Source organism: Ornithodoros turicata, chromosome 6 (genome assembly GCF_037126465.1).
Source record: "Ornithodoros turicata isolate Travis chromosome 6, ASM3712646v1, whole genome shotgun sequence".
Classification (NCBI taxonomy): domain Eukaryota; kingdom Metazoa; phylum Arthropoda; class Arachnida; order Ixodida; family Argasidae; genus Ornithodoros; species Ornithodoros turicata.
This window is the reverse complement of record NC_088206.1, coordinates 15,430,238-15,718,595: the sequence shown is the minus strand read 5'-3', so window position 1 is coordinate 15,718,595 and position 288,358 is coordinate 15,430,238. Positions and strand designations below refer to the sequence as shown.

Below are 288,358 nucleotides of genomic sequence, written 5' to 3'. Positions count from 1 at the left end.
AGCGTGGCTCGAGGGGTGTCGAACCTGTGACGGTCGAGGAGAAGATGTTGAATATCAGCTTCAACAGCGCAAGTAAGGCATTTGGGCGACTGGAGAAGACCCATTTTACAGAGAAGTAGAGGTGTCCTGGCGGCATTAAGTCGTAGTCGGTGTATAATGGACGCTTCTTGACGCGAGTAGTGGTGTGTGGCAACGAAATCCATCGACGGGTCGATAGACCGCAGATGCTCCTTCAGTCGGACAGCATCCTCTTGAAACTGTCGAGTGCCGCTATATGACGGGGTCGCTGTGTCTGTAACCGACATGCTGAGGCTGAAAGTGGTAGGAGACAGTTATTGAAGGTGACGTCCCATGTGCCCGACGTGCTAAGGCATCTGCGCGGGTGTTTCCGTGCAGGCCGGTGTGACTGGGCACCCATTGGAAACATAGGCTATGACCCGAGGATACAAGTCGGTTGTATGTTGCGACTATCATGGTGTCTAGGCCGCCGATTGTTCTGGAACAATAATTTGCTAGAACTTCTAGCGCCACCTTACTGTCCGTGAACTCAGTCCAAGCGCCAGGCGCTGATCCCCCTATGTGGTCCAACGCAGTCAATATGGCGAAGAGCTCGGACTCGGTAGATGACTTGTCGTAGGGGAGTTCGTGCGCCATTTCAAAGTTCTCATGTGGGATATAAAAGGTTGCTGTTGACCCGCCTTGAGACAGTGATTTATCGGTGTACACAGGAAGTCGTTGCGAGTAAGCTGAGCTGAGGTGCTCCAGCGTAAGTCGATGGGCAACAACGGGAGGTACCGAGTTTTTCTTCAGAAGACCAGGAATGTGGTCACATAGAGGGGGCCTGCGAAGGGTCCAGATTGGCGGGGCATATTTAGGAACGCACTGATGGTGGGGTGGGGAGGCATACTTTCAGGTGGTCAACAGCAATACCAAAGCTAGAGTCCGGACAGTCAACATCGATGAGCCGAAGATAATGGTAGGGGTGCTGTGTGAGGTACCGCGCATATATCCGAAGTGTTTCCACGTCTCGTAGGACGCCTGCTGGTGTCTCGGGTGCTTCTGCCAGGACAAAGTAGGTATCTGTCGTTCTGGGAACTGCAAATCAGACCCGGAGGCTTCGGGCTTGAATATTGAGAAGCTCACGCTCTCCGGATACACTGAGGCCGTGTAGAATAGGCAGGCTGTACCGCAATGTGCCCAGAATTAGGTCAGCGCATGAAGGGCCCCACGATGATCCAGCAATGCAACGTAGAGCATTTACAAAACCGCTGGTCTTGGTGGCTATTGCCGGGAGCACGTCATGCCTCTGTCTAATGTCACGTCAAGGTACTCGCAAAGAGGTACAAAGTCCAGCGGTGCACCTCTGACGAACAATGGATATTTTTGGTATGAGCGCCGGGTGAATGCCATGGCAACGGTCTTAACAGGGGAGACCGATAAGCCTCGGTCGGCAAGGTATTCTACAATAGAATCCAATGCGCATTGTAACCGGCGTTGGACAGTGTCTTGGCGGGTGCCAGAGGTCCATATGCAGAGGTCGTCGACGTACAGAGTGATGCGGGTATGATTACAAATCTGGGCGGGAAGTGAAGCCATTATAACATTAAAGCGGAGAGGGCTCAATACACTTCCCTGTGGAACACCACGACGGACGGGATGAGAAGCAGTGTCACCTTCCGCTGTGTGCACGAAGATGCGTCGGTCAGATGGAAAGTCCTGGATCCATGAGATTGCACAACCTCCTTCTTCTGCCTCTTGTAGCGCCACGACGATGGCGCTGTGCAACACGTTGTCCAAAGCTTTCTCTACGTCGAGAAAAACTGCACCGATGACGTTTCCTTCAGCCTTCGCTTGTTGTGACGAGATCGAGTACGTTGTCATTTGCTGAACGTCCCTGACGAAAGCCTGCCATGACATCAGGCAAAAAAGCGCGCGCTTTCCAGGTACCAGTTCAAGGAAAACCATGTGTTCCATTGTCTTCGCAAAACAGCTTGTGAGGGCGATCGGGCGAAAGGAATCAATATTATGCGGCGACCTGCCTGGTAGCAGGAGAGGAACAACCATTGCAGTTTTCCATTCGCGTGGAACTTCACCTGTACGCCAGGTTCTGTTAGAGAGCCTGAAGAGGAGCCGACGCCCACATAAGGGGATATTCCTGAGGGCTTTGTACGTCACCTGGTCAGCTCCAGGCGAAGTGTGCTGGAACAATTGGGATTACGGGACGAACAATAGGTTTCCGCTCCACAGAGTATCTGCGTGCGTATTTCATTCCATGCTTCTTCATATCACTCGTACCGACTCACATGGAATGGCGTTTGATAGGGATGTGCCAACCGAATCCATGAATCCTCGAATCCTAGACAGGGATTCGAGATTCGGGAATCCGAATCCCAGTGCCCAAAATGGCGAATCGAATCTTTCGAATCCACCAACTGCGTTTGCTTGTGTCTTTTTTCAAATTGGCGCCTCCGGAGTCCACGGATAACCTGATTGGCCGACGGGTGTTTCCTTGCTTGTTTGTTTACCTTGCTCTGGACTGAAAGAGTTCAAGCAAGAACTGTTACATTACAAGTTTAAGAATAACATGGCTTTGCTTTTGATTGTTGCTTAGGTTTATGGAAATAATTCAGACTCGAGAATTTATGTATTTCTTGTAGTCGATGAACAACATGTTAAATAAATTACGTTTAAGAAGAACTATATGGATATATTTTCTCCTGAAACCGAACTATTTCATATTCTCCTTCAGAACACTTTTCAGTATTTTTTTTTTTCTGGCTTTTCAAACTCTTTTTAAAGAAAGGATTCGAAAGATTCGAGATTCGTAAGATTCGTGGATTCGCGGAACCTTCCTTGGATTTGGATTCGGATTCGGCAAATTCTCGATTCGTCCCGTCTCTAGTGTTTGATACCGCAGCCTAAGCGGTGAAACATCCCATGACATTGTCAATACATGTTTGTTGTTGCACTAGTAAGGACAGCATCCCCAATATCACTCGTGTTTGCGTGCTTCATACGTGTCCCAGGGTACAGGCCGAAAAAACAGGACCTGGCGGGACTCGATCCCGCACTTTGCTGATTGCCACTCATGTGTGTAGGTGTTTTTCAAAGGCTGTCACTCTCGCTATACCCCACTGCTAGAGGTAATTTGTCGAAAGATATAACGAGGAACTTCAGTGCGAGGACCAAGGTCCCACTTTGTCTATAGGACGATAAGCAGCGCTAGTAAAAGGTAGCGCGTTAGCGAGCTGGATATGATAATGGGCCAAGCAATATTGTCGTATTGCCAGCTGTAGGATGGGACAAGCGTAAGCTTGCCCACATCACGCTTACTTACGTTATACTCAGCGGTCGAGTTCGGTAGTGGAGAAGGATGCAAGCCACCTGGCGTAAACTTGCTGTAGGCGTCAAGACCTTGAGTCTGGGGCTCCACAACAGAACGCACACAACGCACACCGACTCATATTCCCATCTCAGTCGGTGTGTCTTCCGTTGTGGTGCCTCAGACTCAATAAGGCCTATGAGCTTACGATTCGTAGATCTATAAGAACGACATTGCGGGTGAATTTTTTCTGTGCACATTTTACCACCAGACAAGGTAGTGTTCGAAACGTTCTATACGTCTTTTTTTCAGGTCATGTAACGCGGATATATTATGAAGATCTCATTAAGCACCCAAGATGTTCTTAAAGACGGAACACGACTGTGGTTGATATAGCAACATTCCCAAAGTTTGGCCACCGACCGATCGAGTCTCCGGCGCCGCCTTGCTCATCTAGGCTACCGAGAGCTTTCCCTCGCGGTGCTACTTGGCCCTACCCAGCACGCTGAAGTCACGTCTGCGCTGACACGATTCCTTCGGGAATCTAAACTGCTGGGCATTCTCTGATGCGCAACGATTAGTGAAGGAGCTGTTTCTTCTGTATTTTTTGATAATTTTCTGTATCCCAGCTGTTTTCTTCTGTTTGCTTGAAAGCGTTAGGGAATAGCAAGCCCACACCGTGGCTAACCTTTCCCTTTCCTTTTTCTTACTTTGCATTAAACATATTCCCCCGCCCCCCCAAAGTTTGGCAAGGAGGACATTGAACAAGGATACGCTGCGGGTGTTCTAAGTAATCAATAGATAATCAATAGCTAGCTCAGGTGATTCCCACTATGCAGCGAACTTTGCGCGGCTACTTTGATTAGCTCACCCGCTGCAAGCGGTGCCAAATGATTATCCGATATAAGGTTAAAGTTCCCATTGTACGTCAAGTGGCCCGTTGTGCCTCGTCTGATAAGTAACAATTGTGGATTGAGAAAGCAAACAATGTGTTATATCGTAGTGGATATGTCTCTACCACGCCCTCTCGCTTGAAGGAGAATAGTGGTCACCTTTGGGTCCGGTTACCGGGGCTGCTTTTTTATTATTATTATTTTTTTTTACTTTCCTACGGAGCGCTTTACATGGCCACGTGCTAGCTTTTGCGTTTCGGTCAGCTTATACTTTCTAAATGGGTTTGGCGACCTTCTAGAGGTTAATGAACACTGGTAATGAATGTGAATTGCGCACGTATATTAGGATGTTGGAAAAACATAAAATAGGTTGTAGTGAGAACTTTTTTTGTGTGAGTCGATATATTCTTCGTCTAATTTTTGTACACGTGCAGCCGTGATTAAACATCTACGCATCTTTTGCATACATACATACGTACATCTAGTCGGTACATAGGCTTTCGTAGGCAATGTACCGACTAGTACATACGTACATCTAGTCGGTACATCTTTTGCATAGTGATATAACAGAAGCACTTGAAAGGCGGACGAAAGAACTGACGCAACTCGCTCTCAACTTATAGACGTGCTCACCAAAGTCATGGTAAAGTGTCAGATAAGCCGAGAATACACTTTCATGGACGTTAAGATGTGGATCGTACATACACAGCGTAGCGCACAATCTGATAAAGGCGGCTGACAGGAAACATGTTCTATAGTCGTTCAGCCCCAAGCAGCACAATGTACTCAAAGTCGAGTGCAATAGGGGTGGACGGTATGTGTCCTATCAATGTTCTTTAGTTTCACGGGCCTGTCCAAGGCCTTCCGCCTATTCGCCCACTCCCATTGCACTCGACTTTCAGTACATTGTGCTGCATGGGGTGGGCTCTTAAAAAGGTATTCACCTTCCGCGCAGAACTCGGCTACATTCCACCACAAGATTATCAGAAAAATTTTATCGTTAGATTATACTATTGTTGGGGCTTTCTGGTTTCCAGGGCGGATCGGTGCATCACGCTCACGTCATCTCTGACCCTTTCCGTGCACCGATCGAGATTAGATATCGGCCAGGCTCACGGCCTTGACTAACACCTCCTAGCTAGTAGGAGACCTGCGCACTGCCCTACTCACGGAGGCCTGCATGAGCTTTGCGAGCTGCTTTGAGCTTTTCTCTTTTTCGTTCTTTCATTTACGTCATAGCAGCGTCCACAGCAGGCCTTCGTGTGTGATGCTGTGTCACGTGGGCCGCAGGCCTGATGCAATCTAGGAGGTATTGCTTCGACTCCATTGAGTGGATGAAAGAAGAAACTCCAGGGAGGGGGGGGGGGGGCTCTAAGGAAACACCGGCGCTTACCGTGCAGGACTCGAGGAGGATACCAGCTTCAGTGGCTCAGTGGCTAGCGTGCTGGCCATGTCACGTCGAGACTGGGAGGTACCCGGGTTCGAATCCCGGTGCCGGCTTGCTGTCTGGAGTTTTCCCTGGGTTTAACCCAGATGCTTTCAGACATATGTCGGCACAGTTCCCTTAGAAGTCGCCCCTGGACGCACATTCCCCCAGGGCGTCAGTCGTGACGTTGCCCGCCTCTGTGAGGTCGACAACGGCGAGCGCCTTCAACAGTGCCACCACCACCAGGACTCGAGGAAATCGCTAAGAACTTGAGAAGAAGCTCGAGTGAAGGGTCGGGTCGAGGACAGTTAGCGCGGGAAGGCTTTTGCGATAACGGCGTTTTCCTCAGTTTCTTGTTGTTAATATTGTGTTTTAGTACACCGTACGCTATCGCCTTTGTCTACGATATATACTAAAACTCTCTATTGATTTATGTAGTGGTGCCCTTTGCGCACATGTTTCTCTGTATACATTAGAAGGGGCACTAAAGCGCAAAGCTTTGTCCTCGCGGAATGAAATATGCCGTTACCTTGACAGCAATACAGGAGGAGTGGAATTCGTCCGTTTCGTCGTGCGCGATTTATGAGTGAACGAAGCCGCAGTTCACGCTTTCCCACTGCTCACCTTCTCAAGAAGTGGGACAACGCGGAGAGGACTGTCATTGGTGTGTTGAAACGATCTGGCGTGATGACTGGGCAAATCGTTTGAGGAGGGCAATGGGAGACCATTCCGCATTGCCGCGCTTCTAGAGAAGAAGAGAAGAGGGAGAGCGCGAACTAACGGTTCCGTTCGCGCATAAATCACGCTGCAGGCAACAGATCAACCCTTTCCTTTTATATTGTTGTCATAGAAACGGAATATTTCATTCAGTAATGTGAAATTTGTGCTTTTAGTGCCCCTTTAAAGTGCTAATCCTGTGAACATGTCTGTCAATGCAGTAGTCGCTGAAGCAATGAGACATAGAGTGGCCTCATGATGTCCAGCTACATACTTAGATCGGAGTGGCGGTTTGTGAAGTGGCCCCAGCAGTGGGACTCCCCGTAATTGAGAGTGAACAGCTGTGTGTGTCAATTATGAATCATTTCATCCAATTTTCAAGCATACTGCCTTTACATTAGTATGTCGTTGAAGTGCTTCAGAAGCCACCCTCGCGTTGCTCTGGAACACCTAAAAAACAAGGCGGTTCATCTGTATAGACTCCGCAATCTCGCTTTTTTTCACTATATTTTGAAAATATGACACAGTAACGCTTTAGAGTATTACGTCAGTTATAAGATATAGTACCCATATTTTGTCTCGTATTAAACTGCAATTGTTTGGCTTTTCTGCACTTCCCAAACGATGTCGCTAAGAGTACTCGTCTTGAAGTCAGGCATGACATGTCATCTATTTGTTTACAACGAAAAAGTAAAGATAGAAGGCGAAAATGAATGGTAGGAAAGAAAGAGAAGAAGAAAGTAGTAGCCCATCGCCCATCTCGCGTCTCACGGGGAAAGGAAGGGAAAAAATAAGAATAAAGAAACTTCACTGTCCAGCAAGGCCACAGCCGACGGTACATGCTCGACAAAAAGGCAATGTTATCATTTTCCTCATTCACGCATTATGATCAATTATTGTTATCATATTATTTTTTAAATAAAAAATATGGCAGGTCATTGATTGAAAACTGAAAATTTTCCCACGGTGCATAATTCATATGAGCGACCGTAACTACTTGACTGGCACCTGACACAATAATGCGGCAGGAAAAAGTCCCCCAAATGTGAACCGAGACTACCGTAGAGTAAAACCTCGCGGCTATAACAGAAGCTTCATTTCTTCACATTGCTTTCGCTTCACAGACACGAATAAGTTCCCCCTCGTCGAACCGAGTCAGGCAGTAAAGCAACGGCATTGGATCGATCGTCCTCTTTATTTCTGACTGCTTATCCTCAGCAGAAGTCGTAGAGCTTGTTGTTTGGCTTATGGCATGAAATGACGACAGCATTCGGATCCTGCGTCTCACTGAGGCTGCTCTGTCTTTCCTGGCGTGCGAGAACCTTGCGGAGGTAATGTACATTTACCTCCTAAGCACATCTGAAATTACGAAGCACCTTTTAAGATTAGGGAAGAAAAGTAGCCGAAGCTCTTCGGCTGCACGTATAGAGCATTTGTTTGTAAGTCCCAAACATCGCCACACCAGCACTGAACAGCTGTTTCGGCCTTCTTGGGATCAGCAGTGTGCAGGGGTGCAGCGTTTGAGTGGGTGGCGTCAGAAGGTGACGTGGAACGTGATTTTTACGGACTTTTAAGGACTTACCGATTTACGGGCTTTTGAACGGACTTTCAAGATTGGTGTGTTTTAACACACGAGGACAACTAAAAAAATTCCGAACATCCTGAAATATTTTCCCTTTCAACAGCATTTTGATGGTTTCCACAAGTTTTGGGTCACCGGGGCGACTCCCCTTTGTGCGTTTTTTTTCTTTTTTCAAAAAATCGGAATACAGTTGAAAGAAAAATCTTTTAGGGTCTTCCTGGGATTCAAACGAATGTGGCAGGACAGCCACCCTTTGCTGTTTCCAAATAACATTTCCAAAAAAATATTTCGTACTACCGACCACGATGGTGACTCTAGGTTTAAAGTATTTTTCTTTTTTAAAGATAAACCTAGTCTGGGTACTTTTTGATCCGTCCTCGTCGGTCCAACTTCTTTCTCTATGCAATTCTCTTGCAATGAATGGGCAACAATTCTTTATTTTGGAATTGTCGTTAGCGTGTCCACCGATTCCAAGATCGCGGGTTCCAACCCTGCCTAGGACGGTGGCAACTTGGTGTGCTCACACAAGCCGTCTTCCGCGAGGGACGTTAAATGTGGTGTGCCTGTGTGGAGACCCGAATCCATAGACCCGACCACTGTGGCGTCGCTCATCACCGCAGTTGTCTCGCGCCGTATAAAGCCACGAATTATTATTATTATTATTATTTATTGTATACAAGCACCGTGCACGCGTTTTCTTATTGAAAGGACGAAGACAGTAGAAACAAGCATCATTTTAATGTGTTCCGGCGTGAAATTATATCGCCTTTCACACGCCGACAACTACCTCACGTCATCGACCGACTGCGATGGTGCGTGCCTGTATAGGAAGAGGGGTACTCGCGAGGGATATGGTCGGGTTTAGAAGAAGCGTCACCACCAGAGCTGTACAGTAACTAATTACAAGTAATCAAGTTACTGTAAGAACAAAAATTCATTAACATAGTACTAATGGGTCCCCTTCGACCTGACTCGTGCTTAGAACATTGAAAGGCAGTCATCTGTACGTCTCCCGACAAGAAGGCGTGTGCCTGGAAATGCTCTCTCTATAGTGATGGCTGAAGCGACTTTCGGGATCACGTTATTACGATATATGGCGGTTACAACTAACCTTGTTATCCTTACAGGACATGCCGTCAACAGCTGGTGCTGTATAACAGGAAGGCGCTGTATTCGCTGTTTGTCCGAGGCAGCAAGTCACCTTACACTTGTCCGCATCTTTCTGTAAGCCAAAGTGTAAAATTGGCATAAGAGGAGAAACGAAAACGTCCCTCGCTACGTCATTTCAGTGACAGTTTTCGTACCTGGTCTACGTACACATTCGTGGCTTCATGTGCAAACTTCCGTTTGCAGTACTTCTCCCGTGTGAGGTTTTGTCCAGGGTAGTACGTATAACTTCTCCCCACAGTTAATCTCGTGTTCACGGCCCAGCAAGAACATCCTTTTTCTCTGAAATTCAGGATCGAAAGACAAAAACATCGATATTTCATCTAGAGAAGTCACAATGACAGCAACCTACAACATTGAATATCGATAGCAGACATTACGGGGCCGCACACGAGTACAGGTTACGCATAGTTAGTGTAGCACGGGGGTATTTCTAAGGCACTGTGTCCCAAAACGTCCCGACGATTTCCTATAGGAGTCCGGTTAAAAGTTACATGCCTACGCGCCTGCGTATATCCAATTGACATTCTTCTCGATTTTCCGACATTCTATCGCAGAAATGGAACCCTTTTCTGGCTCCGAAAAGGCCTTCATTGCATTGAACGACTTTTCTTAGCCACTTAATTTCTTGGTATAGGTGGAAACAAGGAAGAGCCTGGCTGGCCTCGAATATATGAGGGTACTCCATCTCACTTGTCAGATGACCAGCTAAATATGAAATAAAAGAAGAAAACATGACGAGGAAAAATTCCAAGCCCAAAACGCTCTTGCGTAAAGTACTCTTGAGTAAATACGTCAACGCGTATTTCATTTCGCGCATCTAATATTCTCTCCGCACATACCGTTCATACTTATTACGTAGGCAAGCGAGTAGCATGATACGTACTTTATTGTCTCCCTGACGAGCTTTTCATTGCATTTGGAGAATTTGTAAGTCGCTCTCGTGTAGTTGGCAAAAATCACTTTGTCGCTCTCGGTGCGCGAACATGCGTCTGTCTTCCCCTTCGCAGGATTCTTTCCGCCCTTTGGTCGAGATCCTAACCTACATTAAACGGCCATGCTCTAAACAGAGGCAGTAGATAAAGATTGAATCGATGTGCGAAGGCATCTGAGAACTTACAAGAATCCGAGAACGCGAAAGGCCGGTGCCGTTCCCCTGTAGAATCCTGGTGGGTTGTCTGTCGAGACGGCCACAAAGTTCTCTGTGCAGAGTCCATTTGCAAATGCTAGGCCTGCAAAAGGTGGTTTTGAGATATTTCCGCGGTCCTTGAGCTAGGACGCGGATTGATTGATTGATTGATTGATTGATTTGTAAAATGGAGATGTTAGTCCCAAGCCACCCGGGACTGGCTACTCCAGGGCGCGTTATTCAGAAAGGGAAAAGGAAAAGAAGGGAAAAGAAGAAAGGGAAACTACACAAATCTATGAAACGGAATAGATGCAAACATCACCACAAAACTTAGCACCAAAAGCAACAGTGTAGGAGAGCCCACGTGCGAAATTTCAATGCGCAAAAAACAAAGAGCGGCTAGGACGCGGATACTGCTTCCAACTGCATATGTTATTGGCTGGGGCATATTATGCAATAAGCAATATGCGCTCCTGAAGAACCATTACCCTATAGCCGACATGTAGCGAACGAAAGAGAGTTATTTGATCTGCACGTCGTCCTCTAGAAGACCCTCTCCTCCTTCAGAGAGCCGGCTGTTGACGTCACTCTGTGACGTGGAGAGTCCGCGGCAAGTAGCGCCGCGTCGTGTCCGTATAGCAGACGATTTTCGGTAGGAGTGGTGAGACCTTGCTGCTGCTGTGATGCTGCGTCACACGAACCTGATTACGTCACAAGGGGAGTTCAGGCCTGATATCCAAGGTGACGTTACACCGCTCATGGTTCATTTTCCAAGCCGTTTTGTGCAAATTTAATTGCGCAGTGAGGAGATGTCGCACGGCGAAAATATTGTGCTTGTTGGCTCCTTCTAGATTGGTCGATTGATGAACGAAGCAGGATTTCGAGCAACGCTAAATATTGCACTTTCTTGTCTCTTTAAAGGGGCACTAAAGTGCAAAAACTGCTTCTTGCAGAACATTCCGTTTCCTAGAGAGCAATACAAAAGGAACGAGATTCATCCGTTGAGTGTCGTTTGTAGCGGCCTCTCACTGGTCTCCCGCCATGATGTCGGCACAGTTCCCTTAGAAGTCGGCCCAGGACGCACATTCCCCCCAGAGCTTGAGTCGTGACGTTGCCCACCTCTGTGAGGCCGACAACGTCGAGCTCTTTCAGCACTACTACCACCACCACCACCATCACCAATTTGACGAATCGTTTGAGGAGACCAATAACAGGCCGCTCCGCCATTGGCGCTCTTCTTGAGAAGGAGAGAAGAACGAAAGCGTAAATTACTGCTTCGTTCGCGTATCAACCACGAACGACGCAACCGTTGAATTCCGTTCCTTTTGTGTTGGTGTCTAGGTAACGGGATCTTTTATTCCAAGACGGGAAATTTTGACTCTTTAATGCCCCTTCAAAGAAGCACCGGAAGGCCCCTCCACATTTTGACCCCTTTTTGGCTGGGACGGGCTGATATTACGACGAATATCATGATAAACCGGGAATTAAAACGCAAGCAAGCTGGTGTAACGATAGAGACAGGAACACAAAACGCAATTGGGCAGAGATTTTTGCTCTCGTTTTTTTTTTTTTTTTTTTTTTTTTTAGGAAGCACAATGATTGGCGAACTTAGAGATCGCGCGCCTGAGGGATCCTTGATCTGCGGGCGCTCTACAGAGTTAGCCTAGCAAACGTTACACATTTCAATTGCATCGTAAAAATAGAAGACGGGGTTTAGCCTACCACGAACGTGAATACTAATAGCCATTTGTCTGAAGCTTTATTGGATTTTTTTCTAAGCACTATGGTCATGTAGAAGGAAAATTAAATCTTGCCCCATGCATTTTCAATGACCTATCTCACGCAAACACCGCCATTTTTTCTTGTGTCTCCTTCACATTCACATCACCTCACACAGGAGGCGCTGCCTACAACGATGTGACATGCCCATTCTGACGTTATGCACCAATCCTCTTCTTCTGTATGTTGGCGCCACTTGTGTGTGGTGAAATGAAAATGAAGCGCACATAGGAGAAAATGGCGGCTTTTGAGTGAGATAGGCCATAGAAAATGCATAGAGTGAGATTTTGCTTGATTTTTAATTTTTCTTCTACAGGACCATAACGCTCACAAAAAAATCCAACAAAACTTCTGACAATTGGCTACCAGTTTGCGAAGTTTGGGGTTGGCTAAACCCGGTCTTCTATTTTTACGATGCAGTAGAAACATGTAACGTTTGCTAGACTAACCCTGTAGAATCACTTTCACTCTTTCTGATTACCATTCTAGAAATTTATATTCAGGTGTACGTAACTCTGTGACGCGCGTGGGAGTCGCGATGGCCATCTGCTCAGCGTCGCAACATGTTCGTAGCCGACAAATTTTCGGTGACAAATGGCAAGGCGGCCTAATTTGGACACATTTAGCAAACTGCAAAGTGTCCAGAGCGGGGGGTGGGGGTGGTAATGAGTGAAGCGGCTCGCCGTTGTTGGCCACACAGAAGTATAGGCATCGTCACGACTATAGCAAAAGAAAAAAGTATGGAGGATGAAGGGTGGAGATGTGTAGAGTTTGCGTGAGTCCGTCGGGGAGCGCAAAGGGCTATTAGGGTCGTTGGGCAAAGTGTCCAGAAAAGGCCTATCCATCCCATTTTCGACTAATCAGCATACAGAATGATATCATTCTGAACGACGGCTGTTTATGTGGTGAAGTGCTGTGTTAACAGTGTAGAACACAACTTTTGCAACGGATAATCGGAGTTATGTCCAGTTTAGACACCACGTACCGTGTAGGTAGTCCTGATTCTTCCTTTTTTCATCAGGTGCGATGTTTCGCCTAAAAAGCAAAGATGAGTAAGTGAGAGTATGGCATAGATGCAGCTTCCTTGAGACAATAAACACTAAATGATGATGATGATGATGATGTGGGGAAAATCTCCTCCAGGAGCAGAACGCTACCTCGCTGCCGTTGGGTCTATACTCCGAGACAACTCAGGGGCTGCAGTCACAGAGGTGAATCTACGCCAGCGAGAATGTAGTCCGCACATCGAGGGTGGGGCATACGAGCAGGTGGCGGACGCCAAGCAGACGACGAAGCCGATTCGCGTGTCTTACAAGTCACGAATATGTCGCGTGTTTCCTTTAAAGGCATGTAATGTGATAACTAGGTACGACTTCGCCGACTGGTGTTTTCGCAACATGGTCATGTCATGTTACAGGGAACAGTTTGAAGAATGCGGGCGCACTACGTTGTGACTCGGAGGCGTGGTGCGCCCGCATACGCCAATCACAGACGTCTTTCGATCTGTGGACGGAGTTAACATGCAGGAGTTGCCCTGTTTCGAAGTATAGTATGAGAGGAATGATAATGATGATATAAGAAGACTGAACGTACACCTGATGTCAGACTTAACTGTAACGCGCGAGAGCCTCGACGGCGAAGACGCCAGCGCCGCGGAACGTTATCCTCTGGTTTGAGACTGCGTCCGCGACATAGGTCTAAGACTGGGTTCAGAGATACGCCGCCTGCGACATACAGCGGCTCGGCATGTTCGGTTGGGCGATATCACACCTACAATCAGTCTCTGCATTGCGCTCACACTCACTGTGCCGCATACGGAATGCGACCTAGCCTCAAACCCAGCAAACAATGCTCCACCGCGCGAACGACGCGCTCGTGCGTTACGGTTAGGTCTGACGGAGGCCGTACGGAAACACTCAAGTTAAACAGTGCTTCACCGAACATCGCTCCTAATTTGTGAAAAGCGCGAGTCGTACACACTTCAGTGAAATTAAGATACCTGCATAAGAGTTCCAAAAAGACATTCCCGTTTTCGACAAATCAGGGTTGATAACGACGTTATTCGGGAGCTTAGTGGACTAGGAGCGTGTCATGCGGTGAAGTTCTGTTTTAAGAGCGAAGGTGTGACCGTAGACTACTAAACTACAGTAACGCATGAGGATCTGTACACTTGTCTAATGATGTTATCTTTCTTATTTTGACACCGTATCCAATCAATGGCTCAAGAGCGGCACATCGACGGATTCGTCGTTCATAAGTCGCTTTGACAAATAATGGTTTCTAGGAGAACGTATATGGTATGAATAATTGGTATATTTTCACACTTCTGTTAACCTTCTTTCACATATTTTCTTAAAGGAGCAGTGAGATGGCATATAGCACTGTTTCGAAACCCCGATTCATTCATACAATCAAGCAGCCTTATGTGGAGATCGATCGCCTCTCAGTCAAGAAAGTCGGGAGACTAATGCGTAACGGAGTGGCGTCAACATAACTTGCCGGTTCTCTGAAGGAGTTGAGTGGGTTCTAGAGGGTGTGCAGGTCAAAGTACTCTCTCTCTCCCTCTCTCGCACTAGAGAGGTCCGCTACAATCGGTTCTTGAGCGAGAGTCCATGTAACATTTTACACAACCTGCCGCAGCCAAAAATGAAATAATAATATTAATAATATTAAATCAATAAATAATATGGAGTGCGAACTCCACTGCTCCTTTAAGATCATGCGAATCGAGACACTTGTTTTAAGATTTTACTGGTGGTCGTATACATAATCACTCTGGAACGGGCCGTTCTCACGCTAAGTGGGTCTTAAATCTGCCTACGTTTTTTTCTTTCTACTATCATCGTTATCATATGTGTCAATGCACTGTTTTCCAAGCTGTAGATGCACACGCGATGAAGTAACAGTATTTCGGGGCTGATACAGAAATTAGCGTACCCAGTAAGCAACAATGCAAGGTCTGCCTTCCTGCCGAGATTCAGCGTCTTTGAGCGCTCTTTCAAAGTGTGTAGAGTCACATTTCCGTCAAGCGCAGCGTCTACTGTCTTGAGATAGTTGCTCTCTCGGCCTCGCTGCATTTGAAAAAGTACTTAGCGTCATAAATCTTATTAACCTCCCAGAGAGAATAAGGTTTTGCAGCAGCAATCAATCTAACTCCGTGCACTGTTTGACAGCCGAGTAATCAATGCTGCATTAAATCTTCATTTCACATAGCAGTACGTCTCAATAGTAATCCGGGAAAGCGCCGGGAAACTTCCGGGAATAATTCTCTGGGCTGCTTTGTGTCGGTCTGACAGTAGCGTTCCAATATTTCGCAATCAAGCGGACGATTCTTTAAGCAGCAAAACAGCAGCAGCATTCGGCAACAAAACCACTTTGACAGCGTAATCATTTGAACAATAATTACATAACGTAATTAAATGTGTTGTAATGTCGGTCACTGATACGAATTCAACAATGGCTGAAAATAATAGTGATTGTGGTAAGGGAATGGCGCCCAGTCTTTAGTTGATATGAGTATACGTTCGAAGCTGGATACAGCTGGCGAAAAGGTACCTGGCGGTACCGATAGCCACGCCGCCAATTGGGATTTTGGGCATAAAAAAATGGCCTGTGCTCTTTATCGGGTATTAATTTGTTTACGAAGACCAAGATCAACATATTATTGAAGAAGGGTTTGCCGCAAGCTTGTCTTTATATTAGCTATGGCAATTGTGACGACTACGGTGTTCGAAATCACAGTTCGAATTACATCGTGCACGACTTGCCTTTACGTACATGAGGCCGTTACTTTAAAAACGCACACCGTGATATTGCGCGTTTTCTTGCGGGCTGCGATAAAGGCTCGCTTTCCCGTACCGCAGGACCTCATATTTCACCACGCAAACAAAGCAAATCGTTAAGAATGCAGAAACTGCAACACATTTCTTTCCGTTCAACGCTAATTTTGATTCAGCTTTCTTTTGTCTTTGCTCGGCTCTCTCTCTGCAACCGTATACCGCATATCCGGTTTAGTCTCCTTTTTGCCGTCCAATATACTCAAAAGCTCTTCTTAGGCTTGGGATTTTATAGTTTGATGTCCTGGGCTGTCCTACTTACAATCCTGCGAACCCCGGTAATACGAAGTTGCACTCTTGGTTTCGTCATGCTTCTCAAATAGTAGTTCACCTGAAGTGAAGAAAGAAATGCGTGTATACGCCGTTTGCTCTCCCCGCCCAACAAACATTTCTACAACGTTTCATTAACATTTTTACGCATTTTCGTTGTCACGTTTGTCGTTGCCGCATTTTGTGACAATCGACATCGCTGCACAAGTGTCACGAAAAGGGTGCACTAAAAAGTGCCCATCCTTACCTCGCTAAAACGCGCCTCTTTATTTATTTATTTATTTTTTCCTCTGTGACGTAACTCAGTTGAATCCCTCCTCTGTGCCCTAATTCTCCGAAAGGAGACTGGCTAGTATGTCAATACAAAAAGGAATGTTATACTTACACTGTTGAACAACAGAGCAGTGTACATGATGAGACACCTTCGCTTGGGAAAGTATTTCTGGTGTTCTTTGTCCGATATGACGTACACTTCAAAGGTGATGTCCTCAGGTGGCTCTTCTCCTTCCTTGCAATCTGGAAGCATTTAAAGAGATATACGTACACGTAATATTGCCACCCCCATTTGCTTCTCATGATCACGGATGACGGTTTCTCCCTCACTGAAATATTATATGGCAGTGCCATTTTTATAGTGTTCGTAGTCACGAAATTCGTAGCAATATACAGGCACGGTTGCGATAGCTTAGCCATACTTCCCCTGTTGCGACTACCATTTGCATCTGCCGCTCTGTTTTTATCCATTGCGCGACCTGAAAGAACGAGAACGCTGCGCCAAAAATTGTCAAAATTGGCATATGTAGTTCAAAACCATGGAATAGGTGCCCTGAAGTTGGGAATCATTCTCAAAATCATTTTCGCGATTTCTGGTGATTGATATTATAAGAGTTGCAGAAACGAGATTCTTCTTCAGTCATTTTCCACCTGTAAATCGACAAATTTCGCTTGTTGAAGGGCGTTGATGAAGAGCGCAGAACAACTTGCTCTGCACCTCACCAAACAAACACTGCTAAAAATTCGTTCTACTTCTCCCTTTCGCCTCCCTGAGTTCCGCATTTCTTGGCAATCGTAGTGAAGACATAGGTGGGCATTTTGGTGAAACCTCACTCGCCCTCGCCCTCACGGCCCTCACGCGTACATGCCCTCACTCGCCCTCACCCTCACGGCCGGGAAAATGCCCTCACTCGCCCTCACCCTCACGGCCCTCACGGGCACATGCCCTCACACCCACGGCACTCACAAACGCAAGCCCTCACCCATGAGCGTCTTACCCTCATAAGGTCTCCCGTGAGTGCACTCATGAGGTCTGAGGGGCGCCAGGTCTGTGTGAGTGAAGTCACTGGTGAGGCCTGTGGGGTGTGAGGTCAGTATGAGGGCATTCAGAAATGAGGTCAAATGAGGCAACTAGACGTGCGCAAATTATGAAGCCATTGATGATATTGTTCCAGCGACACAACTACCGGCTGTGCACTTTAAAGGGCTGGTGTGCACGCATTTAGAATTTCGTCTACGTCGCGCTGGGAACACAGCAAAGCGTCCTGAGCTGACTGATTACTTGCTGATGTGGTTGCAGTGACCCAACTACCAGCAGGGTGCATTTTAAAGGGCTGGTGTGCCAGTTTATAGCAATTTCGTCTACGTCGCGCTGGGAACACAAGAAAGCCGCCTGAGCTGACTGATTGCTTCGTGATATGGGGGGGGGGGGAATATAGGTTTATTGCAAAACAAAACACAAGAAAGCCTCCTGAGCTGACTGATTACTTCGTGATATGGTTCCAACGACGCAACTATCGGCAGGGTGCACTTTAAAGGGCTTTAAAGACGAAATTAATAAAAACGTGCACACTAGCCCTTTAAAGTGCACCGTGCCTGTAGTTGGGTCGCTGGAACCATGTCACCAAATAATCAGTCAGCGCAGAACACGTGGCTGTGTTCCCAGCGCGACGAAGACGAAATTGCTCAAAACGGGCACACCAGCCCTTTAAAGTGCACCCTGGCGGCAGCTGGGTCGCTGAAACAATATCCCCAACTAATCTGTCAGCTCAGGACTCTTGGCTGTGTTCCCAGCACAACGCAGACGAAATTGCTAAAAACGGCACACCAGCCCTTTAAAGTGCACACTGCATGTAGTTGGGTCGCTGAAACCATATCACTAGTGCATTCATAATTTGCCCATGTCTCGTAAGCGTCATTTGACTTCATTGCTGAATGCACTCATACTGACCTCACACCCATCAAGGCTCACCAGTGACTTCACTCACACAGACCTGGCGCCCCTCAGACCTCATGAGTGCACTCACGGGAGGTCTCATGAGGGGCAAAACCTCATGAGTGCACTCACGGGAGACTTCGTGACGGTAAGACCTCATGAGTGCACTCACAGGAGACCTCATGAGGGTAAGAACCTCATAAGTGCATTCACGGATGGCCTGATCGCGGGCTTGCCCTCACTCACCCTCACCTCAAAGGCGTGAGGTGAGGGTGAGGGGCACTCATGAGGGCCTTCATGAGTGAGTTCGCCCAGCTATGAGTGAAGAACGCCTATGTACTGTTCTCTGTCAATGATGTCTACCGCGTATAGCGTTGTGCCGTCGAGAAAACTCTCCGTTTGGTTGTCCCTTTCGATAATTCGTCGGCGTCCCCCTACGATGTTAAGCGATGGGCAATGATGTGATGTGATACTGTTTAATGCCTTGAGGGATACTCATAGACGAGACACATCGATTGTGTCCGTTTATTGGACTCGAGCAACTCGATAGAGTCGCGAGAGTCCACTCTTGGCGCGCAAAAATGTCGCGGCGCGGCTGTCATGACGTCATCCCCGTGACAGTGACTCCCGCTCTAAAATTGAAGGATTCAACTCTAGAGGTGCTCGAGAATCGACTCCCGGCGACTCCCTTCTCGGCGCTGGTCGCTGGAGTCGATGACGTACGATGACCCTCATACGTCACGACTCCGACTCGCGGGTTGCGCGACGCTTGAATAATGCAATATAATTAATGCGTGACGTCACATGACGCTCACCTGATGTCCGACTCTCGATGTCAGGAACAGACTCATAGTTTTCTGAAACGATCATAAGCATTGCATTTGTAATCTATATGACGTCGCTGCGTCACAGTAGTATCACTGTTGTCTCAGGACATAAAGCCTCGGATTATTATTATATACAGGGATAGCGAGTTATGCCACATTACGGGTTCATTACCAGGAATTTCGCTGGCGTAATTGGGTAGAAGTGTGCTTGTCCCGGATATTCTGGATATTAAGTGGGCGTCCTGTCCATCAGAGGAACGGGCAGCTAGCCGTGTGGGTCGAATGAAATAGGAGTTGTGCAGGATGCCTTCCTGTCGAGGAACAAGTCATGGGTTTTTGCCAATGAGAACACTGTATCTCACCAGCTTAGAGAGGTAGAAAATTTAGCAAACCGGTGAGGAGATGTTAAAAGAAGAGGCTCAGGACGAGAGTCGCCGATATTTTGAACAGAGACTGTTCGCGTTCAGAGATACCCCGATGAAGAACAGCCTCTCGTCCCAAGGCGCTTCCCTCAGTATTTCCCTTAGTCACCAGCTATCCCATGGCGGCACGATAGGTTCACGCATTTAATTTATTCTTGGTCCGACTTTACTATACATGTATGTAGCTAGAGCGGCTTGTTCCAACTGCACCAGCACTTTCAAAACCGTAACGTGCGCTGGCTGTAGGCTGTAACGATACCACCTACCACTTTGAGGCCTCCCTCGGTGTCATGAAGCAGCACAGACGACATCTGTCGAGGATCCACGAGTAAGTTCTTCCTGAGATTTTCCGTATCCATCTGTATGACACCATGAAGAAGATGCATTACGTAAAACACTGACAGACAGTAATGTTTATTTCCTGAGCCCTCTAATAAAGCTACGATCTTTTACACGAACGAGCTTACCTCTTCCACCAGATCGTCCTCTGCATATTCTATGTTATCTGCTAGGACGTTGCTGGGACGAAGGTTTAACGTCAGTGTGTCCGTCAGCTTCAGCACGTGCTCTCCAGTGTCAGATCGACTTTCTATCAACTTCGGATATACAAGAGTGTCCTTGATCTCTACTGCGGTCAAAATGGATACACTTTTTATTAGGCGTGTCCAGAAGCGGAGCAAGATGCGGACCAGATGCCCAGGATCACTGTCCTGGACATATCCTCCTGGTCCACCACCTCTTGGAGATACGGTCCCAAGGGGGCTTACGCCCCCCCCCCGCCCCCCCCAATTGTTCCTAATCAACATTTCAGGCTTCATTGTAATCCTTCTGCGTTCACCTCAAATTTCTTAGGTAATTAATCGACGTCATTATTGCACCTTGGTATGAGTGTCACCGTATGGTTCGCATGTTTTCCGCCGAAGCGAGCTCAGTTTCATGACCTGGGGGTTAATGGGAGGATCGGCTCGCCGTTGTTGGCCACACAGAAGTGGGCGTCGTCACGACTATAGCAAAAAAGAGAGAGAGAGAAAGGCGAATGGAGGATAGAGGATGAAGAGCGGAGATGCGTAGAGGGTGCATGAGTTCGTCGGCAAGAGCAAAGTGTTAGATGGGTCGTTGAGCAAGACCTGGTTCTCGTCCTCAGTTTCATGACTTATTGGCCCATCGCGCATCCATCCATCCAATCATCTCATACACGAGGTGGATGCGCGGAAAAATATGCGTGGAATGCGCGTCCTGTAAAACAGTCGTCGGGGCAGTATCGTTTGCGGTGCTGTTCCAAAGAAGATTTTTTTTTTCTTAAGTGAAAACAACACCACCAACAACAATAATAGATGATGATGAATGAATGTAAATTAATATAGGTATAGGAGATTGCGTAAAATAGAATTTCACATAACGCAGCACATAACACACTGAAGGCTAGCCATTGCACAGAATGATACTGTTATCATTCCTGTTTGTCAGAAGAGCGAGATGTATGTCTTTTCGTGACATTTAACACAACTGCATGCGAGAGGCGAAAGGCCAGTGGCTATGCGGAGGAGATCAGTCACTTGCGTATCTTCGGATACACTCAGAAAGCTCCGACGGTAAATTTGGTGACGTTCAAATGTGCACGAATGTGAAAACGTGACACGAAACGACTGAATGTTCTAAGTGTGTTGGTCAGCGAGTCATATATGCAGAGAGGATCATACGTGATAACCAGAACCAGAGTGTGGATAAATATACATTAAAAACTCCCGAAATACGCATGCAGCTATGCACTAAATATCTTTTAAATGTGCAGTAAAAACACCGAATATATATACTATAATGCTTTCCCTCGTTCTTCGTAAGAAAGCAGTGCATCGAATGCATATTCGAAAAAGTTGGGGCATTTTATTAGCATCATCGGCAAAATATCGTCGTTCAAGAGCACACGGCAAAGAGGGCTTGCACAACAAGTATAATCACTAGAGCTGGGATTTTCGGGACATGTCCCGATTTTGAAAAGTGTCCGGGTAATAGTGACAGCTACGAGAATGCATATACCAAGCGGTTTGTATCTGGTCATCTATCAACTACGTTGTCCCGAATTGTCCCAAATTTGTGCTGACTGTCCCGGAGGATTACATACCGTCCCGGATGTCCAGACTTTCTCTAAAAGTGTCCGGTTATTTAGCAGACACGCCTGTAGGCAACTTGGTTTTTGTATGCATACGGATACTGTATGAAGTTCCTGAATTACCTCAACAAGGGAGGGGATAATCGAAACAAGATTCAAGAGCATGTGGGTTCACAACTTTACAAGAGAAAGAAACAAGAAGCAAGCGAGTCAGGGAAAGTCGGGTAGTGGAGAAAAGGCATAGCCTAAGCAAAAAAGACGCTTGAAATGTTCCTGACCACATCCTTCGACGTACTAGAATAGACTGTGAGTTGCGGTGATGCAAAACAAGTTAAAAGAATCTAAATCTAATAAAAGCAGGTGGGAGGCTGTCCCGGAAGGTGTTCCGATTTTAGTACTTTTCTTTTCTTTCTTTTTTTTCCCCCCGCTAATCCCAGCTCTAATAATCACACATAGCACAGTGGGGTAAAAGCAGACGTCCGCTGTGCTTCCCCACTTTCGTGCTTGGACATTAATATACTTGGACCTATATATATACATATATACGTTTTCTTTTAAGCGAGATTTTCGCGCAAGAGGACCGAAGCCTTAAAGGGGCCATGAACTGTATCAAGCTAGCCCGCCGACTGTGTCGGCTCCAAACGGCAATTTGAACTTGTTGGCTGTGACACCTTTTGTATAGATAAATCTGATATGTCCGTATCTTCATTACATATAGCACGCTGCTAGCCAACCATCATCCCCAATGACAACGTTTTCGCTCCTGATTTGTTGATTACGGGAGGCAGAGCGTATTATGTGGAGCCATAATTATGTACTGCATTATCTCTACAAAATCGGCTCCGCCTCCAGTTTTCAACAAAACAGGGACGAGAACGTTGTCATTCGGGATGATGGTTGGCTATAGGAGCGTGCAGTGTGGTGAAGTTCATTTTTAAGAGTGTAAATCAGAAGGTTATGTGTACCTCCGCGTTGGCGTCTGATTGGGTGCTACAATTCTTCAGATGACGTAACAATGGATAGAGGTATCTGGATGGCGGTTGCGTCTACTCGCCCATATGCCATTACGGAAAAAAAGTGCGTTTTTGTATTAATGCTGCACACGTTGTGAAGGAGAAGCATTGAACAATAAATTGTAAATAGAATTACGAAGCGCAGAAGAACAATATCACACCTATTACACCCATAACTAAATACACGCAGATAGGAGTTCTTACCTCCTTTAAAGGGGCACTAAAATGCAAAAACAACTTGCTCTCAAATGAAAGCTCGTGTTTCAATTAGCACAATGCAAAGCAAAATTCGTTCACACAGCGCTACCGTTTAGAAGAAAAACGCAATGAAAACACAGCCGTCTTTGGCAGCAACGAATGGAATCCTCAGGGGGCAAAGATTGGCTGCATCCAATGAGACAGCAGGAGAAGCGTGCGCTTACCTATAGTGGCAGTGTGGATTTGGGACGGGTCCGATCGTGTTCCGTAAATGCGCGGCATGATGCGTACTGCTGCATTTTTCAATACCGATTCACTGAATTGTAGCCCACAACAGTTCTCGCGAATGTTCCACTGACAACGTTTATCTTCATGTCCTTCGGACAGCGACGCCAGCTCGCTTCGCAACGCGCACTATGTTTTTCACCGGGACTGCTCCATGGTGTGGCACGCGCAGCATAGACTAAAAACACGGATGCACGAGCTGAAATGACGTTCACCGCCTAGCGCCGAAGCAAGGAAGACCCCCTGTATAATTTCGATTTTAGTTCCGTAATCGAATCAAAGTTTTGAATTATGATAACAATTACGAAATTAACATAGCGTGTAACGCAATTTGAAGTGAACTTGTTTTTGCATTTTAGTGCCCCCTTAACGGGACCAGCAAGTCCTTCCAGGACAAAAAGAAGGCGGCTCTTGCTGTGCTGGTGTTCTCGCCACCTGTAATTCTGGCAAAATATGCACTATGCGTGCATTTTCGTGCGAAATATACCACAACGTGCCGAACATGCATTTATATAGGCACCAATAGGGCCCTCCTAAAATCGGTCACCCCATATCATCGTCATCATCTATTGTTGTTGTTGTTGTCCTAATGTGTCCGAAAACCAAGACCAAAAGCGCCCAAATGTGAAACTATAGTAGAAAAAAAAAACAAAAAAAAACACGCATTTGCATGAAAATCCACACTTTGTAATCTTCAGACATGGGCACTTGTCGGACGTCTATTCACGAAAAGTCAATCACGTATTCTCTAAATCGGTTTGTCAAGTCAGATTGCTCTGAGTTTCCGGGACATTACGAAGGCAGAAAACCACTTACTTGCAGAGCTTGTGCCCAGCACTACGGCAACAGTTAGCCAAAACATGTTGCTAGCTTTTCATCTAGTTCACGCGCACTCCCTGAGGCTCGTTGTGTTCATACAAATTGACCAGAAACACAGACCCGTTATACACCATTCTGTGTCCGTCAAGTAGCGTGTGCAGCTGTCTAACATTTAGTGCTGAATGATGTTACGACATTCTCGGTTAATACAATGACAATTAGCTCCAGATAGAGAAAATGTATTTACGCGCGATCGATTGGCTGGTGATATTTGCAACGCAGAATGAAATGTACAAAGCAAGAAATAATAAAAATATATAATAGAGTATACAATGCAAGGGCTGATCTAGAGGGTCAGGAATCCTGACCCCCTCCTCAATTTCTGTCTTCACATCGAGTTTAATTGACCTAGATCGTGTATCTACCTTGCTTGCTAAGGCTGGACCCCCATCTCAGAAAAGTCCTGGATCCACCCCTGCAATGGTATGTACAGATATCGCAAATGACAACACTAATAACCATAAGTTGCGAACGAAAGTACTATTGAGACGACAGAACAACTCTCTCTTCTTCTTTCTTTTTTTTTTTTTTTTTTTTGTCGAATGTGGACCAATATCGCCAAAATTAACCGGACCTAGTCTGGACCTAACTACGGGAGCAAATGCCTCATTAACCTCCGGCAACGGACGAGGAAGAGTCAGTGGTTTATCCAGACGCTCCCCCCCCCCCCCAGATGTTTGGCAACACCCCAAGAATCTTTTTCCTGTATACTATTGTTCCAATGTAACTGCACCCCCAATTTTTTTGCAACCCCCCCCCCCTCCCACGAGCTTACGGTTCTGTATAAACTACTGGGAAGAGTCACGCTGAGAAGAGAACAACGGAATGTTGTGACATCACTGAAACATCGCCACGTGACGTCATCTTGCCACGCCAACAGAGTGCGTGCGATGTCATTAAATAAACTCTATCAAAACTGGGAATTGGCTCGTTGGTAACAGCTGCATAGTGAGTATCACTGGATCGAGCAAAAAGAGACGCGGACAACACGAAGACAAACGGCTGTTCCACTATCAACCAGTGTAATTGCGAATTAAAAGGGCGCTGATTTCTCAACAACATGCTATTGTAGATGGTAAGGTCGAAAGAGTTAGTTTGTAATCTTACATGAATAATGTTGACGTTGACGTTGACATGATTGATGATAGTTCCGTTCTTTTCATTGTGCGCGGATTTTTGACAGACTTGAAAGCTGAGTTGTTTGATTTAATTTGAAGGATCAGTTGTCATGCCTTCCTTGAGCACTGTACTGATTAGGTTTCTCTCCCAGTTTATCGTGAGCCAACTACACAGCGCAGTTCCCCAGCGATTTCTAAGGGTTCACTTGCATTGGATAAGCTCTGTACTGCTGGTGGTCCCCCGGCCGTACTGCTCCAGCGTTTCTTGCCGGCAATAAACGATAACATAACGGCTGCAATTAGGACGGTAAAATTGTATTCTCGTTAAGAACATATATCCACAAAGTTTAACCTGCAAGCATTCATTGCAGAATCATTGGACACTGTGTTACTTGCTTTGATTTTGTACTCCACGGTCGTGTTTTTCCTGGGTTTTCCTCAGACGCTATATAGTCGTGACGTTGCCCGTCTGAACGTAGCCGACAATACGACAAGTGGTTCCAAATCACCATCACCACCACCACCACCACCATACCCTGCGGCTCGCCCAAATATTATGACTCGGAGTTGACTTGCTCACGGGACTTCTCGCCAAACATGGCAGCGATCATCTGTCTACAAGTTAATTTTCAACCGCCATCATTTCATATCATATCATACCGTCTCATCCTGGCTACAGTCGTGACGCTGTCCACACGAGTGAGGCGAACGAAGCCCACCACCACCACCTGCTTCAAGGACACTATGTCCGAATTCAGGATGTGGGCGTGGGCGGCAGGGTAGCGAAATAAATAAAAAGAAACGCTGTCAATTTTATCGTGATTCTTTTATCGTTTTGATGGAGGAATATCCGTTTGATTCTGCGAATCAGTTTCCTGGAACGAAGCTTCACTCTGTATCTCAACAATAAATAAAATCACGACCTGTTGCGTCGTGTCTCATCTCACATTGCGTCTTGAAGGGTCTGTGGAAGTTTTATAGTACGTGCGTCTTATGTCAAATAAATTTGTTGTTAGTGCGCCTTCCGTGTGTGTTGTCCTCGTCTGTTTTTAGCGCTTTTAATCCGGCGTCTGTGGAAGACCAAGAGAACCCTGACTTGGAGAAAATTATTTCAGTACCGACTGAACATATTTTTAATGCAAAATATTTCACCGTGTAAAAGTAACAACCACAATAGCTCGGCCACAACAATTTTTATTTACCGAGCGTTTCATCTGCCTTATTTGTAATCGTGTTTTCTTCAGTGCTGCGAAACTTTGTAGAGAACCTCAATTTCCGTTTTCTATGCTACTAGCTAACAACGAAGGGCATAACATTGCCCATGGATGTTTGTCAGCTCTCGTGGGACAACCACATCGCTTGTGCGAGATGTCAACCAGCATGCAGCTTGTGTGATCACCACAAGCACTGACAACAGCTGTGGTGATAGCTTACAGTTACCAGATGCCTCGATCTAGGCGTAATTTATAAGCTTTACGTCTCCTCTTTCTCAAGAAGGCCGACAATGCGAAACGCAACGACGCGGTCTCCGCAAACGATGTGTCCAATCAACGCGGGATATCGTTTGAGGAGACCAATCACAGGTCTCCCCGCATTCTCGGGCTTCCTGAGAAAGAGGGAGGAGAGGGAAAGGGTGTTATTTTGCCATTATTGCACCTACTGTACTATGGTTTTTGATCACCCTCGGTGCTCCTATCCGATGCTTCTTTTTTCTTTTCGTTCTCTATTGCACATTCACCCGAGAAAGCTTTAGTTGTTCAGTGAACTACGTCACTCATTTATCTGTCATTCTCATATCACTTATTTAATGCCTCACATGTATTGGATAGGGCACTGCACACCGGTGGTGGAACACCCTGTCATCATCGTATATTCCCAAGCAGCACAATGTACTGAAAGTCAAGTGCAATAGGGGTGGACGGGTAGGTAGAAGGCCTTGAACAGGCTCGTGAAACTGAAGTATTTTGATAAAACACATACCGACCACCCCTATTGCACTCGACTTTCAGTACATTTTGCTGCTTGGGTTGCTGTTGGATCACGACAAACTCCCCTGTAACTGAAAAACACAGTATCCGTTTTTCCGTTTTTTTCCCCTTTTTCTATAATCAAACTCAAACTCAAACAGTATCCGTTTATCTTTCCCAAGTGCCGTTACAGTGGCTATGCTCCGGCTCGAGTTGACGGACGGAACTGCGTTATTGTTAAGTATGCTTCGAATGGTACATGCTACTGCGAGGGATCAGCGCAACAAACAACGCAGACAAATGAAACAAGTCTCTGTCTATCAACTCGGCGAACTTTATCGCGCGGATTTTAAATATTCTGGCAACAACTCAACGGAGGTGTGCATCAGCAGCCCGTCGATCGGTCTGTTTCCAACTGAGATTGGCTATCTTGAAAGGGCACACGCGCGTAGAACAAGTTGAAAGGAAGTTAGTGATTTGTAATGGCATATGCGCCGGTTGGGTAGTTGCCTGAGTGTTTAAACAAACGGTGAAGTGCTTTTTTTTTTTCGTTTTTGGCTGCAGCGTGTCGTGCAATAAATAATATGAGCCCTTGATGGCGATGGTGATGTGATAAAGAAAACAACCACTACTACTAGTATTAGTAGTAGACTAGTAGTAGCTGGTTTACCATAGAGTAGCGAAGGAACCACTAGTGCTGCTCGCCTGTAGCGCGTGAGAGAGGCCCACACTCTAGGAACTCTCCACTCCTTCAAAGAGCACGTAAGTGAAAGAGGGAAGTCGAGGTCACCTCGTGACGTCCGCAGTCCCGATGAGAGGGTCAATCAGGTGACACGTAGCCCGGCGCGACCGACGCGCCGTAACAGTAGCAGACGAATTTTGGATGGCCAATGAGAGCTTACGGCTGCGCGTAGGTCTGGTGACGTCACACGAGGAGATCTGGCCGTGCCGATGGCAGCTTTCTGCGTGCGTTTTTGATGGCGCAGTGACGATACATCGCACACTGAAAATATTGTTCATGGTGGCTGCAGATATATTGTTTGATGGATGAAACAAGGTTACGAGTCATGTTAAATGCCACTTTCTTGCGCCTTCAAAATGTGTGCCTGTGCAATAAAGTTCTGTAAAGTGATAGCCAGCGATGTACCTCGTTATATTTATCTTTCTGTCTGCGTTGTTTTCTGCGCTGCGCGAGTCATTATGACAGTCGGCACAAATGTTTTATTGCGTTTCTCGAGTGCTCCTTGTTTCTTAACACAAGGGCTTATACGCATTCAGTTTCCTTTGGGAAACTGGCAGAGGTATTTTGAAACGGTAGCACAGTTGACGTCGTCCCATCCGAAGTCTATCTCGTTGCCCAGCTGTGCGCAGTGTTCCAGGTCGTTGTGGTTGTCCGGTGCTCCAGGCTTCCAGAACTGTTTTGTCTTCAGACGGTCGCCATTGAGCCATCGCCACACGCCTTCCTGCACATGCACGCATTTTACATGTAGCAATGAGAACAATAATGGGAACAATGAACTTCAAGGATATGGATACGTCGGTGCATTTGAAAGTAATACTGTCTTTTTTTTTTTTTAACGACAAGTTGTTCACCTGTTCAACGTCGGTTAGACCAATGTAGGCATTGCGAACTTTGGCCACTCGCATGACTTCACGCAAGAATCGGTTGACGTCGCCCTCATCGATGCGTGCAAGGAAACCTCCGTCCACTTCTTCGCATACCTGAAGCGCTTCGGTGAAATTGTGCGATGTCTCCGACAACTTGTAGTACAGCCCATCGCCTTTTAGGTTGGTATACAAGGAGTACCCGCTCGAAGGTACTGTAACAGGAGTGAACCTAAATTGGAGGGCACATCAGGGGTACAGGTATTCCAGGCAATCTCGAAATCTGCAGTGAAGTCACACAAAGCGTGCACTCTTAAAACGGAACTTCACCACATAACACACTGAAGCATGACCAGAATGACGTCATTATCACCCCTGATTTGCGGAAAGAGCGGGGCGGACGCCTTTTTGTGACAATTAACGTAAATGTGCAAGTGTCACAAAAAGGCGTACTCCTCTCGTTTTCAACAAATGAGCAGAGAGAACGACGTCCTTCGGGATTATGGTTGGCAAGGAACGTGAAGTTATTTCGAGATTGTGTGTTCGCCTGTAGAGGTCTCCTGTAAAGCGTGCTTTCGCTGCGCTGCCGTATAGTATGCAGGAGAAGCAACCATGCAGGTTGCTACCTAAGCTACGTAGCTACCTCGGTGGTTTGCCAAGCAACCAACCGAACCATCCTGCACCGCATCCACACAAGACGAACGATCGACGGCACGAGCAATGACAATGTCGACTGCATTTAACGTGAACGTGATAAAACGGTACACAGAAATTACACGGCGACTGCGTAGAGAAACGAGATAATGCATATTCTGTGATCCCTAAAATAAAAGATTCCCTGCTGATTCTTTTACAGCGACAGCCGTATATTGCGTATATAGCGATAGCCGGATATTGTGCGTGTGCGGTTTGTCCCAGATATCGCGGCGCGGTGAGTCGCGGAAGAATCGCGCTGCGAAAGTGGCGTGATGCGACTTTGAGTATCACGTGAGGTGTGGTGATGCAGGTGGCGGGAGTGGGAAGCACAAGACGCCAGGCCTTTCGCCAGGATGGCTCGTCGAGGGAGGTTCTTAGCGAAGGTTCTTGTCTTGTATACTTGCAATATGAACTCGTTCAGAAAAGATTGTAAAGATTATTAAACGTCTTAACAGGGATCGAGTTGCAATGCATTTGTAAGAGATAATTTCGAAATATTAGCACATTATATGTTAAGAACTGTCAAACACAGTTAAAGAATCGTGTTGATGCAGTCCAGGTCTGTCGTATTAGTCTAAACGCCGATTATTAGTCGATTAGCCTGTCGTATTAGTCTATTAAGCCGTATTAGTCTAAACCCCTGCTCCCAAAGGAAACGTTTTCAGTTAAAGTTTACTAAGCAGAGAAAGCAGTTAACCGCGTTACACATACACTTGCACCAACTTAAATTCGAGCAAGATGGCGTGGAAAGTTACGCACCACATTACAAACTAGTCAGCCGAGAAAACGATATCATGGGAGATAGCGTCACTGATGTATATGACTTACGGGCAACACACGTGGTGTTATCTTCGATGTAGTACCCCGGAGCGCACTTGCACAGTCCAGGCTTGATACGGCAGACAGAGTTCGGCCCAGCTCTCATTTGGCATTCAAAGTTCTTTTCACATGGTTGGCCCAAGTAAGGTTCGTAGATAACTGTGGATCATTCGTTCAAAGTCATTTAGTTTGATCAGAGAGAATTATGTCTGATAATGGCAAATGCATGCTGGCCCACATCGAGAGGTGCGTCCGAAAATATCCTTTCACTGAAGGGTCTACGGTAGCCGTTGACGGCGTTGTCTTCGCTTTAGCGAGCTTACCGGTACCAATCACGGCGCAGTGAACTTCATCTGTTGAGCAGTAGTGGGGAATACTGCGTCTAATGCTTACGCTGTCAACGGCTCGCTAAAATATGATAATATTTCGCATTTTTTGTGCCATTGTCTTTTCTTGTGCACGCCATTGTGTTTGTGTTTTCGTCTTTTCCTTGTTTTGAACTTTCTGGAGCAAGTCAACAATTTCGTTCCATGGATACAGAAAAGGGCTTTCTTGTTTCCCAAGCACAGACGCACATAACTTTTGACAGTGAAAAACGCGTAAAAACAAAGTGTATATAACAGGTTTAGTCAGTTAGAAAGTTATGAGGTAGATAAATACTAAAGTTAAAAAAGTATATATAACAGCTAACTGATATTATCAGAATACATCTGTATCGGCATTTGTATGTTACGGGCTTGCACGAGATCGTTCCGGTGTTGTAGTGCTTCCATCAAGAGCGGAGTTACGAACAAAAATAAACGATCGCCGCTTTTTTACGCGCCAGAATTCAATGGCTAAATATGCTATAACGTAGAACGACAAGCACAGCCGTATGTAAAAAAGAAATGAGGATTTGAAACAGAAGTTGACGTGTATTTCTGTAAAACCATTCGCGCAAGCTGGGACGTCATTTTTAGAAAAAACCGCCGGTACTTACTTTCTTCACAGCGCGGGGAGCAGAATCCAGCCTCCCTACAGTATGGCGTGGGAAACAGTATTCCGTCGTGCTGAAAATACAGGCATGGTACAATTCTACCGAATGGGAGTCAAAAGTGCCGTAATGACCAGCACAGTCTCATCTCCTCAACTCACTGGCATTCCAACTTGACGAATTTTGGTACTGCTACTAAACGACGGTCCTGATCGATTGCCATTATGCTCTCTGCACTTCCACAATCAGTGATCGCTGAACGCATTATTCGATTCAATTCAACTCATTTTTGCTTCACCAATCAAGTGTGGAGGCACCGACAAAAAGCTGTAAAGTACAGCTTTAACGAGGGTCCGGCCCCCGTACAGCATACAATCAGTATAACATAATAAAAATAAATCTAAATCTCCAAAATTACTAATGCACATCAGAATAACATATGATAAATACAAACTAGTCCATGACAATGCTAGCACTATATAAACTAAACTTAAACACAAATACGTACTGACATCAATTACTGATTACATCGATGACATCAATTAATGAATGTGTGAATTATGTGATGGCTATGCTGTTCAACATTATTCCAAATATGTATCCTGCAGTAACGGGATGCGTGCCAGGATGGGGAGAGGGTGGGTGGGTCAACCCTCACCCCGAACTGGTACTTTTGGTTGTGCATTCGGGAAAGGAAAAAAATGGGGGTGAGTACAGAGACACCGTATATACAGGGAGCGACTTTTTCGGGTTGAATGACTTTCTCAGATTCGGGGGGTAAAAATCGGGCGCTACTTTTAAATCTGTAATTCGGGGAGAAATCGCGCGACAATTCTGCCTTCGGGTGTTATCGGGTGTTTTTCTTTCTCCTCTTGTCTATTAAGGCATTTCCTAGACCTTTTTTTTTTTTGTAACCTACCGGCGCTAATCCCCGGAGGCATAGACAGTGCTGACACACATGGGTGTATTTCTGGGAACGTATGTAACCCATTCTTACGTGTGTTAGACGGGGCGGCCTTTGTGCGTCTTCAGTGGAAACGTCACTTGAGGATTTCATAGTGAATGGTATTCGGGGCGGAATCGGGTTTAACCCGAATTGGTCGGAGCTCAGTTCGGGGGAGGGGGGAATAACCGCGCGGGATCGGGTTTAACCCGAAAAAGTCACACCCAACCGGTATATATCAACGCGTCCTTACGCAAACGCGTAGGTAGGAAAACATCGTGAACATACATATGTAGCGTTTATTTTTGCTGCTTAAGACACCCATCCCCAACGCGTCCTTAAGCAAACGCGTAGGTAGGAAAACATCGTGAACATACATATGTAGCGTTTATTTTTGCTGCTTAAGACACCCATCCCCAACTCACCTCATACTTTACGCTAGGTTGAAGGTCGTAGTAGCTCATGTGTTTGTTTTCCGTCAGGTGAAGGCCTGTTTCGTTACAGAGATCACGGTCCAGTAGCTGGCACAGCGAGGCCCCGTAGTTGAAGGCGCGACAGTTCTCCGTTTGAAGACAGGCTCCGAGGCACGCTGTTGGACCGTGCACTTTCAATTCCATCAACGGCTCCACGATCAAAGTTTGACGCCGTCTGAACTCGCTTGTGCCGACCGCTACCCGGGTCGGTGGAAGAGCAACCCGACGCCGAGCAAGCGCAACATCCAGCGATAACAGAACTATGCCGAGCCACAGCATATCTTTACAATGTTGCCGCGCTATTAAAACGAAAGGATTAACCGGAATTGTTCACACCGTGAACTGTCAGGTTAACTCGATGTGTCGTATGCAACGCGATGCGGGCAACGTAAGGGCGTTCGGTTCGCTGTGATAGGTCGAACGACGTCGCGTGAGACAGATGTAATTTGTCTTATCGCGCAATTAATAGATTACAAGCATGCCCGTACTCAGTGCCTACCGGTGCGTGGCTTACTTGTGTGGTGCATTATAATAGGAAGCTCCCGTTGTGTGTGGCGGAGGTGATGTTTTATGGAGCAGGCATGGCAGCACTATACGGGCTGGCGTCGGCGCTTCTTGTGAGTGCTATGGTACTCGTACACTCTAAGAAAAAAGGAGTAAAGTAAGGGGTAATTGCAGTAATGGGGAGTAACTCCCCGTTCTAGTGCCATAACCCCGAAATTTACTCCTCAGAACTGCAAATAGCGACTGAACTTCTCCAATGGCCTCCTGAATGCAACAGTCAACGTAGATATGTGCTCTTCGTGAATTAGATGGAATAAGGCTATATAACTTAGCGAACTGAGCAATTTTCCACCCACACACAAAGGAAGAAGAAATAGTTGTTCTTTCTCGCGAAATTGTGTCCTATATGCATGTCAAGATTTTATATATCACTCCAAATATTACGGTTGACAGTTTAATTCAAATTATTTTGATTCAAGAACTGTTACAACTAGAGATGGGACGAATTCAGAATTTCCCGAATCCGAATCAGAATCCAAGGAAGGTTCTGCGAATCCTCGAACCTTACGAATCTCGAATCCTTCGAATCCTTTCCTTAAAAAAAAAAAAAGAAAAGAAGAAAAAAATTTAAAGAGCCAGGGGCAAGAAAACACGCTTCTATTGAAAACTGTTTCGAAGCACAATTTGATATAAGTGAACCCTCGTTAATATGACCCCCGATAATCTGACATACGCGCTTTACGACCATACTCCTGGGGAACAATGCAGTGAAACCTCTGCAAATCCCCCTCCCCCGTTAATATGAAAATTCCGCATTATGACCGAAATTTTAGGGAACGGAGAACGGCCGTGGTCATAATAACGAGGGTTCACTGTATTTGTTTAATGAAAAACGAATTAAATAACAGTTCACTTTCAGGAGAAAACGCACCCATATACTACTTCTTAAATGTAACTTATTTAAACGTGTTGTTCATCGACTGCAGGAAATACGTAAACTCTCGTGTCTGAATTCTTGCCATAGAACTAAGAAGCAATCGAAAGCAAAAACACGTTACTTTTAAACTTGTAATGTCGGAGCTTTATGCTGTGGTTCCTGCGCGCCCCCAGGATATGACTAATCAGGCGTTTCTGCGGACTCCGGAGGCGCCAATTTTAAAAAGAAACAAACAAACGTGGTTGGTGGATTTGAAAGATTCGTTTCGGGGCACTGGAATTCGGATTCGCGAATCTGGAATTCCTCCCTACACTCTTAAAAATGAACTTCACTGCATAGCACGCTCTTAGCCAACCATCATCTCAAATATATCGTTATCTGCCCTGATTCGTTCAAAACGGTAGGCGTACGCCTTTTCTGTGACACTTATGCGGTTCATAATTGTCACAAAAATGGCGTACGCCTCCCGTTTTCAGCAAATCAGAGCAGACAACGATATCATTCGAGATTATGGTTGGCTAGGAGTGTGCTATGCGGTGAAGTTCATTTCTAACGGCAAGCCCTATCACCACCACCACCACCACCACCACCATCATTTCTAAGAGTGTAGGATTCGAGGATTCGCGGATGCGGTTGGCCCATCCCGAAGAGAGGGTGAAATGCAGTCCACCCACTCTGTGACGTTCATTTAGTCCCCATTTAGTCGCGGCGATGCATTTAGTCCCCAAAAAGACTAAAAGTACTCCTCTTTTTTCTTAGAGTGCATAAACTAGCTGCTATATTTGACGCTATGGTGATAATAGAATACTCAAAACAATAAGCTTGCGCGTTGTTGGTGATAAAAATGCATTCTGTTTTTGAACGGGAGGACAACTAGTGTGCTCGAATATGGTTTCTTCACTGCCGTTCACCCTCTTGAGAATGAAAACTTCGAACAGGTTGTCCGCCGACATGGTGTAGGTCTTGTGAAGTTTGATCTCGGTGTTCGTCCGCTGCCACCTGATAGGGAAGGTCTCTACTCCGAGATGGCGCTGCCACGGGCTATTTAGAAGAAAATACGAAAATTATGAGGATACTGTAAACATCATGTTGACGCCGTACAAGAATTTAGAATCCTCAAATGAACGGTGAACGCGATGTGGGTCTACAGTTATGGCTACAAATCGGCTACCAACTGTGAGTGTCGTCATGTGAATTAGGGGTGTTAGGGTTCCTAGAAGCACTCCTAAATAGGCCTGGCATGCCTGGCACGCTCACAATGTCACAGGCTGCTGAGGAGCCCGGTATCCCGCAGTTAGTTGAGAAGCTCTGCGGTGGTGGCTGGAGCGAAGATCTGTTTTTCCTCAGGAAATGGCGGGTTTCCGCAGACACCGTAACTCCATGGATTCGGTGCTCGATTTAGTCTCTTCGGCCGAAGAAGCGAAGGCGCGAAGACAAATAGCGATGGCTGTCTTCCTGGACATCAAACGGGCGTACGATTCCGTAAGCCACCCTTGTGTTATTCATGGGTTGTTGCAGGCCCAGGTGCCTCATAGGGCGCTGACGTGGCTGTCCGACTTCCTCCATCAACGGAAGATTTTCGTCACTACAGGCGAGGGGGACACAGAAAAGATCACTGTGCCACAGGGAGTTCCCCAAGGAAGTGTCCTTAGCCCCCTGTTATTTAACATTGTCTTGATGGGCCTCAAGGAGTGCCTTCCTCGGAGGGTGCATCTGTCCATCTATGCTGATGATATTTGTGTCTGGACTGTTGGCAAGTCCCGCCCTGCAATTCAGCGTCGGCTCCAGCGCTCACTTGATGCCATACATGCCTACTTCCTGAACGCAGGGATGGACATCTCCACTGAGAAAAGTGCTACCCTTCCGTTTACCCGGAAAGAGATGCGCCGGTTCCAAGTACACATCGGGGGGTCCCCGTTAAGGCAGGTCAGGCACCACAGGTTCCTTGGTGTTGTGTTGGACCGCAACCTGTCGTGGGCAAGACACATTGACTATCTCTCTTCAAAGGCGCAACGTTGGGGAAATGTGATACGTCACTTTGCCGGCTTGCGCTGGGGATGTACTGAGCGGGACCTTCTTGCACTCCACAAAGCGCTTGTTCGTGGCTCAGTAGTCTACAGCCTTCCTGTGTTGCACGGACTATCACGGACGTCCGAACACAAGCTCCGTTGCGTCTTGGCGCGCAGCTTGCGGACCTGTCTTGGCGTTCCGCGTTGCGCTGAGACGAGGATGGTGGTAGCCGAGGCCAGGGAACTCCCAATTGGCGTCCTCCGCAAGAGAGAAACTTTCCGCCACTACTTGCGATTGCGCGCTCACCATCGCCGTCACCCACTGGTACAGAAGCTTCGTAAGCGAAACCGCAGCAAAATCGCGCAGTGTGCGCAAGAACTAACGGACCATATACCTGCCTTCACTGTTGCCCCATCCGCTTCTTCAGTAGCGCCATGGACACTGCCGAAACCATCCATCTTGTCTCACATCCCGGGGATCAAGGGGCGGAAGAGCCAAACCCCTGCTCCAGTCCTCAAGCAGGCTACTCTTAAGTGGGTGGACGCTGCATACGGAAACCAAACCGCTGTATATACGGACGGTTCCTCCACTACAGGCGGCTCATCTGCGGCATTTGTAATCCCAGAGGAGTCAATTTCACGTGGGTTCCGCCTATCGCACCGCACCTCGGCCACCTCTGCGGAGTTGTATGCCATACTGCTATTCCTAAGGTCTATTTTGGATCACCACCCCCGCCTCTGGGTGGTTTACACAGATTCGCGGGCAGCGCTGCAGTGCATAGACAACATGGGCATCCGTGGCTCCTTGGCTCCGGTGGTAGTGAACATCCTGACGACACTCAAGGTTTTAGTGGACAGCGGCCACCGGATCACCCTCCAATGGGTCCCTAGCCACATTGGAATAAGAGGCAATGAGGTAGCGGATCGGGCAGCTGCTGCAGCTCACCATCGCCGCTCAGCAGTCTCAATCATACTTTCGAATGGAGACAGGCGCTCCCTCTTGTCCGCTTTGACGTCGCCCTGGGCCCATCAGGAATGGTGTCATGACATCACCCGGTGGTCGCTTCTGTATGCTGTTGACCCAACGCTTTCATTTGACATGCCAAGCGGTTTCCCTCGCCTCTTTACGTCTCTAGTGCGTCGTTTACGACTTAGCGTCGCATTCACCCCTGCACTCCGGTATAGGCTGGGCCACAGCACCACGGCGCTGTGTGCAACTTGTGGTTTACCGGCAACAATCCGACACATTCTCGAAGACTGCAGCCAGTACGTACGCGAGCGACGGGCCTTTAAATCTCAACTTGAAATGCTGGATCAGAGGCCATTCAACATCTGCAAAGTTCTCGGCCCATGGAGTAACCCTGGACACCAGTGCCGTGCACTTGGCGCTCTTCTTTCCTTTCTGAGGGCCACCGGCCTCCTTCACGAACTGTAGGGATTTCCTTCCCTCGTCATCCTTTCATGTGAACCTTTTTGGAATGGGGTAGGGTCCTGCACTCAACGCAGGGAAACATCCCACATCATCATCATCCATTCATCTATGTTGTTGTTGTTGTTCTGCGGTTATACCACCGCTGGAATTTTAATGTGTTCCTTCAAACAGAACGAGCGAAAAAAGAAAAACGTGAAAAAGTGAGAAAAAACGTGAAGAAAGGGGTTTTTTAAGGTAGAAAATTGTTCCGTTTTCGGTACAAATTTTGCGCTAAAATTAAAGCGCAGTTCCTGCCGAGTATCTATGCGCAATTTTAACTCAATTTGAGCAGTTTTATTTTTCGCCAAAGATGGAAAAAAGGGTAAGCCTCCTGGAGTTTGTTAAGGTGAAAAATCGAAGTTCCTTTTTGGGTACAAACTTTTCGCTAAAATTAAAGCACAGTTCCTGCCGAGTATCTATGCGTAATTTTAGCTCGATTTGAGCACTTTTATTTTTTTGCCAAAAATTGAAAAAAAAAAGGAAGCCTAACCTCGGGGTTTTTTAAGGTAAAAAATCGAAGGTCCTTCGGTACAAATTTTGCGCTAAAATTAAAGCACAGTTCCTGTCGAGTATCTATGCGCAATTTTAGCTCAAATTGAGCAGAAAAGCTCTTGGTGTCTTTTTTTGGGTAAAAAATTGTTTTCTGTTTTGTGAGGAAAATTTTCTAAGAAATTGAGCGACAGAGCACACCATAGAAGTTGGATGAAGGTGATGAAGAAGGTGGATGAAGTAGTTCTGCTTATGTCGTAACACCTATTCGGCCTACGAACTGAAACGCTAAGGTCGTCTTGAGTTGACGTAAGGAAAAGAAAACATTTTGTTCGTCAAAGCCCAACTGCGTTACAGGGCTGTTTGTGATGAACAGAAAGGGGGTGCAGTTAAGCCTAACCAAAAGCTCGTCCCCCCCCCCCTTTTCTTGAGGGTTGCCATCTCCATCAGCTAGCTTAGGTACAGCGAAACAACCATACAGTTTAAGAATGCTAACGTTTTGCGAAAGAAGCAGCAAACCATGCAGGTTGCATAACGCGCAAGAGGACTTTCGTTGAATTATGGGATAACGTGGGATAACATTGGATGCAGAGGTGAGAAATACGGTAAGGAAGTTTCGTGAAGAATGTAGCTACATTCGTCAGGTTGCGGAATAAATTTTTGACGCAGAAAAGTAGCTGTGCTACAACCCCATTAATTCGAACTCTGAGTCGGAGGTGACCAAAGTTTTGTTCGAATAAAGCGGAGTTCGAGCCAAAGGGAGCCGCTCTGAATGAGGGCTTGAAGCGTTGGCAGCGCATACTAGCTGTGTCAAGGGACGGTCTCGTACAGATCGAGTGATTCCGAAACTTACTGGAAACTATATTCATGAGTGCTACAGAAACACAGTCGCGAAAGTTTCATTCAAAACAACGAAGTGGTTTTTGAGAAATTTACAGAAATATGCCGTACTAGCAGACGACGGAAGTTGCAGCTGGGATTCACTCCCTCTCATGCCGACGTCACGCGTGACATGGACTTGGAAGTCGTAGGGGAGGTGTGTTAGCTTAGCCCTGGAGCCCTGACCTGGAGGTAGAGCCATGGACAGGCAATCCAGAAGATGTGGGTTCGAGTCCTACAGCTGGCTAACCTTTTCAGTGACTTCCATCTTTCATGGTTATGGGTTTTATGGTGGAAGGTCTTCCATTGGACTACCGAAGAACGAAACAGTTGTTCGCGGTTGGAAGGCGTCATGCGCGACGTCGTGATGTCTGACAGCGAATTTAGCTGATAGTGACGGGTCACTGAGCGGTGAAGATGAGTTCATCAGCTCTGACCGATTGAATTACGGGAACGTCGATTATCCTTACGCTGCTGACCGTTTGCCACAACAACGATGGTCAGCCAGTGGAAGTTGGTGGGTGATTCAGAACTGATCGACTCTGGGCAAGACTCATCAATAAATGCGCACTGTTGTGCAGAAAAACGTGACCCTCATTGCGTAAACGGCAGCTTCCGGCGGATGGTTCAACGGTAGTGCAGAGTAATGGCGGCAATGGCAGCAGACGACACAAGGCAAATAATAGTTAATGTAAATTCTCGAACGTATCCCGGGAGAGCCGGAAGAGACGTCTGAATTCGAAGTCGAAATAACGATTCACTACAGTTTCGGTATACATTGGTACACGGTTCCTGTCAGTTCGCAGAAGTTTCAATGCTATCACAGTTACCAGGTCGTCGAATTCTTCGTCCACGCTGTCAGAATCCAGTTCTATGGCTGTTTGCACAATTGTTGAACAGTTCACTGTGTTCGAAATTAAAAAGCAGCAATGCACATGTAACTGAAATGTCGCACGCGTTCTTACAATCCGTAGCGGTGTTAAGACTCGCGGAGAGCAGAAGGCCTGCAGCGCTGCACTTCGATATTCGTTTCGTGGCGCCTAGTGTTGCACCGTTGAACTGGAGCTGGCCTAGTGCTGCGCTAGTTCAGAACTGGCCCTGCACCGCCCGGAACTGGTTCAGGCAGGCATAATCGAACGTACCTTATGACTTCCACGATTTTTCTGCAGATTTCGCACGCATAAATGCGCCAACCGGAAGTTCGTTATAGTTAGGTAGACAACAAGTTATATGTGCCTAAATGAGGGTCACGTTTTTCTGCACACACCAGTATATGTTCCGCCTGATCGTGATACCGCTTCTAAAGGTATCTTCGATTTGGATGCACTCGCTGAAGTAGTTCAGACGGTGCAGCACTGCTGTATTCGTTTTGTCAGTGCCGCTCGTGCACTCTGCACTCTCGTATTCGTTTTGTAACGGTGCAGCACTATAGTTCTGAACGAATTCACAGGCGGGCTGCACTTGCTGGATAGAAAGTGCGCAGAACGATACGCGGAGCAGACGTCTGTATAACGCTGATGGTTCCTTGATATGTGTGCGATGCAATACCAGTTTCATTGTCGCGATAAACACGTGAGTAGCGATAATGCGGTCATATTTGAGATTTACCGAATTGATGATTCGATTTTTTGCCTGCACGGGAAGCAAGTTACACTTGCCTTTACTGTGTTGCAAAGAGGCGCAAGCTTTGGAGCGGCCGAGAATCTTCTTCTTTTTCTTTTTTTTTCATAAAAATATACAGATATGAAGGACCGAGTAGGAAAAACAAGACTCCTATTCGTAATATCTTCCCACAATGTTCCCGTGATAGGGAACATGACTGCGATCTTCCTTCCCTGCCGCGCAAATAAATGGAATTCATACGTCGTCAACTCGTTGTTACTGTCGGAATTCAGCAACTCCAATTCTGCTTACGCAGAGCCATAACAAACACTCATAATATAATGACTAGTAAAGCGAATCAAACACAACCGGGAGGGGATATATATATATATATTAGACGAAAAGGAAAAAAATCGGGGGAAAGGTCAGTCAAACGAGACGTCGGCTTGCTATTCCAGAAATAAATAAAGAAAATTAAGAAATAATAAATAAATAAAAAGAAAAGAATTAAAGAAAGAAAGAAATAGGACAAACAAAATAAAGAAAAAGAATTAGGAAATAAAGGATAAACTAACAAATGATGAAAGAAGGATGAGGTAGATTAAAGACAAAGATGACAAAAAAAGGATGACTAACAAACGGTGAAAGAATGATGAGATGGATCACAGAAGATGACTTTAAAAGGAAAGCATGAGGTTAATGCGTTGAGGGTGAGAGTGGGGCACAGAAGAATGAGATTGCAGGACTGAGTTCACAGGCTGTTCATAAGGCCTGAATCTCTCAAGAAAGTCAGAACTGCTTTGGTCACAGACCGCGGTGTGTGATCTCGTACTGGGCCGAGCAGAGTGGCCAGAGAAAAGTCCGTGCACCGCAGCTCGAGTAGGCGTCGTCTCACCGTGGCTCGAGGGGTGTCGAATCTGTGACAGTCGAGGAGAAGGTGTGGAACATCAGCTTCAACAGCGCAAGTGGGGCATTTGGGCGGCTGGAGAAGACCCATTTTACAGAGAAGTAGAGGTGTCCTGACGGCATTAAGGCGTAGTCGGTGTAGAATGGACGTTTCTTGACGCGAGCAGTGGTGTGTGGCAACGAAATCTATCGACGGGTCGATAGATTTCGTTGCCACAAACCACTGCTCGCGTCCGTCGGCTCGCCCTATCCGTCGTCCGTCGGCTAAGGCGTCTGCGCGCGTGTTTCCGTGCAGGCCGGTGTGACTGGGTGCCCATTGGGTACACGACCGGGATCCGAACGATAACAGGTGTGTTGCGATTCTGAGCTTGCAACTGTTTATAGAATGGCACGTTTTCATTTATTGTGACGCAAGGAAACCAAACGCGGGATTGACATGCATCTGCATTACTTCTGACAGGTACATCAGATATACAGCATATGCAAGCTTTACAAATTGGATCTGGGGATATCGTCCAGGTACAGTATAGTCCAGGAATAGGCGCCAGATACCAGGATGTGTTGCGCGCACAATCCGGAACGTACCATAACTGGTAATACCATGTGTACGTGACGGACGCGTCCGTCACGTACACATGGTATTGTATTCCCTGTCGTAAGGTTTGTTTTTGTTGCGCAGCTTTTATTTGCATATAAAAATGTGTGGTTCATGGTATTATGCAAAATTTCAGGGCTTGGGCGCTTCGTCATAAGCATCACAACTTGGATAATCTTCTGAAGGAAGCTGCTCTCAGTATCCATTCCAGCAAGCGGCAGGAGGTTGTCAACGTGACACACAAAGGCATTCTATTCATGTCATTGCACCTGGGGCAAATGACAAAATCAAGGATAAGCTGATCTACGTCAACGTCTTCAACCCCTGGCCTATGGCAAAAATCCCTTTCCTTTGTAGAGGAGGTGGAGTTCCTCTACATGAGCCCCGACCGGCGATGATGGTATGCCACGGAGAGGCGATGACGGTGGCCTATCTCCATGTAGAGGAACTCCACCTCCTCTACACCTTACCATCATCTTCGGCTCATTGATATTGACTGTCCGGACTCCAGCATTGGTATTGCTGTTGACCGCCTGAAAGTGCACCTCCCCACCGCGCCATCAGTGCTTTCCTATGCCCCGCCGATGTGGACTCTTCGCAGGCCTCCTGTATGTGATCACATTCCTGGTCTTCTGAAGAAAAACTCTGTACCTCCCGTTGTTGCTCACCAACTTACACTGGAGCACCTTAACTCAGCGTACTCTCAACGACTCCCTGTGTACACTGACGGATCAGTGTCTCAAGGCGGATCTACTGCAGCCTTTTATATGCCAAATGAAAACCTTGAAGTGGCGCACAAGCTCCCCTACGAAACGTCATCTACAGAGTCCGAGCTCTTCGCCATATTGACCGCGTTGAACCACATAGCGGTATCACCGCCTGGCGCTTGGATTGTGTTCACGGACAGTAAGGTGGCGCTAGAAGTTCTAGCAAATTATTGTTCCAGAACAATCGGCGGCCTAGACACCATGATAGTCGCAATATACAACCGACTTCTATCCTTTGGTCATAGCCTGTGTTTCCAATGGGTACCCAGTCACACCGGCCTGCACGGAAACACCCGCGCAGACGCCTTAGCACGTCGGGCACATGGGGACGGCACCTCCAATAACTGTCTCCTACCACTTTCAGCCTCATCGTGTCGGTTACGGACACAGCGACTCCGTCATAACGGCACTCGGCAGTTTCAAGAGGTCGCTGTCCGACTGAACGACCATCTTCGGTCTATCGACCCGTCGATGGATTTCGTTGCCACACACCACTGCTCGCGTCAAGAAACGTCCATTCTACACCGACTACGCCTTAATGCCGCCAGGACACCACTACTTCTCTGTAAAATGGGTCTTCTCCAGTCGCCCAAATGCCCCACTTGCGCTGTTGAAGCTGATGTGCCACACCTTCTCCTCGACTATTACAGATTCGACACCCCTCGAGCCACGCTGAGACGACGCCTACTCGAGCTGCGGTGCACGGACTTTTCTCTGGCCACTCTGCTCGGCCCAGTACGAGATCACACACAGCGGTCTGTGACCAAAGCAGTTCTGACTTTCTTGAGAGATTCAGGTCTGATGAACAGCCTGTGAACTCAGTCGTGCAATCTCATTCTTCTGTGCCCCACTCTCACCCTCAACGCATTAACCTCATGCTTTCTTTTTAAAGTCATCTTCTGTGATTCATCTCATCATTCTTTCACCGTTTGTTAGTCACCTTTTTTTGTCATCTTTGTCTCGTCTGTCTACCTCATCCTTCTTTCATCATCTGTTAGTTTTTCCTTATTTCCTAATTCTTTTTCTTTATTTCTTATTTCTTAATTTTCTTTATTTATTTATTTCTTATTCCTTCCTATTTCTTTCTTTCTTTAATTCGTATCTTTTCTTTTTTATTATTTATTATTATTTCTTATTTCTGGAATAGCAAGCCGACGTCCCGTTTGGCTGACCTTTCCCCGTTTTTTTTTTTTTCTTTTCGTCTAATAAATATATCCCCCCCCCCCTTTTCAGGACCATTCCACATGTCTGCATCAAAAACCATGCCTCTGCATAGAATACGGCCTTATCATCATTGATAATTATGATATTTTTATTTCTTTATTTATGCGCATTCCTCAAGGGTGTTTGGACATGTTCAACGTTTCTCAGCGTAAGACAGGCAGTAAGACAGACAATTTCAAAAATATCAAAAGCACCTAGACGTGTATGACAAATTTGTAAGATGGAACAGCGGTTTGCCACGATTAACTTGTTGACATGTCGTCTGCCTTATTTTTGCTCATGTTTCACCGGTGTGTTCATGACAGTGTTGCGGATTTGGCCGCTCAAATCGGATTTAAATCAAATCCGCATTTTTTCTAAAGGTAGTAAATCAAATCCAAATCAAGTCCGGATTTAATTTTAAGACGTTAAATCAAATCCTTTTAAATCCGGATTTGTTTTTCCAGACCTAAATCAAATCCGCTTTTAAATCCGGATTTATCGAATCTTTTGACAAATCCGGGAGCCAAAATTCGTGCAGTAGCATTACTAGACCTATAACCGTGTCTACAAATTACTAATACTGCACGTATTCACTAAACAACGCTTAAATAACAACGTGACGTGGCACAAAGAGCAACAAATTTCGTCTGATTGACGAGGATATAAAGGGCCAACCTATCAATCCGCTGGCCGAAATTTTATTCATATTTTAGGACAAATTTTTGAGTTTAGAAAGAAATTTTCGGTTACGCCTGCTCGGCGTGTACCAGATTATCAGTCACCACGTATCAGCCTGTGTCAGGGGCGGATCCAGACGCTCGGTTTGGGGGGGGGGGGGGGGGGCGGTTTTTTTTGTCGGAGCGCGTAGTGGGGGAGGGGGGAGCGGGAAATTCAATGTATAAACTGACGTTTTTTTTGGGGGGGGGGCGATTGGGAGGGAGCAATTTGACGAGTTGCTTCTACTTACAGCCGTATGCTCGCTCTACCACAGGAGCTATATAAATGGTATCTATACCATTTGATAGAGAATGAGTTAGCGGTTCTAATGAATCTACCTTCAAGGGAATGCGTGTACCCGCTCAGTAAAAGTTCGAAATCGTAAATTTTTTGCCGGAAGTGCTGTGTTCGGGAATTTTTTCGTAGCGCCCCTTTAAAGTAGGAGTCACGGGACTTTTTCCGCGTGCTGTCTTGAACCCATAGTTTTTATCAGCCAAATTTGAAGGATGTGGTAAAACAAAAAGCGCATTGCTATGACGTCAAAGTTGGGAAAAAAGTCGAACCAACATTCGCCGCCGCAACCTTCCGCCTCTCCATATCGAAAACTGTTCATCTGATGGAGCTCGAAATTGTTGCATTTGACATCAGTCGAGATGCTATCTAACATATATGTTTTGTTCATGGAAATTAAAAATTGTCAATTTCCCACCCTTGTCGATTTAAAATGGAACTACCCAGGAGTGGACAGAAGGCGACCTCACTGTGTGCGACCTCACTTCTAGCGCTCGCATGCCCCGTGCGGGCAACGGGCATGCCGAGCGTGCTCCCTCTTAGAGGTTGAGGACGCGCAGCCATTTCGGATCGTTGGGATCGTTGAATATGGATGTTGTATTTCACGCGCGACCAGCCGCGTCTTGGAGGGCATGAGTAGTTCCCCCAGAGCTACGCAGTCCCGAGCATTGCCCGAGCCCAGAGCTGCGTCGGCCTGCAGTGTGATATCATTAGATTCCTTCTCACGGAAAAAACTCGTCCCCCGTCATTTAATTTCCCGTTGGCTCAGACGGCTCTCCTCGCCAGCGCGTAGCCGACAGCTGGCCACGCCGCCGCGCGGAATTGCGCAATGCCAGTGGAAAAGGGGCGCAAAGGGAAGCCCAACGAAAATACATGTAATGGATGAATGATGGGAGTTGAGTTGAAGGCATCCAGAAAGAAAATAGTAAAACTTTATCGAAAATCAGCCGCATTTTCTGTTGCATTGCCAACACGTAATTTGTTAAGTGCCCTTAAATTTTTGTGTTACACCAAAATAGAAAAAGTGATACTGATAAAAATGTATTGAATAGTAGATGATTGGCTCACTCTTGGAGGGGCGGTGCAGAACCCCCATCTCCATCATCACGTATCGTGTTGGTGTTGACTCGGGCTTCACGGGGCATGAACAGTGTGGAGTTGGTAGGTATGGTACACCTTCCCAAAAGCGGATTTTGGATCAGGAACCTCCTCGTCATTTAGCACCGGGCGAACACGCCTGAGTGAAGGAATTCCTATCGCGGGCCTAGGCTCAGCTACGCCCAAAAAACACACGCCTGCATCGATTTCTACCAGTAGGTACTCAAAAGACCACAGGCCGTTGGTAGAGTAACAAATTAAATGGATCATTAATAAATCGTGGGACATGTTACGAATTCTTATACTAAACATGTAGCCCATGGGTCTATTTTAATGCTGACGTTTCGGGGCTTTGTAAAAATTTTCCTCGCGCAGTACAGGCTGTTGTAATCAAGGAAGAAAAAAAAGGGTATGCGAGGAAGAATGGCACATATTGCCATGATTGTCCGTGGGAGTAGGAAAGGCTTGCCTTCCCGAAATCACGAAATGATAGGACGTGATATATTTATTGTTCGTTTTCACTTTGTTTTTTCGTGAATGGGTGTACCCACATGCGTTCAATATGATAGCGAAGACCAAGAATTTCGCGACATGATTTGGCAAGCTTGAAACGGGTCGTGCTGGAAGACACACCTAGAGGTCCACGGGAAAGGTACCCTCCAATCGACAGAATAACGTTAACTGCGTTCAAAGAACTGCACCTGGTGTTCCCTCGGTGCGGTAAGGGGAAGTGATTGGAACAAAACGGCTACTCCTGTCGCTCTGGGGAGAGGACGCCGCTAGTGCGTGTGCAGATTTCAGACAAGGTCACATCAAATTGCGTAGAATGCGAAACGGCGCTTCGCTTGATTTCAAATCCATGTATCTTGTGAGGGAGCTTGGCAAAATCCACGCGCAAATCCGCTGAAAAAGGGGCGATTCAATCTAAATCCAAATCATTCGTGGAAAATGCGATTGAATCCAAATCCAAATCATACCTGGAATATGCGATTGAATCCAAATCCAAATCATTAGTGGAAAATGCGATTCAATCCAAATCCAAATCCTGCCCATATTTTTTTGCGCAAATCAAATCGCAAATCAAATCCGCCAGCCCTCCGGTGGATTTAAATCCGGATTTAAATCAAATCCGTGGATTCAAATCCGCAACACTGGTTCATGAGCCCCATGCTGGCTCAGATTTTCATTGATGACAGGGGTTGCTCAAGATGTCCAGCGCGTCGAATATAAAAGGTGTGGAGATGTTTAAAAAATTTCAAAAATACCTACATGTGCATTACAAATGTGTATGAACAGCGGTTTGCAACTTGTCGACATGTCGTCTGCCTTATTTTTGCTCATGTTTCACTAGTGTGTTCATGAGCCCATGCTGGCTCACATTTTCATTTGCTGTCAGCAGTTGCAAGCTAACATGTCCAGCACGTTGATTATAAAGGCTGCGGATGTTGAGTGTTGATGTAGTCATCTTTTATTGTCCCCTATTGTAATGTATGTCCACAGTACTGACCAATTGTGTTAAAATGGGGTAGTTGGTATCGGGTAGTCATAATGACGTTCAAGCAGCAAGCTCAGAGGAACCCGTCGTCCTGTCCTGTCAGCAAGGTCGTCTTGTCTTTTGCTGCTTGAACATCATTATAACCACAACACTGATTTGAGGATATAACTTACATATTTATATTCTGCAGCACTTTTTTCACATCAGCGATGTACAGGGAGAAATTAAACAGAGCTGTGAGGCCTGCGAATTTGAGTTGCTATAGGTGTGACCCATTAATAGGTGTTCATTCTGGCACAGGAAGGAGTGCCACTCTCCTCAGCTAGTGTCTGCTTCTGAAAGGGTACAAAACAACGTTGCGCATAGTTTGGCTATACACTGCTCCGGTAGGGATAATACTACCTTGGAGTGGCTATACGCAAAGCAAATTGATGTAGCCTGCTGGATCAATCACTTCCTTCTCGCAATACTACCGCGGTACGCGGGACTGCCGTCTCGTGCGGTGCCGACCATTTCTGTACACATCACCTTTGGTGTGTTAGGAGCAAAGTAATACCTACCTTTCAACACTGCGTATCCAGTTCTTTGGACATCGTTGCCGCTAGCAGTTGACCGCGTGACGATCAACAGCTTTGAGTTTGATCTGCGTCCGGCGCCGTCCCATATCGTGCTCGCAGAAACCTCATATGCGTCGTGCAGAAACCTCATATGCATGCAACGTGCGGAGTACACGCGTGTGACAGTCAGACGTCTTGTTGAAGATGCTTCGAGTATATGTGACTCCCAACAGCTGCTTTTCTGTATCCACTTTCGTCACATTGTCGTCGACAAGTTACGTTTCCACCACTTCCATATGGAATATTCTTTTTGCAGGTAAGACTAACTAGAAATGCTCAAAATACTGAAGGGTGCCGTCCAAGTTCGTGAATAATCGTGAACTGACTTTATTAGGTCGAGTCATCCACGTAAACTCCCGCTTGTTCTCGAAATGAAGATGCGAGACGTATTGAAACTGTTCAAACAAAACAACAAACAAACAAAACTGTTCAAACAAAAGTGTTCAAACAAACTGTTCAAACAAAAGACGCGTATTGTAAAATGTGACCTGTCACATTTTACAATACGCGTCTTTGTTTGACCACATACAACAAATTTATTGCCATCGCGGTGTTCCTCGAGCACCTTTTGGAAGTTGTCTGCTCTCATCGCTGCAAAGGTGGTGGTGGTGATAGGGCTCGCCGTTGTCGGCCTCACGTCTGTGGGCAACGTCACGACTCACGCCATGGGGGAATGTGCGTCCTGGGCCGACTTCTAAGGGAACTGTGCCGACATATGTCTGAAAGCGTCTGAGGAAAACCCAGGAAAAACCCCAGACAGCACAGCCGGCACCGGGATTCGAACCCGGGTACCTCCGCTGCAAAGGGGCGTGAGAGCAGACGATTTCTTCATCCAATCATGGGTCTGCCACCATATCGTCGTAGGGGCATCGCTGTTGCCAACACAAATTGCGATATATGCTGGCGCTGTTGGTATCAACTTAATTCGTTTATTTAATAACCATGACGATTTTGGACAAGCGAACTCACAGTATTACGTTTTCAGCAATGAGGAATCGCGTGGTACGCTTTGTAGATGGGCCACGGTGTACGAGACTGTCCCTTTAACGCCTGTTATGACTCATTCTTTCTAGAATATTTATTTACAGGCAAGCATCAAAACGTCTGACGGCAACAATCTTTTACGCGCTTGCGTTTGTTTCTTCAGTTGCGGCACTATAAACGCAATGTTAAGCACAACCGAATTCCAAACCCCCAAAAAACATATATATATATTAAAATGCTTTTTTCTTTGTGGTATAGTCAACAGGAAAGATGTTGTGGACATCACTTTAATGAATTTTACCACTTCTGATCGCCGTTGTCCCTGTGAACCACCCAGTGGCGTCACTAGGGTATGCGTCACCTGGTGCGGGAGTTTCCCCCCCCCCCCCCCCCCCCCCCCCCCCCCCCCCCCCCTCGGTCTCCCGCAATAATGTGTCCCTTTTCATTCGAGGCGACACACGATATCGTACGCAGAAAACTATCACATGCTCGCCGAGGGCTTCTTATGTTGCTTTTGGCGTGACCTCGCTACAGAAAAAGAGAGGACGCGGTACTGGTGCAGAAGGTCACCCCCTTCTGTCGCAATACCCGGTGCGGACCGGATGATGCGTAGAGTCACTGTACCGGGGGAAGAGTACCGCAACCGCTCCGCGTCGTCTGCTCCGGCAGCCATATTGCTTCCAAGCCGCCGCGGATCGCGTGTTAGGATAGCTGTAGTCAGTGTTACATCGCGTTGATTTCGCGGCTGTGCACCAAAAATTTTGTGACTTCCTGTGGTGAGACTCGGCTAATACTTAATGAAACCGGGCACGAGCGTCACTACAGTATAGTCTGTTGTATTCTGTAGCTAACAGACGAATTATGTCGGCGCGTGTTCGCCTCTAAAAGGCATCGTCGAGTCTCGTTTGCGCTCTATAGATGAGTTTTTTTTATTTTTTTTAGTTCACTTGTTCTGTGGACATAAAATTATAGTGCTCGTGTGTGCAGCTTCAGGTTGACATAAATAACCTCCACCAGTTTTATTCTCATCTCTTCGCAATTAAATTTCTATTTCACACGTTCAATGGCTATGTGAATGCCAACGTTTTTTCACGCGCATGTAAAGTGCTGTGGGTTGTTCTTCCAATCCCCTGCTCCAACGCAAGCAGTTGATCTTCCATGAGGGGTAGACCGTGAGCTTCAAGTCACTACATTCCGTCTCAGCCTTTGCTTGTTTCTTTTAAGACTGCGACCTCGTCGAGGGGACCATCACATGACTTGTCTGCAGGTTTTTCCTGTGCATATTCCTCGATGCTCTGGTCACAGAAATTTGTGACGGTGTGGTCTTCCTCAAGTTGATTCAATCAAGTTGATCAACAAGAAGTTGATTCACTCACAATTACAGCTCAATATTTAGGAATACTTACAGTGACTCTAGTGATGCGGACCCCTCAGCACCCCCCCCCCCCCCACTAGTGACGACATTGGAACCACCCTTACAGTTTTTATGGTTATTGGAAAAACGCCTAATTTTGTTTGGCATTGTAATTTATCAGCCATATTTGTAAGGTAAAAAGGTAAGCCAGATCCCTTGGTGTTTATTAAGGTCAAAATTCGCAGGTCTCGTTTCAAACTCATTACCTGCTGAAATTAAAGCGCAGTTCCTGTTTAATCTGCTTATCTGCGCTTAATTTCTGCTCGATTTGAGGACTTCTATTTTTTCTAAAAAAATGGCAGAAGAGGCCTAACCTCTTGGTGTTTTTTGAGGTAAAAACTAAAAGTACATAACAAGTAACTGTAATTAACTTTTTACTCAGAGAGCAACTGTCCTAGGGAACCGTCAGCAACAGGTATTCAACAAAGATGCGAATAGTTTCTGGAATTATAGAGCTAAAAAAGGAATTCTGAACTGTGTAAGTAAGGCAGCAACTAATTAGTTATGTCTTTACGGTAGTTATGTAAATTTGTGTATGTCTCTCACTTGTTGCATGCTGCTATTCACCATGAAAGTTGAATTACAGCTACTGGTTAATTAAAGCAATTGCTAGGTAAGTGATCGCTTGAACTAACGAATGAAAAAAAAAACGCAAGAAAACTGGACAAACAGAAGAGACACGTACACATAGTGTTTTCCATTCGTGATGTACCAACTTGGCCACCTATTGCTTTAACTTGCAGCTAAGTTACTTCCCAACGAATAACCAATTTAATAATTTAGGTTGATAACCAATGCACTTGATGGCTAGTAACAAACTACAGAAAATGCACAAGTCAGAGCGTAATACGCAAAACACAACAAACCGTCTGACTACCGATCCATTTTCTGGTCAGTGATTATTACACGGCAGTGACATACAACAGCGGAGCATCTTTTAATTGCCGTTTTATTCTTTGTATAAAGAATATTCTGTGCTCGGGTTGAGGACACAACAAAAAGCGACAGAGCTTTCACGTATGCAAAAATGTGGCGAGCGCGGCACATAGTGTCAGTCGTGTTGCTCGACACCTCGTAGAAATATTTCACTAGCAGTTCATAAATGCGTGTTCACCAAGTGTCTGGCACACCCAGTCATCGCTCACGCTGCAATCGTCGTGTGAATGTGATGTTGCAGTGCCCAGAGCCAATCGTTGATGGGCAGATCGCCAGAGGTTCACAAACAACACAGTTTCACATCTGTTATCACCAAAGCTCTTTGGGTCCAAAATCCAAACTATGGGACAGCACATACGCAAAACAAAATCAATATGCTGACAAGAATGCATAAGAATATTTACATCATTTACAGGAATGAATTAGACAAACGCAATGTGTCCAGAAAGCTCCGCGACTGTAATCGACACAATGCAGCCTTACAAAAAAAGAATAATAGAGGCGTGCGAACCCCGGGTGAAGCGAAAAAAAATACGTAGCAATGTGAGGTGCGAGCACAGGTTACACATCTTGAGCAGCACCATAATAAGTTACTTTAAAAGGAAGGCGCTTCTTTAAAAAAAATGAAACTTCACAGTAAAGGTGTGCTTCACAACCAAACTGCCTCGCACATTTGTGCAATGGTGGTTGCGCCCTAAATACGTTAGCGTTTCTCATTTACACGAGAGTAGCTTGGTTCCAAAAAATGTCACAATCCCAAAGTAATCAGAAGGCACTGCATGGGACATCAAGCACATGTAGACTGAAGGGTTGTAGCACTACCTCTCAAACAAAAATCATATTTTTTGAATAGGTGAAGTTGATGCAGTTCATAATAAAAGTTATCAGAAGTAAAAAAATAAGAATCGTCCTGCACACGAGGACGTCAGAAGGTTATCACATTGAGAAGTAAGACAAAGAATACATATGGAATTGGGAAAGGAATAGTCTGCACTTGGGGAGGGTGTAGAGCTGAGTAAAGGGTATCATGTTGCGAATCTGATAAACTGGCAACAAGTCAAGCATATGAGCCTGTCAATTAAAAGCAAATTTCCTGCCAGTCAGTGATGTTGGTCTTCACTACGAGGGATTAAAACAGATAAAGACCAGAAGCAGCATTAAAATATGGACTGTGCAGCAGTCCTATTGCAAATAAAAATGACATATTTTCTCGAATCTAAGACAGCATTTTTGTCCCAAAAATCCTGTGTTCCACAGTCAGGGGTCGTCGAACATTGGCATCATGTGCACTTTTAAAAAGTATGTATAGTTTGTCTAATGAGCTGCTGGCAGATAGTGACAAAGAAAACAGCGGTGAAGAAAGCGGAGATGAATACAGTGAACCCTCGTTATTATGACCATGGTCGTTCCCGAAAATTTGGGTCATAACGCGGAATTGTCATATTAACGGGGGACATTTGCAGAGGTTTCACTAAATTGTTCTCCAGGAGCATGGTCGTAAAGCGCGTATGTCAGATTATCGGGGGTCATATTAACGAGGGTTCACTGTAAATGGTATTGTGCATCGATCCCAAATGTTATACTGCCTCTCAATCTCTAACTTAAAAACCTGAGACTGAGGGAGAAAAAAATGACAACACAGAAAACATCTCGTCGTTTTCTGTCCCACAGTCTCAGGTTTTTTGGTTATGGATGTATAGCACCAGCTCGCGTACTACCTCTCTATCCTCTCGTTCTCAATCTCTGATTACCTTTTGTCCAAATTCATGCGCACTGAACTCGGGCTAGGGCGTCTTAGATTCAAGAAAATATTGTACGTTAATGTGACTCTGTCACTACACAATACACACAAAGTGTATCAGCCAGATGCCACGCCTGTTCGTGTTAGTGTAACACATGTAAAACAGCCAACGGGCATGCCAATTTAAAATGCCAATAACAGTGCACGTGCACTTTGACAGAAGGTGCTACAAACACTTGTGCAGAAACAGCGATGCTGTGATAAGCTCACTCGGCAAAATAAGAAAATCACAGACAGTTGCATGCCTCTCATAAATTATACATCAGTTGACGCACACGCAGGTATCCTTCTTGCCATCGTCATCCATATTTCATATCCTCTCAAATATAAATATATAATATATATACACATATATATCTCTATATATCGTATATATATATATGAAGTGCATGAAAGCTCACTCCACCTCACTCTCTTTCATATTAAATACACTGCAACTCGGCTAGAGAATCTGAAAGTAACCGGGATCGTTCCATGAAGAATGTGAGAGCAGCAGCATGAAGGGCTAGTCTTTTAGCCTGAAAAATAAATAAATAATAATGTTGTTATTACTTCTTTGTTTCATTCCTGGATATGCTCAAGGGTTACACTTACAATGATAAGACTGTCTGGTCAGAACCGAGCAACCTTGCCTAGTGCTTGGTAGCTGCTTGAAGTTTAAACCAGGGAAGGGTAACAGTAATGGCAACGAAGACAGAAATGGCATATTACCGAAATTAGAGATGGGAACAATAACGAAAACGGAAACACATACCACGGTCCTCCATTACCGGGAACGAAATTGAAAAGCTGGCATCAGTAACTGATAACGGAAACGAAAATATAGCAGTAACGAAAATAGAAATGGTAACGAAAATATGTCTGTTACCCTTTCCTGGTTTAGACATTTACTGCCTAATGCCATATTCTCGCTCAGCCCTGAGGGGTCCCTTGTCTGCATTCAATAGCCTTTGCAGCACTTCTTGTATGTGGAGGGATCCCTTAGAGCCAGGGTGTCGAACCGAACCCGAACCCGAACCGAAAACCGTACCCGAACCGTTATTTTTGCCGGAACCGAACCCGAACCCGAACCGAAATTTTCAGAACACTGCTGAACCCGAACCGGAGCAGAACCATAAAAAGTAATAGCGGTAACCGGTTCGCAACAAAACGGTTCGGACATAGAAGTCAGCACAAGAGTTCCTCTCTATCCCCGAACGAAGACACATCGGTATCATCATCACGCGCCTGTATCATGGATTTCAGAAATTTTCACCTAGCAGTCAGACGACGACGTATAGTAAGTATACTTTCAGCATCTTTTTAACATGTTGAAGCGCAGTTGTCCTTGTGAGCGCCGCGGCTGGCGCCCCACGCACGCGGTGATGCGGCGTCTTCTCTTCAGAGACGAGGTGCCACGCGGACGAATGCAACAGGAATGGAGTAGGCCAGTTATGTAGCTCTACACGACGAATATGTGATCAAATAAGCGCCCAAGATTTCTTTTTACACGTGAGCAGTAAAAATTAAACAAGTCAGAAACATGAGAAGTGGAGAAGGAGCGTACGCAGAACGGTGCCTGTTTGATTGGTCGTGGTTTGAAAAGTAAATGTGGTTCTGCTTATTGGTAGTGCAGTTGTGTCGTGATACATTGCCTTTGTGAGGTGGATTAACTAGTACACTGCTGTGAGCTCAGACAGAGTAAGACCGGCAGGCTTATTTTCGACATGCTTCAGTACGGTTTCAGATCGATTCACGCTGCGAAGGCAGTGTGCCGGCAAGTACTGTCGTCTATCTTATACGCTGTCCATCTTATTAGGCTTTCTTTAAGTTTATCTTGCTGGCACTGTGCATGTGAAAAAGTGATTTTGGGAACAGAAAGTAGCGGGACAACACCGCTTCATCAGCGTGGACTCTATTTGCAATAAGTGTTCATCCATTTCTTATTTCTCTCGCTAAAGAGCTACCTCACCGCTAAAGACGTCAATGCAGACAACAGCAGTAAGCTATTAGCCACGCATTTCCTGATAAAAGCAGTTTTATGGAACATATAAAACGGAAGCGTTGAACTGGTTCGCGAACCGGTTCGGGGCTGCGAACCGGTTTGCGAACCGGTTCGGTTTTTGGCGTGGCCGAACCGGAACTGAACCGGAACGAAATCAAAACAACGCGAACCCGAACCCGAACCGAACCCGTGTTTTTTGCGGCTCGACACCCTGCTTAGAGCTATGCGAAAATACAGCGGTTAGCTCCGACTATCTGTATCTCTCTCTCTCTCTCTGTCTGTCTGTCTGTCTGTGTCTGTCTGTCTGTGTCTGTCTGTCTGTGTCTGTCTGTCTGTGTCTGTCTGTCTGTCTGTCTGTGTCTGTCTGTGTGTGTGTGTGTGTGTGTGTGTGTGTGAGAGAGAGAGAGAGAGAGAGAGAGACACCTTAGACAAGGTCACTGTACATGCACGTAAAATGTCAATACCTGCGCTGATTGTATAATCTATTCATAGACATTGTGTTGAGCAATAAAATGTTACAGTGTAGATAGCTCATCATAATGAACCCCACAAAACTTGCAAAAGCCATTACCGTACCTGTTTGCTTATGAGAAACAGCAGCACAAAGATATGGTTTTTGACACGTGCTGGTTTATGGCCTCTGTGCAGCCGTTTGCCTGCCAACGGTCACACCACGCTTTTGCTATATACAGTAAAAGCTCGTTAATTCGAATTTCACGAGGACTAAAAAAAGGTTCAAATTAACCGGAGTTTGAATTAACGAATGTACAAGAATATGGAGACGTACTCAGCGCCGGTAATAGCGGAATCGGCAGTTTATTTCGAAAAAAAAGTCTGTGATAATTCTCTGCTTCTTTTCCTTGAACACAATCACTGACAAACTTTGTTCGAGCGCGTGAACATGACGCAGTGAGCCTTCTTCGTTCTCTTCACAAGAGAAAAAGAGACGCGCAACATTGAGCGCCTCCATCACTTGCGACGCAGACGGGCAACACCGGAGGGTCCTTCTCTTCACCCTCGTCATCGTCGTCGCAAATGCCCGTAGCCGCGTCCTCGCTGCCGACAACCTCACAAATAATGCCCTCGTCAGTCAGTGCACCGCAGACCGCCACACCACTGTCCACATCGACGTAATCACTGAAGTTCACATCATAGAACACCTCAGGCAGCACGCCACTGATATCCTCACAGGCCACCTCCAGTGCTGCAGCACTGCAAGAAGCCTCCGTGTCGGCAACAACAAATTTATTTAGCTTCCCCACTGATTGTCCGGAAAACCAGGTTATGCCTTTCTCGGAAGCGTTGGAACCAACCTTCAGATGCGGCGAAATCACTGTGGTTTAAGTGAAGCGCGAAGTCAGTTGCCTTCGTCATGATGATTGGACTGCTGAGTGGTATGTCTCTGCTTCTTAGATCCTTTATCCACGTGAGAAGGGCACGCTCCAAGTCCGGGTGCTTAGCAGTCCTTAACCGTTTCCTGTCGGCTGTCAGAAGCAAATGCTTCGGCTTCGTATGCCTCTTCAATGGTTCTTCTGTTTAGGACATAGGTAGACAATGTGCTTCTTGGGATGTCGTGCTTCTTGGCTATCTCCAGCTTCGATTATTTTTCCTTCGTCGACTTCACGCAGAATCCAGATTTTGTCCTTCGGCGTCTTGGAGCGGTATTTTCCTCTTTCCGACGACGGCGTGACGAATGCAAAACCACGTGCGCCCGCGCACACACACACACAAAGAAAAAAACTGCCGACAAACACCGTGGGGAGTGGCGAGGCTCGACGATCAGCCACGTGGAAACAGCAGCACGAGAGATCACGGGACAAGAAAGAAGGAAACTAAAGAGGACAACCGGGCGACCTCCAAAGCAACCTCTTGTTTACGGAGACGCCTATCCGTCGGCGGCGAAAACTTTGACAATCTACTTTTTTTTTCGCACGTGAGGTGGTGCTCAGTTCGAATTACCCGCAGCGGGCGCGGTTCGCGCACGAATTAACGAGGGGCGTTTTACACGCGTGTCTATGGGGGGTTGGCGGGACCGTCAATTCTGGTTCGAATTATCCGATAATTTGAATTAACGAGTGGTGAATTAACGAGCTTTTACTGCTCTGTTATGCAGGGGGGGCATTGGTTTGGAAAAGCTGAGGTAATGCTTTATAAGCGCGAAAATCGTAAGCAGTGGAGAGAAATTCCAGACTGGCTGAGAGGCCTGGAAAGTATCTACCAAACACAGTGTGAGGAAGCGTCCATGCTGGTCTCAGTCGGACCAGAGCAAAAAAAAGGGTGGTTCGGTTCTGACCAACCAAATTCTAAATTGCATTGCAGAAAAAAACACAGACCTTTCATCTGACGCTGTCGTACCTGAAGGGAGGGAAAGAGAGAGAGAAAAACAGGTGCGAGTATTAGAGAATGTATATCGGAATGTATATCAACTGCACCTGCATCCACCGGATATGAAACCTGCCACTCACCCGCTTCCATGGCGTACTCGCTTGAGTCCATCTTGAGGATGTACGGAATGATGCTATCTATCTGCACGTTGCCAATCAGTCCCGCAAAAAATAACTCTTCCGTCACACTCGACTGCAATGTGCGCAGTGCTGGAAGCCTGAAGACAAAAACCAAAACATGGAGCTGATGATCTCTGCACATGATTATAGTAGGGGTGTGCGAATATTCGAGTTCCCGAATTCGAATCGAATGTCAATCACTCAAAGTATTCGGTTTTTCTGAATATTCGACTATTTGCCGAACACGTATTAACAACACTTCGAGAAAGTGGGCTTCACCTGATGCTTCCCTGCATGAGGTGAAGCCTGCTTTACGAAATTGCCGGTGCTGCAGGACCAACGCAGATGGATTGTACTTAGAGCCTGAAGTTTTTGGGAAATATTTTTTTCTAAATTCGGGGGGGGGGGGGGGGGGGGAAACCGGGTAAATAAATGTGCGCTCTAAATTCGTGCAAATTCGGGTGGAAAAACATCCAGTATGCTAAACTCGGGAAGCAATCGGGCTCAGTTACTCAAACTAACTGTACTGGCCCGGTACAAACAGTGATGTAACTGCACTTGCTGCCAAACAAGTATGCTAGTGCATTCCTACAGATGTCCCAGTGAGGGAAATTTGCAGGGTAAAAATCGGGTTTCACCCTAAAGGGTCAGCCTTCAATTCGGGGTGCAAATTCGGGGAAAAATCGGGTAAAACCCTAAAACTTCAGGCTCTAATTGTACTTTAGCTTAAGATAACCAATGTGGAAAACGACTTCGCGACTACTTCGCGAACTGGGATAGGGGTGCTACCTGAAAAATTTCGCATTACGGGCTATCATAATCATCCAGCGAATTTTTTTTGCGACAATTAACGCAACTGCATAAATGTGACGAGAACGCGTACACCTCCTGTTTTTAGCAATCCGGGGGTGCAAAACAATGTTATTCTGGATGATGGTTGGCTAGGAGCGTGCTATGCGGTGAAGTTCGGTCCAAAGAGAGCAGGAGTAACCAGAGGTTCTCCAAAGGAATCAAAGCACGAAGACAGGATCAATTGGTGTGGAATGTTTTAAGAGAAATTTGCATCCTCTTACCTGAGCAGCAGCTTTGGAAACCTATCACAATTGTCAGGAAATGCCTGACTGATGTAGTTTCTGAGCTCATGGTATGCCTTCTCTTGAAATTTCTCCACCTGGCGTGCTCCTGGCAAAGAAGGTTGATCTGAAAAATTAAGAAAAATTAGGAAAAAAGTTTTTGAATATACATATCTATGATTAAAGTACCATGCAACTTTACCTGGGCTAAACAACGCGATGGCTTTCAGAAAGGCATACTCTCTGTCATCCACCTGCAGCCTCTGCAGGGAGCTGACAAATTCCTGCAGCTTGCTGACATGTTCTGCCACTTGCCACAGACGGCTTGTTGGTGTGCGTTCTACTGCGTCAGAAAGAAAGGAGTGCGGTCCACATGAATCTATTCTTGCATCTGTGTTTTCCATTTAAGACATGGGAATTAAGCCTGAATTTCCGTGATGTTTGCTGGACACTTGCAGGTAAAGCATTTATTTGCAAGTAGTGCATGAGTGAAAATTTTGCAATTTATGAAGCGAGAACCTCAGCACTGCCATGAAACCCAATTTCATTTGCACATGCAGTTCTTTATTCTTACGTTCATCAGATAATTTAATCTAACGACATGCCTAGAACCACCGAAAGCAGCGGATATCAATTTTCACCAAGAAAGCAGAGCTGTAGATGTATTTATTTCCATGCTAGATGTTAATTCGCTTGAACCGTTCCACAACAAAGGGTTGACGCTACTCAGTCAGAGCTGGTTTCAAGTTTAAAACTTTATTTTCCGGTTATAACACTCGCTTAAACAGAACACGACTGCAGAACGGAACGCAAGCTGAAGTGAAAGAATAATGGCTCCAATCCCTGGACTGAACACAAACAATCGTACCTGCTGACCGAATGCTCTTTCTCAAAATCTGCCTAACAACAAACTCTAAAGAGTACAAAGAAAAAGAACTAACTCTGCTGTGAACTGCTCCCTTGCAGATGGCTTGCAATGGCCCCCAAAATGGTTGACAGCGACAGCGGTTGAGCGCATTGCGCTAGTCCTAAGCTGAACAATTCGCTCCAGCCGCCTCTAACTAGTGCCACCTGCACCTCTGACCTGCATTAACATAGCAATTTATGCATATTAATTACTCAGATCACAAAACAAAACAAATAAACAGGCTGGCATTGTCAATAAATTATCAATAAACCTCTACCCGAGAAACGTCACGACGTCATGACGTTGGTAGACAGACTGAAACCGAAACATATCAGAGTGGGAGGGCTGGATTCCACGAATGGACACTTAATCGCTGCCTCGGACCGAAGGTCGCATCCCTGTCAGGGATCATCGTAATCCCCTCAAGAACGTAGCTTTCAGGCGCGACCTTGTTCGCCTCTAGCTTCGAGCGTAGTTCAACTCTACCAAACTGGTGGCGCTGCCAAACACTATGACGTCATTTGTTTACAAACAGGGAGAGGTCTATAGTCTTCCAACAAGCACTGCAAAGCTTTGTTAACGATAGCGAAGGGAATGTGAAATATAATCGTTTTATCGGAACACTGTTACATATCTAGCATTTCCAAAAATCATCACCAGCAACCCTATGTGAAGTACCGTACAAAACCAAACACATGTACATACAAATCACACATTTCAGTTCAACCATTAAGTTCAACCATTCAGTTCAGTTCAAGTGTTATCGGGCTGTTGAGTTCATTTGGTGACCAAAATAAAGTATTCCTTGAAGAATGTGTTGTTCTGGAGTCGCCCCTGGCAATGAAACTCCTCAATCATCACCATAAAATAATGCTGTTTTTGTTGGTTCTTTTGGACAAATTCTGACTGCCACATGCACCTGTTGTTGTGGTTGAGTTTTCTTTGTCACTCACGTACCTGCTCACAGAATCTGGCAATTTGCAAGAACAATTGAAGTTCTTGCTATATCTAGAACCATTGAAAACAAATTTGAATCCATTACGATATGTCAGTTACTATGGCAGTTTTCTTTTGACCCAGCTATAAGCTGTAACAAATGCACATATTTTTTAGATGTGTTCGAAGCCAGACTCTCGTCAGAAACAAAAGCATGTTATATGATCTTCCCTATTTCATACTCTAGTGCTGAGATTTGTTGAGATAATATATGCTTTTATACGGCAACCCTACTTACGGCAGTAGCTGGAAGGCAGGAATCGAGCGTGCCCAGTGAATAGAAAGGAAAAGCAGGCGAGAGGCGCTCTCACAAATGTAGTGTACGTTGAGGATTGACGTCCCTGGGTTGGGCAGTGTCAGGTTGAATGGGACGTGCTGATCCAAGAGGAGGGGACCTTCGACAGATCGTAAGTTTTTATTAAATTACAAAGCTTGTTAGCTTTAATTCACATGGTTGAATGTTGTTACGACAAATTCACACTGCAATTAACAATCAAAGCTAAACTGCCGCATCAGAAAGACGTGGTGAAATTCTATGCGCAGCACTGTTTCAATCACATAGCTTTTGGTGCTGCATTCATTAGAGGAGGGCTCAACTGGACGACTCACCAAAGGGGTAATATGAAGGATGTATGTAGCTCACCTTCTAGTTCGAAAAGGGATTCATCTTCAGAGTCCCGAACTGAAGACAACTGCTCAGGCACCTGCGAGAGGGAAAGAGGAAGTAAAAACCAATGAATGAAGCACCCCTGACATATATCTAGTATTCTTCAACTTCTGCAGTTTTCCTTCACCATGCAGAAGGAACATTCATGTTAATAATTCCGGGTTTTACATTGCGAGAAAACTAAATGTTCATGAGCCATGTTTATTTATTTTTATTTTTTGCCAATTAGAAAGCCCCCTTTTCCTCACACCACACTGAATACAGGATTAATAGTAAGAAAGAAAGCGACACTTCACGGTTTGTAAAATTCTGTCCATAGCTAATGTGGACACCCTGTCTAAACATGACGCTAGCATATAGAGCACAGTGCAGAGCAGCAGAGTACAACTGGGCTACTTACGACCACAAAGAATCTTGTTGTCCAACTCACCCCATCTGATGCAGACTGCTCTTTCTGCCCTTTTGCCATGCTGTCGAGTGCCCTTGAGATGAGCGAAGATGAGTGTCCACCATTGTCACCGTTCGACCTCACTTCCATGCTGCCATCTTGCTTGAGAGATGCCAGCGTTGTAACAACACTGGCCAGTGTACTGAGGTCTGCGAAGAAGCCGTGTTGTGTAGTCAGTAAAATGTCCACGCTTTGTAATGGACTTTTCTCATGGAGTCCTTCTTATGCTAGGTCAGACCCAGAGAACTCTGGTGGCTATTTGGTGAAATACAATTAGGTGAACACATAACACACTTCCACAGCACAAGAAATATGGCATAGAGCATGCCATTGCTTAGCCTCCAGGCAGTGATGTCTTTTGTGCACAAGGCACAGAAAGGTAAATAGAACAGTGAAATACATGCGAAATATATAGAGGGAGTCCACCGTACCTATAGAAGTAACTGTTAAAAATAGAAAAATCACTTTTTCCCAGTTTTAACCAATGGCAATGTACTCTACGCCTAAAGGCCTTAAGACCTTAAGAGAGCATAGGCAAGCTTCTGTGTCAATGCATTAATTAACTTTCATTAATTAACTTCTGAATTATCAAAGATGGGAGATTGACCCAATGAGAACACCGAATCCCTTGGGGTCACTGGTAATATTACCCTTTTCAAAACAGTTATAGCGCGAGGAAAAGGCCCGGAAACAAGGTTATCTGGTGGTTATTTTTCAACGCTAGAGTCGAAGCGCTCCCGTTTTCCTTTCGTCTGTATGTGGGGAGGGAAAACGGGAGCGCTTCTACTTGAGCGTTGAAAAACGGCTACCAGATCGCCATATTTCCAGGCCCTTCCCTCGTGCTATAATTGTCTTGATTTTTGTTCTGAAAACGGTAATGTTACCAGTGACCCCAAGGGATTCGGTGTTCTTTTTGGGTCAATCTCCTATCTTTGATTATTAAGAAGTTAATTAACGAAAGTTAATTAATGCATCGACACAGAAGCTTGCCTGCACCCTCTTAAGGTGGGCCCATAGGCGTAGAGTACATCGCCATCGGCTAAAACTGGGAAAAAGTGATTCTTCTATTTTTAAAATTACTTCGATAGTTACGGTGAACACCGTGCATATAGCGAATGTATTACAGTAGTTCCAAAGCGGCACCATCAGCCCAAAAACGTCACAAGAAAATAGCACACGTACACCAAAATGAGTGCTGCTTCATGTGAACATCCTTATACGTATGCCACATACCTGTGGGTCATAATCATTAGAGCACACATACAACCATGTACGTATGCTCTGTATATCTGCAGATATCACTGTATACGTATATGGTACGGCTATGTAACCATTTGCTTCTGATTTTCTCGAGTCATGCAACTGTTAGCTTTGCATTTGCTTCGGGTGCATGTCGATTCACTTCTTATACGTATTTACTAGGGGTGTGCGAATCCGAGTATTTTAAGTCGAATCGGATATCGAATCGAATGGGAGAAGAAATTCTGAATACCGAATCGAATATCGAATATTCGTGCAAAATTTACACTATGTGACTTTCGCACTAAAAGTTTCCATTTTGTAGCTCACGGCTTTAGTGTAATTTTTCTGGCATTAACTGTCACAAAAGAGACATGCAATTCTTCTGTTTAGAGCCCCTACTCTTTAATTTTACGTGAGGGTGCTTCCTGCTTTTCAGGTGAGCCTACACTTACTGCAGTACTGGAGTGGTTACCTTCATTTCAAAATTTTATGTCAGGCAGTAGCATGTTATACAGATGAGGCTGTAATTGTTTCAGACAACCACAGGCCATTTGCAAAACAAACGAATTGGCATCCTGCCTCAGCTTTGCCATGAACACCATTTAGTTTCTTTGCACTGACCCTAAGAAGTTGCACTACTGAAATTTTAGACATAAAGGACATCTTTAAGACACCCTTCTTGTCCGTGGGCTGTAGTCATTATTCAAGAGTCCTAACTTTTTAAAGGCAACCTCACAGACATCAAATCAAAGTCCCTCGTCGGCACCGCTAAACTGCATGTGGGAGGGGCGCCACCCCTTCCACAGACGATGTCTACAAAACTAAGTTTGGATAACGTTATCTTAAACTGAACACCATCCCGTCTGCGTTGGTCCTGCAGCTAGGGCAATTTCGTAAACCAGGCTTCACCTCATGCACGGAAGCATCAGGTGAAGCCCACTTTCGGGTTGTGTCCTTTTACATTCGTGGAATAGTCGAATATTTGAAAAATCGAATATTGGATATTCGATTCGCGAATCGAATAGTTCGAGCGTTTGATATTCGATTCGAATTCGAGAACTCGAATATTCGCACACCCTTCCCTTCGGTTTTAAAATGACTATCCATACAATCCTACAGTTTACCCTGAAAAATCCCTACCTGCAGTGTGCGTATGGTCAGCAAGCCCAAATTCCTGGAAATAAAAGAACTCTGTTGTACATATCAGCTGCACACACCTTACACAAAGTAGGAGATGCATGTGTTCACCTTATCTCCAAATGAGAGATTCGCCAGTGAATGAAGGTCACCTTTGAAGAATGCCCTCTGTGCTGCTGAAGAAAGAGTAGGTAAACTCAGAGCTGGTAAACTAAGTGACGGAGCTGAGGGCTTTTCCCTTGTATCCATGGGCTTCCTTTCTGACTGTACAGCTGCAAAGGCCCAAAAGATTCTCTAGTGCCGGAAGTTCCACTCTCATGTAAAGATATGCATGCACTAGCATGTACTAGACAAATGTGACAGCTCAGTCAACCCAATTAGAAAGAGCCACTGCAGGGCAGACAATGTTCATGTGAGTTGTGAAAGTACATCCACCAAATGATTAAAATCCACAGTGCTCATTAGAGAACAATGGAAAGCAATGGCGCAATTTTCTTCAAATGTATTTGTATTGGCTGTTACTCAAACGTCTGAATCTCTACATGTTGTGTTCTCTCCCTCAGCTCCTTACTTCTATTTTCTGCAACGGAGTTTTACTCAGATGGTACTTTGTTCGAGTTTTTAAGATGGAATCATAATGGCACGTGTGCAGGCTGGTCTAAAAAATTAGAAGGTAGTTGGTAGGAGGCCAAAATTATTGGGCACGGATTGTGGTAGAGAGCAACAACGGTTTCCTCAATGACAACTTGCTTGATAATTAGAGCCTGAAGTTTTAGGGTTTAACCTGATTCTTCCCCGAACTTGCACTCCGAATTGAAGGTTGCCTCTTTAGGGTGAAACCCGATGTTTACCCGGCAAATTGCCCTCACTGAGATTTCTGTAGGAATGCACACTAACTTGTTTGGCAAGAAATGCAGTTTCATCACCATTTGTACCGAACTAGTTCAGTTAGTTTGAGTAACTGAGCCCGATTTCTCCCCGAATTTAGTGTACTCGAAGTTTTTCCACCCGAATTTGCATGAATTTAGAGCCCATGTTTATTTACCCGATTTTTACTCCCCGAAATTAGAAAAAAATATTTCCTGAAAACTTCAGGCTCTATTGATAATAGTCACGTAGTGAGGAAAGTCATTAGTAAGCAACAATAATTCACCCTTCTCTGGCAGGGTTACACATTATAGGTAGAGCCTGAAGTTTTAGTGTTTCGCCCGATTCTTCCCAAATTTTGCACCTCGAAATGAAGGTTGCCTCATTAGGGTGAAACCCGATTTTTACCCGCCAAATTGCCCTTACTGGGACGTCTGTAGGAATGAACTAACTTACTTGTTTGGCAGCAAATACAGTTACATCACCGTTTGTACCAAACCACTACAGTTAGTTTGAGTAAGTGAGCCAGATTTCTCCCTGAATTTAGCATACTGGAAGTTTTTTCACCGGAATTCGCGTGAATTTAGTACACACGTTTATTTACCTGATTTTTACCCCCCCCGAATTAAGAAATAAATATTTCCCGAAAACTTCAGGCTCTAACTATAAGATACAACATACATCATCCTGTACATTTCATGTACTTTGCTGAACGAAGGCATTGTGGACAAAACTATATTGGGAGATCGCTCTATCACATGTCCTGAGTACAACAACATGAGGGAAAGGTACTCACAGTCAGCACGCATGCCCATGCTAAGGCACTTCTGAAGGCGGCAGTACTGGCACCGGTTCCTGTGGTGCTTGGTGACCTCACAGTCCCGGTTGCCACGGCAGGCATAGCCCAGTTGCTTGCGGATGCTTCTCTTGAAAAAGCCCTTGCAGCCCTCGCAGCTTACAGCACCATAGTGACGACCTAACAATATAATTAATCATTGAGTTACTCAACTATTTTAGCAAGTTTGCATATACAGTGAACTCTCGTTATTATGACCATGGTCGTTCCTGAAAATTTTGGTCATAATGCGGAATTGATATATTAACGGGGGGGATTTGCAGAGGTTTCACTGCGTTGTTCCCCAGGAGTATGGTCGTAAAGCGCGTATGTCAGATTATCAGGGGTCATAGTAACGAGGGTTCACTGTAATAGCATAGCTTAAGAGGTGAGATAAAAAAGTTCCTTGCATAACGGTATAATTAGTGCCCGACTTTTTAGGGTTATACCGAATTATGCCAGATATTTACCTCCCAATTCAAATCAGAAAAATCAGGGTTTAACCTGGTATCTACCCGAAAACTGCGGGACCAAGGGAATCCGAAGTTACTATCACAACTAACACACAACTTTGGAAGCTGTGTTGTAAGTGCATAAATATGCTCATACAAACTGTCAAAAGAGAGACCCTGCTGAGAGAGCTGCCTCTTAGATGCATAGACTAAATATTGGTACTCTGTGTCTACTGGTGTGTCATGTGCATTATTCCCAGTAAACCAAAGATTTGCACCCGATCCAACCCGATTCAAGCAGAATTAGGTGGAATCAGGTTCAGTTCGACCTGATTACACCCGAATTATTGAAGTGAAATATAACCCGATATTTACCCCTCGATTTTGCTGAAAAAATATAACCCCAAAAAGTCAGGCCCTATGTATAATGAAAAAAATAGAAACAAAACAACGGTTTCTTTTCCTTTTTTTTTCTTTTTCTTTTCAGTGCAATCTCGCTTCACTTTGACGCAAATCTCCCAACTCTCCATATGCAGTTCAATGCCTCAGGAAATCTACCAAACTACCTTGTCTTCCAAATGCTAGAGGATGCCATTCTTGACTTCATTGATATTGGTGAAGTTTTTTCAGAAATATCAAGCTTCAGTTTGAACAGCAGGTCATAATCACTGGGTATGAGGTCCGTGCTGTACAGTTTGTGGATTATCTCCTCTAATCCACATTAATTGACAGCGGCCTTGGCAACAGCTGCTGTCTGGACCGGTGTGTTGCTGGGCAGGTGGCATATACCCGACCCCACAGTCCAGCATACCACACCTAAGTGCTCCTCGCATTTGAGTTGATCTGAAGGATTGCCTTCCAGTCTCACAAGACAGTGGCTGTGACCATTTGGTGGAGTGCATGACCTTTACTTCTCTTGGTGGTGCCTCTGCACATTTTTACCATTTCATCGACTCTTGTTTCGAGAACAGATAATAACACAAAACCAAACACGATGGTTTTGAACGGTGGTTTTAGCCTTTTGAGGGCAGAGCATGTAGAGTTCTTCCTGAACAGCTGAAAAAAATCGTGAATCCCACCTTTCACAGACCTTCCTCGTCCGTGAGTTATTCTAAAAGTACATGTTTTCAACTTTTCATGTTTGCCTCTCATTTGGTAGCTTGTCTTCCGGAATAATGAGTATGAGTGAGCATGGCATCCAGAAAAGTAACCTCAACCAACCAGCATTCACATCCTGTTGTCCAGACATGCCCCTCTCCATCCGGACACAGACATCCTCTCTCCCGCTGTTTGATTTCTTGTAAAGCAACCCTTTCCTTCATGAACTATATAACAATTACCAGACACTCGATTTTGAAAATTTTTAGGAGGCAGTGAACATGCTTGCGCTCATCGATTTGCTAGCACCCTGAAGCTTTCAAATTTGCCTATACATAAGGCCTACTACATACTCGAAGCATTACCAGACTGATGAAGAGGAAATGTGCTAGGCCAGAAACTTTTTCAACTCGCACATGAGATTGAGGTCATCAATGTCATACAACGTGATTTGTTGAATTCTCATTTTATAAACCACGATCCCTGGTAGGAAGGCTGCGCTGCTTAATTGGGAACCGCTCATTTTCCTTTTTTTGCGAACACCTTTGGGCCTAAAATATTTTCCTGCGAATACCCAATGAAGACCACAATCCCTGGTAGGGAGGCTGTCATGCTTGATTAGGAACCTCTCTTTCTCCGTTCCTTTTTTTTTTTTGTCAACACCTTTGGGCCCAAAATTTTTTTTGTGAGTACCCAAGGAAGACCACAATCCCTGGTAGGAAGGCTGTAATGCTTAATTAGGAACCTCCCTTTTTCCTTTTTTTAATGAACACCTTTGGGCCCAAAATATTTTCCTGCGAGCACCCAATGAAGACCACAATCCCTGGTAAGAAGGCCGCCATGCTTAATTAGGAACCTCCTTTTTTCCTTTTTTTTTTATGAACACCTTTAGGCCCAAAATATTTTCCTGTGAGCACCCAATGAAAACCACAGTCCCCAGTAGGAAGGCTGCCATGCTTAATTAGGAACCTGCCTGTTTCCCTTTTTATGAACACTTTTGGAACCAAAATATTTTCCTGCGAGGGGTGTATCCCATTTGAAACCATTAAAAATAATCTTTCAAAAATCAATGCCTAAGTACCCACTGTTAAAATTATATCTCCCAGAATATACTCTTAAAAATCAACGCACAAAAATACTCGCAGAAATATCCCCGTTTAAATAAAAACACTATGGAATCCACGGTTAAGAATATATCGTTAAAAATAAATCGTTTCAGAATCCCCCCAAATCCATCCTACAGTTGCTAGTCATGTGGTATGGCCAAATCAAGTTGAACTGCACGCAAAGGGCTACTAAACTAACCTCAAAGGACCAAACTAGCCTAAACTATCCCAAACTAACCAAAACCAAACTAAACTAACCTAACATAACCTGATCTAACCCGGCGCAAATTGCAATCAATCCGCCTCTGTGCTAGATGGTAAGGGGATTTTGAAACAGTTTATTTTTAATGGTGGATTATTAAACGGTGATCTCTAAGCGGGGATAGCAACGGTTTATTCTAGGAGATATATTTTTAACCCTGTATTTTTTAAGCCGTTTATTCTTGAATGTTTTATTCTTAAGCGGTTTACTCTTAATGGTGGATTTCGGGAACCCCCCCCTGGGGGTACCCGATGAAAACCACAATCCCTGGCAGCAAGGCTGTCATGCTTAATTAGGAACCTCTCTTTTTCCTTTTTTTGCGAAGACCCCTGGGCCCAAAATATTTTCTAGCCAGAAACTCAATGAAGACTGACCTGACGCCTTGTCTCCGCAAACCACACATACTTCCAAGGCGGCGCTGTTTTTGGACTTGTCCAGTGGACTATTCCCACCATGATTTTTGCCAAAGATGTCATGGTCACGGAGTTGCGTCAGTTGCTCTGCAGTCTGGTATTCTTTCATACGCAAAGCCCACTCTCGGGGGTCGAGGTAGCCAGGTATAGCAAGGTTGAGTGCAGCTGCTCCAAGGATGCCATCTCCCTACAGTGAGTACAGTTAAAGACTCTAGTTTGTGCAACGTGTTGCTTAGGGCTACTGGTTTGGACACTTACAATGCTTCTTTTCGATGAGTAAAGGTCGGTGGAAGCCCTATCACCCTCGGAGCCTTGGGTGTCTCCAGACTCGGGGCTATCTGGACTACTGCCATTGTCTGTAATGTGGTCACCAATTTGTTGTTATCATTAAGTCGCAACACATCGTAGCCTAGCAAGAGTTGGTCACACAAATAAAAATGTAAAGATGTTGACCACAGTATGACCATCCCATTCAAAAAGCACAACTTACAGAGAAATAGCATTAATACCAGACAGCCAGGCCTACTTGCAAAATTAGTACCTGATTTATAGAAAAAACTGACAAACCAAAATGGCAGTATCTAGTAATGGGAGTAAAGGGCCTTCGAGGAACAGAGCTCATCTGAAATTTTACTCTACAGTAATTAGAACTAATTCTGCGCATCTGGTTCTGCACAGAAGTGAGACGCAAGGTGTGATGTCTGGAAACAGCTGCAACCTGGCTACGTGAACTTTCTCATTTTCTACGTGGTTAAAGGGACCGTCTGGAGCAGTCACCTGGTTATGGGTCTTGGCTAGAGTTCTGAGCAACTATATTGCTGGATTGTCAAAATTCTCGGGGCAGTCGTAGTTAAACGCAAGGTCCAAAAGCAATGGAACATCGACCACAACCGTTTGCAAAGCTTCATACGATCCGTTCGCTGTCCCGTTAAAAGAATGGGGCATTCTCAAAGCCACAACGCCAAGGGAAATCTCACTCTGCTCAGCTGTCGCCATCACTATCTGGCCGATTATAGTAAATGTGACAGCCTGGCTGCGATCCCCCTTTCGCAGGGCAAGATGTTGTGATGAGGGGCTGAACGGCAGGTGAGTTGACAAAAGGCAAGACAGAGGTTGGTTAGTTGGACTAAGGCCCCAGGGTCGTCCTCTTGCATTAATAAAACATTATTATTATTATTTCGGGTGAGGACGCATGTAAGCTTAGAATTTCAGTGAAGGGCTATGGATGACATTCAAGATGCAGATTGCTACCTAGATTGATGTCTACTACCTGAAACACAAAAATATAAAAAAAGAAGAAGAAAAGAAAGCTCCAACCAAACACAGATTCAGCATGCATTTCAAAGACGCGCAGTATCTGTATACCTGTGACTGCAGCCATAGATGCAGGGCTGTGCGGCTCGTCCTTGACATCAACTGCCAGACTGTCGGCATCATTTTGGTCGCTGGAGCCACCAGAAGAGGCCATCAAGCAGACCCTTTCACGGGTGGCACCTCATCCACACCTGAGAGAGAAGAAAAGAACACGTATTTTGAGTTTTCCTACGCAGCTAAGTTCCTTTCAGAATGTCGTAGGACAACTAGCGAGCTGTTTACCATCATGTTAAGATAAATGCTTGTGAAACCACTGCTCTTGCATGAGCACGATAGCAAAGACATGTGAACTGCTGCAACAAAATTGTTGAATCATTTTCAAATATGAAAATACAAAAAGGCATTTTGCAATCCCTTCAAATGGACCACTTCCTCATTGCGTGTGAATATCTGGAGAATGCAATCAGCGTTTGAAGATGATGGCGTTTAAACACGAGTGCATGAGTTACCAGGAACAACCAATAAACAATCAATCAATCAATCAATCATAACCTGAGGTGACAAAGAAGAAAAAAATTTCAATGTTTCTTAACCATGTTTCTCGTGCTACTAAATAGCGTCCATGATTTTTATAACCGGAGACATAAAAGCAATAATCCGGACCAGTGGGTAGCCGATGACAAAGATACACGCACAATGAAGTGCAGCAAATTTCGAAATTTTAAACGAACAAAACCATAGTCAGTTTTTATTAAACTGCAGCATTTCTCAGAAATCCAATTTACAAGACACGTAAACAAGATTGCACAGAATGCAGAAGCATCATAGACGTGTGCACATATAGCAATGCAGGATACACACCCTGTAGTCAAGTAAATATTGCTCTTTTTCCTTCCTTCATCATTTCCAATTGGAGGGGGGGGGGGGAAGCAATGACCTCATTAGCAGGTGGGCAAAGTAATCGTCCAACCAGGATGTATTTTCCTTCGGTTCTTTTAACAGGCAGCGTCAGTTATCCTTTCATCATCAAGCCATCAAGCGTCGTGGTTGCGCCTTTTCCCACCTGGTGTTCCTCATTACAATGCAAAACAAAAATAAGCTCAAGCGGATGCAGCAAGTGCATGCGTAGGATAAGGATAAGATGAAGTGTGTGGCACATGTCATCCATCCCAGAGTTGGGGAAATTACTTCAATTTTGTAGGGCACTGCCATTACTGATTAGAGTTTTGTAAGCTTCCGTGCTCAGTCATGCATTACTAATGTCCAGCCTCTTCCTCGAAGCACGCGCCGCAAGGGGAGGGAGAGTGGAGTTTAACCTGATGATATGTCATTACACATTACCCCTCAAAAACGTAATGGCCTCACATTATTCGTTGCTCTTCTACAAATTATAATGCATGTTGAGTTTTTCATAGTTTCCATTCTTTGAAGCCTCCAAAAGCATGGGATTTTCTAGAAATTAAAAAAGTCCAGTTACCACCCCCAGTTTTGCTAAATGAAAATAACACCTAAAAGTCCGGACCCTACATATATATATATATATATATCCAGTTAGAACTGACATGCAGCACAGCATTTGCTCTACTGCAAAGCAAAAACATAGAACGATAACATACATAATTGTGACAGGTATCTTGACTTTCATAAATGAATGAAGTACAGTAACTCACAATTTATTGTACGCATCAACATATGATACATTATTGAGTAATACGGGTAAGTCGCACTCAAGTTAAAATTCTGTAAAAATCTAGCTCTCCTCGATCACATGAACCGCCATGCACGGTACTGACCATGCAGATGGGCCCCCACCCTTATAAATACGGCACAGGTTGAATGTTTGTTCTTGGCTATGTAGTCAGTGTTTCCCGAGAAAGGTGTGTCATTCTTGTTTTGACTGATGTATTCATTTTCTCCTGCAAAAGGTTATATTCACTTGTGGCACGTGCAGGGACGCGTAATAAGACATGCAGTTGTCCACCTGCCCCGCAAAGACGCCTCCCACAACTCCCCACGAACGTTATATCAGATTCGTAATACGATAGTGCGCTAACGTCATCCGCTGATCCCATAAGCATGTAAGCATAAGCGAGCAGAAGACAACTCCTCAACGCATGCGCAATAGACCAGGCGTATGCGTGCTCGTGCGCAATCCTCCGCTCGTCATAATACAGCACACCTCACCGTAAAAGGAACGCAAAAAAGATCGACATAAAAAGCAGCAAAGTGGCTGGCCAAGGCCAGCGGAAGCAAGCTACGGCCCGGCAACCTTGACACGAGAGCATTTCCTCCGCCGCCAGGGACCCGTCGGCATTTCTGGTTTTGTTTCGCAGCTGTACCCCGTTCTTCCGTTGACAGAAAATGTTGCCCGTCGGCCTTCGGTGTCTTGCTTTTTTATTTACATGTGACGCCCTCAGCCAAGGATACACTTCCGAACTAGAAAAGCGAACACGCTTTCCGAAACGTACATGTTGGGCGGGCGTACAAACTTCGATGCCACATGTTCTCTCTCTCGAGGGATGGATTTCTAGACGGTGTGTACCGTGCTCTTCGCATTTTTCGTTTCCCATTTTAACGTTTTCCGCACCCAATATAATTTGTCACACCTACCCGAATAGTAAAATTGCTCTGAGGATCCCGTCAGAATGGCAGAATAACGAGCTCACACCCGGAGAGGATGTTGTAAGCAGGCGAGCAACCGTTTTCGTCTCCGGAAACGCAATAAAGTTGTTGCTGTCCCGGGAGTTCGAAAGTTGTGCACCATTATCAGGGAGTTTTCGAAGATCGGAAGCATTCCATGAGAAAACGATATGACACGATGAGGAAGCTGTCAAATCAAATATCACCGCGACGTGATGTCACCGCTTCGAAGGAATGAAGCGATCTTATCACGCCTTCGGAAACGTCATCGTGGACACCTTCGGATCCACTAAAACTTGCTATTGATATAGAGTTTTAGTCATCGTACGCTATCGCCATTGCGTAGGTAAGGGATAGCGTTGGTTGTTCTGTGCGCTACGCGAAGTTCTCTTTCAGTTATGGGCGTGCGCAGAACCATCAACGCTATCCGTTACGTACGCTATTGCCTTTGCGCACGTAAGAGATAGCGTTGTTAGTTCTGTGCACGCGCAAAATAAAGAGCTTCGCGCAGTGCGCGGAACCACCAACGCTATCCCTTACGTACGCAATGGCGATAGCGTAGATGTACTAAAACGCACTATTGTCTCCGATCTTGTTTAACGGTTTTTGGCGCAACAACATTCCCCGATCTTGTGATCCGATTCAGTTGTGATCATGCAACAGATCCAGTATATACGACCAGACGACTGGTAACGCGGGAATGGCTCGACTTCCCCGTGCGATGAGTCTATATTTCTGTTGTCCCTGCTGGCGAACGTCCCCTTCTGTAATTGAAAACCGATTTCCTCTTTTTTTTTCTCTCTCCTCTGGGCTGCTAGAAACGATTTGGAATGCAGGATGAGGAGGAGGTTACACTTGTAATAAGCCGATGTAATGTAGGCCAAGCGGCCACCAAGAGATCGGTGCAAAAACTGGGAAAAGACGCGTCTTTCCAGACAAGTGCCGCTGGCCAACACCTTGCGCTAAGAGGAAAAGGCAGCTCGCGCCACCTGAACACACTGCGTCCAAGATAGTTTACTCACCAGCAACAGCCTGGCGTCACAACCTTTTCGTCGTCGATTAGCTTTAGTTCAGTTTAGGTGAATGAGAACAATGTTAGTTATTGATTATAGATTAAACGAGAAAAGAAAAATGGGAGTTGTTAGTCCCGACGGGGTAAGGACTGGCTACTCCACTAGTTGTAGTGTGAGGAAATATGTAGTGACAACAAAAAATGGCTGCCTCTCTTGGGCATTCTGTATATTGTCATACTAGAGCCAATTTCTGACCATGATCTGCTAGCGTTCGCACACGTTTCAGCTTCCTTCTCTTCAGTCTCTTCTTCTCCTTCGCTATAACTGTTGTGGACGGACTTACACGGCTGTCAGCAATGATGGGCCATATAAAGCAAAAAGCCAGACTAAGGAGCACAGAAATGAAGGGGTCAAGGCCTCTAGATATAAGATACAAACTGACAGATAGCAGCCTGCGCGAATCTCACGACATAATCGAATCGAGTAGGAGACTATATAATACGGTATGTCTGACGCCAACGATAGGAATGGAGATAAGATCACCGGGTATCGACAAGAGTAGACGACTTCAAAAATCGTGAACAAAGTAGGATAACGCAAGCTAAGCTGGTGTAAACGTGAAAAGGGCATCATGTCCTAGAGTTTGAGGGTTTACCTGTCCTCTTGTCCTGCCTCAAGCTCAAGGAAATGCCTTTTTCAAAAACTGTTTCATCATCGACTCTGAAACTGTGCTTGAGTAGTTGTGCCACGTCGTCACTGCGAACATAGCATCCAAATAGAGAAGGACAGTCACTTCGCATGCAGTCGGGTTTCCGGAAAAGTTTAGCAGTCCAAAGTAAGCAAAAGAAAGCAAGGATATGAACTAACTGTTCTCGCCTCAGGGCCAGTTCGATTCGCGGTTGTTAAAAACTATGCTGGAGGACTCTTGACATTCAAATACTTTTGGGAAATGATTGTAGTGGCTACAGTGCAACGACACGAGATAGCCGGCATGTAAGACGCGTAAATGGACTGCCTTGAAGCGTTAGGAATGCTGCACAAGAGCTTCGCTTTTACACTGGAAGCATGACAAGGTATAATTTATTACCCTTTACCGATTAAAGCGGCAATGATGGATGACTAACTCGTTCCCGATTAATACCAACCTGAGCCTAAAAGAGACTTTTTTTATCCTCATGAACAAGACAGTGCGATGGCGGCCATGAAATGTCTGAATGCATGCAGAGCTTGTGCATGAAAGGCATTGGACAGCTACATATACAGGGCGTTTATATATATATATATATATATATATATATATATATATATATATATATATATATATATATATGCTGCACCGTTTTTGCAGGTGGGTTATACGACCTGCGGACATCCTCTCGAAGATTAACTACTAGACGACTAAGTACCTAATATTCATAAAAAGATAACTCTTCCATTAGGGCATTTCGGGCAAAAGTGAGACAGCACAATGGGAGACAATCCCCGTTGAAAGCCACGCTATATAACGCTTTATAAAAAAAAAAAATCCTTAAACGAGCACAGAGAGGTAGAAAATCCAGCAAACAGGTAAGGAAAAAAGAGCCACAGGAAGAGAGCAGCTGAACTTTGGAACGAGATTTTTCTTCTTCTAGGCGAAAAATGCGACAAACAAAAAGCGAAAGAAAAACTCCCTGCATACTTGCAGATATTAAAAGCAACTGCGTACATATTTGGCCGTATCACATTATGCACACATTAGGGATGGGCCAACCGAATCCGCGAATCCTCGAATCCTAGGCAAGGATTGGAGGATCGAATCCTAGGAAAGGAGCGAATCCGAATCCCAGTAACCAAAAGAGTGAATCGAATCTTTCGAATCCACCAATCACGTTGGTTTGTTTCTTTATAAAATTGGTGCCTCCGGAGTCCGCCGAAAGCCCGCTTGGCCTGTGTGCCCTGGGGCACCAAAACCACAGCATAAAGCTTAGACGTTACAAGTTTAGAAGTGACACGGTTTTGCTTTTGATTGTCGATCTCTTACTTTTATGGAAGAAATTCAGCCTCGAGAGTTTATGTATTTCCTGCAGTCGATGAACAAGATGTTAAATAATGTACACTTTGGAAGAAGTACTATATGCGCATGTTTTCTCCTGAAAGTGAACTATCATTTAATTTGTTTTTCATTAGACGAAGATATCAAATTCTGCTCCAAAACACTTTTCAGTAGAAGTGTTTTTCTCCCTGGCTCTTTAAATTATCTTTAAAAGAAAGGATTCCTCGTCCCATCTCTAGTACACATACTGGCGTGGATCGGGAGGGTGTCGGATGTCCAGCCCCCCCCCCCCCCCCTCCAGAACTGGATCCGGCCCTGCACATGCATTTCCGACCGTAAAGAACACGAATAATAATGTGCAGTTCCATATACGTGTATTCGACATTCATGAACGCATTTTCGTTTCGTTTCGTTTCTGTTGGGGGAGGCGGGATGGGGTAAAAGTCAATGTGTCCGCAACGAAAAAGTAGCTGGCTCGAAAGAGATGCAGAGGAACATGTCATGAGGAATGAACCTCACGTGAGCGCCTTCGTGGTATGTTCTATCGAAAAAAAGCCAGGCCTAATGGTGGTCACGGCCATGCACAGTCGTCCACGGTGGTGCCTCTCTTTCTTGCCTCTTGCACGCATCGATTCGCTCGGACGAATTCTTCCTCTTGTTATGCGGCCCCCTTTGATGCAACCTGCCCTGCACTATACGAGAAGCACTCTCGAAAGCGGGAAGAGAGATGTGACGCAAGGATGGCAGTGGGAGACCCGACGACACGCTGTATTTGACGGCGGGGCTTTCGGTTGCCAAAGGTATATATACGTAGTCGCAAAAGGAGGACTTCGGAGATTATATTTCTCTCTTTTCATGACGCCTTGTTGCTGTCAGAATCAATTCGAACTTTTTTTGTGCGTGTGTGCATTTCAGAATAGACAAAGACGTACGAGGCGAGGTCCACAAACGGGGATCTCCCCAGCACCCCCCCCCCCCCCCAGCCATTTCCCCCAACACTATATCCAGGTCTTGCATCAACCCACACCTTCACAAAAAAAGCCAGCAGATATGGATGTCACACACACCACGAAATGCCAACACTCTGAGAGAGAGAGAGAGAGAGTTAGAAAGAGAAAGGGAGTACTTTCAGTCCCTTTAGAGACTAGACGCATGCCACCGTCATTACTCCCTTTCGTGACTAAACGCGCGGAAGCTTATGCGAGATTTTTCGAGACTACGTACAGTGTTGGGGGAGCAAATTTCGGGGTCACAGGACTAAAATGGGGATAGTAATTACAATGTAAAGGATTAGAAGAGCTGTAATAGTTCCCCAATTTCCTCATTTTCCTCGCTTAGAGTGAACACCCTGCGCGGACTTCTGGCCACATCGACTTTTTCAAACAGCTCTTCAAACAGAATTGCTTGGACTTTTTCAAACGGGCCAGGAGGAAGGGGAGTTGGGCGTGTCGGACGGAACTTCCTCGAACTACAACTGATTCCGTGTTTACCACCGCGGGGCAACAATGGCTGTCGCGTCAGACTATATCATACCACACGCTCCTTGCCCCCAGCAAACTATATATTCATCGGGGGCCCTCAGGTCCAAGATACCGAGCAGCCGATCTCCTCTGACGCGAACTGCTAAGGCTCATCAACTTCCTATATGTTTTGATAACATATAGGAAGTTGATGAGCCTGAAGATGATGAGACAGAACAGCACACGCACATAAAAGTTGTTTGGCGTCAGTCAAAACGTCTCTTCGCATAATCCTTGAGAAGAACCGAACAGAGAAGAGGCAGGTTACGTAATCGATAAACGCAATTTTTCACAGACGTGATACGTTCAGACTCGCTGGTAATTCCCGTTTAAAGTCAATCGTTGCACCTCTCGAAACATCTAAAAGACCGCAACAGCTGCAGATAGGAAGCGTGATTCGTAAATTTCCTTATCGAATAACACAAGTATCAACTTCCTAATTTACGCTACAGGTCGCGATTGACTGAGTTACTACACATAACTCCTGTCAAAGAGAGGGCAACGAAAGCAGAAAATATACGGAGCAAGCAAAAGCCCAAAATGTGCGATAAACCGTGAACGCTGCAACCCTTCCGTTCGACGACATTCGGCTGCTACTCGAACTCTTCGCAGAGTTGAAATGCAACACCAAAATACGCCCTCACCTCCACGTCCCATCGTCACCTGCCAAGCCGACCTTACGCCGCCACCACAGACAGAAACCACCGCACCGATTCACACGAGGTCGGCACCACACTGAGACCACTGCCAGTCCGAACCGTACTCTTTCCACCTGTCTCCAACGCGACCCGCACGTCCGAAACGCTGAACGGTCAGAAAAAGGGAAGGATCGAGCTTTTCCCACGAAACCTTTCCCACGACTCAGCCAAATAGGGAGAAAAAGTATCCTTTCGTGCGAGGTTTCTGAACCTTTCGGCTTGCGAAAACGCTTACGCCATGCACCTCAGTCTTTTCAAAAAACAAAAGGGAAAAAAAGGAACCGAGTAAAAGGGGTCGAGTTCCCAAAACGGGGTTCACCTTTTTTAGGGGAAAAAGGGGGTTTCTCGCCTCGCGCGCTCCCGTACCGGAGCGGGTCTCCAAAACGACCCGTAAAAAAGCATTTTCAACCCTTTTCTGCCTTTCACCCTTGAGGCCGCAGCGTTTTCGTCATCTTGGAAGCGAAGACGGGATTACATAATGCAGGGGAAGAAAGTTGTTTTTCTCTCCCTGGTGCGTGTCCCTTACGTGTGAGGGGAAAAGGGGAATGTACTGGACCGAGGCATTTCGGATGTTTTCTATTTCTTTTTTCGGACTTTTCGTTTCTTGGCGGTTGCGTGATGTAGTTTATCGCTCGTGGGCGCAGAAACAGAGGTCGTTGCCATGATATATGTTGTGCACGTAGACGGCAAAAACAGTGAGAAAGGGGGGAATTTGACGAGAGAGAGAGAGAGAGAGAGAGAGGGGTGTCATATTCCCCCGCCAACCAATCCTTCTCTTAAAAGGACGCGTCTGGTACGAAAATGAGAATAAAAGGAACAAGTGTAAAACAGGAGTTTTCAGCTAGTGATAGTTTTTTAAAATCATTATTATCTTACCTATAGATAGTCCTAATGGGGTCCAGTATAGTACATGAAAGATGCGAACGAGATGAACGAGCAATGTGAAGAAACAGCAAACGTTAGTTTTCTCTCACCCCTTTACCCGGCTATTTTTCGCGTCATCCTTTAGGGTCTATTCACATGACGTCATCCGTAGGCGACCGCCACTGTCGCTAGCAGGCAGATGTGCTGCCATCGGCCGCCATATTGTAGGTCCCATCCAGGCCGTCACCCATATCGCACTCGCCGTATATTTGTTATTTCAAAGTTATTGTGCCGAAAGATGAAAGTCACTGAAAAGGTTAGCCAGCTGTAGGGATCGAACCCACATCTTCTGGATTACCGGTCCAGGGCTCTACCAATTGAGCTAAGCTAACACGCCTCTCCAGCGACTTTCGGCGTGCGTCATCTGAAGGGACGACAAACCAGCCACTCACCCTCCTTTCACTCTTACATTTTTGCTCACTCATACACACATTCATACGACGGAAATCGACGCAAGCGGCACCTGTAGAGGCTTTGTTTGTATCTGTCCCTTCTATGTTGTTCCAGCCTCAGAACATCAGTTTCTCTCTTATTGTGCTGTGTGATTTGTAGCATATCCAAGTAATGTCCATGTTTTCGACGTTAATTGTCATCCAAAAAGCATCCAATGGCAGCGAAGGAATGCGGGAACATAACTTCGAGGGACCTATACTGTATGGCTGAGAGGTGACTTCAGTGAATAAACCTTTAGGGGGACCGTGTGACACCTAAACGGGGGGGGGGGGGGGGGGACACCATGCCACCCGTTCTATGCATTCTCAAGTGGAACCGCACGTTGGCGTGGCGACCGCCGTAATTAGAAATAGAAGGGCTGATTTTCGAAGTGCGAATACTGTGGAACCTTTCAAGGGTGCGAACGAAGAGAAGGTAGACAAACTGCACAGAAGCAACAACCATATTTATTAGAGATGGGACGAATCCAGAATTCTGCGATTCCGAATCCAAATCCGAATCCAAGGAAGGTTCTGCGAATCCACGAATCTCAAATCCTTTCTTTAAAAAGAGTTCAAAAAGCCAAGAAAAAACAGAAAAAAACTTCTACTGGAGAGTGTTTTGAAGCAGAATATGATAGATTTTCTTATTGAAAAAAAAAAATAATAATAATAGTTCAGTTTCTGGAGAAAGTATATCCACAGGGTTCTTAATTTATTTAACATATTGTTCATCGATTACAAGAAATACATAATTTCTCGGGTCTGAACTTTTTCTATAAAGCTAAGGCAACAATCAAAAGCAAAACCATATTACTTTTAAACTTGTAATGTAACAGTTCCTACCTGAACTCTTTCAGTCCAGAGCAATGTAAACAAAGAAACAAGAAAACACCCGTCGGTCAATGAGGCTTTCAGCGGACTCCGGAGGCGCCAATTTGAAAAAAGAAACGAACAAACGTTGCCGGTGGATTCGAAAGATTCGATTCGCCGTTTTAGGCACTGGGATTCGGTTTCCCGAATCTCGAATCCCTGCATAGGATCCGTGGATTTCCCTAATGTTTTAGGGAGTGACTTTTTCGGGTTAAATGCCTTTCTCAGATTCGGGGGGTAGAAATCGGGCGCTATTTTTAAATCTAATTCGGGGGAAATCGGGTGATAATTTAGCCTTCGGGTGTTATCGGGTGTTTTTGTTTCTCCTCTTGTCTATTATGTCCTTTCCTAATATCTCTTTTTTATTCTTTTGTTGTTGTTTTTTGCGAGATCATGACCTTCCAGCGGTAATCCCCGAAGGCATAGACAGTGTTGACACACCTGAGTGTATTGCTTGGAAAGTAAGTGACCCATTCCTACATGTGTTACACGTGGTGACCTTTGTTCATCTTCAGTGGAAACGTCACTTGAGGATTTAATAGTGACTGGAATTCGGGGAGAAATCGGGTTTAACCCGAACTGGTCGGAGGTCAGTTCGGGGGGGAATAACCGGGCGGAGTTTAACCCGAAAAAGTCACTCACTCCCTATTTATAATGTATCTAACAGTGCGCAATGAGATACAGCCACTCGCGTCTGTTTGTATCAAAACACCTGTAATGTTACGTCGAGAGGATGCTTATTTGGTGTCTCACAAAACCCTAGCTCGTTAGCAAAGGCTAGGCACATTTCTCTGCCTCCAGCCACTTGTGTCATTAAGTTTTTGGCTGAGTCTCGTGTTCCTTTCGTCCTTTTGGCACATCACTGCGCACATAGCTTCGTCACTGAAACCTACATCGTGCGTCCGCTTTATCCATACAAATAAATACGTGCGGTCGCAACATATTGTCTGAACTTGTGCCGCAGTTTTTCCAATATCTTCAGAAACAATAACCATAAAGAGATACTATACAGAGGAAAAAGGAAAAGAGGAAATTATCCAGATGGGGACTAGACCACAAATATGCAGTTCACCACTGGCAAGACGGTTTCTTTTTCCTTTTTTTTTACCCCGTCTACCGCCGTGGGCTTGCAGCACGACTGTTCTGAAATGGTCGGTGCGTAAGTACTAAACTTTTTGAACAACGTCATACCTCCGTTCTTACTCTGGGGCATTTCAACCAAATTACCGGGAGCAACATCGCCTCTGGACGCCGGCGATGAAACACCCCAATTATTATCTCCAAATAAAGTTGCCGTTTGGTCGGTGCATTTGACGGTGATAGAGTATCCAGCGGTACATTTCACCGGCACGAAAGCGGCAACTGTAAATTATTGATCACTGTGGAGGTCCCCATTCAGTTTCATCGAAACTAGGAGAAAAGAAATAGGATACATTCGCTCATGTTGCGCGCACCTCATGCAATGGCCAAACGCGCGTCACTGCGACTCTAGTGGCCTTTGTGACGTAGGAAGTATAGAGATCTGCGCGGGCCGACTTTTTCGAGCCCGACCCGGCCCGGGCCTTCCTGTTTTTATGTGGCCCGGCCCGGCCCGGCCCGGTGACCCAGCGAATAATGCAGGCCTGGCATGTCCAGTTGTAAATTTACAAAGTCCAGAACGCACGCGGGTTGCCCCAGAAGTTTTTTGTGGAAATAGAGAATGTTGTGGACTGACTCCTCGCAATCGCTACCCCTCTCACCAAGCTTTGGAAGCGTGATGGTGGAAGACGTAAGGAGTCGTGAGCAATGCGAGGTGGCTTTGGCAAGAGTCTATAGAGGATGAAACAATGCGCAATAATACAGCGCCGTTTGTTTGTTCTAGAAAATATATGCACAGGAATCACGCGAACATGTGATCATATGAACTATAATATCGAATTAGCACTGTATCGAATTAGCTGCGTGACCCGGTTCGGCCGGATACACATTTGTTGGCCCGGCAGGAACACACCGCAAAGAAGAAGCCCGTGCCCGTGCAGAGCTCTAATTGGAAGCATAGAAATCATGAGAAATGAAACATCTGGTCCCTTAGAAGTCGGCCCAGGACGCACATATCCCCCAGAGGTCTAGTCGTGACGTTGCCAACCTCTGTGAGGCCGACAACGGCGAGCTCGTTGAGCACTACCACCGGACCCTATTGAAGAGCCCTTTTAGGTGTTTGCACAGTTATAGCAAGGCAACAGTTCTAGTGTGGCAAAAAAAAAAGACGATCGCACTCCACACGTCACACAGCTGGCTACCCGACGGCTGTCACGCCTGGTACTTTCCCCGGGGGCCACATCGCGGCGCCACCAGTTTGTCGCACAGTCCCTAGCAGAGGTGGGCAAAAGTCCTCACGGTCTTTGCCCTCACCTCAGTTTTTTTCGAACGGAGCTTTGTCCTCACCTCACCTCACAAAAAATCTGGAATTTTTCCTCACCTCCCCTCACCTAAAAAAATCCAGAAAATTTTCCTCACCTCTCCTCAAAGTCTTTCAAGAAAATTCCTCACCTCACCTCACAATGTTTTTGAAACTTTTCCTCACCTCGCCTCAAAACTGTTTCAAAAAATTTTCCTCACCTCACCAGGTTTTTGAAACTTTTCCTCACCTCACCTCTCTATTCTTTAAGAAAAATTTCCCTCACCTCACCTTACCTTGCTCTAAGAATATTTTCCTCACCTCACCTCAAGCATCGCTCAAAATATTGCCCCTCACCTCACCTCACCTCAAATTCCGTGAGGTGAGGGAGAGGGATCCCTCACCCTCGCGTGCCCTCGTGAGGGTGCCCACCTCTGGTCCCTAGTATATGAGACGCAACTTTTTGACGCCTAAGTCACCGCAAAACTGTGACATGTACTGCCAGGGGACACGCTGTGCTAAAATCGCCTGTCAGTACTTCGCCGTCCCATGTTATCTCTGTCGCGCTTTAAAGTTTTTTTTTTTTTTAATTCCGTGTTAGCGCCGCGAAGCAACTGTGGCTATGAGCGGCGTACAGACGTGGACATATGGAGAGAGGATAGCAGGAAGGAGCGGGGGAAAGGGGAGTTAGAATGCATCCTGGGCTGACTTCAGGGGGAACTGTGGCGACTGTGGCACACACACGCATAAAGAGACGATGATGAGATGGGGCTGATGCGGGATGCCGGCCAGCAGGCTGAGCGCTGCTTCAGTGCCATTTGTAGATAGCGAGAGACCATTACACTGTTCTCATCTCGCCCTAGCGAAATCTGTTAACCACATTGTCTATTGTCCGCACGTGGCGATGGATCGAGTAGGAGTAAGGACACAGACAGTATTCATGCCAAATTGACCGCAAGCTGCTCTGTAATCCATACAGCTGTTGGATGGTTCAGGGCGAAACCTGAGTACGCAAGTCCGTGGGGATCCACAGCTGTACTTTCAGCACGGAGCTAAAGGGAACATCGCGAATATAATCGCCAAAGGGTGGTACATGTAACGTCTGACGATCAGTTATCACGATCATGACACAAATTAAAACATGAAACAAAAAAACAAAAGTTGTTCGATTAAATGCTTCTAGAGCAACCAATGCTAACGTCCTCTTGTATAACCTACAGATATCCCATTACGGTTGTATAGAACTAACTTTCGAGTTCAAGTATGAAACAAAAGCGAAGCAAGGAAAGGAAAGAAAAGAAAAAAAAAAAGAAGATTGCACCTTCGGGCATCGTGCCGAACGCGTTTAAACATGGTCTCTCTCTCTCTGTCTTTATATATATATATATATATATATATATATATATATAGGGAAGTCACGTGACCACATAACCATGGCCGTCAGGAGTCCTTCGACATCGGGGAGGAGGAGGGGTGGATTTTTACAATGATGAGTACAAGTAGTAAAGTGACACATGCATGACGCAGTTCTAGAATGACTCGAAATATGCTGAAACCTTGCGGCACCTGGTTAATTATGCAATGGCCAGGGTAGTCACGGAGACTGTACCGGTGCACATGTTCAAAAGTAAGAGATTTTCCTCTCTCTCTCTCACACACACACACACACGCCGCCCTCAACTTCCGACGTCCCTGTACATTAGGAGACCACGTCACGTGATCATGTGGTGTCACGTGGTGGTTAGCGCTGTAAAGCTAAGCTGTCGCTTTAAAAGAAAATTGACAACATTTACATTTCTTTTATGCGAAGATAACATTTGGTTGGATTGATTATCATGGGCAAAAGATGATTAGTATATGCTCAAAACTCTAGCCAATGAGCTACCGAGGCCGGTTCAGTTACGAGAGACAGGCTCCAAACGAGAAGTACAACAAGCGCGTGACAGCTTAATGGATAGGATGATAAGAAGTTGAGGTTGGTAACATAATAAACACGCTTCATGCCGTCGACGTCGTCTATACTCGGCGACCGACCGACACGACGACCCCGTAGAAACTGGACAGACAAGGCGCGTTAGCGTTAATTGTGCAATTACGGCAGACACCTTTACTGACAGCAGTTTAACCACCTTGAAGCGGCTGACCTGAGCTGTACTTTGAAATACGTCTGGTACCATCTGCGTAATAAGTCTATCATCAAGATTCAGTAACAACCTGAATGAATGAAAGTGATGTTATAACGAGGTTGACAGCGCAGTTGCTGTTGAACGCGGACGGGGGGTATACCCGTGTGCGTTAGCGCAGTTTCTCAGTAAAAACCCCACAAAAAAAAAAGAAAGAAAGAAAAGAAGAAAGCAGAAGAATGAAAGAGCTGGAAGGGATATCATGCTACTGACTATTCTGACAACTGTATAGACAACGAACTACTTTGGCAACACAGTGACAATTTTCAGACCACTGCGAGTAGGGGTAATGTGTATTTTTGCCTAGAAATCGGAGACGAAAAGTAGGAGAAAAAAAAAAACACCGAAAAGACGCGTTGATTCTATACAGGAGTGCCTTCCTCAACATTACGAGAAAAACGATCGGTGTTACTTAAATTGTGGTAAAGCGTTTTGGGAAGTACACGTGCACGTACTCGTCTCTCTGTTCGTGTTTTCTGTTGAGTGACATCATGGGTAATTCGATCACGGTAATTCGAACATCACGGTAATTCGATCACTTTTCTTTATTTCTTTCTCAAGCAGCCCGTGCAAAGATTAAATATGAAAAGCGAGGCAAATACTGAAACAGCAAAAATCGACATGGGAGGCAACTCCCAGAGAGGCAACCGTGGGCGAAACCACGTGCTTTCGAGAACCAATAGGAAGGGCGTACGTGCTTTCGAAGGCTTGTATCTCGCTAAGTACTATACACGTAGAAGAAGAAGAATCCTTCCTTTTCAGTATTCTGGTCAGATAATACTTACTTCAATATTCTGGTGTATAGTACAATGCGTGTATGATGTAATGAACCGAAAGTTGAATTCACGACTTTGTCAGATGTTGAACAGAGGGAACATTAGGGCAGCCACAGAATGTGTATCGTATACTCTCTTATGGCGAATTCGGGTGGTCATTTCGGAGCAACTTTTTTTGCCAGATCTCGAGCAGTCATGTTCGCTTGGTCAAAATGAAGCAAATCTCGCATGTTCGCGTGGCGCTTTCCGAGCGCTCGGAATTTGCTAGCTAGCACTTTTATTGCCCGGTCTCAAAACGATCGAGCAGCAGATTGCTCAACTGTATCCGGTGTCGTCACATCCGCACTGCAACGGTGGCGAGTGCCCGCATTGGCCCGCATGTTGAAATCACGTGGTTTAGCAGACGACAGAACTCGAAGACTTGCGACCGCGACGCCCCTAGCGTGATCCAAGTACCTAAAACCGCTAGATTCCTAGCAATCATGTTCGGGTGGCAACGGTCACGTGATCCAGCTCGGTCGCCAACCTAGCAATTTCCGAGCGCTCCGCCGTTTTGCTACGAAATGACCACCCGAATTCGCTATTAAAACAGAGGTGGTGGTGGTTGGTCACGCTCAGGCGGGTAACGTCACGACTAACGTGCGTCCTGGGTCGACTTCACGGGGAACTCTGCCGACATTTGACTTAAAGCGTCTGAGGAAAACACCCAGACAGCACAGAACAGAACTTCGCCACACAAGACGGTGAAAACCAAACGCTACACATAGCACGATACCGTTATCACATGGCACACAGCAAGTTTGCGCCGTGCTCCAAACGTCACACGGTGGCACGTGAAAGGAGGAGGAGGGGGGAGGAGGAGGAGTGTCGTTGGGAGGAACCCGAGAGGTCTGCCTGCCTGATTAGGCGGCATGTTTCTCGGGAAGGGAAAGATGGTGGAGAGGAGGAAAGGGTGAAGTGGAAGACCGAGCGGAATCCGCTCGGGGGGAGGATAGCTGCGTCCATGGGCCGACTTCAGGGGAACTGTGCCGGCATACGCCTATTACACATCTGAGGGAAACCCAGGAAAAACCCCAGACGGCACAGCCGGCTCGCGGATTCGAACCGCGGACCTCCCAGTCTCCAAGCGCACGAGTTACCGCTGCGCCACCGGAGCTGGTGCACGTGAAAGCTGTTTTGGATAGCAAGAATTTCAAACAGCGCCACTGTTGGCCCTCGCGCGCGCGCGAGAGAGAGAGAGAGAGAGAGAGAGAGAGATAATGGCCACGTGTACAAGTTTCCATGTTCGCGGCGACCATAGCGGTAGAGTGTCGAACGTCGCGTTTTCATGCCAGTAATCATGGCGACCGTGCGGTAAACCTGGGAGAGAAGACAGAAAGAAAGAGTGAAAGCGCGTTGCGGGATTATGAGCACAAAGCATCGTCAAGTCTCGGCCTCAATCGTCCACGTATTAAAGCAGATTATTTTACGACATCTAACATGGCGGCCGCCTCAAGGTGGCTGCGCATGCGCAGCTGTGCACGTGCAATGGTGCGCGCTATGGGATAACGACACGTTGAAGATCAGGGCCCTGACTTGTGGAAAGCGCGGGGCGTACGCCTTTTCGTGACCCCCCCCCCCACGAGTAAACATCAGTGTCACAAACAGCAGTACGCCGTAAAGAAGATGAGGCTCAATCTCATCAAATGACAGAATGCAAGCGAGCTGGTATGATCCAGTAGGAGGATAAAATAAATTCATGCAGTAGCGTAAACTTTTCACTCCAATCGCAAATCATGGTTTTTGAGAAAATCCAAATTGCTAACTGCAAGCAAACACTGTGCCCGTCAAGTTGGCGGCAAAACTACACTGCGCACGCGTATAACACTGGGTGGAATACGGCGGTCTCCACTGCGCGCAGGGTGGTAAGCAAAATCACGCAACCGAAAACTCGGTACATCGGCGCCAGTGTCTCACACTCACACCAGGAGTCGCCCAGACTGATCTTAGCGCAGAGCCTATAAACGGCTCTGTCTTAGCGCAATCTTCGCAACAAAAAGTTTCTGGAGCGACACGTCACGTGTGTGCTACGTTGCACGTAAGCAGCTTTGCTTATTGCTTTGGGGTATTTTAAACAAATCAGAAGAGACAACGATGTCATTCGGGATGGTGGTGGAAATTATGCTCGTTATGCGGTGAAGTTCTGTATTAAGAGTGTAGGATTACGCGATACGCACAGCAAAAACAGCCACGCAACAATGAAAAAAGGAAAAGGAGAAAAAAAAGGAAAAGGAGAAAAAAAGAAAAAAGTGAAAAAAGAAAACGACGGCAAGGAGTGAAAGGGAGTCACATCAAATGAACAGCAACTCAAACTGCAGCTCAGATTCAATCGTAGCTCTGGACAGATTCTGCGCCGACCCTTTACGAAGACGCGGCATTCATTACTCAATACGCACCCGACTCTACTCTACAACTCTACTCTACGGAGTTCATGGGGGCGACGGATAGAGCACGACATCGAAGGCTGAATACACACACGCACACACATCAGGTACGGGCGGACCTTTTTCGTTTCGTTTTTTTGTTTTTGTTTGTTTCTTTTTTTAAAGCCGTCATCCCGTACGCGTACTTGTCGTTCCCCTCGATCCGTGGCCTTTCACCGTGGCAAGAGGGAGAGACAGCATGACCGTTGACAAAAGACGCATAGTATACTCACGTACCACCGAATGAAATAGGGCCAGTAAAAATATATGTGTATATAGGATGTATATTGCGGGCACGTATAGACGAGAGTGTAATCGATTATATGGCCTTGTTTAGAAACGAATATTGACCGGGTAAAAAAAAAGCAATTTTCGCAAAAAAAAGAAAAGAAAAAAGAAACGAACATGGAAAATGGTAGTGCAGTGTTCGGAGATAATTTCGTGTGGGAGAGCTAAGACATCCCATACGATTATTACGAATATGCGAAAAGAGTACGACGTGCATAGCTGTTTCTGTGCTCGTGTCATGCTAGCTCATCCAATACATGTCAACCCGCATGCACTGGTGTCGGGTTCCGCACAACGCAGTCTACGCGAAGGGAAATACCGCTAAACATCGTGACTCCTAATACCTTAATTGACATTGTTGTAGCACGGGCAGATTTCATCGCCCTTTTTTCGAGCCTCGTGTTGTAGGGCTTAAAGCCGGTAAAATCCGTTTTCACATCCCGATTCAAGTCATCGTCAACTGCGGGTAAAACGTGGAAAAACCCAGAGAGAAAATGTGCTTTCAGTTATCCACACAGGCAATGGGGAACGCTAAACACTGCGCACTCAGCGTTGCCATTCAGCACCGAGTGTACATCAGAAATGTGAGAAGAGCTTGTCATTGATCTATTTTTCACCCGAAAATCCGCTCTTTCACACGATATCGCACGATTTTACAGCTCTTACAATATAACCCTGATTTTTATCCCGATTTTAAGAAAGAGAGAGAGAGAAAAAAAACATGAAACCTGAAAACAAAGGGACTAATGATCTTACACACCATTAGTGACACAAGCATTTCCCTGTGTTCCCGGCTGCTTTTCTCTTTTTAGTAGACCCTAGTGGTTGTTTTTGGGTACCTTAACAAAAATAAAGTTATTATTATTATTATTAAAGCCCACCCTGAAAAAAAAAAATCGAACTTAAAATGCACAGAACCGCGCTCTTCAACACCAATAAGTAAAAATTTAGCGAACAGACTGCTTGAAAAATCTGACTATATGGACAACATATGTTTGTTACACAACGAAACGCACGGAAGATGGCACATACCCTTTATACTGTGCAAACCTTTCGGTCACGTCACACGAAGAATGTCTCACGGCGAATACACTTGGGCGACAACTCGCAAATCTTCGACGTCGGGTTCTATCTTTTCAACCTTCACCTGACGTCTGCTACTCGCGCATCGCGCCCAGGCGTAGTCGTGTCACGTGACCTTTGACACCACTTCAATTACCGACGATAGACAACAAAGAGCGCCTGTGGATAATAACATCACAGTCCGCGATTTTTGCCTAACACTGCGGCAGCAGACTTGTTTGTGGATCAAAGAAAAGAAGGTCGAAGGCCCCGACATTGCCAGCGAAATGTTAGCAGACGGCAACTGTCGTCTGCTACCGGAGTGACGGACGTAACTTTTTCTATCCAAACACAATTTTAATCGAAATTGAGGCGTCAAGTGGAAAAAGAAGAGGAAAGGGGATACTACAAAGAGTTTCGGTCGATTGATTGCGAGAGAGTTGCATAATCCGACGGATATCGAATGTCAAGATTTCAATTTAGCCAAAACGTGTTCGCCCAAAAGGTTACCGAGGCCATAAGCCATCACGCGAACCTGTTGAAAACGTGGAGCATGGAAGGTGACGTGATACATTCTCTTCTCACATTACATTGACGAGGACATAATGGAATTGTTTGCTGGCTGAAGTTCATAATAAACGTCGGAAGTGCGTAATGAAGGTAACCTATAAAGTGCATAGGCCTTCAGGTTTTCTGCTGAGGCGACTAAAGCACTTTGGGAAGGAAACTGATTTCAGGGGGATGGGGGGTACATGTTTTTGAAAAAAGAAAGGAAGCAAATATTTTAAAGGGGGGGGGGAATTGGTCTCAGGCAAATCAATATCACGTTCGGGGTACTGCGATGTCATGTTTGCCACAGGTACGCGCGGTATCTGTTTCTTTTGCTGTGAATAACATATACATATGTATACTGCTACACGTCAAACATACCTTTTCTGTGCGGTAGCATTCCAGCTAGCGGTTATACTAAATAATTTTCTGGTCACCCTCAGTAGTGTATTCAATTGTTTTGTTCCTTCCCATACCGCACTTGTTCCGAAACGTTATGTGTATACACAATACACACAGAGAGTTCACAAGCGTTATTTTAAGCTGCTTAATCGATTTACCTAATCGATATGAAGAGCTTCATCGATTGCTCCGAAATTATGAGTGATTATAACCTTTTGTGGAATGCCTGCAGTTACTATATCATATTCAACTGATGTCATGGTAAACAGAATGTCACTTAATAGAAAGAAACATTTCTCCTCCCATTGCTTATTTCTAACGCGAGTTTTTCTTTCTCTCTCTTTTTCTTTTTTTTGCGCGCGCGTGCATTTGTATTATTTTGCAGGTTCGAGCAGACTTTGCTGCTGCTGAGTACGGAAAAATACCTTTTCTTACAAATTCTTGTTAGGTTTATTCGAAAGCTAGCGTTTCCAGAACCAAATTGCTCGAAAATTAGAAATAATTAACACTATACTAGTTATTTATTTATTTTTACATTATACGTAACATTATATTACGTAGCTTAAGTGAAAGATCCCTATAAAGAGGAACAGTGGCACATTGGCCTCTCCATTTCGATAAAATTCGCAGGAGTGAGACCCAATGTTGCTGAAACAATAATACGAGAAAATTTAAAACAATCGAATAATGCAAAAACATTTAACTGAGAGACCCTCTAAAAAGCAACAGCGATACACTGGTCCCTGTTTCGACAAAGTTCGCCAAAACAAGACCCATTGTTTCTACAAAAACAACTGTACCAGAACCAAAGTAAAATCAATGAACAATTCCAAAATTAAAGCTCAAGCATTCCCAACGGCTTTCAAATTATCAGAGAACAGAAAGCTTTACACATAATACAAACAGAAAACACAAATTGTTCACGATAACGTTGTCGCCCTCGGCAGCCACCGTTCAAAGGTCGTCTCAACGGTTCCGCCGAGTGGGAGAGGTCTTCTCTCGACGGGTTGATCGCCCTGATCGACCTTTCGACCTACGTACCGATCCCAGGCGCGTGCGTTCGCCGTAAACCGACCGAGGAAGAAGTGGGCACGTTGCATCAGGTTCAAACACTGCTCAACGCAATCTTATCCAGAGACGGACAGTAACTACTTTTAACTATATGACTACAAACTACTTCTGGATATTGTAGTTTAATTACAGTGTCTTAGCAGCGGTAGTTAAAACTATTTTTGTAAACATTGTAACGTAGTTTTAATTGCATCTTAAACTACGCAGGCCTTTGTGCACTTCCATCTGCAGGACCGACAAAAGCGACAGGTCTTATAGGATATAACGATATAACGGACATAAACGATAACGCTATAACGATGTCCTCAGTATCTTGTCTACGCCACAAGGGCAAGTTTACTGGCACTGACCTCCGCAAATGGCTAATTCTTTAACTGTTTTGTGGTGGTGAACTGAATTTCTTGAAGCATATCTGTGCGTGTTTTTTTTCCTTTTTTTTTCTTCTCTTTCTTTTTTAACGCAAGGCTGCAAACTTGACAGCTCTGTGAATTTACAGCTTCGGTATATGATCCCACTTCTGAGTGAAACGCTTCAAGGGCATCGGTAATCAGAAGAGGCACACCATTTTGAGAGCTCTTCGCTTTAGCGAGTGTCAGTGAGCCACGGGGAGAGTCATGGAGCAAGCTGAAGGCAAAGACGAAAGATACACTAGTTGTAGCCTGCAGTAGTCACCTACCCAAGCTAACTCCAGGAAAAAATAAGTTTGACTGGTAGCCGCCGGTATAGGGCGAATTCATTAAAACACACACACACACAAATCAAGAAAAAAAAAGCAACTTCCCGGTTTCACCCAACGCGGGTTAACTTTGAACCAGACTTGTACGCAACGCGTTACAAGTAATTGCGTTACCTGTGTAATCAATTAATTTTTTTAGTAATTTTTCGAGTAATCAATTAAATTTTTGAACAAGTAATTTTTCAAGTAATTCGCTTACAATGTTGAGCAATCAATTACCCAGTAATCAATTACTTTTGAAGTAAAGTCTGACTCAAAATAACAATGCTCTGTGACAAATTTCCTGTGCCTTTCTTGGGCTATTCTACTGCAGTGTGCAGGAAAAATATTATTGGTACTTCTCACGCGCGAGTCTTTCGCGCTGTTTCAGCTGTGCCAATCACTTGGGAGTTGGGGTTTTTTCTTTCTTTTTTTCGAGGCACACAGGGGCGGAAATTTTTGCATGAATTGACAGTAACGGCCCGAGTAACGCTTTACTTTTATACTCGTTACTCAACTACATTTTGAGTAGAGTAATTTGTAACGGTAATCAATTACGTTTGCTAGAAGGGTAACGGTGATCAAATACTTTTTTAGAGTAACGGGCACAAGTCTGCTTTGAACCGAGATCAAGGGTCGCTGAAACTTGAAGCTAACACTCAACTTTTTTTAAACGTTAGTTGGTGACGTGATTAATGTTTCAGTGACAATAGAGAGTTTTAGTACATTGTACGCTATCGCCTTTACGTACGTAATGGATAGCGTTGGTGGTTCTGCGCACGCCCATAACAGAAAGAGAGCTTCGCGCAGTGCGCAGAACCACCAACGCTATCGCCTTTGCGTACGTAATGGATAGCGTCGGTGGTTCTGCGCACGCCCGTAACAGAAAGAGAGCTTCGCGCAGTGCGCAGAACTACCGACGCTATCTGTTACGTACGCTATCGCCTTTGCGTACGATGTACCAAAAATCACTCACAGCTCTCTTTAGTGAAGCAGAGTTAGGCGTTGAATTCACGTTAAAAGACTGTTGATCTCGGTCCAAATGTGAACTGGTGTTGGTGAAACCGGGCCTAAGCCAACCAACGATCGACATAACCCGTGATAGTCACGTGCGAGACCGAATCAAAACAACGTATAGCCGAAGCGCGTATTGTTTCACTCTTATTCAGGTGTCAACGAACTGCAGGCAATGCACCGTTTCGTGGTCGACACTTGACCATGCACCTGACAGTCCGCAGACGACGTCGCACTGTAGAGGTGCATAAATTATACGCACATAAATATTTTCTTTCTCGAGCGCGGCGTCGATACGCGGCAAGGGTTAGCCGGACCAACCTGTGGATGACGGTCCACGCCTGAAAATAACCAGTTCCCCCAAAATAACTTACGTTGCGCTCATGCCAGGCCTCTTTCTTTAGTGCATTCCGTTAAGTGCATACACTGTATAATATTTTTCCCGTCACGCATCCATTTTTTGTTTTTGTTTCGCTTTTTCGTTTTTTTTTTTTTTTCTCTCTCTCTTCTTCCTTTCACCTGTTCTCAAGTACCGCACAGAATACGCGTGGAACCTGATGGTCACGTGACATAGTAGCGACGCTGACAAAAAAAGAAAAAGAGAGAGCGTGAACTAAAGCGATATCAGAGTTTTAGTATAGCGTACGCTATCGCCTTTGCGTACAGCTAGGGACAAAAGTTTACGGAACACAGCATCTGCGTACTTCTTCATCGGAGCGGCCCCCTGTTAGGTATCAGGAAAACATCGAATAAGAAACGGGAGACTGGCTATCTTATCTACCTCTCAGTACGTGTGTCCACTCCTGCTTGCTGCTAGGTTGTCGCTCCGTTGGAGAAATGCGACACCCCGGTGTTCCGTAAACTTTTCTCCCAAGCTGTACGTAAGGGATAGCGTTGGTGGTTCAGCGCACCTGCAAAACATAGAGAGGTTCACGCATTGCGCAGAACCACCACGCTATCCCTTACGTGCGCAAAGGCGACCAGCGTACGATATACTAAAACTCACTAATAGAGAGATTCACTACATCGTACTCTATCGTTTTTGCGTACGTAAGGGATAGCGTTGGTGGTTCAGCGCACGCGCAAAAAACATAGAGAGGTTCACGCATTGCGCAGAACCACCACGCTATTTCTTACGTACGCAAAGTCGATAGCGTACGACGCACTATAACTTAGGGAGCGTTTGTGGGCCGTTGATAACGCCACCGTGAACTTATCGTCCATACCGGAACCAATGGCCGCGTGCATGACTCAGAATGCCGTTCGTTGATTGGGCGCGGCAGATCCGGTACACGGTACAGTAACACAGAGCGTGTTCGCAGACCGTTGATAACCTACCGTAAAGCTACCGTACTTACCGGAACCAATGGCCGCATGCATGACTCAGAATCTTATTCGTTGATTGGGTGCGGCAAATACAGTAGAGTACGGTAACACAGTGTGATAGCAGACCGTTGATAACGTACCGTAAGGCGTACGGTACTTCGGGAGCGACGTCATCGACGGTCTACTAACAAGTAGTAGGTTAGTACAGTAGTAGCGTTGATGACGACATCGTGAAGTTGTCGTACATACCGGAACCAATGGCAGCGTGCACGAGTCAGAATCTTATCCGTTGATTGGGTGCGGTAGATACGGTACTTCGGAAGCCACGTTAATAGGAAGTTTTAGCTGACCGTTGATAACGTGGCTTGCGTCGAACCGTATCAACCGGAACCAATCAGTGGATAAGATTCTGAGTCACGCACCACTGCGATTGGTCCCGATAGGCACGATAACCTTATCAACGGTATACTAAAACTCACTATTAAAGGAGTACCTAGGGCCGTCCAAAATCTTTTCAGATTACGACGTCGGATGAAAGTGTGTGTGTCATTTTACCGAATGGCGCTAAAGGTTTTGATGTGTGCAATTTGTTTCCCAGAAAAAAACTCACATAAACATGGGTCCGCACCTTCACCCTTAACTCGCCACTCCGGGTATTACGAGGAGGAGAAGGTATGATGCCGCGTCACCGATGACGTTAGAAGGAAAACTCGTTCTGGTTCGTCAATCAATGGGGGTCAGCGCCTTGTCCCTTTGCCGCCGCAAACCAGTTCTCCCGGAGAATTGGGGATAGAAGGAGCGGCCGAATCATTACCGAGCCAGGAGAAAGGCTTTTTCAGAACCCCGAACAGCCGAGTAGCAGACAACATTTCTCCAGACCAATCAGCGAGCGTTCTCCTTATGGCGTCAGCGCGAGGTTCCAGGCAGATGTCAGGCTGGTACTGCTCTTCACCGCCGTTGCGCACAGTCACTTTTTGCGACGTACTTTAAATTGAATTTCTGCGATAATTATGACTCTGTGGTGTGCATTACTTCGCATGGTGTATCTTACTGGCCCGGTACCGGCTGGTACGGTAACTTGACGATGACGTTATCGGCGGTCTCAATGGCAGCATGCGTGAGTCGGAATCTTACTCGTTGATTGGGTGCGGCAGATACGGTACTTCGAAGGCCGCGTTATCAACGGTCTATATACATTAGTACTCTAAGAATCTTCACCCGCTTTTTTTTGTTGGAATAGACAACCCACCGCGGCATGTCACATCAAGATGTCATGACTCATGAGATTAGGAAAGAGTTGGATCGTTGTAAGGAAAGAGTAAGGATCGTTGGCAAAACAAGCGCACGTGGTTGTTGCCGCCGTGTAATTTGGTGGTTTTCGCGTTTTGTGAGGTCAGGCCGGGGTGTAGCATCTGCCTCGCACATGAAGTTTTTCTCCGTATCTCCTTCGCGCAATAGCATTCACCATCGGAAACAACACCAAAACAAGTCACGTGATCGCCGGCTGCCAACGCACGTGACTTTCTTTTGCCAACGACGGGTCGCGACATCTGGCGTTGTAACGTAGACTGTTTGCAAACAGCGGGTGGTCTATTACTCGAAATGTATACATCAGTAGCTCCAACCGTGTTTTTCGCGATCGTCGACGTACAGTATTTACATACATGCTTACCCGAGGCAACCTACAGTATTCCGATCCCGCAAAAACTGCTGCAGAAACGGGAGACGACGATACATTTCGTCAACGAAACGGTGTATGAAGTGCATAAACATCGTTTCAAAATCTGTTCAGCTTTCCGATTTCGCTCAGTAAATTACGGAAAATTAGAAATTTTCTCCTAAAGCTGTGTCGGCACCGGTGACGTCTCGAAAGTGATTCTAGAAGGAACGTTTGCCAGAAGCGTAGCAGCAGAAGTGCATGCTATATGCTTCGCAGCAAAACCACCACCACCACAAACCGCATACACCAGTCATACTTGACTGGGCGGGTTAAGGCGCCCTGCTCGTTGGTGGTGGCCAAAGTCGTGCTGAAGACTGGGAGGTGGTGGGTTCGAATCCTACCACCGGCTATGCTGTCTGAGGTTTTCCCTCGGTTTTCCGAAGACTTTCCAGACGAATGTCGGCCCAGTTGCCCTGACGTCGGCCCAGGACGCATACTAAGCACCCTGTCAACCACTCCTTCCTGCTGTCCTCTCTCTCCATCTGTCCACATCTGTACGCAGCTCACAGCCACAGTTGCTTCGCGGCGCCAACACTGAATTTAAAAAAAAATCCGCATACATACGAGGCTTAGCGGGCGTATGTCCATTGGAAATAGTAAGAAAGAATACAGCGTGTCTCTTTCTTTTTTTTTTAAATCTTCACGATTAGTCCACAATGCACTTTATTTAAATGTTATATATAAAGATTGGAGGTAAGCAAGAAAGACAAAACGCCATGTTTGCATCCCGTTTCTGCTTTGCGGCGATGTAAGCTTGAGCAACCGTACCTCATGTGGCGAATTTCCCCATTCATCATTTTTAATTTATCTGTTGTTGTTGAGCAACCGTACCCTTCCTGACGCCATAAGCGCATGTACGCTACAACGAGATAAGGGTGAGTGAGGGCTGTTTTGAAGATATGATAAAGCAGAATCAGTATCTTTCTTTTTTTTTTTTCAATCGGTGGTAGACGACCTGCGCCACTACGTCATTGATTATGTAACGCCGCCGCGCAAAATATGCTGGTGGGCACTATGAGCTTTATCGGTCTATCAGCGTTTTTCCCGCTTCATGCCCACCACAGAAAATTTAACCTCAAACCGCTCTTCTCACGCCGTCACATGTTTGTGAACAGAGGGTCGTCTATAGACGACCTGCACCTCTACGTCATCGATTACGTTTCGCGCCGCCACGCAAAGCATGCGTGGGCACCTATCAACCTTATCAGCCTCTCCGGCCTATCAGCAGACGCGTTTTTCCCGCTTCTTGCCCACCACAGCAAAATATAACCTCAAACCGCTCTTCTCACGCCGTCACATGTTTGTGAACAGAGGGTCGTCTATAGACGACCTGCACCTCTACGTCATCGATTACGTTTCGCGCCGCCACGCAAAGCATGCGTGGGCACCTATCAACCTTATCAGCCTCTCCGGTCTGTCAGCAGACGCGTTTTTCCCGCTTCTTGCCCACCACAGCAAAATATAACCTCGAACCAGTCTTATCGTGACGTCACATGTTTGTAAACATCACGAGAAGACGGGTTCGAGGTTATTTTTTGCTGTGGTGCGCAAGAAGCGGGAAAAACGCGTCCACTGATAGGCTGATAAAGTTGATAGTGCCCCCCAGCATGCTTTGCGCAGCGGCGTTACGTAACCAATGGCCGCGAATCCGCTGGCGCTACGAAGTTCCGTCGTAAATAATCGGCGCCAAATTTAATCGAAATATTTTGTACGGTAATCAACAATATGAAAAAAAAAAAGAAAAAAAAGGAAGATGCGATTGCGTACGTTCAGCTTTGATTTAGCTTCGGACTGTCACTTCAACTTCTTCCAAACTGGTTCGACTAGACTGAAGGGTTCAGTTAGCACGTGAATTCGCGACAGCTCTCGGTCCCTGTCTTAGCGGCCTCGGATGAGAGACCCTTGACATGCTTCGATACTCGCGGGTCAAGTCGTTTACGCTGACGGGCTGGGGTCACCAATTGGTCTAGCGTTTTCAGTTTACGTATTTGATATCCCGCTTCAACGAAGCCGCGCAGGTTTGTAATAAACAGCAGCGTTCCGCGCACTTCGATGATGTCCTGTTGCGCGCAACAGTGACGAGAGAGATGGGCTTGAGGTTTCATATGACTGCTGCGACAAGTTTTACATCTTATATACCCACAGAAACAGCTTGCGAAAAGGCACAGGGTAATATTAGTAGCTGTTCCCAGACGCGCGCGAAAAGTGAAATCATTTTCTGTTGCGCAACACGAAGGAACTGAGGAGGAGACGGGTTGGTAACCGAATAGAGTGTGGCTGTTGCGCTTGCGTCTGCCGAGAAACGGCTCGTTTCAAAGCGACACCTTTGTGGAAGAACGTTACGTTGAATACTGGTGTGAAGTCGAAGCTACCTAACTTTAATCTACTTCTGCCACTTTATGAGGCGGTTTGTGGCGGAGGCAGTTTTAGCGTTCGCACGGGATAATTGCTTTGTCACGGGGAAACATTTTTCTTCGAGAACTCGCATCGTCTGTCACGCTCTGCTACAATACACTGCATAGAATAACAAACGGATAAATAATAATAATGATGATGATGATAAAAAAATTACGCCTAAACCACCGTTTGTGCATCTTCTGCAAACAAAAGAACCCGCGACTCTGTAGTGTCGGTCGCGACGCCCTCCGACCAGATTTTAAAACCACCATTCCCAGAAAAGTGAAAATCAGGTGGGATCATTTCTTCACCTCAGAAAATGAATGAATAAAAAATTCAGTTAGGGTGCATTCATGCAAGCTTCACAAACGCAAAAATAAAACTAAGAAAAAAGAAAGAAGAACAAAAGATAACTTCTACTAAGAAGAAGAAAGCAAGCGAAAGCTGAAACCACCTCACAATCGTTTCAGACTATGCGACAAAACAGAATGTGACGGCAAGAGCAGTTTCGTTTGTTTGTTCTACAACCGCTTCTATACCGCTAACCACTCTCATTTTTGTTTCGTTTTTCTTTACAGCATCTGTTCACCGAGAACACGTAGGCGGGTCTTATCGAGAACATTTTCTCCGTCAGTCTCAAAAGGTCGATTCAAGCCAGAGCACTTTAAGTTGCAGTAAGGCAACAGCTGAGCGAACGCGAACAGGAGATAAACTGATGTTCTGAGGCTGGAACAACATAGAAGGGACAGATACAAACAAAGCCACCAAAGGCTTTGTTTGTATCTGTCCCTTCTATGTTGTTCCAGCCTCAGAACATCAGTTTATCTCTTGTTCAACAGGTGCCCCTTGCGTCGATTTCCGTCGTATGAATGTGTGTATGAGTGAACAAAAATGTAAGGGTGAAAGGAGGGTGAGTGAGAGTGAGTGGCTGGTTTGTCGTCCCTTCAGATGACGCACCCCGAAAGTCGCTGGAGAGGCGTGTTAGCTTAGCTCAATTGGTAGAGCCCTGGACCGGCAATCCAGAAGATGTGGGTTCGATCCCTACAGCTGGCTAACCTTTTCAGTGACTTTCATCTTTCATCGAACGCGAACAGGTTACGCTCAACATTGCACGTAGCCAGCAGCGAAGGGAGAGGCATCTGCGCTAACTCATTCGCAACAACATTGCCCTCCCTCGTTCATTATTTCGAAACTGGGAAGGGGAACGAGGTTCGAGCTCTGTCCAAGAGAAACAAACACGGTGGTTTCGCCCGCAATGACGCCCGCCTGACTCTTGGCATACCTCCTAGGGACATCATCAAACACACACGCGGGTCGACAGACCGACCGGTAACATTGGAGGCTATAGTTAGAAGTCTCATGTAGCCAACGGCCCGTGAGTTCAGAGCCCCGTTGGTGCCGCCTCGTGCCAAGGACTGTGAGCGACCCCGTCCAACCCCTTTTAACACGTCCAGCACTTGGCTCGCATCATTCTTGAGATACCGCCGTCGTCGTCTATAGGGTCTCTCTCTATCTCTTTCTCTCTCTCTGAGGCCACACACACGCTAAATGCAGATATTGCGCTATTGGCCCAGGATAGAGTTCTTGTATATCGGAAACTCTACGACGATGATACGATTTAAAAGAAGCTCAATCGAATCGAAGGTCAGCAAAAACGTGATGTCGTCCACTTCTATGGAATAATCGATCGGCTTATTATTATTAGGGTCTGGCTCTCTCATCGGGCTTTTATCCAACACCACCTTGAAATAGACGCGTCACCGATGGAACTTTGACCGGCGACGGCGTCAAGCCCATACCACCGGCGGCGGCGGCGGCGTCAGCGGCGCTAACAAACACAAGTCAAAAACAGCACAAAACCGCAACCTACCCTCATCGGCATCAACAAAAACAAATTCGACTACGCGAGAGGGCTGCAATGCGCGTTTTCGTTTCCCAAAAACAGGTGCGAAAAGCCCCTCGGCGCGACGGCACACAAGTCTACGTTGAAACAAAGCAAGATGACGTGACGTCACAATTACGAGTTAGCCAATCACGACAGTGCTGTCGGCGGCCGTAGCAATGGAGACGAGCCACCATGAGCCACATGGGCAGCCACTTGTAGCCACAGAAAGCCGTATGTACTGGAAATCGTCAGCGGCCGTTGGCTGAACCCCGACGCCCACGTTGAGTCGTGGGAGGAAGAGGTGATCTTCTTTGCCTAGGTGGCGTTGGTTAAACCAGATTCCTCCCGATTACGCCACCCTGAAACAGTTTAGGACCAGTTCAAGTTAAACCTGATTTCTCCCTGAATTCCATTTACGTATCAGTCTGTATCACGTATGAATACATTATTTAGTGGTGATCTGTACGCATGCCTGATGTAAATATTATTTAAGTGCGACAGTAAACTATGCTCGAAGTTAAACCACGTGGTGCTTGTGGCTCCAATTGACTAGGAATGTATATTTGAACAGCATACGCACCTTTAAAGGGGTTGCGACCCTTCGTCTCATGTTATTCCAGATAAATGTAAAATCCAAATATGTGCATCCATGTGAAGCTGCGTTCAAAGTGTTACAGCAAAGCGGTGTAACAACGTGTAGAAAACCAGGCGTCTCTGCCAATGAGGAAGCGCAACAGAGGTCACGTGCTTACAATGAACGCACGAAATGTGAGTTTGTGTGTGTGTGCTAGCGCCGCGAAGCAACTGTGGCGATGAGCGGCGTGAAGACGCAAACAGATGGGAAGAGGACAGCAGAAAGCAGCGGGGAACAGGGGGGTTAGTATGCGTCCTGGGCCGACTTCAGAATGAAATGTGTGGGAGCGGTTTTGTATTATAAGCAATATGTTAACTACGCGTAGGAACATTCAGAACAAGCACGTATTCTGCTTCCATTTGAATACGTCGGCGAAGACAAATTGAGGGGGGGGGGGGGACGTCCCGGGACAGTAAGATGCAAATGTTCGTCATATAACGCCTCTGTGGCGCAGTCGGATAGCGCGTTCGGCTGTTAACCGGAAGATGGGTGACCAATAAGAATTTAATCTAAAACAGGGCAATTGTTCAAAGTCTTCGACCACGCCTACTAACCACGTCACCTGCAATATTTCTTAGCGTTACAGTTATGTGTTCAATATTTTTATTATGGTCTCCTTTTGTTTAACAGTAAACAAAGGAGAAAAGTAGGGTACGAAGCCCAATTACTTCGGGGAATGTTAAATAATGACGTTAAAGGAACACTGAGGTGACCCCTAATTTATTTATTTATTATTATTATTTGTTTTTTTTTTTACTGCGGCATGTCCCCCAAGGAATAAAATGAGCTCATGCGAAAGAACGACCGGCGCAGCGCGCGCGATGTTCAAGCGCCTTTAAAAATTCATCCCCCCATGGGGAGGGGGGGAGGAGAATGAGGGAACCTCGTGACGTAGCGTCTATTCCTCTGCGCAGTAACAGTACACTGCACAGGGAAAATATTTTGCATGGCGATGTCTGATGAACAGCTTGACAGATATGAGATATACGTATAAGTGTCACCCGGCACTGCTCCGTGCAAACGCAAAATTTCTCCAACCTCCGTTGACGGCACGTAACGGTTATAAATCAGAATGGGATACTTTGATTTAGCAGGAACTTCTCTCCATATTCTAAAGCAGAAAACAGTCCGACGACCTTGGAAAACGCGGAACCACGCGGAGGCATTAAAAGCAAAATCTCGTTCAGTATGACATTCGAACTGAGCTACACACACACACGCACGCACACACACACACACACACACACACACACACACACACACACACACACACACACACACACACACACACACACACACGCACACACACGCACACACACGCACACACACACACACACACACGGAGACAGACAGACAGACAGAGTTGGGAGGACCTCGATATTCCCGGTTGCGAAGTCTCCGACCTCTAAATTGATGTTCTCGAAACAAGGAGTGCATTGTCATCGAGTAAGAGAACAAGTAGTTGTGTTGCAATTGTAGGATGGGACAAGCGCAAGTCTTGCCCCCCCCCCCCCCCCCACATCATGTTGAAAAATACTACTGCCCTCGCCCTAAAAACGAAGAGCAGGACGTAGTATGCAGGCAGGTAGTCCCGCTGAACTACCGATGCCAAACATCCCTCAGAAGCCTTCATTGGGATCGCAGTAGTATTAAACTATAGACAAGGAAACTCAAGGAGAATGCTCGAATGCTTCGTAAGATGATATATGCCGTGTTCAAGAGCACGACACGACTATTTAACCACTCAAATTCACGGGTTTTCGATGTCCGTCCAAGTCGTTTTAGCGAACGAATTCAGCCACATTTTTGCAGCCGTTATAGGCTTAGCAGGGCGGGTATATGGTCCTTGAGCCAATTTACTCGTTACACAGTATGACCGATCGAATCTCTTGGACATTTCCTTACGGACACACGTATCACACACCAACTGGACACCCTATATAGCTTTGACATCCGGTAGCACTTGCCCGCATTTGCTAACAGCTTGCAACACATGAACAAGCAGAGACCGAGGTCCTGATTTTTTGTGACCCTGCATAACCTATTTTTTATATCGCCCCCCCACCCCCCCACCCAAAGTACTTCGATACGCAGACACGACTGTTGCTTTCTTTGTTATTTATTTATTGGTTACTTTTCGCGTCTCATGCAACACGCCATCATCTCGGAGCTGCACTCCGTGGAGTGCGACGAAAACAGCTTGTATAGGGACAACTTTCGTAAGTTACACAATGAATAAAGGAACTACTTGAAACGCTTGCACCTAGCATAACTACGTCGAACATGCACCACAAAGAGAGATTGGAAAACTAGGAATCAGCTAAACTTAGAGGATTTCTCTGAACGAACAACACGTCGTGAATCTTCAAAAGGAAAACACTGCAGTGAAATATTGTGAGACTTCCAGTAATTATGAATAACTTTTCTCTCGCTGACTAAAGCCAATATATAGGTCTGCTAGCATGGTGGAAATAAATACGCGGGCCTCAGAATTCCCGATGTTTCCTGGGTCCGACGCCATTGTAACCCCCTTTAGTAGTGTTTCCTTCACGATCATCCAATATAGTCAAACACGTACGCATACTTTGAAAAATGAGATATAGTATTTGGAAACGCTAGAACTGCAGGTTGTCTATGACATATCGAACAGCAATTGAAACAGAAAGTATTTCTCTCATTGTTTCAGCTTTATCATGCCTAATACGACTAATATTATCCCTTTATCCGCCGCTCCAGTTCCCCGAGTCCGAACCTACTACGGAAAAATAAAATGTTAGAATTTACTGTGAGCGCACTCCGCAATTCGGCCGCAGACGTCGGTATTATAGCAGGAGAAATGATGCTGGCTATTACTTTTAGGGCAGTTCAACCTGTCTTCTTGTATACATGTATTTGCAGCATGTATACAGTTGAGCTTGCTTGGAAACCTGTATGGTAACTAGTCTGGCTGACCTTTCCACTCGCATAGTAGTACATATATATTCTCGCCGAGGTCCTCCCGTAAGGTGGTTGATATTATTCCTCCGGCTTGTAGTGTCCTCAGTTTCTTTTTCTAATGCGAGTGTTTGTATTATTAGTATAGTGGTACTATTACAGGTTGTGGCACTTACTGGGGAGAAGTCCTCACAACAGAGGAGAATAAAAAAAAAGGCATTGCGAAAAATGAATCTTAGCCAATGTAAAACGATGAACACTCCTTCCCCCACATAATTGTTTGACCCGTAACATGCAACCCTGTTCATATGCACAGAGTTTTCTCTCTAGCTGTGTCTGGTTTGGTGCTCACCTGGGCTGAACTCTGAAGTACCCATTCCAACTACGCTTGTAAGAAACACAGAGTAGTGCGATACGCTTGTTTCCTCCCGTAACATGGAGCCCCAGGCCAACGATAAAAACGATAACGTGACAATGAGGTCGCTGTGCGTCAGGGTTACTGTACGGCGTGGGCATGTGACGACCATATACTTCACGTCGCGTAGCTTAAACGCATCATCATCCTCTGGCTGGCATCTTTCACCCGCACGTCTTGGACTGGTTGCCAATTCGAGACAAGAACTTCTATCATTTCTAATATTGGTAAGGTACAGGGGTTTCTCAAAGACGCCACGCCCGTAAAGCACCCCCAAGGATCTTACAACCCCCTTACAGAAAAAAAAAAAGAAAAAAAAAAAAAGAAAAAAAAAAAACGCAACTTCAAGCCCGAAAAGCCTGGGGATAGTGACACCCCTACGGAAGTCTAACACAACACCGAGATTAAAGTCCTGGGGAAATCCCTCGTAAAGTGCACATCGACCCATTTGGCAGTCAGTCCAGGCTCTCTTCCACGAACAATTGAGGAAATTCCTCACTGTCGTCCTCTTTAACTTTGCCAGTGTTTACGAACGAGCAGCGCTCAGGACAGACAGTCCGCGAAGCACTACCGATCCACTGAGAACGCCAATGAGGAATTTCCTCAACGTTCCCGGAAGCAGGCCCCGGGAGCACCTGTGACTCCACTTGCAAGTCTGCTCTTGCATCCAAAGGGACTGTGCAATGCACTCTAGTCTATACATCAGTACAGAAGTTGGCATCTACCCGGATAGCCCAACGATTCATCCAACTGACGACTGTGCTGGTGAAGCTAGAGATAGAGAGAGAGAGAGATGGTACCAGAGCCGCAATAGCCTATATCATAATTATACTGCGCCAAATATATCGCAGTCTATTGGGATGTCTCGCACATTATTCGCGAGTCACAGGGCGTTGCTGAAAACTCAGTACGTAACACGATTGTGGCATGTGGCAGCTGATAAAACAAGGGCTGCTGTGCCAATACAGACGCGAACATCCTCGAGGTCGAGCGAGGGACGCTGCCTGCACAGTGGGGACAACGCTCGATCCTCTTGCCCTTTCGTGTTTCGTCTGAAAAGCCGGCTTGAGTTCGCTTAGCGGGCGACTGCATTACAGCTGTAAGAGACGGCGTATAACAGCGTATCCTATAGAAACTACTACATTCGGGTTGGAAACCTTCTTGGTGCCATGGCTCCAATGACACGGAAGGCTGTGGCCAGTACAAAAACCAACGCAGCCCTGATTTTTTTCTCTTACAATCACTATTACGAAAACTGTGGCATTATGCACAGCTGTAGGATAACGATGAACTAAAACGGCCCATCGACAGTGACAGCTTCAAACACTAGTCGTGCGATCCTTCCATTGAATTTCTGGCAACGCCCAACATGGACGGCAGAAGAGAGCGTGGGAGCAGCTAACAAGACGCACAGTCCTTCACCTTGAAGGCTGGCCCACACGTGGTCTTCTGGGTGGCTTCCAACGTGCTTTAACCCTCTCGTCCCTGAAGCGGAGGGCATACAAAAATATGCAAGGCGGCATCTAATAAAAGGAGCCGTCCTGCCGGCTACGACTTGACAGTGGCGGTCGACCCGGGCGCGAACTGCGAAGACCTCTTTTTAAACGGGCCCCACTTGGCATACAAGCCCTTCAGTGTCGAGAAAGGGTTGCCTTGCCAAAGTGCACAGTGCATATGCAACTGGATGTACGCAAAAATAGAACACAGTGGAAGGACATAAGGCGAACTAAAGCGACCTGCATCGAGCGTCCTCCTCCCTGCACCTGCGGGCACGGCTATGTGCACAAGGTTCAGAAGTCACGATATTTTGAGAGATTTACCACCCCCCCCAACCCCCTCCTCCTTCTTACATACATCCCTACGGAATATGTTGGTGGCAGAAAAAGCAAAAGGCTGCCCAGGGGACAGAAGTTCCACCGCGTGTTGCGTTGAACATCCGCACGGTGCCGCGGTAGCGCGCTGCGCACTTGGCAGACGACACAATCTGCGTCTTTCCATGTCGTCTGCTACGAAATATCTTGTGGCTGCGATCGCAGGATATTCCCCACTGTTATCAGTGCACGAAAAGATATGACGTGAGCTCTCACGCTTACGTGGCATCTAAAAGCTATGACGGTTTTCGCATCTTCGGACAAGTATTCTGGAAAATGTCGCTCGTATGAGTACGCGGTTATAGTGCTAACAAGATACAAATTTCAGAACACATTGCAATTCGTGGGTATGTTACGGGCACGATGCGGGAAAAAAATCGTAACGGTTATCCTAAACCTGAAGAGAACATGTTCGAAAACGCGCAATGCCAAGGCGAGCTGTACCGCCAACCCTATACTTCCGGTGTGATGCCATCCATCTGAGCGTGCCAAGTTTCGTGGCGTGCAGTATAAAATGGGGATCGTACACACGCTCTCTTTCTGTACGTCCACTGCGTACACTTGCGTCCGGGCAACCAAAAACGATCACTCGCCCTCCGTGCTGCTGACTGACTTCCGGAAACGCTTTCGCAAGCCTGTCGACACACAAAAAATACGACGTGGTGTTTATGGGCTTCCTGAAGGCCATCGCTTCGCTCCGGACGCTTTATTGTTGCACCGTGTTTCCAAACGAGCTCCACTGCACCTTTCAGGTGTCTCTCTTTTTTTTTTTTTTAATTATTCAGTCCCCACTTGTTTTGCATCGCACAGCCATCCGAGGACCCCACGATTGCTCCGTGAACTACCTAATGCCTATAACTCATTAAATGTCTCACGTGTAATGGGTATCGAGGGTACTGCTCCTCAGCAGTGCAACACTCCATCTCATCGTCATCATATGCATTTGTTGTGCGTTGTAGGAGCATCCGTTGAATCCCGGCTCATACTTTTGGCACATTTGCGTTCATATTAAATAAAACAGCTGCATGGAAATCTAAAGATTCGACCTCAAACCGTTCCGAGGAACAGATGCAGGTACGCATCCGTCCATATATAGGCCCGCATTGTAGGCCTGCGCATATAGGTTCACGTAGAGTACCCGTAACAGGTGCCAAATGTCCACAGCGTGGCCCGTACATGAAGCTTCTCTCATCCCAGAATGGATATAAGCCTTCATTTTTACGGCAGTGCTGGCAACCCATCGTGAAATATGCAAAAATAATATATCCCACCGTTCATATCCCACCTCAATCATCTCAACATGTTGCAATCTCACTGCTGAATTGGAATTCAGTAATTGGGATGCGGCTGAGTCTATACAAACAAATCCAGAGCTTTTTCTTACTCGTTTCTTTTTTTTTTTTTTCTTTTTGTAGAGAACTGTCCCATTCTCGAGAACCACAGTACTCACAAATATTGAATACCAAGAATAGGTAAAGAGGCTCCGCATTACCGTAGCGACTGATCGCACGGACAGCATATTATTCGCCCGCACAAGTCAATACAGGGTCCCACAGTGAATACTGTTCAAACGCGACTGCACGCTACAAAGACTGAACTACGAGTGCTCCAAGACAGCGTCTCCATTTGAAGTCCATGTAACTCTACCGCATAACTACCTGCGCCTTCGTTGACATCACTGCTGCTACATAAGTCGGGGGTGACACATAAATACTTTACGACTATCGGCGCACTGCAGTAAAAGAATAAGAGAGCAGGCAGCACTCAATGGGGACCATTCTGACGTAACTGATGCCCCATCCCTGCCGTTGCACGCCAATCCCGACACGAATTCTCGATGAAAATTGTTGTTCTGAGGCTGGAACACAGAAGAAAGGACCAACACAACACACAAGCCTCAAGTGCCTAAGAACAATGAAAGAAGGAAGTCACTGAAAAGGTTAGATAACTGTTGGACTCGAACCAACACCACCTCGATAGAGAAAGCCTGCTGGCTCGTCGACGTGAGGTAGCAATTATAAGAGTCAGCCAATGAGGGTCGTGTTTTCAACGGCGGCAGCCAACCACGAACGTGCCTTCAGCGGTGGTGGCCATGGAGACGAACCACCGTCGTCTGCGAGTTGTGATTGAACGTCCCCGCGTGCTAAATGGGAAAACTTGGAAATAAAGCGCAAAGCTGTCTCAATCTTTCTCAAAACTGATTTTCTGGAACGCCGTCTCGGACTATTTGTCTAAATATTTAGGTCTGCAAGTTTCAGGTGAGCTGCAATCATTTGCGAGTTGAATTCGCAGAACGGCGAATCGCGGTATAGCAGGCGAATTCTGACTCTTAATGTCCACGTAGCGAAGGAGGGAGAGGAGGCCTTCTATATCCAGGTGGCGTTGCTCGAACCCACATCTGCTGGACTGCCAATCCAGAAGATGTGGGTTCGAGCCCTACACAGCTGGCTAACCTCTTCAGTGACTTCCTTCTTTCACGAATTCTCGCTTTCGTCGTAAAAAAATGCTGCGGTAGTGAGATTAGGACCCACGATTCCCGGTCAGAGACGCCGCCAGTTACACAGCGAGTTTTTGTAGATAAAGGAAGGAGTTCGTGACAACAGTTCGGAAAACGCGATAAGCTAATCGCCCTGTTTCTTTTAAACGGGTGACATCACGCTGCTAACTTCCTTTGCAGTATTGTTCTCGTAGGGTGCTTCCGATGTTCTCACCGCTATGCCGCGCACAAGAAGTTGCACTGGCTAGAGCTGCATGTCACACTAGAGTGTCACACAGCCGCGTCAGTCAAACGTACGTGCAACGCCCATATGTGCACGCGACTATCTGTATCCGAGAAAGTCGTGAGCTGCCTCTGTGTTACTATACAGGGTGTACCCCTAATTATAAAAAAAAAAAAAAAAAAAAAAGATGTCGTGAAAGGTCCTGTAATTGTGACTGAAATGGGGTGTTGTGGCCATGGGTTTTCTAATTAGCGCAAAAAAAAAAAACGTTACCCTTCCTTGGAATTTTCTTAGTTCAATTAAGCCAATTAGACAAGAATAATGAGGTACACTGATGGAAACCACCTGTTTGGGCGGCAAAAACCTTCACAAGTATGACGCAGGAGGTTTCTAATTTTTATCTCAAGTACTTTTTTTTTAATAATTAGCGGTTACTCTTGAGTGATACACCCTGATTGTACAACATCATCAACGCATAGTCGCTTCGCCGCCATAGATGCCGTTATAGAGTGCTCTATACATAAAACTTTACGTCGACCTGTCCATTCGAAGTACGAGTATACTAATTGGACCAATCAAAGCGAAAAGCTTCAGGTCGGAAGCCGTCCAGTATTTCGAACTATTACTTTTTTTTTTTTTCAGTGGGAACGGAAGCCAGTAACGTAATGACGCTTTAGTATCGTGCTATCGTTGCTGCAGGTGACAGCTACCAAGTGAGTCCGCACGAGGAATCCAAAATGTGAATATCAGATCGAAGTATAAACCAGGATCTGGTGCTAGCTCTCAAGGTTGGGGTCAGGAGCCGGCCGCACCTCCTACGCGTGAGCACAAGCATTTGTCCCCCCAACACACATTTAAAAAAAACTTACAAACCCACCCCCCAAAAAGTAAGTAAAATAAAATAAATAACCCTACCAAGGCCAAAATAACCTGACTTAGTCCGCTGTCAGTATTTCCCCCAGAAATCGGCCTCTGGGGAGGCGGAGGTTATGTTTATGAGTACATGTTCATGCGTATATGTATGTCAGAAATCTCAGGGGAGTGGGGGGTTATAAAAAGCCAGGTGTATGTAGGGAAATTCCTCATCCTCATTACTTGTGGTATATAGCGTGGAATATTATGTCCAGTCAACCATGCACTTCGTAAACTGGTCATATACTGTACTTCATTTTTTGTTTGTTACTGAAACGTTTCAGCGTAAGGGGCGCCCATTTTTCGATGCACCTGCTACGCTGCATTGCACGTCGCAGGGTTTCGAAACGAAAGTAGTTCGCGTCATTCGCGTTTTCTGGCACATCCACTGCGATTACATTTTGAAGGACACTTTTTTATGTATCGATGTATTTGCGCACAGAATTTGTATTTGCACATGTGCCGAGCTTCAAGCCATGCAGGCTCAACGCAAACACACCCGCCCTTCTCCAACGCGGTTCCGTTATTCTAAATATCATCCACCTAATTAACGAGGATGTTACATATAGCTTGAAAATGAATTCGTCTACACAGAATCACCGCAAGTGATAACTGTCGTGTATCTAATTCATAATTTATCAGACACTATTTTTAATGCCGGGTTACGTATTCTCTGAAAGCTCGTGGAACGATGGGCTCACTGATTGAAATCGAGGAAGGTAATCTCTCTACGACTCTTCTTTTTCTTTCCAGAGTTATAGCCCGAGGGGCATTCGCCTCGCCAAACGCGGAGGATGGCGCTGAGGAGGATTCCGAGGAGATCCCTAGAGCGAAACAAATGAAATATATACATGCCCGTTGGAGTTGCTAACAAAATGAATAGTTTCGGCTTCGACGTTGGTTTCTCGAGAAACTTATGAGCTAATCGTCAGTTCTAGAATGTGAGACGAAACCGTTCAAATGGGGGTGTGGAAGGGGCCCGGTCGCCAAGGGCGCGTCCCCAGAAAAGGGGGGAGCACCAGATGGTAAATTCCGAGAGTTCATACTGTCGTAAGGTTGAACAATGCAAAGCAAAAGCCGGGAATTTTCACTGTACAGTTTGGAGTGTAGAATATATACTATATCATATATATGTATGTAATCATATATGTATATACCGTATCAATATATCATAATCATATGTAATAAACTGTAGTCTCGCACCAGTTCCTTAAAGCTTCCGAGTCCCTTCGTTACATTTTGCATGGGCAAACTCTATGAGGAGCGCCCTACCACACGCAACAGTTTTTCTCTCCCATCTCTGTTCCCCCTTGTTAACCACAGCCTAGTATTATTCCCCTCAGTCCTGTCGAAGATGACGTTACGACATTGTCTACTTTTATCAGTTTTTAAATGTAATAAATTGTAGTCTCGTTACATTTTGCATATATTTGTTACACGTTCCACTACTTTTTTTTTCACTTAGAATTTTTCTGTACAGCTTTGACGTGCAGTACATTTACTCAACAAAATAAGCTACCTACTCGCGATGTTTTTTTGTTTTTTTATTCGGTGTCAGCGCCCAGCTTCGCGTGATCCATGTGTGCGTAGCTAAATATGAAGTGCACGTACGTAAATTGCACATCGACAGTTTTTTTTTTTTGTCCTGGCTATTACACAATTTTTAGACAGTGCTCATAGGAGGGGAGGTGGGAGTTCTACATTTATGGCTGCCCCAGGCGGCATCGGTGGACGTTGCGTTTCAGCATGCACAGGGTCGCTTCGGATACTTGGGACGTTGAGAAATTTTCCTTCGATTCCGCAGCGTGTTCGGTTTGAAGGACCAGTAGGACTGGTTGTTGCGTTTGCGATTTCTGAAGTCCGGTATGAAACGTCTGAAATAAGGGAATTATCACGGGCTCCGCGTAACGCTGCCAATCTAGCAACACCACAATGCCAGTGCTGCCGCATAGAACAGCCCAATTTGTCAAAAAAGAAGAAAAAGACGAATCCAATTTTTTTGCGACTGCTTTGAGGTCAAAGGGAAGGGGGTGTGGAAGTCACCAGGGTGGAATGGGGTCAGTATTTCAAGGCTGCACCACACCGGAAGGGGTCACGCCTTCATATCCAGCTACTGTTGACGACCCAGAAAAAAACTCTCCGCTCGCCAAGGTCGCAGTCTTTCCTTTATGGTAATTACAATTGTTACTATTGTTTTTCTCTAGTTTCGTTCAACGAACCGAGCGTCAAAAGTGTTGACGTAGAAGGCGGTGAGCCAATGAAATAATAGCCTGAAGGCAGTGTTACGACATTTATCATCGGAGCGACATGCGAAGCCATTCAAAGTTGGGAGCGCACGGCTTCGTTGTGACAAGCGAACTGGCCCTTGGTACTCTGAATGTGTACCACAGGAGCTGAAACAGTGCGAGGCCATGTTATGGTACGCATAACGTCAGCTAAAAAAAAAGTTCTGCACAACCCTATTTGGACCAAAAAGACGACTAAAGCGGAAAAAGGAGAAAATAAAAACAAAAAAGAACTCAACATTCACTAAGTAAAGTTATGAGTTTGTCTTCTGTCTACTTGCTGTGCTTGGATACTGGAGAAGCATAGACGAAGCAACACGTATTTCCCCTCCTGCCTCATCGGCTTCTGCAAATTCAATATTCTCTCAGTAAGAGTCTCACACCTGTTAGCTCCCTCTCGTTTGCAACGTTCTCAAAGTGAAAAGGTTCACACTCCGAGTTACTCATTAAAGGTTGCGATCAGCAGAAGCATTACCCACTACAGTAGCTAATGCACGAGGAAAGTTTCTGGCAAATTATTATATTTGCTCGAAAATAAACTTCGAAAGAACTCAATGCTCACATAAGAGAACAACAAACTCCGACTCCAAGCGAAACATTGATAGCACTCGGCGGAGTCGACATATCTGAACTGACCCGTACATAGACAGCAGAAAGAACGAAAGAAAGACAAAAAGTAAAAATAAAACAAAAAAGTATCCGTTCCGCGCTGCCGGTCAAAAGCAAGGTCAAAGCGTAACTGGCTGCAAGCGATGTGCACGAAGGAAGTTGAGCTCACCCCCAACTTGCACGAATAAACCCGCGATAGGAAGACGCAACCGCGCTTCCGGTGCGAGATAGAGAAGCCTTTGAACCCCGGGTCAAAGTACGGATTCAAAAATCAATAACAAGTACGCACCCCGTGTCTCGCTTCGCGTCGGAAACATTCGTTAGACCGCACAAACAACCGTGCTACCAAAATCGCACATATTAGCAAATCTACGGCGACCGTTTCAAATTGGAAACACCCAAGTCCACTGCAGCGATACTGAAACACGCTCCAGGAATAAACGACAGGAACACGTGTTTTCATCCATGTGACATTTGCGACGACGAGCTATATGGGATGGCCAACAAAGATGACGAATAATGATGGACAGTACCTTTACTTTGTGGGAGCTGTTGACTATCCCGTACGAATGCAAACGCGATGTTCACAATCCCTCCTTCTTCCGTGAGGCTGCTACAACGTTTCGTAAAATACACACACGCACGCACACACTTTGGTATTCCAAGGGTTGAACCGCGCCGCGCTCCGTACCGTCTGCGCGAAGCGAAGACAGCACTTTCAGGAAGCACCGACAGAAAGGCTATGATGCACAGTCGAGAGTCCGAGGTTCATCGTTGCCGTCAGCTCTGCAACACCCGACTCCGCCCAAGCTAACCTTTAACCCCGAGAGCACCGTCAACGCGTCGAAACAGAAAGCGATGCGTTCCGTGTGAGCAATTTTAGCGAATGTTGCATTACGTTCGTTGTGCAAAACAAAATCACGCACGGTAGCAGACCACTGCCGCTGCGGGCACCGTCAGTCGGAGGCCAAAGAGTGACCCAGGTAGCCAAGAGAGCAGTGGCTACCGGATTGCCGGTCGCTCCCTCTCCGATCTCCAGACGCGACGATGGCAGACGCCGTGTCGCGTGTTCCCGGTACGAGTCGCACGAGCGCGTCGGAGCTCTGACACTACACGCTGGATTTAGAACACGCTCACCTGATGAATGACGCAGCCCTGGCCGTGCACACGGGGCGTATGGATGAGGGAAAGGTTAGAGTTCATGACCTCTCCGAATGCTACATACGCAAATATTGCCTATGTCGCCATTGGTTCGTCAGCGGTGACGTCAGTACTCCTCCCAAAAGGAGCAGCGCATAAACATAAAATTATAGTAAAAGCTATGCATGAAACGTGTTTAAAACGCACTAGTTTTGAAATTAATAATCTCGTAGATGGGACAATAATTTTAGTTACAAAGGCAGTCTTGTATTTGGCATTGGCCTACGTCAGCCATATCAGGTTTTCAGCACGCCCGTAACGTCACGCGGTGCGTCAGGGTCACGTGCGAAAACACCGAGGAGGTGACGAAGCACGTCCGGCTCGTGTTCAGCCAAAAAACAGGCCGCTATTTCTGCTGTCGTTATGTGAATAGGCCGAATTATTCTAGTACGGTGTCGTTTTATTGCAATGTGCTTTCCCTGCCGGGTCAGGTGACTTCAATATTCAACGGTTGAGCGAAATCGGCGCCTTACACGAGCTTAGCGAGTAGAACATCGCAATGTCGTATTACGGCCAGAATCCAGCGACCCCGGGGAGCCAGCAGCGACCGGGTGGTAATTATTTAACGCAGTCGCGTAGTCACAAAGTGTCGAGTTTACAACAGGGGCGGATCTACAGGGGTGGGGGTCGGAAGTCCTGACCCCGCCTCAATTTGTTTCTCTTTTCACATAGCGTTTAACTGACCCTAGATCGCGTGTCTAGCATGCTGTTCATGCCTGGACCCCCTCCTCAGGAAAATCTTGGATCCGCCCCTGGTTGATAATAGTCGTATGATCAGTTAGAGCACGTAGAGGTGTGCCTTGAGTGTTGTCGTATGTTTTCCGTCACTTTTCCGAGGTTAACGTTTTCTTCTTGTCATGCTTGCTACGTAGGTGTTCCAACACAGCCGTACGGGCAAACTCGGCCGAATTATGGACAGCAGCCTGCTTACGGACAGCCAGGGGCAAATCCTTACGGAGCAACTACACCTCATGCGTATGGTGCCGCAACACCAAATCCCTACGGAGGTGCTCCACCGCAGTCAGCACCGTACGGCTGTAAGTACTCACCCGTGAAGCTAAGAGTATGTTATTGTGTGCCAACTATGTACAAGCACTACTTTATGATCTCCAGATCCGCCAGCACCACCGGGAGTTGCACCCTTTCTGTGGAACTTGTTTGCTGCAGTTGACCAAGACCGAAATGGGCACATAACGGCACGTGAATTGAGAGCTGCACTAATCAACGGCAACTGGTCCCCCTTCAATGAGGTAATAACGCACAAGGAGAATAATGTCGTAACATAAATTAGCAAACATGTCACACGAGAGCAGACAGCTGCTTTTGAACCTGAGCACCCATTACAGGGATCATTGGACTGTTTACAAAAGAGAAGTACGGGAATATGTGTGTGTACAGCACCAATGTGATGTTTTGCAATAGAACATCATGATGTTACATTCACTTTCAGGAAACCTGTCGTTTGATGATCAGCATGTTCGACAGAGACAACAGCGGCACGATTGACGTGCACGAGTTTGTGTCGCTGTGGAACTACATCGAACAGTGGAAACGCTGTTTCCAAAGCTTTGACAGGGACAACTCTGGGAATATCAATGTGACCGAGTTACACCAAGCACTTACATCGTTCGGATACAGGTGTGTTACTCGAGCGTTATCACTTTTTTCTTCTTCAATGGTTCCGGTGCCTTAAACAAGAGGTGTGCAATATTTACAGACAACTATGCCATGTATGTACGAGTTCTTGAGATTCCACTCTTACAAAAGCATTTCTGAAAGCACAAGGTTATAAAAGATTGAAACTAGAAGTATCTCGAAACGACTCACGGGTGAAGGACTGTAGGTAACATTTTTGCTATCCGCACTCTATCTGCTTTGTGCACGTTCACCGGAAAAGCTAGTGATATTGGTTAGATGCATGAAGCAGCAACACTGTGTCGTGAAATGGGAGATCAGATGACAGTATTTGCCACAGTAAAATGCCAGTTCTTTTCTTGTACCAGGACAAAACATTAGTGAATGTATTGTCTTTTAAAAACCCACAGTGTGCTTCCTATAAGAGGCAATCAGTAGTACACAATATACATTCCTGGAAGCTACCACATTCTTGCAGTCAGAACATTTAGTGGTAGTTATAGAAATCATTCTTGAGGCAAAAATGAAAACAGATTGATTCAACTAATGATGCTTCAAGTAGCATGTAAAACTCACCTGTATACCATTTGATATCATTGATACAGTGTGTTTATGTTAGCATAATCAGTGATGTAAGTTGTCGTATCTGTTTCAGGTTGTCTGTCCCATTTTGTCAACTTGCTATCACAAAATTTGATCGCTATGCACGTGGAAGTATAGAGTTCGATGACTTCATACAGCTCTGCGTCATGATCCATTGCCTAACGGAGGCATTTAGAAGGAAAGACACCACCCAGACTGGTGTGGTTACTCTGCAGTACGAAGAGTTCCTACAAATGGTGCTCAACTGCAGGATCGGGCCAAACGTGAAGTAGTTCGGTCAGGCATGTCCGTTCCTGACAAGCTGCGATAAGGGAAAAGGTCCCCAGGGCTGTGAGGCATTCCACTAGGTCTTTCAAATTTCACACGGGACTGTTTGTTGAAGCATGCTCAAAATTTTATGCTGCTGTGTCAAATTTTTTATAGTTTCAGCCTTGCAGTAAAAAGGCAACCTGCTCATCACAAGCTATTGCATGTTTTTATCAGCACCAAAAATAAAGTTTTGGTCTCTACGTTGCAAATTTGAATTTCCTTGATGCGTAGCAGGAAGGGAACAAAAGTGTGCGTAAAATGCTCATGTTTGCATTGACTCAAAGAAAAGTTCAGAGTATAAAAAATATATATAGTAATAAATATACTAATTGTGCTAATAAATAATATACTCAATCTGGGGAAAATTAGGATCAAACGTCGGCACTAGGCAACACACAGAGCACAACACTGGAATGTCTCCAGTGTCTGATGCCATGCATGCACTCTGGCTAGATGTCACCATCTGTCTTCAAGGGTTTAAAAACCATAAACATGTTTTGTTTGAAAGGTGGTGTACTTTCTTGTCAAAATGGCTACTCCCTCGCAGGACAGGTCTGTGCCTGTAGTAGATACACTGATTTTGAACCTTTTGAACAAACCTGGGGGTGCAAAGACTGATGCCCCGCAATGACAAGTGCCTCAATAATGGTGGAAACTGCATAGAAACGTCGTTTAAGATATATGGAACCCTGTGAAAATAAAACATATTGGAAAAAGATTTCATGTTTTTTTTTAAGATGCAGTTAGTCAAAGCTCACTTTCCGGATATCAGTCATAAATTGTTCTAAAGCAGACAACTGCTCTGCTAACAGTTATGTCCCACTGACAACAAGCTTTCGCACAATAAGTTCTTTTGTGTTTTGGGGGAGAGCCGCCCCAATAAATAAATCGAAGTAACTTGCATGGACAAAAGGGGTTGGATACACTCATTTCTTAAGCTTGTATCACTTAAGAGGTCAACCTTTGGTAAGTTGGCATTCGAAGAAGGGCACGTTCATTTTGCTTTGTTAGGGACACAGCCTGCAAGAGGCGAATGTCCGCCTGAGGCAGGACAAGCACTCCTTTCTAATTTCCCATGGATGATATCCGGAGAGGCTGCTGCTTCTACAAGTTCGTAAACTGTAAGAATTAGGATGAGCTCATTCTCACATTAGTTAGTGTTAGCTTACCAAAGTGCACACGAAAACCTGGTGACCTTAACTTACTGAGGTTCATGAGCAAACAAGAAGTGCTTACATGTGTATGTGCTGCCCACGATCTACTAGTTTATAACGACCATGCCATAGGCATCCCTTCCCAGCGCCGCATTTGGAAGCTAGCGGTGGTGCTACACATCGGCCCGGTTATTGCTTCCTCAATTTCTGAAATACTTTGTACTTCAAACCTCAGTATTTATGTACAAGAGGTGGATGTCCCATGAGAGATTCTTCTTTCTAAAGTTGATTATCATCATCGTTCTACACGTTTTCATAGGAGCTGTTGCTGTCGTCTGCTACGGTAATCGTGCGTCTGCTTCTGCGCGTTCAAAATCCAAATTTCCATTGTCCAATCATGATGTCGATCTCGCGGGCCCGTGAGTAGCGCCCTAGCGGATCGTGCGGACGAGCTCCTCATAGAGGTTGCCGATTGTGACATGGTCGTTATAATCTAGTAGGAGCCTGAAGTTTTCGGGAATTTTTTTTTTTCGAAATTGGGGGGGGGGGGGGGGGTAAAAATCGGGTTAATAAACGTGTGCACTAAATTCATTCGAATTCGGGTGGAAAAACTTCCCGTATGCTAAATTCGGGGAGAAATCGGGCTCAGCTACTCGAACTAACTGTAGTCATTTGGTACAAACGGTGATGTAACTGCATTTGCTGCCAAACAATTAAGTTAGTGCCTTCCTACAGATGTCCCAGTGAGGGCAGTTTGCCGGGCAAAAATCGGGTTTTGCCCGGGTGCAAATTCGGGGAAGAATCGGGTAAAACCCTAAAACTTCAGGCTCTAGTTATGGTGCTGCCTAACATGGGCAGGGGCAACACCACGCCGAGCAATGGTGAAAATTACGTGAAAACCAGGTTTCATTCATAATTTTTAATGATTATTATTTTGAGAAGGCAGCTGCTTTTAGTTTGGTGGTCAAAGGCCCTCGGGCCACAGAGTAACTGAGTGTGATCCACATGCAGCCCGAGTCTTTGAGACCCCTACACTAAAGCATGTACCAGCACAAAGCGCATTGCCTAGACAAAAGATAATATTTCGCTCGACCTCCATGTCATGCACGGAGAAGCATCTTTAAAGTAACTTGGAAAATTAGCAGGAGTTACTGAAAAAAGTATTTACGATACGTAACTTATTCGCTTTACTCAAGCTACTGTACAAGTCTGGTATCTGGCCAGTTACGTTTCCATAGTGTTACATGTGTCCTGGCGAGGTCACTCTGATGTTACCAGAACCAGCACCACTTGGCACGCCACAGCTCGTCACAATGGAGGCTCCCTCCATTGACGAGGATTGCGAAATGTCGCAGAGCTCTGGCGCCTGAAGTGCAACGTTATGATAGGTGGGAGCTTCGTGACGCAGCCCACTGACACAGGGAAGAAAGGAAAGTCGCACGGATTATGCTTTTTAAATAGCACTTCTCTCGGTAGATACGCTCGCTAGAGCTTCCATCTGTTGTCAACCATGATGACTGAAAAATGTTCTGCCAGCTGTTTATTGCCCCCTTTAAATTAATGAATAGATATTTACATAATTGAGGTGGCTCCAATTATCTGCAAATCCAAAAACGTTGCATTGAATTCTGACCTACATCTCCGGCTCTTTGTTAACCACAGGCATGCTAAACTTGTTCTGTACAAATGGAACATTTATGTATGTACATGGACTATGTGCAAACTCCAGCACAGCACTGCCTTTATGCGTGCAGGCCTATGCTGGAAGGGACAACACTTAAGGATCAATTTCTAGCTGTGTGTGTGTGCGCTGCCCTTACATTATCGTTCTCCACACATAGGCCCTTTTGGACTGCTCTCCTCAACGTCATGCATCTTCATCAACCTCCTCTTCATCACTGAAGTAACTGCTCTGCTTAATTGTTTGCCTTTTCAGAGCTGCCGAGGCAGACTCTTCAGCTGTACTATATTTCATTTGCTGGAAACAAAAGTAGCAAAATTAGAATGCTGCAATAGGAGTTCCAGATGACACTATATGCTCACCTCATATTTTATGGCAGCACTGAGGCTTTCCAGTGCAGGATCTTCACCTTCATCAGATTCATCTTCAACTTCTTCATCTTGAACCTCTTCACTCTTGAGACTAGAAAATTCATCAATGTGTTAAAGCTCCTGCTAATGTGGCAAAAAGCTTTTGTTGGTTTGCTGTTTGAACGTCTGTGTTGTGTCGTTTCTTCCGTGTGCCCATGCTGCCGTTTTGTGTTCCTCAGATTACTTACGGTCTTTTGGGCCTCACGCCGAATCCGGTTTGAGCTTTACGCTTTTTTTCCTTTTTCTTCGGAGCTTCCCTGTCTCCGAATGCATTTCTTGGACAATTGTAGCTCAGATGTCCTGCCTCCTAGATGGAAACAAATACACCGCCATGCGACATTCCACGAATTCTTCACACACCTGCACCTCACCCCACATTCGTAGCACTTGGATTTGTCTTTATATTCCTTTCGCTTGATGAATTCCGGTGCCCGGCCGTTGTACTTGGCAATGCTCGCCTTAAGAGTGCGACCGAAGAGCTCCGTTTTGTCCAGAGCACTTACACATCGCCTGGCAGAATCGGGGTCCAAAAACAGCACGAATGCAACGCCTTTACTTTTCCATGTTTGTTTGTCTTTAAGGACAGTTACCCTGAAAAAGAACAGTGCGAATTTTACGCACTTTATGTTGATCTGGCTGTAAATGTAAGGGCATTACTTACTTGACCACTTTACCGTACTTCTCAAATAACTGGTGCAAGTCGTTGTTAGTCAAATTAAACGGCAAGTTGCTTACGTACGCCGTGCTCCTACTCGGTGCTAGGCCAGAACTCATCCTAGTACGTTATATTAACCGCTTCTGTCTTGCTTTTCAATGGCATAAATAAAAAATATCACTTATAAGTTCCATATACGAACCAACACACTGAAAGCGGCCATTTTGTAAATAAAAACACCGCAGAAACAGCAAAAATACGAAGAAATATATGGCACTTATTAATCAATGAAACTTGATACGGTAATAACATATTCCATTTAGATTGCTTGTTATAGATTTACGATCAGGATCCCATAAAAAATCAACATATCTGCGGCTCTACGATATTCGTCAAGAGCAAACAAAAATGGCGGCTGCAGCGAGCCTGGATGTTCAACAATCCGAGCAAATAAAACAGTTCAAGGATTTTCTCATATCCTACAACAAACTTTCTGAACTGTGCTTCACAGACTGCGTTCATGACTTCACAGTGCGACATGTGCGAGATAAAGAAGATAAGTGTGCCATGAACTGCATGGAAAAGTACATGAAGATGAACCAGCGTGTATCCCAACGATTTCAAGAGTTCCAAGTGCTGACGAACGAGGCCGCAATTGCTGCTGCACAGAAGAGCGGGTCTTTAATAAGATAGCCCTGTTACCGACGATGTCGGGAAAATGCTTTTGTCAGTCGTTGATGTACAATTACGTACGTAAAGCCGTACATTGTATCAGTAGAACCGCCGGTATGTATTGAATATTGTTGAGCGAAAACCACTCAAGGGGGTTAAGGGAACCACGGATACCGTAGTAAACTTTCGACTTGCACGAACGAAGCGCCTGTGTCGTGATTTCAATCATCCTTTGTGTGCTTTATGACGCATGAACCAAATGAGGAAGCACCGAGATACTTACTTTCACGATTACCTAGCTTTTAACCCACATCTTATATGGCTGATCGTAACTACGAACCATCGCCATGCAAAAGAAAATTGGGCACGTGTAAATGGGCAACCATAATTGCCTTGCAGACATTGGACAAGAGAAGGAACGGGCAACTTTTCACAAAGGGCACAGATCAAGTTACAGAATGCCACCCTTACCTCTTCTCAAGCTGCAGAAGCAGACGTAAGAGAGCAAGCTCTCCAGCTACAGCAGGTTACTGTTCTTTAATGTACTGATTTTTTTTATTTATAGCATAAAAATAATTGTTTTACCATACTTATTTACTTTATTTCACCATAAAAATGCACTTTTTGCAAGCTTTGTGCCACCAAACACGCTTGTAAAAAGCAGAACAGCCCTGCTGATTGTTCGAAATGAAGTGGTGTCTGCAAGTGAGTCAGCAACACGTCTGCCTACAGATCTCAAGATTGCATGTTTAAATCCGGCCAGGGACAACAGCAATTTGGCAGCATGGACGCAAACTAAAGTTAAAGCCTGTCACACGCTTTCTTATAATGCTCTTGGAGATACTGTGCGAAGTATGTCAGTAAAAATTTGCAACCAGTTATAATTAGATTTTACAGCCAGCGCTTTCAATGCCATTACTCTATTGTCAGTGGCTTCCTGTTCCTGTGCCATGCAATCGATTTGAGTACAAAACTTGATCATGTTTCACTATGTCTTAAAACAGACCAGGGTCACTTTTATCACGGCCGCACAATACCCCGTGACATCCGCCAAGGTATGGCGACACAGCCAACGTGCAGAACCTTGTGCATACACCTGTGCATACCCTGTGAAACAGATATCAGATGTGAACGTGAACGGAATTTTCCATCTGGCATCTATGAGAAACTTGTAGTCGAATGCATCCCTTATCTCAAGATTGGTCAAGCAGCACAGGACTGTCCTTTTTAAACAGCCCTCTGCATTAATTACAATCGTACTTGTCTCACCACTCATTACCATGAATTATCTTCAAATGAATGGTCGTTTACGAACAGACGAATGGATGACTGGTGGTAGTGGACATGGTCCATCCTCTTAGCTCTTCCCAGTTCAACCTGTTGTTAAACAACAAAGCAGCAAATTGTACTTCCTGCTCCCGTCTATTACAGTCACTGTGGCCTGCCTCCTTTATAGTCACTAACTGCTCCAAGATATGAGAACACTAAGCAGGACATTGCACTGCACAGTGGAGCACTTGTATAAAATTTTGCATTCTTCAAATTTTGTTGCAGAAAAGTTCAGTTGTGTTCCATGACATGTTTTGAAAACAATTTAAGTCCAGAGTCGAACTGTTCATATTTAAAAAAAGGCTGGCATGCAGAGCCGTAACAAGGAGAGTTTCTGCCCAGGGCAGGGTAAACGTGAAGCCCCCCCCTCCCTCCCTCACTGCCGTCAGATGTTCTGTACACAAAGAAAGCAAACCGCTTGTTGGCACTGCCGAGATTGTAAACTCAAATTCTCTTAATTCCGGCGTTATACTGCCCAACCAACCTCCCAGGGCCTGCCGTCGGACGCCCTCTCTGGTGAGGGAGCCCGAGGCAGCTGCCCCTCTTGCCCCCCTATCGCTACGGTTCTGCTGGTATGTAACATGTGCGCCAAAAAACATGACAGGTAGTTTGACATTACTGTAGCCTCAAATTTAATGACATTTTTATGCAAACACACATGACATAGATATTGCAAGAGAATAAGAACATACAGTTGCTGAACGCAATGTGAGCAACAGGCGGAAATCATTCCAAACCTCATTTGCTACGACGACGACGACATGCTTTTTTGCCTAGTCACCTGAATCAGTGAAGTAACTGTACCTCGTGCTGTAGAGCAGCAGAATTTTTCGGCTTTCACAATTTGATATGTCGCGTAGCATGTTGGAAAAAAAACAAAAAAACTCTTTGGTTGCCTCCGCTGCTTCTGTTACGAGTGACCGCTTCTCTTGATCACATAATGTTGCTCTCAATTACTTTTCCAGAACAAGCACACCTAGATGAAGCTTTGAGAAAGCAATGGGCGTATGTAATTATTTCTGGAACGATGCAATACAGATGATTTGTATGAAGCTATTGCACAGACAGATGCTATATAAATACAACTAAAGTTTTAGTACATACCTTGTACACATGCATCATCAGGTGTGTGGTCAAATATGGCATAAATAATGTTTTCTCACAGACTAATGCAAGTTGCCACATTTTTGTTCCACAGGAAGATGTGTTGCACTAAAAAATAATGTCTTGGCACCTCTCTACCTGTTGTATCTCTCCTTCAAATTGGTCTCTTTGCTGGAAACCACACTTTGTACCGCTAGTATACTTCACATATATTACAAATTACTGTCATACTCGTACATCTTGTTTTGGCATATGAACTGGGCACTTCCAACATATGAGTGATTACAAACACGAGCACCACATGAATGGTAAACGAAAGTCGGGACACATGACAAATGAAATGTGACTGACGTACGGGAAGCTAATGAAAACTGGACAAGATCTCCAGCATGTTTTACAAGAGAATAGACTTGACATCATCATGGATTATGGAGGGAAAAAAATTGTGAAATCACAGATGAAAGTGGCAGAGCTCAGACATGACATTAACATGGTACTCCCTGAGGACCAAGGGTATCGGTCTTTTCCATCGCAAAAACATGTCCAGTTTAATGTCTCGAATTTTGCTACTGTGGTGATGATGATGATGATAACTTCTACATTGAACGACAGTCTCTTGTCACATCTTCTAAAATATGCAAAAGAAGTCGCAAAGACAAAAATGCCTGTTAACCCAATTTGCACTGTTCTGCAAACTCCAAGTACTCTGCCACAATGTGCGAATGCAGCATGTGTGCGTCTTTGGCAATATCACAGGAAAACAAGCACTAGACAGGAAATATATTATGTAATGTACGCTCTTGCTGTGAGCAATATATAGTTATTTCTCTCTTTCTGTCACAACAAATGTTATAAGTAAATGTACTGTATGTAACTCTGTAGTACCCTGTTACACCGGCGCTTTCAACTGCCGTTGAGCCAATGACATTTGACCCCAACATCATTTGGGTAGAGATACACGGCCATGTGAAATGTAATAGACATTTCGACGGCAGTTGAGTTCAACTGAGAAGGCAGAGAGGCAATCTCAGCTGACCCAATCGACTGGCAAGATGACGGCAACCACGCCGGTGAAGCATGCATTAAAAAAGCGCATCGTGTGGATCGAAGTCTTTATTGGGACTGTTCTGGCTTTTATGTGGCCTAGTTCTATGCTTTTGGTCACAAAGAGCAAAAAACTGCACCACTTATCAGCACCACTTATGATAGAAGAAGCTGAATTTTATCATATCTATCACTATCACATGGTAGGATGAACCTAGTATAGAAGCTGGAGCCAACAACACAGAAGGGGCTGTGTATGCACACAGAAAGGTCGTTCAGTTTAAAGGCCTTTGAAAAGCTCAACTGCCATTGACTTCAAACGTAGTTGAGAGTGTTTGTGTAACAGGGCTATAAGTAAACTTCTTGGAAGTAACTGTAGGGTCCATTGTTCACATGCTCCAAAATATGAAGAAGTGAGTGGAAAAGAACAACTTTCAACCCACATTAAGTTGTCGCACATTGTAACAACTCTCAATAAATATACTGAAACTCAATTACCTTCGAAACCTGCAGTAATATAATATCACATTCTGTTCCTTCACACTTGCACCCACTTCCTCGGTTCATGTGTACACAGTCACTAAAAACACACCAGTCTCCTCGGACAATAGCAGAACGATGCAAACAAACTACTTCTCCTTTCGATGAGAGAACCGGCAGAGGAAGGTAAAAACTAAAGATGTTGACATAAAATTACCGGGTGACACTGAAAGAACCGAACATGAATCAGATGCATCTCATGAGGGGGTGTGGGTAGTCAGACTGCCGTGACGCTGAACGCAACTTCTGGCGTTACTTCTTGTGTGTTGGCCGAGTCCAACTGGGGAGGTTCCTCGTCTTCCTCCTTCAAAGTGAAGACGCAACGATTAGCAAAATGACACAATGATGGCACACGGAGGCGGCACAGTCATCTATACATTCATATATTGATTTTTTTTTTTTTTAATTTCGTGTTAGCGCCGCGAAGCAACTGTGGCTATGAACGGCGTACAGACGTGGACAGATGGAGAGAGAACAGCAGGAAGGAGTGGGGGACAGGGGGGTTAGTGTGCGTCCTGGGCCGACTTCAGGGGGAACTGTGCCGACATTCGTCTGGAAAGTCTTCGGAAAACCCAGGGAAAACCTCAGACAGCACAGCCGGTGACAGGATTCGAACCCGTGTCACCTCCCAGTCTCGGCGTGGAAAGCGATCATCTTAACCACTATGCCACGGGAGCTGGTCATATATTAAATGAGGGCAACATATCTTTGAGTCCGAGGAAAGATGAACGAGGAGACGGACATGCACAAAGTGGACAAGAGGGATTCAAGTTACGATATTATATTAAATTATTCATATTAATTTAATTAATATGTATGATAAAATTGTTACTACATATTGTATTAAAATATTATATTAAATTGTACTAGACGTCGCCTTTGCCTTGTGCGTTAAAGCATGTGCACCACATTTTGGGCATTGGGCAAAAAGCGGCAGGTAATGCTTCAGCACGCACATAAGCAAAGATTTCTGGGGGCTGATAAGACAGAGGTGGTGATAGTGCTTCAGTGAAGTTTTATTTTTCTTTCTGTTTCAGATTGTTTTGTTTTTTTAGAATTTGTTCCAAAAGTTTGGGATACAACAAATGAAGATTATAAAGAGAGCTCTGTGTGCTAGAGTGAAGCCCAGTAGAATATGTTTCACCCGATATCGCCAGATTTTACCCTATGCTACAGCTTCCGCAATAAAACCCGATTTTTGCCCCCCCCCCCCCCCCCGATTTTCGAGGAACATAAAACACCGAAAATACGGGGGTCAAATTATAAGTGGGGCCAAATTATAAGGGGGCTCAAGGGACCTGTCTCCTCACCTGCATGAGAGGATGAGAACTGCGGGGACTTCCTTCCAGTTGCTGCAGCTCAAACCCTGCTTGGTGGCGTGTCCTCCACGATTTGAGCGACGTCGTCTCGTCTGCATGAGCCTCACCCTCTTCAGAACATACTGTAGATGTGGTGGCTCCAGCACCAGGAGAACTGCTGGGCTTCTTCTTGAGCAGGCGATCCATCTCTTCGTGGTATGGGATGGGCACGGGATTGGGCATGCGCCGTACCCCACCATCAGTCCTCGATTTTGCCGTCACAGGAGATTTGCATGCGGCACTCACAGCACTGTCCATCACAATTGCGGTCTTCACATATGCTGTTTTGCATGAAAGACATTATCGTAATGTGATATGTGCCTCGTGCACAATACCCATATTTAATTTGGTGAACACAAAAAGTCACTTATGCTGTTGCAATCTAGTTAGACCCAGTGGCGTCACTAGGGGTGGTGCGTTCCACACCGGGTGACGCTCCGCACCAATACCGCAGCTTCCTCTCTCTCTCTCTGGAGAACGGTGACGGCAAAAACAATATGAGGAGCACGTGATTTCTTTCTGTGTGTGGTATGATATTGGTTTTTGTTGCGTATCACCTGGTATGGGTAGGGATCCGTTATTGGGGGTAGGGGGGGGGGGGGAGGTGATGCAAAGAGCTCTCACACCCGGTGGCACCATACCCTAGTGACACCACGGGTTAGACCCTTATGTTTTCAAGAAACTTTGGGTGGGGGTAAAAAAATCAGGTTTTATGTTGGAAGCTGTAAAACAGTAAACTGGGATGATGTAATCTAAAAGAGCAGATTTTCATGCAAAGAATAGAAAAAAACAAAAACAGCAAAGGGTAGAACACACAATGTGGAGAGGCAGAGCTGGGTGCAAGGTATTTAGTGTTCATTAGAGTCTGTATAAGCGCCTGTGTTTGTGCTTTGGAGAGTCCGGTTCTTCAGGTTTTTTGGGTGTTACCCGAAGCAACTATCATGCAAATCGGAGGTAAGAACTGGTTTTACCATGTTTGACCTTAGGATACAAGTCTAAAGTCATGTGTAGCCCCAACCTGACATCAACAAAAATGCGGACATGCACAACAAAATCAACAAAAATACAACAAAATACTTCGAGTCAACAAAAATACTTGGAGTATCTTTGTGAGTAAAAATCAAACAAACATGTTATTCCAAGTGAATTTCATTGCACATTACTTGATACAGAACATTACTTACATTTATTACAAGAGTTCCCTTGACAATTTCGGTCAATCTGAAATGAGTTATATTATTTTAGAAATCATCACAGCCTGTTGTAGAATGTGCACATAGAGGCCCACAGACCCTTGCTTTTTTGAGTTTTATGTTTTTCAAAAATTTTTTTTTGATTTCAGGAGCTATAAAACAGGGTAAAATTGGCCTACATGTGGTATATCGGGTGGAAAATGAATAAAGTGTACGTCTTGCATTTCAGACAAACGGTGAGACACCTAGTGGCTGTACTGATCATTCAGCACTTGGCATTCTCCAGTGCCTGTACTGGTGGCTGTCTTTGCACTTTTGCAAGTAGACTGCTGAAAGGCCCTACGGTACTAACTAGTACATCACAACCTATGGAACAGAAGAGCAGCATCTTGAAGATGAGGAAGAAGATGGGTATATTTAGGGCCTTTGTTAAAGAATGTGGCAGATGCATGTATGTTGCTGAAGGTACTGCTGGATGGAATTTCTTTACCCTTGTGGAGCATGAGTTCTAACATATAACATAAAGCAGGGGTGTGCGAATCCGAATATTTGAAGTCGAATTGAATATCGAGTCGAATGGGGAAAAAAATGCTGAATACCGAATTGAATAAAGTCGTGCAAAGTTTACAATATGTGCCTTTCGCACTAGATGTTTGCAATTTCTCGCCCGTGGCTTTAGTGTAATTTTTCTGGCATTAACTATCACATGAGACACACGCAATTCTTCTGTGGGAGTTAAGCCCCTACTCTTTAAATTTTACATGACAGCGATGAAGCTCCCCATTCATCATATCAAAATAACGTTGTTGTTTTTACGTGATAGTGTTTACTGCTCTTCAGGTGAGTACTTACTGGGGTAATTATCTTGATTTCAAAAATGTCATATCAAGCAGTGTCACGTTACACGGACGAGGCTGTAATTCTTTCTGAACATCCATAGGTCACTTGTGAAACAAACAAATTGGCGTCCTGCTTCAGCTTTGCAGTGAACGTCCTTTAGCTTCTTTGCTGGTATGTGTGTATAGTGCATGCATAGTGCGTATGTCTTGCCTGGGGAAGTTGCTGAAATTTTGAACGTAAGAGACATCTTTAAGACACCCGTTTTGTTCCTGGGCTGCAGGCATTATTTAAGAGTCTTAACTTTTTAAAGGCAAACTCCCAGACATCCAATCAAAATCTCCCACCGGCACCGCTAAAGTGCATGTAGGGGCGCCGCCCCTTCCTAAGCCGAAGTATACAAAAGCTTGAGCTAACATTATCTTAAGCTCTGTTGGTCCTGCAGCACCAGGAATTTTGTAACACGGGCTTTACCTCATGCAGGGAAGTATTAGGTGAAGCCTACTTTCGGAGAGGTGTCGTTCATATTTGGTGAATAGTCGAAAAATTGTAGTTGTGTTTGATTCGCGAATCAAATACTTCGAGGTGTTGATATTCTATTCGAATTCGAGAACTTGAAAATTTGCACACCCCTATAAAAAGTAATGTTTGTACAAGGCAGAGATATTAGTATACGCGTAAACCAAAGCCTATTCAGGTGGTAGAAATTAGGCGAAACCGGGTTGTACACAAAAGAGTTATGTGCTGAATACATTAGAGTATAATAGGTAACAGAAACATTTAAAAGAGTGAAGAAGAAAAACTTACGGTTAACTTTCCATCCTTCCTTGTTCCATGTGCACTACAGAAAAGAGATCGCTGCAGAAAAGAAATACAACCGAGCTAAACAAATCAGTCGATGACATCACACGACACTGGGTTGCATACTAAAACAAAAACAAATGAAGGAAGTGCACAGTGTTTCGTCACGTAATGTGATCTCAGTGGTAATCACAACATTACGATACACGTATGTAATGCTATAATGCAATATGTACCAAAGTCAAGTGAATACCATGTTATTAACACACATTGTACTGGCCCTAAGTAACTCATAGAAACGAAACAGCCGTGCTGACAAATCAGTTCAATTTATCATCATTAATCAAATATAACCATTCATAAATTAACCAGACATATAGAAAAAAAAAGCGAAACGTCTGGTGCAATATAGTACTAAGGAAAGCCAACTTACATTCTCACTGTTGATTGTGTATAAGAAGAAAACAAGGAACCCCTGCAACACCAAAGCATTAAATTAACATTTAGCATATTAGCAAATTAACATTTAACACTTAGCAAATTAGTTAAAATAGCACTTTATAAATCTCATTTCACTGCAATTCTCACTGTTATAGTACATTAAAATGACATTATCCTTACCAAGAAAACACATGTGCCAGCAAAGAAATATGACTTCATGACATCTTCTATGTTGACATACAGTATGCTTGAGAATGATACACCGATGAGTGCTAACATGATGACCATGGACCGATTGAGCAGCCCAGCTCTGTTTGGAGTCGCAAAGAACAAATTACACGAGATTCATCGCAAAGGAATTAGACGAAGAAGTGACATATATCTACCGATTTTCTGCGTCTTTCGCTTTGGACGTCTCCGCACAACTGTACCTCCGGAGCTCTGCTTTCACCGTAAGGAACAGCAGGAAATGCAACTTTAAAGAGCAATATAAACATATTACTAGAACTGCGGTCTCAAAGACCTAGACTCAGTGTTGGGTTTAAGAGGAGCAGATAGGGCATATGCCCCAGGGCCCCCTACAAAAAAAGGCCCCAACATTTGCAAAGTCCGTCTTTCATAAATGATCTTGTACGGGAAGTCAAGGATTACAGTGTAAGCTGAACTATTGCTTATGGACTATAGTAGAATGTGAATTAAGGCTCGCTCAAATGGGGTCACGAAGGTTGTGATGCTGTGATGATGTCTTCCACAGCAGATATGTTTTCTAAAATCCTCATAGAAATCATTTATATCTAGCCGTTGTACGAAATTTGGAAAAGCCTGACTATCCTCCATCCATATGAATCACCATGCACAGTATACTAACCACGCAGATGGGCCGCCCACAACGCAGTGCTGTGGGACCCCCACTTTTGTATAAATCTGGCACTGCCTAGACCAATTAAGTAACAGTGCTTGGTACTGTTCAATGAAACGGTTTTTCAGAAGGATTCCAAAATGTGTTTTGCACCGGCAAAGATACGTACCAAAGTGATGATAATGACTGATGAGACATAGGCACAGAAGTAGTTTGAAATGCCCCCTGATGGTGTTCGTAATGTTAACCACCAACTAGAAGAAAGGAAAGACAAAGACAATGTAAGTGAAATGCTGTCCGCATTAATAAGCAGTTTATTTTGGGCATCGATCACCCAGGTCGTACCTATCTAACTGAAATCCTTCAAGTACTTGAGCAGCTAAATTTGCCCCAACAACAATCACTGGCACAGCTGGAACAAGACGAAAAAAGGGAAAGTTTGACTAAAAGATGTTCTTTTCACACACAAGATGTCCACGTTAATAACGGACAGAATTTTATGGAATAGGGAAGTGGCTATTTTTTGTTTTTTTATTACAATAAACAACAATATATTCTAGGTCAAGTGGTCCACCATGTGGCCCCACTACCAACCTCCTGGGCATTGTCCTCATTAAGTCTGACTGGCAGACTTTCTAATTATGAAAGATAGAAGTTCAACACAATCAAAATGTATGTTCCTTCTAGTGTTCTGATCCCATCGCCGCTTTCAGGAAATGGAGCGAGCCAATAAATGGAGTAAGAAAAACAGACAAAGAAACAGGCAGATTTTGAGGTAAATTTTCTCCCTCGCTGTTAAATACGATGGGGCTAGAAAAAGCAGTAGATCTTGTCTCTCCCTCGTATTTTAGTGCAAAGCAGAAAATGCGGAGAAGAGTGACATAAATGGCTTCCAAATCTGCAGTTTTTTTTTTCCGGGGGGTCCATTTCTTCAAGCTATACTGACTCGAACCCTTTTCTGCAAACAGAAAAAAGTTCACCAAAGGAACAAATGTGGTCATTGTGCCAAATTGTGCCAAAAAAAATCTTTTTCCTTCCACTATTGAGAAGTTCATTAGTCAAACTGAATTAGGAATTTGCACCAGGAGGCAGCTATGCTGCCATAAGGTGGCCAACTTGACCCAGAATACATTGCTATTTATTGTAACTGAAAAAAAAGGGGGGGGGGGGCATTTCCCTATTTTATAAAATCCTGTCCACAGTTAGCATGGACAGACTGCAGACGTTCGACATGCTGTGACATACCCCATCCCATGGCAGCAATTTTTGTTGTGGGATATCGAATATTCTTTGTGTCAACAAACTCTATGTACACAGCAAGACCCAAGCACAGTTGCATACATGATGCAGCCAGTAGGAAGAACTGGATGACGGAGACTAGATGGGGGTAGTAATACTGAAAAATAAATAAGATACTTTTTTTTTTGCTTCCAAAACGAATGTATCCTTAATGGCAAGGTACTATGTACAAAGATCTTACCTGTGAGAGTGAGCCATGTACCCCTTTCAACATGGCTGCGTGAGCGCCAATTAAGGCTATACACACTTGCATCTTGATTGCATCGGTGGGAGCGTTTCCTTGTCTAAAACATATGGGGCTGCATTCGAAGAAAAGATTGCAGGAATTAACGCTGGTCAGACATCACAGAGCAAACTACATTCCAGGGGCCAGATGCTGAACTTCCACATAGCGAGTGTCAATCGTTATTTTTTTAAGCTGCTGCTTTTCAAACGTCACACGACAGTATGTGGAAACCACTTTTGGTAGTTATACAGTCGCCGACCGTTAATTCGGACCCTAATAATTCAGACTTTCCAATAGTTCAGACAAAATCTTGGCCTCAATCAATAGCCCCCATAGAACCAATGCATTTCAGCTTCCAATAATTCGGACCGTTTTCGGGGCCACGGCTCGATAATTCAGACGGATTTTGGCCGACTTTCCCTACTTTTTGTGAAAATCCACGCTCCTAAATTCAAAATCGGAACCTCGAGCTTCCGACTCCCGCTCGCCGCCGGGCTGCCCCTCCAGTAGCTCCCTCGGAGCGCCGCCTGCGGGGAGGAGAAGCGCGCGCCCGCGCTAAGTTCGCGTTCATGTGACCGACGTTGCTGTTTAGACACGCACTTCGGATGCGACAATCGAAACTGTGGAAATGTCGTCTCCGTCAACTGACAGTGATGACAATGCGATCAGTGGCATTTTGGATATCAGCGATGTGGACGGCACGCCGTCGGAGACTCGGGGTAACGTGCAACCAGCTGCTATAGCAAGCACGAGCTCCGAACCGTCAACGTCCTCCGCGCCCGAGACTGGAACCGCAACACGTAAAAGGGGCAACTACTCGGGGCTTACTCTGGAGCAGAAAGTAAATGCTATTCGCATGGTTCATGACGTTCCGTCTCGTGCGCGCGCTGCTAGACAGACGCGTGTCGACGCTTTCTTCCGTCCCGTGTAAATTTTTTGTAATAAACGCCAGTGTGAGAGTGGATTTTTATGATTAACTACTAGTTCGGACTGCTCGATAATTCGGACAAATCCCGTGACCACTAGAAGTCCGAATTAACGGTCGGCGACTGTAGCTGTGATTCTAAATAAACGCCGAGATTGGCCTTCGCGCAGGCACCTGCGACGGATCATGGGGAAGTAATGCATTTAGGACACTTTGCAGAATTAATTTCCAGCTTTCTAATTTCTGCTTTCCAGAATTTTTTTTCTTAAAAAAAGGAGTTGTGCTACTTGTTTCATGAATACGTGACCAATGCAGTCCGAAGCCGTTGTATCGTTAATCGTAAATTTTTACCGAACAAAAATGTCAGACTCCTCTGCATGTCGCCATGCCAAGAGCAACTTTGGTGGCAGAGTGAATGGAATACGCTTGGTTACTGCATTCGAGTTTGTAAGCTCACGTGCTGGCCCTACACACAGTGCTACCTTCCACGGATTAGAACAGCGTCAAACACATAATCGACTCACCGCCAACACAGCAACAAGGATATAAGGGTAAGCAACAGGAAGCAGAGACAGACACCGCAGCCAATGCCAGCAATCGTATCAGTCTGCTGTTCCATCACCAGCTCGGCCTGCAAGCAAGGTGCAGAGGGTTCGTAACTTACGAAACACTGTATAACAAAGTAACCGTATCATTCCCATTCATGTAATTAGTACTCTGGCAGCCATAGTGAGCAGAACTCTCTAAAGCCTACCACCCTAAAGAACCAAAGAAGCGTGCTGGCATACCTGGTGTGCTCGACTGGGGAGTAAAAGTGCGTACGTCCCAAGGCGTGTACAGTCGCAGGTTGTCGAGTTCAATCCGTTACTCGTGACGCAGCCCTCTGTCACAAACTGGATTTTGCTGGAATAATAAGTATTTTGCATCACGAGGTGCAAAAAATGCGGTGAAAGTAAAAATTTTATTAGCACACACCTTTGCAAGGTGTCGGCAAGACCGCAGGTGATGTTCAGGTCCGTCTTCACCTGAAGATATAATTTTTTTTTTTTTTCAAAATTGACTTTCAATTTTAGCGAATCTGTTCCGCTGGTACAAGATGATGGTACTCTCACCTCTTCTTCCGGACGGGAATGAACCAATTTTACTTTAGTGCGAACGCTTCCGTTGAATGCGGAGTGACCGATGCATGCTGCAACACCTACCAGACTTGAATACAATTGGTTCACGTAATCTGTGTCACTGAAGAAAATACATAATCGGTGTCGTTAGCATTGTACAAGGTGTAACGGGATTTCAGGGTACATTAACTACCGTATTTACTCGCATATAATTTGCGCACTTTTTCTCCCAAAAAAGTCGGGGGTACGCATATTGCGCGGGTACGTTCGTTACAATATTCGAACGACGCAAAATTTCAAAATTCTTAGTATGCCTGTCATATAGGATCTCGGTAGAGCCGATATTGACATTATCACTGCATTGTGCAAGCGCGAAAGAGGTACCCAAATACCGTGCAACCGCTGACGGTCGAGAGGCAAAATGCCGTCCCGCTACTGCTCATATACAGGTGAAATACGTCGAGACGCTGCTGGAAGACGAAGCTAGTCGCACTAGACAACCGAAAGCACGCTATGTTCGCCAACTATGTCATGTTGTGCTCTAATGTTTGTCACGGCGTGTTTGTCAAGCGTTTCTTTCCCGCGTTTTGTAGTTCGAGCGACAGTATATTGTCCATCGTGTCAGTGGACGCAAATCAAACAAAAGCACCGCAATAACTTCGGTAACACTGATGGCGTCGCGAAAAACAATCGCCACGGTCGCTGAGACGCGTGTGCCAGATAATACGCGCGTGAAAACGCGGGTGCGCAAATTACATTTTTTGTTTTCTTGTCATTTTTACTGCTCAACTAGGGGTGTGCAAATTATGCGATGGCGTAAAATACGCGAGTAAATATGGTACTATGTAGTTGCGTGGAGGTTATAAACGAGCCTGTCTAGGCTGCGATTAGCATGAACACAAAACGAAGGCTGCATACAAAGCTGTACGCTTTACGTACTGATTCCGAGTCAGAAACCGTTCTGGCAACAGGTCAGGTAAAGTCTTGTAGAGAACAGCAACCACGTTGACCGTACCATTGACTGAAAAGAAGGTGAAGCGATGAGACAGTTTACAATTGACAACTCCTAGTTCACACTGTACAAAAAAAGAGCAGGACTGTGCAACAACAGCTTTATGTCATTTTTGCCGTGGAAACTCTGATCTCTTCTAGCTTTTGAAAATCTGAAGTGTATAACTTACAGCATCAATTCCTGGGTCAGAAAGACAAATATCAAGCAGTCGTTTTCATGCTATCAGCAAAATACAGGAAAGCTTATCTTACCCACGTTACTTATGATGATACTTCTGCGAAAATGAGTATTTTGGTTAATATTTATAGTGTTTTGATGTGCTCTGTGATGTGTACGTATAGCCCACCCAATTGTGCACATATAGGTATGCAGCGAAACCTCATATAGGTTTGATTTAACTTAGTTCAGCTAATTTGAAGCCATATTGAAACTACAGTCGCCGTCCGATTTTACGGACTGGGCGGGGATCGCGCAAAAGTCCGAATAATCGAGCAGTCCGAAAAAACGAATTTCGCTTCAAAATAAACTTTACTAAGCCCTAGTAGGCTGTAAAAATTTGTTGATGCTTTCCTAACGCGCTTCCACCTCTACCTGATAACATCAGCTTCTATTTCCCGAAGCGACATTTCGTCAACGTACGCTGTGAGAGGCACTGCCGTCATCAAGTCTGCTTCACCTAATGCATGCGTGTTTTAGGTGAAGCTCGCTTTACAGCGCTGTAGCGCTACTCGCGGGCGGACAGCACGTGCTGGGCCATCAGTCAAAAACGAAGACGCAAAAAGCGCTATGACAGACCTGTTCTACTCAGAGGAATGGAAAATGAACTATCATCACTGCCTATTTTTTTGCCTCAATATTTTAGTTGGTTGATTTCTTTCAATACGAATTTCAGATGATACCAATATTTTCCGTCACCCCAAGAGAGAAATTCGCGTGTTGGGCAAACAGAGTCCGAAATATCGAGCGACGGAGCTGCACGGCGTCCGAAATTTTGGACGTTCTTATACATCAACTCTATGGGACCCGCGGCCGTTCCGCGAACGAGCCCGAATAATCGAGCATGTCTGAAAAATCGGGGTCCGAAAAATCGATAGGCGACTGTATATACTGCGTATTTGATGCTGGCCTTTATGCCGTCTCACACTCACCAAGAGTACCAGCATTGCTGTCCAGCGTGACTTCAACAGAATTCCCACCCCAGGCTTCAGCGGGGCGAACACTTTCACGGCTCACGACGTACCTCGCAGTCAATGCAACTGGGAATCGGACTGTAGATCCATTCTGCTCCGGATCCTTCTTCAGATTGCCAACTTCTATGACTGTAAGGTTTATTGATTTTGTTAGCATATTGAGCGTGCACGAGGGTTCTGCACACATACCCAATCCTGGCCTGTCAACTGCCTCGAACGTTCCTGGTTTTGTGACACTCGCATGCAAAAGGCTGTACTCTAGCACATGTTTTTGAAGCATGGTGAGGAACTAGAAAATCATAAAAAGAAGAATTCACTACCTGCATCATCATATGAGAATGGAGGCATAGTGTTGAATCCCCTAAATAGGACACGTAAAAATTCAGTGGATATTCAACTCCTTTATCACGGTTCATATATTTGTCCACCACGTCCTTTCCTAAGGCATAGCAGTGTCTGTGTATCGTTTGCCGCGCAAGGAACGACTGTCTTCAGATAGCTATTGTGTTCCTGTGACTGCCACTGTGACTGCCATGCATGTTATGTACTAATTGCATTACCCAAAAGTTTCATCAAACTGCTGATAGCATATCACATTCATGATACCGTAACCACTGCAGCCAATCAGTGATTGAGAATACGGGTCTCCCACTTTTTTCCCTGGCTTTTCTCTTTTTCGTTTTTGTCAACAAATAGGGTGTTTCGACGGTGCCGCTGTCAAACGTTTCCTGACAAGAGAACAGAAAAACTCGTTCTGCACTGAAGACGTTTGACTATCGTCCTGACGGACTGTGCAGTGACTGCCCGTCATTTTTCAAACACTCTTACAAACACTCTGCTTTGTTAGTAACACACAATAATGACACAAGTACCGAAACTCGACTGAAACTCACCGCCTGTTTCTGCAAAAGGTCCTTGTGAACTAGAAGATGTGATGCAATGTCCCAGAAAGTCTGTTATGTATGAAAGCCTGTTAGCAAGAGCTTATTTGGTGTGTTTCATCCAACAAAAATACTCAAACATACCTTAGAAGCCTTGCTGATATCTCTTGGATCAAGCTGCAAACCAGGATTTTTCTGGTACTCTAGTATCCTTTGTAAAAGATATACTATAGGTTCGCCTTCACCCGGTTGAAATTTCCTACTTAATAGATATCTCTGAAGGTCGCCCAATACCAAAGGTACGGTGGTCATCAGGTAGCCCATTCGGAGACTATCAAACTGTTCAAGAAGAAAAGGCACAAATTTATCGAGGCAACCAGTGTCGAACTTGTGTGACAGTGTGTGCACTCGAGACGATGCCAGTGGACTTACCAATGTTTTGATCCTGGACAGCTCACCATCGGTACAACCAGAAAAGTCAGGTGTGGCCCAAACAGCTCTACGGTCTGTGCTCAAGACACAGTGACGCTTCACATCGCCATCAACGTAAGGCTTGGGACACAGCTGCAGGTCATAAGAGTTTGCTGCCGTTGGTTGCCAGTGAACACCGAGCGATTCGTCTTGAGGGCAAATGGGAATCTTACCTGCGCAAAACGAGGAGCTAAGTCTGTTACACACACAGAAGCTGCACCGTTGTTACGATCATTCTTATCGTTACTTTTGACATTACGCTTTGGTGTATGGGTAAATCAATAAAATTAACGCGATTAACTAAATTTTAGAATACACGATTAAATTAATAGAGCCTGAAGTTTTAGGGTTTTACCCGATTCTTCCCCGAAATTGCACCCCGAATTGAAGGTTCACCCTTTAGGGTGAAACCCGATTTTTACCCGGCAAATTCCCCTCACTGGGATGTCTGTAGGAATGCATTAACTTGCTTTTTTTGGCAGCAAATGCAGTTACATCACCATTCGTAGCAAACCACTACAATTAGTTTGAGTAACTGAGCCCCATTTATCCCCGAATTTAGCATACGGGGAGTTTTTTTCACCCGAATTCGCATGAATTTAGTGCACACGTTTATTTACCCGATTTTTACCCCCCGAATTTAGAACAAAATATTTCCCGAAAACTTCAGGCTCTATAAATTAATAAGAATTATTTCACCACGCTAGATTAAAAGTAAATTCTAGGCAAAGTAAAATTCTACGACCTTTTATTTCGGCAATCACGACGAAGTGACTTGTGAACGAGCATCCAATGAACACTTTATACTCACGATCTTTTGCCAGCACCGTGACCCGTGCCTCCCGCCGTGCCGACCCTGCAGGTCCTGTGACGACGCAGGCATAGGTTGCAGACGACCTGACAGTTGCCAACAGGAGACGTGACCCCGAAGGGTAGAGGTCTTCGACGCGCTCATTGTCCCAGAAAGGCCCGCGAAGAACACGGTCGTTCTTGAGCCAGCTATAGCCGAGAGAGCGATTGAGGTCGTTCAGGGATCGGCAGGAGAGAACGAGCTCTTGGCCTTCCGTAAGAGTCAGCGCGGCCGGCGTCACGACTGGACGTGGCGCTGAATCGATTCGCACGATCATACTCTTGTTCTGAACGGCACCCCAGTCGCTCACCTTCACCACATGAACAAAAAGACACATTTGTATAATTTGGGCATCCATAATTTCACTGTCAAAGAAGGATGAAAAAATGTAAGGGGGTGCTCTCTCCGAGGGAGAGGTTCGCGAGGTTCTGGGCATTGAATTTACTTGGGTGACTTTTTACTTTAATCTGCTTAATTGATTAATTTTATTAAATGCAATATTATTTGTTTGTTTATTTATTATGCCATCGGATCTTAAAATTTAATCAACTTACTAGAATAATAGTTTTTGACTATTAATTGAAATGAATGTCTAAAATGTAGTTGAATATATTAATTGAATTAATTTATCCCTACACCAAATCGTAATGCAAGAACGTTACATGAAATTTCTTAAGTGTCAGCCACATCAACGATCCGAAATTCAAGAAGCTTTTCACTATTTTTCATGTAGATCACTGTGGTTGAATCATCGTAGCATTTATTGCTCACTTTTTGTTCTTATGTATAAAAGTCCAAAATTAACTAATTATTATTATTACTTATTCTTCTTTCTGTTCTGTCGTCGATGCTGATTTATTCACATCTGAGGTTTTCACTTCAGTCACCCGCAGTAAATAACGTAGCTTCGTCTTGTCATGTAGACACAAGAATTCAGCCATAATACACTGTATCCAACAAAGAAGCAGTACCCAATGCAGTAACATTGAAAACACTTATTGGGGGAACTCACTTCAACCCTGTTCCAGTTTCAGTTAAGCTGATACTGAAGGTAAATAGGGGCAGAAGTAGACAGGGAAAAATTAAATTTGTTGGATCATTAGAGATAATTAAAAAATTAATCAGTCAATAAATAAATTACCGAATGAGTTTGCTATGTCTGAGATCTTGCTGTGTGCATCCTTCTTGTTTTCCCCTGCTTTGGGTTCAGTTCCCCTAAGTTCTCACTGACAACAAACACAGACGCAGAACAAGAGCGCGTACCTGGCAGGTGAAGACGCCTGAATCGTAGACGGTGGTCCGATCGATACCCAAGAGTGCCGTGTACTGATCCCTGGAGTTCTTGGGCACCAGCGTGGTCCACAGGGATCGAAACGGTGTCGTAGGATCGACAGGAAACCCGTCCTTGAACCACAGCACCTTGAGGGCACTTGAGCCCAAAGTTATGCAGGCTACAACCAGCTCATCGCCGAGTCGCGTGTGAGGTTGGCCAGACTCAATGCTCTCAATGTTCATTGCTGATGAAAAAGAAACAAAAAGCCAAATATTATTTCAGGAGCCAACAGGGTAAACATCGAGCAGAAAATAAGAAAAAAATAAAATTTTTTTAGCATTTCAGATGACCACAAGATGCCTATAGCAACCCTACTGAGCGTGCACTGCTTAGTGTTCTCCAGTGCCTGCATTGACAGCTGAATTTGCGTACATCCAAGTTCAGGTTCAGCTTGGAGATAACACGGGGGAGGGGGGGGGGGATAAAAACGGGGGTATCATTTGGGGGCTAACAACGGATTTCAGCGGGTTTAACCCTAAACCCCCAAGGCTCTACTCATGAATAGGGTCCTTCATCGCAACAGGCGAAAAGAAATGGAGTGAGATTAAGTTTGACAAGGCATAATTGAGGAATGAACAGATGGACACAAACTGCTATCTTTCCTTCTGGCACGCAATAGACTGGATGAGAGGAGACGGAACGAAGTTTGGGGAAGAAAAAAACACTCACCTGGTTCCCATTCAAAGCGAATGAAGTTACGGTCAACGGTGTAGTCCCCGATCTTTCCGGTCTTGAGTGCTTCTTCAATGATAGACTTGGCGATCTCACTTTCATCTTTGTGTGCGAAGAAATGAAACTGCACAACCGCACCTGGCCTAGAAGTGCACAGGATGGAAAGAGGAGGACTCAAAAATGGAGGACTCAAAAATGGAGGACTCAAAAAAGAAAAAAAAAAAACACATGCAGGGAGGCGTAGCAATTACATATAGGATAACATGCCCCGGGATACATGTTCACACAAAGATTACTCACAAAAAGTCCAGGACAGCCAACGTCTCCATGCTCTCCATACGGCTAGCAAATAAATTCCTCAACTGTAATGAAAGGAAAGCAAATAAACGGTGTTTATGTTTACCGTCCCAGGAAAATGCCAGGCAGTTCGTTCAGGCTCACCTTATTTTCGAGCCCAAGTTGTAGAGCAGTCCGACCTTTCGCGTCCATATGGTCCAAGTCCACATTCCTGTCGTAGAGTTTTAAGTCCACCAAAAATCGTGTTCGGCCTATTTGGCGATGAAAACACGCGCATATTTAATGCAGATACGAGCTACCATTGGTTTATGTTACTCACATTCTGTAAGTAGACCCCCGCTGAGCAGTTTTCACAATTTAATTAACACCTATTCTTGTGGACCCAGTGGCATCACTAGGGTACGCGTCACACGATGTGAGAGCTCTTTGCGTCGCTCCCCCCTCCCCCCCCCCAAAAAATAATGAATTCCTTTTCATACCAGACAGCATGCGATAAATAAAAACCGTACACCATGGGCAGAAAAAAAATCACGTGCTCGCAGAGGGCTCCTCGTGTCGCCGCAGAGAAAGAGAGGTACTAGTGTGGCGCATCATCCCCTTCCGTCACGTCACCCGGTGCGGACCGCACCCCCTAGTGACGCCACTGTGTCGGTCATATGAAACCGTTGACTCAATTAAAGAACTAGAGGATATGATACATTTGCAAAATCAAAGGACGAGCACAGGATTTCAAAACAAAGCACGATATCAGCTGCAGCAGCAATCCGTAGCAAGACCCCAAACGTGTATCGTCACAAAAAGTTGATAAAGTTTTAATACACTGCTATGCCTTTACCAATGTTATGCACATAAGATTAATCCATGAGTACACTGATGTGAGCAAGTTGTTTCTGATCTAAATAACTCGTAGTGTAACTGTAGATGAGACCAGACAAATGGTACACCAAAAACCCTGGTGAAGCCTAGTTTCATGAAAAGCGCATGTTTTTTTTTTCTCTTTCCTGTTACGTAGTTTCCTCAGCGGCGATTCTGTTCCCGTCGCGTCGCCCACCCACAGCCCCTCATACGCCGTGCGCTTCTTCGGGAGATATCGGATACTGTAGATACTCACTTCCAGGTTGACACGTACGACCATCGTCGGCCATCCGAAAAGAAGGGTTGCATTCGCACCGGTAGTGGTTGTTGGGTCCCAAGGAACACTTCTGAGAACAGTTCAGCTGGCCACATTCACTTGTTGCCACGCTGTTCCAATCGCTCGGAGGACTGCTGCTTCTCCCCTGCAATGCTGAAATGCGAGACCACTTCTTGTAGGAGGATGCCGCCAGCTGAGCAGCCAGATCGCTACGACGTACGATAAATATCCTCACCCGACAGATGATCCACACTGATGGGCTCCTCACAATGTGCACCCCTGAACTCTGGAGGACACGCGCATGTCTGTGTCATGGTGCCGATGTAGTACCTACGGAACAAGCGGGGCATCCGTTGGCATCCAGATACCTCTGAGTCGCCGCGAGCGCGCACACACCTGCAAGTTCCGCCGTTCCTGCAACGCGAGACGGGCATGGTGGGCCCACACCGCGGAGAGTATTGGCACTCGTCACCGTAGTAATCCTCGAGGCAGAAGCAACGGTAACTCTGCAGGTCGGCGGCGGCGAGGCACAGTCCGTTGAAGGAGCAATGGTGGCCCAGACACGGGTCCATGCGGTGCGTTGCATTTGCGTCAACCATCTCGTACGTGATGTTGAAGCCGTACACGTTCAGGAACAGGTCCAGCACTCTCATGTGAATGTTGCCCATCTCTCTCACCTTTATGGTTTTTTCGTGTGGAAAAGGTAAAGTGTGTTAGTATGTGACTGAAACAATAAGAAGTAATAAACTAGTGTGCATGGGCACCACAAAACCAGTGTTACGTCCCAGTCAGAACACGTTATCCTGCGGACGTCCGAAATAGATCCCAATGTCCGTATCCGAAAATGGATGTCCACCGGATATCCCCGGGAGCATCATAAATGAACGTCCCCGGATGTATAGTCACAGGATGCCCCATGTCGGTTGTTTCAAGGATTGTCCAAATCACATCCCTGACGATATGTTACGTGGAGCATTTCTTGCGGGAGAGAGAGAAACGCGAAATTTTTAGCAGTGCAGAAGTTTAACTTTCGTCCAAACAACTGCATATCCCAAACAAAACCAGTAAGAAACACAGATGTTACGTTGATGGTGAATTAATACTCCAACTGTTCCCTGTCTCACGTTGATGTCTTCCGACAGAATGCTCCGTGTTCTGCAATGGCTGGCGTATAAGCCAACTTCTCCCATGATTGGGAACAGGCACATCATACACGTAAAACCTCAAGTTATTAGTTATCATAAATGTTTGATGGCTGGTTCGCAGTTCGTCCCGTCCCTGTGTGTGCCTCTTTTGCCTGTGTTTTTAACCGAGTATTTTGAAGTAGGCTAGTTCTACAGCACTTTACTGGTGCAAGTATATTTTTTTAAATTCCGTGTTAGAGCCGCGAAGCAACTTTGGCTATGAGTGGCATACAGACGTGGACAGATGGAGAGACGACAGCAGGAAGGAGTGGGGGACAAGAGGAAAGTATGTGTCCTGGGCCGACTTCAGGGGGAACTGTGCCGACATTCTACTGGCAACTCTTCGGAAAACCCAGGGAAAGCCTCAGACAGCACAGCCGGTGCCAGGATTCGAACTCGTGCCGCCTCCCAGTCTCAGCGTGGAAAGTGATCATCCTAACCACTATGCAGTGAAGATGTAAGTTTGTTGCCTAGAGAGCAGAGTGTTACGTCCCTATATGCGTCCCCTGTGTGTCCTGGGCAGACTTTAGGGAGAGCTGTCGACATCCGTCTGTCTTAGAAATGTAGAAAATCCAGCGAACCAGTAAGGAAATGTTGAGGGAAGTGCTTCAGGACGAGAGCCGCCAATTTTTTGAACAGAGACTGGTCTTCTTCGGGGCATCATCTTCATCATCGGCATGGTATTTAAAGGGTTAGGGATGACGTGCTAAGGGTTCGAAGGTATTGTTCGAAGGTATTGTAGGTATTGTAGGTACGACTCTTCCTTAGTGTGGACGTCAAATTTTATCTCGAACTTGATCTATCGAACTCCAAGCAACTCAGACATTCCCCCCCCCCCCCCCCCCCCCCCCCATGGTGACGTTCAATTAGATTGATTATTATATCACTTCATGCTTCGGATAAATGGCGCGATACTCGATTTATTAGACTTATTCTGATGGATGATTTGAGTTTTCTACGTGAACATTACATATTTGTGAGGATCAGTACACAAAAAGTCCGCTTGCTGAGTCTACTAAATGCGAACGCGCCGTAAAGCGAACTCCCCCACAATGCAGTAGCGTAATGCGGAGAAGCTACCTTGCGCTGTCTTCCCGTAGAACCGCTCCCGAAATATTCTTCGGGCTACACTACTGGTGGGAGACATTCAGGCACTGGGGCAGAGGCTGTAGCTTATCTAAATCCAAACTAGCACGAAGGGGGGTGCAAAAAAAGAAAAGGGGACTAGGATCATCGCTCCAGTTACGCCGTAACAGCTTCCTGTACATCACTGCCGACATAGTCCAAAGCTGAAATGACAAAGGCACTCTGCGAGGGTGCACAGAAACTATGGCAGAGCCTCAGAGGGTGAGGCCAAACATACGAGGGGGGGGGGGGTGTTTGGGGGAGGGGGTCTGGATAAATCACTGATCCGCGTAACGACCTGTGCCTTTTTTCATGCATCAAATGCGGCAAATACGTTTTGCTTAGCGACGCCACGCGGTTGGTTACTTTCATTACGTTAGGCCACTTAGCCCGTTGATCTCGCTTAGTGACGTCATGCTACTATACTTGTTGCTTTCACATATCGTTACCAGGCGCTGCTATATCCTCCAGTCGCCGGAGCCGACTAAAATACACAAAACTACAATTTGGGGTGCAAGGTAGAATGTGGGTAACAAGGCAAGGGGAGGGAAAGAGGTAGGGAAAATCTGAAACTAGCCCCAAAATAACAGAAACAAACATAACTAAATAAATATTAACACATCGCATTCTTTAAAACAGCGTTCACTAGCGCATCTGTAGACCAGTAATGTTTCTGGAATAACACCCTGCAACTCAGCACGCATTTCCAGGGACGAAATATCCTCACTATACAAACTTAAAAACAAAATATATTTATTTTACTGCACATTATAAATCAGTCTCGCTCACTACGCAAAAATATAAATGCCGTCGCGAACATTACGTGCTTCCAGGGATTTTCGAACGAAGAATTTGCTAAACCCCCTAGTTTCGAATCATCCAAAAGCGGTGACGCCACTTCCCTCCTGCCAATAGCACGCGCGTCTCCGCCCCACGCTGGAAGTCTGCCAGCAGTTGTGGTGGTGGTGGTGGTGAGACGGAAATGAACGGATGGGCGGCCGGCCGGCCGGGCGGGCGGGCTCTGGGTATGACTGCAGGGGCTGTAAGGTCCAGCACGGCTATTCTGTACTCCCTCACCGTGCGAGGAAGATTGAAGCCGGTTGTTGCATGCGCTCGTTGTTGCAGCAGCCGTTCTCCCGTACAATTCTTGATGAAGAAACAAAGAAATGCCCAGGAAGTGAAAGGCTCACCTGGAAGTCGATGACCAGAACCGGCTTGATGCTCATCACGTACGTTGGCTCAGTGTCGGAACTGACGGTACCGATCTCGGTGTATCCAATGTTGAGATGGTCGTCCGAATAATATATGTACTCCGACAGCGACACTCCTTCTTTCATGTAGAACTGGGTCAAGTATAGAACAACCTTTTGCCTAGTGGAGAAAAAATATTCGATTTGTTAGATTCAGACTAGAAAAAGCTTATATACATCGACGGCGTTGTGCCCTAGAGCGCCACATACAGTTATTGTAAGGTACCTTATTCGTTGTGTTTCGGTATGTGTTTCCATGTAAACTCACGATTTCTCTTGCTCGCTGCTACATACTCAACAAAGCATATTAACCTGGGGGGTGCCTCGATGGCCCACCGGCAGTGGATAGGCACGGGGTACGGTCCCGGAAAGCCGGGGGTGGTGATCACCCCTCGTGATTCCTTTAGGATTCCACCGCAGTCCCGGTAAACCCCGCTTCGTTGTGCTGCATTTTGCGGTGCCGGTTCCGAAGACACGTTGGCCCTGCTCGTGGGCACACTCAGCAAGGCAACCAGAAAGAGCAGAAGACAGTGGTAGACACTGGACGCCATGACAGTGTGAGGTTTAAGAGTAGGCGAAGGCGCTGTGATCGCTAGCTTATCTCCTTAGGCGGGCGGTGAGGCGGGCCGCCGCTCCGCGGGCCGGCCCGCCGTCTAGCCATCGGCTGTAAAAGAAGACAGTCACATTTAGAATGGCCAGTCGGTCAACCTAAACTTACTTCCAAAGTCTCGCCAAATGCATTACGCCGATACAGCACTAGACCTCACAGCATCCTGGCCATGTAGGCAGAGATTTATGGAGAATTTCACTACTTGGAGGGAAAGTGATGTAACGGCATGTCAACAAGCCTCTACCTTCATTAGAATGAGGAGAGTGTGAAGATCACGGAAATAAATGTACAGACGGTTGTTTGCGGTGTCCCATGCACGTCTTGTGCAGCCTGATTCATTCAGTTGGCATCGAAAACTATCATTGCGGCAATGTTTACAAGGTCGGGCAGGGTGTCGGGAATTCCGTTTGTGACGTTGTGAGGCAAATTTTTTACAGAATTTTCATGATCACTGGCATGAAACACGCCATTCTTCGAATATCCCTCGAAACGTTCATCTTGTGTGTCAGCTGGGTAGACTTCCCGGAGGGGGCCTGGCCCCCCCTGGGAAAGTTTGGGGGGTTGAGGCTCAGGCCCAGTGGCGTATCTAGGGTGTGGCAGGTGTCGACAGGTGCCATGGGCGCCAGGTGAACAGGGGCGCCATTATGTGGTCGGGTGTGAATGTGCCAGGTCGGGCACTCAACGTGGCACATTCATAAATGATCTAAAGCACCTGCCATTAGAGAGGTTGTAGTGTGAAACCTAGTGCGGACCACACGAAAACGCATCCCCAAGGATATCATGTTAACCATGTTGCCATGGGCGCAGGTAGCTCTAGATACGCCACTGCTCAGGCCGCAAGCCTCCCCCCCCCCCCCCCGCAGTCGGCGCCTATGCCTCAGGCCAAATTATCTCGTACAGGTCAACTGCACAAGCTCCCCATAGATATTTAGCATTTAGAAGGCTTCTGTTTAGCATTTAGAGGCGTAGAAGCCGCTTGTTGCAGTGGCCTATCCAGACCATCACTTCGGGGGTGGGGGGGACCTAATGCTTTGAAGGGTGTCCACCCCCCTTATCAGTCACTGGCCCGTTGACAACATAGTGCGCCCGCATGCTTCAAACGCCTGCTTGCACGATGGCCATATTGAGAAAACACTCGTTGGAGACGACGTACTTAGAGCAGGTCTGCAACGAGTTCGGCATCTTCTCGTGTTACACAGGAGAGGGGAGGTTAACGTTGGGAGTTTCGACCCTCCTTCGTGAACCCCGCTCCCAATGTTCGGACTACATTATCGGCAAGGTAGACAGAGACTTTTATTTCTTTAAATACAATGGAAAATTTGGGAAACACCAAAATACGTCAGCTTTTTTTTTTTTTTTTGCGTATTCACAGCGCCAGGGTGTCTACCAAACTGCAGCCTTCAAATTCCCTGACTTTTCCAGGTTTTCACTGACAATTTCTAGCGAATTCCCTTATAAAAACAAAAGGGAACTTGGTGCCTGCTCATACATTTTGATACCAGATCCAACATAAAACAGACCATTTATTAAGTATTAGTGAGGCTACCCTACTTTTCTCTGTCAGAGCTTGTCATACTGGTGAACTGCTACCCGCAGTAACGTTACTGCGGCATCGCCTCTCAACCACCGGTCGGCACTCGCGATTCGCCGCGCATCATCACGGTTCTTGTCTGCAATTTTCCCTGACTTCAGCTGCTTTTTAGCCAAATTCCCTGACAATTCCCTGACTTTTCCAGTCACATCGAAATTCCCTGACTACTCCCTGTTTTCCAGGTTGGTAGACACCCTGAGCGCGCATCTATAGGGTGTTTTCACATGACGTCAAACGAACGCGTTTGGCCGCCATGGTGGTGGTCACTTTTTCGGCGCATCTGCCGAGATTATCTAGCATTTGCTCGAAAACGAAGCCTTGAATTGTGTTTTGAAATCCGGTCGCGCCCGTACCCTTCTTTTATCCCGAAGACACTTCGTCGTTGTCGTTTTTAGGCTTTCTTTTTCTGAAAACTATGGTTGTCGGATTGAAAAGTAGCGCAGTTTGTCATCTTTCAATGCCGCTAGCACGAAAAGTGACCACCAGTGAGGGGAGCTTACGAGGATTCTACGTCAATGCCACGTCACAATGTGACATAGGTGAAAACTCCCTATAGGCACAGCTGCCATCGCTGTGGCAACTCTTTGAAGCCTTTGGATTAGAAAGGAGTGGGCTGCTGTCGTACCACTGCGGGTCATCTTTCTGGAGGGCTTCATCTATGTGGAACGTCTTTCCTTCAAGCCCAAACAAATGACAGGACGAGAACGCTAAGAAGAGACACGGACACAGACAACAGACGCGTCTGTGTCCGTGTCTCTCGTTAGCGTTCTCGTCATGTTAAATGTCAACCAACACGCGCTCCATCTTCTCGGTTGGCTGACCTTTCCTCCCTTTTTTTTTCTCTTTCTTCTAATAAATAGTGTGTCCCAGCTAGCTGCGAACAGATTTTTTTTAAATAGATATATCGCTTTTTCCGAGATGAAATCAATCGCAATATAGTATAGGCTGAGGTGCACTCCTTAGAAAGGCACCGGCAAACTCCTGAGGCAATGTCTCAATTAACTTTCGACAATGAACTTTGTAATTATAAAAGCTACGAAGTTGGCCCAATGAGAAGATCTGGTCTCTTCCGTCCCCTGATACCGTTGCCGTTCTCAGAACAAAAAATCTCTGTCATTCGTCACCACATACCCCGTCCTTCGCCAAACTGTCTGCACCATTCGTACACTCTTCCCCTTTGACATCGCTTGTTCCCCATACTGTGCCTGTAATCTTTGCAAGATATCAGCTGGTTTGACATACTCCTTCACCAGAAAATCGATTATGCGTCACGGTTCCACAGACACACTGCTCGTCGCTATGATAGCTGGCCGCTGCACTGCGCGCGCCGCTGACCCGAGAAGGACTGCACTTCGTCATCCGAAAGTTGTACTCAATTACATTTACTGTGTATTCACACGAGCGACATCCTCACGGAAGATTCTAGTGGAAGAAAAAGCAAAAACACTGCTCACAGAGACGAAGTTCCGTCCCGTGTTATGCGAGCATTCACACAGTGCAGAATATCGGGAGTGGCGTTCTGCGCACTTAGCAGAGGACACTTCGCAGACGACGCCGTCAGCGTCTTTCCTGTCGTCTGCTACAGAATATCTTGCGACTGCGTTGCCCGATATTCTTCACGGTTAACAGTGTAGGTGAACACTAGACGTTGAGCGCTCGCGCTCAGAAGGCTATGACGTTTTTCGCGTCTTCCGCTACTGCGGCGAATGTCGCTCGTGTGAATACGCGGTTTCTCACTGATTTGTCTCGAGCAAAGGTCTCGATCAACCTTGAACGACACTTGCGACGCTTCGCTTCCCAACCGTGGCGCGGAAAGTGAAAGTAGCGACGGCGAACCGAGAGATATAAGGGGATTTGTACATGCACTCATGGAGCTGTTGGCAAACATCCTGCTGGCAAAGGGGACGGAAGGCCGATACTGCGGGCACGAGGATTTCGATACCGGATTCCGCACTTCCCACATCCGAAGCGCAGGTTTGAAGGTTCGCAAGGAGACGGCGGGAAACGGATCCACTATATGCATCAGAGATCTAAGGGCATTTGAAATGGTGTTCGTTTCGATGTCTGCACGGATATCCCTTACCGTACACGTGAGATGTACATGGGTCGTGTTGATGGAGGCTTTGAGGCGAAACGGGTTGTGATCGCTTTCTGAAGGCGATCAAAAGACTGATGGTTCATGACCGCAAAACAAAGAAGATTACACCGACCCTTTCTACCAGCGGTTTGGTTACGTGCGCAATAGCACAGCTGGTCCTGCCTTCAAGGTCCCGCCAATGACTAGCAGGATCGAATCCCATCCGCGCTGAGTCTTGGACTTTCCCGGGTTTCCCTTGAAGACCTCCACAGAAATATCGGCACAGCTCCACGTGAAGTCGTTCCCAGGTTGCACAATAAACCCCTTGTCGCCTATCCTTCCTTCCTTCCTGTAATTTTACTCCTTTGGGGGACTAGATACATTGCCGCATCCATTAGTCCCTTTTGAGACTAAATACAGTGTAAGTTAACGCGAAGTTTAGGGACTGTGAGCACGCTGAAAGCCAATCGTTGCACAGAATTATCGCTCCCGTTGAAGGCACGAGACGTATACACCTTTCTGTGACAATACACGTGTGACAATACACTCTGAAAACAGAACCACCGCATAGCACGCTGTGCGCCAACTACTGCCACGAATGATACGGTTATCATTTTTCATTCGAGGAGAGAGGTGGGCGCGTACGCCTTTTTGTGTCAATTTGGATATATGATAACTGACACCAAAAGGCGTACGCCCACCTCCTTCTTCGAAACATAGAAAGATAAGCGAAAGAAGCCGGGGGGGGGGGGATCAAAATGGGAAGTAACTGCACTCTAGGGGAGCAGAGGCTGCAATTACGCCACTATTTATTCACTTTTTCCTGGAGTGTGCCGTCCTACACCCCTAACACAGAGGTGGGCGGGGGGTCGAAGTAGCTTGACCGCACTTAAGTGGGCATCGTCACGACTGTAGCCAAAAAAAAAGGGAGAAAAGGGGAAAAGAGAGTTGACGATTTCAAAGTAACACAGAACCTCACCGCAGAGCGCGCCTTTAGCCAACCACCATCCCGAATGGCGCTGTCTTGACCCCTGTTTGGTTAAAAACGAGAGGCGTACGCTTTTTTGTGACACTTATGCAGTTATTTTAATTGTCACGAAGAAGCGCACGCCCCGGGCCTTTCCACAAATCAGGAGTGATGAAGGTATCATTATGTGCGATGGTTGGCCTTCACCGTGCTACACTCTTAAAACAAAGCTTCACCACATAGCCCGCTGAAAGCCAACCATTGTACAGAGATATACCTCTATCACTCTTGATTTTGCGGAAAGCGCGGGGCATACGCCTTTTTATGACAACTAACATTTCTGCATAAGTGTCACAAAAAGGATACGCCTCCTGTTTTCGACAAATCAGGGGAGAGAACGATGTCATTCGGGATGATGATTTGCTAGGAGCGTGCTATGCGGTGAAGTTCATTTTTAAGAGTGTATGGTGAAGTATGAAACTCTCCATTCCTCAATGGTAACAGTGCGAGGGTGCAGGCTAGCTGGTACATTGTAAAAACGACGATAAAACCTGAGACACGGAACAGAAAAAAACAACACGACACGTGTCGTGTTGTTATTTTTCTGTTCCTTGTGTCAGGTTTTATCATCTTTTTTTTTTTTTTTTTGTCCGTTCCTCACCTTAAAAATAAAGTTGCTGTTTGGTGAAATTCTGTTCCCACACTCTTAAAAATGAACTTCACCGCATAGCACGCTCCTAGCCAACCATAATCTCGAATGATATCGTTATCTGTCCTGATTTGTTGAAAACGGGAGGCGTACGCGTTTTTGTGACACTTATGCTGTTCATAATTGTCACAAAATAGGCGTACGCCTCCCGTTTTCAACAAATCAGGGCAGATAACGATATCATTCGAGATTACGGTTGGCTAGGAGCGTGCTATGCGGTGAAGTTCGTTTTTAAGAGTGCACGTCTGCCTAGCACTCACAGCCGCAGTTGCGTCAGATGGAACGAAATAAGAAAAAGTCTCTTTCTAAAGTAGAGAAGAAGAAGAAAAAAAAAAGAAGCAACAAAACAAAAAGCGCAACTTGAAACTGAAAGCCAACCCGTGCATTAAGCTAACATATTGCTGGAGCGAACGTCTGCTTGCTTAAAGCAACGAACAAATGCTTCAATATCGCGAGAAACCATACTTCACGTTTGCAAGATTGCGCTGTTCAATTAGGCGGTGCTTTCTGAAAAAAGAAGCCAGCCACTGGTGAGTGCGAAGCCCCGAATGTTAAGGCGCAAATTTTGCTGCATCGTCATCAGCGCAAAATGGGTCGCTCTTCGGCCATCTGCATAAAACGGCCCTGATAGGAAGAGATGAGGGTTAAATAAATAACGCGGACGCGTTGCGGCCGAATTAAATTTGAGCCGCTCAATCTTGTCAAGGGCAGGAAGCGCGTGCACGAGGACGTCAACTACTTTTCTAACAAATTCAAATTCAATGTGTGCTGCACGGAAAAAGATTCCAACAAATACGGAGAATATTGATATTTCTTTCTTTTTTTTTTTGCTTCATCAATGTCAATTTAGTGCCTCACCTGTACGGACAACCCTAATGATTCGCAATGCCCATTAATTCAGCGATCATCTTACTCGCTCTATGTGACGTTCTTATATTGTGATGATAATTATGTTTTCAACCTATACAGTGTCTTTCCGCGACACAGCTTATACAAGGTGTTTATTTTTTATCCTTTACATAATTTTTATAAAAAAAAAGCTATGAGAGCAGCACAGATGTCGTTTCTGCAGTTGAGTTATACGGCTCATAGCTTTTTTTTTTAATAAAAATTCTGTAGAGGATAAATATAACCATCCTGTATATTTCACAAGCACTTGCAGTAGACACGGTGAGGATTTAATCTGAAATCTTACTTCACCAACAATTCGTTTTGTTTATGACCTATACTTGACACCAAAGCCAAGCAGATCATCCATGAAACGTCACGAACGACTGTGGATGGCTTACTAAAAGCCAACAACGCGGATAAATACACAAAATACATATACTCGGTGTTCCGAGTTTACAGACGAATTTTACGTTTCTTATTTCTTCATTTGCACTGGCGACGAAAGCAGACGTGTCTTCTGCTTTCGTGTGCGTGTTACGAAAGCTTTGGTCGATTCGACTTTTACCGTAAAGTGGCGAGGAACATTACTCTTATCATAGAACCAACCACGAGCTGAGGAATCTCTATGTGCGATGATGTCTGCTAGGGCATCGACTATCGAGTCCATGCATGCGCTTCCTCGATCTCAATCAAGAGGCACTAGGGTTGTCAATCGGGATATCTCGAATCCCGAAATCCCGGCCAATTTTTGACGTCCCGAAGTCCCGGGATTCCATCCGGAAAATCCCGGGATTTCGTGAGAGCAAATATGACAGGAAAATCAAACACCTGTAGGCCATCAGAACATGCACAGACTCACTCCTTCGTGAGGAAATCGCACTTTTTATGACCGGAGGTGGCAGAGGATCCCTGTCTACACGTGCGTATAGATATTTGCTGACAGGTGTTTCTCCTTGCGCAGAAGCTGAACGGACCTTCAGTTCGGCAGCCAATATTTGCGCAAAAGTTCGCTCCGAACTGGGGGACACCACACCTCGACGCTCTGGGCTTTCTCAGGTCGTGCTTTAATCATTGTACGAGGGGTGTTAAGTCAAACGGGGCCTTTCTGTCTCCTGAGTCTACAAATGGCTCGCGCTACTTCTTTTTCGTCATTTTCACACGCGACAGGCCTCCGCGTTCACCACGTGGTGGTCCAAAGTTTGTGCAAAACAGAAGACACGTGCTGGACAAGATGGCCGACAACGAGGTGAGCGCGCACATCGAACAGCGAATTGTCATGAAGTTTCTCGTGAATGAAGGCGTAAAGTCATCTGAAATTCACGGAAGACTTCAGGCTCAGTATGGCCACGATACACTTAGCCGTAGCAAAGCGTTTGAGTGCTGCAAACGGTTCCGAGACGGCCGTACATCAGTGCAGGACGATCCCGGCTGGGGCGGCTCAGAGTCCAGTGTCAGAGTTCCTGAGAACATTCAACTTGTGGAGCGCCTGATCCTCATGGACCGATGGATAACATGTCTCGAACTGGCTCGAAAGACGGACGTTTCTGTGGGAACGTTGAACACTATCATTCATGAACACCTCCAGTATCAGAAAGCCGGTTCCGAAGTTCCGATGCACCCCGTCTGCGGGTAAGGTAATGGCTACGGTTTTCTGGGACAAGGCTGGCGTTGTTCATGCTGATTTTCTGCCCAGTGGTACCACCATCAATAGTGCGTATTACTGCCAGGTTCTCAGGGATGTGCATAAGGCGCTCAAGCAGCAGCCGGGCCTCATCACCAAAGGAGTCCTCCTCCTACAGGACAATGCACGCCCGCATACCGCGCATCTCACGACACGCACCTTACAAGAACTTGGCTGAGAGTTACTGCCATATCCCCCTTACAGTCCAGACCTCGCCCCCAGCGATTTCCATCGCTTCGGGCCAGATGACTGATGCAGATGGCAGATGACTCCAGGTTGGCGATCTCTCCAGCAAAGGAATCGGCGAACCTCATTAAGCGATGGGAAGGATATGAAGAACAGCACCCACAAGATGGCAGACTACGAGTGCCTGACACGCTTGTCCCAACAGTTCTCGAGCGTTATCACGACAGCCCAGACTCAGGAGGCCACGATGGGTTCTGGAGAACATATAAACAAGATCTCCAGAAGGTTCACACGGAAGAATATGAGGTCGGACGTAAGCAAGTACGTATAGCATCCTGCACAATACGCCAGAAGTATAAAGCGAAGTACCGTCAGGCAACGGATACCATGATATTACCTATTCACTCGAGTATACCTCTTGAGACCATCCATTTGGATTTCGCAGAACTCAAAAAGAGGGGAGAAGGCGTCGCGCGTACACAGGCATTTTTGGTAGCCATCGACCAGTGCACACGCATGGTGGCAGCGCGGCCCGGGTGAGAGGATTCCGCCTGCGTCATCAGATTCATGGAACGCGAGATGTTCAAGACTACCAAAGTTATTGTGTCGGACAATGGGCCAGCTTTCAGAAGTCGCCGACTAAAGGAATGGGCCAAACAATGAGGGACACAACTCCGACCCACAACTCCGTCCCACCCGGCAGCCAACGGCAGAGAGAGTAATCCGCGAGACCTGAACCAATACATATCTGTCTACCATGACCTTAGAGGAGGGTGGAAGTGCGCGCTGGAAGCAGCAGTGCGTCACCACAATCGGTCCCACACTGCAGCACTTGGGTGCAGTCTATATTTTGCAGCTTACAACATGCCTGCAGTGTTCCCCGCGGATGAGCAGCTAGGAATCACCGGCCACGTTACTTTAAAGGAACGGCGGCGATCCGCACAGGAAGAAGAAAAAATACCGCGGTCGCATGAAGAGGGATTTCGACGAACGTCGAAATACAAAGATACCGGACATTAAAGTGGGGGAACAGGTGCTAGTCCGGCAGGGTCTACCAGGAAATCGCGCTGGGTTCTGCGGTCCATTCGTCGTATGGAAGACGCTCCACCAAGGAGGCGTCTTAAAAGCCGTTGGTTATACAGGAGCCCACGCAAAAAGAGAGATGGCAACGATAAGCAACGTCATTCCTTATCGTCCACGGAAGGATGATTCCTAAAGCCGAGGAGGATGAAGCGGGCAGACGACGAAGAGAAGGGAACACGGAAGGATGGATAGAGAAGGCTCAAGATAGAATAAAGCGGTGGAAGCAGAAGGCTCGCTAGAACATCCGCGACTTGCGAAAAAAAGACGGCGCATGCGCAAATCCCCCTCTCCCTCGTGCTTCCCGTCGGGTTTCGAACCGGCTGGAAAATAGACGCGATTTCGCCGCTGCTGCAAGCCATGCCTGTGAATTGCGTCTCTTAGGGCTGTACGAATTATTATCTGCAGGGCAAGAGGTTCCGTTCTTTTTTTTTTTTTTCTTAGGTTTCCGTGTGATATGTTATATCCTCAAAAACGGGTTCGGTGAGTTTGGGCTGTGAAAAGACAGGAAGAATTGCTAGACATGACAGCATTTCCAACCGTCCAGGAAACACAAACGAATTTGCCAAAGCTCTTCGCAGGCTTCCTAACACAAGATTAGTACTCGATGCGACTGAAGTCAGAATCCGGAGGGCACCCTCACTAAATGCACAGAGACAAACTTTCTCGCATTGTAAACATTACAACACCAGTTGTTGTCTCCACCCCAGGCTTTACATCAGCTTTGTTTCCCGTATCTGATCTTGTGTTGTCCGTATCTGATGTGGACATGGTGCAGAGTTGAGCATTGTTAGATCGCCTCGAAGAGGGTGATGCCATAATGGTAGATAAGGTCTTCAATGTTCGGTGTCTCCCCCAAGGAATTGAAGTGTACAATCCACCATTTAGGGTGAGAGGAGAAGCCCAGATATCCAAGAGCAGTGTTCAAAGTACAAGAGAAACTGCCAGTGAAAGAGTGCATGTTGAACGTGTGAAAGAATTTCCCATTCTTGATCGGGCCTTTCCCATCAGCATCGTGGACACTGCTGAGCAGATATTTTATGTACGCTGCTACCTGCTATCAGCTCCCTGATACTGTCTACGACATAGTACCCATTTATATACTTTTTGTACGGGACAGAATTCCCCAAGGCGCCAGTTTCTGTGCAAGTGGCGGATTACAAGAGATAAACCTTAAATGATTATCCCCCTCCCCCCAAAAAAAGAAAGAAAACACCAAGCGTAAGCTGAAAACACTTGAATCCCGAAATAGTTCGAATAGTACTTGTTCTCGTGGGGCTTATATCGAAGAAAGATTAGTACCTAATCTTTCTTCGATATAAGCCCCACGAGGACAAGTACTATTATTCCTTTGACAGAAGTCTCGCAGATAATTTCCATCTTGAGGCTGCGTTCAATAAATTTTCATTGTAGTTTTCGAGTTTCATGAGACGTCGCATTAATTCACATTTCCCGGCTCCCCACCCGCTCGCTCGGGAATTCTTCATACGCCGTCTGGTCGGACGGCAAAAAGATACCCCAAAAGACTATGCAGTACGAAGTACTAATTCTAGCTGACATTGTCAAAGTTGTATAAAACGCAAAACTCTCGCCAGTGATCAACAGAAACAGCGGGGAGGATCAAAGCGGTCAAAGGAATTTGATATCCAAGACGCACCGAAAACTTGAGCAATTTTGCCATCATTATTTTTCGGGCTACGTTGGATAAAAATGAAACGAAAAGGGCACTTTTGCTTCTTAGCGCAGAAGCAGCTCATTATGCGAAACATCGTCCGAGTGCTACCGAAGCAGAGGATGAACTCGACGGTATATTGGACATATTTTTATAACGAAGGTATAATGGACATTCTGCTCACACAAAGGCGATGTTACCTTTTCACGTGGTCGTCTTTACCCTGCAATGTCACCAGGGCGGATTTAAGGGCCTGTCATGGGGGGAGGGGGGGGGGCGGTCTTAAGGAAATTTCGTGCTTTGCGGCACAGCATCAACCAGGAGATCGGGTTTTTACATAGGGATCACAGCCGTAAGAGGGGGGCGGTCGCCCCCCCCCCCCCAATTAAATCCGCCCCTGAATGACACAAGAGCGGAACAGCGGAACTCAGTGTTTTCACTATTCGGGATTGACATTCCGGACGGGCGTCGGCCCTGGACGTGCACTAAGCCCCTATGGTCTTCCACTCATTCTTGTTGTCCTCTCACCGTGTCTATTGGGTTGTTGGGCTGGGCCAGAGGGCGCTCCTGATTACGGCAGTCAACGCCACTTGTGGCGATAGTGCTAAGTTTTCCAAAGAAGCGTGTTCTCTGATCACGCACATGGTATGTGCTGTGTCAAAATGGCCAAGCTGTGTTACGATTTTTATAAGGCAAAAGAGACCGGGAATTGTTTCCCCATCAAGTCAGAAGAAGGGAAACCGTCAATAGCGGCGCGTTTTTGGCGCATGGCAGAATATTATCGGACAGGCTCGAAATACGAGTAAAATGCCGGTGCTCCCCAGGTGCCGTAGATCTACTAGCTCTGAGCGAAACCTAACTGAAGAATAAAGCATGAATGCATACAGTTGGATATCTCTGGTTTCCAATGTTTTACTCGGGTTTACGAAGAAGGTGCGAGAGCCGGTGGAGTTTACAAAATGAACGGAGCGAGCACTATGCATACTTGTCAGTAGCCAGTAGGGTCTTTTTATGAGCGTTACATTCTCTCTTTGCTTACTCGAAACCATGCTACCACTTATCATATATCCGTGACTGTTTCGAAAGAGAAGAATATGGGAGTCAGATCAGAACAGTCATCAGAACAAAAATTTAAATGTCTTTGTGGCTGAGATTATTGACTTTGAGGCACTAACTTAATGAGAGACATGTCTCGAGTGCAATACAACTTTCATAATCCAATGACCAACTGCAATGACTCCCGGTGGATCCTGCACAGGTCTGATCATTTTGGGATTTACATGCGCTCGTGACATCTCATACTTCAACTATGCTTGCCACGCACTCGCTGCCTAGGAATTTGTTCCACCTATATCTGTAGAATATGTAACTAAGAAATTAAAAAAAAAATGAATGCGTAATCCACATTACTCATGATTTTCACATAGTACTACGCAGCCCCAGACATAGGTCTACGCACGGGTCTACGTCTACGACAGAATGGCGTAGACGCAGACGAGCTGATGGACGAAATTCATTATATATATATATATAGTTGAAATAAATGGGAGACAGAAGACGAAAGTAGGGGAAGTAACAAAAAAGGGGTTTATTAAAACTTAAAAATCATAAAAGTTAGGGAGGATGTCTACGTTACGGCGGAAGCTCCGCCTTCTTCGGGACAAAAGAGCTAAATAGCTTTAGCTCTTTAGCTCTTTTGTCCCGAAGAAGGCGGAGCTTCCGCCGTAACGTAGACATCCTCCCTAACTTTTATGATTTTTAAGTTTTAATAAACCCCTTTTTTGTTACTTCCCCTACTTTCGTCTTCTGTCTCCCATTTATTTCAACTATAATTACGTAGCCGTCCGATCCAACTCCAACTTCTCAAGATATATATATATATATATATATATATAAATACGCTACAAAATTTAGGTTCGAACGACCAGGATGTTGAATATAGATAGGGGAGAAAAGACACCAGAGACTGAAGTAGGGAGTAGGGGAAGTTATTTATTAAGCTGGCATTTAAACTAAGGGTCTGGGGAAGTCTACGTTTCGGCGGAAGCTCCGTCCCGAAGAAGGCGGAGCTTCCGCCGAAACGTAGACTTCCCCAGACCCTTAGTTTAAATGCAGCTTAATAAATAACTTCCCCTACTCCCTACTTCAGTCTCTGGTGTCTTTTCTCCCCTATATATATATAAATATATATATATATAAAAGTACCTGAGCGTGGAGCACGAAGCAGATACAAAAGACTAAACAGCTCAAGTTTATAAGCAAAAAAAAAAAAAAAAAACAGAAAAACAGATATGATACAGGTACGCTCGGGTGTTCTTTGTGCAGTTCGTACATTTTATAACACTAACGTGGTCCAGGCTTTTATTTTTCCCGTTCCACGGGCTGTACATTCTCAGATATTGCACGGAAGCAGGTGGAAGGTCGCGCACAGCGCACGTAATCACATTCGTCGCCCGACGAGTCTACTTTGAAACTTTGCCTCCCCGTACCACCAGGGGAGAAAAGCGGCGCTAGTGTCGCGCTGCTAAACTCCAAGCGAACGTCCCTATACACCGTAGGTGCATTCTTTTCGCTTGCACCTCCTGCACCAGATCTGAACTGGGTTATTTGCGTGCTGCACTTTCCTGTTGAAAAGAAAGGCATTACTAATAAAGTTCCTTTCAGCTGGAAAGTGCAGCTCCCGAAAACCCGTCTTGCGTGGAGTCCACGGTAGGGCAGTCCAGTGCAAGTGAAAAGAATGCGCTTCGTGTTCATAGCTATACAGTTGCTTCGCAGTGTTAAAACGGACCCACCCCCCTCCCCCACCCCCAAAAAAAAAGAAAAAATGAGAAAGGACAACTTCTCCTCCCTTACAGTCACCGGTGATATGATGCCCCAGTGGCTTAACCCTTGACCTCTCGACAGAGAACAAATGGAAGTGTCTGACCGTGATGTGTGTTAGGAAGAGTCGGCACTCGCACGGATAGAAAGGCTAAAAAGCAAGCGAGCTGGTGATTAGAACTCATAATATTAAAAAAAAAGAAGAAAAAAAAAGAACGAGGCTATAAGGAAGTGCGAAACAGACCCACACGGACACGGGTCAACGGACGGGACTAACATCTCAATTTTTTTTCTTTTACAAATCAACCAATCGACGGACGGGACACCCTTTTTGCTTTCGTTGTGCGGCATGCTGCTTTCAAATGTCACGACGAATAACACGGAGATATACGAAGGGAGTTGCCTCTTCTTCTGGGGAAGGGAGGGGAAGGGAGTTGTTCTTCTTCTGGGCCCAGAAGAAGAACAGTCTCTGTTCGAAATATCGGCGGCTCCTGTCCTAAGGTAACTCCCTTCGTACTTCTCTACCGGTTCGCTGGAGTTGTACCCATAAACACGGAGACATATCTTTTCTTCCTTTCGAGATATATGACGCTTAGGTCATAATTAGCGATGCAAAGCACCCGGTGACAATATTTTCATTGATTTCATTTTACTTCGTGTGTGTAGTAACTAGCTCGATAACATTTGCCTTCCGTTGCTTACATCGTACTGTAGGAAGCGTTAGTAGACAGTTGATAAACCGACTTCCGAAGTATCGTATCTACCGCACACAATCAACGGATAGGATCCTGAGTCGTGCATGCTGCCATTGGTTTCCGTATGTAGGATAACTCTATGGTGACGTCATCAACAATCAACTAGTAGTCTCTTATAATAGGCAGAAGAAGAGAGTTACTCTCAAACCACCAGTGCGTGCGTGCGCTCCTGAGTCTCGTTCCCAGCGACGACACAACAGGGGTGGACTGCTAAATTCGCCTCTTCCCATTGGGATGAATACTGGCGGCCGCCGTCTTTAATGAGCATGACTGACGATAACGTAACATTCCATATAACTAGTCACCCGGTAAACGTCTGAGTAGCGTATCAATGTTCGAGATCAAGATCAAGGAAAAAGAAGATCGCTTGTTTCCGCGTGCGATATGCACGCAGTTGTTCACGTGAGGAGTGCTGGCCGATGCGATATATCTTTTCTACACTGGTTCCCAAGCGCGGGGAAATGAACGGACACGAAATTAACACGAAAGAACACGAAAATGAACGAACATCAAACACGAGAAAATGAAGGAACTCTGCAAACGGTAATGCGGTAATCCACTAGTCCACAGTTCCCGTGACTACCACGGGGTGGCAGCAGTAATGGGGGCGCCCATGCTTTGGATCGCGTTTTTGTGTCTATATACCCCTCAGATTGAATAGCGCTGCCCGTTTCTCAGTGTCCCTGTATTGTATTTTATACCTACTCCTGCTTTCGCCTTTAGGCATAGTGTGAAATACAAATAAAACCTTTTTTAAACTACAACATGTAATCTGCACACAAATGGAATAAAAGGGGCAAATGTTCGACTATAGACTTTGCTCGTCCAGTAACTTATGTTTGTTAGCATGCTCTGAAATCGGAATGCGAACATGGAGACTGCGATAACGCTCAAACCGGGAACTTTCGATACGACTGCGCGAATTAGTTTTGACATTCACTAGAGGGCGCCACTCTACCTACGGGCGGTTTGCTATATGACGCGAATAAATAATGTGGAAAAAAAAAATTGACCATTCCGGTAGGAACGAACAATAAAGAAATATAGTCGTGGCAACAATCAGGGTCGTGGATCGCAAACTGGCAAACTGGCCGCCTCCGCATTATGCTGTGCGAAAAACAAAGCGCTCCAGACAAGCGGAACGCCGACAAGCAGATGATGAAAACAATGCAATAATAATAATAATAATTGGGTGTTTACGTCGCGAGACAACTGAGATCATGAGCGACGCCACAGCGGTCGGTCTGTGGATTGCTTTTGCCCACCTGAGGGTTCTTTAACGTGCGATGAAAGCTCATCACACGGCGCCCCGTATTTAACGTCCCTCTGAAAACAATGCTCACCTTTTTTTGTACTCACTGAATCTGCTGCAGGTCTCTCCGGCCAGTCCTTTGTGAGCGCGCTGCGAAAAAAAGAAAGAAAAGAAACACAGTCAGATGAGGAAACGACACGATGCCATTAGCGCAACAGCGTCAAAATAATGACCCTCAGTGACCTCCGTTCAACGTTCACGCTGCCTGAATGCCAACGATGCTGCGGGAGAGTGTCACAAATAAGCGGGGGAGAGTGGGGGTCAAGTTGACACCGAAAGCTTTTTCTCTTTTGCGCGAATAGCGATGCTATTTAAAGGAACAGATAATGGAGATAGAACGGTGTAAAATCGAAAAAGTTATACTGGGACGTGCTTCTTCGGCGCTGTCGCGATCTGAAAGTGTAAAAGCAGTAAAGGGGCTTTTACTCATAAACACAGCGCCGTACAGCTCGCAAATGCGCACACAACGAACACTGGAAATGCGAACAAAGTATGATCAGGCAAGCTAGCTGGTGTGTATGAGAAGAAGGCGTTTGAGGCAAGACACGGACAGACGAACACTACGAAATTGACAGGATGGCCTGAGATGTCATGTCGTCCTGTCCACCTCAAACACTTCCTGTCCACTTCCTTGTATTCGAGGAGCTCGACTGTCTGCTTATGGAAATGATGCCTTCTTAATTTGAAATGTGCACGGCGAACGCTATCCTACAGGCTGCACATTCATCTGGATTTTCTTTTGTCTCCATTTTTAACTACTCACATCATCACCACTGCTTCGGCGCATTATGGCCGCCTTCATGCGGTTGCAGATAGTTGTCGATGCGCTAATAAAACACAAATCATCATCATCATCATCTTTTGCCACAGACCGATATCCCATTCATGTCTAAAGTATACTACGCGTTTGCCTTTTCTGACCTATGCCGCGAAGATGCCACGGTTAAGAAGTTGCCCCGCAATCAGAAACACTGCTAATATAGGCTGAGGTTAGGCTGTACACAGACGATGGTGATGGTGATGTGATAAAAAAAATTTAAAAAAATAAATGGGGGGGTATATGTTTATTCACACAAAGGAGATGTCAGCCAGGTAAGTGCCGGCTTGCTACTCCTTAAAAAAAAAGAAAGAGAAAGAGGAAAAAACAGGTGCGGGAGAAGCCGCGATGGGAACGATGTGCTGCGGGCGGTGAGGCTTGCCGCCTGTGCTTCAGAGGGCGGTCATCATTTCTGTGGCCTTGAGGTACTCGAAGAGTGCCTTGGTAAATGGGGATGCGAGTTTAGACGAAGTCGAACTGGCAACCCCAGTACGCTTACACAGAGAAAGTACAAACAGATGATAGATGATGAACAGAGATGATGATGATGGAGTTCAACATGTACACACGACTAACACCCATACTGGCGAGTATTGGGCTTCGGACCGGTGCCTTGCCGCTCAGTGAAGCAAACGATATGCCGTGCCTGTCTTTCAGTTACCGGTGAAAGAAAGGATAATGATATGGTTCGCAATAAAGACCAAGTGTGGACGAAAGTGCCCGCGGTGTAGTGTCTCTATGCGGTTCAGCGAAGAGCCACCCTTTCAGCAAGTCAGGAACTTTGAGGGGGTTTCTCACCCTTCTGTCAAGCGCATTAGATCGATCTTCAACGTGTGGATAAACCATCGTGATTCCGATACCTTCCCGGCGGCAGGGATATAACCCTTATTCTGCAGTGGCCCTGAGAACGCCCACATGCGTGCCTAGTGGAATAATGGTTTCTTGAGTGCTGGTCTGCTGCAGAAACACCTCGTAATATGTTTGCTCGTCGCGTGTCCTCATAAATGTTGCATTTGCAAGAGCACTAGCCTGATATGAGCAAAAGCATGATGTCGATAGCCGAACGACTTGTTGCGGTCACAATGCGTTAAACAAAGAAAAGCCGCCTCGTATATTTATGAAGATGTTTAGCACCCCGCCACCAATAAAAGTAGCCTTTAAATTGAACCCCCCCTTTACGCGATATGCCAACATGCATGCAACGAACCATGCAGCTTCTCACGAACGTTCAAGACGGCAATTGTAATTTACTGACCCGCTTCAGGACAGTGAGATACAGGAAATACGTGTCTGACAATCGCCTCCAGATTGATGCTTCCGTGTTTTTCAACTTATTCCCTGATAATACACAGACGTTCCATATTCACCCTTGCACTGTTTACAAACAGAAGGCACAACCGGAAGTTGGCTAGGGTTCCCAGCGTCAGCGGCTACATGTGGCACCACGCCGTGTCACTCATTTCAGTTAAACCCTTTTAACGTTTTACAAATCACTGTTTCACTGTTTACTTCCACTCTGTACATATGTGCCTGCGGGTTGGCCCGGATTGGATATTTTTTCTATTTTTCTTCTTTTTATTGTGTGTGTGTCTGTGTTAGAACCGCGAATCAACCGTGACAATGAGCGGTCCGAACTAGAGCCTTGCACCATCCGCGGATGGAAGCGGATATCCGCGGATATCCGCAATATACTTGCGGATTCGGATGAAAATTTAGCACTTTCTGCGGTGTGCGGATCGGATGCGGTTGGCTCGAGGTCGCATGCGGATCGGATGCGGATACGAAGGCAGCGGTCGGTAGCGGATCGGATGCGGATATACCGCGTGCTCTCATTTTTCCACCCGCAATTTATCTGTATTGCGCGCCGACAGCGAGCGCATGCTCTGGTTCACCTTTGACCATGCACGGCGCCAAGACGGGAGAGGAGGCATTCAGGCGTCTCAAACCGCGCGAGCGCCGACGAGGTAGTGTTCCACGCGTTCCAGAAGTCTCTCCATATCGCGTTTGTTGAAAGGTTTACCTTTGCTTGTCGTCATGACTGAGTCCTTCCGTGACAGCATGGAGGCATCCGACATTATACCAACATGCTTCCGGCGGTCTTTACGCGTCTTTCGAAACGTGCGGATTTTTGCGGATCGGATGCGGATAACGTGTGCGCGGATGCGGGTCGGATGCGGATGCCAAAAACCTCATCCGCGCAGGGCTCTAGTCCGAACACCTGTTCGGATAGCCAGAAAGCCTCGGACATCTGAACTAAGAGCGCAAGATACACGGACAAAGAACGGAGAAACAGACAGGACAGCTTCGGACAGCTCGGTCATTGGGGTTCGAACCAATCACCTCCCAGTTTTTAGCATGGCACTGGAGCTACCAACGGATGCTGTATCCAGTTCAGATGTCGATAGTTTCTATCGACATCTGAAACAGAATATGGATAAGCTTAGAGTAAAACGTCAATGAAAGATATCGATATATATATATATATATATATAAGGGGGAAAAAAAATTAGCAGGAGCTCTTTGGCTGCACGTATAGCATATGTTTGTAAGTCAAACGTCGCCATGCCAGTACTGGACAGCTGTTTCGGCCTTCTTGGGCCTCATCAGCAGTACGCAGGCAGGCAACGTTTGATCGGATGGCGTCAGAAGGTCACGTGGCACGTGATGCCTCCCGTCAGGGTGTCATAGGACACCTCTGAAAGCCCAGTGCAAAGCCAGTCAAATGTATAAGGGGGAAAAAAATTAGCAGGAGCTCTTTGGCTGCACGTATAGCATATGTTTGTAAGTCAAACGTCGCCATGCCATTTCCCCTTATTTCCCCCTTATTTCCCCCATTTCCCCCTTATACATTTGACTGGCTTTGCACTGGGCTTTCAGAGGTGTCCTATGACACCCTGACGGGAGGCATCACGTGCCACGTGACCTTCTGACGCCATCCGATCAAACGTTGCCTGCCTGCGTACTGCTGATGAGGCCCAAGAAGGCCGAAACAGCTGTCCAGTACTGGCATGGCGACGTTTGACTTACAAACATATATATATATATATATATATATATATATATATATATATATATATATATATATCGACATCCGGGAGAAAAATGCAGATACTTCATCGATATGTATCAATATCGATAGGAATCAATATTTTATCTGTATTTGTCTCTACTTTCTGTGGCGATATCCGAGGAAAAAATACACTTACTTTACCGATAGTTACCGCCATTCGACGAAATACCGATAACATGTATTGGGGAAATATCGATACCAATATAGATGTTGTTCCTTCCCTAGTCGGCAATTGTTTCTGCTTCTAGGGCGTCTGTGATATCGCCGAAACAGCCTCAATAAGTTCGAAACATCTCTCCAGTGCTGGTACGGCGACGTTGGAGTACATATAAACTGTGATATTGCATGGTTCGCTCTGTAATGCTGGCACATCCTTTTCAATAGAGACGTCAAGGAGCAGTTGCGTTTATACAGTCCGCTGGAGTTTAAGCAAATGAAAATTTATATTTAAAAAATTACAGGACGGTTACGATTGTGTGACGCGGATTTCAGCGGTAGCTGTTGCGTGGATGTTGGCACTTTTTTTGCTGATATATGCGAAACTACTTTAGAGTGACGAGTACTGCCTTGTGATCTGTGATGTGAGTGGCGATGTGTAGAGCTGGGATTAGCGGGACAAAAATATTACTAGAACCGGGACAAAAGCGGGACAGGAAACGCTGAAAAATTCGGACATTTTCCGGGACAACGTAACCATTTCTGACTATGCCAAAACTGTTTTTAGGCTATTTTCACTTGTTTTGCATCACCGAAACCGAGGGTTTTGTGGTACAGCCACATTGATTTCCCGAGACCTTCTTCAGTAGTAGCAAGCCAGCTTGTCTAGGCTGGCATCTCCTAAAATTTCCCATAATGAAAGAAAGCAAGACCTTCCCCTTAACAGCTACCGCTGTAAAAATAGAATCCCAACGAGAAATTTGAAGGATATTCGACACGTTTGCGCACGCGCAAGTTTCACGTATGCATATGTGAATTTTGGCGAATTTCGCCACTGAAATGCACGCCGACGGCAAATGTCATATAATCGGAACACTGTTCATATCAATCGGAGCAGCCACTCATTGTTCTGGTCGTCATGGAGACGCGTGCTAAAGCTAAAATAGGATAAAACGGGTATTCTCCGCACCTTCCACATACCTTCATTCCACCCGGATCATTTCCAACAGAGCTCCCACACACGGAAAGTAATGCAGTGTTTTTCCCGATCCCAGGGGTGTCGCTAAACAGCCGCAAGGAGTGAAGGTAATGGCATTGTCGCTAGCTGTTGCAGCAACACATGAAGACCGGCTTATATTTCTCTATATATATTCCAGCGGCTTATAACTCTTTATATACGCTTGCGGCGTATATTTCTGTCTACGCTTTGACACCTGAAATGACATGAAACCATGCGAACCTGCTCGAATATGTCGAAAATGTCGAAGCTCCGTCGAGCCATTCGAACCCCCCCCCCCAAAAAAAAAAGAAAAAAAAAGAAAAAAAAAAAACGATCTCAGACACAGCGACATGGTTGAGTTCAACCTAGGAATGGCATATAGGATGCTGAAGGAAACTTTTATAGAAAATATATTCTTAAAACTCCCGCGAAGTCGTTCTTTATGTTGAACATGACCGATACTTTTGAAGAGATCGTGAAACTATTTTTTGTCAAGATTCATCGTTACAGAAAAAAAAAAAGAGAACAGAAGGGCAGAAAAAGAGAAAGAGAAAAGTTGTATCAGGGTAAATAAACTGATAAAAGCAGTAGCAAATATGAAATACAGAGCGCAATGTGGATCAGTGTTGCGGATTTGACGAGTCAAATCGGATTTAAATCAAATCCATGTTTTTCGGAACACCGCAACTCAAATCCAAATCAAGTCCGGATTTAAACTTGAGGCGACAAATGAAATAATTTTAAATCCAGATTTGTTTTGGTGTGCTATATCAAATCCGGTTTTAAATCCGGATTTATCAAATCTGTCAACGAATCCGGAGCTTAAAGTTCCCGAAATAACTGTAGCATGCAACTGACCATGTCTACAAGGTACAATTACTGCATGCATTCGCTGGATAAGACCCGTGACATGGTACAAACGCCTATCACCTGCAGCGGAGAGTATGAACAGCCAACATAGCGATGCGAAGGTTGAAAACGAGAATTTTATTTTCACGTGGATATCGGAGTAACATATTTGTCAAATACGCCTACTCGGCACACATGATTAAGCCACCTGTCGGGAATTATGTATGTTACGTTAAATGTGATGAGGGCTGCGTGCTGCACACCGCAGTTGTGTTATAACTAACTCAATGGTACCTCCGCCCAACACGCGTAAGCAGTCTTATTCTCTCAGGTTTTTGTTTAGAAAGACCAGCTGCTCCATGCTGGATGCAGCCTGTTTCTTTTCGCGGTCTTGATCAGGCTGGCTGCAGAGAACACTCGTTCAACTGCTCCAGAACTTGCAGGTACCGCAAATACATGTTTCGCTACTTCCGAAAGCAGCGAGTAGCAGGCCGCTGTGGACATCCAATAGCCGAGAGGGGGAACATCATCATCTACTGTACACTCGCTTAAATAGAGGACTATTTCGTCGTTCGTTCTTGCGGTACGAGTTCTGCGGTGGCATCAAGTTGCGGTGGCATAAGCAAGCCACTATGAAAAAAGGCGAACCAACATTCACATTCCTGTTCGTGGACACAATGACCTCATACGACTGGTTCTCATGTGCACATTTCGGGACTTACTTTAGCAATCTCTGGGACACGAGAACGCGACATCAGTCGCAGTTCAGAGCTAACAAAGCAGACACACACACACACATAGAGATACGATGATGAGATGGGAACAAAGCAGACAAAATGCATGTATGGTAGTCCTTTTCTCGAACGTACTTTGCCTGAGCTCAGCGAACCATTGGTGCGCTTTCTCCAATGCGTTCCATTTCTAAGAAATCATAGAAAGCTGTGATATCGTTGCGAATTTGACGTCGAACTGCCCATGTGATTATGTGTGAGAGTATTGCCTGACGTACCATTAGTGCTCGGAAGGAAAGATGTCTATAGACCTCAGAGGTGGTCTGCCTGACAGACAGACCACCTCTTAAGCTTGAGGCAGTCTACAGACAGTGTCCGTAGACTGCATCACGCAATCAAAAAATCAAACGAAACGAAACTTTCGGCGGGACATTGGGAATCGAGATGGCGGGATGCAAGGCAAGCCATCCCAAATCCAAACATTTTTTTAAAAATCTTCTCCTCATTAAGAGTTGCATTGCGTCATGTGTAAGCATATGTGAAATGCAATTCGACCAAATGTCTTGTAAAACGTAATTATAGTGATGGCCTCGGGTACGACTGACAAAGAATCTGCCTGCCCGGTAACGTCAAATTTTGCAGCAGTCAAAATCCAACCATTTCCCTTAAGGAGCTTGACCAAATACACATCCAATTCCGTCGGAAAAAACGTGATTCAATCCAAATCCAAGTTCTCGCCATATTTTCCCCGTAAATCAAATCCCAAATCAAATCCACGAGCCCTTTGATGGATTTAAATCAAATCCATGGATTTAACTCCGCAACACTGATGTGGATCCCTATGCGTCATTCTAAACATCCCCCAGGGATGAAAGCGATTAAAGAGCGCGATCCAATTTAGTGTAAAGATGCGCATTAAACTTGACACACGCAATAAACGGGAGAGCTCGCTCAAGTAAGCACATCGGCGCTTCCGAGATAATCCTCCAACCTGTTCAGAATAGTAATCGAGAAGATCGTGAGAACGTGAGAATCGAGAGAACGTGACCTCATAAATACGGATTGGGCGAAAATGAGATGAGAGATGACGACAGCAGCTGCTCGGATGACAGCAATAAAAAATTGCGAAGATATGCAACACCGCTTTTTCGATTGAAAGCTTGGACACCGTTGTTGAAAAGAACATTTTGTGATGTAGCGAAACGCTACATCGTCATTCAGCGTTCATGGCTGTATCAACACAATGCTCAACAGCTGTTCACAAAAGTCCCTCGAAGTAGTTAGAGTACTGCTTGCCGACAGAGCACAAGCAGAAAAAGAAAGAAGAAAAAAAGATGCGATAGTGAAACGCAAAAGACAGCTTCGTAAAATCTAAAAATAATAAAATTGTTAACTGTAATCGAATTGCCAGTTAAGATTGTTTTATTTAGTGCTATTTATTTGATTTTCAACCTTCCTCATTTTCGACAGGACTTCTGGCGTTCGCCTTCTACACTATCGAATGTTACTTTAACAGTATAGTTCACATTCCGAACGCCAGAAAATGGCAATGGCGTCAATGCAGACTCGTCACGTGGTGCCACGTTTTCTATGACGTGTATTTGAACCTTATACGTGTCTTATGCCGGTCTATGATGTCACAGGATCAGGTGATACGGTCATTTGCGGTCGGACACCGATTGGATGCGCACACAAATGCCTTGTCCGTTCTGGGCACATTCACTAAAGAGGAACGAGGGAGCCAATGTAAAAATTTATCCTGTTTGGTATGCCCTAGTTCGTACCACTTATGTGGTGACGTAACTACGTCACTAACCAGGCCTCACTAGGCCGAACACCAAGTCCGGGAAGTCATCGTACGCTGTCCAGTTATTAAACTTGACTACAAGGTCAGCGAAGATTCCGTTCGCCGATATTCAAGCTACACACGTCAGCAAGGTGTAAAATGAACCAAAATGCATCAAAAGTATATACATACGTCTAAAATGGCCCTCTAGAACAACTTCTCCACTATCAACTTCCCTCGTCAACGACGCGCGAATAAGGATTATCCGGAGAGAGAGAGAGAGAGAGAGAAGGGAGAGGATGTCTCCCGCAGAAACCATTTCAGTGCAATCCAAATAATTCACTTGATTCATTCGCGCCTGCGCATCGTAGCACATGATCCGTGAATGAAAGCACGCCTGAAACAGAGCATCTGGTGTCTCTCCTCTGTTCTATTCCTCGATGAATGTTTCAGCTTTAGCCGTTCTGTGATTCCACAACACCAACAACAACACTGCAACACCTGCCTCACTGCAATCACATTTCAACGTGATTCTTTTCGCTTTACCAAGAACGAAGTCATCCTACAGCACTATATGTCGGTGTACATGGGCAGTTTGGCCAGTACCACCTGGATAGAGAAAGCATGCGCATTGCCTCCTCTCTCTCTTCCAATTAAGAGGCAGAATTCGTCTGCTACTGCGATTCATCATTCCGCGAATTCAAGTACCGGCAAATGATTGCAGCTCACACGAAATCTGCAGACCTAAATATTTAGACAAAAAGTGCAAGACGCTTTCCAGACAATCAGTTTTGAGAAAGACTGAGACCGTTCTGCGCTTTATTTCCAAGTTTTCCCATTTAGTCCGCGAGGACGTTCAATCACAACTCGCAGACGACGGCGGTTCTTCTCCATGGACACGACCGCTGAAAGCACATTCGTGATTGGCTACGGCCGTTGAAAGCACGATCTTGATTGGCTGACTCTTATAATTGTTACGTCACGTCGACGAGCGCGCGGGCTTTCTGCATCTAGGTGATGTTGGTTTGGCTTTGCGGTTTGGTGGATACGACCACAGGCTCAGCGCAAGGGCTGTCCCGTGAATTTCTGCCGATGTCCAAATATCAAAGGACATATATATCGCTCTTCCCTAAGTTGTAACCTTGCGCGCGGTTTCTTTCCAATGTCCACTTTCCGTTGATAATGATGGTAATCTTACTGTTCCAGGTGTGTCCCTGGACGGTAGGAAAGCGGTGCTCTTACAAAAGATAGACGTCTATTTCCGATGAGCATGTATAGAGGGCGCGGACCGAAGGAGTTTCTTGTGCTTTGTCGCGTAGGAGTAGGACTGGCCATCGATATTCAGGGAGCACATTCGGTTGCGCCACCGATAATGGGACTTTGACCCCCCGCTGCGGACCCCGCGGATGGACAATACAAAAGCAGCCACACGACCAGAATAGGTTATCATCTCGGAATGGGATTTCGACCTTCTGAGAAGGATCCGTCTGCAGCAAATACATATGGCATCTGTAGGGCCAAACAAATGGATTCGTCATTACGAAATCGAGACTGAAAGAACCCCAAAAGAACTCGAGGTGGTCGAACTTGTACGCAGTCCTATACCCTGCGGTGTCGCCATCCTATAGGCTGACACACCCTTACGTGTAAGTCTGTATATTCCAATTACCGAGACCGAATAGAGAGCACGTGGAGTGCACTTGAATCGTTCGAGCGCCTTTATCGGGGAAAAAGAGAATCCTGTATTAGTGAGTTTTCGTATAACGTCCGCTGTCGCTTTTGCGTACGTAAGGGATAGCGTGGTGGCTCTGCGCAATACGCAAAGCTCCGTGTATGTATTACGCGTGCGCAGAACCACCAACGCTATCCCTTACTGTCTTGTCTTTATATGCTCGTGAACTGGTAGTTCTCAAGCACGTTTTTGCGGCTTCATAGCACCATTCCAGTAAAGACGGCGTAGACGAGGGTAAGCCGGTGGATGAGATTCATGAAGCAAACAGCCAGAGCTTGGGCCAGCAAACAGAAGAAAGGCGACACAGACGAGAAAGGGAGAGAAAGGGAGACGAGAAAGAAAGGGAGAAGAAAGGCGACACAAACGAGAGCGCAATCCAGTAAATTGATTTATTCGACGAGAAACACGCAGCTAAAACAGCACACGAGCACTCTCGATCCTTCTGCTTGGAACTCTGTTGTTTTGATGGGGCTATGCGTTGAATAAGTCAATTTGAGCTCTAGAAGGTGTCGCCTTTGTGCGTGTGCGCGTTAAACTCTTCGTAAGTTCTTTGTAGCACATGGAAGCCATTACGAGGTGACGATCACAAGAATGAAGATCAAGAAACAAACCTAATAACAACGAGAACTAAATAAGCGGTCAGCAAAAACACGTTAAAACGTTAAACGGTTCTGTACCTTGCTGGTACCTTAGAGAAATAGGTAGACTGACGCGTAAAAAAATATTCGAAATAAATTAGCCGAATACCTAGCACCTTTTTTTGTCGTGTCTTTTTCTTTTTTTTTTTTTTATAGATGGGTGTGTGTCTAACAGCAGCCATTTCTTTGAAAGCTTCCTTCCCGATACTTAAAAATTACCACAGGCAAAAAACTCGCACGTCAGACGATGGTGTCGTTTTACGACTAGTACGTGCGTCGCTTATTGTGAACGTGCGGCGGCGAGTAGCATATACAATGCAGGTGCGTCGCCGACGCGACCGTCTGCTAACGAGCTGCGCGGCCCTTTGATGACGTTCGCTGCGAGACATATATAGGATTAATTAACGGAACGCGGGCCTAGCAACAGATGGTCGCGAAAACGGGAGCGTTATACTTCAAAGCAACCCTGCTGTCTTCTTCCTGTGTAACTGAAGAGCAGCACTGCAGAAAAAAAGAGTTGTCAGGGGGGCGGCCTTCGTTCTTCACTGTAATCGGAGAGCGCGGGTTCGATCCCTGTGTCGGTTCCTTTTCATCAACTGCCATTATCCATTTGCGTTTTTCATACTTGGCATCCGCCTACAGCATCGTACAGCTCGCATCAGCGTTAACTTGAACGCCATTCCGGCCTGCGGGCCCTGGTCGTGCTTAGTAGAACTAACGGCGGAGGGTATTTTTGTTTACAGTTACAGTTTATAGTCTCATTTACAGTTACAGGGGTGACCCTCGTTATGAAGGCGTTACTGTGTTCTGCTAGGCGCTGCCAGGGTGACTATCATCCCACTTCGCATGCCGGAGCGGCGTTCAAGTTAACTGCGACGCCAGCCGTACGTAGAATCCTTAAATGTAGAATGTCGGTCGTTAAAGAAGCATGGAAGTCACCCCCAAAATATGTTTTGTTTCTCGCTGCGACGTCTTCTGCAACTAATAAAATGAGCTCCTGCGAAAGAACTGAGCGCACGTGACCTACAGAGCATGTGCAAGGCTCTGTTCTGCACACCTTGAAAAAAAAAACCTCTCCTCGTGCAAAGAGGTATCGGCGAACGAGAAGACGTCGTGACGTATCACGGGCTCCGGCACGTGACCAGTGACATAGGCACAGCTCAAGCATGTATAAGTGGCGCGTGAGCCGAGAACGAAAAAAACGAACACCGCAGAACGAAAATATTTTGCATGGTGACTCCTGGTGGACAGCTTCACAGATGAAGCAACCATGTTCGAGCCATTTTAAATGTCACTGCGTCACTGTTTACTTGCGTATTTTGGCAGCAGTGCCTGTGCGGTGGAAGTGTGCAGAAGTTGGATGACTGAAAGAAACGTGCTCCACAGGCCATACAACACTGTCCACAAGGAAGAGAGAGAGAGAGTATGCTAGCGGTTTATCTTTAGATGAGCAGAAGAGCGGGTAGTACAACTGCAACGGTAGGGGCACCGGGGGTGAGTATGTGGAACGGTGCGCTACGCTTTGGAGCTGTAAAACTCAAGGCAAGAACATGTGCAGTTGTCCCTACCTATGTTTATAGGCAGTCGTACTCGTCTTCCCTCGCTGCTGACCCTCAATTATTTCTCCCACCAGACGCTCCTTCTTCACATCATAACGTTCTTTTCGAAACTGTTTGCTACAAGATAACACGTTCCTCAGAGAAATCGTGCCAGTTTCCTATCAGAAGGGCCGGCGTAGTTAGACAGAGATTACGGGCACAGCAAAAACGTTCACATGTGAGGAAACTCCACTCTCTGCAAAAAAGCAAGCACCGTAAACCATACCACACGGTTAAAAATCTCTTTCTTTTTTCTTTCGGACGGTCAGCCGGTGTATCTGTCGCAGTAACAAGAGAGGGCAGACAAGCTCAAAATGAATGCCACCGCATCAATAATGCCTTTGTGATCGACCATCGCGTAGTCTTGGGAAGTAACTTAGTTACAAGTAACTAGTTACAAGAAATGTAACTACTGACTGTAGCTAGGTACTTTTCTGGGTAACTAGTTACAGTAATTAGTTACTGCTTTTCGAAATCGCAGATTTTCCATTTCGGAGTCACCTCGCCTCGCATTTCATTTGTCTTCTCTTTTCCTTTTTCTCTTTTTAACGACCTTTTGACCGCCTCTGCGGGTATGCTGTAGTTCCTTACTCTCAATACAATAAGAACTGCCATCTTTGAAGAATATAAACGTGGCACAGCCAAGGCTGCCACTGAAAAGAAGTACGTGTCATATGACCGCCTTGAGCTTCTACACGCGAAAGAAAAAACGAAAATCGGGACTGGACAAAGGAACTGTACAGGAGGCGGAGGTATTCGAGAGGTGGAAAGAAGGCTCCCTAGCTGCCCTGAATGATTTCCCAATTATCAGAAGAATATTCGTTAAATATAATACCGGCATTCCCTCCAGCGCCCCAGTTGAGCGGCTTCTCAGCGTGGGCCGGGATATTTTCGCAATTAGCAAACTCAATGATGCGAACTTCGAGCAGCAGCTGCTCCTTAAGTGCAATATGTACAGATAATATGTGTAATAAAAGTAACTCTGCCAAAAAAGTTATGTCATATTCATTACTAAATTTTCTGAAAGCAACTGTAATTTGTAACTGTAACTAGTAACTTAACTAGTTACTATTTTAGCGATGTAACTGTAGCTATCACTTAAGTACTTTTTGGCTCGGGTAACTGTAACTATAACTAGTTACTTTTCAAAGTAACTTTTCCCAAGACTGCCATCGCGCCGTTTTCCTTTTTTCGTCTTTATTTTTATTTTCACTTTCGTTTCCTTCCATGTGTAAGTTGCGGCTGAGTCTTTTATCGGTGGTCATGACCACCGATAAAAGGATCCCATCTTCCCAATCATCCCATCTTCCCACAATCATCCCATCATCCCATCTTCCACAATCACAGATAGAGCTGACAGCTTTCATGCGCCGATAAATGTTGTGCGCAGACGTCTCAGAATTCCAGTCTCACAAAATATTTGGCAGAGAAAAAATCTGCCTTTTCCAGGGTTCTTCGGCAGGCGCAGAGAGTCTTTACAGACGCCAGACGCTCAGGATGCATGTCGTACCAAAACAGCTTGTACCATTCCATCGCCATTGCTCGTCTTCTCGCTCTTCGGCGATTTTGTGCCTGGAGGCTATCATGCTCATCAGCAGGCTGTGATCGAGTCGAGTGAGACAGCTGAATACAAAATAGTAAGTAACAAGGCTGTGTGCATATTCGTATTTTTCTAATACTGAAGCCAATAATTGTGTATTCGATGGGAATTCCGAATCAAATGTATATTCAAATTTCTAATCCAAGCGATGTCGCATCCAAACTGAATATATTCGAACAGTACCCCCCCCCCCCCCCACTTCTCTGAAAACGCGAGAGTGGAAGGTTCACAGCAAATACACAAATATAGATCCCGTATTTATCGTATGTTTCCGTACGTGTGCTGCATATTCGCTTCTGTTTTAAAACGGCTGTTCGCACAACCCTAATAAATACAACTTACGTATCTTGAACAGAAAAGACAAACATGGCCCGCTGAAGGATACATTTCGTTGTGATGGACTCTGGCATGTGCACGAATCGGTCAAATGATCTACCGTCTGATCAAGACATCAGACGAACATTCTCGATGAATCCACATCATGCGCTACAGCGCGTTGTCGAACTACCAGAGTACGCGCTGCCTAGCACAACACCACCTATAGATAGAGAAAATCTGCTCGTTTAAACGACGCTACGTAGTCCGCCAATCACGATCGTCCTTTCGGCGGCCGTAGGTATATAAACGAGCCGTCAACAGCCGCATGGGCAGCCACTTGTAGCCACATAAAGTCTGTGTTTGCAATCGTCTGCGGCGATTGGCGGAAGCAGACGACACCGTGACGCTGTCCGTGTGTTCACGCGAGCGACATTCCCTAGAATGCTCCAGCAGAAGATGCGGAAGACTACGACGGAAGACGTTTCTGTTGCCCAGTAAGCGCAAGCGTTCAACGTCATGTCTTTCCGTGCTCTTCTAAACATGGGGAATATCATGTGGCTCGGTCACAAGATATTCCGCATAGCAGACGACAGAACCGACGGTGTCGTCTGCTATAAGTGCACAAGTGCGCCACTACCGATGTTTCCTGCGCCGTACGAATGCTCAACGTAGAACATGGCGGAACTTCTGCCCCGTGAGAAGTTCTTTGTTTTTACTCCCACTAGAATACTCTGTGGGGGACGCCACTCGTGGAACAGGAGGAAGTAATCAGGGTTTCTTTACCCAAGCGGCGTTGCCTCATATCAACTGCATGTCGTCCGTCACGTGGGCGGCACGAGCCTTCGGCAGTCTCCGTCTGAGCGCATTGCGGACACATCAAAGGAAGTCATTTGGTGCGGCTTGTCACGTGATCTTTTTTTAATCGGTGTTGGAGTCCATGTTCCTCGCTCTCATTAAGAAACCATTAGGAATAGGGTACGTTATAAATAATTACTTCCTCCCCTATGCTTTCATGAATAAAATGTTCTCATTCAACGTTTCAAAGTTGCTAATCGGAATTCTTTTTTAATCTTCTGTTCGTTCAGTGTGCATGTTAATAGCAGTAACCATGCAGTTAATGGCAGTAAGTATGTCGGTGATAGGAGCTTTTCGCACGCAACATTATGCAGCGTCTGGCACGCGAAAAAACAAGTAGCTCGGAAGCTCCTAGCTCGAGGTGCAATCAGAGAAACAAAAGGGGAAAAAAATAACGACAACAACGCTTTATTTTAACGATGATGATTGGGGCGAAGGAATAATTAATTGAACTCTTAACAGCTTAGTAACGAAGTCATCGAGTCATCACCGAGACGATATCGTCAGCGCAGAGAAGAAAAAAGAAAATAAGTTGAATGGAAAAATCGAAACACATAGGCTGAGCAGAAATCTAATAGCGGAGCCATTTATAATTTGCTGTCTTGATTGCTGCTTTCTAAGCCGTGTGCAAAGTGGGGAAGAGTCTGATACACACGAGAACTGATTTTAGAAAATGTCGAGAATTGATTTATATTTAAAAGAGTAAGATATTTACTTTCAAATTTGAAACTTATCGCCACTGTGTTGGTCCCCTTCAGAAATTGCACACTTGCTCCAGCGCTGTTTCCACTGCATTTTGATTTTCAAAAAATAAAAACGCAGTTGAAAGGAAAACTATTTCAGGACGGTCGGGAGATTCAAATGAACGTGACGAGACAGCTCTTTGCTGTTTCCAAAGAAGACTTCCGAAAACATTTTCGACAGCGGAAATAGTGCTGGAATAAGCGCGTAGTTTCCGAAGAGCACTATCCTCAATGACGACTAAGTTTCAAGTTTGTAAGTACCTACATTACTGTTAAATATATGAGCCCATTCCGGATGCTTTCTGATCAGTCCTCGTACACAGCAGATTAAATGTTGCGGTATCAGTATAGGAGGGGACTGGGAACATTGATAGGGATTTAGGAGAATCACTTCTTAAGAGCATACATACCACACTGAACTAAACGATTTGTGGATATATCCTTCATAGTATTTGACTAGAAGACAGGGGGGAGAATCCCCTCTCTCTCACACACACGCACACACACACAAACAAACATATGTGTGTCTCTACGATTTCGTCATAATCGCAAAGGGAGACATCAAAACTTTGTGCAAACGTGGCTAGAAATGGTTTGGCTCAAACGGAGGAGTATTGTCATACGCCAAGAGAAGTGCTTACTACCTCACATTGCTCAATGAATGTGCAAATGCCTTACAGACAAAGGTCGTTGACTTCGCGCGTGCTTTTAAACCGTAAAGGAACAAAAAACGTCACAGCTGTTCCCTGTAGAAGAGGATACTACCCGTCGAAACGCAACAGCTTGTTCGCCCAAGAGACGTTCTCGTTTTGCTTTGGCTCCGATTCAACAACGATCTGCCACACAGAAAGGGGGTGGTTCCGCGGTCCGTGAGAGGCGCCTGACGCGCTGCATAATCTGTGTCAGCATGCAGCAGGTTGTGGCAATTTCGTTCAGCACTTTGGATTGCTTTTCTTTTTATAGATTCCGTGTTAGCACCGCGAAGCAACTGTGGCTATATGAGCGGCCTACAGACTTGGACAGATGGAGACAGGACAGCAGGAAGGAGTTGGGGAGAGTGGGGGCTAGTACGAGTCCTGGGCCGACTTCACGGGGAAAATGATGCCGACATTCGTCTGAACACACATCCTGTGGTCGGATTCCAACCCACCACCTCCCGTTCTTGAGTAGGACCTGTACGAACGAGCGGATGGCTTGACCCGCCCAGCCAAACCGCTGGTCTCTGGATTAATTGATTGGTAAGATTAGGGGAAAAAAATCTTTCCAGGAGCAGTACTGCAAGCAATGCTGCCCCGCGGCCATTCGGCCGTATTCCAAGACACGGCCTACCAAGGCAGACAGCGTTATCATTGTATTTTTTATTATTTATCTTATTTTATTTTTATTTTTTATTTATTTTATTTTTTATCATTGTATTTATTATCACAGGCAGTCATTGGTGATTTTTAGGGGGGGAAATCTTCCAGGAGCAGTACTGCATTGGTGATTGAGAAAAGTATTTCCATGGAGCCGTACAGCAAGCCAGTGCCGTACTGCCGTAATCGAAGACACGGTCCACAAAGGCAGACCGCGTTAACAAAGGCGCTCTCACCCCAATCAAATGAGAGCTGATTCACTTCTGTCCCCTTCCACCACGAGCACGTAAAACTCTATTATTTCGCGAGCCCTTAATTTTCGCGGATTTCGCGAACCGAAAAAATTCGCGAACTTTAAAGGCACGCAAAAATTTCAATACAGAGAAAAGGATGAGCTCGAGCAGATTGAGGAGTTCGCGAAATTTAGTGGTCGCGAAATTAAAGGGCTTTACAGTAATACGCGGAGTTGAAGGGAGACACCGTGATTTGTAGTGTATTGTCATCAAGCAGGAGAGTTATCTATGGAGATTGAATCAAAGGAGCTTGAGTGATGGGGCGGAGATGTGTATGACTTGAGGAAGAGACGAAGAAGTGTACCGAAGAAGTTACAACGTATATTCAGGTGGTAATTCCGCAATTATGTAATACTGACGCTTGGGAATACATTTTAATGCCAACGTCATTTCGGACACACGAAGCTGCAGCACTACGGGAACAACAATAATTTCAATCATGGTCGAGGTACTCAAATAAATATATATATAAAAAAAGAGAAACAAAAGGTGATGAGCGAAACATGTAACCTCAAACGTTCACCCATGTCACACGAAATAATCGCAAATATTACTCGTCTTTGTGCTGTCGGTGGCGCCTCTGCTGATGTTCCTCCTCTCCCTCCTCCGTTACGCTGACATCGCGGTGTCATCTGCTTCCAACTAATCCACTGAACTAATTCTCACAGACGACAACAAAAAGAAACCGCTGAGTTACGGACGGGCAGGGAAAGCTCAGCTGTGATTGGCGGGACTCCAAATCGCTGCATCACGTCGGCTAGTGATCAGGTTAGTGACCACCGCCTTATTTAACCTAGGTGGCGTTGTACACGATGAGATGCCGTCTCCATACTTGCTACACTCAACTGATATCCTGCTTCGTAAGACGACAAGCTTTCGCCCCTTCGCTGCGCAAGAATACACTATCTACGTGAGAGCGGTTTCGTAACTTACCCTGGTTCCTAAGTCTTCAGCTTCATTCCACAGCTCATATCGAGCAACCCTGTCCCTGTCCTTCGGAGCTTCATTAATACTATATGTACCAACAAGTCCGAATCTCTACCTTGTTACCAAGACGCATCTGAAGTTCGTGGGGTGATGAGAGTGGTGAAGTTGTGCACCTGCAGGGACAGCACAGCGAAATGGCAGGCATATGTCGCAATTTGCAATGGATGCAGGTAATGGTGGGGAATGCCCCCACTCTGAAGTATGCGCTGACGTCAGTCAGAATAACACTCACGTTTGCGAGACAGAGAGATAGAGATCAGCCTCGAATGCCGGCGTAAAACATAACTTCCTGCTGACGTATTTTGTTTGTGTACCTTTTGCTATAACACGAGCATGAACGTTGCGTACTTCGCAGTGAAACTGTGCTGATTACGCAAATCAGAAACGGAGGATGTTGTTGAGGAAGCTAAGTCGTGGAGCCTTCTTGTTGTTGCTTGCGTAGAAAAGTTTATTTTGAGCAGACAGTGATGTTACCGACTCTTGTTTTCTAGCAAGGCGGGTCTGTTATCCACCGCAAAATCTTGCATGATTTTAGCAGCATTCAAAGTTGTGTTTTCGTGGGAGATTGCTGAATCAGACTATGCGCGTCTCACTTTTTTGTGATACTTATGCTGTCCATAATTGTCATAAAAAAGGTGTACGCCTACCGTTTTCAGGGTATCTACCATATTGCAGCCTTCAAATTCCCTGACTTTTTCAGGTTTTCACTGACTATTTCAGGCGAATTCCCCGACAAAAACAAAAGGTAACAAACTTGGTGCCTGCTCCTACATTTCGATACCAGATCCCTCATAAAACAGACCATTTATAAAGTATTAGTGAGGAGCTACCCTATACTTTTCTGCCTCAGAGCTTGTCGTATTGGCGAACTGCTACTCGCGGCAACGTTGCTGCGGCATCGCCGCTCAACCACCGGTCGGCACTCGCGATTCGCCGCACGTCATCACATCACTTGTCTGCGATTTTCCATGACTTCAGCTGCTTTTTGGCCAAATTCCCTGACCTTTCCAGTCACATCAAGATTCCCTGACAATTCCCTGTTTTCCAGGTTGGTAGACATCCTGAGGATATCATTCGAGATGATGGTTGGCTAGCAGCGTGCTATGGGGTGAAGTTCATTTCTAAGACGCTCAGACGTTTTCAGACATATGTCGGCACAGTTCCCTTAGAAGTCGGCCCAGGACGCACATTCCCCCAGGGGCGTCAGTCGTGACGTTGCCCACCTATGTGAGGCCGACATCGGCGAACCCTTTCACCAGCACCACTACCCACTCCACCTCATTTCTAAGAGTGTACGACTTCTTTAACTTCCCATTTCAGCTCCTTCAAATTTTCTATACTGTGCACAGACGGCTTCTGAGGAAGGGACTTCTTGTTGATCTAAGCCCCTATTCATCTTTTCTTTTTTTTTTCCAATGTCTTAATGCAATTACTCTTCCACCGGCGGCCAACCTTATAGAACAGACAGATACACAAGCGCGAAGACTTACGCTTTCAGCGATTGCGAAGCCTTCCATCCCAAACTGTCAAGGCCGTGCGCAAGTTCCGGGACGGCAGAGAATCCGCAGAAGGGTCGTTAACTAACCACGAAGCCAGGCGAGCCTTGCATAAGCCGCTATAAACACGTACACAGCCTCAGCGGAAGACAGCGTTACTCACTGTTGCGGGATGACGTATTTGCCGAGCGAACGAGTTGGAATGCGTTCAAGAGAGAATGGGAAGGCAGCGCGTGCGTTGGTGTGGTGACTTCCGCGTGCAGGAAGTCCTTCTCCAAGTTCTCCGAGCTCCGAGCGAGTGAAAATAACGTGGACGAGGAGCGCTCTGTGGCCCAATTTAAACTCGATAAAGCCAAGATGGCGCAGATAACTGCACAGAATGCGCACTGGATGGCATGTGACGAAGTGGACGACGACTGCGTACCTGCGGTGACTACTATACTTCGCTGCTCGACGAATGGCTTTAATGAGCTTCGGGAACTCGACATTTATATGCGGGGTTATATGCGCGTAAGTTTGATCAAGCTGGCGTCCTCGATCGGAATCGAACTCGAAACCTTATGGGATCGGTCTGATCTACCAACTTATCCACCGAGGCCGGTCCGAATTGAGGTCAATTATGAATTTTTAGAAAATACCAGTTTGAAAGCCCGAAATATCGAATGCAGGTTGAAAGCCTGGAAGCCTGCAGCTCTTCAGAAACCACGGAATCTGTTGTTTGAAACAAAGCACGTGGATCTGTCTTACATGCTCCAAAGAAAGCCACGAAATATGACAGAGAGAGAGAGAGAGAGAGGAGAGAGAGAAGGGAGTATCCCACGTAGAGCACTGCACGGGCCCGACCGAACGAACGAAGTCCGCTCCTTCATCCTACTTCCACAGGGCCGCCAAACAATTGGAATTTGCAACCAAAGAACGTTACGCGACGTCATTTGCGTTAGATTCACGTAGATCTGCAAAGTAGGCCTCGTACTGCTAATCACTCCCAAAGATGTGATAACGACGTCAGCACTCAGATGCCGTCGGTCAATGTGATGCACTCATACCTAGGACGATAGCTACCATGTCGCCTGAGAAGCATCTACAGATTTGTACTTTCTACACCGGCAAAATAACTTTGTCTCCTGCTGGTTTTGTGCTGATGAGAATATGTCGGCATGCGGTAAAACGGAATATACACAAAGTCAAACGAGGTCTAATGATGTGCGTATGCCGTCGGACCAGGACAATATGGTGATTTTTCCACAGGTGACTTCTTGAATGTAGTTACAAAAATGGAAACTGTATAGGGAGCCTCCGTGTTAACTCCAGGGAGGGCTGCCGAAGCACCCATAATTCCCGGTGACTCTGCAGAGCACCGGACAACATACTGATACATAAGACGTCAACAACAACGGATGCATGATGACGATATTACGGGATTTTTTACCGCCCGCAGATGAGCTGTATGGTATAACCAGTGGACAACACACACCGCGAAGTATTATCAAAATCTTCTTCCGTCCGAACTCGCGATTTATTAATATTAAGATCGCGAGATTAATCTCAGTTATACAGCACGTGCTTTGGAGAGCAGACCCAGAAGGCCACACGAGTGCAAGTTCATCTGTACCCGGAACGCCTTTGCTGGCAAGGGCTTGTTTACTGGTGATCGGTCCCTGGATTGAGAAGTGTTGAAACTGGTTTACGTATCTTTGAAGGTTGCTTGCAAATCGCCTCTGGCAAGTCAGCGTGGTTTGACTTGAATATACACTAGCACAGAAACAAGAAGGATTCATCAGTAAAGGTTCATCATCAAAGGCTGGCTGTATGAACAACGTGTGAAATTCACAAGTGTTCAAAGGATAAGAACGCCATTGTAGGAAGTTTTCTAAATTTCGAAGTTATGACTCCCTTTGGGGGGTGATGAACCTCGTGAATTATTCATTAAAAAAATTAATGAGCTCCCAACAACAAGCTAACTCAAGACAGCGCATTTTTGATATTCAAGTACAGTCCATATAGTTGTCTCGCGGCGTAAAGCCGCAAAGTATCTTGATTAATCAGATATACTACACATGTGTGAATATGAGATTTCAGTAGACAAACTATTTTTCCTCAATGGATCATATTTTGCTTGCACATACTATCTGCGAAATCAGCAAGAATAAGCAATGTATAGTTCTTATACTTATGTTATTTATTTATTTTGTGTGTCCTTGCGAAAAGACAGTGTTACGCCGACAGAGCGGTTTGCCTGGAGTATGCTCTTACGAAGTTTCAACAACACATAGCGCTCGCTCACCCACTAACCTTAGCTAACCTCACTCACTCACTTCCCAAGCAGCACAATGTACTGAAAGTCGAGTGCAATAGGGGTGGACGGCATGTGTCTTATCAATGTTCTTTAGTTTCACGAGTCTGTTCAAGGCCTTCCACCTACCCGTCCACCCCTCCTGCACTCAACTTTCAGTGCATTTTGCTGCTTGGGTTCACTTCACCCACTCACTCACTCACTCACTCACTCATTTCACTTCACGTCACCCACTCACCTCAGTTCTTTTCCCTCTAAAAACCCCACCACCCCGCTGACACTCCTCTCTTCTAGGGCCTGGCAAAGATCATTATGTCCAATAATGGCCTGTGATCTGTGCAGATCTATACTGGTCTCACTGAATAGGTTAGGCAACCCCACCACTTCGGGAGTCAAGAAGAGAACAGACGTAAAAAAATATATATTTGTTACTCATGTCATCCGCATGACGAACCACCCTGAAACGTCATCTGATACGGCTGAGCTGGCGAACATACCCCTTTACCCTTTTTTTTTCTCTCTACCTCCAGCTTTCGCGTCGCCGTAACTGCGACAATAATAGCGCAGCCATTGCATCAGCTGGGGAAGCCCCCGTCTTTCAGTTTTCATGCACAAATAGTTCGTTCCGTTCCCAAAGCGGAACGGCTGTCCCTCTCTTTCTCTCTCTTTTTAAGATACTTCCAACGTACTGTTGAAGCAGTCGTCCCCCTCTGCCAAAAATTATTGCAGCTGGTTATGACAATCACGGCAACTTACAGAAATCGAATTATTCTGCTATCGTAACTCAGTATTTTTTTTCGGGAAGGTATTTGTACTTTATGTCAAACATCAGTATCTTCTACACAGTACTCTAATTACGTACTTTTCGTTTGTCTGTTTGCCTTTATGCGATGTTCAGTCTCACAACAAGGTATTCGTGGTTTTTTCGATGCATTGTGGAGAAGGACAAGAACTTGACCGATTGAATTTTAAAAGAAAAAAATTGAGATGTTAGTCCCGACTCCCGAGCAGTGTTGTACCCGTTACCGAAGTATGGTATCGCGATATCGATACTCGTTACTTGAGTAAAAAGTATCGAAATACCGATATCGATAATTATTTTTTGAAGTAACGGAGTACCGCTACCGTTACTAAAAAAAAGTAACGCGATACTTTTGTTTGAAATACGAAGATGATGCAATATTGAAATATCGTTTACGTGAAAAGTTTTGCAGTAAAAAGACAGCATATTTCATATGTAGCTCGGACTGGTTATGCTTGACTTTTATCAATAGCTGGTTCCCGAAGTCGTCTTCTGCCGTGCTTGCCGTGGTCTCTCAGGCAGCTGACAGAGGTCAGTGTGACAAATGCGTTAGTGTCAGGCCCACACATACCGTGGAGTCCAATGACCAAGGAATCCTATCCGAAGTTAACAATGCCACACTACATGTGAGCGTGACTCAGTGCGAAGCGGCAGAAGTGGAATCCAGAGCGCACTGTCAAAGACATGACCTCTGTTCGTTGACCTCAACTCTTTTGTTGAACACAGCGTGGTTATTTTCCTCAAGTTTCAAAGAAAAACAGTGAACATGTGTTTGGTAAAATTCCATAACTCCGCTTATATGGAGAACGTAGGCGTGTCCACGGGGGCTTCTTGTCGAGGGCTAGGCGGTCCCTTGACAATGAATAAGAGTGAGAAATATGGTCGGTGAAGAAAGGGTGGAGCACTAAAAAGTATCGGTAACGATACAGATCTCGCGTTACCAGCCATAAATTCGTAACGGAAATACTTTTCCGATACCGATTTAAGAAAGTATCGCAATACGCACTCCGATACCGATAAGGTATCGATTACTGTAACGGCGATACGTATACAACACTGGTCCCAAGCCACTCGGGACCGGCTACTCCACACTCTTAAAAAAAGTGGTGTACTTTAACTCCTTTCCTTGCCACATATATATCACTCCCTTTTGGAGAGTACAATTACTCTCAAAACAGGAGCCTCCTCACTCCCTTTAGGTAGTGAGGTTACACTCTACCCCCTACTGGAGAGTAATATTACTTTCCGGCAGTGAGGAAGGGCGGCTACTCCCTTAAGGGAGTGAGAAGACTTTTTTTAGAGAATTGTACTTTCCAAAAGGGAGTTATATATGTGGCAAGAAAAAGGAGTTAAGTACACCCTTTTTTTAAGAGTGCAGGACGCGTTATTCAGAAAAGAAGGAAAGGGAAGGGACAAGAAGTTATTGACCACCTATATTATATCGTCTTTCGAAGAACGAGAGGAAGGCTGACTGACGAATATTGCAAAATGCAAATTTTGAGCATGTTTGAATAAAAAGAACGGTGACCACGTCACTTTCAGGACCAATACCGAGTATCGTAAGCGTACAAGGTTGACCGATGAAGGATGAAAGTCACTGAAAAGGTTAGCCAGCCTTTTCAGTGACTTTCATCCTTCGTCGTTAATTTATTAGGCAAATTTGAGGCTTTGATGTATTTGTCCCTTCTATGTTGTTCCAGCCTCAGAACATCAGTGCTTTCATGTTCAAGGTTGGCCGAGACTTTTGCTCGAGAAAGATCACCGAGTAAATGTACAAGGAGACCACTTCCCTGGGTATCAGGAGCAACTAGAAGCAAGATGAAGCCGTCAGCTGGGAAATCCGTGGGAACTGTCGTCGGGGACATGCGGCGTGCCATCCACGTGGACTTCTTTGAGCAGGGGGGTCACGATTAATGCCGAGCACTACTCCACGTTGATAAAGGCTGCTGTTGCGAAACGCAGTTCGCGAGGAAATAAGGCCTGGGGTGTTGTCCGGAAAGGTCATACTTCTACATGGACAATGCCAGGACTCACAATGCGAATTTGACCTTTAGCAACCCTTGCCGAAGTACACTGGGAGGTTTTGGCCCATGTCCCTTACAGCCCAGATTTAGCTCCAAGCGGTTACCATTTCTTTGGGGCCCCCACAAGGCACCATGGAGGAGAGACGTTCCACACAGATGAAGTCCTCCAGAAAAATGCCCCGCAGTGACCACTTCTTTCTACGCAGGGGTGTGTAAATGCGTGCGGTGAACACTCTGAAAAACTGACGCAGTATTTGGTGCTTCCCGAATTTTCCATTGTATTTAAAGGGATAAAAGTGTCGGTCAACCTTGAGCGACACTTTTATCTCAAGTACTTTCTTTTGCTAGTATCTGTACTGTGTCTCAAGTACGTTCTCACTTACAGTATTCAGTACTGTATTTTACATGCACTTTTACCAGTGTACATGCTGCACTCTGCAGAAAAGATGCAGCCAGACACAAGACACAAAAAACGCATTCGCATAGTCTTCGTCCGCTTCCGCTTGTATTTCTCTTCGCGCGCGGACGGGCCTGGCTGTTTGTCCTGTTGGTATATGATACCGTTATGAAACTATAAAAAATGCCGGAAAATTTAAGACAAGGTCGCTGTACTTTGATTGGTGGCAATACTTTTATTTCTTTCTTCCGTGTTAGCACCGCGAAGCAACTGTGGCTATGAGCGGCGTACAGACGTGGACAGATGGAGAGAGGACAGCAGGAAGGAGAGGGGGCACAGGGGGTTAGTGTGCGTCCTGGGCCGACTGGTGGCAATATGAAACGACATGACTTTACCCCAGGAAATATGAAAGGGGACTGAATAGAGACGAAAATTGACGCGAAAAAGGTAGTGCTGAGCCAAGGAAGCCAAGACTTTGGTTGTTTTTCATTTATACTTCAGTAGAAAGGGGGGTTGAAAGCCTTGACACCTACTGAGCTGCCCTGTTGCAAACACGATTATACGTCTCTCTCTCTCTTCCTTTTTTTTATTCCGTATTTAGATTCGAGGGCGGTTCTTTTTTTTCGTTTTGGCTCGCGAGGAATCAACGGAAAAGAAAACCCCGCTATGCTTCCTACCGCATGCCAAAGCGAGAAAGGAACTCCCACGGTCTTGAATCAAATTGATTTACGGTTGAACCTTCCACTCGTTGCTCCAGCTGTGTACGCCGTACCCCACGTTTCGCGCTCTCTCTCTCTCTCTTTATATGTTTTCTTTTGCTACTACCTCACACATTCGGCGCGGAATGCAGGCTACATTCTCGCGGTTAGCAACGCTGCAGTTCAGATAGACATGAAGATTCTAGATTTCGTTTGCGGAGTTTTAGGAATGTTGCAAGAAAGCGTGCTTTTTTTTTTTTTTTTTTTGTGGGATCCTTTGTGAATGTTGACCGATCATCTTAGTAAACGTCAGAATGTTTGCACCTCCCGTTCCCCCTTTTTTTTCACCAAACAAACTTTTAAATCAAAACAAAACCATAGCCTATAGAGCAGTATCGTGAACGTAACCAACATGAGTGTACACAGCCTTGTTGTCTGCTCCATTAGTGATTTGACGTGAATTGCTTAGCTGCAGCTTCGCAGTGAATGAGGCAGTGTATGCTACGCACATACAGAGTGTTCCAGGAGAGGATGTCATTAAATTCCTAAAAATACGTTGTACTTCAAAAAATGACAGAACTACTTGGAATACACTCATACAGACTTCTGCCATAAATTGAGGCCGTTTGCATTCGTGTCACGTATTGATCAAGCTAATTTACATATAATCAAACTAGAAAAATTGCCAAGCAAAGGCAAAATTTTTATTCCTGAATTCGGAAGCTACGACCGTAACACACTATTCTAATTAGAATCGCGTGTTTCTTGACAAGGTTTCTACAAAAATTTGACAGCCGAAAACCAGACGCTGGGCGAAGCATGAACGGTGAAATTCGCGTTTGCGGAACTCGTGCCTCCTCCTAAGAGACGAAGTGGAAAGGACCGACACAGTTTTATTCCGATCGAGAGCCTTGTCGCGCAGCCCGTCATTCCCAGTGGCTGGCGGCTGATGACAGACACGTTGATAAAGGCGAAAGGTGCGATTGTGGAGTGGTTTCTCTTCTTCTTGCACAGGAGGGAGGGTATTTGGACGGAGCCAACAGTTCCGCAAACATAAATATCAGCGAGCGCGCTTCGCCTGATTTTCGGCTGTTGAATTTTTGTCGAAATCTTGCGAAAAAACCCCGTGATTCTGATTGGAATTGTTTGTTATGGCCATAGCCTTCCGAATCCAGGAAGAAAAATGCTTGGCAATTTTTTCGAGTTTAATTACGAAAATTGGCTTAATATAATGCGTGACACGAATGCACACAGCCTCAATCTGTGGCAAAAGTCTGTATATGGGTGTATTCCAAATAGTTTTATAATTTTTTTAAGTAAAACCGATTTTTAGGAATTGAGCGACATCCTCTCGTGAAAGACCCTGTGTAGCTCACCTTCGAATATAAATGATAAGTTGCCGTGACCGTCAGCCAGTCATTTGAAGAAATTTCCACACGCCGCGCACTTTAATACAAGATGAATCGAAGATAAATACGAAGACACATTATGACGACTCACCTAATAAATCCACGACAGAAAGCGCACGCTAAAGAGAGAGAGAGAAGAAAAAAAGAACTGCTCCTCAGTTTCGTGACTACGTCCGAACTGCGAACAGTGCCAGTACACACAGCGCAAATTCTGTTTCGTAATGGCAAAGGTGGCGAAAGAGTGGATGACACAAAAAAAACGAAAAAACCTGCTCTATGTTACAAGTTCAACCTGCACATAATCCTCTTTCACAAGGCGTCGCGTTGGCAGATTTTCCGCGTACAAGGAAGAAAAATGTACTGACTCCCAATACGAAGCCCATTCGATCGAGCATGAATTATTGCTTCGCGACTGCCTTTCTTAGTGCCCGTTCGGAGCCATCCACTTGCGAGCTCTGCAAAACTGGGGAACACTCGTCACCTCGCAATCGGCTTACACGAGGTGCTTATTTTGTCGTATAACACCCACTTTGCCTTGGGCTCACAGGCAATAGCCAGAAAGAAAAAAAAGTGTTACGTCACTGACTGTGCACAGAGAAGGCTCGTGAATATGCATGAACGTCCCAGATGAGAGAAAAGCCACGTTAAAACATTTTCAATGTATCTTCTGTTTTTTCCCTCATATAAAATTGACTCTTCTTTGTTAGTTTTTTTTTTTTTTTTTTTCGTCAATGTCCCGTATGGTGGCAGTCTCTGCACAAAGTTGTGCGAGCTCATGTAAGGAACTTTTCGGCGTTTGCAACGGCAAAAAAAAAAAAAAAATGAAAAGAAAATATGTTCTTGCACTGGTACAAAGTATGCGTACACCTACGTACACCGAAGGGTTAGGTTGAAAGCTTCTCTCGAGCAGTTTTGACGTTCCTCAGCCCACAGGTATCCCCCCGCCCCCCATGCACAGCCTGTGAACTCATGTCTTCTCATCTCATTTGTCAGTGCCCCACCCTCACCTCTCAGGCTCTCACCCTCATACACATTACCGCCATCTTTTTTTTAAAATCTTATTTGTCTTTCCTCTTTTCACCTTTTATTATTTATTTCCTAACTCCTTTATTTTTATTTTTTTGCGGAATAGCAAGCCGACATACCTACCTAACTATATGGGACCTCTTTCTGTACAAACTAACTCAAACTTTGTACCCCTGACACGAGAAATAAATAAATAAATAACAAATACCGTTTGGCTGACCTTTCCTCCTTTTTTCTAATATCCCCACCCCCCGTTTCTCTCGACCCTCTGGATATAAGAAATTTCGATGACGCGAATCGAATGTGCTGCAGCGTTTGAGAGCCCAAGAAGAAGGGGGGAAAGGTTATCATGGAGGAAAACTGAGAGGCACAGACAGAAAGAACAAACACGCACGCGCGCGCACACACACACACAGACAGACAGGGATTCTTTATATCCGGGCCTCTCGGTGTTCCTCCATGGTGTTGTACCAGCGTGCTCGCTCCCTATCTCTGCTCTCACGCGGAGAGTCATCTTTGGGAAAAGTGCTGTCCGTATGCTCAGGGGTGGTGGCTCGGTGGGCTCGGTAAACACCACCTAGATACCGAAAGCCTGCGCGCTCGTCGACGTGCACGTAACAATTAAGGGTCAGCCAATCAAGATCGTGCTTTCAACGGCCCTAGCCAATCACGAACGTGTTTTCAGCGGTCGTGGCCATGGAGAGGAGCCACCGTCGTCTGCGAGGTGTGATTGAACGTCCCCGCGTACTTAATGGGAAAACTTTAAAGTAAAGCGCAAAACTGTCCCAATTTTTCTCAAAACTGATTTTCTGGAAAGCGTCTCGCAGTTTTTGTCAACGCATTATTATGAAAAGAAGTGTAAAGAAATATTTAGGCCTGCAGGTGCAGAGAGGGAAGCGGGGGGGGGGGGGGAGGGGTGCAGTGCCTTTTGCTTTTAGATTCGGGTCGTCCCGCAGAACTACCCACCACGGAAAACATGCGAGCGTACCCCAGTATTCGTCCTTGGGATGCTCCCCTGTACCATGGTAACCGCCAGTATATGACTAGCGAAGTTACTCCGTCCTCAGAGGAAGAGGGATGCTGCGTTCCCAGCACTTGTGAACGTTACAGTAAGTTGTGCTGTGGAGAAACTGCACTAGGCGTGTCTGTATGTGCACGCGGTTTCTTTTTTTCTTTTTTCACTACACTCCCGCTGCCACGGTTAGATGCAGTTCTACCGAGTGTAACGTTAAGGTAAATTCTTAGATTAACTGTTTCGTCATTTGGTGGGGAGGGGCTAGTATGAGAGTATAGCGGGCACCGAATATGAACCTCTCCCCAATCCTACGGTTTTTCTTTCATTTTCTTTTTTGTTTGTTTATAAGATGTAGTCTCACTAAGGATTACTTAGAATTGTCTATCTTCGTCTCCGTGTTTCGCAGCTCCACTTCTTTTCATAATAATGCTGGTTTACCAACAAGCAAAATTTCTTGCCTTGATCGTTAACTTCTTCCTTCCCTGTTTCTTCTTGTTTCTCTGTGTAGCATAATTATTGTTATATGTATTATTTATTATGTATTATATATGTTATATAATCATTATATTATAATATATACAAGGTGTTTCGCGAAAAATGAGCCAAAGTTAATGAATTATGTGAAATTAATGTGTCAATTTTTATTATTATAAGTATTACAGCCAAAATGTCAACGAGAAAGTTGTAGGCTGGCGATACAACGACACGAAACCCATTCGTTGCAACTTTGTACCTCTAATGAATCCTTTTTTTTTTCCTGGCTCCAAGAACTAACTTTCGGGTTTGCAAAAAAAAATAGAAAATAAAAAAAAAACGACGCTGGACCTGTCGCTTCCGTCTGTACGCAGCTCATAGCCACAGTTGCTTCGCGGCGCTAACTCTGAATTTAAAAACAAATAACTAAAATCGATATATCAAACAATATTTCGCGTAACAACAACAACTTTATTTTGGCTTTGGAGAGTGGGGAGGTTCATCGCCATAGGCGATACTCTACCCCATTGCTGGGTGGAATGGGGGGAATAAAATAACGAGCCCCGTCACAATAACGATCGAAGTCCGATGGTGAAATGTCAGAAGAGCTTTGAGCGCAGAGCGTTGCTGGGCTGGATTAGGCCAGGGACCAAGCAATTTCGAACATTAACATTTTCAACAGTGAGCGGTGTGTCAAAGTTCTTGGTGTGAAGATGCGATTTTCGACAACGGAGCACCCCCAGGGTAATGGCATTGTGGAGAGGTTTAACGGTACATTTAAATCCATGCTCAGACATCTCATATTGGATCATCAAAGAGATTGGGATTGTTACATACCATGTATACTGTGGGCGTATCGTGAAGTTCCACGTGATATCACTGGACGGTCACCTTTTGAATTATTGTATGGGCGCCCCCCCCCCCCCCCACGGACCGTTAGCGATAGTCCGGAAAACGTGGACAGCCGAATGGACACCCCCAAATGGTTTGAATACTTTGGCGGTGGAGTACCTAAATGACCTCATGGAGCGGATGGCAGCAACGTGGAGTGCTGTACAAGGACGTAGTGATCGTATTCAACAGAATTACGCGGCTCGGTATAACCTACGTGCAACTGTTAGGAAGTTTCATGAAGGCGACCAAGCGTTGGTTCTGGAATCAGGAACAGTAGGGAAAACGCGACCTAAATGGCAGGGTCCATTTATTATCAAGTCACAGTGCAGAGACAATAGCTACATGGTTCAGTACCCGGACGGAGGTAAAAGGTGGATACATGCGAATCGACTGAAGCACTACATTGCACGTGTTGACCAGGTGGGAGTGATATTCGAGGTAGACGATGAGTTAGGACACGTTCAGGAGATACCAGTAGAAGTTCGGAGGGACAGCACTGAGTGCTCCATAGACAATGAGGATGGAAGGCTGACTTGTAAGCAGGAACGGCAGTTACGCTGGGTAATAGGACAGAAGCGAGACTGTTTTTCGGAGGACCCGGGCACATAATAATCGTTGTAGTGCCAGGTAGTAATCTTGACTTTCAGAAACCCTATAAGGTACCGGTGGCTTTACGGGACGAGGTTGATAGGCAGGTAGAACAGTTACTGAAGTGGGGTTCTTTATTTCCGGTCGCGAGTAAATGTGCCCGTAAGTAATTGTGCCGTCTATACATCCGACACGATTTTTTATCAGCTTTTTTTTTATTCCGCGTCAGTGCCGCGAAGCAACTGTGGCTATGAGAGGCGCACAGACTTGGACAGATGGAGATAGGACAGCAGGAAAGAGAGGGGGGACAAGGGGTTAGTATGCGTCCTGGGGCGGCTTCAAGAGGAGCTGTGTCGACATTCGTCGGGAAGGTCTGCCGAAAAACCCAGGGAAGACCTCAGACGGGACAGCCGGTGATAGGATTCGAACTCAACACCTCCCAGTCTTCAGCACAACCTTGGTTACCACAAAAAAGAAAAAAAAGAATGTTGCGTCTATGTATTCCTCACGTGCGGACGTAAACGATAAATCACGAGCGTGTATTCGGCATATCAACAACTGTGGCCAGAAAAAGTGTACCGACACGCACGAGTAGACCCCAAGAGTTGATTGCGTTCGGTGCGATAAAAATCTCGGGAAGCGTTCCAGCAAAGTGGTATTTAATGTTCGCAGCCAGTCATAACAAGGGCGTGTTCGTCTGTATCAGGCGTAGGGAATATTTATGCGGTGACAGCCGCTATTATAGCGCGCAATCGTGCCAAGACAACATGTGACTTTTGCTCTTCCTCTTTGGGCGGCAACAACCTGTTCTGTGTAAACAGGGCGCAACCTTCGCTCTAGTTACTTCAATTTAATTAATTGAATTGAAAAAAGAGAAGACATGGGGATGCAGGCTTCATCAATCTGGATGCTGGATACCAAGCTGCATGCTAATGAAGGTAATGAAGTGTGCGTGTGTGTGGGGTGGGGGGAGAGTTGAGGGATGGATGTGACTTCGAAGTTCGAAGACAGACTGCGAGAAAAGCCGAGATCCCCCCCCCCCCCAATCCACAAAAAAAGAAAAAGAAAAGAAAAAACACACACACAACGAAGAGTGAAGACATTTAGTCTGTCCTGATGACCTGAGGAAAGGATATGAGAGCATGCGAGGGGGCCAAGTGCATGCCACAGACAGTCCACATATAGTCAAATGAACGTTCTGGGTGCTGATGTCCCCATTCATCATCTCACAATAAAGTTGTTGTTGGGTGCCGATGTCTTTGTTACACAGGTGTTGGGTACCGCTGCTTTTCAGACCGCGTCCTCTGCCAAATAAAAAGGAATGGTATCGAATGCAGGGACAGCCGATGATTTGCACCTCACGAATATGCGAGACTAAAAGGTATCAGTGTAAAGCTTTTACGAATCGTTAAAATAGTTTCGTAACCTCATTAAAGCCATCGTCACGTCTAATTCCAGCGATTTTCAATTCGATACGCACAAAGGTCGTCAGCCCTCACCGCGAATTCCGACACGACGCCGGAGGCACTAATTACAATGTTGGCTATCAGACACAGCCGCTGAACTATTTGAATAAAACGCGCACATATTTAGCGATGTAAAATTCACTGATGGGAAATATGTTGCACTGCCTTTTGTTGCGCTGGCTCTATCTTGTCTGAACGGTTAGCGCCAATTTCTGCTGGCGTACACTCGGCTGTGCAGCAAACTCTGCTCAATCGGGAGTTGCAAAAGACCCCCGTACTTCAAAGGAGCCCTAGCCTGTCCGTTGTGCAATCCCAGGTCTTTTCTCTTTGATTAGTATTTGCTCCCCTGTCTACTTAGCGTGCCGTCCTCTCACAGACGGACCAGTTTCAGTGTTGCAAAACTTGGAAAGCAGTTTCACATGACGCAAAGTCGCGTAAAGTGACTTTTTGTGTCCGCTTCCAATCACAGCTGTGTTGAAATAGTGTTAAGTATGAAATGGTGATTAAGTACGACAGCAGGAGAGAGAGAGAGAGAGAGAGATGTAGCAAAAGGTATAAGTACTTTTAGATGGTCGTATGATGCCGTTCCTAATGGTTCGAGTGCTCGCACTCTGAAGCTGATGATGAGGGTGTTGATTCTGTATCATCATCAGCGTTATCATCAGTAATCTTTCTGAATCACTGTTAGCGCCGCGAAGCATCTGCAGCTATATGAGTGGCGTATACAGACGTGGACAGATGGTGAGAAGAAAGCAGGAAGGAGTGGGAGGTTAGTATGCATCCTGGGCCGACTTCAGGGGGTACTGTGTCGACATCCATCTCGAAAGCGTGCTGGAATCCCGACGGAAAACCTCGGATAGCACAGCCGGTGGAAGAACTCGAACTCGCCACCTCCCAGTCTTCAGCCCGACCATCGTCATTATTATTATTACATCGATGCATGTAACCGTCTTTTGCAAAAATATCGTCGGTTGAGCGACTTCAACGAGACATAAACCACTGCTAGCCTCAGTTCTATGAGGACTGAAAGTGGTCATCCGCACCTCCATGAAAACGTCACCCCAAAAACCCAAAAGCCTGCCCGGATCGGTAAAACCTGTTATCTCAAACCGCAGCAGCCGCTGGGAAACACATGCAAGAAGACTATTACAAAAAGCGGCATTGATATCATTTCTGTTTTTCGTGCCCACGAGAAAAGGGAGACAACCTCACACGACACGGCCGTGAGGTGAGCGAACGCTGGGCGACGACGTCTTGTTGTGGTGTCGAGTGTCAGAGCCAGGCAAGGTCGGGAACTCCGCGGTCTATTTTTTTAGCACTCCGGAAGGGCGTACACGTGGAAAGCAAACCGGGCCCAAAACCGGAGCCAAAAATATGACTTCACCCAAGGAGACAGCAAAAATAAAAACAGAGTGGAAGATAAGAAGAAGGACCACGAAGCTAATCATCTGGTGTTTTAACGGGGCATCGCCTTCTTTCTATCTCGCCGTCTTCCGTTATAGCTTCTTTTGTGCGGTTCATGTTTGACGTAAGGGACCACGAAAAGATATTTGACAAACCCACGATCATTGCTAATTAGTTTCCCTGTACTGAAGTATTCACTCTGTGAAATATGAAGTTGAAAATCGTACAAATAGCGAAAATATTGTATATTTACCACAGGCGTGAACGGCAGCTGCTACGGCCCGCCTCCGAGGCGAACTGGCCGTGACATCATACACAGAACATGTTGCCGATTCGCGGACGGGCTTTTGCGAGCAAAGTGTAAAATTTTCAAACAAGCTTGCATACTTTGTCATGAAATATGTTTTAATTTGACTTGGAGACAAGATTGTAACTAACCGTTGACACAGAATCCTACGAGAAATGTAATATAGCCGTTGACTGTCAGCATGGTTACCGGAGCACGTTTTCTTCTTTGAACTTCTTCTTCGTCAGAACATACCTTCGTCGGTGACATTCTACGAGCTGCTGCGTACCGAACGATCCATAGACGCTGATTGTGTGTCACATAACCTCTTCCTCCATTGCTGATAATTTGCCTTTCTCCATATTTCAAGTGATTTCGACGGGAGATATACAACGTCGTTGTTGTCCAAACCGAAACCATGCACCCACGTGGTCCGGCGGGGTGTGTCCTCCTCGTCGTTCACAGTTGGCAGAGAGGATTGGATGGCGATGACGTAAGCCCACTTCGAAGGTATATATCCAGCGGTCACGCCCTGCTATTTTTGTCTGATAACTGCGCCCCCGTTGTACTGAATACGGTTAAAAGTCGATGTGTGTACGATAGTGATGGATCATGAGAACGGTTTCCTGCAGAGTACTCGGAATTCTCGAAAATCATTTCATGGTCGCTTTAAAGAATGGATGGATGTGTTCATTCGGTTCATCCCCCTGCTTGTCTGTTTTTACTCTCTCGCAGCGCAACGACGCCCTCCCGCCCACACTCCAGTGTCGCCGCGGGTCCCTCGCCACCCCCGCGAGATCCAGGAATAACGACATTTTCCGAGCACTCGCCGCTTGTTTCTTCTTTTTTTCTCTTTCGCATGGCCAAATACTAGCTCAGACAGGACAAAAACGCGGGGGCAAGGATGGAAGCTTCCTTGCATACGATATAGCTTCTGATTTGGGCCTTACCTTGCAACAAGCGCTCTTGATGAAATGAAGAAGTCCGCCAAGCTCCACTATATGCAGTTAAAACAAACTCAATTAAGCTAACAAAACTCGCTGTCTTACTGAATGTTAAACGGATGACGTCACGCCAGGGGATCGAGACGGGCCACCAAAGTCAAGCCGCACCATGGCTGCAGTTTGCAAATTTAGTTGCGCAGTGACATCAGGGAGTGAAAATGTATTTCATGGTGACATGTGACAGATTGCCTGATGAATGTAGCGGTGTTTCGAGTAAACAGCGGGAGTTAGGGTTTGATTTCGGTGTTTCGGTGGTTCCTAGATATATTTGCACGGGCAGTGTATTCCCTGATTTACCCCAGTCCATGCTTCACTTTTCGCCGACTCGAGCTGTACAGTTCATTATCCGCATTATAAATCGTTTGAATCCATCGGTTTGAAATTCGCGCGCAGAAAGACGTAGACACTACGTCAGGGTGAGGAAATGTGGGCGGGGCCTTGGCGCGTGACTTCCTTCTCTCCTGCTGCTGGGAATGCGTGATGAGGAGGAGGAGGAGGAGGAGGTGAAGGTGTGGGAGAGGACGCTTACACGTCACGAAAAGGTCACGTGAGCCGACGAGGAGGTTCTCCGGTGGCTCTGGCTCCTCCCCGTTGTTGTAGGTTCGCTGCCGACTGTCCCAAGAAAATACTAATAGCACTGGAAATATGTCGATTTCGAGCGAAAGGGCTTGCAGGAGAGGGAGAGATGTTTGGAGTCAAACACTTCTGCAAGTCACATTTATTTCAAAGATGTTGCGGAGCACAGAAATCATAAGGAGAGAGAAAGAGAGAGAGTACTGGGGGAGAGGAAAAAGGTTGGTACAGAGGCTATTCCTTCTCCCAGCGTCGAAGTTCGGGAGCTGCCATGCAGGGTGTCGAACCGCAAAAAATACGGGTTCGGTTCGGGTTCGCGTTGCTTGGATTTCGTTCTGGTTCAGTTCCGGTTCGGCCACGCCAAAAATCGAACCGGTTCGCAGCCCCGAACCAGTTCAACGCTCCCATTTTATATCACCAATAAAACTGTTTTGATCATTAAATACGTGTCTAATAGCTTACTGCTGTTGTCTGCACTGACGTTTTTAGTGGTCAGGTACTCCCTTTAGCGAGAGAAAGGAGAAATGGATGAACACTTGCAAATAGAGTCTACGCTGATGAAGCGGTGTAGTCCTGCTACTTTCTGTTCTCAAAATATCTTTTTTCACACGCACAGTGCCAGCAAGATACACTTAAAGGAAGCCTAATGAGATGTACAGCATTTCACATAGACGGTACTTTCCGGCACACTGCATTCGCAGCGTGAATCGATCTGAAACCGTACTGAAGCATGTCGAGATAAGTCTGCCAGCCTTGCTCTGTCCGAGATCACAGCAGTGTAGTACCAGTTAATCCACAACACAAAGGCAATGTGCCGCGACACAATTGCACTACCAGTAAGCAGAACTACATTTACTCTTCAAACCACGACCGATCAAACAGGCACCGTTCTACGTACGCTCCTTCTCCTCTTCTCATGTTTCTGACTTGTTTAATTTCTACAGCTCACGTGTAAAAGGAAATGTTGGGCGCTTGCTTAGTCACACATTCGTCCTATAGAGCTACACAACTGGCCTACGCCATTTGTTATGAAACGAAAGGAGTCACCGAGCCGAACTGCCTTCAAACGTTTACCTGACTAACCACAAGAAAACAGAATCCCAGGTCGCGCCACCGGCGCGCGCTATCAGCCCCTTCTTCCTCTTTCCACAACATGTTTCCCGGCCGGCTTTGCGGTGATGCGCCTCCGAAAACGCCACCGGTCCCAACATACTTCGCTTCATGCTTCCACCTGTCGACTGGGGGACCGCCCGCTGGAAGTTCGTCAGCGTCTTGATGTGCGCCCCCGCAGTACGGCCACTAGCATAGGAGTCGTAGAAAGACGTTGTTCGGCCCAGGTACTCCAAATGTCCAGTACACCTGACACGGTGGACGATCTGAAGCCTGTCGTAACTGACAGCGTAACGAAATTCCTTGATGTCCAGTCCACGGGCTGCTCCTGCAGCTGTCACTACGATATGGCATCCTCGGGAGAAAGAACGTGTTGTCTTGTGGATAGAGTCGTAGCCCGTTCTTGTTGGCCACATTCGCTAACTGAATTGCTGGCTCACGGCGCTCAGCCACGGGCGCTCGAACCTCGCGGTCCTTCAGCGAGCTGTGGGGGTTCGACTGTGGAAAGGCAGACCTTTTCACATATCCCGTCTGGGCGCACGTTCTAAAGCCTCTGCTAGCGAGCGCGATCCTCATGTCAGATTTCTGAGAAACCGTTGATACTGTATGCCGTGCACGTCGCAGGCTGCCACTCTTGAGGAGGTCGCACAGTCCTATCTGGCCGAAAGGAGCGAACGGCACACGGAGCTCTTGATCAGGTTTCGACGGGAGCAGCGTCGTCCTTGGCAATGCTCACGCTGGGCGAGATGCTCGTAGAGATGGGCGAGTCCTCGCCCGTTAACAGGGCAGGAAAAAGATATGGGGTCTCCGCAGGCTTGCCATCGGGTTCCATTCGTGGTACGGGGTCAGTAGTGCAATCTGCTCCTATGCGTCCTTCTTCCTGGCACTTGCATCGGCCCTTTGGCTCGTCAGAGTCATTCCTGTTGTCTTCTTCCGAGTCTACATCGGGCTGTGTCCACGAAAAACGCAACGTTGAACAATGTCGTCGATGTGCGCTGGAATGAACAGAGGCTGGCATTGGCGATTTCGGAGTGACATCTGTGACGTTGGCGGATGGCTGCGGTGGTTCCATCGAACGACTCGCCGTATCGATAGGAAACGGAGTAGCGAACGTTGATGTAACCGTCGAATGGCCCAAGAACCGGTTGGCACGTCCCAGAGCGACGACAGTCAGCTCATCGTACGAATCGCATGATTCCATCTCGCTTTCCAATTGTTTCAAGTCGATTACCTCGTAGATTTGTCGGTCTAAGTCTCGCAGGAGTTTGGCGTTCCGATTGAGCAGTGCTGCCTTACACTCCAGGGGCTTGACAGAAGTTGCCTCGCCGAGAAGGACTGTGATTTCGGATATTAGTGTCCTTATCTTCTCTCGGACAGGGCCTCGCTGTTGGAGCAGTCGATCGATGATGCGCTGTCCAGTTTCCATGTTTGACGAAGGAGGCAGTCCCGGAACAACGAGAGGGGGAACCAGGTGAACGCCTGAAGGGGAATCGGTCGTCCTTCCGAAATATCGAGATCGGGTTATTCCCGGGTTTCGGCACCAATATGCTGAGGACTATGGCAAACCGGAGTCTGAAAGGTGCAGGATTTAATGGACCGACGGTAGAACAATACAGGACTGAATGATAGATGCGCACTTGAGAGATCGCCGATGATCTTCGTCGCCTCCTTTCTACAACACCATTCCTGCTTCATTCGTCCGCGTGGCGCCTCCTCTCTGAAGATCAGACGCCGCAGCGCGTGAATGGGGCGCTAGCCGCGGCGTTCACAAGGACAACTGCGATTCAACGTGTTAACGCTGAAAGCATACCTACTATACGTCCTCGTTTGACTGCTAGGTGAAAATATGCAAAATCCATCATATCGAGACCAACGTGTCCTCGTTCGGGGAATGAGAGGCACTTGAACTCTTATGCTGATCTTCCTTTATGTCCGAAGCGTTTTGTTGCGAACCGGTTACCGCTATTATTTTTTCCGGTGCTGCTCCGGTTCAGGTTCAACGGCGTCATTGAAAATTTCGGTTCGGGTTCGGTTATACACCCTGCTGCCATGGTCGTAATACGGTCACGGCCTTTCAATGCGTGAACGCCAGTCCGCTTCGGCATCCCTGGTATCCAATCCAACCCAATCCAAGTCGTGTTTTTTTCCGCAATGCTTCGTGTGCGAAGAGCGTTTGTTTTGTCTGCTATCATCGTGTGCGCTTGGGATTGCGTCCCATTCCGTAAGGGAAGGGTATTGTACTCTTTAAACTTTCTGCTGCGACATAAGAGAACGGCGCACGTATAGCTTGTTGTTGTTATGAGTTCGTAACATGTTAGGCCTACCGTATCTATCATAGTGGCTCACTTGCTGAGATGCCCCTCTTCTCTGGATTTCTATAGTTGTTATGGGAGTTCTATGTTACGAAGCGAACTTTCCCGTTACGAGGTCTCCACTCTCTTTCCTATAACTGCATGCAGAACCATTGGCAGCCAGACAGCCAACTTCAGCCAGAAACATTTCCCGTTTCATAAGCTGTAAGATTCGGGCAGAGTCTCGTAGTGACTTTGCCGGTTGGGGGGCACACACAGGCAGGCCACGAAAAGCGCACCGGTACATGTATCTCTCTCTCTTTCTTTCTTTATGGGTGAACGACTTCACTCAACACGGCAGTGGGGTGAGCGAACGTTGGGCGACGAAGTCCTGTTGTGGTGTCGAGTGTCAGGCAAGGTCGGGAACTCGACGGTCTATTTTTTTTTAGCACTCCGGAAGGGCACACACGAGAAAAGCAAACGGAGATAACCGGAGCCCAAAATATGACTTTACCCAGAAGAAGAAAAACAGAACTAGACGAGAAAAGTTGAGGATAAGACGAAGGAGGACAGAATATTTACCTCGGACTTCAACGACGAATTTCAAGTGGCAAATGATAGATGATCTAGTTGCGCCTACCGTGCATATCTCACATTTTAAGGGCGTTTTTGAGCGGTGATGTGACAATATTGAAAACATTATGGTGAAAATATTTTGTGCCGTCGTTCCTGATATTCCGCTTGATGAAATACGCGTGGCCCGGAGCAACGCGAAATGACATTTTCCTGCTCCTTTAAATCATACTTGTTTCCATTCGTCTTCTTTCCCTCTCGCTTTCTTCGGTTGCTTCTTCGCCCTTCAGCAGTGTATAATTATGTAACAATGATGTAAGTGTGAGAAAACGTGTCCATTTGTTTACCTCCCTCTCCCGTGCATACGACGGGCGTCCCATAGGTTATTGGCCTGACACAGCAGGATTTTGCCCGTATACGAAACCTTATCATGGGACATGGGTATTCTTGAAGACGTGCGCATGCGTCACCACGATTGGAGCATGCAGTTTACCTGGTTTCCTACACGGTCCAGTCGCCTAAATGGTTTTCCTGATTCACATTTAGGGTCGCGTCGTCCCTTTTCAGTGAAGGGTCCCCTTCTAAGCGAAAAAAAGGAGAGAAAAATAATAGTTAAATAGCTCTAGTTTCCGCGTAGGGAATTCAAACTACTGTTGGGTTGTAGCCACTGAGCTTATTTTCTCCGACAATGCCTCCAGGCTCCAGGTGTCGCTTTGCCTGTTCTGTGCTGTCAGACGAGTAGCTAGTGCCCAAGCCCTATCAGCGGGAGTGGTTCCGGTTTCGCTCTCGTCGATTCTAGCGCGGGACACACCAAAAGTATATGTCGTATATATATATGTGTGTTGAACTTTTCAGGTGCGCGTCCTTGTTCGTGCTGTAAAGGTCCCCGTAACTTTTCTTCTTTCCGGATGCCGCTTTCCGGTTCTCTTCTTCAATTTAGTTCATTTCTTTTGAGATATTTTTGACCCATTCCGTTTCGTTATTCACGTTCTGTCTTGTCATTCCTGTGGAGGCCGCCGGCAGGTGCCGATCCGCGCAGTGGAGCTAAATGGGAAAAAGTGAAGGCACGTGCGGTCACCGAATATTTGTCTCGGAAGGGCTACACTATTGCCTTTGGCTATGTGACTTTGGCTGAGGACGGTAGCAATGTAGGGGAGGTAAACATTGTGCCCGGTGATTTTTAGCGTACGTCAAAAGAACCCCAAGTGGTCGAAATTATCCGCAACCCTGAGGCACGTGCAGCATGTCGTCGCGCAAGCAGGTTGACACACCTCAGGTGTACATCTACTCCAATTACCAATTATATTGCCTATGTGCCACAACAAAACGTACAAGAAGAAGAAGGGCATATACCTCCTGCAGCATCCACCCAGACACGGCGGACACCGTTGGGGAAGTACGCCCCTGTCTACAGCATGAGGCGGCCACGAGGACAACCCCCACTCCGGCAGGCGTGCGGAAGCAACCGCACAAGAAAACATAAAACATGCACAGTGTGCACGATCTTGCACGATTTGCAGATCATGGCAGATCGTGGAGCCGACATCTGCACAGCCGCTCAGGACACAGGCATATCTAAACGCACAGTTCAGCGGATCCGCTATCTTGACAAGCAGAAAGCGCCTCTGCCGGATGGGTCTCATGACTCCTCAGGCCTAATCAGAAGCGCACGCGCTATACACCACGTCCATAGATAACCTGCAGCTGCAGGTGCCGCAGAGTTCTGCGCCCGGCTTATTGTCACTGTGGACGAAACCTGGGTCCACCAATTCCAACCCGAGAGCGAAGCAAAGTCCAAAAAGTGGGAACACTCCTGCTCCCCACCGCAGAAGGTAGCTCGCATGATGAGGGCGTGCTGCTTATCGATTATCGAAGAACAGGGCAGACCATCACCGAGGGCTACCACGCAACCGTGATCCATCGCTTGGGTGACTCTCTCAAGGCCAAACGACGCGACATGCTCCGGAAGCTAGGGGGCCTCGTTCCATCAGGACAGTGCGGCCCCCACACCGTATATGCTGCTACGGCGATGGCTGCCGTCAACTCCTGTGGTTTTTCTGTGGTCAACCACCCACCACAGTCGCCAGACCTCGCCTCATCGGACTTTCATCTGCTCCCCAAGATGAAAAACAAACGATCCGGCGTCCACTTTCCCAGCGATGATGATGTCATTGACGTCGTGACCCGTTCTTTGGAGTAGTAAACGCCCCCCCCCCCCCCATTTTTTTCTTCTTTCAGAGGGACTGAGGCACTGGAGCACCGTTGGGCGTGGAAGCTGTCGGGGACTACGCTGAAAAGTACCATTAGTGCATTCACTCCGGCCACCTCCTTCATAATTCACCCAAAGAACTCGTGGGAGGCCCCTCTTATTTATTCTTTTGTAGCACGACAGCAGCCTCCCGCCCACTGCAGTGTCGTAGTCGATCGGTCGCCGGATCCAGGCATGGCGACGTTTTTTTGAAACACTTACGCTTTATACTTTTTTTCTTACTTCTCAACTTTGAACAGCTTAGACAGGCTGGAAACGAACGCGAAGGTGGGAAACTCTCTCGCATATACGTGCCACGATGGATAAGACCAAAAGTGCAGGCTAACTGGTGAAATATGGCGAAAAGTAACTCCGAAACACAGGGAAAACACCGTGTATGTTGTGGTTATCTGAGTGTTTCGTCTGTCTTGGGGTTACTTACCCTGTAGGTTGAACATTACGCACGTCAAACGAAACGCTTTACGCAAAATAGTAATTTTCTGGAGTTTGTTGATGGTCAACTAGGACATAAAACACAACAAATACATGATGATGATGATGATGACGACGACATGAGGTGCTTCGCGGCACGATTTCTGTTTCCCATTGCCGAAAACTGGAATTGAGGGGGAGGGGGGAGAGGATATGATGGTTCCTGTTCCAGACATCTTAAAAGTCTACGAATAAATTTAGCTGAAAGGGGTCAAATATAATAAAAGTGTCAATCAAGAGTGTTCTAGTCTCACACCTAATTAGCATTTTTATAGTCCGTATTGGAACCTCGAGGCAACCGTGACTTTATGAGCGATGTAGAACTGTGGTCTGATGGCAAAAACACAGCAAGAAGGAGCGGGAAAGGGACGAAGAAAGCGAAACGAAATTGGCGGAGGGGGTTGGTACCAAAGGATGACACGTAGCACGAAGCAAAGCAAGTGACACGGATAGGCAAGAAAAGACGACGACGACAACATAGAACTCCTTGTCTGTCCGTGTCGCTCCTTCGATTCGAAAAACATATATGTACCAACTAGTACACGTAACCATCGTCGTGACATACTTCAAAGTGGCGAAGAAGCAAGAACGGCACTAAACGACGATGCAAAAGAAGTGTAAAGCAATGGAACGCGGAATGGTATTCAACCGTAAAGGAATAGTATCGCCCAGTATCACCACAGTGACGTGTACCAGTGCGGTTGCGGTGAAGAATGGTGCCGTCGTAGTAATAAAAAACGGGCCCGTCTGAAGCCATTAAGCGTGAAGTGACCCTCTGGATAATGACCTCGGAATAGCACGCGGTCCATGCCTCAAGAAAGTGCTGCTCCTTCGGCAACAGTTCCCTTCCACGTGCTCTTATACATGAAGCGGTCGCATGGCTAAGCGAACCGTGGAAGGAGTTTTTCGACGTATACCTATACTAATAGCAGTGGGGTAACACGGGCGGAACAAATAGGCTTCCATACGGGAAGGGAAAACGTGACAAAGGTATGACAAGGAAGAAAAAGGAAAACCTGGACATGTAAGCTGCATCAATAAGGGTGCTGGCTACTCCATATTGCTTATTATAGCTGCGTGCAGCATGCTTATCAAAGGTAATGAAGCAAACTAACTGCCGACGTATGAGAGAAATCGAGAGACAGGACACAAACAAATCTTCACACACAGCAACATTGATGCCGCAAACACAAAAGTAGATACCCAAGAATGGGGAAGAGGGGGACAGGAGAGGGTTTACCCGCGGCAGTCTATACTCCGTTTGTTCCTGTCCCTGGATAAGACCTTATACTGTCCTCGAGAATGTCACGATGCCAACGCAAGAATAAGGAGAAGATGGGGAAAAAAAAAGGAGTGTGTACAGCTTGCGCCAAAAGTCCACGGAACACGCGAGCGGGGTTTTTCTCCGCGCCGCGTTACCCTAGCGGCGGCCGGAAGTTGGCGGTAGCGTACAGGTCCATTTATTTTGAGGGGGCGCAGGGCATAACACAAGCAGCGACCCACCGTGGCGTTTGCAGCAATTACCCCACAAGGGCATACCCGTGGAGCGTTTCACCAGGCAAATTCTTATCGCAGTTCGCAGCTGGTAGATAACAGGAATGACACAGAGCGACAACAGTTGGCTTCTGCAGTTTCTTTTCTCTTTTTCGTTCTCGTCTTCCTTTTATTTTGTCTGGGGATGACGGGCGCTGGCAAATAAAAGCGTACGATATTGACGTAGAAACAAGAGAGGGAAGGAAGTGTCATGTGGCTCTTTCTTCCCTCTATTGTTTCTACGTCAATATCGTACGCTTTCATTTGCCAGCGCCCGTCATCGCCAGAAAAACTAAAAGGAAGATGAGAACGAAAAAGAGAAAAGGAACTGCAGAAGGCAACTGTTGTCGCTCTGTGTCATTCCTGTTATCTTCCAGCTGTGAACTGCGATAGGAATTTGCCTGGTGAAACGCTCCACGGGCATGCCCTTGTGGGGTAATTGCTGCAAACGCCACGGTGGGTCGCTGCCTATGTTATACCCAGCGCCCCCTCAAAATGAATGGACCTCTCCGCTCCTGCCAACTTCCGGTCGCCGCTAGGGTGGCGCGGCGCGGAGAAAAACGCCGCTCGCGTGTTCCGTGGACTTTTGGCGCAAGCTGTACATCCAAACAACACACCCAATGCGGTTTCACTGTAAATTTAACGGTTGTAAGACAATAAGACCTTTGGTAGAAGAGTCTGTGTACCATCTTGCCGATCGACAATTCAACAGGGCTTGCCCTCGCAGTCTGGGTATGTCTGTATTTATTTGCGACGAAGATAAATAAAACAAACAAAAACAACAAACGAACAAACAAAAACCTATGTACAAACAGGAAAGAAAGGGACAAGAAACCCAAGCAGGATATCACCACGCATAAAGTTGGAATTGTGTGCCATATGTACATGCAGGTTGTATGTTTGCAATAGCATTTTCTAGCGAGACTAAAAGAAAACCTCAGTAGAGAAAGATCCACAATAGTGCGACTAAATGACAAAACTTTCTGCTTAAAGGTCTCATGGAGTATAAATAGGTTACAAATTGGCGGTGTCCTCTTGGACAATTGCTCAACAGGAGGCGAATAAATTTCTTTTTCTTTTTTAAAACACGGCAGACCCTATCAGCTGTGAGACGGCCTCGAAGTTGAGCGTCTTGTAAACAGCGTCGCTACTGCGTCCGCTACGTTTCGCAGAATACGGAGTAGCGGTCCTTCCAACTACATTTTAAACTGCCAGCGGAAAAGGTATTTTCGCTGCAACTGTGAGCAGCGGCAAACATATATTCTTGGATGCTTTGCATAAAATAAAAGTGGCGATAAGTGGCGATTTACGGTAAATGCTAGAGAAATGCGTTAGCATTAAGCGCCTTTTCCGGTTTAAGCCCGACTTCCGGGTGTTCACTGACGGTCTAAACCCGACTTCCAGTTGTCCGGAACTTCCCATCTATACTTCCAGTCCAACTCAACTTTTGGGTGTCCACTTCAGGTCTAACCTAACTTCCGGTTATCCACTTCCCGTCTGTACTTGACTTCCGGTTGTCCATTTCCGGTCGAACTCTACTTCCGGTTGTCAACTTTCGGTCTAACCTTACTTCCGATTGTCCGTCTAAACCCGACTTCCGGTTGCCCACTCCCGGTCTAAAGACTTTCGGTTGTCCACTTCCCGTCTATACTTAACTTCCGGTATCCACTTCCGGTCCAACTCGACTTCCGGGTGTCCTCTTCCGGTCTAACCTGACTTCTGGTTGTCCACTTCCCATCTATACTTGACTTTCAGTATCCACTTCCGGTCCAACTCTATTTCCGGTTGTCCACATCCCGTCTATAATTGACTGCCGATGTTCAGTGGTGGTCTAATCCCGACTTCCGGTTGTGCACTTCTGGTCTAACTTGACTTGCGGTTGTCCACTTCCCGTCTGTACTTGACTTCCGATATCCACTTCTGGTCTAACTCGACTTCCGGTTCTCTAGTTCCGGCCTAACCTGACCTCCTGTTGTCCATCTCCCGTCTATACTTGACTTCCGGTTCGACAGTTTCAATTACCACGTGCAAGTCAATTTAATGAACCTTAATTAGCCTCAATTACTTTCAATTGCCCTATAATTACCATTTAATTACCGAAGGTAGGCGCAGGTTATCTGAGATAATTTTGAATTTAATTTAATTACATTTACGTGCGTTAGTTGCTCTCAATTCCCCTCCCAATTGATGTTAATTATCTTTAATTACATTTAAGTACCTTCGGTAACCTGTAGTTACCTTCTGTAGTCTTTAATTTCATTTAATCTTTCTCTTAAATACATACGAGGGGCGTTCAAATCAAACCGGGACTTTGTCTCCTGAGTGTACAAATGGCTTGCGCTACTTCTTTTTCGTCATTTTCACACGCGACAGGCCTCCGCATTCTCCGCATGCAGTCCGATCATGGCTGCTACGCGCCGGAAAGGATTTCTACGCTGCTGGCATCCAAGCCCTCGTGAAACGCTGGGACAAGTGCATTAGTGAAGCTGGAGATTACGCTGGAAAATAAAACTAATTTCTCGCCTATAAGTTCATTTTACTTCTGCAAAAAATGAAAAGTCCCGGTTTGACTTGAACACCCCTCGTATATTCGTTACTTCTTCAAATTTGTGGCGCACCGGTACTGCGGTACGTTAGGGTGGAACAGCGGTACTGCGGTGTTTCGGTAGCGGGTACAAAACCGGAAGCAGTTGAAAGGAAGGCAAACAAAAGCAACAAAGTCCGCGTACGTATACAAGTTTCATACATCTTGTCAGCGACATATTCTTTGAGCAGGAGTAGGCAACACATGAGTAGCAACAGAAAAGACACACAGAGTCGTGCGTGTTTGTGTTTTTTTCTGCTGCTCATACATCTGCTTGCCTCTTACTCCTGTGTTCAACGTCTATTCATCCGCCACGAGGAGGAACCGGGGGCAGTGCATGGCAGCGCTCAGCTTGTCAGCTGTAGTACAGTGCTGGACAAAAGTTTACGGAACGCGCGAGCGGCGTATTTTCTTTGGGCAGAAACATCCTAGCGGCGAGCGGAAGCGGGCGAGTCCACTCGCTCAGAGGGGATGGAAGAGTGCGCTTGTGGCGACCCTCCGTGGTAGTAGTGGTAACTTTGATTTAGAGTGTGGCGAACGCCAAAATGGTTTCCTTTTCGGTCTACCGCACCGAGTGCGAGTGGCTATCGCGGGAAGGAAGTCTCTCCGCCATCGGAGAGATAACAGGGCGCTAAGATGAATTGAGGTGACAACGGGCTGCAGTGCCTAGTATTTTTCTTTTTTATTATTAGGAAAAAAACAGAAGAAAAGAGCGTGTACGCCGCTCGCGCGTTCCGTAAACTTTTGTCCAGCACTGTACCACGCTTTGTTTGACAGGAGTCATGCTGGAGTGTTAAGTACCACACCGCGGGGCAGCCACGTTGCGCGGATCATGCACACAGCAGGGCGCGTCGCTTGTTTTTGAGGCGAATGCCATCCAATAAGTTTTATCACCACTCTATCAGTTGGCTTGGATCACAGTCTCGGCAAATGTAAATAACAAGGTCCCTTCCAGGTCGTGCGTCGCCCGCCCGCGTGACCCGCTTGGCATGCAGCCGCAGATTAATAGAGTGACAACAGCTTTCCCCTCGTTTCTTCTACTTTAAATGCCTGGCAACCTAACACTATTGTAACATTCTCAGTCCCAATTTAGATGCGATAAACCGAGCCTCGTAGCGCGATAAAGCGATACTCAAATAATAACATCCTGCTTTCGCGCACACGTGTAGTATACAGGAAAAAGAACGCTGGTTTTTCCGCGCGTCCGAACATTTGGCGGACGCGTTGTTTCCAATTTAGTTTCGGCGTTGTTTACGTCGTCGTCAGATCGCCTGTGGCCAGGAAACGCCTCTCTCTCATTATCATAAATATGTTTTTTAGGACGTCATTTTAGTAGCAAAAATGCTCCCGCTAATTGTACAGCCTAGAGAATATACTATCGAACTATGAAGATTAATCGAAACAACGCTCGAAGTAAGTCATAATGTATCCACTCTCGAATAATCTCGAATAATATATCCACTCTCTCGGTGCAGAACTCCCGGCTAGATGAAGTCTAACTTCCGTCGTTAGTTAGTTTTGAAGGCGAAAAGAGTTACTGCCAATCGACGAACATGCCACCTATGCATGATAACACTTCGCGGGATCCTAATTTCGTAGTGCATGTTGTCAATGGTTGCGCGTGCAGACAAACACTTGCTCAGTGAGCTTGATGCCGACATCAGAAAGAATCAATGTGGAATGACAAAATGACAGTGATGGCCAGTAGTTAACTACATGTAGTTACTACTAGTTGAACTACCTGATTGTAGTTAAAAAGTAGTTATCAACTACCTGCAGAAATGTAGTGGCAACTACTAGTTATACTACTAGTTATACTACTATTTCGAGTAGTTAACTACATTAGTTAGGTTACTGCATGCGCCAGCTACTTCCGATTTTGCCGCAAGCTTTACGGCACGATTGTGCTTCCGATTTTTACCTTGAGCTACTTGTTTGATGACAACGGAGGTGCAGAGCAATTGTGCCGTGCATGTGTACTAAATCTTCCTTGTGTTGGAGGAAAATTTAATATAACGTGGTAATGCATAATGCAAATCTTCCTTTATCACTGCTTGTGACTCATATTTAGGTGTCCAAGAACACTACAGAATGGGATTGGTGTTGATAGACAACGTTAAGTAGTTATAGATGTAGTTAAAATACATTGCAGTAGTTAAAGAGGTAGTTTTAACTACCTCCCCTGAAAAGTAGTTGAACTACTAGTTAAACTACTACATCACAAAATAGTTAGTAGTTATAGTTAAACTACTGTAGAAGTAGTTAGTGGCCATCACTGCAAAATGATGCCTGAAATGAGTGAAGAGTCAATGTTCATGTATCGAAAATGTTGCCAGGTATGCTAACATAATAAGAGTACTACAGCAAACAGCACTCGGAGCTTTTCCTCCTGTCGCATCGCTAGCAATATTTAACGAATTTCAATTTCGCGCACGCGGGCGATAAAGAAAGTCGAATTAGGCCTGTTGGCAACACATTGCAGCTACAAGCCGTAAAACCACGAGGAGGACGAGACAACACAAGTGCGCTACTCGTGTTATTGTCCTCCTTGCGGTTTTTACGCTTTTGGTTACAATGCGAGAGAGAGTCTATATGACGAGCGCGAAAATTACAAAAAGGATCTCAGCGTTGCGAACGTGTCTTTGTAACACTGTTATTTCTTTGTCGTATTTTTGGTGTTGGCCGCCGGCTATGGCACATCCGGTGCCAGCAAGTCGGCCAAGCAGACGGCCACACGTCGCCTTTTGCCATTCCAGGATGTCTCACAACGGATGGACTGTGACATTATATATATATTATTGTTTTCTTCTCTCGTTTGCTTCCTGCTGTTATTAACTCCACGGAAAGGACGCCGTCATTTTGTAACTCCTTCTACTCCATCGCTTTCTCAGAGTGAGTGCTATTGTTTTATCGCATGTTATTGTAGCTAGTACATAAGGCTGCATAATGGAAGGACAGGAAATAGTCCGAAACAATTAATCGCGACTGTTTTCAGATTCAGTGGGTACTTCTGTTGCTGCGCAAGGAGGACTCTTCCTTTTTTCCTGCTATTTTCGGCTCCTTTCTACATCCTTTTTTTGCTGTGAACAGAGAAAACTTGCTGATTATGAAAATTTACGCATGTTCCAGTTATCGCTAGCGCTGCAGCAGGCCTTTCATTATTGAGTCGCATACCAGGCGTAAAACGAAAGGATAACAGAAGAAGAGCAGAGGGAAAAAAGAAGAAGAAAGAGAAAGACCTCTCACCAGTATTGTAGTATTGTACCCGCTACCAAAACTAAGTAACGAAGTACCGCTACCCGTTACTCCACAGAAAAGTAACGCCATACTACCGTCGCTACAAATTTCAAAAAGTAACGAGGTACCGCTACCGCTACCAAATAAAAGTAACGTAAATACTATGCCGCTACTTATCCGCTATCGTACCGTTCTCTATGCAACACCTTATACCGTATAGGCATCTCGTTGTCGAATGTGTCTAAAGACTGCGCAATATTTAAGTTCCCTCACATAGCTGGGGGGGGGGGTATGTTTATTATAAAGAAAAGGAGCGAAAGCATGCAGTATAAGGCATACCACTATCTACATCCAAAATATATTATTTCACATTGATCTTGACCTTGAGGTGATGCGCATTTAAGACATAATTTAATGCACATAGCGCATATGTGCATTTAATAATTTTCCCGTCAGAATGTTTGAAGCACAAGATGATTTTTCTGCAGTGATAGTATTTTGTCCGAGATATCGATATCCGCGGATCCCAACCTCAAACCCTTCCCTCTGCTTCCTGTCGACGGATTGGCCAGTGTGATCAAGTGGCGCAACTTCCATGATAAGCGACCACGCATCGAGTCATCAATAAGTGGCTACCATGAGGTGAAAACATCAAACGAACGGCGTAATGTTTGCTCTCGCCAGGGTCGACGCAGTGCTGTTGGCATACTGCACCAAGGCATATAGGTCTCACAGGAATTAGGAGTTAATGTGCTTGCCTACCCCAAGTTTCCCATCTTCCAGCCACGCGACTGCTTCCCTTGCAAAGCGTTTGACTATACGAAAATCTATGTTTAGTACGCTTTTTCCGGGAGTTCCTCGGTAAGAGTCTACCCGTGTGAGATCACCTCCGTAATGAAACATTCAGAGAGAGAAAAATATCATGTAGTTTTTTCCTTAACCTGTCCAACGCTGTCAACAATCAATTGATTAAAGGTTTATCGCCCGTGTACCGCCACAAGCAAGTGCAAAGAGCATTCATAAGCATGTTGGCGTACACTGACTCCCGGATAATATTATTATTTATTCATTTTGTGTGGCTCCTATACCCGCAGTATAACGTATGTAATATGAGAAAATAACGACCGCGCGCGTTCGGCGACCTGTGTAAGTTTAGGTAATTCTATCTCGCCAGAAATGCTTCACTGAGGCACAACGCCTTACAGCAAAGTCGGCGGTACGTTTGGAGTGCAATGAATGACTATATTGATATCTCATTGTGTTTTCGATGTATTTTCGTATTCCTGTTCCAAAAGACACGACGCTTTGTTTATCTGCTCCGAACAATACAGCTGCAAAACACAGTTTTAAACTATGCTATCAACACGCTCACATTAGCTTTGCAACTTATTGTATGATGGAAACTTGCTTCGTAGCCAATATTACGCAGTATGTTATATACAGTGATGGCCAGTAGTTAACTACTAGCTAACCTACCTGATTGTAGTTAAAAAGTAGTTATCAACTACTTGCAGAAATGTAGTGGCAACTACTGGTTAAACTACTATTTTGAGTAGTTAACTACAGTAGTTAGGTTACTGCGGGCGCAAACTATACTTCAGATTTTGCCGCAAGCTTTACTGGTCTAGTGAAGCCTCATTTGCTGTAAAATAATTCTGCAACTTAGTTTATCGAGTAGGCACTGAAAGAATGCCGCAAGCATTGTATTTGACGATCGTAGCAATGGCTTGAGCCAAGGTTTGTCATTGCTCGTGATTCATATTTAGATGTCCAAGAACACTACAAGGGATTATTGTTGATGGACAAGGTTAAGTAGTTATAGATGTAGTTAAAATACATTGCAGTAGTTAAAGAAGTAGTTTTAACTACTCCTCTGAAAAGTAGTTGAACTACTAGTTAAACTACTCCATCGCAAAGTAGTTAGTAGTTATAGTTAAACTACTGTATAAGTAGTTAGTGGCCATCACTGGTTATATATACCCGTGTGTGCTTCGCAAATGTGAGCTAAAAAGTTAGAAAATTCGCCGAATAACGCAAATTATACTCCTAACTATTCAATTGCTTTATAAAAGTTAGTGAAATTGAGGAAGATCGTCTCATCAGGCTGCCTGGTTAACAAGTAACTAATGACAAGAAATTCTGCTTCATCGTTATCTCACTTTTGCTCTGTGTTCTACACGTCCTCCATATTATGAAAAGTAGCGGTAGCAGAGAAAGAGTCCGCCGCTGCCCATATTTGTAGCGGAAATGCTTTTTCCGTTACCAATGTAAAATGTAGCGCGATCGCTACTCCGCTACTGAGAAAAGTAGCGAATACGGTAGCGAAATACGGTAAAGAAATAAATAAAAGAAATAAACTTCGATCGTCCGTATATACAGTATATATAACAATATTTATTTATTTAGTGTGGCGCTCCAAGGGCCTTGCGGCATTAGATGGAGAAAGCATAACTCAGTAAGGATGAACCAGATAAGTAACAGAAAGAAAAAGAAACACACACACACACAAACAGGAAATGCATTAACACGGGAAAGGTAATAGAGTATCACATACAACTACAGGTTTTCCCGCTCATTTTAATCCATTGGTCACTCAATTTAATCCAAGCGCTACCCAATTTAATCCAGTGGTGAACCAAATTAATCCAGACACCAACCAATTTAATCCAAGCGCTACCCAATTTAATCCAAGCAACACTTGTAAATGTATTCCGTATGCATTCAGTCATGTCATGACTGAGACTTTCATGATTTCGCCAATGTGTCATGAGTTTATGAGTACTGATTCAACAACCCAGGAGATTTTGCAGTGTCATGGGGTGTTTTATGACTTCTTTTTGTCATTATGATATTTCATGACTATTTTCATGTTGTGTGCCATGAATATTTTTATGGGACTGCCACTGCTTCAAACAGTGTCATACAATGTTTTATGACTACGGAACGGTCATTACGGCATTCAATGACTATTTTCATGACTTGTGCCATGAATAAGTTTTATGGGACTACTGCTGCTTGAAGCAGTGTCATGCAGTGTTTTATGACTACCGACGGTCAGTACGACATTTCATGACTATTTTCATGATCTCTGCCATGAACCGATTTTATGGGACTACTGCTGCTTCAAACAGTGTCATGCAGTGTTTCATGACTACCGATGGTCATTATGACATGCCATGACTATTTTCATGATATGTACCATGAATCGATTTTATGGGACTACTGCTGCTTCAAACAGTGTCATGCAGTGTTTTATGACCACCTACGGTCATTATGACATTCCATGACTATTTTCAAGGCATGTGCCATGAATCGGTTTTATGGGACTACTGCTGCTTCAAACAGTATCATCAACGTTTTATAACTACCGATGGTCATTATGACATGCCATGACTATTTTCATGATATGTGCCATGAACCGATTTCACGGGACTACTGCTGCTTCAAACAGCATCATACAACGTTTTATAACTACCGATGGTCATTATGACATTCCATGACTATTTTCATGATATGTGACATGAATGAATTTTCTGGGACTACCGCTGCTTCAAACAGCGTCATTCATTGTTTTATGACCACCTACGGTCATTATGACATACCATGACTATTTTCATGATATGTGACATGAATCGATTATATGGGACTACTGCTGCTTCAAACAGCATTATACAACATTTTATGACTACCGATGGTCATTATGACATGCCATGACTATTTTCATGATATGTGCCATGAATCGATTTTATGGGACTACTGCTGCTTCAAACAGCATCATACGTTTTATAACTACCGATGGTCATTATGACATTCCATGACTATTTTCACGATATGTGCCATGAATCGATTTTATGGGACTACTGCTGCTTCAAACAGCATCATACGTTTTATAACTACCGATGGTCATTATGACATTCCATGACTATTTTCATGATGTGACATGAAGCAATTTTATTGGACTACCGCTAGTTCAAACAGTGTCATACAATATTTTATGACTACCGATGGTCACGTATGACATTTCATGACTATTTTCATAGTATGTGTCATGAATTGATTTTGTGGGGCTATCACTGTTTCAAACGGTGTCTAGCGATGATTTATGACTACTGCTTGTCATTATGGCATTTCAGGACTATTTTTGGTATAGGGGTCATAACTAGACTTTGCCCGACTGCACCTGGTTCAAACTATGTCATGCAGCGATATGTAAGTATAGCTCCCCTTCCTACCTCTCTTTATTCATGTCATGAAGTTTCAGTAGCCCTATGCTTTGATCGATCAACCGTACATTCCATTATGTGTTTCATGTATATGTGTTATACTGTAATGAACTTGATAAGAAAGGGAGTCGAAGTGGAACCACGTCCTTGTCAACTTTATTACATCAGATACAGCGGAAACTACAGAAAATATGACAATGTCGCGAAACATTGTTGGGAAATGAGAACAACAAGCGCGGCCGGCGTTACACTTTTGCTCAATTCCTACATGTCAGCGCCTTGGAGAACTTGCTCAATATAGCGGAAGTGATTTCTATCATATGACGAGCAATCCACGCGGTGCATTCTCTCCATGGCGTGCTGCGCTGCGTCAAGCAAAATAGCACGGCGGTGCTCCCGGATCGTTACGCCATTTGGGTGTCCTAATATTTCGTCTCCCTTTTCCCTCAGGAAAGCACGAACTTCAAGCTTAAATTTCGAGAACATCTCCTCGATAGGATTGAAAAAATGGCTATACGGCGGCAGAAATTTAATAGTGTGTCCCTCACAGAGCGTTGCTTGATGGGCTCGCTTGTGTGCAGGGGCGTTATCCATTATCAATACGGCCTCTTGGTCCGGCTCTGAGACCGCAATGGAGCGCGACACCTCCTCCAGAAATTCATTAAAGGTGAGGTGTGTCACCCTTTCCAATGTACTCCAGAGCTGGAGGCCGTTTCCCGACATGCACGCCACTACGTTGATGTTGGGGCCTTTGCTGCTTGTAGTCTTCCTAACGGCTGCAGTGCCCTTTTTTGCTCTGCCATATCTACGGCTGCACCAGATATTGAAATTGGTTTCGTCTATGTAATACCGCAATGTTTGTGGTCCTTCAGACTGCAGCCACAATGCATAATTCCTTCGCACTGACTTGACGTCTTCCCTGTTGCGGTCGGCAGGCTGTAAAGTCAGCTGTTTCAAGCTGTAGCAGTGCCCATCCAGCAAGCGGTAAATCGACGACAAGCTAATTTGTATATTTGGCACACGCTCGGTGAGCACGCACTTCAGTTGAGTTAAGGTATAGTCGGGATGAGCGTCAACCAGCGAGGTCAATATTTGGACGACGTCCGTGCCAAATCTTTTTGATGACCCTCCTCTTCGCTTAGGCACGTCTCTGTCGGTACGTGCTATAGAACGTGCAGTTTTAGTGTTGATTCCCAAGGTGGCAGAGAGCGAAATGAGATCGCCACCGCGCCTGTGACAATCCAGCAAGCGATCTCTATCTTGTTGCGATAATCTTGCGTACCGCCGCAGAGGTTCGCCGGGTTCTTTTCGTGGACGCCCTGGTCGCCGCCGCTCGCATTCCACTTGATTTTCTCTTCTTGCGCCGGGTGAGCTCTCCACGAGTTCCATTTTAGCAGAGCGTCAAAACACCACCGAACAACTTAGCAGACGACAGCCTAGCAGACGACACGGCGTGCGACGCCGTGTCGTCTGCTAAGTTGTTCGGTGGTGTTTTGAAGCTCCGCCCAAAGCCGACAAAAGAGCAGCAGACGACACTGCGTGAAAGACACACGGCTAGAACCGACGCGGCGTTTTCTTCACAAATGCGCTAAAATGGAGGACTCACCTAGTGCAATACCTGGTATATGGTCTCGTGGCCGTATTTTTTTTTTAATTTCATGTTGGCGCCGCGAAGCAACTGTGGCTATGAGCGACATACAGACGTGGACAGATGGAGAGAGGACAGCAGGAAGAAGTGGGGGACAGGCGAGGTTAGTGTGCGTCCTGGGCCGACTTCAGGGGGAACTGTGGCGACATTCGTCTGGAAAGTCTTCGAAAAACCCAGGGAAAACCTCAGACAGCACAGCCGGTGACAGGATTCGAACCCGTGTCACCTCCTATCCCGGCGTAGAAGGCACCACTATGCCACGGGAGCTGGTCGTGGCAGTATTGGCAACGAATAATGCCCCTCTGCACAAGCAAGCACATCAAGCAACACACTGTGATGGACATTGCGTGAAATTTCCGCCACCGTATAGCACCTTTTTCAATCAGATTGAGGAAATCTTATCCGAATTTAAGCTTGAAATTCGTGTTTTCCTGAGCACCGCCGTGCTATTTTGCTCGATGCGGCGCAGCACGCCATGCAGTGCAAAGACCGCATGGATTGTGCATCGCATAACAGAAATCACTTCAGCTATATTGAGCAAATTCTCCAAGGCGCCGACATGTAGGAATTAAGAAAAAGTGCAAGGATTCCGCTTTTGTTCTCTTCGTTCATAGAACACCGCTTCTAGAAAACTTGGCGGTATTGTCATACTTCCTGTAGATTCAGCTGCTGGTATCTCATGTTATAAAGTTGACAATGACGTGGCTGTGCCTACAGACTGAACGTTTTATGAACTCGAGTACGTACATCAAAGACATAACTGAACCTATATGATCTATGATCGTTGGTCTATGGAAACATAAGCGTACTGGAATTTAGTGTGATGGATAAAGACGTTGAAATGGGAAGTCATACATATAACTTATCGCGAGATATTGTTTGAGCCAGCTGTGATCCCGCAAATTCAACTTAAGACCCGTATAAGCAAAATTGAAATGAAATGTCATACCTAGAAGCAGTAGTCATGAATCATCACCTGACACCGTTTGGACCAGCTGCAGTAGCCGAAAGTTTGACTCGTATATGCAAAGTAGTCATGAAATGTCACAATGACAAGCAGTAGCCACGAATACTGTGTAGAAAATTGCACTAGCAATAGCAGATGGAATGCCATAATGTCATAAAATACCAATGATGAAAATACCATATGATGAATACCAAACGTTGCCTGCCTGCGTACTGTTGATGAGGCCCAACAAGGCCGAAACAGCTGTCCAGTACTGGCATGGCGACGTTTGAGTTACAAACATATGCTATACGTGCAGCCAAAGAGCTGCGGCTATTTTTTTTTTTTTCATTTTATACTTCACTGGCTTTGCACTGGGCTTTCAGTGAGTGAGTTATCTCACCCTGACGGGAGGAATCACGTGTTACGTGACCTTCTGACGCCATCCACTCAAACGTTGCCTGCCTGCGTACTGTTGATGAGGCCCAACAAGGCCGAAACAGCTGTCCAGTACTGGCATGGCGACGCTTGAGTTACAAACATATGATGCTGTTTGAAGCAACCTTAGTCAGATAACATCGATTCATAGCACATATCATGAAAATAGTCATGGAATATCGTAACGGCCCTCGGTAGTTATGAGGCATTATATGGCACCCTTTCTAGCAGCATTAATAATGATCATAATAATAATAATAACTGGGGGTTTACGTCGCGTGACAGCTGAGATCATGAGCGACGCCACAGCGGTCGGTCTGTGGATTAGTCGTCTAAAATCGGTTCATGGCACGTAATATAAAAACAGTCGTGGAATGTCATAATGACCGGCGGTCGTCGTAATACATTGTAGGGCACTGTTTCAAGCAGCAGTAGCCCCATAAAATCGGTTCATGTCACATATCATGAGAATACTCATGAAAGGTCATAATGACCGTTGGTGGTTATAAAACATTGCATGACAATGTTTGAAGCAGCAGTAGTTCCATAAAATAGACTAATTGCACATATCATAAAAATAGTCATGGAATGTCATAATGACCGCCGGTAGTCATAAAAGACTGTGTGACACTGTTTGAAGCAGCGGTAGTTCCTTGAAGCTGATTCATGGCACATATCATGAATATAGTCATGGAATGTCGTTCTGACCGTCTGTAGTCATGAAACACTGCATGACACTGTTTGAAGCAGCAATAGTCCCATAAAACTGATTTATGGCACATGTCATGAAAATAGTCATGGAATCTCATAATGACCGTAGGTGGTCATAAAACACTGCATGACACTGTTTGAAGCAGCGGTAGTCCCAGAAAATTCATTCATGTCACATATCATGAAAATAGTCATGGCATGTCATAATGACCATCGGTAGTCATAAAACGTTGTATGATACTGTTTGAAGCAGCAGTAGTCCCATAAAATCGATTCATGGCACATGTCATGAAAATAGTCATGGAATGTCATAATGACCGTAGGTGGTCATAAAACACTGCATGACACTGTTTGAAGCAGCGGTAGTCCCAGAAAATTCATTCATGTCACATATCATGAAAATAGTCATGGAATGTCATAATGACCATCGGTAGTCATAAAACGTTGTATGATGCTGTTTGAAGCAGCAGTAGTCCCATAAAATCGATTCATGTCACATATCATGAAAATAGTCATGGCATGTCATAATGACCATCAGTAGTTATAAAACGTTGTATGATACTGTTTGAAGCAGCAGTAGTCCCACAAAATTGGTTCATGGCAGAGATCATGAAAACAGTCATGAAATGTCGTACTGACCGTCGGTAGTCATAAAACACTGCATGACACTGCTTCAAGCAGCAGTAGTCCCATAAAACTTATTCATGGCACAAGTCATGAAAATAGTCATTGAATACCGTAATGACCGTTCCGTAGCCATAAAACACTCTATGACACTGTTTGAAGCAGTCGCAGTCCCATAAAAATATTCATGGCGCACAACATGAAAATAGTCATGAAATATCATAATGACAAAAAGAAGTCATAAAACACCCAAAGACACTGCAAAATCCCCTGGGTTGTTGAATCAGTACTCATAAACTCATGACACATTGGCGAAATCATGAAAGTCTCAGTCATGACATGACTGAATACATACGGAATACATTTACAAGTGTTGCTTGGATTAAATTGGGTAGCGCTTGGATTAAATTGGTTGGTGTCTGGATTAATTTGGTTCACCACTGGATTAAATTGGGTAGCGCTTGGATTAAATTGAGTGACCAATGGATTAAAATGAGCGGGAAAACCTGTAGTTGCACAACAAGAGTGACATGGATTTGTAAAAAAACATTGCGAAGGAAAAGAAGAGCGGAGAGCAGTTTTAAATGATGTGTGATTTACAACTGAGGTGTTGAATGATAGTAAACAATCCCATAGTCTAGTGGTACGTGGAGAGAAAGGAAGAAAAAAAAGAGTTACTTTGGAAGAAGTATGGTTCGCATTTCTGAGCGTTATCCAAGCGTTGTCTAACGTGAATCGCTGGACGAATGTAAGGAAGAGTAAGGGGCGACGAGTGAAAAAGTTTATGAAACAGATAGAGTGTTTGGAGATTACGGCGGCGATCTAACGGCTCCACGTCGAGACCTGAATATACGCCACCAATTCCTCCCTTCACCTCAGACTCAGAACGATCCATCAAAGCTCGAGGTATATGGTGTGATCGATCGCTTATATCACAACGTTCTCACACGGATGAGGGCCCTCAGTTGCGTCATACTCGTAGCTAACAAAATATCGCTTAAAATTGACGGCTTCGAAGCATCTCGTTTCGTTTGACAAAGCAAAAGTGCATCAGAAGACCCTCGTGGTGCACTGGGGTTTTTCTAAGGCTGAGATCGAGTGACTCGTTATTCTGAAACGCAGGAAGAATATGCAATAAAAACTTACGCAAAAGAAGAAGAAAAACAATACTGGTGATAATGATGGCGTAATATAATAGAAAAGCACCGTGGATTTGCGTGGTGACGCTAAACTTATAGCCACGATCGACATGAACGTCAAGATGGATTACCTATAGCTCGCTGAGTTTCAGATCGTGGTTCCCGTTCCGGCCGAGGCAACACCACCTAGATGTGACGTAACAACTAAGAGTCTGCCAATCAGGACTGTGTTTTCAACGGCCGTAGCCAATCACGAACGTCCCCGCGTACTAAATGGGAAAACTTGAAAATGAAGCGCAAAACGGTCCCAATCTTTCTCCAAACTGATTTTAGGGAACCCATGTTGCACTTTTCTCTACATACTCAGGTCTGCAGGTTCCAAGTTATAGCTGCGATCATTTGCGAGTTCTTGAATTCGCAGAACGGCGAATCGCAGTAGCGTTCGAATTCTGACTTTATATGTCCACGTAGCGAAGGAGGGAGAGGAGGCAATAAGCAGTTCTGTGTTCTGTGTCCAGGTGGCGTTGGCATAGGCTGGTAGCAATGTGGGAGAGGTACACATTCCCAAGCAGCGCAACATATCGTCCCAATATTGGCAATACTGTCCCAATATTGGCCCAGGATGCTGTGCCGCTTGGGTTGCTTCCAGCACCGCGTGTGTCGCAGACTTCCGGCGCACGTTGAAGAACCTCAGGCGGCCGAAATTATCCGGCAGTCCTATACACCGCGGCACGTGCAGCATGTTTGCTGATTGACACAGATGTGGGCTGACTCACCTTACGTGCACGTCTACTCCCAATGAATTATAAAAGTAATTACTCGTACGTGATGCGCACTTACGTCCCTGCCTCAGGGGGCACGCGGGTTAGAAATGGTATGGCCACGGGCCAAAAGTATACTGAGGCACGTGCACAGCGTGTCGCCACAAAAATATATGCTACGTAGTTAGTCACAAGTACGCATTATTACAGTCGACCCGCGTTTATCCGGACTTCATTTATCCGGATCCTGCGCTATCCGGACAAAAAAGCATGGGGACGGATTTCTCCCCATGTATTTCGCCCTCGTTTATCCGGACTTCAGCTTCCGGACTCGGACGAGAATTCCAGGGAACAGAAGTGACTAATACCAAACAATTCGCTTCAGTTATCCGGTCATTGCCCAGGAATGACACTAGGCCCACACCTAGTCAAGCGAGGTCGAGAACCCTGGTCGTGGCCTCCTTTTTACTGACACAAAGGCAGTGTTGCTAGGAAGAATTTTCTCCCTTTCCGACTTTGCACGTTAAACAAAAGTAATCCACTGAGCAGTCTGGTCATTTCAGACTGAGAAGGTCCGCAACGAGGATCCCTGCGCTGCAATCACAGATGAAGACATCGTCAGTGTCGTCGCTTCCGATAGTGTTCAAGAAGAATCTGATGATGAAAGCGTGGATGCACCAGCTGTGACGCTAGAAAATGCACGGGCGGCACTGAGAACAGCGCTATTATTTTTCGTGCAACAGAACAATATTTCGCAACTCAATGGCATTAGCAAAGGTTTGCAAGAACTGGATGCGTGTATCAGAATGAAACAGATTACAATGGATATGTAGTTTTCTGTGTAATGGTCAATAAAAACGTCCTTTCAGGATCACTCTGGATTTTCGTGTTTCACTTATCCGGTTCCCCCGCTATCCGGACATTTTCACAGGAAACGAAGCCGTCCGGATAAACGCGGGTCGACTGTATTATTCAGGAATACGAACCCGGATCGTGCCGAAATTAGCGCATAATTTACATGTTCCGCCAGCATCCTAACGCGAGATAATGGAGAGTTTTAGTACATCGTTTTTTTTTTAATGCCGTGTTAGCGCCGCGAAGCACCTGTGGCTATGAGCGGCGTGCAGACGTGGACAGATGGAGAGAGGACAGCAGAAAGGAGTGGGGGACATGGGGGGGTTAGTATGCGTCCTGGGCCGATTTCAGGGGGAACTCTGCCGACATTCGTCTGGAAAGTCTTCGGAAAACCCAGAGAAAACCTCAGACAGCACAGCCGGTGACAGGATTCGAACCCGTGTCACCTCCCAGTCTCAGCGTGGAAAGCGATCATCCTATAACCACTATGCCACGGGAGCTGGTTTTAGTACATCGTACGCTACCGCGTTCTGCGCACGCCCGTAACAGAAAGAGAGCTTAGCGCAGTGCGCAGAACCACCACGCTATCCTCTACGTACGTAAAAGCGATAGCGTATGCAAGGGATAGCGTTGGTGGTTCTGCGCACAGCGCGAAGCTCTCTGTTACGGGCGTGCGCCGCACCATCAACGCTATCCCTTACGTACGCAAAGGCGATAGCGTACGATGTACTAAAACTCTCTGATAATTTTAGTACTGCGCACGCAATCCCTTTGCGTGCGCAAGAAAATAGCGCGAGCACACTCCGCGCGCGCAGGACGTGACGTCGCGCGTACACAGTGTGGACAGGCTACTTCCCTGCATACGCAAGGCGATTGCGCACGATATAACTAAAACTCTCTAATATCTGAACCCTACACGGTCCTATAGAAGGACCCTGCCCGTATAGATATACTCGTCTCAAAGGGTGCGCGAAAATGCAGAATTTAGTCGGCATTCTTGGAAAAACGCGGATAAATATGCGTTCCCCCTCTCGTCAGAAGTCATTGAACTCTGCTCGTCTCCCATGTTGGTATATATCGAATCCTCCATTACGCCCCCGTCATTAATCTTCGTCATCTTCAACCTCACCTCATTCCATTCACCGCCCATGACGGTGCCCGCACACTTGAATATCCTTCGCGAAGTTGACGAGACGGGAAGAGGGTCAGGAACGGTGTGCGAAGGAACGGTTCCGTTGGACAACGTTGATGTCCTCGCAAACGTGGCTACAGTCCTGGATCAGTAAGAGCGTGTAAACGCAAGACGTTTAATAAAGGGCTCTATGCGATTCCGAGACGACGTACCTACGTACATGCCAGATAAGCGTTACTTTGAAAACAACCTACACGCTTCACAAAAGAAAGGGGCGGCAATACAGTGCAGTGCAGTTCAGTTGGAGTATATCAGCCTCACAACACCGGGGCAGCATATCGCGCTGCATTCGCTACCCTCTCAAGCGATACCGCTACATCATAAATTAGTAGCAGGAAAATATTTCTCCCTGCAGGCTCAAGAAACGTCGATCTTTTTTCCCTGCTACTACTACTTCCCATAAAATGGAAAACAAGAGACGGAGAAAGAAAAGGGGAAAAAAAGAAAAGAAGAGCGGCGCGCCGGCAAAACAGTTTTTTTTTTTCCTAATTAGGCTTCCTTTATTTACGCGGATTTCAGGCAGACATGTCTTGCGATGTTCTAGGATCTCACTTACTCTCGCAAGTTACACTGAAAAAAAAAAAAAAAAAAGAGAACGAACATTTTCTAATATCTCAGAATCCACCCTATCGTATACCCATGTGTCCTTTTTTAGCTCTCTCCGAATTTTCATTTGCGAAACGGACCCGGTACTTGATACCGAGTGATATAGAACCCAAGCAGCACAGTGTATTGAAAGTCGAGCGCAATAGCGGTGGACGGTATGTGTCTTATCAATGTTCTTTACTTTCACGAGTCCGTTCAGGGCCTTCCAGCTACCCGTCCACCCCTATTGCACTCCACTTTCAGTACATTGTGCTGCTTGGGAAAATGCGTCAATATTTAGGTCGCACAAGGATTTACAGAGCGGCGGTGTTCATAGTGATGACGACGCATTACCGCATGTTTTTGAGACTTTCTTTGTTGCCCGGAGCAGGTAAGCAACATGTGGTGTCGCATCCACCGAGGAATGGGGTAGAGGACGGAACATCCCAATCACCATCTTCATCAAAATAGAGTGGTGGTTGTGGTGGGATCGGGAGGAGCAGGAACACGGAAACATGGTGGAAACAAAGACCACGTTCACTGTCGCTTCGGCCGAAAAAGCTTTCCTTTAACGTTTTTGTGCAGTGTTTTATTTATTATTATTATTTATGAAGATACGACGCCCAACGGACGCGGCTCGAGCATTCTGTCGAGATTAAATTAGTTTCCCTGCCATAAGTCGCCGAATTTCGATTCAATTACTTTTTCATGTGAGACATGTGAGCCTTCGTGCAGTGAGCTTCAACAGACGCACTCGAAAAGGTAATCAATCGTGACAGGTAATCAAGATAAAGTGGGCTCCAAGGTAGCCGCCGACTGCCTCGTTTACTTGTTCTATGGCGAACTCGCTCTAAGTGCCCGGATGCGCTAGCCTCAGCGTTTTTTAGTTTCCCGTCCGATAGAGGTGGTGAGGTTATTACGGTGCCCAAGGTTGGTGAACCTTTCGTAAATAGAAAAAAAAAAGGGGGGGGGGATAAACCTGTCCTGAAACCGACGTGTGAATGTAATTCGGGGAGTGTGCGATAGACTTAATATTGGTGGACAAAGGGAAAATCTAGCGAGCGGTAATAAACAGAGGGACAAGCTCGCGTTTAGAAACTGTTGATATTTCGAATAGAAAGCTTTTCTTGCACAACAAACAATTATGCACTGCACAAGATCACATAAATGCATGTAATGTGAAGGTAAAAAAAAAAAAAAGGCATCAAGTAAGTGAGTGTATATCTGTTGCAAGTTGTCGTGTATTTTATGTTGTATCTTGTCTATTTGAACGAACATGAGTAGTGCAGCGTCGTTATAGATACCTAGAGTTTGCGGTTTTTACCCGCTGATTGTCTTTTTGCAAATCCGGCAAATAAATTTTGTAAATAAAATCCGCATATGCGCCATTGAGTTGCGAACTGCATTCCCAATATATCGCATTCCTCATTCACTGATTACTGTTTACCCCGTGAATGAACCCCAGTGAACGCATCCGCGATCGGACTGCCCAGGTCAGTTATGTTGACCCTTGAAAGGTTCGAGAGTGCATGGTCACAATTCGAGCGATTCGCCTCTCGAGGTGTGTCGCCAGGCACAATCGCTGAAAACTGTAACACCGTAAGTTATACTGTATTCCTTTAGTTATTTATTTCTGAAAACACTTCAAGGTTCCATGCGGGTATCACCGTTTCTCTAATTTCTTCATTAACATTCTGCGTTCCCGTGTTCCCGCAACATAAGTATCCGAATTCGGCCGTTTCTTTCTAGCCTAAACGTTACACACGAAACAAAAAAAAAAAAAAGAAGAAGAAGAAAAGATGTTTCAAAATGGAATATATGCCAATAAACAACCCCCGAATTTTCAAAAAATGCCCAACATAAATACCGACAATAAATGCCGAAAACCTGAGATACATTGGGCAACGAGATCACTACACTGGTAAACAACGAGATTTGGCCGAGGCAAACCAACAATTAGGGACGACACAGACAAGTAAGCCTCAAACGCCCAGAAATTAACGAATGCAAACAACTCAGGGAAAAGAGGTGCTGACGCCAGGAATCGAACCTGCGTCAGCACCTCTTTTCCCTGAGTTGTTTGCATTCGTTAATTTCTGGGCGTTTGAGGCTTACTTGTCTGTGTCGTCCCTAATTGTTGGTTTGCCTCGGCCAAATCTCGTTGTTTACGTCGTTTACAATCGCCCTGCCTCGTGTCTGAATGAGAGAGTGAGTGAGAAAGATGTAAGAGAGAATGAGAATAGCGTGGTTGGTTGTCCGTCCCCCCCGTACTTGAGGCACTCAATGGCTCAAGGGAAACGGCGTGCTGGTGTGGTGTAGCGGTTAGCATATCTGACCGGAAATCAGAAGACCCAGGTTCGATTCCTGGCGTCAGCACCTCTTTTCCCTGAGTTGTTTGCATTCACTACACTGGTGTCGCCGTAGCTCTTCAGTTGACATCAAGCTTGCTAGACGAACCTGCTATATACACGTAGCGTCATCTACAGAGTGACGGGGAGCTGTTCTCATTGGTAGCTTGCGCATGAGCAATACAGTAAAGTTTATCGTCGAGAACCATAAACCGTAAAAGGCTTCATTTATAACAGAAGACTGATCCATTTTTTTCTTTATTCACATCACATCACATCACATCACATCACTGATCCAAAGCCCCTTTAAACCGAATCACGGTTGATAAGTAAATTATAAAAAAAATAATAATATGGAGAAATTGAATTGGGCACCCAACCAATTCTACAATACACAAAAAAAGAAAAAATACAAATAAAATATTACAAATAAACCGCGTCGTAACACACGCACCCACCGAAACGTAGTCCCGCGGCCACAATTATATACAAAGCGATCACGGTATGTGTATAGGTGTCACGATTCGTTTGCTTATCCACTGATAAACCTAACACATTTCGTTCTCTAGCCTGCACGTAAAATGTAGAAAGCTATAGGTGTACGTGAACAAGGTTAAAATCTGGACAGGTTGGTTATTCATTTCAAAATCGATAAAACCCCAGTGCTGGGTAAAAAAAGGGACAAAGGACGACACAAGTAACGACGCACAACGATTGCACGTATAGGTGTACGTACTTTGTATGCGAAAACGGGTTACTGTGACACATTATGTAAACCATCAAAGGCAAAGTACCATATACGTTTTCATCAAAGACAGCGCTCTATTATTCCCTCTCCGTCGTTCGTTCAGGTAAAATATCTCGTTGGCGAGAAACACGGCAACCTACAGCGGCGGTAATAACAAGTGGAATGTAGCTATACAGAACCAGTACAGTCGCTCTCAGATATTCAGAACATATCCCCTGGTCTTCATCGACTGTAGCAATGTATTGCATCCCAGTCAATATGCGTGATACATGAGATCGCCTAGTCTACAAAATGTTTGCTTGAACGCCATTCGAACTCAAGCGCCGATGACTTTCAGTGGAAGTCGGTGGTGGGGAAAAGAATAAACAAGAAATTTGATTGAATTATATCTGTAGCTTGACGAACCCGTAGTCGGATATTCGATGTGCGTTGAAACGCCTATTATGTATATACACCTTGTTGTGGTTGTATAGTTCGTAGGTTGATTTGTTAGCATTGGTTCGTTGAACACCTATAATTGGATTCGCCGTTCAAGTCAATCGATATGGCGCTGTAGGTACCAGACCGACATCATATATTGTTTTTCAACCGCCCCAAAAGTGGCGACGTCTTGCGACGAAGTGCGTAGAAATCCCTGCGGGCGGCAAGGAATTTTTCTCCTTCGTTGCGACAAGGAACGTGTACGTGAGACCCCTCAATGTTACGTGAACGCCCTCATGAGGCCAAGACACACAGCGTCACTCGGAACATTCGAGGCCCTTCCCAGGCATATGGATCTAAGGGTCTTTCACAGCGAAGTCACGGCACCTGCACAAACATTCTCCTTCCATTCGATAATAAGAGAAAAAGAGAAAAGTCTGGTGTGCTTTCGTGCTTCGATATACGGTAATCAGAGATTATCTGTATTGCAGTCATTTTCTGTCTGCATAAGCGCATTAAACTCTCGGTGCTAGTCGGGCTTAACTAACCTGTTTCATCTATGTATATACCAGACGCTGGGCGAACTTCCTTGCACGCTTTGTGGCAAGCAGACGTCGCAAATTATCATAGTCGCCTCATGAAGGAGAGCGCCGAATTATTGACTAATGAACTCCGGTAGGCACTTAGTACAAACTGGTTTTCGGAAACCGGTCCGCTGTTTTCCGTGCGGTTCGCCTGCATTCTGTTTTATTCACTAACTTTTTTTTTTACCCATTGTGTCACTGTTCAACAAAATAATATTCAGTTCCGGTTCCTATCTCTGCGCTTCCGTGCTTCAGCATGTCCGTCAGAACAAATCAACTATTGCATTTTTTTTCTCGCAAAACTGACGTTTTAACTTATATTAGATTGGTCTAACTCAATTTACATTTGACTTACTTTTAAACAAAACTTACCTTAACTAAATAAATTAATTAAAAGTTATCATAGTAGCTTCTACATACAAAGCCTCACGGACCACTCCAACGGAGAGATCGCCCTCTATTCCTTCTGCGAACAAACCCACATCCTAACAGTCCGCGTGTTATTCCAGAGTTGTAGTCCAGCCATTTACAATGGGGCAAAGTGACCGCCGACGGCTTTCCATTTCACGTGTTTCGCTACTATGAAAGTAACTTACCGCTCACTTGTTCCTTCGACGTCGATAATGGACCCCAAGTCACAGTGACCTGTTGCGCTACGAGGAAAAAAAAAAAGTGCCATTAGTTACATAGCGCAGAGAACGGAAGGCAGTGATTATGCAGCCACTTAAGCGTCGCTTACACGAGCGTGGTTGTGTGTAAACATTGCCAGGGGCAATCCTTGAGCTTCTGGAAGCGCATATTCACCTGGGCAATAACGTTTGTTTTCTGGACCAAACGGTCCAACTTATTTGACGAAACGTCAAATCACCTTCACAGCATGTTCTCCATTTCGACGTCATTACAAAAGTTGTTCAATGCGCATTTACGAGCCGATCATGTTTTCACATTATATGAGACGTTCGAGAGTATTTTATTAAGTTACAACCTAAATTTCTACAAAGTACGCTTTTTCTGCCACTGTTGACTGTTTTCCTAATACTGATATCGTAGGGCTGCAAGTCATGCAGCAGCGGACGATACCAAGTGATACAAGGAGAGCGGTTTGTTAGTTCCAGATAATCGCAAAATACTTGTAGCGTCGCAGTATAATTTATACAATCGCAATTCTTCGCATAATGAATCATTTGAGGAATCGCGCTTCGATCTTCGAAGCACTGCTGCGAACCACGAAAACATCCAAGGGACTTTCCCAGGCACTTCAAATACTTGACGAACGACCACTCTCTTATTGCAAAGTAATGGGAAGATGGTCCACAAAGAAACAAGACTTGAAGGCACTCAAGGCATTGTGTGTCTACCCAAAAGAAAGCGGTATATACAGCCGCTACTAGCAGCCACATATCAATGATATCATAAACCTCAAAACCATATAAATGAGATGGAGCTGCAGGCGCCCTTAGGGCAGCCACCCTACTAGCACTACTACTACTACTATCCATTACGTAAACACATTCAATAGTTAAGTCGTTCATATACTGTTACGAGAATTAGGAAGAGCTTCGAGGAGAAGGGCACGGACACGTCGACTTCTTCGATATAGAACTAACTCAGGTTGAGGGATCGGGACCTTGTAACAGTACGATGACGTAAAATATCCGCACGTGCGTTAAAGTATCCATCCCCGAATTTTGATATGCAAATGAGCCGAAATCGAAACCGGCGACCGGGAACGCGGGGAGTACAGCGCTCTTTCCACGTCAGAGGGCCACGTGATTTGGAGCGGTGAAGATAACTGGAGTATAGGTGCCGCTCAGCTGGCCAGATAAACCGTTTTCCGGTCCAGATAAACCTCCGTCGGCGTGGGTGATTCGCTTCGCAGGCCCGCTTTTTCGGTTTCGGCTCATTTGCATACAAGAATTCGGGGGTGAATATTTTTGCGCACGTGCGTGTTTCACGTGCGCAAAAGTGCACGTGTGGTGTTCAACGAGGATAGTCTCTCAATCCGCTATCTCGCTTTTGCCCGAAATTCCTTAATTAAAAAATTTAATTAATGAATTTCAGGTAATTAGTCATCTGGTAGTTACACACTCTCTTCTAGAGGACGTCCGCCTGGCCGTAGAACTCAACTGCAAAAACAGCATCTATGCTGCTCTCATAGGGTTTTTATAAAAATTCTGGTCAGTCTTACGTGAAGCGCCCTGTATACGCCATAATGTAAAAGCCTGGGTCTGTGCATGTACTGGGTATATACGACTTTTGTGACAATTATGAACAGCGTAAGTGTCACAAATAAGGCGCGCACCCCCTGTTTTCAACAAATCAGCGCAGGTAACGATATCATTCGAGATGATGGCTGGCGAGGAGTGTGCTATGCAATGAAGTTTTTCCTGTGTTTTCCTCAGACGCTTTCAGACATATGTCGTCACAGTTCCCTTAGAAGTCGGCCCAGGACGCACATTCCCCCAGGGCGTGAGTCGTGACGTTGCCCACATACGTGAGGCCGACAACGGCAAGCCCTATCACCACCACCACCATATTTAAGAGTGTATACTGTAAAAAGTTGCCATTTTCGCGACAGACATTTTTGTTTTCGTTAAAATTAATGCCCCGCGAAATATTGGTGTATACCGGCACTGCAATTCGCAATGAATAACACGCACGTGCTCGATTGAGGCTTGTGCAGTGACGTCACGTTTGGTCACGTGACTCCGGAAAACACATTGGCGCACCGGACTCCCAGTAGAAGGTCATGCCGTGAGTTGTTGCGCGCAGTTACCAGGGGATATTATAAAAACGCACTGTGACGCATCCCCATGTTTTCCCGAGTCACGTTGCGTACGAGCCTCATTCATTCCAGCATTCTAACCCTTTTAACACACCAGGGAATATTTTTAACTGCTGAGCATCTGTACCAGGAAGAGTCATCACATGAGTCGCCCACCCTCGATGTTCCGTTTTCGCAGGATGACACCGCAGGTGACTGCTTTCGCGAGCCCCGGCGGCAGCGAAAACCCGACGCGCAGTCACTATCTCGGGATCAGAGTTCTCCGTATAGGCCCGTTTGAGCCAGCCGGCATGTGTGGGCTTCACCACACTGCCACGGAAGTCTACGTTTTGAAGAGCTCAGTGGTTCAAGAAAGGTTCAGCAAAATTATTTCCTAAATATGCCTCCATGAAAATTCGCGAATTACTGAGACCGCGAAATTAACGAATTTCAATGGCACAACCAGTTTAAAGGTTTAACGGTACCAGTTTGGAATGGCAACAGATAGCCACACGATCCTCGCAAGTAGCGCCTGGAATAACAAACACATAGTATGCTTTGCATAACCTCTGTGTTATTCTACAGGGGGAGCTTGCTTCAAAATAGTTGGCTTCAAAATAGTTCGCCAGTCCTTGAAAAAGCGTAAACAATACATGAGACAGTTTGTCTCCGAGCAGGGGAGAAGGTAAAGATTGGACCAATGAGGTCGCTCCACGAGCAACAGAGGAGAGAGGGAAACTGGGGAGCTGCGCAGACAGATGACCTGCTTGCATAGAGTATCACTGGAACGTTTGTCCTCTGTCTGTCTGTGCGTGTGTTTGTTTCTTTTTAGTTCGAATAGCAGCACAAAATGCTTCCTCATTTGCTGTTTTCCATTTTTCTTTGGTTTTCTTCTCGTCGACGACAGGAGGCGATGCAATCGAATGCGCACCACAAACATATTATATTCCGGTAGTAGATCAGATAAAACTTGCAGCAAATATTTTCTCAAAGGTGCGCAGAATACTCGAGCCCCAATTGCTCTATAATTGTTTTCCCACTGATGTGACTGTACAGCAACCAGGATGCACGGATAAGATACTGCCTCATAGGGCTATTCTCGGCCCAATTATCAGCATTATCAAAGCGTTTTGAAAGCACTTGCGCCGTGTTGTAGATGTTACACAATAGACGGTATGGTATAGTCACTTGAAAAGATACCACTGGTAAACACCCGATTTTGATCCGGCTTTTTTTACGTTAAACGGCCGTGCGATGTGCAAGCGGATTACTGCTCTCTACGCAAGTTTGGGAATGCGGCCACACGGAATAACTATTAGAATGAAATTTGTTGCAGATTTGTTGTAGTTTTCTTATGTTCAGTGCTTATGTGACGTCCCTCGTAGTCGAAGGGGACGGAGCACAAAATTCACCAAGAAAAGGGGATACACTCAAAGTGGGCACCCGCAGAGGCGAGGAGGAATAACAACCACGCACAACTTCGTTAACAACAAAACACGATTTGATGAAAGCTTAACTGCAACGGTATTATTCACTGTGCCTGATAGATTACAGGAATCGCGACAATAATACACACGAGGTAAAGCGGGCATGATATGCTTTAAATGAACAATTATGCAAAACGCGCTGGAAACGAACACCTCAATCGTGTGCAAATGTAGGAGACACAACAAGAGGCTAGAGTAACTGACCCTGACTTTGCGCACCCCGACGACACCACATCTTCACCAAGCCATGGATCGATGGCGTGGCAGACGAGCTCTGAAGACGACTTCGGCAGTGACCTACGCGGCCGGCTTTCCATGCTGTGGCTTTCGGTTGCTGCTTCCGTCGATCTGCGTCCGCTCCGGTCTCCACTCTTGGTCCACGGCCGGGTCAAACAAAAGCGAAGACGGCGACTTGGCGGCAGGCCTACTGTCCGCTCTTGGAGGCTCGGTCCCAGGAGCTCGGCTGCCGCCCGCGTCGGTCCGTCTCTTCGCTCACCACACAGTCGTCGGGTGCACCTTGTTCCGGTCAGCCGCCGCCAGCTGGACCTCTAGGTCGTAACTTCGGTTGCACGGACGTCAGCGATGGTGGAAGGAGACTTCAGGGACGAACCCTCAGGCCGAAGGTAGGTTCCAGGCATCAAGGCGACGCCGTCGTCCATCTCCCTCCGAGGATCCGTCCGGGCTCCCGCTTTCGATCACATATCGATGACTCTTCGCTGGTTCCGACTCTCGAGAACTCCTACGACTGACTGTCCGACTGTCTTACTCTCCCTCTCTCGACGTCATCCATGGTTTATATAACCTTTCCCATGCCATATGTCACAGTTTGGGCCAGTCACGTATGCCAAACGAAAAAAAAAAAAAAAAACACATGTGCGTCCGACACTGCATTCCAATAACGCCGTAATTGCCACCGTTTCCTTTAACATAGGTTATGCTCTCTTCGAGAAAAGGCTGCCCCTATAGGGGAAAACAACACTGTCGAGCCTTCCCACTGAGAGACACTGCGTACATGTCAAATAACGTTTTATGACTTTCAACTGTGGGGGAACACGAGCTCTTGTGACCTTTTGAAAGTAGCAGGGCGCGCTGACCCTTTCATGTTAGAAATTGGAAAAAAAGTTTGTAAAAACGGTTTTATCACGAAGTACAGACCGTCACACTTAGCCGTTCGTTGAGCACGAGGTTGCGACAGGACCTTGACTGCCTCAATAGTGTTTCACGAACCTCCATCGAGTTGAAGACTATCTCAGCCAATGGTGATCGAAAGCGGCCGTGTAGCAGCGGCCGTGTAGCAGCAGCCGATCACCATTAAATTCAGTGGTTATTGATGTGCCCGTGTGACAGCGGTATAAGAGCCATTAATAAACCGTACACTGACAGAATCTTACAATTAAGACACCACCCCAATGACCTTGAGAAATGATGTTAGTGTAACTTGCCCGTGGGCGACCGACCAGTTTCCTGACACTGCCATCATTAAACGGTCAGCCGTTGTTTTTCACCCTTGCGCACTTCTTTTTCCTGGTCATGGACGAGATTAGATAAGATATGGAAAAGAAAAGCAGACGTTACGACCCGGTCAGGGCTACTGGCTAAATAGGAAAACCTTGCATGATAACAAGCCGAGATGCCGACAGGCCGAGTTTGTGGTTATATTGTGAGGAAAACTTTGATAAACCTTATGCAGCCAGAGCTGCAATAAAGGGTAAATAAATTGAGGTCAATTTAGATACCTAGAATTCAAGAGAGAAGGAAAAGGAAGAAAAGTGAAACTGACAGAGGGGAAATCAGACGGACGTAAAACGATTACACGGAGTTTCGTATGGGATGAAAGCTCGTTATAACGAACTCAGTGTGTTCGGGAACAAATTCGATATAAGCAGAAATTCGATAAAAGCGGACGTGCAACAAAAACAGTGGCAGCAGCCTCAGAAGAGCGCCGAAGCACCGCGGGAGCCATGAAACAAGGCTTAAAGCAAGCAAATAAACATTGGTGATGAGCCCGTTGGTAGTCTATTAATACCAAGTGCAGGAAAGCTTTAAAACAGTACCTCTGTACCTGCTCTACGAGTTTTCGCCGACTCGGAGTTCGAAATAAGCACAGTCGGCTGGCAGTACACTTCGAATAATGCAGTTCGAAGCGCATGTATTTCAACCGGGACAGAGCGAAATTTCTAATAAAGCGATAATTAAAAAATCTAAAATTTTACTATAACGAGGGTGCACTGTACGTAAATAAAAATATAGGAAAATATGCGAGACTCACAACGGGCTCAACAACCTTGCAACAGATCCTTCAGACCATACACAACGCTAGATCGGTGTGTGTGAGGTGTTCACGTTTCATTAAACAAAGGCTTCAGAACAAACAACAATGGCATTAGTCCAATTCCCATGAAACAACGTCATCATCCAACGTCAGATACGTCACGCTGTCCTTGTTTCACCTATACGACACAGCACGAACGCCAAAGGTGTACCCATACAACGCTTCATCGCCACTACACATGCACGGTTCACTTGGTTGATGTTTGCCTATCAGTCACAGATATCTACACCGATAAAAAAAGGCTTCAGGCGTAAATGAAAGCTGCTACCCGACACATATCATTCGTCGTTCGTGTACGCATTTTTTGTGATCTAGAACAAAGTAGAAAAAGATCAAATTGCAATATGACCCCGTAAACTACTTTCGCTCTCAGTTTGACCATCCCGTGTGCAGATATAAACATGAGCACAGCATGGACACGCGATGTATTCATGCGGACCAGAATATGCAGTTGCGCTAACTCCGTTTTATGTACTCTCTTTTGCCGTTTCCGGAACCATTCCAATATATTCGATTTGGAAGGAGCATTGATTCGATTAGAAATTCGAATATATAGAATTTCGTATTCGATCCGGAAAAAAAAAAATAGAAGGGAATGCAGAATTATTCGCTTTGTAATACGAAAAATACGAATATTCGCGCAAGTCTATAATACGGATATTGCGCTCTGCGTGGATATTGCGTGAAATTGCGTGGATATCGCTGGAAATCGCGTGGCAACGGCAGAGCGAGCGGACTTGCACAGTTCACCCTTCCGCGTCAGAAGACCAAGTGCTTACTTTTGTTTGTGTGTTTCTGCGCTAGCCCTATCAGAAGGCTCGGGTCCAAATCTTGGCATCGACTGTACTTGTCTGGGTGGTTTCCCTGGGTTTTCTCTTCATACACTGCAAGGTGAATACTGGCACGGTTCCCGCTGAAGGTCGCACACTGCCGCCGAGCGACATGCCGCCATGCTTTCTTTAGAATATAGAGCTTTAGAACAGCGGACACAAGCGCCTTACGTCGTCGCCACTGCGCACGTCCAGAAGGCGAACCGCGCTTTGGGATTTGGGTGCGCACGCTGTTTCTCCAGCACTTCCTTGCGTCGTTCTCGCGGCCGTCGAGAACCCGCGTGAGCGCGTGTCGTCTGTAAAAGGCCGAAAACAACAAAAACGATTTTCCTTCACGATGCCATTTATTTTTAACTAACAACGCACTATGCTCACGAAAGGCGATTATTTTGGAATTTGAGCATTTCGGAAATATTTTGGAGTTGTATGGGCCGGTGGGCTCGTCAAGCTGCACTTTGGGGCTTCTCCCCGGGCCCCACCCATCGCCGAATGGGGAAATAAACGGCTGAATTGAAATAATTTAGTAGTTTCTTTATTTTCTTATATTTTTTTTGTAAGTCTTGTAGCTGTAACGTCGCCACGATGCACGCGCCCATCTTTTGAGACCCTATAAGCAGGAAGGAGTAGGGGGTAAGCGTACTGGGCCTACTTCACTGGACAACTGTGCCGTTATAGGGAGTTTTCACCTACGTTACATTGTGACGTGGCAGTGACGTGGCATGCTCGTAAGCTGCTCCCACTGGTGGTCACTTTTCGTGCTAGCGGCATTGAAAGATGACAAACTGCGCTATTTTTCAATGCGACAACCATAGTTTTCGTAAAAGAAAATGTGAGAACGACAATGACGAAGTGTCTTCGGGATAAAAGAAGGGCACGGACGCGACCGGGTTTCAAAACACCACTCAAGGCTTCGTTATCGAACAAATGCTAGATAATCTCGGCAGCTGCGCCGAAAAAGTGACCACCACCACGGCGACCAAACACGTTCGTCTGACGTCATGTGAAAACAGCTTATGCGCATGGAAAACCTGCCGAAAACCCAAAGGAAAACCTCAGAGTGAATAAACGATGGTGGTTCTCGAGCGGACTACCTTCCAGCAGATGCCGTGTCCAATGGACTACACCGCTGGTCCGACGAAGTGCATTGACCTTTATGCAAGTAAACGTCTTTAACTTAGTATGTACGGTTACCACTGCGTTATTTCACCGATTCCTTCATGCCATCCCGTCGTTTTTCATGCTTACATAGTACATGTTACGGTTCTGGAGATTGTGTCACGTTTAGAAATGCACCCGAGACGTGATTCACGCTCTTTCCACGGCCTATACTACGTATCGTGAAAGATAACAAGAGGAAGAAGAAGTAAACAGGGCTAGAGAACGATACTGCACGCATCGCCTAGATATGCTCCAGCGCTATACTTACAAACCTAAATGTCGTGCAGGGCGATGCCACAAAGAATGCTGCTTCCATGAAGCTTTTGTCAAAATCCGTTCACGTTCTCCCAGGGCTGTTGTATATTCGCGTGCAATCGGCGTGTATGTGTGTGGCCTTGAATAGCGACGAACATTGTATGTACTGGAAGGTCAGATATTTCTGTCAATATTGATTCCGGAAAGCGCTCTCTCTCTCAGCAACATACTGCGTATCAGCCAGTGGCTCTTGCGCTTTCAACTCTCTGGCTCAACACTTGCCGATCTTGCCTATATACTCGATGTTGAGCAAATTGGTACAGCGAAGAAGAAAATTGTGCAAGGCGGTTATATGGGCAGTGCAGTATAGCGGGTAGCTTGACACATAACATTCGCGTCACTGTTTCGTTTCGTTGGAAAATCATTTTTGTCTCATGTTTGAAGGTTTTGGTATTCCTCGCGCAAAAACGGAAGGAAATAGCGCCGCTCACACTGCGCACGCATCGTCCACACCAAAATTTTTGCGCCGATCGTGCGCACGCTATTCAAGCGTCTTAGAATAGAGAGTTTTAGTGTACCGTACGCTATCGCCTTTACGAACGTATGGGATAGCGTTCTGCGCACGCGCAAACCATAAAGAGAGCTTCGCGCAGTGCGCACAACCACCACGCTATCCCATACGTACGCAAAGGTGATAGTGTATAGGATGCATTAAAACTCAACATTGTTTCGCGCGATACGCAGTGACGACTCCTCGTCCCATTGTGGTCAAATTTTAGCGCTCCCAGAAAACTGAGCGTAACGCGGGCGCAAACGAAGGCAACGCGATAGAGCTTCACCGCAACCCAAAACGCAAGCACGTTGCGCTTATAGCAACATCAAACGGTTGCCACAGTACCCATTTCGCCTTCGAAGTTCACTTCATTTGAAAAATACTCGAGCTTTCGTCCCAAATATCGCTGTTGAATTTATGTTACACTAAACGATGCGTTTTCTTTTACTTTTCCGTGGCTATATAGCCTTCTCGCAACATATCGCGCTACACGCTATAGCGAAACAACAACTATACACGAATGACGATGGGATTAGGTGTTTCATCGCAGCAACTGCGATACCATACCTCAGTGCACTACACTCTAAGTAAAAAAGGAGTAAAACGGGGAGTAATTGCAGCTTCTACTCAACTAGTCTGCAATTACTCCCCATTTTACTCCCCTAACCCAACATTTAGTCCCGACAATTTAGTCCCGACATTTACTCCCCAGGACTGCAAATTGTCACTAAACTTCACGAATTGTCTCCTGAATGCAATAGTCACCCTAAATATGTGCCCTTGGTCAATTTGAAGGGCATAAGGCTGTATAACTCAGACAACGTAGCAATTTTCCAGCCACACAGAGTAAGAAACAGTTAGCGCATCTTTCTTCGCAAATTGTGCCCTAGTATGGCGCAAGATTTTATATCACTCGATATATCACGGTTGACGGTTTGCTTCAAAGTATTTTCATGCATGCGCACCAATTATGTACCTGGGACTCTTACGACAGCGCGTGAAATGCGGTCTTCACTCTGTGACATTCATTTACTCCCGTGCATTTAGTCCCAAAAGGGACTATTTTTTGTGGCAATGCATTTACTCCCCAAAAGGAGTAAAAGTACTCCTTTTTTTCTTAGAGTGTAGGGCGAGACATGTTCACTTTGGGGCGAATTTGGGCACCGACGTTATACTGCGCGTCCTCAAAGCGGAAAACAGGGATTGGGTTCTGGGCGTGCATCGTGACGTCCCCAAATTTCACGGGCACCCCACATCGTTTGTGTACCCTCTTCTGAAGCACTGTTTTTCGAAAGAGAGAGGGAGAGAAGGTGAAGGAGAACAAAAAATGGAGTGTGCGTACGCTAGGTTCCAGTGTTGGAGAAATTACTTTTTTGTAATGCGTTACCATTACTCATTACAGTTTTGAAAGTAACGTAGTGCATTATTCACTACTTTTTCATGCTTACAGTAATGCATTACTAATGTCATTACTTTAATCGAGTAATGGCATTTACTTTGGCATTACATTTTCCCAGAAGTCTCCCACACAGCCCTATGTGGTGTCTGAAACGGTACTTAGAGACACTTGATTAGTCTTTTAGTTACACATTACCAGTATAGTAATTACAGCTTCTGAAAATCGCTACCTATGTCGATTTCGTCCAGAGATCTGAGCAGTATACGCATAATCTAAACGACCAATCACTGATAATATAAACTGTAGCGCGCAGAAGCAGTCGGTCTTCAAATACTCCACATGAACTCTGCCCTAGTTCTTGACGTCCAGAAAGGTGGCTCGGCAAAAATAGCTTTCGGATTTTCCTTGACTGTACCAGGCCCAATTCGTCACTGCTGACTTGAGACAATTTTCGACCCAAGCAATGAGTAACGTCAATTACGCATTACAGGGCCAAAATGTCATGTCGTTACATTACTCAATACTCCTCCACAAAATGTAACTCATTATCATTACTCGTTTCCGAGAAGCAACGCATTACTTTGTAATGCACAACTCTGCATCTGTGCTAGGTCCCTTGTGTGCTACTCTCGTGTGGCATGCGAGACCTACAGTTTGTAACGTAGAGGCGGCGCATGCAACAGACTGTATAATGCGGCTTTGTGGCGGCTGATGACTTCGACCTACTGGGAGAAGTGAACTCGTGCGACCCACTCCGCGATGGATCTCAATGGGCTGCAGTCACAACACACGTGCCCACAGCAGCCTTCGACGGGAAATCATGGCAGCCGCAAGAAAGACACGACGCGCTGCTACTGCGCAGCTGCTCCAGTTAGCCAAGGACAAGAGGTCGTACTTTCTGATTGGTTTGATTTCAGTGTTAGTCTATCAATAAAAAGCTCGCCTCAATATCCATAACTGAACTTTTTTTTTTCCCTGAAGCTTTGTGTAATTGAGAAATACCGATCTGATATACAGCATTCTCGCAGCATATATTACAGTGCGTGTTGTATTGTTGCTTGTCATCGGATACTTCGTTACTACACACACGTAACATCTCGCCAATCTGCTATTTCAGGTTGCAATCTGCATGTCCAACTGCAATCTCTCTTGATATCCTTGAGTATAAATCCATCGATAGAAAGTTGCCTTCTCTTTTCTTCATTTTTTTTTCTTCTTCATGTAGCAGTTTTTATTTTACACTGTAGGTGACTCAAGAATAGTCTACGTGGGTAAGGTCTCCGCAGTACTAAAACCGCACGTCGCGAACTGTTAACGTGTAGCGGCAAACAAGCGTTTAGTCCCCACCACACACAAAATCTCCCCACTGTCTTCCGAGGGAGCACACGACGAAACCACGGTCAGGACGTATATCGATTTCTTCGGACGAACGTTGCAATAAGCGTCGAAGGACCGCCATTTGGAACGCACGAGATTTAAAGCAACTAATACATAACAATCAATAAGTGACATTAGGGGATTTCCAGAACCGTATCGAACAACACTGCTTATTGCCGATATCACACTGCACGTTACTTGATCCACACACGACCAACTCACAAAATATATCGTGCATCGAAAGCAATAACATCCGATGGTACTTCGCGCGACAGTGTAGTCATATTGCCGAAACTTACGGACAATGTCGTCCTGGCAGTACGAGGTGTTGTCGTCGCCGACGAACGTCCGGCAATAAAGATATTTTGCCCTCTTGATAAGTCCAAGACACGGTTGCAAAACAAGCTTACGCTACCAACACTATAGGCAACACTGGCTCTTATCAGAGCCCTAGGCCTGCTACAACGTCCATCTGTGCACCGACTGGGGACTTCCCCCACGTCAGCACGTTGTTACTAAACTGACATTGAAAAGCAGGCCAATGCGTTGTATGTCCCGCTGCGCTTTGGATCACAGCCAAGCAAGTCCCACTTAAATACCTCTCGGGGCGCCGAAGTTCCGACAAGTCATTTGTCAACGATCACACGTTGTCTGCACGCCGTGCACAACAACTGGTAACCAGTCGTTCACTACGAAGACGCGTAGTAAAACGATCGCGTAACGCCCTTTCTAAAAATCGCTCTCAACGTCATACCACGTTAAACTTAGCGGGAAAAATGGAGGGTGTTGTTTTCGTGTTTCGGCTCTCCGTTCAGCATCTACAGTGTGTTTTTACCAGTCGTGCATCGTATACTCCCCAGTAGTTTTTCATTGTGTCTAATCGATTAATTAGGTAAGACTAATTACGTAGCTATCTTTTAGAACACTGTAGATTGACGCGTGGCTCATATTCGCGGCCAGTAGGTTTTGCATATTTGGATGTTGCACTTTGTGACTCGATTGGTTTGCCTTATGATAAGTTCGAGATTATCCTACAGCGTTTAATATACCAGCGACACTGCGGATGCTTGTGCAGCAAACTAGTCCGGATCTTTAGTTGCTAGTAAACTGTGCGACCACAGCTGCGAAAATGAGTTCGAAATTGTTGCATAGTTTTCGCAGTGCCAATTCTTGGTCAAGGTTTGGACGTGCCCGTAAAATTCGTATGTTACGTGGTGTCAACAGGAAAGCTGGGAAACATCCGACAGAGGTGTTTCCAACAAGATGCGCTGCGTGAGGCTTGTTTCTTTTTATTTATTTTGTTTCCTACTTAATTTAAGGTACTGTGATATCTCGATATGTGTGGCTCACTAATGCTAGCCATGCTCGAAGTTATACTGCAAGAGGATTAGGGAAATAATAATGCTTATATACATGTCTTATTGGCGTAACTTGGGACGCAGTGCAGCTACTCCTCTAAATATTGGTACAGGCTGGGACACCCTGTACATTGAGTGCAGTTCCGTAATCAATAGAGCGAGGGAGAAGGGGGTCAGTAATCAATACAGCGAAGGAGAAGGGGGGGGGGGGGAGGGCGAGAGAGGTAGAGTCATTGCATTGTGTTGTCAGCATCAGGATGGCATAAGAGCAGCTGGCAGCAAAGCAGGAGCGAAGAACGTACGATACGAGTTCGCGCCCACTTCGACGAGGCGTCTCTGCGACATTCCGAGGCAGGCCGGTAGCGAATCGTATACGTACGAGAAACTGAATTGATGGTTGCCATCATCGCCAGGTGCTCGCAATGGTCAAGGACACTCTCGAAGGCCATGTTGCACAGGAGAGCTGATGCTATTTCTCTCAGTAACAAATGCCATAATGTACTTCTTTTTTTTTTATTCCGTGTTAGCGCCTCGAAGCAACTGTGGCTACGAGTGGCATACAGATGTGGACAGATGGAGAGAGGACAGCAGGACGGGGCGGAGGACAGGGGGAGCCAAAGTGTACTGCAGAATATTTCTTGATTATTACGCTTTGTGTGTGTGTGTGTGTGTCCGGGGAAATGGGAGCTCCAATTAATTAGCGTCCGATTCATTTGGTTTACGGGATTTTTCTCGGTTGCGTATTATTAGTTGATTCGGGACATAAAAAATGGTAGTGCACTAGCATTAGTATAGCATGTACCCTGCAAAGCAATAGTCTTCTGAAGATAAGGATTAGGGTGATTTCACGCCGAATCAGGCAGGGTGGTCCGGTCGACCTCTCCAATGTTTTTTTTCTTTCAAGCATATATTAAAGCCCTGTCCCTAGGAGGCGTATTGGTGCTGAAAGTAGTTGAAAATAATTGGTGGTTATTTTTTTCATGAATTATCATTCAAAGGTGGGCATTTCGACCATTACGCTTCCTGCGAAGGTTCACACCATTTAACTTCATAACTCTCTGACATATTCAGCTGAATTTTTTTGTCACGTATTGTCTGGTGGGTAGCATTGCATCCGAAGTTCTGAAAGTTCTAAGGTTCGCCTTTGAAGGGATAAAAATCGCAAAGTTGCCACGTTTGTGGCAACAACGTTTTGGGAACCTCACAACTCGTTCCCCAGTTGTGACACCCGAACGTAATCTACATAATTGTGTCCGTCTCGAAATGCCCTTTCTCCTCAAGTACATCGTACTGTGATTTGGGACAAAGCCCCCAACAGTCTTTTTGTGAGGGATGTCTACGGAAAATGCGTAAATCCGACAGCGCGCATCCCATATATGCCCTCTCGTAACATCATTGATTTTACTCACAAACGTTCTTCATGACGACTCAAAACAGCACATCAAAAAAAAAAAAAATGCTTCAGAGATGGTCGAAGTTACGTTCGTAACTCAACGTCGTTCGCAACGTAACTTCGACCATCTCTGAAGCAAATTGTGTGAAATCATCTAATACTCTTCTTTTTCGTCAGGTGTCTCGTTTATACATCTATTCCCACTTCCTCCCATTTTCTTCTACTCTGCCTTGAGGATGACGGAAGTAACTGGTGCTACTATAACTGGCATTCCAGTAAGATAACAGATATCGGCTCAGTGCACTCTTATCGCGTTTTACGTACGCCCAGACCTGGACGAAAAATCGAAGTGGCGTCCTTGCAGGTCTAGAGAGTAAAGAACGTTTTGTGATGGCTATTCTTATCTGCGAGGAGACATACTTGAGCGCCTTACCGAAAATCAATCACGGCTTGGTCATATTTCAGGATTACTCGTACCACGGAGGGAAGTGAAATGTTTCAGCTCGGTCCGCAATTTTCTTGACGATTCAGTTACGCAATATCTTTTGACATTCGGTCTTTCGCAAAATACATTCGGTCTTAACGCGGAAGTGAAATGCCGGATAGAAGTGTACTCGTGAAAGTTAGCCCGTGCTAAAGCAACTACTGACATGCTCAAGAGCCCGCGAATCACACAGCCACGTTTCCTAGGACCGCGTAACTATGGGTAGAAGTGTGCCCAACACCACCTGGATAGAGAAAGCTTGTGCATTGCCTTCTCTCCCTCTTTCAATTAGGAGTCAGAATTCGTCTGCTACAGCGATTCACCGTTCTGCGAATTCAAAAACTCGCAAATGATTGCAGCTCACCTGGAACCTGCAGATCAAACATTTAGACAAAAAAATGCAAGGCGCTTTCCAGAAAATCAGTTTTGAAGAAGATTGGGACATTTTGCGCTTTATTTCAAAGTTTTTCCATTTAGTACGGAGGTTGGGGGGCGTCCAACCACAACTCGCAAATTTCGGTGGTTCGTCTTCATAGTCACGACGGCTGAAAGCACATTCGTGATTGGTTACGGCCGTTGAAAGCATGATCCTGATTGGCTGACTCTTACTTGTTACGTCACGTCGATGAGCACGCAGGCTTTCTGTATCTAGGTGGTGTTGGGTGTGTGCGGCCGAGCGCGGTCATATCCACGTATCCGCGCGACATCCTGGTTTGCGGATAGAAATAATACGTTTTGAAATCCGCGGACAATCAGCCAAGAGAGGAGGAACCGAAACAATTCAGAGACCTTCTCCTCCTTTCTTATAAGCACTGAGTTCCCATAGTTCAAAGCGGCGCTAAGGGATTTTCTGAAGTCGTCTATTGACAAGCGCGCAGTGAACCCCAAATGGTGTCCAATTATTTGTCATCCGTGGCATTACTGTGTCTTTAACAGCCATTATGGGACGACTGTGGATGACATCATGTTTGTGAGAAAGTCTCTATGCTGAAAAATAGAAAAACGCTTGTGACATAACATCTTCGTCATGCTGAATTTTCCCTCCCAGTGCAAAGACTGCGGATGTATTCAATATCCGTGCGGACATATTTAGCGCCGCTTGCGGATACTGTCGAGGACCTTACATACACAGATACCGTAAGGATGCGGATATATTGTCAATCTTATCCGCTCTCGCCTCCAGCTATGGAGGCGGTGGGTGGTGGTGGTGATGATGGGGAAAGAGCTCGACCGTTGTCGGCCTCACACAAGTGAGCAACGTCACGACTGACGCCCTGAGGGAAAGTGCGTCCTGGGCCGACTTCTAAGGGAACTGTGCCGACATATGTCTGAAAGCATCTGAGAAAAACCCAGAAAAAAACCCAGACAGCACAGCCGGCACCGGGATTCGAACCCGGGTACCTCCGGGATCGAATGGTACCCGCACGAATGGTACCGCCACTCGCAAGAGCAGCCACTCATATAGCCATAGGCTTTCTGCGTGTGAAATCGCCGATTGGCTGACGCGGACGATACGCGGCTTTGTCTGTCCACTTAGCCAAGGAGGGAGAGGAGGCATCCAGGATACTTTCTTTAGTCTGTGCGGGGTTGGCTAAACCCAGTACGCTTCACCATTTGTGGGAAGATTACGCCAAATAGTGTATAGAAAGGGGGAAAAAAGGAGTAATTTTACACCTTTTGATGAGAAGATTCCATTGATATCATCATTGGATGAATTCTTGGATGAATTCTTAGAATTCTTGGAATTGGATGAATTCTCTCATCATTGGAATAATCTTCCATTGATAGCCCTTCCAGGGCTAAATGCAAGGAAGCTTATACGAATCTGAGAACTCTTTGCAGTGCTATGAGGGAGTACATTTTAGTCTGAAGAGACTAAAACAGAGAGTAACTGCAACCTAGAAGCTACAGTTGCTCCCCCAACTGACTCCCTTTTCGTTTTCTTCTTATAGAGTGTAGCCGCCGAGAGAACAAGAAGAAACATGTCATGACGACACTGAAAGCAGTAAAAACCCTCAGTGCTATAGGGTAACACCAAAGGACAAACGCAGGACAGGCTACTGATTTTGATTGCTTTTAGTATAAACTACCAAACAGCCCAATTTTTAACCCTATTTAACGCGATGACAATGTCACGGAGCAATTCGTTGGTATTTACGATCAGGCATTGCAAGTAACAACTGCGAGTATACAACGAACTGCGAATGGCGTTGTAGTAGATGAGGTAGTGAAACATGCCGGACGAACAGAACACTCAAGCCTCGCAACGACCAGTTGCATATTTCGATTAAAGAATGGAACAACAACAACTACAACAACTTTATTTGGAGACGATGAATGGGGAGTTTCATCTCCAAGGGCGATTCTCTACCCCATTGCTGGTGCTGGTGGTGATGTGGGGAATGAAATAATGAGCCCCCTCACCATAAGGATCGAAGTCGTATGGTGTCCAAAAAGGTAAAAAAATTTACGAAAAAAAAAGAAGCAGAAAGCATGGAAGTGGCTGAAAAGGCACCAGAAGTGGAGATGTTTAGTTGGGGAGTCTTATGGAAGTCGGAACTGCGAGTGACAAACTAGCACGACGACGTCAAGAACGTCAACACGACTCCACTGGGAAGAGTAGCTATATGGGGTATACAGCAGGAAGTCATCACATCCTGAACGCTTATTTTCTACGCCAGCACTAGAGTGTACGTTCAAAGAGATAGATGACTAGAGAGAGAGAGAGAGAGAGATCCCATGACGTGCGCTGTGATTAACGCTCTGCTTGTTTGCGCTTAGTAGTTAGTTTCCTCATACTCGAGGGGAGTAATTTGCGATCATACGCAGGATCTTTATGATTTAAGTGCATGGGGCAAAATAAGTGTGTTTGTTTGTATGTGTTTGGAGGTGCAGTTGTCCCGACAGCAACAGCCACACGATGGTGACACGAGGTGTTTCACAGCACACGAGTTCCGGTACCCCTACCCTACCCCATTAGATATATTATATGAGTGAGATGTCAAACGAATGGAGCGCACGACACACGAGACACCGGCGCCACCGAGGCCTAGGAATGGCTGCCGCCAGCTACAGTTCAGTTCAGTCAGTCGGCAAATCCACTAGCGGTCCTTTGGTGTTTATGCATTAAAGAAAAAATGGAGTCTCGAGAGCCACAATAAATCGCACTAGCACGACATGCAGTGACGACGAACAAAAGTAATAAACAACATGCAATAGGCAGTTGGCTCGTATGACACGTCGGCAAGAAAATCAAGAAAGTTAAGCGGAATCTTAGAAAGGAACCTAATAGTTTACTACTGTCAACAGTTGCTGATATGTGACGCTTGCGTTTATTAAAGTACAAAAGAGATAAGAAGACTACCGCGGCGTAGCCAAGTGGATACAGTGTCCGTTCTGTGCTGGTGCTGCTCTCTTTACGGATGCCGAATAGCACGCTCAGAAATGACGCTCAGAAACTGCGATCGCGTTGTTTACGAACGGTTTGGCCGCTGATGCTGGCCGCTGCCAGTTTTACGGTCACGTGTGTGTTGACGTTCGGAATGATGTGGGACCGCAGGACCTGTCTAGAATGCACTGCGTTCGCCTCGCACGTTACTACTTATGGAAGCATACATTACGGTGGGGATGGGGCATCCCCCCTTGCAACATGTGCAGCAAAACTTGCTCCTTTTTGTCGCTGTCGACGTCATTCTGCTCTGGAAACAGGTGCGCAGCGCCACATGCCGGTGCACATGCGCAAGACGCCGTACTTATACACGCTCTCCCAATGCCCATTCTCTCCACCCGTGCCAATGAACGTTGAATCGGTCTTTGCGCCGGATTATAAACGGCGTTTCATCAACAACAGCGTGCGTTTCCAGAGCAAGAACTATCGTAGGTTCGTCGCTATTTGTACTTGAGACGCCATCAACGCAGGAGCATCCTCAGGGCAACGTTTAATCGTCGTGTGCATGGGTTGAACTATGCACAGTAAAACTCTCTCTTTTGCATCATCGCGCAATAATAAACAAGTAAGTGACGAGAGAGAAAGTGAAAGCGCCATTGCCATCTGCTGCCAACCATTCAATCAATGACAGCATGGGCGTGAACATTCCGAAATTGCTAGTCCTCTAAGTCGATCTTGAAGCGAGATAAAGCTGCTTGAGGGTATTGAACGAAATCATCGGATACGATATACCGTGGTTAGAGTGAGCGGAGAACAAGCGGAAGGGTGCAACATCGCTCAACAGCGCTCTCTGTCCTCCATCACTGTCAATAATAACGCACATCGCAAAACTAACAAAAATAATCACAAAGAAGGGAATAAAGCATGAAAAGGCGAGCTGAATATAAGCAACTGATGCAAAAAAGTGAGGAGGAAGAGGCGCGCCATCGGTCAAAGGAGAGAGATTCCATACGCTCTTTCCGCTCTTTATCCCACGTATTATTTTCATCTTGATTTATTTTATTTTGTTTTATTTCATTTCTGAAAAAAAGAAGAAAAAAAAGGATCTCCATGTTTCACTTTTGTACGTACGGGTCTCTGCCACATCACGCTGGCTATGCATCACAATCACAATCGTTGTCGTTGCGCAACGATGGGCCGTCAAAACATTGTTCTTGCTCATTGTTGCAGCCGGCAGAACACTGCACTAACATCTCGACAACAGCCAAAAAAGAAAAAAACGTGAGATAGAGAAACTAGTAAGAAAGAAAAATGAAAGAAAAACAGAAAAAAGAAAGAAAAAAAACGCTGCGAAAAACTTCAGCGATGGCGCGCGCACCTGCAGCGGTCACGCTTTGCCATTGATCGGAGTCGTTGGATTTTTTTTTTTCTTTCTTTCTTCCCTTTGTTGTTGTTTTTTTTTGCTTCAGTTTAACATAACACAGTCACCAACCAAGGAGTCAGAAATTCACATACGAGCGAGGATGAGCAGCAACAGCAATGAATATGAGATATTACGTAATAGTAGTAGTAGTAATAATAATAATAATAACAAAAAAGGATTTTAGTTTTAGTCATTCGACAACGCCGTAAGGGCAGTTCGCCTATATTTGTGTGACGAATGCTGCACGTGCCGCAGGGTAGGACTGTGGATAATTTGGACCACTTAATGTGTCCTGTAATGCGAGCCAGAATCCCCAACACACGGTGCCCGTGAGACGTTTATGATATTTCCGCCACCTCCTATGTATATCTTCCCACTGATCCCAACATTGCGAGTCCGTTGGTCGACGACAACAGAAATATTTATGTATGACGTCAAACACTGTGTGGCAAGATTTCTGCGCATTTTTAAAGAGTCTTCAGTTGGGCAAAATTAATCCAATCGCCGACCGCTTGGGGGCGCTCTTTACGAATTACCGTAAACTTTGACATTGGTTCCTGAAAAAGAATGACAAACGATCAGTCCTCAAAATCCCCCACGATGACTGGATAAATCGTTTGAGGAGACCAATGGGAGACCGCTCCGCATCGTCGGCCTTCTCGAGAAAGAGGGGGGGGGGGGGGACGGAAGTTGCGTTTTCTTTCGTTCACAAATTACGAACAACGCAACGAATCAATCCCGTTCCTTCTGTGTTGGTGTCGAGGTAACGGCATCTTTTATTCCGCGAGGAGAGATTTTTGCACTTTAAGGCCCCTTTACCGCGTATTAACACAAGCGACATCCTCATGGAATACTCTAGCGGAATGAAAAAAAAAAAAAAAAAAAGCAAATCACTGCTCACGGAGCCGAAGTTCCACCCCGAGCATTCACACAGTGCCGGAATATCGGCAGTGGCGTATTGCGCCCTTAGCAGACGACACTTAGCAGACAACAGCGACAGCGTCTTTTCCTGTCGTCTGCTACGAAAAATATCTTGTGGCTTTGTCACAGGATATTTTCCCACGGTTAGCGGTGCACGTGAAGACACGACGTTGACAGCAGAAAGCTACGACGCTTTTCGCATCTTCCGCTGGGGTATTCTGGGGAATATCGTTCCCAAGATAAAGTACGGTATTCCTTTCCCTCCGCAGAAAATACTGCAGGAACGGCACACGCTGAAACTTTCGCCAATCACGTATGGAATGCTTAACAACCATATCCAGAGTTTTTCAGCATCCATGTTTGTTTCGGTAAATTATGGAAACTCAGAAACCGCTCTTTCCAACGCATTGCGAACAGCCCCGTTGCACCATTTGCTTGAGCTGTCCTTTCAACTTATACTTTCAACTTTATTTATCAATGTTTTCACAGTTATACACGTATTAACCAGCGGGGCTGTTGGGGGAGACCCTGTGATACAGTCCCCATTTCAAACAAACAAAAAGAGACGAAAACAATACAGCAATCCTGTTGAGAGGATAACGTACGCAATAATAATAAGAAAATAAAATAATACAGACTACAGCGTGATAATACATGGGCGCGTTAGGCATGGCTCCCGAGCGCCATATCCCGTGTTCTCAGGGGAACGTCCGGAAGCCGAGCGCAGAGAGCCGCTGAGCGCGCGCCACCTATCGAGTTTTCTTCTGTCGTCTGCTTTTAAGTAAATATAGCAGTAGACCACTGCAGTCCTCTATAATATTATAACTATTTACCACCGACATCCGATGATTCAGGAAACACAAACAGCATGGGTGGTTGCAACGTGTTGCAACGGTTGCGCCATTTCGAAAGGCAGTACACCGGAACATGCTTCACGCTCCGGAACTGGCCCCGCTCTTCCCCAGCGTTCCCTGGCTGCCCAGCACCGAAGAAGGGGTGCGCAGGGTGCACCCGGGAACGTGCACCGGAAGTCCCTTTGGAGGTGTTAAGTGATCCCCTGAAAGAGGGAATGTTCCCGGAGCACGAACCTAACGCGCCCCATGAAAACACGAAGGTAACCATGAACCGAGACCATGAAATGAAGAAAGTCCGGCATTTCTCCGTCACAATATTTGAACAGACAAAACCATAGTTTAACTACAATATCAGGAGCAATGTTGTACACAGAGGAATAACACTCGCACTGTATAGGAAAACAAACGAAAGATAAGTAAACAAAGTAGAGAAGTAAACAGAAAATAAGCCTAAGCAAATAAGTAAACAGGTGCACTGTGCCACGCTGGAAATTACAAGTACATCACACGTGTGGATGCGGGGGGGCGGTATTTATTTTCACAGGAAAAGCAGGAAAAGTCAGCCAGAAAGGACGGCTTGCTATGCAGTAATCAATGGAGCGATGGACCGAACATTAGAAATGTTTAGAGGACAGTGTTCTTCTGCTTCTCTCTTTTTCTTCTTTTTCTTCTTTTTTACGATATGTCGACAAAGAAACTGGACCAAATGACAGCATATCCGAATTTTTAACGTATATATTGCAACTTCCTATTTCTTAATTTTATTTATTTATTTCTTTCTTATTCCTTCCTGTTTCTTTCTTTCTTTAATTCTCTTCTTTTCATTTATTTATTATTTCTTAATTTTATTTATTTATTTATTTCTGGAATAGCAAGCCGACGTCTCGTTTGGCTGACCTTTCCTCTGTTTTTTTTTTTTTTCCTTTTCGTCTCATAACTATATCCCCCCCTACCAAAAAAAAAGATGCCTCTATTCGTTTTTTTGTCTCGTTTCAAACCCGATATTTTACCATCAGAAGCCCCATGACATTCATGAATGGAAAGCAGTCGGTCAATCAGCTGTCGAACACACACTTCTGGGAGACACCTCAACAAAGGGACAAAGAAGTGCTGTTTGAACAGCTGCTGCTGGTCCTTTGTTTCAGACGCAGCAGTTGTAGTCATGCAAAGCTGAAGTCTGCCAGTTCCCTTAGAGCAGTCTTGGGAAGTAACTCGCAAGCAATCACTTACTGAGCAATTAACCAGTGACTGTTACTGATAACTTTCTTTTTTTTTTTTTTTCTGATAGAGCAACTTTTGTGGTGAGTGCAAGACGGCGACAGGTGATGAACGAAGATGCGACTACTTTCTGAAACTGTAGAAAAAAATACGAAATTCTTAAGTAAATGTAACTATAAACAGCAAACAGTTGTAATTACTTTTGAGTTTCATATTCGTCTCTCTCACTTCAAAAACTGATCGCATCCCCGTTCACTACCTGTTGCCGAGCGGTATTCAAAGGGAAAGTTGCTCTCTGAGAACGAGTTATTAACTACAGCTACTGGTTAACCGCTCAGTAAGTTACTTCCCAAGTACGTCTAGAAGTGTACGTCCCAAAATGGCTTTCGATAAACATTCTCGTTCATTGACTTCCCAGATATAATTTCGAGCAGACCGGAACCTGTCTCTTTGACACGAGAGGATATGCTGGCTCATCAATCGGAAAGACAAGATCATTCATAACAACCAGAAGTAGGTCGCCATGCAGCTAGAGCCCTTCGTATTCCGTCAGGTGGAACAATAGCGCGAGTTTCTTCCACAGTGCTTTCATATTTCATGTAGGCGTGGCGCATAGCACAGAAAGTGCGTTATGAGATACACAGGAAGTGACGCACTCGAGCAGTGAGGGAAAAGGTTAAGGGTCTACATATCACTCACTCCCGGAAAGAAACGAACGAACGAACGAACGAACACAGACACAGCTGCCCGGCCCCGCCCTTGTTGCTTTCCAGAGCGCGGCTTCCGTCCTACAGAGATATCTATATCGGCACATGCCGAAGCCATATCTCTCTGTTTCTTTTTTCCTACTATATCAGCCGCGATATCGTGTCGCGGCATCCTGAGCAAACGGCTATTTCCGCTGTAGGTGCATAAACACGTTCGGTATTGGGTTCGATATTGCCAAGCCGGAAGAGGAGCCACAGACTGCATTCTCAGAATTATGGAGGCACACATCGCCCTAAAGTTGGCTTCACCTGCCCATCCGTGTACGTAATGTATTCTATCCCAGTTTTCGTTAATTCATTAAGGACCAATGTATTAACCGATCTTGAGGGTCAACAAGAAGGCGGTGCACGCTACTGCAACATCGCACTCACACTGAACTCACAAGACAACTTTGCTGTCACTCTTATTTAGGAAAAAAAACAAACAAAAAACTTCACTTATTTTGTGTAAACTGGACCTTACCTTCCTCGTAATGACGTCACGCTCTTTTTGATCATGCTTTTACCGGGGAAGCAAGAGCGGTAGTGACGTAAACATGGCGTGGGTGCCATATCTCCGAGTCTCAAGTTAAGAAAACTGGGTATGCTGTCTAGGTCATGTCAACATTGATGTTGGCAAACGGCGGATACTCAGAAAAGTGACAAAAACAAAGAAAGCAAACAGTGTTGATTCTGGTCGGTACGGAGATCCGCATTCCGTGAGAGAGACAGACAGCAGTTAGTGATGAACGCAAACATTGATGTTTCTGTAACTTTCGCTGCTCTCGAAAGTGCAAAGACTTATCCTCACTGAATTTAAGATGGCGTTACTTTAAGAGCAACACAAAAGGAAGGGTGAATCCCGTTACTTTTGTGTTGGCCTTAAGGTAACGGCATCTTTCATACTGCAGGGAGAATTTTTTTCACTTCAGTGCCCCTTTAACGATCGCTCCGTAACACTCTTCCCTGCGGGTCTGTGAGACGCCAAATGCTCTTCAATGCTATCGCCACTGTTTTTTTTTTTTTTTTTATAGATATATATATATATAAAAAGGCAAACAAGACAGAACAAGAAACTTTCCGCGGAAAGTACGCGGTTCCCAAGGGTGACGGTGGGCTCGACGCTCATCAACATTTACAGTGATCCGCAAAGGAAAGGAGAAAGAAAAATAATCGGATGCCAGGTGCAATAAAGGAGGAAAGGCAAATGTAAACGATGGCAGTGAGTGAAGAAGAAACCCCGTGTATGACGTCAATGGTACTACGCGTTGGTCTAGCTAAGCGGCGTGCTGTCTGTTTACTGTTAACTAACAAAGAGTGGAGACTACCGAATCGGTAGTAGGAGGCTTTTTTTTTCGTGTTCTTTATCTGTATCTACAACTATGGGAATCTATCTATATCTATGGGAATAAATCAATTGACTGATTGGTTGATATACACTGTATCCCACGATGAATCGCTCGCCACGCTCGCCATCGGAATGGAACTATATAGTTATCCGGATTTCATTGTCGTCGCTGAAGCTACAGAGTGTCACAATGGATATTGCGCGGAGCAGGCAGTCGTGCAGGGTACCGCGTATTTACTCTTAAAAAATATTATTTTCACGCTGGTATATACTCGTGGTAAAATAAAAGGCCATCAAGTTCAAGTTGTTCAACACACCTATGGCTGTTTTCGCACTACGTAGGTTCGCGAACATTTTAGGTAGTTCCCAGGAAACTAGAAGCGTAGTGTATGGGCATTCGGACAACAGCCGTGCAGCCATATCTCTAGCTAGGAAGAGGAAGGAGGGAGAGAATGATCATTTTCTTTTTTCCCAAAGGGCGCTTATTCTGGGAGTAGCAGAACTCATCAGGTGACGAAGTCCCTTTTTTTTTTTCTCTCTCTCTCTCTCTCTCTTTGGAACACGCAAACTCAACTAACAAGACCAAAGAGCCAAAAAATTATATTGTGCTTTGAATGATAAAAGGATAAAAACATAGCAATTGCAGTTTATTAGCGACAAGCTTTCATGCAGTGGGCAATCATCAGGTACGAAAATGATGAGACAGTGACATACACAGGGCGTTTTTTTATCGGTGAGAGCAGCACTCACGCCACTTTCTGCATGCGGGTAATGCGGCAAGGCGGACATCCTGGTTGGAAAGCGCATGTAACTACTGAACGACATATTACGTAAAATTCACTAATCACCTTTTTAATTAGACTTTTGGGGAAAACGCGAGACAGCAGAATTGGAGGCAATGATCGTGAGTATTGGAATGCACCCTCGTTTTATAAGAATCCTGAAGCGAGTACGTACTTCGAGATATCATCACCAAATTTCGATCAAATGAGCCGAAACCAGAACGACGCACTTCGGAAGGACAGAAACGACATGACCTTCGCATTTATCGTGCTTAATCGCTTGCACGCGTTACCAGCTAACGAGGGGCCAGACGGGCACGTGATAAAACACGTGCACGGCGCTCTTCGCGCGATACGTGAAGGGCGTGGTATACGTCACGCGCAATGTGTCACGTGACCATCTTTTTGAATTTCCCGTTGTCGGCCTCACAGAGGTGGACAACGTCAGGGCTAACGGAAAACGGTCTATCTGGTCATCAGATCAGCGCCTACTCCAATCAGCTTCGTCGCTACAAAACACGTGACCCTCCGACGCGAACGCCCGTCGCTCTTGTTGCGCTCGAGAAATGCGTGGTGTCGGTTTCGGCTCATTTGCATAGCAAAATCTAGCGATTTATATCTCAAGGTAGACGTGCCCGTTTCGGGATACTTAAAAAAAAATGAAAGAGGGTGGATTTTGATAACGAATGGCTCCAATTCCGCCATCTCCCATTTCAACGAAAACATCAAATTAATAAGCTAATGAGAAGACGGTTAGGCACTTCATCAGGTTATAGGGTAGCCATATACACACAGGACGTACATATACCAGTAGAAAGGTATGGAAAGTGGGAAGTACACATGAAAAATAGACAAGAAAAATAGAAATGCCAACTACAAATATAAACGAAGACACCCCTGTGGCCGAGGCGGAGCTGAAACGAAGAAGCAAAATGCGACGCAGACCGGACAAGAATCAGATCCAGCAACACGTAAACACGAATTTTTGACATCGCCTTGTCATCTGTTTTGTTGTAGTAAGCTCAATCAATCAATCAATCAATCAATTTGAGGCGATTAGTCGTCCAGTAGTTACATGCGCCGCGTTCCGACAGAACGTCCGCCTAGCCACATAACCCACCTGTGAAAGCCGCATCTATATGTAGCTCTCATAATTTTATTATACAAATTCTGTGATAAAAAAATAATGTCATATATTTCACATACGGTGTGTCCACGTGAATAAGAGAGGAAGAGGCAAAAAAGAGGAAGCGAAAAAGAAAAATGCAAAATGGAAAAGCCACGTGAACTCCGGAAATCAAATCCCTTGGCGGAATAAGCACATAGAAAGAGAATGCCTGCAAGGTCGATAAAGGGAGCTAGATCTCCTCTTACTCATCACGTGATCAAACTGTATGTTATACATAGATATCACTTCTTCGTCATTCTTGTCATACCTCATGAAATGCAGTCCACTGTAGTTTCAGCGTTTTTATCTTTTTGTCACTTGTGTTGACCATACTCGTCCGAAAGGTTCCACATCCCCGATTGCCATTACGCTTCGAACAAATATTAGAGCGTGCTTTCCTCGTTGGCGGGCTTAATTTTTGAGTACGCCCACAGTTGAAATTCAGCGAAGGCTCTCCTCTAGGACACCTGCGTTGTGCAGAGCGCGCGGCCGACTTCTTCAGCTGCGTGGACGACGCGCACGGTATACGCGACAGCAACGCCATGTTGCAAAACTGACTCGGAGACTAACATGTGTTGGCGTGTCAGGAAAGAAAAATACTATTTGTAAAATGTGCCTATTGTCTCAACTCGTTTCCACTATATGGCCAGATGCTACCGCAAGCGTGCTCGAACGAAGAAGTGTCCTGAGTGTATTGTGCGAGCTTATGGAGCGCTGCAGAATGGGTACACGCAGTCACAAATATTAGAGAGACCTTATTCTACGAAGATATCAGGCAAGGTTATCAGAAGAACGGATAAAGGATTTATTACGTAATTTATGTGCAGCACACCTACCATCACGCGTCATCAGCGGTAGGCAGTCATATCTTGCACTAGAATAGAATACATAACACTGGCCAGAAACCTTCAACAAGCATGTATTGTGATTCCGAGGTATCATAATAATAATGCATCCGTGTATTACGCGAGGCATACTAGTAGTACTCAATTAATACTCAACCCGCGGGTTATCAAGAGAGAAGAAGCGGAAATATGCGCAATTTGTGTACAATTTGAGACAGTCATCCTCCGATCACGCTGTATTTGAGGTGAAAAGTGGGTGCCTTGTTAGCAACAACACGTTTGTGGGACAAGGGCCTGGGTGAATCAGCGACAAAATACACTGGGGACGCTCGGTGGCTTAGGGCCCTCTCAGTAGGTATTACGAGAGTATTACAACACGTGTAATACATTAATTTTGTATATTATAATAACACAGATACATTAGAGAATGAGTATCGTAATACAGAATGCAAATAAAAAAAAGTATTACAGAAATATTATTGAATACCATTATAAAGCAAAGTATTACCATTACTCCCTACCCCTGCAGCCGAGCGACGCTTTCATACCGATCACAGGAAGGACGAGGTTTGGCGAAAAAATAAAAAATAAAAAAAAGGAAAATACGTGGAACATTCATGTAAGGAAAGGGCATTAGGAGTCAGACGAGGTATTAAGTATTAGACTGGGGAAAGGATGATCGGCATCTCATAAGAAGTCAATGTATACACGTGGGCGTTAGGCTGGCATCGATGAGCAACGAGCTCCCATTCCCTCGTTGTGTTTTTCTTTTTCTTTTTGCATCCCGTTAGATGTGTATGCTCACAAATAACAGTGAAAAGTTGAACCCCGGATACTGTATCACACACACAAAAAAATGAAAATGCGCTTTAATGGACTGAAATAACGATGACTGCACTATGAATCGGTATAAGACGCTGATGCTGGGAATAACGTTTGTTGACTTTACACGAGTAACATTAGACGAATAACATTCCGTTAAAAAATGAATCGTGTCATCATCTTTCGCCGCTTTGTTGTATGTTTACTTGTCTAACTATTTTTTCACCTTTATCTGAACTAAAGGATGTATATGCAGATTTTAAGAGATCTATTTCCTGCGGTGTTCAACAGTAGCAACAGTATCCGCGCGTGTTAGGCGAGACTCTCGCAAAGCTTTTCAATCCCTCGCGGGTTTATTTTGCGGAGGTTCTTGTGCACGAAATATAGGTTTGCTTCTGTTATCTGAAATTCTATTTAAACTTAGCTTAATCCTTTCATAGGGAGACGAAAACAGTTCGTAAGGACACATCACTTTTCGTAAACATGAATTCATGGTTCCTCCAGCAGAATATAGATGTCTGCCCGAGCTCGTCTACGTTGCACTCGAGAGCAATGTGCAACGGGCTGTTCAGGCATAAGTTGTCAAACGGGACCATCAATAACAACAACAACAACAACAAAAACACTGATGATAATGAATGGGGAAATTCGCCACCTGGGTTGTGGCCCACTACCCCAATGCCGACGGGACTGCATGAGATGTAAAATGACAATGAGGGGACGAGAGACGTGAGCAGGGCAGCATCGTCAGGATTAAAGAACATAAAGGGGACCCCGACCCCAACATCACACCTGTTGTTTTCCCGTAATCGTCATCAGACAATACTTTATCATGTATAAGGGCCTCTGTTGTTGTTGCTTTCCTTTCTTTTCGATGCCACCCGTATGCATGTAAATGTAGGGGCGGCATCCGACGTTGGCAAGCGATTGTGAGAATATTATGCTTAACGCTAGCTGTGCGTTGAACTGCAGGGGACTTCCTTGAAAATGCATTGTGAGGCGCAAGTTCTTTTTGTCGTTTCCTCTATAGGCTGTCACATGCTTAGAAAGGAAAACAACAACAACAAAAGACGACGATGACACGAGGTGTTTCGCCGCTCAGTTGCAGTACCCTGTTAACTCCATTACACGTGTACAATATTAGATGAGTGGCATGTGAATGAAGTATAGAAATGAGTTAAGTACTTCACAGAAGAATTGAGAGGTCCTCGTGTGACTGTGCAATACGGAACACAACGAGGATGAAATGAACGGGCCCCGAATAGAGCGTCGACAGTCACTGGGGAACGCAGCCTAACACTATAAAGCGTCTGGAGCAAGCCAGAACTCCATTAACATTTGAAGATCTTGACGATGTTGAACAGGCCTCTGGCAAGTGCTCATTGATTTCCGCCATGTCGAAGTGCTTCCTGTCGATATCGAGTCAAATGCACACGAAGCATCCGCCTTTCCATTTCGTGTATACCTCGGTATGTGTTCGCTACGACGCCGCAGTTGGAGCAAGAGCTTTTTGTATCGCAGTGTCCGATCCTCAACTTGAATTGTGCAACAACAACAACAACTACATAAATAACGATGATATGAAGTCACATTCAGGCCAAGTTCGCGTATCGCTCCGAGATGGACCTATAGGGGGCGATACTGTCACCATTCTAGTGTGGATAACACGTGGGCCGATGTTCGGAGTTGATGGTTCTCTTCCGTAATTCTTGTGCATATTCACAAGAAGATCACTTGTGCCGCGATGGTACGATACCCTTCGGTTCCCCAGTGCTCCACCTATGCACTGAATGCGGAATAAACGTGTAAAAGCAGACGACGCGCCCACACTACGGTAGTTCTCCATTCCCCGCAGCGCGCCGACACCGTTCGATCTCGGAGCGAATATACAAGCAGACTATACATCTATTTCGCACATATTCGAGAAAAATAACAATTTGTATGCACGAACACGGCCGTGTACAGGTACCACCCGTCTCTTTCAATGTACTGACCTTCGGAGGTGAAATACAGGGAGAGAAGTATCGGTAATGACGTTCTTAGGCCAGATACAGCAACGACGTGACGTAATTACCAAATTTACGTGATATGATAAGAAAAGCACTCGCGAATGACTGTTATTATAGTAGTCACAATTTTGCCATGTGTTCCTTACTATACCTTTACCTATAGAAACAGAAACGCATACGAATATAAGCGAATTTCTCGCGTTGTGCACGAAACCTTCAGTGTTTATTTTCGCGCCTGTGCGACTACGACAACGTTATCTGCACTGATCGTCTGGTTAACTCTGGTCATTCCTCTTCCTACACAGTGTCATTTCGTTCTCTGCGACGTCATCACTGGCTTATTTGATGCCCCCGCAATTCGTGTTTGAGATGCATCGCACAAGTGGATTCGTGTGCAGCCACTACAAACTCAGTTACTGCCGTAGAGACTCATGAAAAACGAAATGCGAAACGGAGGAGCGTTCTAAAATTGGCCGTTTGCTCCACTGCCTCGCAGTATCAAAATGTAGGAGCTGCACGTTTTACGCTGCAGCTACTCTTGCATGCGAATTAGGATGGGAGGGAGATTTTAGGCGCGAGTACAGGGAGACAGAATGTGGCATTTTTATAAGCAGCGCCTCGTCAGCAGCCCTTGATGTGGGTGTTCAAAATTCTGCTTTGGGGAAATGTTTCGTATTTTCTCCTTCATATCTCGTACTAACCAGTGTGCCTTGGTGAGTGGGAGTGGGAGTGAGGAAAAATAAAGTGGCAAATTTCTGCACTCATCGTCACTATACATATATGTGTTTGTTGTTGACTGACGAAACTTACATTTAAATCTGAACTGCTCATTTAATTTAATTATACTAATCTAATTTGATTATAATGTTTAATTACCAGCGGCATGGGCATTACCAGCATTACCAGCGGCATTACCAGCGCGCTGAAGACTGGGAGGTGGTGGGTTCGAATCCTACCGCCGGCTGTGCTGTCTGAGGTTTTCCCTGGGTTTTCCGAAGACTTTCCAGACGAATGACGGCACAGTTCCCCCTGAAGTCGGCCAGGACGCATAATAACCCCCCTCGTCCCCCACTCCTTCCTGCTGTCCTCTATCCATCTGTCGACATCTGTACGCCGCTCTTAGCCACAGTTGCTTCGCGGCGCTAACACAGAATTAATATATATATTGTAGAGCGGAAGAGCGCAGGTAGGCGTGACCGTAGGAATAGGTTTATTCAGACAGCCGCGCGGGAGTGGCGCGAGTCATCGTCGTCACCTGACGTGTCGTTATCTTCACTACATTGCCCCCCCTCGGAGGACGGAAGCCCGGTGATGTCGGGAGCGGTGGACTGTGAAGCCGTGGTCTCGGGTGTGTGGCCAGGGAGAGTGACGAAAGGCTTCATCCGCATGACATGGACGACTTCGGTGCCACGGGATCGACGATCAGGTGGTGGGGTAAGGGGCGTCACTTCATAGTTGAGGGGTGAAAGCTTTCGAGTGACACGGTATGGGCCAACATAGCGCTTCATAAGCTTCGATGAGCGGCCGGGTACACGAAGCGGAGTCCATAGAAGGACTTCGTCGCCGACTTCGTAGCGGACTTGCCGATGGCGTTCGTCGTACCGAAAGCGCTCTGTGTCCTGATTCTCGAAGGTACGCAAACGCGCGAGTTGCCGAGTCTCCTCGGCATGGGCGGCCGCGTCGAGAACCACGTCTGGGTCATCAGAGTGCGGGGGGCAAGGAAAAAGAGTGTCCAAGATTGTGGTCGGAGCACGGGAGTACAGAAGGTAATAAGGGCTGTATGCAGTGGTACGCTGACGAGCAGTATTATAGGCGAAGGTGACGAAAGGGAGGACGACATCCCAATTGGTGTGGTCACAGGAGACGTATATCGAAAGCATGTCGCCAAGGGTGCGGTTGAAACGCTCGGTCAGGCCATTGGTTTGCGGATGATATGAGGTGGTGAGGGCGTGGACGGTGCCGCAGGCTCGAAGCAGTGCGCTGACGACAGCAGAAAGGAAAGGAGTGCCACGATCGCTGAGCAACGTACGAGGAGCACCATGGCGAAGCACTATGTTGTGGAGAAGGAAGGTCGTCACTGCGTCCGCACTATTAGTGGGAACGGCTTGTGTTTCTACATAGCGGGTCATGTGATCCACGGCGACGATTATCCAGCGGTTACCAGACGCTGAGGGCGGGAAGGGTCCGAGGAAATCAATCCCGAGGCGGTCGAAAGGCTTCTCTGGTGGAGGAAGCGGTTGAAGAAGCCCTGCGGGAAGACCTGGCGGCCGCTTACGATGTTGGCAGGGGACACAAGCTCGGACGTGTTTCCAAACAGACTGATACATGCCTTTCCAGAAGAAACGGTCAGCGACGCGAGTGTAAGTCTTGAGAAAGCCCAGGTGCCCGGCAGTAGGATCGTCGTGGCAACTGCGAATAATGTGGCCTTGCAAGGTACATGGAACAACGAGGAGCCAGCGGTTGCCGTCAGGGCGATAATTCTTGCGATATAAAGTGCCGTCAAGCAAAGGGCTTATATATATATAATATATAGGTGGCGGGACCCCCCGATTGTGTCTCCAAGTCCAAGTGTCATTTCTCATTCTTCCGTCCTGACGAAGGCGGAGCTTCCGTGGCAACGTTGACTTCCCCCTTAATTTTCCACTAGTCAATAAATAACTCCCCCTTTTCCTACTTCCTATATCGTCGTTGTCTGCCTCAGATTTTGTTAGTACCTATTTAGTTTCGCGGTCGCCCGAACCCTTTCTTCCAGCATATATATATATATATAAGCAGGAAAAATCAGAAGACGACAAAGAGCTTACAGGAAAACACAAAGGGGAGTTTATTAACACATATAGGGATAGGGGTCGACGTTTCGGCAGTCAGCGCTGCCTTCGACGGGACTGGGGTTTGGTGACAAGAACAAGCTTTATATATATGGGAGAGGGTTATACCCTCTCCCATATATAAAGCTTGTGTGCTGACTGCCGAAACGTCGACCCCTATCCCTATATGTGTTAATAAACTCCCCTTTGTGTTTTCCTGTAAGCTCTTTGTCGTCTTCTGATTTTTCCTGCTTATTTCATTCTCGTGGTCAACCGCCCTCCTAAGCTTCTAATATATATATATATATACATATGTATATATATATAATGTTTAATTTAATTTTTAATGGATCAGCTTGCCGTAGTCGGACACGCTCACGTGGGCAACGTCACGACTACATCGCAGAGGAGTGGGGGAAATCGTGCGTCCTGGGCCGACTTCACAGGGACGTGTGCCGACATTTGTCTTAAATCGTCTGAGGAAAACTCAGAAAAAAACATCCAGACAGCACAGCCGGCGTCGGGATTCGAAACCGGGACACCTCCCGGTCTCGCTGTAGAATGCCAAAAATTGAAATCATATATAAAGCAAATATGAACAAATTGAAAGAGTTATTACTTTGGAACTGGCGTGTGAAGAACTGTTAAAAAAAAAAGACCTCATCTGACCTGTGCGACGCACGTGATACGTGACCCAATATCTCGAGAGAGATAATGATCCAATTACGGCCTTGGGGATGGTCGTTGTATACCCTGTGCCGCAAACTAGCTTTTCTTTCTTTTTTTGCTCTCGGTGTATAACTAGTGCCATTATCCTCTAATTAACAGGACTAGCACACTGTAGAAAGAGATGAATATCTTGTCCTTTCAGTTCGTTCGAGATAAGGAATTTCGTGATTTGCATACATATACATATTCTCTACAAAACGTTAAGGCTCTCACAGCCTCCAGGGCTCGCCATAAAAATGTAGTAATATATAGAAGTTCGAGAAGATGTAAAGCGTGTTGGTTGAGTAACGTGGTTTCTAAACGCGAAGAAACACAAACATTATAGAACAACGAAAAATAAAACAAAAACATTATAGAAGTTGTCCTCCTCTCGTAACGTGGTCACGGACACCAGAGCTATTCTGAGCTTCCAGTTCTGGTCAACCCCCCCTCCCCCGTCCCCCACTCCTTCCTGCTGTCCTCTCTCCATCTGTCCACATCTGCTACGCCGCTCATATAGCCACAGTCGCTTCGCGGCAGTAACACGGAATAATAATAAAAAGTTATCGTCAACGCACCCACCACCTGTCTGTTATTACTCCCGCAGCTGGCTCACGGGAACAGCTCAACCCTGCTACATGATAAGAAGAAAACATCATTATGACGTCATTATGACGTCACGGCGTCAGCAAGGGCACAAGCGGCCCACCATAAAGTGGGGACATGGGAACCACACTCCTCACGGTGTTCGAAGTCCGACTCCACAGACAGCATCCACCCAATCCCATGCATGCTTGAAAGACACACAGCAAAACTCCCACGACAGTCCGAGCAGTGTCGGCAATCCTTCCGTCAGCAGTGACGGTGTCTGCTATTACAGTCTCGCTTTCTCTGAACAACACCAGCTGGGAACCGGTCCATATGACACAAAGCAGCGGAATATCTCACAGCCCCCATATCACAGTGCACACGCCACCTATACCAGAAGGCAAAGGACGCCTCCGTGTGACATTTCCCGTTGGACGTCTGCCTGTTCTCCCGACACAAACAACACGGCTCACTTCTCGCGCGTAAAAACAGGATTAGCGAATAAATGTGAAAAGAAAAGAAAAAAGATAGCAGAATTAGCGAGTGTGCCGGAAAAAGAAGATGCAGACATAGCGCGCACGTCGGACGGAGCGGGAAAAACAAGGCGTATTGGCGTTCGCAGTGCCTGACTCAGGGGAGATCTTTCAGCATGAGCAAGCTGTACAAACTGGGATACTCGATAAAAGTCCACTATAGGGACGGCTTTCTGACGGCTCCATCGGTCGCCGTGCTGCGATCCCGTTATTTTTGTTAAGGATTTATTCACAACAAGAAAAAAAAAAGGTGGGGGGGGGGGGAGAGCTTTATGGTCATGGCGCTTGCAGATTGGAGCAAAGAGGGATTGTGAAGGACCGACGCGAAGCATGTTCGTTACCACAGTGGTAGTACAGACATATTCGATGTGTCGGTCATAATAATCCGCAAACACGCCCTGAGCCCCTTCAAAGCAACTTTCGCTGGTTTGAGTGCTGCCTACCACCACAGCTCTTGCTTAGCTGGAGTTGAAGGATCCTTAAAAAGTTCAAGGATTCTACAGAGAAAGTACGCGAAAGTTTAAGGAATGCTTATAACAACGTTTTTTTTTTCTTCTTCTTCCTTTTTTTGTATCTGTTGGAGTGCTGCCTGTAACATCGCACCTCCTACTATTGGATATGTCATTTAAGCTGAGCTAATCATGCAAACGCCTCTGAGACCTTGGGCGAATGAATACTGCAGTTTGGATAAAACCAGTTATCGTCCGAAAGCTTGTTTTTTTAGAAAAATAAATTATTTGAATGTTTCAATCTCTTTAAATACTTATCTTATTCACTTGCGAGTGCTAGACTTTTCCCATTTTTGTCTCTTAGTATTCCCTATAGAAGTAGCATTAATCGTTCTATATTACGTATGAAATTCATGCAGGTCTTAATGAAGCAATAACTTGAGCTTGAAGGTAGTAATTCGCATTAAAGGCGTTAAAACTTCTACGCCATCCTTCCGTCGAAAAAAAAAACAGAAAAAGAAACAGAAGAAAACACAGAACAGACAACCGCACAGCACTGCTGCAACTCATGCAGCAGTGCTCAGTCGTTACGCCAGCAGCGACGATGCCGTCAAGTTTGTTGTCTTCTTCCTACCCGTTCTAGCGGTAACATCTCATTACGGCCCGAGTCTCATTACGGCCGAAGTCTCATTACGGCCGAAAGTCTCATTACGGCCGAAAGTCTCATTACGGCCGAAAATCCCTTAATCCCCAAGTGTCTCGTTACGGCCAAAGTCTCAATACGGCCGAAGGTAGTCTCATTACGGCCGAAGATGTCTATCATAACGGCCAAAAAGAAAAAAGAAGCATCCACCATAGTAGCTCTGTATATACTGTGTTTTATGCTTCCCAAAATGTGTCCGAGGCGGTGTGCCCCCACGGCTTGTGTCACACACAATGGTTCATGCACACAATATTGCGACAGTGTCTTTATGTTTTTATTGTCATATGTGTCACACGATATTTGTATGTGTTACGCCATTTTCTCTCAGTAGTCAAGCAACATCCTACTCGTTGGTTCTGTGAGCAAACTGTATGTGTGTGTGTTCTGAAAAGTACTCCACAAGGGAGCCCACTGGGAGCTCCAGGAGTCACATGACCTATGAACATGATCTTCTCCCCCACTAGCTGCCTTCTACAATTTACGTCCACCTGAAATTTACAAAAAAAGTACATAAGCCACTGAACAAAATGACATATGCTCTTGTTTGATGATGACTATAAGACATATGCTGTCAAGCAGACTTTTTTTTTTCATATATTCAAAACATATTCAAGAATTATGGACAACAATGACAATTACGTCATAATAATGCAGCTGCATAGCCAGGAAACTATTTCAGGAGGTGTTTTATGAGGCTTGACATGGGGTGGAGGAGTCCCCCTCGTCAGTGCTTTATCCAGACCCCCCCTAACTTTTTTGCCTGTGCACCCCCTACAGAGGGTGCCCTTGCGATTTCAGCTTCAGATACGTCTGTAATGATATGTTAAGCTGTAATGACGTAACTATTCCAACAATTTTTTCCAACACCCTTCTCGTGCTTGGGATTCTGGATAAACCACTACCCCTTGTTCATTTTCGTGGGGCACTACATTAGAGCTTATGCCACTGCACTGATGTCACAATGTTAAAAGTGTGTGTCACTCTGGGCATTCGGAATTCCTCTAAGCGACAATATGTAAATTCAGAATATCCGAAGGGTAAACATCAGATGTTACCTGCAGGCTTCATGCTGAAACGCGTGTACGCAAAACACTTCCGCCGTGGTGGGCGACGCCGTTAGTGTAATCATACACGCAAGACAATTGCGGGCACATGGAGTAGTGGCAGCAACCTGAAAACGTTACATTTTCTTGTTACATATGAGTAATCAAAAATATACATTCCCACATGTTTCGTTTTGTCGTTTGTAGGAAGCGCTAGTAAGGGAACAGCACTTGGTTGGTCACATGCAAGCCACAATGCGAGAGGTGCCGATATTTCGATTACGCGATCAAGAATTAAAAGTCTAGAACCATGCACACTTCCCCATGCAACTACTTCCCCAGCATCGTGAGACATGACACCCATGACATGACACCATGTATTCACGTATAGTGTAATGATATGCAGGAATGAAAAAGATGCCAACATACCTGTAATCCAGTGTCCCATAAGTTTGATTCGATTTTTTGGCAGCTACCATGAAGAGCAAATGCACGATTCACAAGTTTCGTTTCGCCATTTTCATTGTTGATTTCGCAATTTCGCAAGCGTCGAGCAACCCCACGTGACCTCCTTTGGATCAGTGAAAAGTGAAAATTACTCGCGTCATGAACATATATGTTCATCTCAGCGCAAATCACGTTTTGCATGCTATAGAAGGAGGGGGGATCAATACTCTTCCTTTCGTGTTTTGATTCTTGTTGTTTTGCTACTCTCACTTCGGAGTTCGGATGGTGTCTAGCCATGTGTCTAGCAACGTTGGGTACCTCGTTTCTTGTGTGTGTGAGCGAGCGGTTGCTGTTTACGACGTGTTCATATATCGCTTTGTAGTGCTGTAATGTGCAAATTAGCGGACTTTATAGCGGCTCTCTATTTTCCGTCGTTGTCTTTCGAGCAGCGCCTGTTGTTCCGGTAAAAATCGAGTTGAATGAATCGCCACAGCCTCAACGTATATCGCGCAGTGTTGACCAAGACCAAGTCAAGCAGGAATTCTGGTGAGTAATGCTTTCGTAGATTGCCTGTCTTAGTAGTGTGCTGTCCACACATAGTTGGATTCTCATAAGAGTAATTTAAATTAATCAAAACAGCTGAAGTGCCTGTAATAGATGTAACTCGGTATCCGTTCGTAGGTTTGCGCCGTTTCTAGTTGGTTGCGCGTTTAGGAACAACAAATTTATTCGAAGACGATAAGATACCGATAATGCATCACCGTACAGCAGCATTTACTAGTATCATTGTGAGCCATATTTCATTTGTTAAAATTTGTCGTCGTATTTCTTCAAAAATAAAAGCGCAAGTCGGCGTACTTGAATTGATCTCCAAGAACTGCTTACGTCGAACGTCTGCAAATGTTGTACTTATGTGCCTTCGCGCACCATAGTAGGCACAAAGCATATCTGATTAGAATAAATACTTCAAGAGGAAGTCATTCAAATGCATTGTTATTTATAGCTGGTTTTCCATTCCAGGCATGGTATGTGGCTGCACGAAGGATTCCGAAAAAGAAAAACAACAACATGGCTAATAGGATGTTGCTGCCCAGGGAGTCCTGGCGAAGAGGTGAGCTGTTAAGATCATCATAAGGTTCTGTTGTGAAGTGAGAAATTTTGTAGTAGTGCACGAATGTTAATTCGTGCACTACTTTTATAAAAAAGAAACCAGAAATGGAAAGTTATGCATGCATCATTTCATGAATTGTAATGTATTACTATTTGATATTCACATGTTTCCATTAAGGGAATGAACTACTGAACCTATATGCATATCATGGTCATGCTCTGTGTTTACCAGGAAGTCACATTTTTAAGGCTTGTCATTCTTTTGTCTAAATGAATATTTATGTTAACCTTGTATGAAATAGCAGACACGTATCAACACGTGTGCAGCTTGTGCACATTAAAACGAGCCATGTAGAGACAAATGCTTGTTGTTGTTGTTTTTAATATTCTAGCCTATTCATGGTTGCTCATCGCTTCTTGCAGGTTTACTCATTCCAGAAGCAAGAATTGTATCATTGTAAGGCGAATGGAAATAAACTGGCATCGACTGAGATAGGTGCTCTGTCATGGCCAATGACTGTAGGATGGCTCCAAAAGTGTCACAACAAAGCCAATATTCATCTAGCTCTCTACAAGTAGCTAACTCCATATAGTAGCCTGCTTCACAGCCTACACTACCTTGTGGGAGTACACATTACACAATATGTTGCATTGTGCTGTGGTATGATAACATACCGTTTGTCTCGCAATATGTGTATATAAATATGATAAGGGCACAGTGCATGGCTTATACCCTGCTGAATATATATCCATACCTGGCTGCGACATTGCATATCAATGCAGGTTACAATACACATTTTGACATTTGGCCGTTATGAGACATCTTCGGCCGTAATGAGACTGCCTTCGGCCGTATTGAGACTTTGGCCGTAATGAGACACTTGGGGATTAAAGGATTATCGGCCGTATTGAGACTTTCGGCCGTATTGAGACATCGGCCGTAATGAGACTTCGGCCGTAATGAGATACAATCGTTCTAGCAATGCCATTTCAATTAACAGCACCATATAATGTTGGGTCAATACTGTCAGTCACGCCCACGTAATCGCCAAAAAAGGGCTGAGGTGCTGCAGGGCTGGACTAGTCCTTACAACTTCCAAAAATCGGGCCGTTTCACCTTACGGAAGCTACGCCCTTGAAGTAAACGCAACGTTTCTTCGCGTCTGCAAATGTTCTGCGGATACCCGCAAATACTTCAGTTCCCAGAAACCAATAGAACCTCGGACGAATGACCACCGAAAGAGTGTCGAGGGACATAGCTATTGTATGCAGTTTTTGCCTCCGCCAATCAGGTCATGCGCGACCTCCTTCTATAAACAGGTTCATAGGGTTGGGCCAGTCAACCCTCGCGTACGCAACTCGCCGACGACGATGACCCTTGTATGCACAACAGATGGCGCAGAGGCAGGGAAAGCGACCAGTTTATTTGGACGATGACGATGAAAATTTGAGTTTTATCGCCAATATAGTGAAATATAATAATGAGCACATATGAAATATATCTGGCTAGTCGCTACGACCATGTATTTACACAATTCAAAAGAGTTACTAGAGCAATATACACTGTAGTGCCCCTATAGCTTCATCGCGAGATATAGCAACGCAGTTACAAGTTCATCTATGTCTTCGTCAGTTTCCGACCCATACGAGCGCCAGGCGGTACAGTGAGTCCAACAGCAAACTGTACCTGCTAAATTCCTTGATAAGATATCGCTTCTTTTAAAGCTACCCCCCCCCCTTTAAAAGTTTCTCTTTTATCTTCCTTCTTTTTTGCACAGAACTTGTTGCTCATATGTTGTTGACAAAGTACGAGAACTCGCGTATTCCAGCTGACTTTGCTCTATCGCACTGCACCCTGTACTCGAGCCATTACAGCTTACGTTTGTCCCATGCGCGGGGATTACACCTCGATTGCTTTTCTTCAGGCGTGTTTTCCGTGTTAGAGTAGAACAGAGCTCCGTATTTTCAAGACTTTTCCGTAATTATAATGTCCGTCACGTTCACATTCGCACACTGCATTCCAACACACGCCATCATCCAGCTCCTTGCAGCTTCATTGTTCATCGATTTTACTTGGCCTACGTCAGGCGGCGCTGAGACAAATTAGACATTTTAAAAAGCAACAGAGAAAGGGTAAACAGTGTTGTCGAAGGCCGCGCCAAGTCGTCCACGATGTGTGCCAAGTATGCCGTTACGAAACGGCAATTTCAACGACCAACAACTCTTTTCCACGGGCAATATCATACTTCGTGCACAGAAACACGGAAGTGGGAAGCAGTCTGCAATTGCACCAGTGGTGCAGCCAAGGCAGGGATTTTGGGGGATCAACCCATGTTTCAACCCATTACCCGAAGTCCTAAGTTCGGTAATTTGGGAGAGGGAAATAAGGGTGAAATCTACCTCCCCAAAAGAAGAGTTCCCGAAGAACCCTTATAGACATATTTTTCGGACTACGTTACTGAACTGCACCATGCCATTATAAACTGCTCATCACCAAGCCACTGCAGCGTCGAAAATGACTGCGTCCCGTTTGCAGCCTTATAAGTGCGTCACTGTCATGTGAACGGCACAACGGAACGCGCACAGATAGTGCCGTTAAGTGGAATACGTTGCTGCTATCGCTATTTCTCGTAAAACACACGACTTCACTCACCGTTTTCTCCAAGCACCGCTTCCGAGTTCAATGGACTTCTTTATCCGTTCGTGACTTTGGGGCACACAGGCACAAACCCCTAGGTTGGCATCCCTTACGTGATAAACACACAGATGTCAATGCATACGTTCGGCCGCGTCGCGTTCAACGCCGACCTGCTTTCTCTGCTTCACTACAGCCGATCACACAACTGTTCTCAGCCTTGCAGACGACAAGGAGAAGGCGAACCAGAAGTGACGTAGCTTCTTGGCTTCTTTGCGTTACAAAACTACGTTACAAACACAGAAAACTGGCATGAGAAAACGCGTGTTCACGCCTAGCGTCTCTCAAGGGCGCGCCAACTGAATTTGGATTCGGAAAGGGAACAATGTGCCAAAGCACCTGAGAGAAAGCCGAAGGAAAGAGAACAACCAACGCACGGCGACGAAAAGAGGATATAGCTTCTGCCATCTATCGTAAATGGGAAGAACTAAGTCTTCATTCTCCTCGTCTGCAAGGAAAAAGAAAAGGATGGCGCGCGCCAGATATGGAAGGCGTATCGGGAATAGATGGATGAATGAATGCAGGGAAGAAAACTAAAATGGAGATTGATTGATTCCACAAATGGAGCCGGTTACTACAGATCCCTTCCGTCGCCGAGGCACGATGCGATCAGGATCAAATATTGGTAAAAAGACGGGTAAAAATATCAGCGATATGAACAGCGAGGATACCAATTACTCAAGACCGCTGACTTCGTGTCTCTGATAGGGAGAAAAAAAAAACAGCAGCCCTCGTCGTCCCTTATATGAAAGGGGAAGGGAGAAAGCGCGCTTCCTACAGAGTGAGAAAAATGATCTATAAATCTGCAGCCCCCCCCCCCCTTTTTTTTTAACAGTTCCTCGCGCGGTATTGGAAAACGACGTCAGCGCACCCAAAGGAATGGAAGCCGGCCGACCTTCTCTTTCAGAATTGAGAAGTACCTTTGTCAAAATTAATTAGGACGATGCCCCAAGAGGTTCTTAGTGCAGCCATGAGGTGGCCTACTTGACCATTAATGTATCGCCATTTATTGTAATTGCGAAAAGGCGTATCCCTATTTTATAAAAATATGTTCGTATATAGCCTGGATACCCCGTATATTATTCATTACTGCTTGGTCGTTGCTGGCTGCGTGGCCTTTCTGATTATATCTTCATGTGATTCACTGCTAGTTTATTATACCTCGAATGCAAAAGAAAGGATAAAGATGTTGTAGATCAGGAGCGCAAAGATCAAAGAAAAGAGAAATTGTGTGCATAAAGGCGAGAAAGTGGAAAGTGGGAGCAGGAACTAGATTTTTACAAAATAAGGCTGTTTGTGTCTTACCTCTTTTCTTTCTTGAGAACTGAAAAAGAGAAAAAAAAGATGAAGAAAACGCAATTAACTACCACCTCTTTTACTACAGGCTAACTACCGGTTTTCGCAAGAACAAGGTCGTTCTATCCAAGGAAAATTAAGTAAGATAAATAAAACGCAAATATATTAAATAAATAAATAACAATAATTAATTCAATTATTATTTATTTAGTTAATATATTTGCATTATGTTTATATTGGTTTAATAATAATTAATTAAATAATAATTAAATATAATACAAAGAATATACCAGAGTCACGTACAAATTGCGCAATCCCCAATGACACAGGGTTCCCCGTGGCGGTGAAGATATGCAAGGCACTGAGGCGAACTTCAGCCTCTGAGTATAATTACCGCACGCGTGTTTATACGAGGGGTGTTCAAGTCAAACCGGGACTTTCTGTCTCCCGAGTGTAGAGGGTGTTACCCTATAAAAGTCTAGCCGCGCCGGCATGCCGCGCTCGCCAATTACTCAATGCAGGCGGTACAATATGTTGCCTACGTATAAAACTCATAAGGGCATTCCATCATGGTAAATATCGAAGTGATTGAGCACCGTAACGCAAAGTTATAGCGCAAAACGTGAGGTTCCCGTAGTCAAAACAGCCAAGATGGCGCCTCTCAGTTAGCAGACGACATCTCTTTTGAGTGTCGTCTGCTGAGTATGCGTAGGCATTTTTCGTTCCTCACGTTGCTTACTTCTGAGCAAAATACGACACTTACACGAAAGCGAAATGAAAACTGCAGTTCCATCCGGCTGGCAGGATATGCGACACGTTGTCGTGTGGGAAGCAGCATGTCAAGTGCTCTTCTCAACGCCGCCATCTTGTTTGTTTTGACTATGGGAATTGCACGTTTTGAGTTATAACTTCGTGCTGCGGCACTCAATCACTTTGAAATTTACCAAGATTAAATGTCCTTATGAGCTTTATATAAAGATCGCACAATGTGCCACCTGCATTGAGTAATTGGCGAATACGGCATGGCGGCACGGGTAGACTTTTATAGGGTAACACCCTGTACAAATGGCTCGCGCTACTTCTTTTTCGTAATTTTCACACGCGACAGGCATCCGCGTTCACCACGTGGTGGTCCAAAGTTTGTGCAAAACAGAAGACACGTGCTGGACAAGATGGCCGACAACGAGGTAAGCGCGCACATCGAACAGCGAATTGTCATGAAGTTTCTCGTGAATGAAGTCGGAAAGTCATCTGAAATTCGCAGAAGACTTCAGGCTCAGCATAGCCACGATCAGAGGCGGAGAGTTTTCATTTTCCCGAGGGGGGGGGGGGGACATGTTTATATATAAAAAAAAAGGAAAGGTAAGCCAGGTGGATGTCGGCTTGTTATTCGAAAAAAAAAAGTGAAAAGGGAAGAGAAAAAAGACAAAGAAAAAAGAAAGCAAAAGAAAACGAAAAGAAGGAAAGAAAAGGAAAAAAAATGAAGAACACAAAACTAAAGCTGAAGAATCACACACTCTGGCGGGATCCTATGATGTATGCAGAACTGGTATAGAAATAAGAGGGAGGAAGAACAGAAAAAAAAGAAAAACAGAGAGAACGTAAACAGTGGACATGTGCACAATTGAAGGCATTACGTCCTTGAAAACTGAATGCAAAAGGAACAAACTGCATTGAATCCTCGGTGTTTGACCCGAAATGCGCGCAATATAATGAATATGGTCAATGGAATGGAGCAGCGGGAGTTGAACCCGCTCCCAACGGATATGCGTTCCGAAGACTGGCAGCTGCTGGTGCCTTTTCGACTGCTTCGTTTCACTGATCTGATTGCTTTGGGCGAAATTCAGGCTATGTGTTCTGCCATCCTCTATGTTTCTTCGCCTCAACTTCTACTGTGATAATGAGTATGGTGGGCGGATACATATTTTAAAAATTGCAAGGTGCATCCTTGGGGTTGGTGCCGCTTCGCTCTTTTGACCCGGGCGCGCCAAGCCCCAAAGGTTGGTGTCAGTCTCTTAGCGGGACTTCCCGGGGGAGGCGGCGCCCCCCCCCCCCCCCAGTTCATGTTCCGGGGCGGCAAGGGCCCCCGCGCCCCCCCGCAGTCGGCGTCTATGGCCACGATACACTTAGCTGCAGCAAAGCGTTTGAGTGGTGCAAACGGTTCCGAGACGGCCGTACATCGGTGCGGGACGAGCCCGGCCGGGGCGGTTCACAGGCAGCAGTGTCAGAGTTCCTGAGAACATCCAACTTGTGGAGCGCCTGATCCTCAAGGACCGACGGATAACATGTCTCGGACTTGCTCGAAAGACGGACCTTTCTGTGGGAACGTTGAACACTATCATTCATGAACACCTCCAGTTTCGGAAAGTTAGTGCCCGTTGGGTCCCGAGGCAGCTCTCCGTGTTTGACCGGCAGTGAAGACTGGAAATCTCCCAAGAGCTAAGGCACCGTTTCCACACTGAAGGACAGCCGTTCCTTGATCGGATCATCACGTGCGATGAAACGTGGGTGCACCACTTCACTCCTGAGTCTAAACGTGTATCAAAACAGTGGAAGCATCCGGTCTCGCCAGCTCCCAAGAAGTTCCGAAGCACCCCGTCTGCGGGTAAGGTAATGGCCACGGTTTCCTGGGACAAGGCTGCCGTTGTTCATGATTTTCTGCCCAGTAGTGCGTATTACTGCCAGGTTCTCAGGGATGTGCATAAGGCGCTGAAGCAGCAGCCGGGCCTGATCACCGATGGAGTCCTCCTCCTACAGGACAATGCACGCCCGCATACCGCGCATCTCACGACACTCACCTTACAGGAACTTCCCTGGGAGTTGCTGCCACATCCCCCTTACAGTCCAGACCTCACCCCCAGCGATCTCCATCTCTTCGGACCACTGAAGGCATTCCTTGGGGGCCGCCACTTCAGCTGCGACGACGAGGTCAAAAATGCGGTCCGATCATGGCTGCTATACGCGCCAGTAAGGATTTCTACGCTGCTGGCATCCAAGCCCTCGTGAAACGCTGGGACCAGTGCATTAGTGCAGCTGGAGCCTGATTACGTTGAAAAATATAACTTAAAAAAAAAATGTCTAGCCTGTAAGTTTATGTTACTTTTGCGAAAAATGAAAAGTCCCGGTTTGACTTGAACACCCCTCGTATCTTTCAAGTGCTTTCCACACACGTGTGCAAAACCTGTAACGGGACAGTTCACTCCATAGGTCGGCAAATTCACCCATCATGGCCATCACGGACGTCACTAACCATCACAGTATGAAGGATGACGATGTTGAGTGATGGGTTGCCACATGACGAGATGTTGAAGTTGATGTCGAACGATGGACTATAATGTGGTGCGATGTTGAAGTTGAAGTTGAATTATGTGTTTTGAAATTACCACGATGGGCTTTGAGTGATGGATCGACCCGTTGAATGAATGGGTATTGAAGTGGAGCTGTTGTGATGTTGATGGGACGAGCTGTTAATAAGGCCCACATTGAGGTGATGTTGTCGACCTATATGACCTATATGGGGAGGTGAAAGTGTCGACCTCGAGCATATATGGTTCACCCTGCCTCGATCAGGTGCGTGCCGATATTACTCTCGCGGTGCGTCAAGGGGCCCGAGCTGTCGACCGCATGGTGCGGCACGTTGCTCAGGAAGATCGTGCCTTCTGGGCCGGCTTCACGGGGAACATTTGCTTCATACCTATTAAGGTTGTGAAAGAGTGTCTTCACCCACTGCAGCTCCCTTCCAAGAAAGACTACTGCAAATGATTCCTCATTCTTGTATTACTTTGGGAAGCAAGTGCTTGCTCCAGAATGACGTATTTTGCATATATATTGGCAAGTCTTCAACGATGACACCTTAGCAGTGTCCTCAAAGGACGCTCGAGAGGAAGGGTACTTTTACAATAAATGAAGAATAATTTCATGTCCCCCGCGACATACGTGAATTTCTTGTCCTAATTTGTTACGTGCTGTGAGTTGGCTGTTGATTTGTTGACCCCGCGTTTTATTGGTGATAATATTAGATAGGTTTAATTGTAGTGTATTCAGAACCACGACGTACTGCGGTACTAGAGACCTGGACATCCGCAAAGCTCCCAGCACCGGGGTAAGTACACTCTTAAAAATGATGGTGGTGGGTGGTGGTGATGATGGTGAAAGGGCTCTTAAAAATGAACTTCTCCACATAGCACGCTCCTAGCCAACCACCATCCCGAATGACAACGTTCTCGCCCCTGATTTGTTGAAAACGGGAGGAGGAGCCTATTTTGTGCCGTGCATAATAGGCACAAAATAGGCTCCTCCTCCCGTTTTCAACAAATCCAGGGCGAGAACGTTGTCATTCGGGGTGATGGTTGGCTAGAAGCGTGCTATGTGGTGAAGTTCATTTTTAAGAGTGTAGTTCTGGCAAACGCCGCTTCGCTATGGGATTTGGCGCTAGCTAGCACTATTTGTTACCACGTGATTTGCTGAAACCGCGCCAATGTATGGTGGGCTGTGTTCAGAACGACGAAGAGGGTAGCAGACGAACGACGATGGCAATGATGATAATAGTGTACATGTCGTTTCCTCTCCCCAATAATGCTATGTGGCGCTTGCAGCGACCACTAGCGTAACTAACCCATGACCCGGCTCTCCCATAGGTCCGGTTCCGCGTTTTTTGGGTGGATTCGGCGTATGCTTTTCGATGTTTATTGATTTTCGCGAAATCGGCACTTTTCGATGTTTTTCCTGGCGTGTACATGGTTTACCCGACATTTATCGGTGAATAGAAATCCCGATGGAATTTCCGCACGACGCTCATTCAACATGGCGTTGTTCGCTGCGGTGGCGTTTTACGTCTAACGAAAAAGGAAACGGACATTTTTTACAAACATCATATTTCTGTATGGTTTTCTAATCTGCATCAACAATTTGCTGGACATGTGCAGCAATTTATCTCTGTCATGTCCTGGAATGTCCCTCTGTATTCGGTACTTTTCGATTAAAACCGAATGAGGGAGAATTTACCCGGCGTATGTTTTTCGGTGTTTTTCGGTTAAAACCGAAAACGCGGAACCCTATAGGCGATTGCCATATGTCCAGGTCTCTAGTATAGAGTATGTCGTGCGCAGAACTAAGGCTCTCCATTGTTGCTGAGAATGTTACCAAAAGAAAGTGAAAGTTGGAATCAGAAAGTTAATGCTTCTGCGACCCTATAGATGGTAATGGCTAGAAAACATTATACTGCGAATGATATATGGCGATATGGTGTTTCAGACCGGTTCCTCCCCTTCTGAGCCCTTCACAATAAGTGTGGGAAAAGGGCACTTCACAATGTTATCACTAATGAGCTAAGATATGCGTAACCAGTTCGCACAAAAGAGGGCTGCGGGAAATGAACCCGTGAGATCAAGGAGCACTGAATCCCCGACAGTGGCTTCAAAATGAGCTTTGTTTTTTCAATGGGCTACTCCTATCTTATTTGTCTCGGCTGGAATAACAATGGGATCTCAATGAGGAGCAAAGTAAACCAAATAAAAAAATACGCGGCCTTCGGACCTTTCCTAGAAAGCGGAGAGAACAGAGAAAATATGATAAGCGTTATCAGTTTCGATGTTTGACGGAGTTCTAAACTTGTCACGAGAGGAGTACGTCTATCGTGCAGTGGGGAAATATGTTTTGTACAAAAGTTTATTGAGCGAGCTACTCAGAGCCCCCCCCCCCCCTTCTCCCTCCAATTGGAGTTGCGTGCACACTGGAAGCATTCTACGGATATACCCACATATGTGCACGGATCGCGCAGGGTTTTTACTCGCCAATCGCCGGGGCTACTGTGCGTGCGATTATCTCGTAATCGACCACTAAATACTACTTCTCTGTGAGAAGACTGACAGGCAGACTCAAGGAGGGACGGCCATGTACGCGTTGTCCAGTTGACTGGTGTTGTGCAGGTTTTGACGTTGGCTTGATAAGTAGAAGTAGCTAAATATCGAAAGCTAGGCTCGTCGGAGGTTTACGTGATCACCAAAATACAAATAAATAAATAATATTAGGGTAAGGTGCAATTGAATGCGAAATTTTTATTTCTCGTGTTTTTCAAAAAAAAAAAAAAAACAAGCCATAGGCACATTCTCAAGGGTCTAGAGCTCCTGACCTGCAAATGCAGAACGGGCGTAGCCGGTTTAAAACAAACACACAACAAGACATTCAAAAATGCAGATTGTCTCATGCGTGCGCTTCTGTGTTGTTGGAGATATCCTATAGGAAACAGGAAAATTTGCTGAAAAATCCTAGGCAATACGCAAAAAAAGAGGAGGAATCTCTGAGGAAGAAGCATAACGCCACCTAATAATTTACTTACCCGTTACTAAATTACATTAAATTGTCGCGTCTTGCCCCGTGCACATCATCGGATGCATTAATTTTTCTGTTCAACACCGGATAACCAAGAGCGCCCATATTTTGCATATATCTAGATGAATGAAGAAACAAATAGGGTGTGGACTTACATTGACAGAATAAGCCTGCGAAACGCTGCTGCACAGATGACAAGAAAAGGGACTACAAAAAATCGTGCCTTTTTGACGGGTCTTTACATTCCAGGCAGAAATAATCGACTTTTTTCTCTTCAACACATACACCAATTCGGACAATTCTTAGGTGCAATAAAGCAGACATGCAGAGTCACCGATGAGTAAAGTTTCAAGCGCATGGAGCAGCGCGTCTCTGAGACAGGCGGGGTCGAGCAAAATACAATGTCGCATCTTGCCCCTGTCTCATCTGGCCCCACCTTACCCTACATGATTGCCGACAAACAAAGCAATGAAAGCCGCGATACCACGTCAGACTTAAGACCACATCTTATAAGCGTGCGATCAGTAAAAGCTAATCAAAAAAAAAAAAAAAAAGCCGTGCTGGGACGAATAACAGGACGACGCAGATGTGAAGTAAAAATGCCTGTGGTTCAAGTTCAGCTTTCTGTGTCGTGTCGACCTCTTATTAAACCGGGCAACGGTTTCTTGTTCTTTTTTTAAGCGATTCCAAGTACCATGTTGTACGAACCTGCCCAAGTTTTACCGTTGGTTGCAAAAAGACAAGACAAGCAACCGAACTCTCGTCAGCTCCCTGGTAGTACACGGGAGAAATGTATTTCCCGCGATTCGCCGATGTCTTGTGAAGTGCCTAGGGTACCCTTAGTTACTCACCCTATTAGTAGTTAATTAGTAGTTAATCACCCTATTAGCACCCTAAAGCGCCACGTTTTGAGTTGTCTATTTCCATAGGAGTTCACCTATCCAGTTTTCTTCGGCGGATCTTCATGCTTTCGTGTGAGGTTTGGTGAGGGGTGGCGTGCCTGCATGCAAGGTTCTGGGTATTATTCCATGCATTGTCGACACCCGCTGTAAGGCGAAGTCGGCCCCAACGCTCGATATCTCCTGAGCAACATACCACCACATCGGGAAGGCAAACAGTACCACCTACTGGGCGTTGTGTGTGTGTGTGTTTTTTTTTTTTCCTTCTTCTTCTTTCTTTCTCTCTCTCTCGTGTCACGGATTTCTTCACCGCGTTTGAGCTTGAATGTAATAGCGAATTCAGCTGGTCGTTCGGGTGCAAGCCAGTGTAGTGCGCCGGTGTAGGGCCTGTGCAGGTAAACCGCCCCAGGGCTGCTTACACCGATCCGCCCAGCCGATCATGCTAGACGGTGCCAGTGTCGGTGTGTGCCAGGCCAGGTGTTCTACACCTTCGGACGCTTCGCCCCTGATTTGTTGAAAACGGGAGGAGGAGCCTATTTTGTGCCGTGCATAATAGGCACAAAATAGGCTCCTCCTCCCGTTTTCAACAAATCCAGGGCGAGAACGTTGTCATTCGGGGTGATGGTTGGCTAGAAGCGTGCTATGTGGTGAAGTTCATTTTTAAGAGTGTAGTTCTGGCAAACGCCGCTTCGCTATGGGATTTGGCGCTAGCTAGCACTATTTGTTACCACGTGATTTGCTGAAACCGCGCCAATGTATGGTGGGCTGTGTTCAGAACGACGAAGAGGGTAGCAGACGAACGACGATGGCAATGATGATAATAGTGTACATGTCGTTTCCTCTCCCCAATAATGCTATGTGGCGCTTGCAGCGACCACTAGCGTAACTAACCCATGACCCGGCTCTCCCATAGGTCCGGTTCCGCGTTTTTTGGGTGGATTCGGCGTATGCTTTTCGATGTTTATTGATTTTCGCGAAATCGGCACTTTTCGATGTTTTTCCTGGCGTGTACATGGTTTACCCGACATTTATCGGTGAATAGAAATCCCGATGGAATTTCCGCACGACGCTCATTCAACATGGCGTTGTTCGCTGCGGTGGCGTTTTACGTCTAACGAAAAAGGAAACGGACATTTTTTACAAACATCATATTTCTGTAACAAATAAAATATGTCGAACACCTCAGCATAAAGCGAGGGGTAACTGCACCTACCTTATTAAAGGAGTACAGAGGGCCATCCAACAAATTTTCAGATTAAGAAGCCTTATGAAAGTGTGTGCGTCATTTTACCGGATAGCGCGGAAGGTTTTGATGCGTGCAATTTGTTTCCCAGAAAAAAAGAAAAAAACTCACATAAACCTGGCTCCGCGTGTTCACCCTTAACTCGCCACTCCGGCTATAACGAGGAGGAGAAGGTACGATGCCACGTCCCCGATGATGGTACAGGGGGAACTCGTTCTGGTTCGCCGGTCAGTGGGGTCAGCGCCCGGTCCCTTTGGCTATAGTCGTGACGATGCCCACTTGAGTGCGGCCAACAACGGCAAGCTACCTCGACACCCCCCCCCCCCCCCCTTTGCCGCCGTATACCAGTTTTGCCGGTGCTCCCGGAGAATTGGGGATAGAAGGAGCGGCCGAATCATGACCGAGCCAGGAACAAGGCTTTTTCAGAACCCCGAACAGCGGAGTAGCAGACGACAGCGGAGTAGCAGACAACATTTCTCTGGAGGTCTGGACCAATCAGCGAGCGTACCCCCTGTAGCGTCAGCGCGTGGTCCCTGGCAGATCACAGGCTGGTACTGCTCTCCACCGCAGTTGCGCACGGTCGCTTTTTGCGGCGTACTTTAAATTCAATTTCTGCGATAATTATGACTCTGTGGTGTGAATGACTTCTCATGGTACATCTTACTGGCCTACATAACAGTTTGATAGGAAGAAAACATGGTGTTAAAAATTACTTCTGTGCTACTTTGAAGCTGTGAACTTGACTCATCCAAAGCATCCAACATCTGCAGTAGGTCTGCCGGTTCCATGGCGGCCATGTTGAGCGAATGTAAACTATGAAAAGGAGGGTGAGAAGGAGCGGAAAGCGGAACTTGGGAGCTCGTGTTCCGGTCCACACCGCCGATATTCTCGGTGTGGCCTGACCTGCTCGCGAGCGCACGCTGCACGCGAACGACCAGCGGAACATGTTACGTGTTGCACTGAAACGACCAGGAGAACATGCACGCTCGAGTCAGTGCAATTTTTTCTGCACGAAAACGACCAGCTGAATTCGCTATTATAATAATAATAATAATAATAAAAAAAAACATCATCCACACTGTGTTGCTCTCATACCTGCTTTAGTTACCTCGATTTCACGGCACGGGCTGCCAGGAAAAAGCCCGCACTTATCGTGAAATTGCCATTGCGATAAGATATCCCTCACTGGCACTGTAACTCGAGGAGGACATATCACGAGGCACATTGCCAAAGTACCTGTGTATACCTCAGGTTGAGACATACTCGTTTATCAGTGCAACCATTTGCCTATCATTTAGTGCCGTCCTCAGTGGCGGTGTTATTACAGAGTTGAAGGCGACGGCCGAATGCAGGTGTGACTCACAATCACCTGGAGAACTGACCGCTTCTGAACCTGGGGCATTGTCCATAAACTCACATGCTTCAGCTGGTATCATTTGTAAGAGAAGACACAGTCCTTATCGGGGGATGTTGACCGACGTTTTCGCCTCTTGTTCTTTGCCCTTCTCCTCAGCCGAGAAACATAACTACCTCTCCTCCGCTCGCACTTGAGGACAGTTAGACACATTTGCAATTTATTAATGTCTAGAGATGTCACGAGGAAATAATCGGACCACCCTGAGCGCAAACGACGTGTCTTCTAACACATTTTCGTTCCTCACCTTGTTCCATTTTGGCATCCATTCATTCCCTCAATATATATGAAGTTACGTAGTGTACTGTTCCATGTAACTTCCCTAACAGCCGTAAAAAAAAAAAAGAAATTGTGAGTTTCCTACCAATAGCACTCGCTGATCGCCTATCTGGAGTCAAAAGAAAACACCGTGCTAAAAAAGTACATAATAAAAAAGAAATACGCTCAGTGACCGTTCTGTCTTTCATTTCATTATGGCTTATAGGACAATAACCACAAATGAATGATGATGATTATATGGGTTGCTTCACCGCCGGACCTGCGGTACGGTATACCACAATGTGCTGTCGGGTGTTTTGGGGGATCATGTGACATCCTCGTTCTGTGTTATAAGAAAAGTGGCGACGGGTATAGTCCCATGGGTAACACTCTCGAGATAAAACCCAGTCGGCAATAATATCGAGATAAAATAGCGGTAGAAACTCTCTTCTCCGCCTTATTACGCCCCCGCCGCGAATATTACACATAACTCGATCACAACAAGTCTGGTGACATAACAGCATGAAAAGATGAATACGTCGTGAAATCGCTCTTTTCCTTCACCCTGTCAGACACATGCAGGGTCTCGAATCATCCACTTGTAATCTCGCGCTCGTGTTGCAACATATACGATAAAGGGTAGATTAACGCAACACGTCTTTTTTACTGTTGCGATGCAAGCACATCTGTCGCATTGGCTCACACTGAGATAGATGCGCATTCATTGGCTAATGCTGAAATCATGCCCATTAAAAAAGTCAGGCACCGTTGCGTTCAGCAACTGTCTTTCTCCGTTTCTCCGCAAACTCATTCCCCTGTGGTCGGGAGTATTTCGTGCCTTTCGAATGCGTCCGTCCGTAACACCGCAACCTTCTCACTCCAGCACACTCTCCTAAACCTTCCTATCCCTCTTTCTCGTAAACCAGAAAGAAACACTCTCCTATAGGCCCATTGTCCATGGCAGATGCCCGTAGACGTTCTTACGACGATGGTGGTGGTATTGTACAGTGTGAGGCCAATAGACGACCTGCACCACTACGTCATAGATTACGTTTCGCCGCCGCGCAAAGCGTGCTGGTGGGCACCTATAAACATTTTCAGGCTATCAGCAGACGCGTTTTTCCCGCTTCTTGCCCACCACGGCAAAATATAACCTCGAACGAGTCTTATCGTGACGTCACATGTTTGTAAACAGACGACCCAAGATGAGACCCCCACCAAGGGAGAGAGAACGCTGCCGCAGCGCACCATGCGCAGAAGAGCATCTTCCTCCCCCCTCCCCCCCAACAGCGTCCCCCCGCATACAGAGGAAGGGAAAACGGGAGCGCTTCTACTTGTTTGAGAAAATTTATTCAACGATTCGGCGCTTCTACTTCAGTGTCGATAAACGACCACCAGATCGCCTTATTTCCAGGTCCTTTCCTCGCGCTACAACTGTCTCGATTTTTGTTCTGAAAACGGCAATGTTGCCAGTGACCACAAGGGATTCGGTGTTCGCATTGGGTCAATCTCCTATCTTTGATAATTAAAAAGTTAATTAGCGAAAGTTAATATAATGCATCGACACGGAAGCTTGCCTATGCCCTCTTACACTCTTTGAAATTAACTTCACCGCATAGCACGCTAGTACCCAACCATCACCGCGAATGATATCGTTATCTGCCGTGATTTGTTGAAAACGGGAGGCGTGCGCCTTTTTTGTGACAATTATGAATGGCCTTTAAGCGTTTAGGCGCATTTGGTTAAAAATGGAAAAAATTGATTTTTCTGTTTAAAAAAATTACTTCTATAGTTACGGCGGACACCCTGTATAAGTAGCTACCCTGTATACTGTTATGTCTTCCCTTCCAGTCAAACTTTGGTGCCACCAAGAAGCGCGCAGGGTGAATTATATATACGCGACAGCATCGCCAATGCAGGAATGCCGCGAATCAAGCGTGAGGTACCGTTGCAAGATAGTCTCTACAATTACCGACACCACGGCACTCTGAATAAGGGGAACCCCGAACGTTTCTTTGCTCCGACATCCTATATCACCCCCAGCCAATCAGAGCGCCGTGGGTTGAGTCGTGGATGGGTACGTTTTACCGACGTACGATTCACAATAGCTGGAACGGATTCCTTTCCAGACTCCTTTTTCGAGCGTAATGGCGTCTGTCAACAACGCGAGGTCACATGTTCCGGAAATGAGCGGAACACCACGCAAGAGATTCACGGGAGAAGACGACTTACAGCTACTGCCGTGAGGTGCTCCGTGAAGACGTTGCTAAACGGTCGTCGGTCACGGAATCTGTAAAAACGAAATGGTGTTTTGTTCTATCAGATAGCGCTGGGCTGCTGAAGACACCGATTTTTTTTTTTTTCGTTACAGAAACATGAATGGCAAAATCAAAAAAGGAACGTAATCTATTCACGGTTACCTGAAACTCTAATGAATGAATGCATCGACAATTTCAGGTGACAAAGAAGATAAAGAATATTTTACATAAAGCTGCTCGCATCCTTTTCTCTCTCTCTTTTGAAGGAAAACCTACCTGTTTGCACAATAATGGTAAAAATGCTCGCGCTACCCAATTACTTTACTTATTTACAATTACTTACGCAGCAGCGGAAGAAGGTATACCATTCTTCGGAGTTAATTGCATGCAACGTCAGCTTATACCACGCGCGCAGTATAACTTTATTGCTGTTGAAAGGTCTTTGCGCAGGGCGGACTTCATAGCCGACACCTTGTGCTCATTTCACCTCCGGCGCAATACTATATACTGCGCTTTTTAGAAGAACATAAAATATTTTACGATCCGACGTTTTCCGCTTCGGTTACGCCGTTTTGTTTCTTTCGGTATCAGCCGTATAATCTGCGCCATGTGCCATATCGGCGTCTCGCCAGAAAAGGATTCTCCGCATAAAACTCCGCTCTTCGATGTTGAGCTATATTTTCTTTTGCACGATGACGAGCACGAGGAAACGTCGATGCAGTATTTCTGCCCAGCTAGCGTTTTTCTCGAACGCCGATATATAGCACAGAGCATGATGATAAAGAAATGCTTAAGACAACATTAAATTTGATGCTTCGCTGACCTTTATTGCTCGCGGAGAGGATGAAGAAACATGGTTCCGCAAATGGCTTCTGAAGCAGCTGACGGACTTTATTTTTGCTGCGGGTGAGACGGCTTTACGGGTACGATAAAGTAGCAGTAAGGCCACGTGTGCTCTCCCCGTTTTTCGTCGTTGCTGCATTGCTATGCAACCCAGTAGAGCGCAGCGCGGATAATATGCCACAGGCAATTCCCGGTAGTCCCCATTAAACGTGCGTTGCTGAAGAAGGAGGTTACCGTTTCCTTGGGTTTGAGAAAGAGTTTGAGATAAAACTGAAGATTATACAGCACCATATTACTTTTCTGTTGCAATTTATTCATAGGGAGACTTTTGGCTTTTATCTTACCTCCCGCTTTTAATCAAAACATACAGCAAGTTTTCTCTATAACGAATTCGTTATGTTCGAAGTTTTACGCGGTCTCGACCGAAATCCATGTAGTATTCCGAAAACATGTAGTATCCTCGTTGACATTGATGTTTCCTTCTTTGATCGAGAGGTCCTGGTCCTGTATGAGACGCTTGTAATACTAATTGGTATTCTTTTCTTTTGTGTTTCTTAGCGATCACTGTCGTGTGGTCAGCTTGAGTTGTATGCATATAATACTGGATCAATTCCATGCCTATGGCGTTGATCCTTCTAATTCGTGCCGTATAATGTATTCCATTTCTTTGCTCCAATTTGTATGACATTACTATGTACAAGCTGTAGAATAAAACATTTGAACTGAACTGAACTATTTCGAACCGGATTATTCCAACTGTACATGGAGACGACTCCGCCTCAGCGAAGGGTGAGCCGACAGAGTCCCGTATATGGCAAACCCATCTCTTTTTGTACCCAAATTAAAAGTCTGCCAAGATGCTCATCACCAAGATAAATGTTTGTTTCCTTGCTCGAATACTTATTCATGATCAAAACGGCCTGAGCTTGGGCAGCAGACACAGAAAGAACCTGACAAGGACGAAGCTCAATGTCAAGCTCGACCGTGTTGCCTTTTTTCTGTATTTGTTGCTCAAGTTCAGGCTGTTTTCCCCATGGGTCTCCTCCACCAGGCCTGTACCTGTGTCATCTTATCCGAATACCTACTTTACCTCTTCCGAGGCTACTCACTGTTTCTGTGAGTATTCTGCTTATATCGAATTGCCGCTTATATCAACATTTTGCCGATCCCATTGATTTCGTTATAACGGGGCTTTCGTCTATCTATTTGTTTTGATTTATTTTGGTTTAGCCTGATGTGCCCAGGTTACATAATCTGGTAAATGTAACTTTACCCTAATAATAATTTGGAGCAGATTTAATTAAAACGTTATCTCTCCAAATGTTCCCATGTGTTTCATAGTACCGTGCTTCACTTTGTGCTATTCTTCGAAACATTTATTCTTAGTTGTATACGCCTTGCTCAGCCACAGATTTTTACCTTTACCCCTGTCCAGCCATCCGATAACTGTTCCCCACACAGTGTTAATATGATTACCGTTACATGTGAGCGGGAACATGATGATAGAAGAGACGTTTCTTTTTTCGACGAAGACGATTTTTCGGCTGTTTCTTCCTCCCTAACTGCTTGCTAGATCTGCTTCCCAGGCGCGTA

At 45.7% G+C, this 288,358-nt stretch overlaps 6 protein-coding genes and 1 non-coding gene across 18 annotated transcripts; 2 read left to right on the top strand and 5 right to left on the bottom strand.

Moving 5' to 3' along the window:
* Positions 1–7,534: 7,534 nt before the first annotated feature.
* Positions 7,535–24,136, bottom strand: LOC135399246 (uncharacterized). Its single transcript, XM_064631070.1, has 14 exons — positions 24,002–24,136; positions 20,047–20,207; positions 19,846–19,938; positions 19,330–19,468; positions 19,146–19,187; positions 16,507–16,637; positions 16,114–16,182; positions 14,953–15,086; positions 13,001–13,050; positions 10,228–10,339; positions 9,994–10,149; positions 9,245–9,389; positions 9,052–9,162; positions 7,535–7,717 (listed from the first exon to the last, which is right to left on the bottom strand). Exons 1-14 carry the CDS (start codon positions 24,045–24,047, stop codon positions 7,643–7,645), a joined length of 1,464 nt encoding a protein of 487 aa, XP_064487140.1. The 5' UTR covers positions 24,048–24,136; the 3' UTR covers positions 7,535–7,642.
* Positions 24,137–28,322: 4,186 nt separating this feature from the next.
* Positions 28,323–32,927, bottom strand: LOC135397650 (collectin-11-like). The gene is made up of 5 exons (XM_064629262.1): positions 32,611–32,927; positions 31,249–31,318; positions 30,279–30,428; positions 28,743–28,969; positions 28,323–28,612 (listed from the first exon to the last, which is right to left on the bottom strand). The coding sequence occupies exons 1-5, from the start codon at positions 32,800–32,802 to the stop codon at positions 28,424–28,426; spliced, it is 828 nt and encodes a 275-aa protein (XP_064485332.1). The 5' UTR covers positions 32,803–32,927; the 3' UTR covers positions 28,323–28,423.
* An 18,644-nt stretch (positions 32,928–51,571) lies between these two features.
* LOC135399243 (orphan steroid hormone receptor 2-like) lies at positions 51,572–114,677 on the bottom strand. Of its 8 annotated transcripts, none has more exons than XM_064631061.1 (16): positions 114,557–114,677; positions 70,733–70,872; positions 69,626–69,723; positions 69,329–69,554; positions 65,998–66,177; positions 64,446–64,606; positions 64,338–64,371; positions 61,938–62,104; positions 61,484–61,544; positions 61,079–61,235; positions 59,879–60,021; positions 59,140–59,280; positions 58,938–59,064; positions 57,826–57,962; positions 57,694–57,715; positions 51,572–53,894 (listed from the first exon to the last, which is right to left on the bottom strand). In XM_064631061.1, the coding sequence occupies exons 2-16, from the start codon at positions 70,833–70,835 to the stop codon at positions 53,882–53,884; spliced, it is 1,770 nt and encodes a 589-aa protein (XP_064487131.1). In that variant the 5' UTR covers positions 70,836–70,872; positions 114,557–114,677; the 3' UTR covers positions 51,572–53,881. The 8 variants fall into 8 exon arrangements, with proteins under 8 accessions (XP_064487131.1, XP_064487136.1, XP_064487137.1 ...); XM_064631066.1 differs by having other exon boundaries at positions 59,140–59,277; XM_064631067.1 differs by having other exon boundaries at positions 64,446–64,510.
* Positions 114,678–114,879: 202 nt separating this feature from the next.
* LOC135399241 (programmed cell death protein 6-like) lies at positions 114,880–117,366 on the top strand. The gene is made up of 5 exons (XM_064631054.1): positions 114,880–115,173; positions 115,492–115,656; positions 115,733–115,869; positions 116,070–116,257; positions 116,910–117,366. Exons 1-5 carry the CDS (start codon positions 115,119–115,121, stop codon positions 117,127–117,129), a joined length of 765 nt encoding a protein of 254 aa, XP_064487124.1. The 5' UTR covers positions 114,880–115,118; the 3' UTR covers positions 117,130–117,366.
* Positions 117,367–119,845: 2,479 nt separating this feature from the next.
* On the bottom strand, positions 119,846–121,297 carry LOC135399245 (zinc finger CCHC-type and RNA-binding motif-containing protein 1-like). The gene is made up of 5 exons (XM_064631069.1): positions 121,073–121,297; positions 120,783–121,002; positions 120,600–120,718; positions 120,364–120,463; positions 119,846–120,298 (listed from the first exon to the last, which is right to left on the bottom strand). The coding sequence occupies exons 1-5, from the start codon at positions 121,183–121,185 to the stop codon at positions 120,188–120,190; spliced, it is 663 nt and encodes a 220-aa protein (XP_064487139.1). The 5' UTR covers positions 121,186–121,297; the 3' UTR covers positions 119,846–120,187.
* A 2,389-nt stretch (positions 121,298–123,686) lies between these two features.
* LOC135399242 (uncharacterized) lies at positions 123,687–285,954 on the bottom strand. 5 transcript variants are annotated; one of them, XM_064631057.1, is made up of 35 exons: positions 285,897–285,954; positions 273,530–273,548; positions 230,824–230,880; positions 162,592–162,650; positions 146,522–146,873; positions 146,150–146,330; positions 143,047–143,327; positions 142,886–142,980; positions 142,630–142,803; positions 141,663–141,769; positions 141,522–141,583; positions 141,219–141,364; positions 140,480–140,733; positions 139,178–139,526; positions 138,328–138,539; positions 138,040–138,234; positions 137,908–137,967; positions 137,204–137,303; positions 136,973–137,143; positions 135,752–135,833; positions 134,807–134,933; positions 134,670–134,719; positions 134,483–134,597; positions 134,219–134,325; positions 132,725–132,842; positions 132,490–132,640; positions 131,590–131,656; positions 131,414–131,498; positions 130,772–130,860; positions 130,566–130,695; positions 130,378–130,419; positions 129,951–130,001; positions 128,298–128,334; positions 127,066–127,394; positions 123,687–126,059 (listed from the first exon to the last, which is right to left on the bottom strand). In XM_064631057.1, the coding sequence occupies exons 5-35, from the start codon at positions 146,758–146,760 to the stop codon at positions 125,973–125,975; spliced, it is 4,293 nt and encodes a 1,430-aa protein (XP_064487127.1). In that variant the 5' UTR covers positions 146,761–146,873; positions 162,592–162,650; positions 230,824–230,880; positions 273,530–273,548; positions 285,897–285,954; the 3' UTR covers positions 123,687–125,972. The 5 variants fall into 5 exon arrangements, with proteins under 5 accessions (XP_064487127.1, XP_064487126.1, XP_064487128.1 ...); XM_064631056.1 differs by lacking the exons at positions 273,530–273,548; positions 285,897–285,954 and adding an exon at positions 272,183–272,546; XM_064631058.1 differs by lacking the exons at positions 273,530–273,548; positions 285,897–285,954 and adding an exon at positions 242,682–242,861.
* On the top strand, positions 228,432–228,503 carry Trnas-gga (transfer RNA serine (anticodon GGA)). Its single transcript has one exon. It is a non-coding gene; the product is annotated as a tRNA-Ser (tRNA).
* Positions 285,955–288,358: the final 2,404 nt, after the last annotated feature.

Excerpts from the sequence above, each read along its gene's own strand:
- LOC135399246 (XM_064631070.1), bottom strand. The coding sequence starts at position 24,047 with ATGTTTTGGCTAACTGTTGCCGTAGTGCTGGGCACAAGCTCTGCAA. Across the intron at positions 19,469-19,845 it reads CCGAGGGAGGCCTCAAAGTG|GAAGGCATCCTGCACAACTC; the intron begins GTAGGTGGTATC and ends GTTCCTCGACAG. Across the intron at positions 19,188-19,329 it reads TTACGCCAGCGAAATTCCTG|AAAACTATGAGTCTGTTCCT; the intron begins GTAATGAACCCG and ends TGATCGTTTCAG.
- LOC135397650 (XM_064629262.1), bottom strand. The coding sequence starts at position 32,802 with ATGGAATTGAAAGTGCACGGTCCAACAGCGTGCCTCGGAGCCTGTCTT. Across the intron at positions 28,970-30,278 it reads TAACACCACGTGTGTTGCCC|TACCTTCGAGCGGGTACTCC; the intron begins GTAAGTCATATA and ends CTCCTGTTACAG. Across the intron at positions 28,613-28,742 it reads GTCTAACCGACGTTGAACAG|GAAGGCGTGTGGCGATGGCT; the intron begins GTGAACAACTTG and ends GTGCATGTGCAG.
- LOC135399243 (XM_064631061.1), bottom strand. The coding sequence starts at position 70,835 with ATGGCCTCTTCTGGTGGCTCCAGCGACCAAAATGATGCCGACAGTCTG. Across the intron at positions 61,545-61,937 it reads AGCAGTCTGCATCAGATGGG|GTGCCTGAGCAGTTGTCTTC; the intron begins GTGAGTTGGACA and ends TCCCTCTCGCAG. Across the intron at positions 61,236-61,483 it reads ATCCCTTTTCGAACTAGAAG|GTCCCCTCCTCTTGGATCAG; the intron begins GTGAGCTACATA and ends GATCTGTCGAAG.
- LOC135399241 (XM_064631054.1), top strand. The coding sequence starts at position 115,119 with ATGTCGTATTACGGCCAGAATCCAGCGACCCCGGGGAGCCAGCAGCGA. Across the intron at positions 115,174-115,491 it reads GAGCCAGCAGCGACCGGGTG|GTGTTCCAACACAGCCGTAC; the intron begins GTAATTATTTAA and ends CTTGCTACGTAG. Across the intron at positions 115,870-116,069 it reads ACTGGTCCCCCTTCAATGAG|GAAACCTGTCGTTTGATGAT; the intron begins GTAATAACGCAC and ends ATTCACTTTCAG.
- LOC135399245 (XM_064631069.1), bottom strand. The coding sequence starts at position 121,185 with ATGAGTTCTGGCCTAGCACCGAGTAGGAGCACGGCGTACGTAAGCAAC. Across the intron at positions 120,719-120,782 it reads CCAAGTGCTACGAATGTGGG|GAGGCAGGACATCTGAGCTA; the intron begins GTGAGGTGCAGG and ends GTTTCCATCTAG. Across the intron at positions 120,464-120,599 it reads GGCGTGAGGCCCAAAAGACC|TCTCAAGAGTGAAGAGGTTC; the intron begins GTAAGTAATCTG and ends TGAATTTTCTAG.
- LOC135399242 (XM_064631057.1), bottom strand. The coding sequence starts at position 146,760 with ATGGCGTCCAGTGTCTACCACTGTCTTCTGCTCTTTCTGGTTGCCTTG. Across the intron at positions 141,584-141,662 it reads AACTTGGGCTCGAAAATAAG|TTGAGGAATTTATTTGCTAG; the intron begins GTGAGCCTGAAC and ends CTTTCATTACAG. Across the intron at positions 138,540-139,177 it reads CACGGTGCTGGCAAAAGATC|GTAAGATTCCCATTTGCCCT; the intron begins GTGAGTATAAAG and ends CGTTTTGCGCAG.